Source organism: Passer domesticus, chromosome 7 (genome assembly GCF_036417665.1).
Source record: "Passer domesticus isolate bPasDom1 chromosome 7, bPasDom1.hap1, whole genome shotgun sequence".
NCBI lineage: Eukaryota > Metazoa > Chordata > Aves > Passeriformes > Passeridae > Passer > Passer domesticus.
In genome coordinates, this window is record NC_087480.1 from 34,143,664 (window position 1) to 34,422,521 (window position 278,858).

The following is a 278,858-nucleotide window of genomic DNA, read 5'->3' on the forward strand; positions in this document are numbered from 1 at the left end:
AGTTGGTCTTTAGTTTGGATGGTCTCCTGGATCACCCCAACCGAGATGTGGCATCCATGGAAAAGCACACAAACCCCAAGTTTGGAATGAGCTGGCGGTGGCATGGAGAGAGCAGAGACTGGAGAGACTGCAGTGGGAAACAGAGTGTCTGAGCTGGCTTGGGAATTGCAGCAGCTCCAGGGTGCCTCATGGAGAGAGAAGTGGAGGCGCTGTCTGATTCTTTGCAAGCCCAATATCCCCCTCTGAAGAAATTAGAAACATTCCAGCAGCTATAGCAGTGCCTGACAGTAAATTTGATTAACTTGCCCGTGGAGTTAATGATATAGGGGGCCGTGTGGATTTTGTTGTAAAGAACACAGAAAAGACAGATGAGAAAATGAGAAAACAAGAAAGTAAATTTAAGCAGCTGGAAGCTTTAACAACTGGCATGATAAATCCAATAAAGAACTGCTCGATAAAACCCAACCACTGGAAAACCAAACATGGGTTGGGGAGGGAGTGGTTGTGCTTTGGGTTCACAGCCAAAGAGGCAGCATGGTGGGAAAACGCTCCCAGGCCATGGGCTGCTTGGTCCCAGAGCACATGGCAGTGACATTCCTGCTACAGCCATCCTACACCAAGCAGGGCAAAGCCAGGGACCTGCTGCCTGTCCCTTTTCTGCTCTTGTTCCAGTTTTCTTTGCAGTCTCTCAGGACCAGGAAGGATCTGCCGAGGCTGACGAGAGCCTGAGGGGATTCACACCTCCCAAGCCAAACCACAGAGGAGCTTGCCAACGGAATGCAGACCAGGTACTGCCAAAAAGCCTGAAGTAAAACTCAACATTTGGACATCCATATTCTTAAATCCTATCTTCTTTAAAATTTAATTCCGCTGAACCCTGCTGGAAGTCACAGCCAAGAGGAAAACCTCGAAGGGAATGACTGATGAGGACTCATCTCTTTCCATCTCTGCAGCAAGAGCTGTGGAGCAGCATCCCACAGCACCCATTATCCCATACAGAGGCAGACTTGGAGTATCCCAGCAGACCCTGCAGATCCTTGCTGTCTGCACACAGAAGGAATTTTGCTATTCCCACACCAAGCTCATTGCTGTTCCCCAATCCAGTGAGCCCTGCCACATCATCCCAGAGGTCAGCCACCACTACCAGCCTGGTCCTGCTGTACCTCTGGGCTCATCAAGGGGCAAGGTAGAGGCATCATGAGTGTGGATCTGTCTTAGGTTGCAAATGCAAGATGTGTCTGGGATGTGTTCTATTGCCATCTGCCAGAGCTGGGGCAGTTCTCTGCTGTTCATGGGGCAGTTTTCTTTATCTCTCCCACAACCAATCCTCCCTCCAGGAGATCTCTGCTGTTCATGAGCCATTAATTATTAATTATCTTCTGTTCATGGCCAGTGAGTGTCCCTGCATGGCTGATCAAATTCCATCATCCACTGGGAGATGCTCTGCCCAGGGGAGGAGCCAAGCATTCCTACCTGGATACAATCTGAGCCTGGAACAGCCCAGCAGCCTTTGCCCACTGCATTCCCAGAGGAGCAGCTTTCTCCTGCCCTGCACTCCCAGAGGAAGAGCAGGCCCATCTCCAGCAGCCCTGGAGCTCCAGAGGAAAACTCCCCCCTTGTGCAGGATCCCTGCTCCAGCAGAAGCACAGCTGGCACTGCAGGAGGGCTGAGCCCCCATGGGATGGGACTGTGCCACCACCCTGACACACAGGGTCAGCTCCTGCTCTGACTCTGACAATGGTTTGTTTGTACTATTGCATTTGTACTTTAATTTTCCTAGTACAGGACTGTTATTCCTATTCCCATATCTTTGCCTGAGAGCCCCTTAATTTCAAAATCATAATAATTCATAGAGAGGGAGTTTACATTTTCCATTTCAAGGTAGGTTCCTGCCTTCCTTAGCAGACACCTGGCTTTTCAAACCAAGACAGGATCCAAGGACAAGGACAGCAGGGAAATGGCACCAGGGCCACCCGTGCAGTACCAGATGCAGCTGGCAGCAGCCCAGCTGCTGTTTGCTCTGGTGCAGCTTCCCCAGAGCTCGGCCTTGCAGGGGGTGTTGGCTGGGCACAGTCTGGCTGCCTTCAGCCCCAACCAGCCCAGCAGCATTTAGAAATGCACAAATATCTCATCCTGGCACTTCCCACCATCCGTATCCTCTGCACCTGCATTTTCCCAGCCCTCCATGGCCCTGGGCAGCAGAGAACCTTGCTCTTCCCACACGGGACATTCAGGCTGGCCTGTTGACCCCGGCTGGAATTTGGTGCTTGGACACTGCAAACCAACACCTGCATTGCTGCACCACCTACACCCAGCTCTGGTGGGTCACAGGGAATCACAAGATATTTGCTGCAAGCACAAGCAGAGAGCAACAGCTCCAGATGATCTGCACACACTCCCCAATGCGGCAAAGACACAGGTGAAACCCAGTGCCCTAAAGTCTTAAATTGCTGCCATAGCCCTAAGTCCCCAGAATATCCCCCAGGTCTCACTTCAGATTTGGAACTGGATTCCCAAAAGAGGGAAGACATCATCATGAACTGCAGGTCTGCTGCAGCTGGAAGCTTTTAGGGCTCCCAGGCCACATTTGGTGACCAAGGAGAGCAAAGCATCCCTTTGGAGCCTTCTCTGCCTCTCCTGCCACTTTCCTGCAGCTCAGCCAACTGCAAGACCAAGTGGCTGGAAATGTGCAGAGTGCTCTGAATTGAGCTGTAAAGAATGAAGGTGAAGTTTTAAGCTGCTAGATTCATGGCTGGGATTTTTATACACACATAAAATATGAATCTCAGTTGTATACAAAGCTGAGCCCATCGTGCCAAAAGGATCCCAGTCAAGCAGGCCTGTAAAATGAAATCCTCTTGGACTAATTTAAGGAGACCTGAGCAGTATAAATTCTGGCCTGCTCAAATGCAGGAAATAAAAAAAAATCTGACTTGAATACAGGCTTCGCTCTCACTGCACTTGGCAGCACCAGTGTGTGAACAGCAGGAACAAAAAAACAGAGTGAGAAATTAGCTCTGGGGTTGTGAGAAACACTGCTCCAGCACCCCATTTATACCAGCCTGGTGGGCCTAATGAAACCCTTTTTGGTGAAAATTTAATGCAGACATAAACTTTCCAGTTAATGAGGGCTGCTTGCATTTGCTGACTCCTGGTGACTTTCCTGACCTGCACCATCACCTCCACTATGCATGGAGAAAACACTCATGAAGATGTTGCTTATAAAAGAAAACATTAACTGACCTGCCAGTGAGTGGATCTTCACTTGGACACCTTGATCTCCTCACAGGTGCTCTGGTTTTAGGGGACCAAGAGTTTCCTTGGGCAAGTCACCTCCCTGAGGCTGGGAGGACTTTCTTGCAAGGACTTTCTTGCCCAGCTCCTGCTGCTGAGTGTGGCTGAAGGGAAGCCACAGGGCTGGAGGAGCTTGCCCTGAGCCATGGCCACCACGGCCCAGGAGCATCAGTTCATGGCCAGCCCTGGGGAGCCATGGGTCAGCCAGGCAGGATAAGGAGTGGGTGAAATAAAGCATCCATGGCCCCTTTTCTTTTCTCAGGCTGGGCACTGGGGCGAGAGGAGCTGAAGGGACCTTGCTCAAGGTCAGAGAAGAAGCCTGAGGCCTGGGAAATGCACCCAGAGCTCCCTGTGAGGGCTGGAGATAACATCATCCTTCCCAGCAAAATCAGGAGCCAGATAAAAACCCATCTAATTACAGGATTAGAACTGTCTCAGCTGAAAACACTGTCTCTTTTCTGTGGAGAATGTGTGTGGCTGTTTTTTGGAGGGCAGGGAGGAGGAGCAGCCCTCAGACTTGCCTTGGATTATCTGCCAGCTCTCAGGGACCAGAGCACATTTTTTTGGGCACGTGCCACCAACCATGGCAGCTCCCTCCCAAACAAAACAGTCTGGGGACAGCTGGGGTGAGCTGTGCTGCCATTGCTGGTGTCCCCTCAGCTCCTCTGGAGTTCAAACATCCCATGGTCTCCTCACCTCAGCATCCTCACCACCTCTATCTCCCTCCCGTGCTCGGTGTCCCCCTCCCCGTGCCAGCCCCACCTCCCCATGCCATGGAGGGCTGAAGCAGCTGGGAACTGTTATTCCTACTCCCATATCTTTGCCTGGGAGCCCCATAATTTCAAAATTATAATTTGAGAGCCTCTCAGTAGCTGATCAAAGGCGTGAGGCATCCAGCAAAGGCTGTACAGTAACGGAGGGGACATCCTCCTGTGGCAGGGATGATATGGCAGCAAGTTTTCCAGGGCTATTTTTCCAAGCTTTCTCCATTAAAAATAAAATAAATTTAAAAACCAAAGAAAAAAAAAAAAAACAAAACCAAAAAAAACCAAAACAAACCCAAGGCCAAGCACTAGCCAGGAAAAACCTCCCTAATGAATGCATCAGCTCCGGCTCCAAAGCTGAAGGCGACTTCCAGCCCAGCCCATCTTTGCTCCTCAGGGCCTTGGAGAAAGATCTCCTCTTGGGCAGCCAAGTAGCAATTGGGTCACAGTGCAGGATTATCTGCTGGTAACAAGCTGCAAATGTGCTCTGGGACCTGTGATTCATTAATGCAGTTCATGGTGACATATGAACCAGAACCCGAGGGAGCCTTTATTTCTGCCCTCTCTATCCATTGAGTTGAAAGACAGGGAAAAAGGTTCCAGCCCCGCACTGATTTCCAACGCTGATCAAATTAGAGCTACCCTACAACCAAGGGAACTAATCAAGGATGGCAGGGAGAAGGTGTGCTCTGAAGTGCTCTGGGTAGTGCTGCAGGACAAATCCTCGCTGCTAGCTGGGAGCAGAGAGGGCTGGGCAGGCAGGATGGGGTTTGCAAGGGGACAGTGCCACAGGGAACCTGTGGAGGACCCTCGTGGCCATCCCTCCACCCTCACACAGGTCTTTTCCTTCCTGCCCCAAGCCCCTCTGCGTGGACCCCGAGGTTGTCAGTGGTACTTGGGGCAGGGGGTTCCCCGCAGGCACTGCCCATCAGGCCCCCATCAAGGGAAAGCTGTGACCGTGTACATAAATGCAGCTTTCACCCATTTAACAGCCCTGTAGGAGGCTTTAAATATTTTATTTCCCGACTTTTATGCAATTTGATTCTTAACCATGATGCTTCATTGACTTTTTTAATCTTATATTTCCCCTCCGCGCTGGCTGGAACTCCCAGTTATTGGAGCCAGGGTGGGCTCACACTGTCCAGATTCTCCAAATTCCACAGGGTTTCCAACTGCTGGTGATCTCAGAGTTTTGGCACCAGAGGGGATGCCCCCACCCCTGTGCCTGTTCTTTCCAATGTGAGACCTGCAGAGGGTAAAAGCTGCCAGCACCTCTGTGCCCTCTCCCGCTGTGGCTGCTCTCCCATCACACGGTGTCACCCTAAAGAAGGCTGCAGATGGGGCAGCCACCACCCTGAGCCTTGCAGGAGGAGGAGGAGGAGGATGGCAGCAGGTGTGAAGCACACAGCTCCTCCACCCGCAGTGACCAGGGCAGGACACAGATCCTATCAATACAATGGGAAGGTTAATGGGATCGTCTCCTTCCGACTGGATCACAGTAAATGTGGGATTTATAGCCACGCTAAAATACTGACCTCTATCTGTTTAATGCTTATCATTAACTAAGATTATCTCACACCAGAGATTTGCTATACCAAAGAGCACTGACATCACTAACTGCTATTAAGTGTATTATCCTTAAACTCCATGAAGGGGAGGAAAAAACCCCATTGTCAGCAGCGTAGGGAAAGGGGCACATGACCAGGCATGCTCAGATTATACGTTAAAAAAAAAAATACAAAAAGGAGCTGCCTGCAGCTTTCTATTTGTGCCTGGCATTTTTTGTGACTGCAATATTGAGGGGGAAAAAAAAAATCCCTGTAAATGTTTTCAGACTCGGAGAGACACCCGGATGAACACCCTGAAGCTAAAAGACCATGGTGGGAATGGCTCACTGTGCATGAGGTTCCCAGAGCCTCCCTGCAAAGAGGTGCCACAGCGTGGGGAGTCTCAGCAGTGGGTGACGGCCCCTCGTGTCCCCAGATGGCTCGGGCTGTCCCTCCACAGCCCCTCAGCCCCTCAGCTTCTCGGCTCTCCCAGTCACAGGGCTGTTTCTGGGCAGTGGCATATTTGTTGACTTGCTCTTTTGGTGACATCTTCTTTTAATAAGGAAATCTGTCTCTTAGCAGCTTCTTGCCTAAGGCTGTGCTTAGCTAAAGTGTAAAATGTCAAACTTTAGCAAGGATGACAATAACCCTGCTGGGCGAAGAAGAGCCAACCACTATATTATTAGCTACTCGAGGGAGAGGGGAGGAATATTGACCCATTCCACTGAGGAAAAACACTAAAATTCCCCAGTCTACCCACCCACCCCCTCCCACATGGAGACCAGCCTCAAATCTGCTTCCCTGTGATCTTTCCAGCAGCCAAAACTCGTAACTAAAGCTGAAAATCAAACAGCAATTTTGATCCTATTTGATCAAATACGTGTACATACGCAACTACAGTGGGTCAAAGTGTCCTGGACGTGCCCTTTCATCCCCCAAAATTCCCCAGAGGCAGACGAGGATGCAGATGTGGTGCTGGATGGTCCCAGGATGGAGGGAAGTTGCTGCAAAGCCCCAGGCAGAGTTGAGAAAAGCTCACTGGGTGTCCTGGTGGGTTGGGCAGAGGAAAGAAAAAGCAGTGGGGGCAGCCACTGGCCATAAGCAAGGGCAGCTGCATGGAGAGGGACAGCTCCCAAGGGATTGTGAGCTTTTTCAGGATTGTGGGTCTCTGGGCACCCCTTCTGTGCTGCTGGAGGACTCCTCACTCACTCTGACACACGTAGTGTAACCCTTTGCCTTACAGCACATGTGGTTGGGACTAACATCATTTTCTGACCTGAGCTACAGCAGAGCAGGGCCATAAATTCACAGCCCCAAATTTAGGAAGAGAGAAGATTTCTATCATAAAGACCCGAGACTGGAAAATGCTCACCCTGAGACCCTACTCTTCCACCAGGTGGGCTGCACTCAGACAGCAATGACTGCCTTCCAGAAGATTCTTCACTTTTGGATCCAGACCTGCATCCCAGTTCTGGAAGAGCAGATCTGCTCCTGGCTCTGTGCAGGAATGCAGCCCCCAGATGCACAGAGACACTGGAGAGAAAAGGGAGAAGTTTTCATTTCATGTCACACATCCTGCACCCATCCTGCAAGCACAGGACTCCTTGTGATGGATGTTTCCCCCAGTGGGTGCCACTGGAACCAAAACACCAAACCAGCCATGGGATCCTACTTATTCTTTCAGGTTTGCAATCCTTGGTCCCACACAGGGCCACCCTTGGAGTGCCCCCACCCCTCAGATCCCATCAGTGCCAGAGCTGGCAGGGAGCCCCAGCACAGCTCTGGGCTTTTCTCTGTGTTCACAGAATCATGGAATGGTTTGGGTTGGAGGGGACCTGAAAAATTATTTTGTTCCAACCTCCCTGCCATGGGCCAGGACACCTTGCACTAGACCAGGCTCCTCAGAGTCTCATCCAGTCTAGTTTTGAACATTTCCAGGGATGGAGCAGCCACAGCTTCTCTGGGCAGCCCGTGCCAGTGCCTCACCACCCTCTCAGCCAAGAATTTCTGCCATATATCCAATCTGAAGTTTCCCTCTTTCTGTTTGAATCCGTTACTCCTTGTCCTACCTTACATTGTCTTCTTTTCCAAAACATTATTTTATAGAAACAACCCCCAAACTCTTCAGTGCACCACAACACCAGCATCATCATCACCTCCAGGCCAGTGTGGCACCACTTGGTTTTATTTCTGGCTTGGGCTGGAGCGTGACCACAAGGAAGCAGGAACACAGGGATCCTATCCAAGATATTGCCACAAATTTAGGTCCCCCCTCCTCCAGCACACAGCAGAGCCACAGGACCCTCCAGAGCCAATGGCACAGGCTGGATGAGACAGGGTTTTCCAGCTTTTCCTCCATTCTTTGGAGACATCTCATCAGTCTCTGGAGAGGAAGCAATCTATTCTATTCCCTCCTCCTCTCCAGGTCAGGACAGAGGCAGCCCAGGGGACTGCCTACGTGGGTCTTTGGCAGAGGCAGCACTTGTGACTCTCACCTCTCACCCAAAAGTGACCTCACAAACCTCTACATTGCATAACCATCCCAATGAGTGAAAAAAAATAAAAGAATATATATATCTATGTATCTATTATGTGTGTGTGTGTGTGTGGTGTGTTGTGTTTTCCCAGCTAACACATGTCAGGATCTGTTTAAGCCTTGCTTTATGCTCAAATGTCACCCTGCCAGAATTCATTACGTCCCATTTATTAATTAATTAAAATATATTTATACAGAACAGGCTTTATGAGACAGAGATAAAAATAACGTTTTGAGAGCTGTCCCCTGGACGGAGCGGGTGCTCTCTGATGGCAGCAGCAAGGACAGTAGCCACAGCCTTCCCTGTCAAGTGCTGACTCGCAGGGAATTGATGATATGGAAATTCAGTAATTAAGGCTGGGGAAAAAAAAAATTAAATAATAATTCAGAAGCAGGCTCCAGAGCTGGTGCTGGCCATGTGGCAGCTCCACAGCCTCTCCTTGCTGTTGGGATTGTGGCATCTTCTGCTCACCCAGAACAGGCAGAGGGACAGGCAAAGGCTGGCACCTGCAGCCACAGTCACAGCAAAGGGAATGGCTACCTGGCCGTGTTTTTTAGGGGGAAAAAGTCGAGGCACAGCCTGGCTGGGACTGGCAAATGCAGGATTTCCCCACTGCCCTTCCACACAATCTCATGTTCAATGGCACCAGGGTGGAAAGCCATGAGCAGATGAGCACTGGGAAAAGAGAGAGGGAGAGGGGGGAAAAAGGAGCTCAAAGTCAGGGAGGTGATGGATGGAGGGGACCCACCCCAGCCCCCCACCCCAGCCCCTTCCCCGGGGCCAGGGAAGCACAGCTGGGTGAGGCTGCCCTCAGCCAGCCGGCCTCATGCACCCTGGCTCTGTGATCCTTGTGACAGAACAGCAGTGACATTTCTACTTAAAACTCTCCATGACCTTTCCCTGTGAGCCTCTCGTGCTTCACTCGTTCTGGCATCTCCTGCCTGCCGCCCCCAGAGCACCTTGCCCTGGCCCTGAGGAGAAGGGGAAGCACAGGCTCCATCCACCAAGGCCACCCCTGGCTTTTTTGGGGGTCCAGCTTTACCTGGGGATTGCCAGCAGCACAGGGAGGATGAGCCAGCCTCTCTGATCCAGTGGTGCAGTCCTGCCCCAGTGCTGGGGCCGTGCAGCCACCACCTCGCTGCCTGCCTTCCCCAGCACAGCCCGAGCCCAGCTGCTGTCCCCTGGCCATTCCTGGCCACCAGCCAGCCCCACAGCACCCTGGTGTGCAGGCAGAGGGTGGCCAAGGCAGCAGCAGGTCCAGCTGCCCCTCCCCAGGTGCCAGCTCAGTGCTAAGGATGCCCTGCAGCTCCCCCAGCCCAGGGATCCCTCAGCCTGTCACTGCACATCAGCTGACGTGCTCACCTGGGATGTTGGCACGTGCAGGGCTTCTCCTTTGCTCTCCCCCTGCCCAGGAGATGCCACAGTATCCCCAGGACTCAGATCTGAGGAGCTGGGTGACAGATCCAGGGGTTCCAGGGAAGAGATGGGACCAGGGGAGAACTTGTCCTCAGGACCATGCCCCGAGCTCCCCCAAGACCACCCTGATTTAGCCAGAGAGCACAAAAGTGTGTATAAAGACCCAGTGGTGACAGCCCCACCTCCCACACCACCCAGAACAGGCAGAGGGGCCTCCAGGATGTGCCAAATTCTGCCCATGGACTACCAAATCCAGGTCCTCCATCCTGAGGTGCAGACCACAGCTTTGGCTGGGATAACTTGGGATATCTCCTGGGACAGAGGCAGGAGCTACAATCCAGACCTCTGTGAAGAGGGCCACCCTCCTTTCCATCCTCTCCCTAGACAGCTGCTGCACATCCTCCTTGGAAGGAGCAGGCCCTCTCCTCTGGATGTCAGCCAGCACAGCTCTGCTGACCCTGGAGGAGCTCTGCCAGCCCAGCCTGGCTGAGCACATCACCATCTATTATTTAGGTAAGGAAAATACACCTGCAGGTATAAATGGAAGTAAATCCACCCTCCTTTTTAAGTAGGCAAATAGATCTCAGCAGCTCTTCACTGGACACTGACCAGACACAGGAGCAGCAAGGAGGCTCCGGAGCCTCCAGCTCTCACCAGGGAGGAAAAGCAATGATGGAACAAGCAGCCCTCACCCATGGCAGCAGCACATGTTCCCCCGTGGGGAAATTTCAGGAGATTTCTGGCAAGAAGTGCAGCCCTGAGCCTGTGGAAACCCAGCAGCCAAGAAGTTCTCTTGCCTTGGAGCATTCTCCATTACCTGCTGGAGCATCACAGCCTGGGCAAGCACACACTGTCCCTTTCCCAGAGCCCAGCCACGCCAGGGCACCCCCAGCTATTGTAAATGCAGGGCCACCAACAAGGGCAGGAATGGTGCATCCGGCTCCATCTTACCAGGAGGCTCATTTATTACTTTAGTATACTATATTATATTAAAGAATGCTATACTATACTAAAGAATACAGAAAGGATACTTACTGAATGCTAAAAAGATAATAATGAAAACTCGTGACTCTCCCCAGAGTCCTGACGCAGTTTGGCCCTGATTGGCCAAAAAGTGAAAACAACTCACAGCAGAATCCAATGGAACAATCACCTGTGGGTAAACAATCTCCAAACACATTCCACATGAGCACAACACAGGAGAAGCAATTGAGATTAGAATTGTTTCCCTTTTCTCTGAGGCCACTCAGCTTCCCAGGAGAAAATTCCTGGGTGAAGGAATTTTTCAGAGAATGTGAATGCCATACCCAACCCTTCCCAATGCCCACCAAAAAGCCCTTTTTCCCCTCACAGGAATGTCTGCCAGCCATCCGTCATCCCTGGGGCTGGCAAAGAAACCACATGCACGAGGGAAGAGCTTCCCTGCCTCGAACAATTCTCATTTTTTGAAGGGCAAATTTCCTTACTCTGCCCACTCAGTCTTGACAAGGACAGCAGGGGACCCAGCACATGAATACTAATGGCAGCAGAGGAGGTAACAGTGGGAATGGGAGTGCTGGGGCTGGGCACTGCCAGTGGAGCAGCAGGAACACCAGGAAGCAGAGACACCCCACGTGCTGCTGGGGGGGCTGCTGGCACCCCAGAGAAACACCCAGAGGGCAAGGGGTGCAGGCAGGAGGTCACATCCAGGCTTTAGGAATGCTGGATCAGGTCCCCTCCAGAGCAGAGGGTGCCAAAGGGTTACACCCTCCCCAACACCATCGCTGGCCTTGACCCCTTGGGCCCCCCCAGAAAAACTGCTGCGATATCCCTTGTGCTGAATTCTTATTCAACTTCAAACTGACAAACTGTTTTTAATCTTTTCCTTCCATCCAGCTTGGAGATTGGGAAGCAAAAATCAATACGGGTTGGCAGGTGATCAAGTTGCTTGACAGTGGCTCTGAGGAGAGAAACAGAGAGGAGAGAGAGATGGGGGTGGGAGGGTGGGGGGACCAAGCACCTGCACTGCAGCCCCACCTGGGGAGGTCCTACCTGCCCCCATCCCCAGAGGAGCTGCTTGCTCCACTGTGAGGGTGCTGGGTGCCCACGTGCAGCTGGTGGGGGGGAAGGAGAGGGCATGGCAACCCCAATTCCTCCAGGATGCCCAGCTCTGTGTGCCCCACTCACCAGCAGGGTTTGAGCAGCACAGCTGGTTCCTGGCCACAGCCCTCAACAAGGACCCCCAAAAGCCTCCCCACCTCTCGTCTCCTGCAGCCTGGTGACAGCAGCACCTCGGGGAGCCTCTTGGCACCTGTAAATGTGGATGTGAAGCCCTGCTCCAAGATGCCTCGGGCATCAGGAGAGCAGCACTTATTTCCCAAGCCTACCTGAGAGTTGTTTGGCTCCCAGCCCAAGAGGGTTGTCCAGGATGGGAGGGGAGAAATCACAACAAACGGTGAATTTGTCCCAAAATTCAGCCCTTGTCCTTGCTGTAGCTTCTGCTCCTGCCATGTCTCAACCTGGTCCCCACCAGCCTCCTTCCTGAGCTGAGCAGGGTGAGGGAGGCCAGAGCTCCTGAGCAAGGAGCTGCTCCTGGGCTGTTTGATGGCCCCAAAGGAAGAGGGGCAGCAGCCCCAGAAGCCCCCAGTGCCCCCCAAAAGATGGGGTGGCAAGGCCATAAAGGATGAAACCCCATGGAGCCACCCAGCCCCCAGCAGGACTGGGCTGGCCTCCTCCACCCCCAGCAGCCTCCTCCATCCTCATCTTCCTCCTGGCATTTCCTGAAGCCATGGGCTGGCTCCTGGAGCTGCCAGAGCCCCCGAGAGCAGGGCTGACATTTGAAAACGATCAGTTTAGGAACTTCCCCCGCTGCTTCCCTCCGAGTCCCCCTTCCTATTGTAACTGTTCCTCTGAGCTTTCATCTTCTAACTCTGTAAATCTCCGGGAAATACGGCTGTGTTTCTGTTGTCACTTCTGATCAGAGGGATGCCAGCGGGGTGAGGGAAGTGGGGGGGAAGGGGAGGGGGAAGAGAGAGGGAAAAAAAAAAGATTGCCTGGGGCCCCACACAGAGCCGGCATGCAAATGAGTGCCAGCTCCGTAAAAATAGCCCCAGCAGTCACATTTTATTACAACCGAATTATTGGACCTGGGTTACTGGGAACTGGCACTGGGGAAGGCGAGAGAGGGAAGGGAAGAGAGGGAGAAAGGGTCAGGCATCATTTATTCTAAATATTTGAACTTTGAGAGCGCCGGAGGGGGTTTTCCCCCTCTGATCCGTTGATTTGCCTGGAATTGCTGGGGTGCTGGACGTGCCACGGCCTCCCCTGGCTCTGCCACACTCTCACAGCCCATGAAGCACCTGCAAAACATCTCCAGGGCCTTCCAGCCCTCCTGGGGTCCCACCCTGCCTTCCAGATGGTGCCAGTTTGCAGCAGGGACACCCTTTGAAGGTGTTTGGGGGAAACTGAAGGCAGAAGGGGGGGTCAAGGTCATGGCCAGCTGAGTTTGGAGGTGGCTCCTTGCCCTGGTGATGAGGGGATGGCCGGGTGAGATTGGGAGCCATGGTGTGAGGTGGTGCTGGAGCAGGTGCTGCTCTCACCCACACCCCAGGGGCAGCAGCAGAGTCAGCCCCCTGTTCCTGCCCTGCCCAAGGCTCTGAGCCCCCTTTCCCTGAGCCCCCATCCCTGAGCCCCCCATTCCTGAGCCCCCCATTCCTGAGCCCCCTGCCCTGAGCCCCTGCCCTGAGCCCCCTGCCCTGCAAGCACCTACTCAGTCAGCACTTCCCAAGCAGGGACACTGCTCAGGGGACTGCCTTTGTCACCCTCCCCAGCTCTTGAGCAGATGTGATGAACCCAGTTTTCCCTCTGAGGGAGGTCACAGGAGCAATGAGAGGAGGAAAAAGAACTTCAGGACAAGCTACGGACTTTGGAAAGAGCACCTGCAAGCACCAGCTGCTTCCAAAACCAGAGCAACCCAAAACATTCCTCGTGGCTCTCCCATCCCCACCAGACCTGCCTGACATGGATATTTTTGGTTGCATTTCTTGCAGGAACAGCCCAGCCCTGCCATAGCCCAGGCCCTGCTGAAGACAAATTCCTGCAGGGATTTCTGGAGCCTGGGCACCGCTCAGGCTGGCAGAGGAGCTTGGCAGGGACACAGCACTCCCTAAATGCAGTGCCTCCCAGTGCTCCAGAGAAAAGTGGGTCAGGACTGTCTAAAAACAGGAGCTCAGTGCTCCTGGAGCAGCATCCCAGCAGGGTGGGAGGTGAGCAGGGGTGCTGGGGCTCTGCCAGCAGGACAGCCAGACACGATGGAGCAGTGGGAGAGGTGCTCCAAGGATGGCTGGTGCTTCCAGGAGAGCCAGCAATTCCCAGCAATTCCCAAAAACACAGGCACGCTCCCTTCCTGCCCAGCTCCACAGTCCAACACACCCCAAAACCCCTTTGCTGTTTATTTATTTTAATCAAAATAAATAATTAAATTGGAAAACTCTGAGGCTGGCTTAGGGCTCATCCCTGCCCTCCTACCCCAGGTGGTGCCACCCATCCCAGACTTTCAGTGTTATGGCAGTCAGCTGCTGTGTGTGACAGCACAGGGCAAGGGTATGGGGATACAGAAAAAGGATCTGCCATCCTGGAATTGCTTTTGTAGTTCCTTTGTCATGTTTCTCTTTTTCCTCCTCTCCCACACCCTAGTTTTGCAGATGTCCCAAGACATCTTTAGATTTTCAAAAAAAAAAGGAAAAAAACCCAAAGAGAAAAATAATAAAAAGAAAAAAGAAATTACATCACAATCTCTGTCTGTGATGCTAAAACCTTCATTCCCAAGTGCGTGTGTTTGGGGGAAACCTCAATTTCATATAAATCCCATTCCTGCAAAGCTCCAGAGGGATTAAAGAGAGGCGAGCAGAGCTCCGCCCTGGGCCCTACAGCTGGAAAAGCTGGGGTTTGGAGCTAATTTGGAGAAGGCCTGGCTGAAATGCCCAGGGCTCCTCATCCTGCTGATGCTGCAGGAGCAGGAGAGATGCCAGCCAGCTCCTGTTATCACCTCTGTGGGACTGGCTTGCCATTAAAGGCATCTGAGCTGCAAAGTACGGAGGGAACAACATATGGACAGGAGCAAGGGGCTGCTTTCCCAGCCTGGCTTTTCCAGACCCTAACTGCATTTGCAAGAGGATCCCAGAGCCGCAGTGCAGTTCTTACTCAGTGCTATTAAACTTCATTAACTGATATATTGTTTCGTGTTGACTCAACAACTCTTAAAGCCTCTTCCGAGGGACTTCCTTGAACGTGCTGTAAATTGCCAGGAACTGCCTTCCATCAGGAGCAAACTGCTCCAGCCCCGCTCCCCACCCCGGCATGCAGCAGTGATTCTCCTGTGAGCTCCTGTATTTATCCTCCTGAAGCCCAGGGAATGCAACTAGAGACTGCAAAAAATCCACTCTCCTGACTTTCCTCCAAGCAGGGATGAAACCTCCCCGGCAAGTTCTAGATCTGCAGTAGAGGAAAAACTCCAAACGATTCCTCTCCCGGTGATCAAAGCGTTTCTTTGCCACGCAGCTGACAGCTCTGCTTCCAGCTGAACACTTTCAAGCTTCTCATTGTGTTGTGTAAACTATAATCCAAAATGATCTCAAATCCAAAATAAATTCAAGCTTTTGGGCCTAAACCCAAATGGGTCATTTTGGCAGCATATAATTCTGATTTTTAGTGTTTCTTCCCCCATTCTCCACCCCAAATTGAGATGTTAGGGAGTCTGACCTCCTTTCGGAGAGCTCTTTGACTTTGATGCTGTGGCATACACAGATGGAATGTATTTCTGCATATTCCAAGACACTCTGGGATAGCTTTGCTCATGTAATTATTCAGATAAGCTAACCTGAAAGCAAGAGCATGAGTGAGTCCTTTGCCAAATCTGAGCGACTTCGCTTTCAAAGCATTGGTAGGCGCTTCCCTCATCACAGGTGACAGCTGCCACGTCCCCAAATTGTCCCTGGTGGGCAGTGGGGGCCTCTGGGGAGGTGAGGAAAGGGGGACAGCTCATGACTTGGGCTTGGCTTTACCTGCTGTCAGTCTGGGGAGGAACAGCACGCACAGGGAGGGATGCTGGGGCTGAGATTTGACATTGGCGAGAGGGTGGATGGAGAAGCTTGTGCTGAGCGTGGTGGTGAGTCAGAGCCGTGTGGGGGAGGCAGAAGGGAGGCTCATCTCTGCCACGGGGTCTCCTCCACTGCTGCAAAACCAGCCCCAACAGCAGAACCACTGCTGGCTGCTGAGCAGAGCAGAGGGCCCATTCCCTCCCCATCCTCTGGAACCCAGCATGCTTCAGGGGCAATTTCCCAGTGACTCCGAGGTCGCCAGAGGATGGCTTCATTTTTGATGGTGAGGCAGCATCAGGCAGGATAATAGCAGGGCTGGCTGAGTGGCAGGTGGGCCAGCGCGCCGTCCATTTCCCGCACGCCTCAGCCGAGCGCTGCCTGCAATTATCTCAGGCCACCGTATCATCAGGAAGCGCCTTTCTGCTGAAATTACAACGTGTCGCCTTTAATTACGCTAATTGTTAATAGGGATTCTAATTTTGGGTTCGTTTTCCGCCATTAAAAAAAATAATAATAAATTAAAATAATAGGTGAGGCAGCCCAGGCTTTTCTGCCTTCCCTGGGATTTCTGCCGGCGGCGCTAATTGAAACGTTCCCCCTGCGCCGCGCCGCTCCGCGCTGACAGTGGCTTTGCCCCTTGTCACAAAATCAATGGCCTTCCCTTGCCCGCCCCATGCCAGCTCCTCTCCGGCTGCCGGGGCTCCTTTTCCCACTCGTCGGCTCCCTCGGATCATCAGGGTTAAATGATCTTTTCATACCGCCCAGCCGGACTGTCAGGAGGCATTGAGTGACTTTTGAAAATGAACCATGTTAAGTGGACTTGATGGGGGTTACAACCGCCATTATTGCTATCACCACCGTGATAAAATGGAGCCGTAATGATGGGGGAAGGTACTTATCACTGTCTTTTGGAGATCACTTCAGATGCTTGGGGTCTGAAGCTTCTCACCGGAGATAAATGGAATGTATGGAAGACAAATGGCACCAGGACAGAGCCTCCCGCCACAGGAGGGACACGAGGCAGCAGCGACCCCTCTGTGGTGTCGCACAGAATGATGAAACAACCAAAAGATGTGTTGCCTTTCCCTCCAGGAGCCACCAGAGGAGGTGACCAAAGCCACCTGTGGTGACAAGGTTCTCTCAGGTGTCTGCTGGCAGCTGGGTGAGCAGAACCAGGATGGGAAATAAATGAGAAATCAGCCTCTCACACTGCAGCCTGCCTGTGATGATATCCCAGAGCTGACCTGGCAAACCAGGCTGGCTCTGTCCTGCTCCATTCCAAACCTCAGCTGCCCCTCAACTCTGGGGGTCTCAAAGCCCCAGCTAAAGCAGCCCCTATTGCCCAGCCCAGCTCAGTGCCAGCAAAGTGGGCTCACACACTGCTCCCAGCCAGAGAAACACGATTTACACCAAATGCTCTTCCATGTCTGAGCAGGGAAGTCAACAGTTTCAAACAGGCAAAGAAAATACCACGTGCTTGGAAAACACTAGTCAAGCATCACGCACCAGAGCAATAGGAACCCAGGCAGCATTCCCAAAACATCCCCCTCTCCAGCCAAGCAGCACCCCACAACAACCCCCATCCCATCCCCACAACACCCCACTCAAAGTTTGTGATGCACAAGCAGGAAAATGATCCCCATGGGGATTTGCTCCCCCAGGTCTCCAGTGCTGCACAGAAAGCTCCCAGCACATGGAGCACCCTCAGGGCACTCCCCACTGCCACAAAGAAAGGGAGGCAGTAAAAAAACAGGGAAACACCAAGAGCCCCCTATATCACCTTCTCATCACCTTCCTCCTTCCAGCCATACCAGCTGAGTTGCTTTATATCACTTCACTGTCACTTTATTGAGGTACAGGTGCTTCCCTTCTCTCTCTGGCCACTTGGCAGCCCAAGTTGCCTTCTCCATGTCCTGGAAGCATGGGAGAAGACACTTCCAAGTCCAGGCCACCCCAAAGCACCATTCCCAGTGAGAGTCCTGGCTGCTAATGCAAGGGAAAGAGAGATGGTGGGAGAGGCAGGGATGCAGAGCAAGTCAGTAGATCAGATCCTACATGAGTGGGCAGAGCAGATCCCCCTCAGGTCCCCATTACCATCAGTGTTTTGTGAGTGTGGAGGTTTACCCTGCAAAGACACAAAAAGGAGCCCCTCTGCAAAAGGAGGAGCCTTCAGGCAGGGAGAAGGGCTGAGGAAGGATAAATAACAGGAATAATCTCTCTGGGAAAGTTGGAAAGGGGCAAGAGCTGAAGAAAAAGACATTTTCTAGGAGTTTCAAGAGCTCATCAACCCAAGTCTTGTCACACTGACCGTGTCAGCTCTGTCTGGGTGCAAGGCTGAGACAGGGGTGCCTGGCTCCTGCAGCCCCCACTGGCCCCCCTTTCCCTGTCATGACAGTGCTAGCAGTGCTGGCAATATTGACAGCCAGAAGGATTTCTCATTTCCCACAGCCCCACAAGGTAAATTAAAGAAAGGACAAGTCAAAGCTATCTCTGGCTGCTCGCACTCGGGGAGTCCCAACTCAATACATCTTGGTTACTCACAAAAGATGCTTAGTAATAAGCTAGAAAGGCAAAGTTAGTCCTGCAGGCTGTGGGGTCACTGGTTAAAGGATCACTTACTTCCCAAAGACTTTGTGGAGTTGAGTGCCTGGACAAAACCAGAAGCTCTGGCTGCTCCCACAAACTCTTTCCCATACCTGTGGTATTTTGGAATGCCACATGTAAAGCTGTAGAGATAAACCAGTATTTGCCTCACTCAGCTCCAAGATCCCAACAGCATGAACACCACCTTCCAGGCCTGTGCAAATGTGGCAAAAATTACACTTTAGCTGCAAGCCAGGCGTAAGAGAAACTTCAGTCAGAAACCATGGAAAGTCTGTGAAATTTTATCCACCACAAAACCCTGTTTCCAGACCGACTTCAAGGCAGCAGAGCCTGCACAAGTCATACTGGTGGCCATGTGCCTTTTCTTCAAGCAAGGGTTTCCTGCTGTTTTCTAACCTCAAGGCAAAAGAGAAAACATCCATCCTTTCACCAGCTTTATTTCCATCCCAGATGAAGAGCTGATCCTCCTCCTTTTTTTTTCTTTTCCTTTTTTTTTCCCTGGTGTCTCAGTGTCTCTGAAGCGCTGCCTTCCACCGGTGCTGGTGGGAAGCAGCTTGCCCGGGGACAGCCAGATGCCACTTTGCCAGGGATCTGCAGGAAAAACCCGGCTGGAAGCTGGCTGCACACCCTGGATTGTTCAGCACAAGGGCTGTGGAGCAGGAGCTGCCCAGCCTGCCAGCCCTGGCCACTTTTGTTTTGAGGCATGGACCAAATACGTGGTTTGGCAAACCGAGAAAGCTGTGAGCACAGAAGAGAGCTTTGGCTTTTGAGCAGCATTTGGGTGTCCCACACTGGGTGTCAAATTATCTCCGTGTTACAAGCCTGGTAAAATCTTTTGCTACAAGGATTATTGTTTGCATTGAAACTCATGACAAAACAGTGTTTCCCAAATATTGACGTGAATTCCCCATTCCATAAAACCCCAACTAGGAAAGATCCCCAAGTCCTTAGCTCTGGTTGTCCTAAACATGGATCACTTAGCTGTAGAAATACTCTGCTTTCCCTTTTTTTTCACTCTTCACAACAACAGAGGGGGGAAAAGAGCTCTTAGAAAGCCAAACTGGATTTAAAGGCTGCCTTCCACTAGTGAACTGGTTGGAGGAGGGTGAAAACATGGTGAAGGAAACTCTAGGGCTGTTCAGAAGAAAGGAGGAGGCACCACAGCCACCCTGAGCTGCAAACAGGTGCCTGCAGACCAGCCTGGGCAGGTTATACCAGACAGAAGATGAGCCATAAATAAATGAGATGCAGCTCAGTGCACAGACCTTTTTGCACCTTTTAATGATAAAAATTGTTGTCCCAAAGGGTTTAAATCTCACACTAGTGGGAGCAGGACCTGAAGACCTGGAAGAGCTGGTGGGTGTCATCCCGTGGGGGCTGCACCACCATGTTTTGGTCTCACTGGAGCTCTGCTGGGTGATCCTCACTATACCCTTGAGCTTTGAGTGGCACAGAATATCCAGCACCAACAGCATCTCCTTCTTCCCAGCACCACAAGGAGCCAAATTCTTCACAGATCTCCTTCTGCAAGGGACTGCTCCAGCTCTGACAGGAGCACGCCCCCAGCCCACCACTCATCTTTCTCCCAGCATTTCACTTATTTCCTCTCCCCCGCCCAAACCTCTGCTGCAGAGCAAAACTCATCCAAAGCGCTGAGGCTGTGATTTTCATGACACCACTGCCTGGCTCATTTCTCTGCTGTCCTCTCAGTTTTTGTGAAGGTTAAAGGCATCCTTCCTCGGCGACTGTCAGACTGTTATCTGGGCTGGAACCGGCTGCCCGAGCTCCATGAGGAATATTTTATGCAGATTCTCCGCTGCACCTCAGATGGCTCATCAGTAACCACCCTGCTGCTGTGGCTTTATTTCCTCTGAGCCCACCCTTTTGCTTCTCCCCAGCCCAGCCTCACTTCTACAGGTGTAACGCTGTGAGCATCCACATGCAAGGAATGTAAAGACTTTCCCTTGGGTTGCTGCGTGCAAGGGGCTTTTTGGGAGGGAGTGAGGGGAGCTGGCTTGGAAAAAGATGGTTTTTTTCTTCTGGAAGGCAGGAAGATCAGGAGACTCCTGTTACTCTGCTTCAGAATTTTAGTCCCAGCACTCTCCTCCCAAAATCCATGTCAGGACAGAGAACACCCCAGCTCTCTCTGCCTTCCCCTTGGGAGCTTCCAGGCAGGCACGAAGAGAGCCACAGGCAGTGCTGGGCACCCAGGCTGGTCTCTGCACCTCCTTCCCCTGGCAGAGGGATGCGTGAAGAAAACAAGGAGAATCCAGCTTGCTCGGGCAGCTGGAAGTCTGAGGATGATTTTCACACCCATGTCCCTGGCAAGCCAAATGACAGCCTGTTGTCATCCCAGCTACAGGTTTGGGGGTTTTTTTGGGGTGGGAGCTCACCTCAGCACAGCAGCTCGAGCAGCAGCTCAGACTGGAGGAGGTGGAGGACAAGCACCCACCAACATCCCCAGGGGCTCACTCCACCTCTCTGAGTACCAGGGCACAGCATGACACCTGGGAGGCTTCCCACTAAGTGCTGATTATAAATGTCATGATTTCAGAGGGGGAAGGAAAACAGCTGGATTCATCAGGCAGCAGCACCGGCAGCTAAAAAAATACCATCTTTTAATGTGTGAGCTGAGTACAGAGAGTGGCAGAATAAACAGGAGACCCTGTGGTAACATTTTTACAAGTCCCCTGGCTGACTGTTAGAGCCCTTTAACTAAAACATGACTGAGCGTCCTGGTTTCAGGATCTCAGCAGCACGCCCGGCTCCTCCGGGGATCACCAGGCTCCAACGACAGATGGATCCAGGCAACAAAGCTCACATCTAGATGGAAACCCAGCAGGACTTGCTTTTGGACCCATCCCCACCTCTGCTTTTAAACTGCACTGGCATGAGAGGCTGCGCTCCTTTGGCCACGCTTCCTCGTGGCCGTAAATCCGATTTTATGGCACCCAGTCCAAGGCTGAGAACAATGCAAAGCGCTGAACAGATATAAACTCTTTCTGCTGCTTCACAAGATCTCCAAAGGGGCCAGAAGACTTTCTGCTGAATCAGGTATTGTTTTGTGCTCCTGCTGCTGGCAGGGAGCCAGGTGCACACCATATTGTAGGAGCCGGGTAATTTGGCAAAAACGCGATCATGTGCTCACCCTGATTCAGTCCCAATTCCTCCCATGGGGTGACGGGGTAATGTGCAGATCTGGTATTAATTAGCGGGAAACCACAGCCCCAGGCTGTGATCTGTCATCCTCTTTTGGAGGCAGCTCGTGCCTGCTAACAGCTTCCCCACCCTGGGCTCCCCCAGCCCGCCGCCCTCTCTCCTGACAGCTCCGGGGATGCCCCTGCTCTCCCATGGCAGACCAAAGACCCAGATAACCCAGTGCCTTGTCTCTGAGAGCCACTAAAGCTGGGCTCCTGCTCCCAGGAATGCCTGCACCCTGTGGGATTTGCTCTTCTGGCTGGCAGCATCAGCATCTCCGAGCCCTTGCCCAGGTCCCCATCGGTGGCACAGCATCTCCAGATGTGCTGAAGCTCACACTACCCTGCTGATGGCTCAGACAAGAGCCCAGGCACTCCCCAGTGCTTTGGGGAAAAAATCTCACAGCTCCAGCAGAAAAGGCAGCACTGGTACCCAGCGTGCCAGAGATTAAGCAATTTACTGAGTCAATTGTCTTTTTTCCAAGGACAAACATGTGTGATAGAAGATCTCCAGATCTGCTGGCATGCTGTGAGCTCTGGGCCATCAGCCCTTTCACTGTCTCAATTCATCTGTCAGGAAACCACCATGCCCATTAAGGCTGGAGAAATGGAAAGGGATGTTCGTGGTCCACTCAGCAAGGATTAAACACCCTGTTGCACAAATGATGGTTACCCAAGATTTCCCTGTAGAAATGCTGCAATTCCTCTCTCCAACACACGCTGCCCTCCTAAGAGAAGCAGGAGGGACAATAATATTATTTACTACCAGAAAACCCTTGCAAGAGGTGACATGAACAAGAAAGACAGGATCTCACTGCTTCAGGAAATACCTGGAAAATCGTGTGGTGCCAGAACAAAGAGGGAATTTCCTCCAACATGTGGGGAAGACATCAGGTGTCTGCTTGGTAAAGGTCAAGCAGTGGTTCTCAGCTTTGTCCCATCAAAAAGAAGTCCAGAAGAAAAATATCTGCTTTCCAGCCCAGCTGGCAGCTCTTCAGGACTTAGAAAGGCTACAGGGCAATGTGGGAGGGACAGAGAAACCCCAGCTTTAAGCAGGACAGTCCCTGGGCTTTGCCTCCTCCCAGGCTGCCCCCTCACCTGCAGCAGGTGAGGCTGAGGATAAACCTCGGGGAAATTCAAAGAAAGAACATCAACAAAAGCATTTTAAGGGGGAAGAACATCCAGGGTTGCCACAGAGAAATATTTCTGGAAGGACACAAGCCCTGTCAGGGTTACTCTAGCTGGAGCACCTCTGCTGAGGAGACAGGCTGAGAACTGGGGCTGTTCAGCCTGGAGAAGAGAAGGCTCCAGGAAGAACTTAGGACCCCTTCCAACACCTAAAGGAGCTACAGGAGAGCTGGAGAGGGACTTGTGATAAGGGCCGGGAGTGATAGGAATGGCTTTGACCTGGGAGAGGGTGGGTTTAGTTATCTGGGATAAATTCTTCTCACCCTCTATGAGGGTGGGCAGGCCCTGGCACAGGGTGCCCGGAGAAGCTGTGGCTGCCCCTGGATCCCTGGAAGTGACCAAGGCCAGTTTGGACAGGGCTTGGAGCAGCCTGGGAAGGTGTCCCTGCCCATTGGGAGAGAGGTTGGAATGAGGTGATCTTTGAGCTCCCTTCCAAACCAAACCACTCTGTGATTCTGATCTTATCCCTAAGAGCAGCCCAGGAGGAATTTGGCAGAAGGAGAGATAGAGGGATGAATTATCCAAGAGGTGCCCATTCTGGGGTGGTTTAGTTTTGTTCCTCCTTTGTTTGTTTGTTTTTAACAGCCTCCTCCAGGACACATTCCTGGGGCTTGCTGGGGAGGAATAACTCAGAGCTGAGGCTCATCTTCGATGCCATCACTTCCCACAGCCACCTTTGCAGAGTCCCACACAGCTCCCCTGCCCAGGGCTGGAATTAAAACAAGGTCTAAATTGGAAAACAGACCTCAGTCAGGCCCTGGAATTGGGACTCACTTCCTGGATGTCTCCTGGAACTTTGTTACAGCAGGAAAGCAAGGCAAAAGCAATTCAGGATGATGTTTGATTTGCCTGTAACCTAAACCCCAGGCCCTGCCCTTTCCACTGCCAAATGCTTAGGAGGAAAAAAAAAAAACAGGAGTGGATTTTTTTTGTGTGTGTGAGTGCATAGCAAACTGGCTAATTTAAAACAATTACGCAACAGCTAATTAAAATCATCTCAGTGTCCTCGGAAGGCGACTGGCCAGGTACTCAGCATGAAGCGTTTGATTTTCGGAGCAGTGCCTTGTTAAAAGCCTTCATGCCGTGGTGGCAGCGGCTGGACCCAGCCCGGTGTGCCTGTGGAGAGGGGCTGATGGCCCTCCCGAGCGAGTCCTGCCTCTTCCTCCCTCTTCCTCCCTCTCCTCCTGCCCGCCTCAGCACTGCGACCTACCTGAGGCACCGGCTGTGCTTTATGAAGTCTAAAATTTTCAACTGGTTGTGCCTTTCCATGCAAACTCATTAGACACTATTTACACCCGCTGCAGCTGTGCAGAGAGAGGTTTTGAACTCTGGCATTCTACAGTAGGCTTTGTTTCTCATTTACATTTGCATATTAAAGTGTTTGCCTGAAATAGGCTATTGAAATTAATTCAGGATTAATTGGTGTCTTTATCTCATTAGGACAATCTAATTTAAGGATGATGAAATTGTTTAGCCTCCCGTTTGCATAATTAGATTGCTTTGAATTGCTGTCATTATTGTGCTCTTTAGCATCATCTGTAGGCCTCAAACAGACAAGAGTTTCAACCTCATAAAGACCAATCATGTGTTACAGCAGAGAGCTGTTAACCCCTTTTAACCCAAACTCCCTCCAGTGCTGCAGCACAATGGGGTGGGTGCTCTGTGGCTCTGTGGGATGCAGAGGTCTCCACACGCCTGTCACAGGGTGTCCCCTCTTCCCCTGGACACGCTGGGGCAGCCCCAGGAGCTGCTGGCACACAGCCTGTTTCACCTGGCCTTCCCACGGGAAAGGCAGCAGCTCTGGGGAAGGATGGTGGAGCCCTTCACACTCACCTGGGGCTGCGGGCTGCTCCTCCCGAGGGGCTGAGCAGAGCTAAAAGCGCCCGCTCTCCGTCTTAGGTCCCTGGAAAAGGCTGTTGGGAACATGCCCAAGGCTGCCTGGTCCCATCCTTCCAGCCTGGCCTTAGGAAAATCCGTGGGCTGATGGCAAAGACATCTGGGGATGGTTGGGCTTCCCCTCTGTTGGAGCTGGGGCTGCAAGGGGTGCTGGTGGCCACAGGTACCACGGTGCTTTCCCCCCTCCAAGCACTTACCAAGCTCCATCTGCTCCAGTTTAGAGGCTGTTGCTGAACCTCCAGCTGAGGAGCATCTCCTGAAGATGTCCTGGCCAACACGCAGCCCTTGGGTGTGATACCAAAACACTTCTGCTTCTCTCCCCTCTATGCTGACCTGGATGCTGAGGGAGACAGCAGACCCAGCCAGCCCTGTGCCGTGGGAGCGTGCACATGAGGAAACACCACCAGTGCCCATTGGAAGGGCAAAGGGAAAGAGAATCACACAACTGTTCGGGTTGGAAGGGACCTCTGGACATCATCCAGTCCAACTCCACTGCCCAGGCACGGTCACGCAGAGCAGGTGACACAGGAACACATCCAGGTGGGTTTGGGATGTCTCCAGAGAAGGAGACTCCACAGCCTGCCTGGGCAGCAGTTCCAGTGCTCTGCCACACTCAATGTAAAGAAATTTTTCCTCGTGTTGGGGTGGAATTTCTCATGGTTCTGTTTTTGGCCAGTGCCCCTCCTAACTGTAAGAAGCAGCTGCAAGGCCAAATCTCCACACTGGGGCTGCAATCAGGGTGTGGATTCCCTGCTGCTCAGTGTGTGCCTCAACACATCAGCAGTGAATGTGCACCTAGGAACACAAGGACTGGGGTTGCAATGGCAGTGTGTGCATGTTGGGGGGGTGTGAGGGGTGTGTGTGGAGGGGACCCTGGAGAGCTGCAGCCATCCTGAGGATCCTCACAAGGATCACACGGCATACAAACGGCTCTTCACCTGCTTTCCAGCGACACTTTCCCCTGTCCCAGCTCCCTGCCCATCCAGGGGACTTGGGGACACGTGGGCTGGAGACACCTGGAAAGGGGCATCCCTGGCAGAGGGAGCCAGCTCAGCATCCCGAGCTAAGACCTCACTTCCCCATGAGTCTCTCCATTACAAAACAGCCTGTTCAGCCACACAAATGATCCAAAACGTGCATCTCAGAAGTATTTTTACATGCCAAGGCATCCCAGAGCAGTGCATCCGGCTTCCTCACTAGCAAGGAGGACCATGGCCTTGTGCATTCCCCCCCTGCACCGGCCCAAACTCTCTTTCCAGATGGCTGCCAGAAGCCAATAGCCACCAGAGCGCCTGAATCCAGCCCTGGAGATGCTCCCAGGGCACCGAGAGCAGGAAGGGGGTCGAGATGGCAGCTCGGTGGTGGCTCCTGGGGCCGCTCTCCGTCTGTCCTGGCCCGGCTCGAGGCGAGAGCCCTGCTTCTCATTAGCGGGCGGCTGACTCCGGAGGCGGGGGCTGCGCCAGGCAGGCTGCTTCGCCAGTCGCTTCACGTACCCGAACATCTGGTTGTGTCTCATCACAGTGCAAATTTATGACCCTGGAAACAACATGTTGATGATGCGCCGGGAAGAGGAGCCGGAGCTGTAATCCCGTGTCCAGAGCGGGGACGAGGGGAATCGCCGCGCAAGGACTTGGGAAAGGAGGGAGGAGGTGAGGAAGGGCAGACCTGTGAATCCACAGGTGTGCATAGAGGGGGACAGAGCTCCTGATGGTGCAGAACAGAAGTATTTGTCACTCTCAATCTCTCTCCTCTGGGGAAAAAAAAAATAAAAAATGCAAATTCAGCAGCAGCCAACTTTGCACAACTTCATCTCGATGAATTGCCAACTTCAAACCAGCCAACAGCAGGAAAGCTTAAAGAAAATAGATGAAAGATTTTATTTGAATGCTTTTGAAAGGAAGCGTTTCCATTCACAGTGACTGGCCAGTTACACTTTCCATTTTATGGTTAAAATTATACAGACTTTTAAAGTTATTTGAAATGGAAATGACAAGATCGCATTTCAGGTCCTCCAAAGGGAGCTTTGTTTGCCAAGGATAAGTAAATGTTTCATTATTTTTTCCAGAGATCAAATATATCAGTTGAACCAGAACAGAGCGGGACTTGGGAAGTCTTGTTTGCAGGTTCACACCAAAGATGTTTCAAGTTTTCAGCTTAGCCCAAACAAATGTTTTTAGTTAGGTTGCTTTGTTGCTGCAGCAGAAAAGAAAGAAATCCAGCTCTTGCCATCACAGTTAGGCAAAGAAAGAAGAAAAATAAAACCCTAAGAGTCAGTGCAAAAATCTTAGTGTGTAAAGGAAGCTTGCCTGAACCCCTCTGTTTTTCAGATCCTTGGTATTGTTATCGGGTCTTCTAATATATGGAAGAGGACAATCCCTGTGTGATGCCATATATACACATATAGGTGTGTCTAGCACAGGGAAAAACAGGGAAAAGGAGAAGGCATGCTCAACAAAAGCTAGGATGCTGTTCAAGAGGGGTGGGATGAAATATCCTCCTTAGCTGTCCAACAGCTCCACAGCACAAGCACCAGCTGGGAAGAGATAAGCAACCAAAGGTCACACTGCACCACGGGCAAAGGAGATTCAAACTGGTGCAAAAAATACCACTGCTCCTCAAAGAAGATGGAGCACAACTAGATCAAGCCTGGAACGGAGAGGTGAGGGTGCCTGGAGGTCTGGGAAACACGACAAACTTGGAGGGGAGGCATGATACAAACACACCTTTGAATATAGCAGTGGTTCTTCTTTGTATTGTCAGTGGGAGATGCACAAGAATTCATAGTCCAAAACAGCTCCAGGAAACTGGAGATGAGCCCTCAGGAAAAGCTGGTGGTGGTGGGCATGCAGCAGCCTGCAGCATCCACAGCATGGCAGAAACCTGAAAGCACACTTCCCACCACCTTCCAGAGTGGCCTGTTTGTGAATCCACGTGGCTTTACAGTGGACACGTGAGTTCATCTGGAGAAATCCAAGTGGAGCAGCCCAGCTCTGACTGGTTTCACAGCTGTGGGGAGCACTGGCACAGCTCCCCAGCAGCCTGGTTTACCTTCCCCCACTACCTGGCAAAGAGGTCTTAAGACCACTGGCAAATGGATCTTCCCCTGTTCTCTCCACAGCTGTTGATCTCTAGAGGACAGCTTTCCTTCCCTGACTTTGGAATTGCTACAGGCAGAAGAGACACAGCTTGGACTGCAGGCTGCTCAGAAAGCAAGGGCTGTGTAGGAGCAACAACTATCCAAAGGACAAATCATGCCTCTGGCGTCTGCTGGAGCACTGGATCCTTCCAGCTGCAGCAGAAAGCACAACTCTTGCCACGAGTCACAAACGGGTTCAGAAGAACTTTGAGCAGAAACCTGTGAGAGCTTTAAATGCTTTTGGTGGAGATGCAGGATGCTGCCAGCAAACCTAAGCTGAGGAAGGGATAGGGCACATGTTCTCATATGGAGTAGAGAGCTTTGACCTCCAAATCAAGTTGTGGCCAGTGGTAAACTGCAGTTAATACAGATTGCACAGAGAGGTGGTGGGCGCTCCATCCCTGGAAAGATTCAAGGCCAGGTCAGACACAGTTCAGAGATTCCTTATGAATTGAAGATGTCCCTGCTCATTGCAGTGGAGTTGGAATGAAAATGCCTTTGAGGTTCCTTCCAACCCAAGCTGTTGTGTGATTCTGTGATTCTGTGATGTGCAACCAACACCCACAAACAAAACCATGGGGCTGTGGGGCAGAGCCCAGGCGGGGCTCACCATCCATCAATGACCCGACACAAACCTCCGCTGTGGATGAGGACCTCCCCACATCCTGGCTCCAGGCATTCTGCTGGATGAGAAGCACAATGCCATGGATCTGGAGGGGCCACACCATCCCATGCCTCAGCCAGAGGCTGTCTTGGGGGATTAGCAGGGGCCAGACGTAGATTTATAGCCCCCGCTTCTGTCAAGCCCATGTGCTTCAGCCTGTGTGGTTCAGCTCTTCTTCCCAAGAGGACTTTGTTAGGAGAGTTCAACAACAGATCTTTATGTTTGCTTGTAGGATGGTTTTTTGGAAAAAAAAAAGAAAAAGGAAAAGGAAAAAAATGGAAAAGAAAAAAACATAACCCCTCAGGGGAGCGAAGTAAAACATTTTCTTCAGTCTTGAGAGTTTGAAAGAAAAATGCAAAACAACCAATTTCTAAACAAAAAGTCTCTTCAAATTAGAAAAATCAGGCAGTCCCCTTAAGCAATGTTGAAATAAAATGTTAGAACTCTTTTTAAATCCCTGCACACATTAACATATCCGTACTTATTGATGCTGTTTTACCCCACAGGAAGGGGCCCAGCAAAACCCACCCAAATGAGGAGAGCTCCAGCTCACACTGGGGCAAATGTTCTCCCACACTTCACTCAGGTCTCACCAGTGCCAGAGAAGGGTCTGGAAATGCCAGTCCTGACTGCAGCAGGGTGATTGACACCATCAGCCAGGGAGGAGGGAGACTGAATCCCACACTGGAGCCCACAGGCTCTCTCCTGCGCGAAAGGGAGGTGCCAGGCAGGAGCTGCAGCTCAGAGAGCTCCCAAGGACCACAAACCCATTGATCTTTTCCTGACCATGGCAGCACCCGGGCAGGTGCCCCCAGGAGTGTCCCCAGCCCCTGAGAGTGCCCAGAGCTGGGGGTGAGCACACTGGGCTGTGCCCCTGGCATTCAGTCCACGACTCCTGACCCTCGCAGGTTATCGGTCCCATAATGTTTCCAAGTGTCAATCAGGCCTCTCCTTTGATCACTGTTATAATCAGATACAGCACTCCAGCATGGATTATTAAGTTTTAACAGTTGACACATCATTTCTGATACCATAATCTGGCAGCACTTTACAATAAGTGACAGGTCCTCACTAATTCCTTTTGTATTCACTGTAGCAACGTTAATCATGAGTGATGAACTTTGCGTATTCATATGGATGTAATAGGCAGTTCCCAAGGACTGAGACTGTAATTTAGCTTTAACCTAATGGGCACTGATTGTAACAATAAGTAATTATGTCAGCTAAATGCAGTGTTGATGGCAATTGATGACAGCAGAGAAAGCCACGACACCATTTTGGAACTAAGCTTGGAATAGTCATTTGTAAAGCCATAACGGCCAAGACTGGGAACAATGTGTCCTCTCCTGTGTATCCTATCATCCAGCTACCTTCAGCCTGCTGAGGACAGTCCCAGCTGTGACAAACACCCTGTCAGCTCCCTGTTTTACTGTTCTGGCAGCTAATTTCAGGGTAGCCAAAATTCCAACTCACTAGATGGATGGGATCTGTGGTGCCCTGAAACTCGAGAAAAAGAAGAGAGGCACCTCATCTAAAATGGGATATTGGGATCAATCCCCTGGATCACCTTCAGGTCCTTTGGGCAAGTCACACCAGGGGACACCTGGCCAACATCTGGTAGTGTCACCTTTCCACAGCTGCTGGCTCTGTCCCCAAACACAAAGCAGGCCCAAACTGCAGAAGACCTGAGCCCAGTGCTGAGCCCAGAGGCAGCTGAATTCAGAAGATGTACAACTAGGATGTACAATTAGCATGTACAGTCATTCTCAGGCCTGAGAATTGTGCTCAATAACCTAAACCACAGCATAAGTACATCCAGAGAAAGATGCTCTTCTGTTACCCAGAAAGGATGGTTGTGACCTCTTTTCGGGTTAAAGAGGAAAATGAGGATGGGATATTTTTAAGCCAGAATATTTGGATTTGGATTGCTTTCTTTAGGAAGGGGAAGCATGGCAAAGTCATAATAATAATTCTGTTAATGACAGGAATGAGACTGTAAGTGCTGGTATCATCTTGAAAGGGTGATTGTTGCTGCCAATAAGAAACCTGCTTCACTGCAATCATTAATGTGGTCCAAAAATGTTCAGAAAATATGAAGTAGTGACAAGGAGGTAGAAAGGACACCTTCAAGGAAACAGTTTTGGGGGACTCCCTCAGGATGACATCACCAGACTGTGAGGAAGAGGTTGCCTCCCTTGACATCAGCAGGACCTTTGGGAAAGCTTTTAATAAGTACTTATCAAAAAATGCACAGCTTAATGCCTCAGATTATCTATTTACTTACTGTTTTAATTAATTTCTTCAATTCAAAGCAATTTGTTGTTGTTGCTGCGGGTTGTTGAGTGAATTTAAGAGAGGCTGGATAAATGCCTGCCGGTGTTGCCTTAAGCTTATGGCAGTCATTCCATGGTGCTCAAGGTGGATAACAGTGAGTTATTACAGGCAGCAGGCCTTGCTCACCCCATGGATGAGAACAGCCAGGAAAGGGGCGTGCTGGACTTGAGGGGCTTGCAGGATGCTTTTGGCATCACAGGCCTCTGTGATAGGGAATAAAATTCTTGGATATTTTTTCCTAGAATCATGGAATGGTTTGGTTCAGAAGACACCTTAAAGCTCATCCAGTTCCCACCCTCTGCCTTGGGCATGAGCATTTTCCATCGGAGCAGAGAGCTCCATCCAGTCTGGCCTTGAACCCTTCCAGGGATGGGGCAGCCACAGCTCCCCTGGGCAACCTCTGCCAGGGCCTCACCTCCCTCACAGGGAAGAATTTCTTCCTAACATCCAACCTAAACTATCCTCTGTCAGTTTAAAGCCATTTTTCTTCCCCGTGTGGTGTCACATGCAGTGACAGAGCCCAGCTTGGGGCACACACGAGAGACACTCCTGGGGCAGCCTGAGAGCAGGTCTCTCACTTTCAGAGGTTAAAATCTAGCTGGCAGAAGGCAGCAGGGCAATGCTGTGCTAGCAGAGGCATGTGTGAGGCAGGGAGCTGAGTCCTGGCAGCCCCAAGCCCAAGGAGAGGCAGCCCAGCAGCACTTCCACTCACTCAGGGAACAGAGCCATGATGGCATGAGCCAAGTCTTTCAGCAGAGCAGATGCATCAGCAAGGTTCTGGTGTCCCCCTGGGACCCCAAGATGTGCAATTTTAAACGGGCCATTTTTTGTCCCAGAGGTTGCCTTGTGGAAGGGGGACATGGGCAAGAACCACAGTGCAGATGTCAGGTGGCCTCGAGGGAAGGAAGGTCCCACTGGTGGGGAAACCATTGTGGAAGGCATCACAGCTGAGGAGAAATCACCTGAAACCTCACAAAGATCCTAAAGCACTGACATCCATCCCTCTCCCTGAGGCTGGCTGAGCACCAGCCCAAAGCACCTGCCACAGGGACTGGTGTCAGTGCAGGAAAACCACAGACAAATTGTGATGCTTTCTCTTGATGGCCAGGTTCAAAGCAAAAAATAGCTGCCTTAAGCCCCTGATTTCAAGAGGTTGGGTAAAACCCCCTGGACAAAGCAGCTGTTATTACTGAAAATGCAGTAGGGATGTGCAGCCACAGGCAAAAAAGCCTCCCAGTAATTGCAGATGTGCTGTTGGGGGGATGCACTGCTGATACCACACAAGCAGCTGAGCTGAAGCAAGCAGCAGCAGCCCTCAGCCAGCAGGTGGGAAGATGAGAAGGGGTGCTGCTGGCAGCAGATCAGCCCGCTGGTGATGGAGAAGACAACATTCCCCACCTCGCCGGGCAGCCCTGCTGCTGAAAGGGCTTTCATCACTGCTGTAATCAGTGCTGAAATGCACTGCCACACACAGCCACCGAGAGCAGGCCCTGAGAAGGCTGGGGAAAATATGGGAAGAGCCCTTGAAAATACCAACGGGAGAAATTCACAGGGGGAACGATGAGGAGGGGTGAACTCCAGCAGTGGCACAGGGCTGGCACACCCAGAGTTGCAGTGCTCCTCTGCTGCAATCACCCAATCTAATAAGCTCTCTGCAGCACCTCCTTACTCCAGACACACTTGCCTGGGATGCACATCCCCATCCCAAACTAAAACAAGGCCAGACCAGACCCTGGAAGAATCGGAGGCTGCAGACAGCAGCTTGTTCCTGCTGGGATTGAGGGGACCCCCTGGCACAAGGGGGAGCATCCTGCCCAGCTCTGCTGCTGGGGCACGTCCAGCAGCAGCATTCACAGTCACCAGTGCATTTAAGCATCTCTAAATGAGACTGGGGGCATAAGGAGAAATACCTGCAGTTCAGCGCTCCTGAAGGCACACCCAGGTACATCCCAAGTCTCCTGTGGATGGAGCAAGCTGGCAGTGCTGCCAATTCACCCCCTTAGCCGAGCTCCGTGTGCCTGCGATTGCAGAGCATCCCCACTGCCAGCATTACCCAACACCTGGCGGGTCCCAAAAAGTCTCGGTGTGCGAGCTCCTCCTCGGATGGCTGCAGAGTCACTCCCTGCCTCCCCCATGGCCTTGGCAGGTGATGCTGGTGAAGGGGGTCCCAATTACCACTCGTCAGCGCCCCGGCACGGTGCGGGCATCAGAGCTGTGACACGCACCGTGACAGAGCTGTGACACACACCGCGACACCGCTGACGTGATGCAGGGGAGCAGGGGGTGACTGGCAGCCCGAGGCAGCGGGGCCCAAGGCGGGAGCCGTCCGCAATTAGCGGTGCCGGAGCATTTCCCCCTCCCCGTGCGAGGGGGGACGGGAGACAGCAGCTCCTTGGGCAGGGATGCTGAGCTCTTCAGGATTCCTGCCCCGGCCATGCTCCGGATGAGAGGCTGCCATGCTGGGAGCGGATGGCTTGGCTGGTCCCAGGAAGGTGGACAGTAAATCCCGACTGGCAGCCCGGTGTTAATGACACCAGCTTGTCACAAGCTCTGCTGTCCCCCCTGCAGCAGATGTGACAGCCCCGAAGTAACCAGGTACTCACCATGTCCCTGCTTGCTCTCACACAAAAGTGACAACTGGGACAGGTAATAAAAGCCCAGGCCAAATCCTTGACAGAAATCTGATGGCTTGAGCCCGCTCAGGATGCTCTTTCCTCCCTGCTGCCTTCCTTTCTGGTAAATAGCCACCCCAGCAGGAAGGGCAGCCAGCCAGAACATGCCCCCAGGCGCTGGCAAGAGACCCCAACACCCCCTCCTCTCTTCCTTTCAGCTGCCCCGTAGGCTCCCATCTCCTGCATTCTCAGAGGGGAAACTGAGGCAGGGCTCAGCATCATCTCCCAGCCACCCCATTTCTGCAGCCAGGCACAAGGAGCCAGCCTTGGAGCACTGACCGAACCCAAAGCCTGCCTCAGACATGTCCAACAGCATCCTCTGGCCACAAGTCTTCCTCCCTGGTGGTTTTCAGCCAGCTAAAGCCAAACCTCTCTCCCATCACAAGCCCTTCTTGGTGCTCCTTTGCTGACTGCAACCCCTCCTTTCCTCCATAGCCCAAATTCCACCTTAAAAAGCAGAGCTGTGGTGGTTACACTTAAATAAAAAAGCAGCAACAGGGCCGAGCTGCCAGTGGCTGGGACGAGGTCACCAGAGCTGCTGTGCCAGCTCAGCAGCTGGTGCACAGGGATGGTGAAGGATGGCAAACAGCCTCGAGGTCAGCAGCAGCCCAGCAGAGGGTCCTGGCTGCTCTGTGCAGCCACATCCTGCCCAATGCCAGCTGGGACGCAGAGCAGCTCTGTGCCCCAGCTGCATTCCCTCTGCTCACAGGGCTCTGTGTCAGCCACGAGATCAGGGAAGTGCTCTGTCCTCCTGATTTGGCTGCATCTGGGCAGTCACAGACCCATGACTGGGACTGACCCTCCCTTTCTCACTGGACAAACCTCCCCTTCTGCTGCTCAGACACCTGTAAACTGCTTCTTTCACAGCAGCAAAGCCTCCTGCACCAAACATTCACATCTGCTCTCTCATCACTGACCTGAATTCTTCTTTCACATCAAACTGGAGCAGCAGACAAATTTTTTGGCTGGCTTTAGGCTCCCTCTTCCCTCTTTTATTTGTATCTGCTCAAGCTCATCCTTCCTGGGAAAGCTCTGAGGGAACTTCTTCCATGGGTCTGTAGCAAACCACCATTTGGTACCAGGAGGAAAGAGCTGGATTTCCATCATGGTATCATGCTGTTTCCAATTCTGTCAAAAACCCTGAACTTCTGCTCTTCTTTAAGCCTTGGGAGATACAGCTTAGAGACAAGGAGAGGCTGCCTACCCAAAAAATCTGCTTCCAAAAGGCACATGAAAGGAAACAGAGGGTCAGAAGCACTGGGGGGCTGAGAAAAATCCCCCTTTCAGGCAAGAACTGCACTGCTGGGGGCCACATCCCCGTGGGTCACAGGAGGTGTTGGCTGGTGCTGCTGCCCCCCCTGCACTGGGGATAAATAAGGAACTTTGATCTCCAGGAATTCACACCAAAAGCTAGAATTTAGGGAGAGCACAAAGGCAAAGCTTGTCACCCACACAAAACCTCCTTCTCCACACTTTTCCTTCCCTGCAGGACATCCCCCAGCTGACAAACCTCTCAGCCAGAGTGGACCCTGCTGAGATGACACCAGGTTTCCAGCAAGGGGGATGTTCCTCCAGTGCAGGGCAAGCAGCTGAGGCGCTGTCAGGAGAGACAAAGGCACTGGCAAACTTTGAGAAATGCCTCTCATTATTTACAGAATGACACAAGAAAACTTCAGACTGAAACAAGAAAGGCAATTAGTTTCCTGTACGGAAACAAAGAGACATCTGTGCCAAGTATGCTAACATATACACAAGGGGCAGGTATACAGTACATGAGGAATTTCTTCCAGCTGCAAATCCACCCCCAAATTCTCAAGTCAATCTTGAGTACTACGATGCTCAGCAATCCTCTTAAAAGTGTCCAGATGCTTTAATAACTTAATTCTAATCTTCTCAGACACCGTTTTCCATTTAACTGCTGAAGCACTGGAATGAGACAGAGGGGTCAGGTGTGAAGAGTAGGAAACAGCAGGTTTGTTTTGGAAGTCTGAGAAGCCCAGTCCAGTTATGCTGGTCCCAAAATCATCATGGATTGTGCAGGGTGTGCCATGCACTGCATGGACACAGATGTGGTGAGCAGGTTTATGTGCCACACAGCACTGCTGGGACTCAGCCTCAGTGGTGTTGGAGTCTAGGCTGGACCTTGCAAATAGAATCGTGGAATGGTTTGGGTAGGAAGGAAAATGAAAAATCATCTTGTTTCAGCCTCCCTGCCATGGTCAGGAATACCTTCCACTAGCCCAGGTTGCACCAAGCCCCGTCCAGTCTGGCCTTGGACACTGCCAGGGAACCAGGGACAGCCACAGCTTCTCTGGGCACCCTGTGCCAGCACCTCCCTGCCCTCCCAGGGAACAAATTCTTCCCAATATCCCATCTAAACCTGACCTGCTTCAGTTTAAAGCCAATGCCACTTGTCCTGTCGCTCCATGCTGTTGTAGATGAAGAGCTGAACTTCCCTGGATTGGGCTATGGGGTACACAGCTCAGGCTGGGCCAGATGCATCCAGACCCTACCAAAACCAGCTTGGTTTTGTGCTAAAAATGCTAAAAGAGCTCAAGGCCTCCTTCCTGCATGTCTCAGTTCCTCCAGAATTCCCATCTCAGCCAGCTACCTTTCAGACAACACCTTCTCAAGATTGCTTTAAACAAAGGGAGGAAATTTTGGTGACACTTTAATACATAAAGTGCCTCTCATTTTCTCTGTGCCAAAAAGCAGAGCTTTCCAACACGCTTCCCGAGTTAACATCAGGTGTTAAACAGACGCACGCGTTGTTTTAGCAGGAGCCCACGTTCTATAATAGGCTTTCTCTCTAACAGCTTGATATAGCCTCTTCCATTAAGCATTTATTGCTAATGCTTTGTAAAGTGCAACATGCTAGATGTGCTATCAAAGAATGGATCTGCCACGAACTCACCCCCGAATAATGAAACACTTATGAACGGAACCGTAGGTGAGAGAGTTGTGAATTAAGTTTAATCTCAGGGAGATCATCTAGAGCTCTGCCAGTGTATCCTGGCAGCAGGAGGGCTGGGATCCCAGCCCCTGGGGAACCCTCCTTGCCTTTGCTTTGGAGAAGGCCTTGGTGGAAGTGCTCCCCAAGCAAGAGTTTGCCTAAATACCACCAGGCTGATGGAGAGCTTGAGCTCTTCTTCCTCAGAGGGACTCCCAGAGAGCCACATACCTTCATTACTGACTCTCTAATAATTCAATACAAGCCCCAGTAGTTAGGAACTCTTTTAGGTGACATACACCTCCAGTTGAGTATCATCTTATTTTTTTCTTATTATTCAATACAAATAAAATTAACCTTTTTTTAAAAAAAATGGAGCAAGCTGCCTCCCCATGGCAATTAGCTGGGGTTTTACACAATCCTTGCCTAGATAAGGGCACATGGAGCAATCACTTGATACTACGAGGAAGAGCCATAAAAGAAAGTGGTGTCAAGACGGTTCCTTTGCAAAGAGAAATCATCTCAATCTCTCCCCTCCTGCTGGTCTCACCCTCCCAGGGATCTATTTATACTCACGCTGCCGCACAGCAAGCCCTGCCTTTGTTTCTTTTCCCTGCAAAAGCAAGCCCCAGAGCCTCAAAGCCATTGCCCAGCAAACCCTGCAGCAGGATCTTGGCAGAAGGGAGGAATGGGACTTCTGGTTGGTGCAAGGGACTCACCTTTTTCACACCCATCTGTCCCCTGGCATTCGGTGGCATTGGGACAACCAACTTGTGTGCATGTCCTCGAGGATTTAATTTTTCTATTTTGGGGTGGGACTGACTTTAGGCTGGTTGGGAGAGGGTGTTTTCAGTTAGAGATAACTCAGTTTTCATGGGGCAAGGTTGAAGAATATCTTGGTCTTCAGCAGCACTTGCCAAACTCACGACTGCTGGGCTTTTGCCCCACACTATGAAATTTAAAACCACTGGCTTTTTCCAGTGTCAGAGCTAAGTGACAAACCCAAAACCTCAGTGACATCTCTGGGGCGAGCCAAATGGCAAGACATTTTGAATGGTCTGGGCTTTGGTACCCGATTCAACATGCTTCTGGACAAAAGTGCTCTGAGTACCTGGATCTCCCACACAAAATAAAATGGCCCCTGGTAGAAGGTTGTTGAAGAGGCTTCTGTGTGCTGAAGAAGCCAAGTCCTGTGCCTTTTTGGTCTTCCTCCACATTACTGAAATAAAAACACCCGTTGAAGGTCATGTCAGGCTCTCCCCAGCCCAGCCAGCCCTTGTGGAGCCAAGATGTGTCACCTTAGGACACTCTGCATCTTAGGAGGGAAGAGCAATGAGGGACAGCCCTGTGGTTCCACAGAGCCCAAGAACAGGACAGGCTTCAGAGATAAAGCACCTCAAAGGGCTCATGAAGTTCTGGTTGTGTCCCTGACACAGGGAGGACACAGGGATGGCCACCATTCATGAGTGATATCCCAAATGGGGTCCCACCCACACAACCCGAGGCTCTCCTGGGTACAGCAGCATTGGCATACTCCAGTTACTCAGTGCTCAGCTGTTGAGATGAAACAGGGCAGCTGAGTTAATGCAGAGACAGGGCACACTTGGAAGAGATGGAGAGGTTGAACCCTCTTACCACATGCAAAATCCCTTCACAGTTGGAAAACATTTAAAAGAGGAGACCTCCACAGATGACTGCTCCTTGCCCTGGAAGTCAGATCAAAAACTAATACAGAGTTGTTTAAGCTCCCCCTCTTTGGATGATGCATTTTCTAAATTTCTTCCAAGTGTTTCCAAAGGAACAGAGGAAAAAGTTCATCCCAGGCTGACATATCATTGTTGTTAACACTCATGGCAGGCCCTCTGAGAGCCTCTTGGCCCACCAGGCCCTGCACAGGCCTGCTCCTTATCCTGGAAATCAGATCAAAACCAAACACAGAGTCTTGTGTGTTGCCCCTCTTTTCAGATTCATTTTCTAAACTTCCAAGTATTTCCAAATGATCAGAGGAAAAAGTCCATCCCAGGCTGACATATCATTGTTGTTAACACTCATGGCAGGCCCTCCAAAAGCCTCTTGGCCTACCAGGCCCTGCACGGGCACAGAGAGCCCCATAAAATCCTCCTGACTGTCACTCTCTGAGCCCAGCGAGGGTCTTGGTGAGGGATCCATGGAGTTTCCCCCACGACAGTCTCCTTTCTTGCTGGTGCCCGTGGTTCCCTTTGTGTTTACGATAACACAGGGATGCTTTATTGCATTTCGCCCGCCCGCTGCCATGGCAACCGGCAGTTGCTGCGTGCTGTAAAAATAACCCTCCTTCTTTGATAGATTTCACTTGAGTGAAAATAACCCTTAAAAATAGGTTGAAATTTCCATACTAACTCTTCCATCAGGTTCCAGGGAGGTGAGAATGAATTCCTCCAGCCTTGGCACCGAGTTCTCAGAGAGGAGCCTGTAAGGTTTTTTTTTGGGAGCCCCCACTAGCCAGGTCTGGGTTATGGCGGTGCTGATGGCATAGAGTCATGGAATGGTTTGGATTGGAAAGGACCTTAAAAATCCTCTTGTTCCAACCCCTTTGCCATGAGCAGGGACACTTTTTGCTAGACTCAGGGCCTTTTCCAACCTGGCCTGAACACTGCCAGGGATGGGGCATCCACAGCTTTTCTGGGCAACCTGTGCCAGGGCCTCACTGGGGAGAATTTTTTCCTGAACCTATTCTCTTTCAGTTTGAAATCAATCCCCCTTGTCCTTTCTCTAAACACCCTTGTAAAAAGTGCGTCTCCATCTTTCTTGTAGGCTTCCTTCAATACTGGGAGGCCAAAATTAGGTCATCCCAAATCCTTCTGTTTTCCAGGCTGAACAATCCAAATTACCTCAACCTTTCCTCATAGGAAAGGGTCTCCACCCTTCTAATCATCTCAGTGGTTTTCCCTGGGCTCACCCCAGCAGGGGCAATGTCCTTCCTGTTCTTCCAGAGCTGGATGCAGCAATGCAGGTGGAAACATGTGGGAAAAGGGCCATGTCCACTGTCATTACACGGCCCACGGTGCCATTTCTGCACAGCAACAGTGGATGGGCCAGTGGACGTGGTGGATCTTCTGGACATCTTGGTATTTACTGCAAAAGAAGAGGTGGTGTCCCCTTAGTGGCTCTTTGGGGTCTAGCTGGGGTAAAGCTCAGCTTCATCTTCTCAACTGCTGTGCACTACAGCCTCAAAAAAAAAAAAAAAAAAGCTCTTCTCTCTTCTCTCCTCCAAGGCACAGGGCTGTGGAAGCTGGCGCTGTCCATCAGCACATTTTACAGCTGGCCATTAGGAAATCTTCATGGGTTTTGGACAGATAGATCAGAGTGTGTGAACAGCCAGCACTGGATCTCTCCCCCCCAAAAAAGCTCTGCTCATGCCAGGGAGAGCTGTAATGGCCATCGCTCCACAGGTCCCATGTCCAGACTCCTGGGGTAGCAGTGCTGTGAGATTCATGGCTGATGCTGATGCTGGGAGAGGCTCAAGTCTCTTTCCTCTGCTCCAGAGCACCTGTACCAGTCCCAGCCAGCAGAAAGGTACCCAGAGCCCTGCTCTGGATCCGTGGGAATGTTGCTCCCACACACACTCTTGACTCATCCTCGGCCCAGAAGGTCTTTTTTTCTCTTCTGGCCCATTTCTTTCCTTTTTCTTCTCCCAACCACTCAACTCCTCTACCTCCAAATAAAAGCCAATTCACATTTTAGAGGTGGCCCCTGATTCCTCCCATGAGTTTAGGTGAGTCGAACCATAAGAAATGGAGTAATGAGATTATGATTAAAAGCACACCTTGATAGTGGAGCATCCATCAAGCTGTCATAGAAATCGTATCTCAGAGGCTGCTCTCATCAATCTGACCTTTCAATTATTACCCAGAGTTCATGACTCTAAGTGTATATAATTCCTACCTCAAATCTGGGAATACACGCCTTTGTTTTCTTGGCTTGCCTTCTGAGTGGCTCTGGGAGCTCCCCTTCCCTGGCACATCAGCGATGTTCCACAATGAAAATTAACTTAAATTAGCTCTTCCCTCACCCAAAAGTTTGGGAACAATATTAAAACACTACCAGGGCACCTGAAGGCAGGTGTTTTAAATTTTTATCAGTATACTTTTAGCTTTTTCTCAGCTATTTTAAAGCCAGTGGTCACTAAGGCCAACTCCAGGAGTGCTCCCAGCCCAGACCCTGCTTTGGCTCACATCCCTGTGGAGAAGGAGGCTGCTCCAGCCATGCCACAGCACTTCAACAACAGGGAAGGCCCCTCCAATGCAACCAAGCTCACCCAGGAATCAGCACAGATGACTTTTTCTGCCCAAACACCACTGGAAAAGTTTGGTTTTGTGATCTACACCTCAGTTAACACGATATTTCAGGAGGAGGATGAAGTTTAATTCAGCTTTCTGTTGGCATCATTTGATGCCTAGGACCAGAGCACAACTCACCTCCACCTCCATGCAGCCCACCCCACCATCTGTCCACTCTGGGGGGTCTCAGGCTAAGATAAGACACAATTTGCTTGGCACCAGCCTGGAACCTCGTTGGGTCCACGTGAGTTTCCACAGGCCACAGTTACCAAGCAATGAAACCCTGCCTGAGCCTTTTGTACAGGGAATACCCAGAACCTGGGAATGGTGCTCCTGCTCCATGCCAGCTCTGCTAACAGAAGGACAAGAAAGAACTGGCTCTTCCCACACACCAAGTTAGGAAATGGTTCCTAGACTGAATAAAACAAACTAAGCCATTCACTTTATAGTTTTCCTCCAAAGGAACTCTGTGTTTTTTACAAAAGTAAACTTCCCTGCTTTCCCTGTTTGTGACTTTTCACAATCAAGAAATCATAACACACACCTTACAGAAGAAAAGAAATCCCAGGTTGGTAGAGAAAAGGCAGAGGAAATAGATATGCTTTGGTTTGGGATGTTTGACAAATCAGGCCCTGAGGGTGTTTTCTGGTGTTTGTGTTACTGAAAGGTCTGTGCAGCCTTCTTGTATGAATGACTACTGAATGGAAGATCTTTTGCAAAAATCTCTGCACTGTTCAGGTGCCTGAACTGTGGGAATTTCCAAACTGCCTCAAAACCAACACCAGGCTTCCAGTGTGACCCTCGATCTGCAGCAAAGGTGTTCAGGTGAGGTCAGGCAAAGGGTCAAAGACACCCTCAAGAGAGGGAGCAGCTTTCAGCAGTGACGCTGAGGCCAACACAGCATTAGGGCACTTCTCTGCTGACACCTGCTAATCCTCACAGCCCTTCCCAGGGAAGCTGAGGGTGGATCCCTCACCTCCCTCCATCACAGCCCAGCTGGCATCTCTGCAGACTCATTGCTAAGCCACTGCCATTACTGGCAAAGCAGACACCTTTTCCAGGGAGAAAACACTCAGCAATATTTCAGGCATGACTCTATTTTGAAGGCCTTACAAAAGTCTGACTTACAGAAAGATTAAAGGCAAACAGCAGTGCAATCCCCAGTGCCCAGCTCAGTGGTGGGGACAGTTGTCCTTCAGCTTCAAGATGATCACAGGACAAGGACTCATCAACCACGCAGCCATCACAGTCTGTTTTTTTTCATATAACCCTTGTCACCAGTCCCAAATGCTGCAGTGCAGAGCTCTGAGGACGCTCCCACCAATTCCAGTTTAAATGTCTCCATGGCACAGGTTTCCCAAAAGCCAACCAAGAGCTGGTTTGGTCCCTCAACCATCCAGCTGAGGGACCAAATGCCTCTCTCTCATGGGGCTCAAAATGAGCCTCAAGAAGCTGAGCCCAGCACTCAGAGCCCAGATCCTTGTGCCTTGCAAACTCTTTGGGATCAGTCTTTCTCCTGGAAGCCCAATCCAGGTTCCTCTCTGTCCAAAGAAGAGGCCAGAGAGCCACACACCACCACTGTCCTTTCTCTCCTCTCTGGCAGCCACGTAAACAAGCAGTCTGGAGGCCACTACATCTGCAGTGCAGCTACAGGTTGCTCCCTCCCAGCCCGGCATCCACACATCTCATGCCAGCAGAATCTGATGACAGCACCAGCTGGAGCCTCTCTGTCACGAAAAGAGGATGAAACCTGCAAAAGCCCCACTCCCATTTTCCCGTTCTCCCTCCGAGACCAAGCCATCACTCTCAGGAGTCAAGTCACTGCTGTTTTAGGGAAAAATATTTCATTTACATCTCCAAAATATCCCAAAAGGAAGAGGGTGATCACAGTTATCAGCCTGGCTGCTGTATGAAAGGAGCTGATGGGCTTGTGTGTGTGTCTGACCAAGCAGTGTCCACCTCACCCAAGCCAAAACCTGTCCCTGGAGAAAGGTGACCCCTTTGGCTATGTCTGGGAGGGGAGGAGAGGCCACCAGTCGTGCTCCTAGAGAGAGGAAAGCTCCCTCTCTCCGAGGAACTTCACTCCCACTTCACCTCCACGCTTAAAAGGATGCTTAATGCCTCCCTTAAGGTAGTAACTGCAGTCGAGCTGTGCTGTCAGGAAGGCTCTAATCCTGTGCTAATTTATTTTATCAAATTAAAAAACGAGCATCCATGGAACACCAGAGACCTCCTGTTCTCAGGGTCCCAGCAGAAAGCTGCATGATCCCTTTGTAGAAAGGGTTGGGGGGGGGAAATATGGTTGTTGTTTTGCTTCTTTTTTTTTTGCCAAGAATATAAAATTAATAAAACAGGATTAAGGGAGATATGGTTTTAACCAATTCCTTAATCCCAGAGAATAATTAATGAGAGCAATGCACCACTTGGCTCGACTCTCCCCACATTTGAATAATAAATAGCATCCCAAAAAAAAAAAAAGAAAAAATAAAAAAAGGAGGAAAGGAGGAAAAATGTGGAAAAAGGAACAAGAAGGTTGAGCTGTAAATTCTTAATACAAAGAACTTTTGCCATATGTATGTGTGTATCGCCTTCTGGTCTTGGATCCAGAAAATACTGATTATAAAGAAAGCAGAGACCAGTTTTGGCCACACACAGATGTGTTCAAGCCAAGATTTACGGGAATCTCCACACTTTTAAGAAACAAAATACCACTAAAAGTCTGCATAAATTGCCCACGCTAAGCTCTGCATGCAAACATCAGCCAAGACTGACTTATGTGCCATGAGCCCAGTGCAAGGTACCAGCCTCAGTCAGAGCCACTCACTCCTCATATTTTATTATTCCTCTTAATTCAAATATTCGTTCCTGAATTCCAGCCTGCATAAATTACAGAACCTGAACTCCTGTGACTTTCATCTTTGTGCTCCCAACACCACCACGTGCCGAGGGCAGGGCTGGCCTGCTACAGGAGCAGCTCTGCAGAGATGTGATTTAGGCCTCTGGACTTGAACCATTGACCAGCTGTTACCTGCAGGGTCCTCTGGCCATCAGAGCACGGGGTGTGGGGTTAGGCACCTATTTTATGGTGGGAGGAACCATCTTTGGGAAGGACAAGGAGCCCTCTGAATTGAAGCCCCTCATGTTCAAGTGTATCCCTACTGCCTTGCCTTGGAGATAGAACATGGCTTCTTAGGGCTTACCCCAAGAGTTCCCAGAGACCATCGTGTCTCACAAGTGTCTCTCAGGTCCTGGCCACTGCCCACCTGGCCTGAGGAGTTATTCTTCTGAGGAGTCCCAGCATGCAGAAGGAAGTTTACCACCAGGCAGCTTCTCAAAGGATGGTCTCGCCACTCTTCATTAACCCTCTTGACTCAAAGGGGAAACAAGGACCTCTTGAAGAGTCATTTTCCAACTGATGAGCAGATACCCACAGTGGACCTGTGACAGACTTCCATGTGACATCACCTTGACCTAGACAGGACCAGGCCAGCCCCATTTGGGGGTAGGATGGCCTGGATCCTAGAACGGCATCTCAGCTTTGGAGGCCCACACCAGCTGACCAGGTGGGAGGTCAGGGACATAAGGAGGAACATGTGAATAAACATGGCCCCATCCCTGCCTGCAGCCCTTGTTAAGGCCGGCCTCTGCTTTGAACTCCTTCCTGATGAAATGATTAATGAATGCCGTGCAGACCTCTTCCCTTCCTTCCTCTGCTTTCACCTGCCACACAGAGCAATACCAAACGAAGTGATCATGACAAACACAGCTCTAATTCTTTATTAATATTAATCAGAGGCAACCTTTCCATTGACACCAGAACCCGTGTGTGTGTTGGCAGGGAGGGGATAACACTGCGGCAGTGACATTTCTTGGGTAGGCAATTTTATTTTTTTAATTTTTTTTTAATTTTTTTCATCTCGCACCTTCCCTTCCCCCGCTTTAATATGGGCGAGCGATACCTTGTACAAACAGAGGAAGGAAGAAGCTGATTAAATAGCAGAGTTGGAGCATAATGAAAGAAAAAGCCCACTGCAAACATCTGCTGATTGTTTTAAACGGGAGGCACCGGGAGGTGGATTTCAGGTGATACCATGGTGGCTTCTCTCATAATCCCAGCTAAGGCAGCATTAGGGATTTGGAGCTCAGGGTGAATTTCATCCAGTCCCTGCTGGCAGGGAAAGAGGCTTAGGCAAGATAGCAAACCTCAGTCCCATCTCGGAGCAGGGCTGGGAGAACCACAAAGACACACCACAAAGCTGCCCTGAGCCAAAAGGGGCCTTTTCTTCGTGCCACCAAGCCAAGGGGAACTGCTCTGGGTATCAGTGTGGACACAGCCACCTCCCCTTCAGGTACTCACCAACACATTTTTGCTGCTCATGTTTGGCTCGAGACAGGAAGCAGAAGATGAAGGTCTCCAGGTAACCTGCAAGACGTGCACCTTTCCAGCTCTAGGCAGGTTCTCATGAGCAACCACTCCCTGGGATCCTCACGGGCTGGATAAATCCCTTTGGGTTGGAAAGGACCTTTAAAAGTCACCTAAACATTAGATTTGCAGGGTGAGGAGAGCTGTATGTGGAAGAAGCCATCCAATCCATAAGGAATGGAGACAGCCACCTGCCACTCCTTGCCCTAGGGGAGCTGGGGCACTTTTCTTCAGCTGGGAGGATGGTCACTGAGCACAGGAAAGACTTACATACTTACTTTCCTTGGCTGCCCAGTTGTTGATTTTCCAACTTTCCCCATCCTAATAGCCAAGGGACTGCAGGGAGATCTGTACTGAGAGAAGCCCCGGGTTCTCAGTTGAGTGCAACTTCCCTCTCTCTGTCTCTTAAAACAAATAGATTTTCATTGAAATCAACATATCTTTCTGAATTGAATAGGTTTTCATGGGGACAATAAATTTCTTCAAAACAATGCATTTTTATTACAACATATTTTTGTTCAAACCAATACTTTTTGACAACCAGATATTAATGACCAGGCCAAAGCCATAAATTTGCCTCAAACTATGTGTTTACTCATGGAAGGAAATAATTTTTCTCATACAAATACATTTTTATTTGAATCAATCCTCTTTTTTTCCACCCCCAAAAATCAGATACACTTCTGGGAGGGAAGGGGGAAAGCTGTGTACCCAGGAAAGCCCCTTCATTTCGAGAGGGATCAAGTGCTTGTGAGGATTGTCTCACTCTCACTTCCAAAGCCCAGAAGCTCCAGAGGTCACATGAAGCTTAAAACATAAACTGTTTTTCCCATTGCCCACGTACCCACATTGTCAGTTTCTGGTAGATCCTGCAGAAACAAAGGTTATGTCTTGCTCCCCTTGCTTAGCTGTTTGCTGTTTGAAATCGTGTTTGCAGAACCCAGTTAAATAATCCAGGCAGGGCAGAGATGCTCAGGCAGGGCACTCTGTGCAGCATCTCCATCCACTTTGAGGAAGCTTTTTGTTTCTCTTGGTTTTGGGAAATGTTTTCATCTGAGATGGCTGCTGCAATGCCCTGGGGACAGAACACACAAGGGACAGATATGTCTGGTTAGTCCTGCATCTTTCCTTGCAACCCACCTCCCTTGCAGACCTCCCTGAAGCCGGTGTGAAGGACCTGAGCCCCCCAGGGACAGGGCCAGCACAGTAGGTATGTTGGTCCTGCACATCCCTGGCCCTGCAGAGCCCAATCCTAGCCCAGAGCACCCAAAGACATCACAATAATTCCAGTGAGAGAGATGCAGCTCCAGTGGGGAGGGCCTGAGAGGCGCAGGAGGAATGGGGACAAGGGCCTGGCATCAGGGCTGAGTTTTCTGGAATTGCAAAGGCTTTGGCTGCTACTTTCGCTACTGATTCAAAGCCTAAGCAGGAGCAAACCCCTAATCTCCTCCAGATCCCCATTTCCCCAACTGACCATCCATACCAGACACATCCCCCCACCTCAGCAGCTGCCCACACTCGCAGACACCTGAGCCCTAATCAAGAAAAATCATTTTTTGGTGGCAAGTAGCTGCATCCAAGTGCTTCGAGCCACGTTTCCAAGCCTGGGCCTGAGTCAGAGCCTGGGGATCCCAGGCGCTCGGAACATCAGGGGCTGACAAGGGTTCATTTCCCGTGGCCCCTGTTGGCCACTCTTTGTTGAGCTTCCCCAGCCCATGTAAACATGCTAATTGCTTGGGCTCAGCACAGGGCTGGATGCCGTGCTGTTTGTTTTCCATTGAATAGGATTAGGGATTCTGACACCAATGATTAATCGCCGTGCTGCAGACGGCTGACGAGCCCGGGGAAGGCGTCCTCTCCGAGCGGAGAGCGCGCACAATCTCTGCCAAGCAGCTGCCACTGACTTCTATCTAACCCTCTGCATCTTGCCCTTTATCCTCCCTCTTCTCCCAAAATGTCTCACATTCACCAAAGCCAACACCAGGCTCCCAGGGAACAGTGGGAGAGGGGCCCTGGGTGTCCTCTGCCCTGCTCTCAGCCACCACGATGCTCCATCCTCTGTGCCATTTCCTTCATCAGCTTATCCCTGCATCCCGTGTTGCCAAAACCCTTCCAACACACTGCAATGCTTCAGCCAGCCCTTCTCAGACTTCCTATTAGTGGCCAGGGAGATTCATAAAATTTTTCCAGCTGCCGTCGCCAGGGCATGGAAATGTCACGCAATAGCCACGTCTCTCCACCAAGCTCTGTAAAGCCACCAAATGCCCTTAATGGGCACAGGGCACCCACCACTAGCCCCCAGGCCCCTTCCAAGTCCAAAGGATGTCCAGGGATCTGAGCAATGGGACCACTGAATGCCTTTGCCACATCTACCCTCTGCTTGTGGCCACAGAAACATTTCTGTGCTCCTATTCTGCCCAGCAGCAGGTGAGGAAGGGATGAAGTAGAAGAGGTGGGAGAGGAGGAAGGCTGGAGAAAGCGGCCTTGCAGGAGGAAAAACCTCAAATAGATGCAACCTTTGAGATTACCTCTTTTCCTGACCTTGCAGAAGGAGTGCTGGAGGCAAATCCACCCATCTCTGCTGGTGCCTTGTGCGACATACTGTCACTCAGACAAGCGACGTTCTTAATGGGTTTGTGGGAAAGGCCTGGCCTGCCTTTCCATCTGTACCTTCTGCCGGCTCCCCTCTCCAGCACTGCCTCCCCATACGACATTCCCTTGAATTATTTAGACTGGTAAATCTTCCTGCATCTCACATCTTTAGTCCATCTGTTAGCCGGGGCTTTGCCTTTATAGGAACTGTCCTTTATGCATGCCGGCATCTGTCAACAGTACACTTGCCTCTTTTATTCATGATCTTCCGTGGGAGATGGTACAAGCTGCAGAAATGCCTCATTTCTGGTATGCATTTCATTTTAATGGAAGATTACATGACTGGGGCCCATTTTATTACTTCTTGCCCTGCACATTCATCCATCACAAGCCCCATTTGCTGAGCCTGCACTGGGACGGCAGCCATCAGCCTGCTCGTGTCGGATTCCTCCCGTGCCGCTCTCTCCCCCCCTCTGGGATGGGGAGGAAGCGCATTGCGTTCGAGGAGGGGAAGGATAGCAAGGGGAGCTCATCCACCACGGGGCTCAGAGTTGAGTCAGGCTGCTGGCTAAGCCAAGCAGTTCTGGGAAACAGGCCTGGAAGTCCAAGGGTCTCACCCCTACACCTGTGTTCAGCTTCAGACCGTCCCTTCCCAACCCACACCAGCCATAGGTGCTGGGGTGAGGCCACCTGGTACCTCAGGGCTCTTTGGAAAGGTTCCACAGCCCCAAATAAACACACACATGCTCCTCAGCTCCCTCCCTCAAGCCTCAAGCCATCCATGATTCCCTGTGCATCCCACCTTGCACACACACACACACATTCTGCTCACACACAGCACTGGGAGCAGCATAAATAAATTCAACGTGAACCAACAGTGGTAATTAAACTGCCGGTGGTATTTGCAGCCTCTCTCTCCTGTAAGAAGGTTGCATGCAATTAGTGAAAACATTTTGGACTGGGAACAGTGCCAGTTTGCTCTGTCCTTTCTTTCAACTCCCACAGAAACCCGAGGACCCCTGATTATCCTCCAGACTGCAAAAAATAAAACCTCAGTAAAAACATTCCACTTCCATATTGTGGCTCCCTGAATTAAGGGATTACTGTGACCTGAGGCAGCAAGCGGGGTCAGAGGGGCCAGAGATGGAGATGACCTCTTCAGAGATGTTGGGGCTTCCCCAGCCCACAGTCCTCAGGCAGCATGAGACACAGGTGACCATTTTAACCCAGAACACAGTGTCTGTCCTCAAAAATCCCAGCAACGAGACTTTTCACCAAGGCGAATTTCTTCTCCATCTTGTTCAGATGAGATTTCAACATTTTCACTAAAGATTCCTCCAAAAGTTAGGGCAGCCCTGGTGTCTTGATGAGGTTCAGACGACACTTTTTATTTAACTTGGTTAGAAAATGGGACTTAGATGAAGTAATGTGAGCCAGTGCTCAGCTGAGACTCCAAGCCAGTCCTTGGTGAGCTTCAAAGCACGGAAAACGTGAACGATAATCATTTGAAGCATGGAAAACCTGAACCATAGTCATCACTGTTGGCTGGGATGCCAGTTCTGGCTGGGAAAGAAAAAATGAGCAGCTCTTGGATGACAAGGAACCCTATGGAAAAGGCAGTATTCTTGTGCAACCTACAATATTAGTACATACTAAAAAAAAATAGGAAAAAATTGCCATAAATAACGTGCTAACTACCACAGCGGAAATTCAGGGGGAGAGAGCCCAGACATGCCTGGAGAAGAAATATGTGAGGCAACTGTCTCCAAACCGACTGGGATGAGCTGGAAGAGGCCGAGCAGCTCCTGCAGACGGGGAAGGAGCCCTCGCCAGAAGCCGCTCCCACGCACACGCACGGTGCTTCGGAGCCGGTGGGGAAACCTGCGAGCGAGCGAGAGCTCCTCACCCAGCAGCCAGGAGGAAACAGCACCACGTGTGTCCCATATGGCAGGAGAAACCGGGAAGAGTCTGGGCAAGCAGCTACAGCAGAGACTGAGGGAAGCAGACGATACATTTCATCAGGCTGCTCAGCTAAGTGGTCACCGTAACTTCCATCTAATATTCAAAACAACCTCAACTCTGCCCCTATTTCACACCCAGTACCCCCCTCTAGTAGATGCTCTCCATATTGTCCAACCTGATGGCATAACTCAGCAATTTCCTTTCAGGAATCAATGAGAACAAATGAAAATTTAATACGTTCTCCAGACAACCCAACTCTTTTCTCTCCCCCATGGTAAATAAATAATGTGCTAGTCAAATGATGGATGGAGTGCTTGGAGATCAGTGGCCGAGTGCTATTAGGGGCTGGGGAGGATGGTGGAGATGTAGTCTAGCACAGGATGATGTGGTGGCCATGGGTGATTTGAGCACATAAAGGAACCAGGAGTGAGAGGGGAGGTGTCTGGTGGATGCAGAAAGGGGGCATGGAGCAGGCTGGGCTCTCCTGTAAAGGCTTATGCACAGGGCTTATTTGGTTTCTCCACATGACTAGATCCCAAGTCTGGTGCTGTCAATGAGAAAAAAAATCAAAGGCAACTCCTTTTGTCTTCAGCTTGGTTTGGGTCAGGAGATTTTGCTGGATGAGGATGTGAGATTTTGGCTTGTTTGGCAACAAGTGGCTGGAGAAGACTGAGAATGGTCTGAGGGATCTTCAGGCAGCACAGCAGAGGGACAACTGAACACAAATGCACTGCACATCTCAGAGCCAACAGGAAAGGTGGAAAAGTAGAGCTAAAGAACTAAGGAAGGGAGACCTGACTGCAACATCACCTGGACAGGAAAGAGATGAGGTTTCCCAGTTGCTCACCAGGCTGGGTGACCTTATACAACCTGTGTCCTGGGACACATGCTTGTCTAGGAATTGTACCTCACCTCAAATTAAATGTAGATGTTTACCTTTCCTTTTGGGCTGTGAAAAGCGTCCCTAGGGCTCCCCAGGTGGAACCAAGGTGAACTCTTGGAGATGGAGTTGGGTTGCACTAGCAGGACCTGCTGGAGAAACAGCTGTCAACCTGTGACATGTGGTGTACAGGACAGATGGTGGCTGCCAGGGACATTAACCTGGGCCAGGTCTCCACATCTTCCCCAGGACAGGACACTGCACTCATTAACTTGCACTAGTCCACACCTTCAAGCCCAGGTTTGGGGCTCGGGTCTAGGAGTCTGAGGGAGCACTGCTGGCCCCATCTCTCACTGCAAGCCACTGAGCAAACACAACATCTGTGCCTCCAGAGGCCAGGTCCCAGCTGGTGTGTGTGGTCCTGCTCGCATCCCCCTCTCCTGGGCCACACAGCTCTGGCTTCTGATCCTGCTGAACTTCAGGATGCACAAACAACAGTGCCTGCTCTGCCTGGTCCCACAGCTGTGCTTATCTCCCGAGCTGACTGTGTACCTCCTTATCTCGGGGGAGAGCCTCTGTGTAAATATTGCTGTAAATTCTTTGGCTTCCCTTCCAAGTCGCGCTGTTCTTTAATGCCTTCCTTGTAAGACCTGCTTGCCCTACCCCAAGCCATTAGCTGTAACAGGACGTTAATAAGGAGGGGGTTTGGTATCTCTCAGGGATGTTGACCTCTTTCACTAGAAGCAAGGCACCCATTACAGAGCAATGATAAATCACAAGCCTTCCACTCCTTCCCCAGCAGGCACTTCTTTGCATGCATAAACACACGCCAGAGGCGCACGCGCGCCCTGCATTAACTCTGGCAACACCCAAAAGCTTTGGCAAGCCTGGGGCCAGCTCACCCCCTCAGGTCTCCCTCACCTCTGTGCATCCTCACAGAGCAAGGCACCCTCCAGCCTCTGGGTCCAAGTGTGGTCCTCCTTTGTGCAAGTCATTGCTACACCCACGTGTAGCTCCGAGATCAGTGAGCCAGAGCATCAACCCTTGAAACCATGGAGGGTGCTGCCAGAGACACTGCAGATGTTCACACAGCACCAGGTGGGCACCCAGTGGGCCAGGGAAGGACAAAAACCATCACTGTGCTCCCTCAGGGTGTGCTACCTCACCTCTGCCAGCCAGGCTGTCTGCTCCAAATCCTGTGGAACAGAGCACAGACTCTACCCAAAGCTTCCCAAAGAAAGCAGCATTTCTGCAGCCAGACCATTTTTTGCTATATTGAGGAGCTGTTGTGTTTAATGTTGAGTGCAAGCTTTGCCCTTTGAGCTGAACCATCAGAGAAGACACAGCAGGCCTCATAACCTGCACAGGGAGAGGGACACACTAACAGGGAACTTCAGATGTCACCAGAGCTGGGCTGCCACCATCCCTGTCCCTAAGCTTGCAGAATCATATATCCTGAGTTGGAAGGAACCCACAAGGATCATCAAAGTGCAACTCCTCCACAGCACCACCTCAAGAACCACAAGCTCTGCTCCATCTGAACCACCCTCAGACTCACAATTACAAGCCATCAAAGAGTCTTACAGAAACAAGGCCCCCAGTAATTTTCCTGACATTCTTTAACATGTGTTTTTCCACCATGACAATCAGTTCTTAAAAACCTTCTTCCTTTCCTCTCTTTTTTTTTTGCTTTTGACATAAAATCAAAAATACACTTGGAGACCTTGCTGGCTTCAGCCTTCGGATTCAGACTCCAAGAGCTGACAACCCTGTTTTCAACATTGTTTTTTAAGCAAGGAGAAAAAAAAAAAAAAGCCACAAGCATCAAAAGCAAGAAATTTGGCTGAAAAAGAAAAAAAGAAAAAGAAAAGAAAAAATCCAACCAAAAAAAACCAACATCTGCTTGACAGAGGATTGGTTTTGACAGGAAACTATTGACCAGGTCTAACAAGCAGGGTCGGACCTGCTGGAGCAGGAGCATGGGTTTCCTCACCCATCCCACAGTTTGTAGTGCAGAGTCCAGCCAGCCCCTGTCTGAATTAGCAGCCAATTTGCTCTCAGCCCTTCATGGAAAAGCTGGAAAGCTGGAGAGCATCTGAGCCATGCACATCCTGGCCCACGGTCATGCTCCAGTGCAGCAGTTGGAGCTGGGAATGGAGCATCTTCCCGGCATGCCCTCCTCTGCACTCGTAAACAGCCTCTTGCAGACGCCTCTGCTCATCCTTTAATTACATTAAGGCAAAATTTCTGCTGAGCCCAGCACAAAGCTGGATGCCTGGCAGTGCAGGGAGAAGTGGGTGTTCCTCCTGGTCCTGGCTCTGCCCACCCCATCCTGGTGTTCTGCCTCAGTTTCCCTGGTTTGACAAGTGTTCCTCACCCTCACACAATGCTGCTGCTGTCTGCTTGCAGCTAAATACTAACCCGCCCTCTCAGTAAAATTATTTTGCTTAGTTTGAACAAACAAATTTAAAACCCTCAAATTATCACCAGCAAATTCAGAGCAAGAAGTCTGGTCAGAGCAGGTTGAAGGGTTGGATCCAACCTGCCGGGGATGGATCAATCCCCTCCATTCCTGCACTGTGTCCTCCAGGCACAGCTGTTTCCTCGGCTGTTGTTCTGCTTTGGACTCTGGCTGCTGCATTTAAAACTTCTCCACTTTTCCACGCTCACCTCCTTCCTGGCAGCTCAAGGGCTTTTGCTCCCTGGGGCTGTCATTAATCGGTTGTGATCAGAGGTCGGCTATAACCCTTTCACAGCAGCCTCTTGACTTCACTCTCACCCTGGGGGATGCACTCAGGGACAGAGCAAGAAGCATGTTGAAATATGGCTTTTTCCCCCCCCCCCCCTTCCTTACAGTAAAGCCCTTGCTGTCATCAGAGCGAGGAGCTGCTCACACTTGTGACACAAAACCAGGAAATCAGGGCGCTCTTACTCCAGACTCTGCAGCTGGTTAATGACCTTGGGCAAAGGGTTCCATTTCTCTGTGCCTTAGTTTTCAGTGATACTTTTAAAAAAATATGTGGGAAGAGAAGGGTTGTATTTCTAATAAGGGTGCTGGCTCCAAAGATGAGACCTAGAGGGCGAGGTCTGACTGTGACACCATTAGCAAGCCACATTGCCAGCTCTTGGTGGCAGGGAGAGTTTCCAAGGAAGGTCCTTTCCACCCTAAATGGGATGGGAAGGCACAGGCTGGTGGTGAGAGCTGGGCTGGGCAAGGCTCATCAGCCCTGACCTGAACGTGGCAGTCACTGAACCACTTGGAAAATGGGGTGGGGACAACAGGAATTCACTGAGGGATCGAGCTCCATCTAAGCCACTTTCTCCAGGAGCACACACTCTCAATGTGGGCAGATCCCAACAGCCTTGGTGCAGCCCAAGCAGCCCTGTAGGGGCAAACATGACTTCAGTTTTTTGTCATATAGGCAGTCTGGTGTGGCAGGCTCTGCTCTCAACCTGCAGCCGCCTCACCATGAAACCTGTTTGCTCCCAGCCTGTTTCCATTCCCACCTGGAGCAGTTTAGCACTGGAAGATCTCCCTCCCAAGGAGCAACACAACAAGAGCCAGCTTCAGCTAGGCATTAATGCCATATAAATTACCACAGAGCCATTAGAGGTGCAAATCCGCTTCGCTGTTCTACATGATAACACCCTTATAAAGGGACACCTCATTTGGCAGGTTATTCCCTGCCAGAATGAGGGGAATGATAAGGACATTGGCTCTCCTAACCTGTTGGCAAATTGATGGGACGTGGATTCCATACATAAAACCAATACCTACAGATCAATCTTTCCTCACCTATTTTCCTGCGATTGCGTGGCAGGCAAAAATATGCACAAGTGATGATGAGGTGTATCTAATCTTCTGTTAGTGGGAGATGGGTTCCCATTCAAGCCCAAGACTTCAAGATGCCCATAAACACAAATTTCCAGCCTAGTGTGAAAGAGACCTTCCAACACCTCATTATGCAGAGGGGTAAATTATGCCACGGTAAGTCATCAATTCTTCTCATCTCTACTGGACAAAGGTGGCTGAGAGGACCTGGCAGTGAGGATCATGTTGGGAAGGATAGGGAAAAGAAGCCAGTGCAGAGGCATTGGTTAGGATATGCTTTCTGCCTCTGTGGGTTTCTCAGTCATGGCCCCACAAATGCATCAAAGCATGCTGCTGTCAGGTACAACGTGAGGATGCAGCAAGAGTGACACTGTCACACACATATTGGTGTGTTGTCACCTACCCACACGTTCAGCTGTCCAGACAAACCTTTAGTGGGCGAAAACTTGAAGATTTTAGCCCAAAGCCATGGGAAAATGGACTTTTACAGGAGCTTTGCTCCTGCTGGGTGTTTAAAATGGCACCACAGAGCACCACTGAGGGATGATTGAACAGCAGGTACAGCTGGGGCCTGGTAACAGAGCTGGCAAATTTTGTCCTGAGATACACAGAACATTCAAATCCCTTTCATCCAGACACCTCTGAGTGCTGCTGCAGGCAGCAGAGGAGCTCAGAAGCAGGGTTAGCTTTGGGTGGGAATGCCACTTGATCCAAGCACAACTGCAAGGGCTTTAAACATGAATTTGTACCTGGGATAAGTTCACACTGGCTTCAGAAAAATATCAGGCACTGTACCTGCTAGAGCCAAGAATCCTCTTCAAGATATGGGGAAACCCTCAGCATGCAGTCAAGCAGAAAACTCCTTCTAGACGAATTAAAGCTGTAAATAAATTAATTCACATGTCACTGGTGGCTAAGAAGTTTGGGGAGAGAGTCAAGGATCAAGTGACATAGGCAGGACATGGGGTAGAGCCAGGAAGTCTCCCCTCCTTCTTCTCAAAAGGAACAGAGAAAGGAAGGGGCTATGGCAGGAAGCACAGGGACTGAGGACCAGGCAGAAGAGCTCTGTGAAAGGCATAAGAAAAAGGCCAGAGGGGAGAAAAGAGGACAAGGAGTGAACAACAGGTGCTGGGACAGGCTGGGAAAGGGAGGCTGGTTGCAAACCACACCTGGAAAGCCAGATCAGCCCATATTAACCCTTAAAACTCACACAGGTTTTCCATGGAAATTTGTTTCCAGCTGCTGCAGTCAGAGGCTAAGGGTTGTAGGAAGCATCCCACAGATTTCAGAGGTTTCTTGGCTATAGCTCTGCTCACCAACACCTGCTTTGCTGGAAGAAAAAAGCACAAAAAGCAAAGGCTGCTGCATGTTGTTTCCCAGTAGTGTGCAAGTATTCATCCATCTGTAAACATCTGGAAGCCGGTAGAGTTCAGCACTTGCTGTACATCCCCAAAAGAAGAGGACAAAAGTGACACGGTTTTGTGAAAAACAAGTGCATTTATAATGAGATCCTTCTGGGAATCATTGGAACTGGGATCTCTTGGAAGCTCTTGAGTGGGTTAACTCCTGTTGAAATCAGAACATGAGTGAGCAAGGGCTACAGGGACCCAAACAAACTGAATTCCAAAAGTCTGTGCCACTCAGCTAGAATTTGGGCTTTTTAATAAAAAGTTGCTGTTCTGGCCACATCAAGTCCACTTACCTTTCTGGCCTGGGACAGGACTTGAGCAGGGCTTCTCAGAGGCCACACATGGACAAGTCCTGGAGGCTGACACAGCCCCTGGATCAATTTTGAACCTGGAGGGCGACTTCAACCTCAAAGCAGTGCATTTGGGTCACCTCTCCTGCTTATACCAGTACCAGTTCCTCGGCCCTGGCAAGTTAGACCCACTCTGTGTCAGAGCTCAGCTTTCTAGAGCCAGGTTTGAATGCTTCGGTCCCTGGAGCCTCGCCTGAGCTGTCAACGGAGTGAGGGGGAAGGAGAAATGTACTGTCAGGAAATGTAATCTCTGAAAAGTGCAGAAATCCAACTGTGGGAGGATTTACAGGAGTTCAAAACTAAGGGACGCCAGGAAAGACAGCTAAATAAACACATAGATCATGCATCTTGAAAGCTGGTGTCAAGATCGTAAAAAATCAACTCGATTATAGGAGCAGACAGGTGGCGATTGGTGCAACCCCTACACGTCGTGTCCTGGAGCCTTTGGCTGGCCCTGTCCACTGCAAAGAGCACCCAGCAGATGTTTTCCTGATTATAAATGCTGTATAATTTATAATCCACAGCCTTGCACTTAAAACGATCCCGGAGCTGTGGGGAGGCCGAGGGGTAGAGAGGCCAAATCCCTCCCGTCCATTAAGGCAACCAGGCCTCATCACTTCCCAGTGACACGGAGAACAGGCTGTGCCTGTGATGTGTTAGGGACTGGGTGCTCTCAGCAACAAGTGTGGGGGACCTTACAACATCATTTTGATGCCATCAAATGAGGAGTTACCTGCTTTTTCATCCTGCTCCAGAGCCACAAGGAACATCCACCATGCGACAGCAGCAGAGGTGTGCTGCTCCCAGGGAGAAAAGTGCCTCTCCATGCTGTGTCGGGCTCTGCAAAGGTCAATCAAGCTCTTGTCATCCTTTCCTCTCTCTTTAGAAGTTGGCTGAGTCTTGCCAAGGTGTCCGTGAGAAGTTTGCAAGTGTTATGGCTCATATCACTCAGAATTCGGAGAGCAGCACCTTGAAATGGAAAATCCAGCACTTCCTCCCCCTTTAGAAAAATCACATATAGGGGCCCACGAGGGAAAACAATGAGCTATAAAAGTGTTCTGAACATCTCTTCTCATCTTGGCACAAAACACTGCTCTGGGCTTTGCTAGCAAAGGAAATTGAGCACCTCGAATGCCTGGTTTCAGAGACAATAAACAGACTTGCTCCTGGCCAGCTGAAATTGCTCCAGAGATCCCAATGGCCTGATGTTCCTGGGCAAATCTCAGCGCCTGACCTTCACCGATGGCTGAAACCACATGCCCTGGGTTGGGCACCTGGGGCAACACTGGGGTGTCACTTTGCAGAGCACGGGAGGAGCACAGCTCGGTGGAGGGATGTCCACCCAGAAAAGGTGGGGAAAGGGCCAGAAGAGCTGAGGGAGTCTTGCCCAGAGCTGCCTCAGGTGGTTTCAGGCTCAAAGAGAAGCCTCTGGGGGCCACCAGCTGGCTCAGGGGTCACAGAGCGCTGCTGGAGCTGAGCCCTCGGAGGGCTGCGGGGACTCCCCAGCTCGGCTCGCTGCTAACCCAGCGCTGCCCCCCGCCCACACGGCCACATCCCCGTGGGGGGAACCGGAGCCAGCCCGTCCTTTCCCAGGGAAAGGCTGGGAAAGGCGCTGGGAACACGCTGAGGGCCGGGGAAGGGCTGCGTGCCCGGGTGGGGCTGGGCCCGAGCCCCCCAGCCCGGCTTCCCCGCAGCCGGCAGCCCAAGGCAGCAGTCTCTGACCCCCCTCTAGTGGCTATAAAACATAGCCAGGTTCACGAACCCGCCAGCACAGCCGCCTGGCAGGCTCTGGGGGCTGGCACCCCGGCCTGGGGGGCAGCTGGCCCGGCAGGGCTCTGGGCCAGCAAGAGCGAGGGGATGCCCAGCCCGGTTCCAGCCGGCCCCGCTGAGGGGAGGACGCTGAGCATGGGGAGATGGTGATGCCAGGGCCCATCCGACCCCAAGTTTTCCATCCTACGCCCTCCATTCGTGAAGAAATAAATACATTAAAACAGGAAAGCAAAGATCTTCCTCCAAGTGTCCGCAGAGTGCAGAGGCAATCTCCCTCCACACTGCACAGCCCTGCCAGGCTCTGCCCTTGCTCTGGAGCACAGGACACACCTGGGAGGAGCAGACACACCTGAGGGCCACCTGCACAGCAAGGCTGCAAGCAACCGAGCCCCTGCTCCAGCCCTGAGGCACAGCCTCCTCCAGGGACAGCTTTGCAGCCACTCTCAGCCGGGACAGGACAGGGAAGCAGGCAGCACTTCCTTGCTGTGAGGCCCAGAGGAGATCCTACTCCCTGATCCTGAAAGGATGAGAGTTGGAGTTTTAACCTTCTCATGGGAAAGCAGCAGCCCTAAGGCAAAACAGCGCAGAGGCAGCAGCATCCCCTGAGAGCTCCTTCCTCCAGCCCCAAGGACAAAACAGGGGGAGCAAGGCTGGCTTCAGAGGAGGCTTTGGATGGTAACAGGCACAGCCTCACTAGCAGGGTTGATAACAGCACCTCAGCTGGGCTGGGATCCCAAATCCCAAAGGCTTTCCTGCTGCATGCATCCACACACATCCTCCCAAGGAGGCCCACGGGCTGTGTACCCCTCCAGCACTCCTCGAGTTCACATTGAGACAGTGCCATGCACATTGAAGCAGACACAGAATGATTGTTATAATAAGTGCTGTAAAACATGCTGCTGCTTTTTAGCTTGGTTCCCAAGGAAAGTGGCTTATGCAATTACACTGTAGGCTTCTGTGCTTCAATCGCTTTGGAACCTGTCAGCTAATTTTAACCCAATTTAGCAGAGAGACAGAAAACTCAGAGAGTTTTAGTCTCACTAGGCTGTCAGCTAAAGGACAGACACCTTCTCAGTGTCCTCCCTCGAGAAAGGGCTGCAGTGTGAGCTCAGCCTCTTGCCAGACACCAGAGACTCCCCATGGCCTTAACAAGCAGCCCAGTGCATGAAAGGGGGGTTACTGGAGCTCCCATTCCTCACCCAACCTCACAACAAACCCGGGTGGCAAAGCTGCCTTTCTACCTGCCTCCCTTCTAACCACTAAACCCCATCACATTTTGTTTTTCTCTGGGAAGATTAGTTATTTTCATCCTAAGTTTTCTGTAAACTAAAAAAGTTCCGTTTCCTTTGGCTAGTGAAAACTATCGAACATCATTAAAAGAAAAACTTGAGAATGCTTTTCACCAGAAATTAAGTTGTTATTTTTCCTCTTTTTTCTTTCTTTTAAATTCCTCAGTAGGGAAGAGAATGAACTGAGCATTTTTAGACAAAGGTGGGGGGAAAAAATTCTGATTAAATACAAGGCAATCCAGTCACATTTGGATGGAAGAAATGTTCTACCAGCTACAGAGTGTTGGCACCTGCCAAACATCTGACCTTGAAAGATCGGGCCAGGCTTAGTATGCATGGTACAGACAGGGTTTTAATACAAGAGTTTCAGCTATATATAGGAACCCATCCATTTTCATCCTTTAAAACAAAATGCAGAAGAAAAGCCTTGCTGGAGCCAGGGTGTTTGGGAGCCAGTGTACCCTGGCAGCACTGAGAGGCTGACGAGGCAGGAGAGCCCAAAGGAGGCAGCCCAGGAAACCGCTCCAGGGGACGTGGTGTGAGACCATGGTTAGTGGTCAGCTCTCAAAACACTCCGCTTCTGTTTGGCTGGGGCTGTCAAGATGAAATTAATCTTGCCTGGGCAGTCAAAGTTTGGATCTACTTTCCCTAGCCTCTAATGAAAAATGCATAGTGGCAAGCATTGGAAAATCCCTGACACTCAGCACCAGAGGGTACATTTAAATAATTCTATGAATATAGATCAATAAAACTAATGCACTTATAGCTGCTGTGTGAAGTATTCAAACTAGAATAAAAGTCATCTTGTATTACAAAGCCCTGTATTAATTCCTTGCACCTATTGTTTTACATATTCAATTAATCTTAGTCGGCAGAGAGAAACTCACAGATGGTATTAAAAGCACAAGGCACGTGGGGCTGTATCAGAGAGCCCAAGCATCTTCATAACCAGGAGTGAGCTCAGGGGAAGGTGTCCCTACAAGAACCCACTGCCTGCAGGCTGGAGGATAAGACATCATGTGGGCTGGAGACATGAGAGGACAGCTGTGGCCATGCTAGGACTTCCAAATCCCTGTGTGTGTGGTGTCCACATGTCTCCGGGGACTTCTGCAGAGAGGGATCTCAAAGCACCAGGAGCAGGAGCCACAGCGAGAAGCACCTTCCCAGCAGAGGTGGGGATGGAATGAGGACCTGGAGCACTGGCCACTACAACTCCCAACTTCACTGCCAGAGGAGAAAAGGAGATGGGAGATAATCCATAAGGTTGTGGGGCTGGTTTTCCAAAATCTCTCAAATGCCAGCACCTCTCACTTAGCTGCAGGGAAAAGCTTTTCATTGAACAGCTATTTTAGGGATCTCCTCAGGGAATTTGGAACAGAAATCTGTTGGATGTGATAAAACATTACATTAGAGGTCCAGACCATCAAACCAATTAGTCTAAAAGCTGTCAGCCTGGACTTGCCAGCCCTTGCATTTTGAAAACCATACTTTGTATGGACCCAAAACCACTCACACCACACCACTGTTGGTGTTTGAGTGCCCCACACTGCTGTGGACCAGACCAGCCCTAGAGCTGGGCAATCAAATCCAGTCATGCCTCTGGGAAGGCTAGCCCTCAGCTGGGAACTGAGGGAAAAAGAGGCAAAGAGCTCTCTGGTATTTCCCATGGGGCTGCAAAGATTTGGAGGTTTGACTCCAGCCACACTGCAGGTTCCCTCTCAACTCTGGCAAAACATCCAGCCCAAATTTATCCACCTCTGACTGTTCAGAGCATCACCCCTGGAGACACTGCCCAGCTCTGCAGAGGAGGGACATGCCAGCTATGTCACTGCCCTCCCCACTGCCTCCACACAATCACCAAAATGCTGTTTGATCTCTTTCTCCAGCAAAGGCCATAACCTTTACCACCACGGTGGCCACCGTGACATTCATTAAGCTGGCAGTGCTGAACACTCTTCTTGCTGTGATGAATTTAGAGTTGGAGGGCTGCTCTGCTCTGTCACTGGGCAAGAGTGCCCTTCAAGACAGCACTGCTGGTGCCTTAGGATGTTGCTTTTATATTTTTCAGATCCCATATTCCCTTAGTGTATAACTCTGAACTCCATACAGAGTGTTAGCTACTGTCTTCACATTTTGGCCAGATAAAACAATTCGTTTCTAGGCCTGGGACTCAAGGATACCCTACAGCCTCAGGCCCCAAAGAGTATAAACAAAAGTGAAATAAGGAGGAGCAAACTGGGGGTAAATTACTTCATTACCTAAAGCTGTAATTGGAGGATTAACCCCTGATATGTAAATGGACCAAACTTTTAATTGTCTGAAACACTTGTGACCATCACTCATCTTGGGTGTAGCCCTTTGAAGGCTTTTGACTGCCCAAGGTGCAGCTATTAGAAGACCTTCAATAAGGTCTTCTAATTTTAGAATTTTTATTCTAAATATAATTTTATTATATTTAGAATATAATAACATTTATTCTCTTAATCTTGTCTAGCCTCTGTTTTAGGTAGCCACTCCAAGGCATCACAGCTGGCCCACCCTCACAACTGCTCACCATGTCTCACTCCTGACTCACCCAGCACTTTACTAACCAGCCCTGGACTGTTGACCAAAATGACAGCACACTCTACATTGGCAGCAAAACCTACTTAATGCCTTCAGAAAAGCCTATTCCTCCATTTCAAAAGACAAAGGAATGCTTAAAAAAAATACCCCCCCCAAAAAAAGCCCACTGAAAGCATCCAGTGTGATCCAGCAGACAGAGAGCACCATTGATAGAGATCTGTGTTAGCCCATTAATAACACAATGCTAGGCTTGCATCTGGACTCATTTTGCTTGTGTATTAATCATGTACATTCAGTATAATAAGCCCTGTGTGTTGCCACAAGGTAGGACACTCTTATTCCCACATGGCAGGTTTAACAACTTTGCAAGCTTAACAAAGCCCTGCTTTCTGATAGGAGGCTGGAGTTGGGTCCCTACCAAAATGAGGTTCTCAGGAGGTAATAAAACACCAAGGAGATGCTATCTAGTGGATTTGGAGCATTTCACTCCCTTGAAAGTCAAGTCGACAGCTGATTTAAAGTTTCCAGCTAGGTCATACAAAAGTCAACAGCGGCTGCATCCAGCCAGGTTCAGAGTTTGAATATTTATGGTGTCAATCTGAAATCCAGATAACCACAAATAATCCAAACCCATTAACTCCCCCCTCATCCAGAGGAGAAAGCTCTCTGGACATTAATGCCCACATTTCTAGGGTTACCACGGGATCGTGGACAGAAGGTTGTTTTTGCTGTTTCTTCTCTTTCTTATTATCCTTTTTTTTTTCCCCTAACTGAAGGTTATTTTGCATCCATGGCGGCATGTCAGGCAGTTCCCGCCAGATCCGCCTGCCTTCCAGGAAAGCTGGAGTGGGCACCACGTGAGTGGAGCTGTTTGGAAGCACTGAGACTCTCGTGTCCAGGTCAAGTCCAGTCCACCAGGGAACAGCCTGATAAATTGCCATCATCACTGCACTGCAGCGCAGGAGTGCAAGGTAATCATCCCTGCTCGCTGCCCAGCACGGCCGCGGGAGGAGGCACGCACATCTCCCAAGTCCTAGAGGTGATGTGGGGCAGCAGGAGACGCCAAGGAAAAAGGAGAAAAAAAAAATTAAAAAAAAGAATAGACAAAATGCCAAAAATAGAGGCTGGATTATCTGAGGCTGAGGAGGGCTGGCATCACGGCAGGGAGACTTGCTGAACTGAGCTAGAGAGGGAGCAGAGAGCTCCTTCCCCACCCACCCACCAGCTGGATCAAGCTGAGGAGTCACATTACAGTGACACGCTGGCCCCCGGGGGAGGCCGTGCCTGGAGCAGGGAACGGATCCTTCTGCAGACATCCCGCAGAACACCCCAGTGGGTTACAACAAGGGTTTCATGAGCAGGAATCTGCTGCAATGCCCCAGACAGGAGCCATCCTGGGAGATCTTGGCACACTGCCTTTGGCCTCTCCGCAAAAGCTCCTGAAGAAATCAATCTCAGAGCTTTCAGTGGTGCTTTCGCATCTCCGTTGGCAACTTGGATGGCCCATCCACAATGTCAGCTGTTAACCCCATCTTTATGGCTTCTCCCTTGCACAAAGGCTTGGGAAAAAGTCTTTTTTAAAGGAAAAAGGAGTGCTGCTGGTGGGCTGGTGTGCTTTGTGGGCAGGGTTAGGGTTAGGGCTAGGGTTCCTGGGCAAGCCTAGGAACTGGGAGCAAGCACCTGGAGCGACACTCTGGGCATGCAGGAGCAGCAGCACCCTAGATTTTGACACGGCCAGCACAGGAACAGCCCCACACAGATGTGGGTTGGAACAGATCTGAACACAGCTGCTGGTGCTTGCCAGAGCCACGAGCAGCCTGAGATGTTTGCCAAGTCCTGGGACTTGCTACAGCAAGGTTGTGGGTATGGCAAGCCAAAGGAATCAGTGGGATGCTGGCAAGGAGGGCAGAGCAACTTGAGATAAGAGCAGAATCAGAGAGAAGTGAATGGGTTAGTCTAGCAAACATATTCCCATCCAGAAATATGCCCCAAAAAACTCAGCTGAGTTTTCCTCTGCTGCTGGAGAAGAGTTAGTGCCCCTTGGTGGGTTTTAGGAGGATTAGTAAAAGTATCAGGGTTAAAAATACTTTTGTAACTGTCTTCATGGACAACATGCCTAAATATAACATTAATTTCCATATGTCATCCAAATGGCTGCTTAATAAAAGCAGGGACTGAAACAACATGAAGCACGGTTTTGCCATCGACTCACGCGGGCTCCAGCGTGCACCCTGTCACACAAACAAACCAGCTCCTGCTGAAGCCAGCAGAGCTGATGTGGGCTGGAAACATTTTGCTTTTTCACCTCAGTTCAGATGTCTGGCATGAGGCTGCTAGCCTTTTACTGCCCCTCCCTCCAGGCAGCCCTTTGGGGCTGTTCTAGGTACCCAACCCCAGTGATAAAGCAGGAGGTTCATGCAGGTAGGATTTTGAAGAGAAAGGCATGCAGAGGCTGTGCCTGTGCATTCTACCCGCTGCACGATTGTGAAATTACGTTGAAAATCGATTCATCTGAAGAGGAAAGGAAGTTTGTTCCCTCTGTCGTAAGAGCAAATTGAGATGTTGATACACGTCTCTGTTTTGACAGATCTGCGGGGCAAAGTTAAGCTTGAGCGGGTGGTGGAAGTCATTCGGGGTGATTATCAACACACAGTAATTACAAGGCAAAAGGGGGAGTTGGCTGGATACCTTAATTATGCATTTTCAGACTTTCTAAACATTCAAGGATCTCACTAAATCAGCCTGCTATTTTCAGAAAGGAAAATATTATTGTGCGGTTGGAATGCCATCAGAGGAGTAAACAGAAATATCTGTATGTGGAGTGGAATTGCACTCTGTTCCTTCTGGGCTCAGAACAAAGAGATTTAGGAGAGGAATTGCCCCTGTTCTCCCCTCCCAGCACACAAGGGCTACTGGGCTTCACCAGAGTCATCAGCTCAGCACATTTTTGGGGCCAAAGCAGAGAAGGGACAGGTCACCTAGGCCTCAGACCCTCAGGTGAAGTGTTTCTCCTGTGCTTGCAGAAGGGTCAGGCCATCCTCCAGCAGCTGAAGTGTTCAGACTGGGGAGAACAAGCTGCCCAAACCACCATTCCACTTATCCCTTTTGATCAAACTCAAGCATAAGAGAAAAAACTTTCTTTCCTTCAAAACAAACAAACAAAAACCTTCACTTGGACTTAAAACCAAAGTTCCATCTTCTAACTCTTCGTCTCCACTTAAAGCCAACCCTTTGCTTCAGAACAAAATGCTGCTCCTAGAGTGAAACTAAAACATTTCAACTTGCCAAAAGCTTCTCCCCCAAAAGAGACTGTTTCAGGTCAAGCCAAAACATTTTTTGGACCTGCCAGCAAATTTAGCAACACAATTCTTTGTGCTGCTGTAATTAGTATGAATGGGCTTCCTTAGCACCATTGTTTCAGGAGCAGCTGTGCTGCTTTGATGAATACCCATATTTTTGTGTGTCACATGCATTTGCTAGGGCCTGTTTATAAAAGTTTCAAATCATACAGTCAGGGAGCAGAAGAGAAATTATATCAGGAGACTTGGGCGATCTATCACAAACCGCAGACAAAGAGAGAAGACAGGGATCTTGTTTTGGGACATGGGACAAGGACTCGGAAAACCCAGCTTCAGTTCTTGGCTTGGCCAAAGACTGAGCTGGGCAAGTGAAAAATACTCATCTGCTGGCAGGCAAAATTATCCAGAGATTAAATAACCTGCCAGCTTGTCTATTTAAATTTGAAGTTTTTTTCACCAAAGAACTGTGCTAGCTACTCATTTACTGTGGAAGTAGGTAAAAAATGTTCCATTACCATACACACATACTGTGTCTATAAGCAGGAAAAATGCAGATTCAGGAACATTGAAATACTCCTCAAATCACTCCGGACTCCTTCACATTGAAAGCTCTTCACACTGAAATATTTTAATTCTGCAAAATCAAGGTGTCTATCTGCAATATTTCTGAGCCCAGCAGTTCAGTTTGCCTCATCTTGAAATGCCTTTTGCTTCAAATTCAATTAAAATTCTATTTGAAAAGAGGCATTTCAGTGACAGCACTTATTACTAAATATCAACAAAAATATCAGTGCTATTCTATCAAAAAAAATCTATTAATTTCCCAGAATGAAATGCTGTATTTCCTTTTGGCTTTCAATTGAATTCTAAATCCTTAAACAGTTGTTTTTCTTCTGAGCCTGGACATATTTGCAAGATTCACACTTGCCAAGAAGCCATGCTCAATGAGACAAGGTTTGGCTTCAGCAGAGGGGCTGATATAAAGGGAACAATAAATAATGCAAGTCAAAACCCAAAGCCAGCAGGATGGGCTTGAGAGGGAGGAAAGAGCCTCGGGATATTGGGGACAAGAGGGGCTGCAGCATTATCCAAAGCATCTTTCTCCAGAAACCCAGGATCTGCAGGTAACTCATGTAAGTCAGGACAGATCCACAAAGCTGAGCAGACCAAAATATTGCCCAAACTGTTCCAGTCACACAGCCAGGCCAGCTGCCTGCCCACTGACCCTCTGCCCGGGCAAGCTGTCTCCCACCTTACAGCACACCAAAGCTCCCATCCAAGAAATATCTCACCTCCCATAACCAGTTTTAATTAAATTTACAGCAAGTATCTTCAGTTAAGCTGATAATTGGTTAATGACCCCCATTAAAACGAGATGCAGGCAGCAGTATCCCCATAACTGGCCAATATCCCCATGCTTCATGGTAGGGCTCTTCCACCAAGCCTTCTCCCAACACAGAAAGTTGGGATGACATCAGGAGGTGACAACTTTAATGGATGAGAGACCAATAAAAATAAAGGCAGCCACACAGAGCACACAGAAGTGCAGCTAACATTTCATTTCTAAGCAGGATGGTTTTTTTTCAAGAGATCCCCATTAATTTCTCCAAGGTCCATGGGCCTCACTGTCTCCCATCTGTCTAGCAGGGAATGAATATAGTGCCCTGCCTTAAACACTTGGAGACCTCAAGTCCCCTCCTTGCTCTCTGCTCAACCCACTGGCTAAGTCACTAACCCTCTGCAATATGGACACATTAATACTCAGCACTATGAAGGGAGTTCAAGGCTGATTCATAATTCACCTGGTCCAAAAAGACACTGGGTTTCTTAAGCCTGGGGCCATAACTTTAAAATGTAGATGCTGTCAGGAAAAGGAAAAAAAAACCCAAATAAAAATCAGAGCAGTAAAAGGCTGCAGAATTTGCACACGGCAAAATTATTCCCCTTTCGCAAGGTTCATTTGAGAAGTTACTGTAAATAGTTACTGCAATTCACACACAAAACAACATTTCCAGAACATTAATGAACCATTTTTTAAAGCCCCCCTTAAAGTTATTCCTGGCAGAAAAGGGGAAAAGATGCAAGCTGTGGAGTCTGTGACTGCATAAGGGAAGAAGCTGTCGGATCCCATCTGTCGATGAGGAGGATAAACGACCGCACACATCTCTCCCCTGAGTTAGCTCTAGCCTGAGTCTGAGGAGGGGGAACCTGCTCAGCCACAGCTCTCAGCAGAGCAGGCAGGGATGGCAGCAAGTTGGAGTTTAATCCACACAGGTCTTCTCCCACAGTGCCTCCACCCACACTTTGGGGGACAACAGGTTCTGGATTGGCTGCAAAATGAACCGGTGGGGAGGAAAGCGAGCGCTCTGCGTGACAGCAGGGATGGCAGGGAAGTTATCCACCATGAGATGATGAGAGACACCCTCCTGGTGGAGCCAGAGCCTCCCTGTGACATCCCTCCCATGCAGGAGAAGGGTTCATATCCTCCTGGGCAGAAAAGTGTCCTTCATGGCTCTCAGAGGAGCCACGGAGCGGTGCAGACAAGGACAGCACGGGTCAATGCTCCAGCAGATTCCAGCAGTGCTCCTCAAGACTGGCATTTGATATATTGGGATTAAGAGTCTGCAAACTGCAGCATTCCTCCACGGCTGCCTGGCTGGGAAAGAGCTGAGGTCAAGGCCAGGAGATACCTAAAGGTCAAAGTGCTGCCAAGAAAAATAGTTAAACAAAGACCAGCATTTCTCCAGTCAATTGCCCAGGCTTATAAAGACAGCATTAAACTTAGAATAAGGAATTTAGAATTCATTTTAGACCTTCTTCTTGTTTTAAGGGGCTTTTCTCAGCACCAATACCATTTCATTTCAGTATCCAGCTAAAACCAGCTAGCACTAACTCAAACCTCTGGGGTTCTGAGAACTAGGGGGTGCACAGATAATTTTTTGTTTTCATTTGGAAGTGGTTTTTGGTTTGTGGGTGTGTTGGCTTTTTGGTGAGATTTTTCGTGGGATTTTTTGTTTGTCTGTTTGGTTTTTACATATAATAGACATTTGACATATCTGTGAGGAGTTCTGGTAGAGATTTTTGTGTAACTGGCCTGCAGCCACTCTTCTGCCCTCAGTGCAACAACAAAGCAGGACTCTTCTCTTCAAGCAAGGGGTGGACAAATCCTTCATCTCCTTTTCCACATGGCTGTAGTCAGCTGCAGGTGAAACCCTGGCAAGAAGAGCAGCCACAATTCACCACTCCTGTTAACACCACCTCAGCCTAGTCTGAGGTGCCATCCCAGCAATACAGGATTGGTTTAGCAGCTCCTGGAATCCCTAGGACCTTCCAACACCCAGAAGATATTTTCTGAAGAGATTTGCCCACTACAATCCTGCTCTTCATGAGCCACCACCTGCGTTTATTTATCTGACAGGATTCCTTACACAGCTTTATCTACACACAAATAGAAAGACAGCTTTCTATTGAAACAGCTCTCAGTCAAAATCCTGCTTTTTGCCTGGGAATCAGGCAGTTTCTCTCACAAAGCTCTCTTGTGTCAAAGCTGTGACTTCCCAAACATTCAAGTCAGAAGGTGTCCCTACAGGGTGACAGCAGGCCACCAGAGTTCCCAAATCATGGCTTTGCTGGAACACACAACCAAACCTTTTCCTCCTCCCTGGGCTTTTGCAGTAAGGAGAAGCAGAGCATCTTCTTCCTGATCTTCTGGCCATCCAACACTGGGTTTCTGAAAATCCTTTTGCATACTACAGACAGGATTTCACAAGGAACACCAACAGAAACTGACTCTTCTCCCTGTTTTGAAGGTCACCAGCAGATGGAAGAGTTTGGGCTCTACTGGACTTAAAAGGAAACACTGTGCCCTGTATTGCATTACCAAACAGACCCATTAATGGTTTCCCAATGGCCAGTCTACAGCCAGTTCAGCCTAGTGCCAGCTCAGATGACAGCATGGAAGACCATCTGCAACTCTGTGAACTCAGCAATTAGCCCCTGAGCCTGGGGAAGAGTTTGTCAAGATCCCATCACAGGCGAACAATAACACAGAAACACGGCTTTGAGGGGGAGACAATTTATCAAGCTGACCACAGACGTCTCCCTCGTTTTTTCTTTAATAAATCCAGCCTAGCTCTTGGCTGTGCTCAGTATCTTGTCATTGCTTTCGTCTCCTTTCAGGAATGCCTCCCACCTGCAGTCTTCAGGCCCTTTGCAACCCTGAAGCCATTTATTTTCTCCAACATTTCTCCATAAAGAAACCCAGACTTTGTGCTCATGGAGAGAAGGGAAACTGAGGCACAGCAAAGCAAGCTCCCTGGCCCTAGGCTGGGGAGGGGGACAGGAATACCTGCTCATTTGGCATGGGCTGATTTGTACTGGCCATTTCCTCATCTGCCCAGGAGCATCAGGAGGCTTTCGCTCCCTCTCGTGAATGAGCTGTTTAGGAATTACTCAGATGCTCTTTGCCATCAGATTTTAATCACCAGGAGTGCCTTCCTTGTGGGACTCCATGGGGCTGTTCAGGCAGCCAGCCAAGCTCCTGAGAGCCAGGCTTCATCTAAACACATGCACTGGTTATTTTTAATAATGGTGGGCAGGCACCAGCTTGGCTCCCACCTCATCTCCACCTCCTACTGCCAACGCAGCATTTCTGCCTCCATCTCCACATCCCCATGGTCCTTGCAAGGGTGTAACGGGGAGCTCCAGGCTCAAATCCCTTCTCCAGCCCTTGGAGACGCTCCTGGGAAGAGCCACACCTAGGTGGCCCTTTGGGGTCCGAGGGGAAGGTTCTGCTCAGGCTGCCAGCTTTGGGAGCACCAGGTATCAGCGCCACGAGGCTGCCGGCAGCCACGGTTGCCTGGGCTAATTTCACGCCCATCCTCTTCCCTCTCTGCGAAATTCCAGGCAGGCCTTCCACTTTGGCTGACATTCAAAACTGTCACCTCTCTGCAGACATTAACTTGGAGGCCTCTGTCATCCCTCACATTAAAATGCTATCACGGGGAGTCAGCACAGCTCGGCTCAGCCAGCTAAGGGGCTGGCTCCGGCCACGCCGCGGGGACAGCCGGTTCACGCTTGACATCCGTGGTCAATTTGACAGTGATGGACATGCTACTTAGGAGTCATTTGCTGATCTCGTTTCCCCAGGTGGGAGGTCGTGCCACAGAGCTGCTTTCCCTGGGGAGGAGGAGTGGTGATGCTCTCCAGCCTCTCCAGGAGCAGACACACACAGATGGGCTGCTGCCCTGTCTGCTCACAACCCGCAGAGCCTGCTGCCAACCCCAAATGCAGCTGCCCCTTGTGCCACACACAGAGGTGTCTTTGCTCACAGACAAGCATCTTGCCTCCCAAAACGTCATGTATGTTTGTGTGGGCATTCCCCACGTCCTTGCTGAAGCCTGTGCTCCTGGGATACCCCTTCCTGGCCAGGACAGGGAAGTCTCAATCTTCTTAACAGCTGCTTGCACTTTCTGAACCACACATGCTGTCAAAGGCACAAGAGATGCTGTCAAGCCAAGACACACCTTTGCTCATAGACAGGGCCTGGTCATCATACCCTTACCTTCCTCACAGCAAGGGGAGGCAAAGGTGTGCTGCTCATTAAGCTCTAAATCACTGTTTAATGTGTACATCACCATCCTCCTTGTTCCAGGTCATGTGTCTGTCTGGAGGTGCCCACCCTGCCCCTCTGAGCAGGCAGCAATCACCATCACAGCCTTGGGGGAGCAGTGCTCCAAAAAGGAGTGGGGTTTTTAAACCTTCACCTTCCCCTGGTGCACCCAGCCCTGGGATGGGCCATCATGACATATTGCTGACCTCAGAGCATGGGGTCCTTCGGCATCATTTTCACACAGACAGGGCAGCAGACTCAGCAGACACTTAAGCCAAGCTCAACTACACTCCCCTTTTTCCTGAAGGCCTCCCAGCACCTGATGCCAAGCACATTCCTGCTATAACCCTGTTCCCAGCAACCCAGTCTCCAGTACCTCTGCAGGCATCTCTACCAACAAAGCCCACCTGCAGCTCAGGAGGTGCCAGCTCGAAACCAGCTCGGTCATTATGCTGCAAAAATTCCAATTAAACTCTGCTGGGTTAAACTAAACTAAAACACACAGGGAACTAGGTAAAGGTGAATTGAAAATACAAGTTGCCATACAGGCATGAAGCCACCAGAGCTGTGGTTTCCAGCATCTTTTTACCACAGGTAAAGCACCTTTTTCTTTTTAAATGTACAGAGAAATTTACAGCCTAAAAACTCCCTCCCACTTCTTATTGCCCCAGCACAGTGTCATTGGTAACACACTCAAATCCCAGGGCTGCAAAAGATAATTAGGGCAGGGGAACTCAGCCAGCTACTACTGGGAACCACTTCCCAGCTTATACCCAGTTTTGGGAAGGCTGAGTTGAGCCCCGTCCTAAACACCCTGTAAAACAGATGTCTTATGCAGCATGCCCAGAAGGCCTTCCCCAAAACGAGACACTTTTGGATCAGACAAAGGGAGCAAATTCCAGCATCCTCGGGCCCTTGTGGCGAACATGGCTCCTTTGAGAGCGAAGCTTGGAGAGTGCCCGTCCCCACAGCTGTGGCTGCCTGGCTCTGGGACAGTGGCACACTATTTCTGTCACCGATGCCACCTGTCTCTGATGAAGGAGACTGAGGAGATTCATTCCCCCCAGAGATGCCCACAGAGCTGATCCAAGCCTTCAAAGACTTTCTTTCTCTCTCGAAGGTGACCAAGCACCAAGGGCACAGCAGCAACATCCTTACCCAGGGTGGTTTGGTCTCTTCCCCGGCCTCCTGTCAGCAGAGCTGGGTGGGAAGGGACCCACTGACAGACAAGTCACAGACCTGACACCTTCCCAAGCAAAACCCCAGGCCCTGACACTGCTACTGCTCCGTGGCTCTGGGACAGCCTGGCTCTGCTCCACCACCCCCATCCCCATCCCCAGCCAAGGCAGGACAGGACCACACTCGCCTCCCAGTTGCTTTTCAGTCCTTTTATGGGGAAGATCATTTTATAGCAGGGTCTGGTAGAGTACTCAGCTTTCCCTTCCAGACTCCAGCAGAAAGAACTTGACCTGTGTCCTCGGACCCTCTTAGTCATCGGGCTGAGCCGCCTCTCCCCTCCTCCCACCACCCTCCTCTTTTATGGAGTAGCAGCAGCAGCAGAGCATGGGGTGAGAAGTCAAGGGAAGGACAACTTGACTGATGGAGCTCAGGTTGTGGGGTCAGCGCAAGGCGTCGTGATCTGGGCTCAGACAGAGCCATTTCCTCTGTGATTTTATCCGCTGTGATTTTTATCTTTCGTCTGTTCACACGTCATGCCACCTGGACATAATACAGAGCAAGCTGAGTGCTGGCTCCACACTTAACCCCTTCCCTGCTCCCCAGGAAAGCGGGAGGCCTCAGGCATGGCTCAATTCTGTGCTTGTGGCTTTGCCTGGCAACAAGGGGCTTTTCTTTACGGTCCCTTTTTATTGCCTGGAACATCTGTAAGTGGCAGGTTTATCCTTCTCTGCTGACCCCATGAACCACATTATGATTTACCCACAAATTTCACGTTCTCGACAGCATTCATGAGATGAGATTTTTGGTATTTGTTTTAGTAGACACATGCTGGTTTGGGTTCCCACTCTAAGCCATGTGAGCACAGCCCTGGTAGTTCGCAGCACGGGCTCCTCAAGTGATAGTACAGACATGAAAGGCAGGCAGAAACAATTTCCTCTTACTGCACCAAAGATGTTCAGCCTTAGCAGCTGCTTACACAGGGCTGGGGTAATGAAGAGCAGCCCTCTGCTCCAAAGAGCCCAAACCAAACCTGTGGGTGGAATTAGGTGGTGTCTGACATGAGCACAGGTGTCCAGGCCAAGCTACACCGAGTTAGACCAAGAGCAAAGAACATTTTTGAAGGTCTGCGGGGAAATTGGCAATAATCCCCCTACCAAAGTCTCAGCTGTTGAACATGTCAGATCTAAAACTCTTCAAAAGGCAGATGAAAACCATCACCCCCATTCTGCTGAAGGACCAGCACAAAGAAGAAAGCAGAAGAAAGGAATATGAAATCCATGACCTGTCCCAGAGATGTAGCATGTGATACCTCACTAACCATTTCATCACCAGATATCAGCTCACCTCCTCAGGCTGGGCAAGACTCCAAGCACCTTCATGTGACATGCACTGACCTTCCTTTCAGGTCCATGGAGCACCAAATCCCATGGTCCAAACAGGATGCAGCTCAGCAGGAGTCACACGGGACACCCAGCCTGTAAAGAAACAGTGGAGGAACCTGCAGGAAACGTGGTGACCCCACAGCACACAATCCACCCTTCTCCTCCAGACAGGACTCACCTTCCCAGCCTTTCCTGGCTCCTCCAAAGAGCAGAGGGCTGGCTCCTGCATCTGTCTAATTCCACTGCCATAAATTACTACCGGATGGGACAAAAGTAGCAACGGCTTTGAGTGAGGGATATTTTAAGGTTCTTACGGTTTTGGGGTTTTTTTGTTGTGGTTTGGTGTTTTTTTCCCAAGTTTCCTTATTTGTTTCCTTTCTTGCTCCTGATATGATAAGAGGAGAGATGGATAAACAACAGGGAGTTTCCATCTAGAAAGTCTGGGGAAAAGTACAAAGTGCAGCCAGCCAAAAAGGCTGTACAGGCCTTGAGATTTTTTTTTTTTTATTTTAATTTCTGGCTTCTTAAAACCAGTGACCTCACTTTTTGAATTAGGCAAAAAAATGTGGATAAAACAACATGTCTTCAAAGAAAACCCTGCTGGCCTTTATGTGTGGTTTCCAACTAAGCAATCTATGGGTGGCAAGGTGCAACATTTTTAATGACACTTTCACACCAATTTAAAGCATCTTAGAAGGAGCTCTAACCAGTTACAGTTCTGGTTCCTCCTTTCAGAAGGACTGTGGTAGAGAATAGGGATGACTTGGTTTTTCAATAAGCTGTATGCACAATGAACATATAAATTTCTAAAGGTTACTTAATTGTCAAGCAGAAAGTCAAGTCCTTTTTGACATTAAGAGACTCCTTAATTTGGGACAGTCCCTATGTCAAAGCCAGGTAGATAAAGTGGGAGGGGTCTGCCCAGCTCTCATACACTCCCAAAGCTCTTGGCCACTGTCAAGAGGGGTTTGCTGTATCAGAAATGATCCATCCAATTTGGCAGCTCTGTTTTTTTTCTTACAGGCACACAGAGCCAGGCACAAAATTGACTTCAAGAGAAATGGGCCCACTTGGCTGCAGCTCAGTGCTCACCCCATGGAGCTACAGCTCTGTGAGACAGGGAATTGGTGCCCTGTGTCTCCACTCCACACAGCACAGAGGGCCTTGAGAGCTCCCAGCAGGTTTGGGAGCGTGGAACTCAGCTTTGGAGTAATTAGTGGTAGAAGCTTTACCCCACACCAAAACTTCACACAAACCCCAGTTTGCCACAAAACGAAAACAACTTTTTGCCCCGGTGCAGGAAGCTGAATGCATAAAGAGGTTTGGTGTTGTCACACGTACTTCAGCGCTATCCTCAGGCAATTCCCCTTGGCATCTCCCCTTTCCTTTAACAGTTCCTTTAACATCAATCACCCCCTCTCTGGCTGTGCCCTTGTAGCACATCCCCAGAGACAGAAAGACTCCTGCCTCTCTGCTCTAGTGAGGACACACACAACTGATGTGGGTGTTCAAACAACAGGCATTCAAAACGTCCATCCCCAGACCTGCTTCTCTCCACACACACACAGAAAATCGCCCTGAAGAAAACCCAGACCACAAGAACAGTTACAGCCTCTCCCTCTGGACTGGTATCACAGCCACTCCCCCTCCCACCACTTCTTCCTAAAATGACCTTTCTGGATTTTTAAGAACTCTGGGTTGCCAAGACATCCACAGAAACCAAATACAGGTTTTTGTGGGAAGAATCACGCTGTGCCACCAGGCAGGAGGTAGCAAACGCTGCTGTGCCTGCATGTGGACAGCACCCCCACAGGGAACAGGCAGAAAAGTCAACCCCAGACCATCAGACCATCTCTCTTCTCAGCAAGCTGCCAAGGGAGCCCTCCAGCCACATAAATTTTGGGGTGCCCTTGCTCTGTGGTCAGCCCCAGTCAAAGGCATCTCACCGCCGGCCGTTTCCCCATGCGGCACAAATTCATGTCCCTATCATTAAAGAGACACATGGTTTATTTACTCATTACCATATCCAGCTGTTGGCTTTCCTTCCCCCCATATTTCAGGGTAAGTAGTGATTTGACATAAATAATACCCCATTCAGCTATGGCCTGAAAGATATTGTAAATATAAAAAAAAGTCTTTGGCTACAATAGCTCTTTCCAAGTGCTTGGTCCAAATCCTGCTTAGTATGGGAGTGGGGGGAGGTTGGGAAAGAGAAAACCCAACGCCATTACCTAAATAGCCCCATTAAAAATGAGCCCAGAGTGAGTTACAGCTTTATTAAACAGATGACATTACATCAGGAATGATGAATCATAATGTTTCTTTTCGGGATTACAATGCTGTACGACCTCTTCAGCTGTAATTGTTTGCCTCCTATTCCCAGGCACCACCAGGTGTGGTGGCCCCTGTCCCCATCACAGCAATGCCACTGCTGGGGACCTGTGAGCATCTCATCCTTCAAGGCTCACAAACTGTCACAGGGAAGGGGACAGAGTGGGACAATCCCTTCAGGAAATCTGAAGGGATCCTGGTTTTTGTTCCCAGCCCTAGATGGGCAGGGATGCCTTCCCAGGAAAGCACAGGGTGTTCCTCCACGCTTGCAGGCAGGAGGGGGCTTGGATTCTCAGAGTCACCCTCTTGCCTTGGTCTCTCCTGTGTCAGGGCTGAGCAGGGTGAAGCAACAAGAGAATCTGTGGTGGGAACCAGATTTCCGGGCTGTGCATCTGTGCTGCTTTCAGCTGGGGTAGAGTTTTTGTCTCACAGAGGCTGGTGCAGGGCTGTGTTTCGGATCTGTGCTGAACACAGAGATGTTTTCCTTGTGGCTGGGCAGGGCTTACAACAGAGCTGAGGCATTTTCTGCTTTTTATATGGCCACCACTTATGTTGGGGGTGCATGGGAGGCTGGGAGGAGGCCAGGACAAGTGACCCCAAGTGACCAAAGGGATGTTCCAGACCATGTGATATCATGCTCAGCATATAAGGTGGTTTTAGTCTCTGTTTTTACTTCTCATTATCCTGTTCTGATTTTGTTAGCAACAAATCCAATGAATAGCTCTAATTCGAGTCTGTTTTGCCTCTGATGGTATTTGGTGAGTGACCTTTCCCAGACCTTAACTCATGAGCACTTTGTTATTTTTTCTCTCCCCCCCCATCCAGTTGCAGAGGGGAGTGAGAGGGAGGCTTTGGTGGGTGTCTGGCACCCACTCAGGGTCAGCCCACCAAGGCTTTTAATACCCAATTAATTTTTCCAATTCCCTTTCAAGCTGAGGCCTGCATTGGGGCATGTAGTAGGGATTGCAGGAGCAGTAGAAATATGGGAAATAGCACAGTGCAAGATGACTGGGACCACTCAGGGTACAGCAAAAGGCTGTAAGAGAAAGGACTACAGACTGCAGCTGGAACAGCACTGCTCTGCTGGTTGCCCCAGATCCTAACTCCCAAAACACCACACACTGAGCTGGCTGCTTGCTACCTCTGTCCTTTGCACCGCTCTTCATCAACTCCTTCAGTCCATCCATCCATCCATCCATCCATCCATCCATCCATCCATCCATCTCTTGTGTATATAATAGTTGCTGAACTATTAGTTAGTATAATTAGTAATTTTGTTTTGGTTTTAATTATAATTTGAGTAGTTATTTTTATAATTGCAAAAATTGTTTTTGCAGATGTGTAAGGAAGAAAAACTTATTTTATTATTCAACAACTCTTTACTAATTACAAGACATTATAAGCTTTTCTTGCCCTATCAGCTTTAGCCACACTATGCTGTAAATGCCTTAAATAATCTAAAATGTGTTTAAATGTGTTTAAATCCACATTGTCCCCAAGACAAGGTCACACATGGATCAGAGGGAAGAGCCCCTCTGAAGATGGGACAATCCTTGCAGGATTGGTGGGGGAAAAGGCCCAGGGTTCCCAGTGAGCACCAGCACGGCCCAAAACCACCATGTGAAACATTTTCCTCATTTTGCTCCTCTCATCCTTCTCCCAAGGTTTGCCTGCCACCTATAAATAACCAGGAGAGCATGACATCCCAGCTCCCAGATAAAGCAGCGCCGCAGCCCCGCGCAAGCCAACGGCTTCTATTTTTACATCTCTGGTGAGAACCACGTGGCAGTTTCGACAACACACACAAAAAAAAAGGGAAAAAAAAAAGCCCCAGCACTCAGATCTCCACTCCCCCTCCACCTTCTGCTCAGGCAGACCTCAGACAAGCGCCCGGCAGCCCCATCTGCTCGTCACCTGCTGGCATTTGGGTAGCAGCTACGTCAAACGCCCGGCTCGCGTTCTCACATGTAGGAGTTTGCTGTCTGAGTGATGAGCCTGTCGGTGCTCCCATTGTGCTTTGCCATCCAGGAGGATTTTTGGGAGCTTTTGCAAAACGCTGTGTGCTAGTAGCTCTTATGTAAGTTATCGACCTCCTTGCCCCTGTTTTACAGGCTGGGGAACTGAGAGGAAGCAGAGATACCTGTGCCTTCCTGCATCCCCAACCCTCCAGCCCTCTGCTCCCCAGAAATTCCCTCCTTTTTGCTCTGGATTAATCCTCTGTCCACTCATTTTCACAACTGTAGATGAATCTGAAATGAAAAATTTAAAAAATAAAACCAGCATCCAACAATAAAAACTTGCCAGCTGTAGTTGAGCTCTGGCTTTGGCCCATGGGAAGGTCCAGGTCTCTCTGAAACCCTGATCACACTGCAGGAGGCCAGGGACCAGGACTCCTCACCGGCCCTGGCACCAGCAGGACCCTTTCAGTGTGTCCCAAACAGACACTTACACCTCTCTTCCCTTAGGTCTTGGTTTGACCTCTCACCCCCACCACAAATTATCAAGTCATAAAAAAAAGCAGAGGTGCAGCCCTAGAAAAGAGTCACTAACGTGATGAGGGATCAAGCAGTCAAGGTCTCAGCTGTGATTTCTACCCCCTAGGTGAGCAGCAGCATTTACAAAAATCTGTTATGGCACATAACAACAAAAAGAAAAATAAATCCAGCATCTATGAAGTTGGTAAGTGGACAACTTAAGTTCAGCTTTCACGCATTAAAATCAACAATGGTAATAATTTCTCTTTCCACTGTAATTCTTCAAACAGCATTGACTCTAATCTTAGAGAAAAAAAATATATCCACCCCAGATTTCACTCCAGTCTGGAAGTGAGTCAGCTCTCAAACCTCAGGGAGAAAGAAAGGCACTTGCTAGGAAGGATGTGGGAAAATAGAGGGTTAGATTCACCAGGCTCCTCTTGGGTCATGCTAAAATTACTACGATTTAAGTTAATGAATAGATTTCCTTTTGTTCCAGCCCAGCTTCATTCTGCAGTGTTACAGCCCTTATCCCAAGCTGGAAGCAAGAGCTATTCAGATAAAACAAAGCCCAGCTTCCCTTTAGCATTACCACCAAGACTTCTTCATAATAATATTTATAAAATAGCTATTAAGATGGGAGGGGATAGTAAAACCGTGTTGGTAAAAGGCACTCAGGTTATAAAACACCAGGCATTAAATCCACCCTGCAACACAAATTCCCTTCCCACCCACGTGTTTGCTTGTTTCAAAGCATCTCTCAAGGCAGAGCTGCATCCTGCTTATTCCTTGGGATCTCTGCCTCATCCAGGCTGTGGGATGAGCAAAGGGGTCCCTGAAGCTCCACACATCTCGCTGCTCTGAGCTGCAGACCTGCTTGGCACTAATTGCAGGGGCCATTTGGGTCAGGGCACAGCCATTTGGATTGTCCCCAGCTCCCAAGAGAGCAGGGAGGGTCAGCCAGGCTCTGCTCTGAGCTGCCCAGGGCAAAGGGGGAGGGAGGCAGCCACAGAGGCCACAGCAGAGCCACAGGCCACCAGGGCAATGGGCCTTGCTCCTTGGCAGGCTGGGTTTGGCACCCTCTGTGCTTCTTCCAGGAAGCAAGAAAGCATTTTTGTGCTGCTTTTGGCAAGAAGAGTTTCCCAAGGACAATCTCGTGTGCAGCACAACCCAGCAGACTGCAGCAGCAGCGGAAACTGCTCAGCCTGGAAGGCACATCTGCCCTCTGATGCCTCCAGTCCCTGCCCTACATCCCCACCTTCACCAAAAGGCAGCTGCACCCTGCATTCCCAGCAGGATCACCGGGAAGCATCAGCCTCTGGGAGGTGTCAGCAGCCAGGACAAGAAGCTGATAAGGTGAAGACTTCCCCCAAAAGGTTAATTTGTTGGAAGAGAGCATCAGAGCAGTCACCAGGACAGTGAGAGGGAATAAAAAGCACACAGCCAGCCAGCCAGCTCACTGCCAGCCACTCTGGACCCCCACACAGACACGAGGTGAAAGCAGAGATGGAGAGGTCAGGCTGCAGATCTGCCCATCCTGCCAGGCAGGACCACAGCAGCACCTCTGCCAGTTTTGCAGGCACTTTTCAATGTCTGCAAGAATCCCAAACCAAGAAGTATCATCTCACTGCAAACCCTTTTGCTGGTTTCCAGCACAATCTCAGCTCTGGAGAAGCAGTCACAGAGCAGGGCTGCAAGCACCAGCAAGCCAAGGGCCTGGGAGGGAAGGCTACACCTACAGCCTGCACTAACATTCCCTGGCTTTTTCTGGCATCTGAAAGGTAAGGAGGGAGTGGGAAAGGGGATTTGAGAGAGCAGAAACAAGCACTGTATTTATCCAGGCTGACACTTCACAGAGCACCAGCCAGAGCATCTCAGCTCTAACCCCTGCGCCCGCCAAGCGTTGACACTAATAGGACAATAGCTGAGCAATTAAAAGGAGGAGAGACAAGGAGATATCAAGTCAAAAAGGCTCATGGACAAGAGACAGAAAGCCCTAATTTCTGCTTGTTTGCTTTGGTGAGTGGAATACTGTCAGGCACATACCATTCTCAGGAAAAACTACATTTCTGTCACCACCAATTAATGCCTCTTTCTTAGGAGACTGGAATCCTCCTGCCTTTTTGCTGTACCAGGTTTTTTTCATGGACCTTATAGAAAAGGTGTCAGAATTTGGAGTGCATAGCATCCCTCTGTACAGAGAAATGTGTGAGACAAACCACTGGTCCTGTGCTAACTCTCAATTAAAGACTGTTCACAAATGGTGGAAAATAATAATTTACAGCCCCTTTGCTAGGGATAGGGGCATGGGGAGAGCCTCAGAATCAGGAGGCAAACAGAATTTCCCTGAGGTCTTATTTACACCCTTCCCCAGCAGAGGTTACAAGCAGGAGAGTGTGGAAGTGGTTGTACTGGTTTGGGGGCCCCAGCCATAACTATTTCCAAATCCCTGTGCAGGGGATTATTCACCCCTAGCTCTGAGAGTCCTAGGCAGCCTGGCTGGTGAGAGGGCCCTGGGGGGAGCAGGGCTGCAGGTTTGGGCAGGTGTCTCTTCCAACACATCATTTATGTGGGAAAAAAAAAAAAAAAAACAACAAGAAAAAGCAAGCAGCAAGAAAGAGCTCCCTCCAGCCAGGCACAACTTACATCCAGCCCAGAGCTTCTGAACCCTTGTGCTGATAAATACCTCTGAGGTCTCACAGAAAAATCACAGCTAAAAGCCACTGGGAGGGCTGAGGAAAAGGTCAGGAAGGAAACTTAAGGGCAGGGAGGAGAGACAGACAGACTGAAGAGATGGACATCAAAACTGGTGTATGGCAGCAGTTGAGAGGAAGAAAAGCAGGACTGGAGGCTGTGTGTCCAATCATTGCTTTCACTAGATTAAAAAAAAAAAAGTAAATTCCCTGTGTACTGGTCTGCCTTGGAGATATGAAGAATAACAGGAGGCAATTAGGAGTAACAGAGTCACAACAATGGCAGCAACAGGCAAATGTCTTTGGGAACAGAGCAGGTTTAGGTGAGAGGCACAAATCCCACTCTTTGAAAGATGCATGGCAAGGGGTGTCTGGTCCAGCTCCCAGTTTCCTTCCCTGCCAGTTTAATGCTTCCTATCAAGCAGTGGCTGTACCAATTTAATCTGGGTTAATAGAATCGCTGGCACGCTCAAGGGAGACATTGCTGGGAAGCAGCACAGGCAATGTGACCCCTGGGCCTTGGAAAGCCATGGACACACGTGGCTCTAGAGCCAGATGTGTGCTTTGCAGCTGGATCCTTAACAAACCTGGAAAATACCTTCCAGTGAGCCACTGGAAGTGGACACAGCCCGTGATGGAGCAACACCACATGGACAGCCCACGGGGACAGCCCCACTTCCACCCTGGCCAGGAAGTTTAAATGGAGCAGAAATCCCAAGATTTGACAAGAACAGCCAAAGCAAGAGAAGGGAAATGCCAGGAAATATGGGACACCTGGAAAAAAAGGCTGGGGATGAAAACCCCCAGCAAGCTGGAAAGAGGGGGTGAAGGAAATCTGAGTAATAAGAGATACAGAAGCGCTGGTGAGAAGGAGATGGAGTTACGTGGAGGCAACTGGGTTATAGGCAGTCTTACATCAGTTTATGAAAATATCCCATTAATCTTCATAGCGCAATCTTAATTGCAAAATCTTTCATCAGCCTTGTTATTTGTGCACCTGTCACTGGAGACACTCGGAGTTGTTTTGTCGTCATTTCTCACACTAATTAGAGGGGCTTGGGGTGGTTTGAGGGGTGGGGTGGGGAGTGGGGGAGGCTGTTGTTTTTTAATTGTCCTCGAGCAAGGCTCAGCTTTATGGTAACGCTGCCAATTAAGGTCCTGCCCTGTGCAGGGCTTGTAGGCCTGCTAGGCACGTTACACAGGACTAGAGGGGTTGTTTTAATTAAATACCCCCAGACTAGTAGGGAAATATTTAGAGCAATTTAACAATCTGCTGCAGAGTTGTTAAACCTCCAATATATCTGCTTAATGTTCATTTGGGTATTTAATAATCTCCCTACCTTATCTAATCCTGTTTAAATTTAAAGAGATGCATCTAAGCTGGTGAAGTAGCAAGCGCTTATTAACAGCCTCTGGTTATTAAAACATATTTGAGATGTCATCACCAGCGAGCAGTCCCAGCAGCAGGCAGGGGACTTGGAGCCTGCAGATGTATTTCTTTCTTAACTGGGGCTGCCCAGGGACAAGACCCAGTGGTTTCCTCACGAGCTCTGTTGTCACCACACCGGTACCTTTGGTTCCCAGCCTGCTTCCCCTGCCTGTGGAAGAGAAGGTGGTGGCCTTCCAGGGTAATTAGAGCTACTGGTTGCTTATTTTTAAGGCTGTTTTCCAGGTCTGCAGCTAGTCAGGGTGGGGCATTTTTAAAGAAATGGATGTTTTGTTTTCTCCATTGTGTTTTCTTCTGCTCAGCGAGGTCCACAGAAAATTATTTCCTTGAGGATAGTCTGCAAGACCAGAAAGACTATTTTGCCAAGTTTTAGCCCAGCTGTGCTTATATAATCTGCATGTTTCTGGTCTGGCTGCCCTGTGTTTGGTAGTCTCCTTACCTCACTTGGATGCACCTGTCCTTTCCCATCTCTGCTCTCTTCCCTCCAGTTCCAGCACACTTTGGAGTGGTGCCACCCAAAACTCTGATTAGGGCAGGTCTCAAAAGGCTGCTATCACAGACAAGAAGAGGTTGTTACAGAACACACAGCTCTCAACTTGGACAACTTACACAAAAGGAGAGTCAAGCCAACAATTTAAGTTCCTGTGCAAAATGGCCTCCAGGCAAAACAAACAATTTTCAGGACACGAACAGTAAGTCACTCTTCAATCCCATGAAAATGAACAGCCCACTCTATTTCACAAGCACTAACCCACCCAATTTTAAAGTACCTTCAACTGCTGAGGCTGGAAATAACAGCTGTGTAAAGAGAGGGAAAAACTCCACCAGACAATTTAAAACAAGAAAACACATCTGGGAGAATTCTCCCTGCCCAACAAGACAGGCAGCTCTGAAGAGCTAAGGCCATGATGCCTTGAAGGTTTAATTGTCAGCATCCTCACATGAGACAGGCTCCCCATGCATCTTGCTCAAGAAAAAGTATCTCAGCTTCTTACCTTAAAGGCTGATTTTCATCATAAGTCTGGTGCTCTGCTTTTGGCCACTGTGTTTTGAGACAGAAATGAACCATTTGGAGAGAGTAAGCCCAGAGCTGACACATCTGTCACATGCATTGCAGAGGAGCACAGCCATCCCAGTTGGTCCTCACTGATCTGAGAGCAGCTTTCAAACAGCCTCCTAGAAACATGAAGGAAAATGTTTCCTCAGCCTCAGCCACCACAGAACATAAACAAGAATTGAGGCAAGGAAGAAAAGTAAACAAAAAAAACACCTCAACACACTTTCTAGGCTTGTTACAATTATTCTTGTTAGAAGTCCTGGAAGAGGTTGAGCAACCTGTATCCCCAAGGGTCTTTACAAACAGATTAGTACAGCAGTGACAGAGTTAGAGGTGATCTTACCTTGAGGCAGGGAGAGACACTCACACGACCTTGGCGAGGTCCTTCCAATGCTTGTGAAGCAGCAGCGACACCGAGCTCTGCCCCAGTGCAAGGGTCTGGCTATGGCAGCACTCAGAGGAGCCTGGACACCAGCAACAAGCTGAAACAGAGACAGAGACTCCACAGAGTCCAGCAGAAGCAGCGTCCTGGCCTGCCAGGCTTGCTGGTCTCACGTGAACAAAGCAAACCCCTCTCATATCCCCAACCCAGAGCCCTCAAACCCCAGCCCTCCTCCACAGCCCCCACGCCAGACTGGGATGACAGATGACCAGAGGGGACCAAACCGAGCAGATAATTTTATTTGTTTTCCCTTTGTTCCCCGTCTCTCAGACTCTGGTGTCATTTAGGATTTTTTGTGGAGGAGACACATCAGCACAGTGACGGATCCTGTCTGGTCCCATCAGCAGCACGGCGGCGTGTCCCCAGAGTAACGCGAGAGGACTGCCATTCCTGCAGGGAAGGATGCTCAGCAGGAGGTGTCAGCCCGGGAAACACAACCATGCTTTGTCTCCCATCAGTTTGGAAACTTTCAGGGTAGGGGGGAAGGCTGAGTCTGAAGAGGTGTGCCAAGGACTTGCACTGAAGGCCTTGGAGCAGACTTCACACCCAGGCATCGTCATCGTCTCATGCCTGTCAAGGGAAAAGGAGTAAGTGTACTTCAAGTGGCTGTTTCCTACAGGATGTGCCCTGTGGGGTAAGGAATGGAACTTCTGAGCCCTCCTCCCACTAGCTGACACTTCCCACTGCCCTCCCTCGTCACCTCTGTGTGCAGAGCTGCAGTCACAAATCATGGGGTTACTTAGACTCTTGGGGAAAAAAAATAATAAAAGGATGCACGTGTTTACAATGCTATTTCCTTAATTCTCAATAAAGGATCCTATTTGCTTCCTCCTCCATAAGTCACCTCTGGCTGAGCAGTGTGGGAGCAGGATGAAGGGATGGCGTGAGTTAACACTCCAGTGCCCTCTAGCCAACACAGCTTTGGCTGTAGCAGGAGGTCTTCACATCCTTTATTCCATCAGAGGACTTCAGATTCTCCGTGGCCACGTGGAGAAAAGCCTGGTGCAGTCTGGCCGTGCTGCTCTGCCTGCCAGGCACACAGGGATCTGAGATGCAGAAAGGCTGAGCTATTCACCAGCTGAGGTGAATAAAAGATTGAGCTGAAGAGCACCAGTTCTCCACACATCCAGCCACCAAATCATCCAAATCACCAAATCATCATGGGGTGTTCCCCACCCTGAAGATCTCAGAGCTGCAGGTTTAATTTTATACAGCAGACGAGGGAAACTGCCTGCAAAAAATCATCTCTGTGTTTGCCTTAGTGGGAAAGGAACCCGACCCTGGGCTATTTCCCTGTGCAACAAAGCAGGAAGCACCAATATTGAGCACAATGCCACGTTCAGCCTCATCTGTGCAGCTCAGATCTGGCCAGGCCTTGTCTTTTGCCAGCAGGAGATGCCACGGCACAGCTCTTCAGTGCTTGGAGGAGCTGCTGGCGAGCAGCAGGCTCAGAGGGATGAACCAGCAGAGGCATGCACAGAGCAAGTGATAATTTCCGTGCTGTGCAATTACAGCTGGGAAGGAGTAAACCTCTGGTGCACAAACCTGCCAACAGTTTACTGCCGACAAGGAAACAAAACCGACAGTTGACACTGGAACAGCTACTGATACCCTGTAATCATCTTAAAAATAGACTCTTTGCAAACCTGCTTGTTAGTAGTGAGAACATATGCTCTTTTTAAGAGGTGGGGGGGAGAGAAACCTCTCAGCATCTCCAAAGCAGCAATTGCATTAGGCAGAGCACGTGTTTGGTGAAGCTGAGGCTGGAAGCTTCCCATAACCTGGTCCAGTACTGCTGGGTGACCAAGGCACATCAAGATCCTGCATTTTGCAGCATGAAGAACTCTTAGTCCTCAGAGCCCAGCAGCCAGTGCTTGCACAGCTATTGCAGGCAGCCAGCTTATTCCATCTTACTACACATATCTGCTCCCCAGGTTCCTGGTGCACAGATTTTACTCAGGGTGAGTCCTCCCCATGGCTGCTTTTAGCCACAGCCCCTGACCAGGGTGAACATCACCTTTGTGCCATGGCCTCTGGAGTCCTGTTCCAGCCTGGAGCATTGTCCATCACACAGAGCTGGATGGCAGCACAACCCTGGCCCACGGAAAGTGCCATGAGTGAGGTCTTCCCATGAAAGACAGCACTGCTCAGGATTAATCCAGGGTCCATCAAAATAGAGACTGGAGCCAGGATTTGATCTTTTCTCTGTTGGTTTTGTTTCCTTGATTCCAGGTTGATTTTGTTGGATATCTTAGGAGACAGAGCCTACCCCAGGAAGACAGGCCTGGTTTGCTTCCCACACGTTCAGCACAGAATTCACTCACCCACAAGTTTCTGTCCTCTCTGTGCTCAGCACAGCAGCGCTACAGGAGAGAGAGGGACACGTCCCCTCAATAAGTGGATTTCATTTTGGTATGAGCCATTTAGAGATTATATCCACTTCAATTTGGGCAGGGATCCAAGGTTAACCTCCCTGCTCTTGTTAACAGAGCTTTGCTCTCAAAAAAGTCCATCAGCTCAGTTTTACATCTTACTTGGGAAAGTCAGTGCAATGTTACACTGGGCACCGAGCAATGTCTCAGTTTTAGCTTTTATATTTTTCAGATTCTGTGCTGCTTTAGTGTGTGAGTCTGGGCTTCATATCAGGGGATGGTGAGCTCTCTGCACAGAGCAGGGAGACAAAACAATTCCTTCTCTAGCTGGGCACCAAGGACAAATGATCCAAATCTCAGCCCAAGAGCACAAACAACGTGGGCTGAAGAGAGAAAAACAAGCAGGATGGGACTGCGTGGGCTAAAGCTGGAATTGGACAATTAACTCCAATATGCAAATGGAGCAGAACTTATGGAAGCATAAGACCTCGTAATTGGTTGTCCATTTTGTGACCATTTGGGTTCACCTTGGGTGCAGCCCTGGCTGGGCTCTTGTGCTGCCCAAGGTTGATCCATTGAGGCCTTCTAATAAATCCCTACTTTATTCTTTAACTCTCTCTAGCCTCTGGTCTAGCTCAGCCTTCACAAGGCACCATGAGAGGAGAGGAAAGGCAGATCTTGGGGAGCTCTGTGACTGCTGGAGCTGAGAGCAGCTTCCCAGGATTCCTGGACACTCATGCCTGGTCTCCTGTGTCTGCCACTCACTACTACAGACATTGCAGGCTGTTATTGTGCAGCCCTGAGGTCACCTCAGAGACTTTGCAGAGTCTCCGCATGGCCAGGAAGGAAAATCTTTGCCAAACAGCATGACACACAACAATGAGGGTGGCACACAGCATGAGGGTGGCACCCTCCATCCAGGATCACAGCAGCACACACAGACATTCGATCCTTTAAAATTCACATTTATACAAACCACGGTTTCCCAGTTCCTGGAAATCACATCCATTTCTAGGGGGATGCTGCTCCCTCAGGGTCAAGTCAGCCAATGTACACTTTGCTGCCTTGCAATCCCCTTGGGAATACTGCAGGCTGTGCCTGCACACAGCAGGAGCAACTGCAGAGTCCATCCTGAGGACCACCCTATCACAAAAACTATTTCAGACTCAGCATTCCAGCGACCAACAGGCACAAGAGTCCACCTGCAAGTTATGGAAAGCTGGTCTTCAATAGTCTGGCTTCTCCAGACATCTTGTAATGCTCCAAAAAGCAGAATAGGAGCATGCTCTGGGTAACAAGAAGCAGTTTTGGCTGCCAGAGCTGCCACCCTGGAAAGGATCTGGCAGCCACCTTGCCATGGGGAGACTCTTTGTTGGAACCCTGGATGCTGAGATATTTAGACTTTCTGTGTTAAAAGGCATAGACCCTCAAGAGAAAACTGCATTTTCCCTGAGGCTGTGGAGAAGGCTTCCAAAATTGAATGATAGAACTGAGATTATGGGTGTGTTTGATTAAAACACGCCTATAATATAGTTTGATTAAAAATGTGTAATATCACATGGTGGAAAACTTAGAGTTTAAGGTTTTAGAATATAGTAATATATATAAAGGAATATGGAGGTTTTAGGGCTGTGGCTGGTCCTTCTTCTTCACCTTCTTCTCCATGGGTTTGGATAGCATTAGATAAAATACCTTCTTCTCCATTGGTATTGGGTGATATTTGGGTGTAATTGGATTAAAAAGTCCACGTTGCGGGCCACAGGTGGTTGGTCATTGGGTTAAAAGTAAAAATAATTTGTGTGTCATTTCCTAATTGGACAGTTTATCCTTAAAAGACTTTGCAGAGGTAGATACAGAACCATTTTACAGCTTGTTAGTGAAATAGTGCAGAACCCATGGCCTGTAAGACTGTGATACAGATGACCCCAGCACCTGAGCAGGAAGGCAGCTCCTTCACCCAGGGCGAGGCTCCTAACAGCTCCCACCAGTCAATACCTCCAGCATGAATTATTAATCCGTGTGTCATCCAGCCTCGGAAGCTGACACATCCACACCACCAGCAGGAAGAAAGCTTTCAGCAGCACTCCCCTGTCAGCAAGGCCGGGCTGAGCGTGCCAGGCGCTTCCTGGCTGCCGAGCTGCCGGGAGCCAGCAGGAGGGACCCGTGGTGCTGCTCCTGTTCCATCTCCAGCACGGGGCTCCCAGCTCCAGCTCCGTGAGCTCAGCACATCCACCTGTCACGCGAGCCACTCGCTTGGAAAATTATTCTGCTGGAGCATCACCGAGGACACCTTGCCAGTGAAATATCAGACAACATCAGGCGGTGTTTACTTGCTCCAGTGCGGATACTACACATTTATTATTTACACTTTGCAGCGTATTTTTGGAGTTGTGTCAATAAGACTGAGGGTTATCAAGTGATCTGTTTGCAGTCAGTCAAAAGCTGCTGTGATTCCCAGGGAATTTCAGGACAGGGATTTGCCTTTTTGCATTGGGCTAATCCACAACACAAGAGGCTCTGGGAGATGTTGGGATTTGTGGGACCTCAAACTGAGTTTGTGTCCCTTGCCTTGTCTGCTTCCTGCACAAGGGTTCTCCAATGGGAGCCAGTCCCAGGGGAAAAACAGTTCCTGAAATGATGTGACAACAAAGTGTAGATCTTCTCCCTCGGTCCCAAGCATTTGAAGAGATGGGTGGGTGAGTGCAGCTCATCCAGCCTGGAAAAACTTGGGAGAGACCAGCTGGGGACTCCCTACACAGGGAACACAGATGGGTCTGGAGAGTTTGTCATGGCTGTCCCACCTGCAGAAGTCACCTCCTGACCTAGCCAGTATTTTCCCCTGTCTTTTCTACTGTCTTTTGTCAGAGGTGGGGAAAACAATGAGAACTTCCAGCTCAGCCATGGCATAAGACCCTTACTTAGAGTTTCTTAACAGTAAATTTAGAAGTATCTTCCATGGAACCGAAACATATTTTAAATATCTTCTTTTGAACTGCTTCTTGAAATGAAATTTTACTCTAAAGCTGGATGGACAACCTAGACCAAGCCATTCTCACATTTTTGATTACCAGAAGTGCCTTCATAGTTCTGGCTGAGAGACCAAAGCATCCAGCCACCCATCCACACAAAGCCACCAGCTACTTTAGCAGCCATGATCTGCTGCAAATCCCATTTCCACAATGAGAAATATTTAAGATTTGGTTTCTGAAAAGCCCCTTTTTCATCACTTCTTGAGCTGGGCTAGTTCTGGTATTCAGCCCAGCTCTGCAGTTCACCAGCAGAGATCTGAATTCTTGGCCTAGTAATGAGTGCCAAGGCAGTTGTTTTCATCTTATTCAGTCAACAAGAACATGGAAATCAATTTTTCCCAATCTCAGTTATGGCTAGAAATCCATTCCTTTTAGGCCAGCTACAGGATTAATCTATTGAATGGTTTGCAGGCGTTTTGCTGACATACAAACATTTGAAGAATACATTATGCTTTCCCCCTCCTGGTATAGCATTAGTGCTTTTTTTCTTTTGCTTTTTTTTTTTCCTGTAAACATCTTTGTTCGGGAATCCACGAGACAGGATGTGGAAATGCATGTCTGCCTTGCAAACAAGCCTCGTGTCTGCAAAGTTTCTGCACTGAAATCCTCAGAGCTTGGTGACTTCAGGAAAAGAGCAAAGACACCTCATGCTGCATGAGGTGTGCCAGCAGCACAAAGCAGGAGCTGAGCTGCCTCTCCACAGCCAGTGCTGAACAAAGGAGCAGCAAGTTTAAATGAAATAAATTACATAAATTCCAGTTTCAGTGGAAATCTCGACCTAAAGAGCTGCCAGTCTCACAATTAGTCTCCTCTGCTGGCTCCACAGCATCAGGATGAGTGTAAAAAGCCATCTCACAAGCTGTGAGTGTAAAAAGCATCTACCACTGCAGCAGTCTCGTGCAATTCTGTCACCCCAAAAAGGGGAGACTTGGCCACAGTTTGTTCTCTTCTCATAGAAAAAGAGAATCTCATCTCTTTTGGTCCTTACTTTGGGCTCCAGAAAGTTTCATGCCCTGTTCTCAGCAGGATTGTGACACACTCTGCAAACTTCTGGAAGAGTTTGTCACACTTACTGACATGGCTGAATTTTAATTTTTCCCTGTTTTACAGGCATGGAAATAGAAGCAAATTTCTTTATTTCATCAGCATAAGCAAGTCTTCCTTTCAACACTTGACCATTTCCAATTCCCAAAGACTTTTTCCCTTCCCTTCCCTCCATTCCAGTATCTGCACTTACTCACAAGGATCTAAATTCCACTTGTCCAATATCACAGCTTTTCCCCACCCAGACTCCAAATATCGGGATTGTTTGTAAAACTTTCCACAGGTGATGTATTTCAGGCCAAAGGCTAAGATTTGTTTTAAAATGTTCTTCACAAAATTTGATCTGGGCAGCAATATCGAAATGGTTTTGGAAGAACAGAGAAGGATAAAGCAATTATATCCCACACAGCAGGACAGCAGAAAGTGAGTGCATCCATCTCACCACAGCTGTCCTTTCTTCCTGCAGCAATCTGAACCCAACAGAGTGTGCAGCTCTATTTCCCACTGCTGGGGAGGGCTGAACAGGTATTTCTGAGTCAGAAAAGACTCCCTGTGCTATAATGTGTTTGTCTGACCAGAAGGGACATATCTAGCTATGAAGATATGATAGCCCTGCTTGCTTACCCACAAAAAACCCCACAGTTCTTCTCCCAGGGAGGGAGCAGAGCTGCTCCACAGCTGTCCCCACACCTGGGCACCCCAGTGATGCAGGCAGCAGTGAAGACCTCAGCATGTTTGCAGAGCAGCTCTTAAAATGCCCCAGATACAACCTAGGAATGAGAGCAGAACAGCAGCACCAACCACACAGCTGCCATTCCTGTGAGCTCCAAAATTCCGGAGCCTATCCATGCTCCAAAATATGCAAAAATCAAAAATATTCTGTGGACACTGACCTTAACACCTAAATAGCACCACATTCACCTGGAGCTTCACATTGTCCACTAATAATTACCCTAAAGGGCTCTCAAGCTGCACATGAATAGATATTTGTACCTGTCACAAAATCATGGTGTCCTCCTTCCCCCAGCTGATTTTTCCCCTCTGTTTCTGTATCATTCACTTGCTGGACTGAGGCTACAACAATATATTACAAAACATATATAATAAATGTAATGTTTTATAAATAATTTATAAAATAATATGTTATAAACATTCATATTATATATTTTTATATATCTATATATATTAATATATATTTAATATAATTTTTTTTTAAGCTAGGAGCAAGTCTCCAAAAATGGATGTATCTCAACAGCTCCCAGCACTTGCAGCAGCATATTTACTCTGGAGCCCTCTGCATAGTGTCCAGCTGCCACCAGCAAGACTTGGTCAACAGGTGAGTCCCTCCAAACAGCACTAAATAGGTCAGTTCTGACTATTTCTTGTGAGATTTTGTTGCCTGTAGCAGGTTATGGTCACCAGTCATGAGCAGGAAAGCACCTACACCATCCTGGGAAGCAATTCCTGTTGTAGGGAGAGCATTGTGCACCACACCCGAGCTGGGCACTGCCTGGAGGGGAGCAGGGGGTGCTCAAGGACTCCTTTGTGCTGCCACACAGCACCACTGGAGAGCTTCCATCAGGTTCTCTCATCTTGCCAGGGCATCCAAGACAGATCCATAGTAACTGAATAATCAATTAATCCTCCTGTAGAGCTCCATTTACATAATGAAAACGCAGCCTCCCAATATACCACTATTTTTCAGTTGTCTAGACCAATATATCTGTCCTGTAGTTGGAGGGGGGAGACCTAACCCAGCTTCTATTACGGGTGGCAGAGTTCCAGCTGACATCACGTGGTGGCAATAAAACTTCTATTGATTTCATGTAAGCATTTAACCCTAGCAGAGCACACATTCCTTCAACAGCCCACAGCGGACTGCGGGTCCAGCAAGCCAGACTGAATTACAGTTGCACCTCCCATGGAGCCTGGGGAATCTCTCCTCTTCCTCTCCAGCTCCCCAGGAAACCACAGGGAGGCAGAGAGCAGACAGGCTTCGCTGCACATCCTGAAATATGGCAACAGGTTTGGATTTCTCAGCTCAATACCTGCAGCTTATCTCAGGCCACAGAGGAAGGTCTCGCCCTACAGCTCTCAATGAGAAACAAATCAGCTGTAATTCCAGATCCAGCTTGTTTAGCAAACAAGGACCTGGGGTTGAGGTCTGTCCTCTAAAGTCTGCTCCCAGACTGAAGACTGGGACCAGTGGTGCTGAATAATCCCCTTTCTCCACTTCACACAGCACTGGCAAAGCACAAGGCAGTGGGCAGCAGAGGCTCTAGAGCTGAATTAAAGCCCTTCCTCTTCCCTCAGCTTTCACCAAATAGGATGTGAAGAGCAAACAACCAGTACCTCACAGCCCTTGCTGGTCCTGGCTCCCAGGACTGGCTGCAGGGGAGCCTTCAGCAGGATGAGGAGGCTGAGGATCAGCTGCAGCCCCTGGGGCTGCCACAGCCTTCTGCAGGTCAACAGGCAAAGCCTTCAGCACTGAACTCCAACCCACAAAGCCAGTGCAAGGCTCTCCATTAATCTCAGAGCAGATGGAAAGGAAGCAGAACCTCTGGGCAGTGCTGCCAACAGCTCTGCTGGGCCAGTGGAGATAAAGAGACAAAGCTGGAAGCACCTTGGTGCTTCCATGGAACAAACTGACACATCTCTGCTCCAGCCCAGGTGAGCTCCAGGCCTGTTTTTTCTCTTTGTCCTTTGAGGAACCCTGTCCCACCTGACTCTCACCATCCCTCCTGCTCTTCAAAATGTGAATTCCAAGTTTTGCTGTAAAAGGTCCCTCTCTGAGCTCCTAAAGGAGATCAAAGTGCAGACTTACTGAGATTCCCAGAGCTACCTCTCTGTATCCTCAGCACAGAGGAGATCACTAGGAACCATATCACAGCACTAAGAAGAGAGCAGGAATTCCCTGCTTCCAGGGCATCCCAAAGTTTCAACCACGAAGAGAGCCCTGGGCTACCGTGATCTTGTTCCACTCACACAGGAGCACCAAGTTTTCCATTTGCCAGGGGCACAGCACTGCCCAAGGATGACAGAAAGCAAGTCATTCAGCCTTGGCAGCCTTGTGTGTGCCAGACACAAGTTTTGGCACATTCTCCAAAGCCTGGGATGCCAAAATCTTCCTAGACAGCAGCAATGCTTCTCTGTGCTTCTGTCAAGGCTTTCCCTGCTTTGCCCCTCATGCCCCACTGTGGCATTCACATTCTCTGAAAAAATTCCTTCACCCAGGGTTTTTCTCCTGGGAAGCTGAAAGGCAGCAAGAGAGAGGCCTCAGAGAAAAGGAAAACAATTCTTATCCCATTTGCTTCTCCTGTGTTGTGCTCATGTGGAATGTGTTTGGAGATTGTTTACCCACAGCTGATTGTTTCATTGGTTTCATGTGAGTTGTTTTCACTCTTTGGCCAATCAGGGCCAAGCTGTGTTGGGACTCTGGAGAGAGTCACGAGACTTCATTATTATCTTTTTAGCCTTCAGTAAGTATCCTTTCTGTATTCTTTAGCATAGTATAGTATTCTTTAATATAATATAGTATCATAAAGTAAGAAATTAGCCTTCTGAGAACATGGAGTCAGATGCACCATTCTCTCCCCTTGTTGGGGTAGCCTGCATTTACAATACCCTACACCCCTGAGGACCTTGGCAAGCACAAATGCAGCTCCTCTCGGAGTGGCTGCCTGGCACAACAACTTTTCACAGGTCTGGAGCTCTGCAGAGCAGCCTGCATCTGCTCGGAGTCATCCCCGCTCCCCAAGGACAGCCTGAGCCAAGCTCCTGTTCCCAGCACCAGGAGCATGTTCCCCACTTCCCAAACATCGCAGCAGAGCCCACGGTGTCAGGGGCGTTTGGGAATAAGCCGGGGCTGCCTGTGCATGTGTGTGTCAGAGGACACGCACGCAGCCCGTCTGGAAGCTCCAAGGAAAGCCATCTGCCTTCCATCGCCAGCCCCTGGCGCTCGGAGATTCTCCCTGCCTGTCGCCGTGGCTACTGCACGCTGTGCCCGGCTCCACAGCGTGCTCCAGAGCCACCTCCTGGCCGAACGGATGACAGTCCTGGAGAGCGGCAAGAATGGAAAAGAAATGTAAAAATCCCCTAATGAATCCACCCTCCAAATCCCAGCTGCCATGCCCTCCGTATCATCTTCCAGCATCGCTCCAGAGGCACTACCCTGCTCCCCTTCCCAACCGTGGCCCCAAATCCAGGACAGGGCTGGGATTGTACTCTTGGGGACACTTGGACTGCCTCCTTGCCACTCTGGCTCCAGTGCTGGCATGCCTGGTGTTCCTGTGCTCACCCCAGTCACCAACAGGCTGATGGGCACAGGGAAGGCAGCAGGCACGGGGGTGGAATTTTCAGGGTCCCCCATCGAAGGGAGGAATGGTTAATCTGGCCCCATGTTCTTAGAAGGCTAATTTATTATATTATAATATATATTAAAGAATGCTATACTAAACTATACTAAAGAATAGAGAAAGGATACAGACAGAAAGCTAGTAAGATACTGCTGAAAACACATGACTCCAAGAGTCCAACACAGTCTGGCCATCATTAGCCATTAAGTCAAAACAATTCACATGCAACCAATGAAGCATGTACCTGTTGGTAAACAATGTCCAAACCATATTCCAAAGCAGCAAAACACAGGAGAAGCAAATCAGATAATTATTGTTTTCATTTTTCTCTGAGGTTTCTCAGCTTCCCAGGAGAAGAAATCCTGGCAAAGGGATTTTTCAGAAAATATGACAGTGACACATGGGTGAAGTAAAACACTGAGACAGAAGCTGAACCCCTGCACTCAGGCACAGAAATGTTGGCACTCTCCTTACCCCATCACTTCCCCCCATTGTGTGCCACTTGCACTTGGCTCGTGGGCAGCAGAAACCCACCCTGCTCTCCCCAGCTGAAAATATTATTCTGTTTCAGCCACTTCTGCATCTGTCTACACCAGGGTTCTTCCTTCTCTGCAGAAGGTCCACGCCATTCCTTTTCCAAGCTCAAGTCACATTGGGACAGCCAGGGACTGCTAGAAGGACAGATTGGACCACAAACCTGGTCCTTGGCCCAGCAATATAGAAAAAGAAACTTTTCTCCCACTCCACAGCAAGGCCAGACCCTGCTTTTTTGTTAGGTTTGTTTTCCAGGGAGACTGTACAAAATATTCAGGCAGCTGAGCCACCTTGGGGAGAGCAAGATTCAGTTCACGTGGCCAAGAGTCCTTCCCCAGTGCTGCCAAAGGCAGGTAAGAGTGTTCCCCCCAGGACCCTCCTCTCTGCTGGCAGAAAATGCCCTTCACAGTGGAGGCAGCTTTGCACAACCAAGGCTGCATTACCCAGCTCTGTAGACACAGGCCAATTAAAGCACAGATTCCAACTCTAAGCCAAGGTTGTGCACTCAAAAACAGCTGATAAAACATCAGATTGAACCTTATAAAAAGGTTTCCCCACTGTCAAGGTGCTAACATCAGGTAAAGGAAGGGTTACAGCAATTTATAGTGATCTCGGGTTTCTCTCCTCTCAACCTTCTTTCTTGTTGCCATTTCCAGCTCATCCAGCACAATACAGAATACCCCAAACATGAGACCAAACTGAGGTGGCAATCACAGACCCGAGAGGTCTGGTGAGAGGAGACCAGCACAGCCACAACCCCACAGCAGAGAAACCCACCTTCAAGCAGGTAAAAAAGCACCAGGCGAGCAGCACAGTGAGGAATGACACCGGAATCCTTAGGATGTAAAATCCCTTCCCGTGTTGCAGCGTGCTGACCTGACAACATGCCATCAGAATTTTAAACGACGCATCCGAGCGCTCTCCGAGCGCATGAGCCTCAAAAGCAGCGAGGAGCAGACAGGAGAGGCAATTACCCACGGCCTCCTCCCAGAGCTGACAGAAAGCAGGCCCCGTGCTGGAGATCCTGGCCTCATTAGGGGCTCTCCTGGAGGCTGCAGCTGCTCCTCTCCACGGTCAGACCTGAGTCGTGGTGTTTGGGAGGGGACAAGAACGCTGCCACGGCGGCCACGGGGTCCATCAGCCATCGCACAACCACTGCCATGCTGGTGGCATGAAGCTGGCTGGTTCATCATTTCTAGTTTGGGAAGGGGCCTTTTCCTGATCCACGTGTGCTTCAGAGCAAACAGAGGTTGTTGCCTTTTTCCCCAAGCTGGAAATGAAACTTAGGATAATTTTATTGAAGAGGTAATATAAAAGGGGATCTTTATTTGAAGGCAGTTATGGAATGATGTCCACAAAAACCCACCCCCTCCAGGGGTGAATACAGTTTTAGAGGTTTTATGAAATTAGCAGAATTGATAAAAATTGATAAAAAGCACCAATTCCACCCCCCAGGCTAAGCCCCTTCTCTGGAACCCCCCCTTCAGCACTAATGCATGAAAATGTATCTCAAAGAGTTGTTCTCAGCCTTGCTTCCCAGGAAGAACCAAGATAGCATAGGAGCCTTGCACCCCCAGGGCCTGGAGCTCTGGAATTTGTTTTGTCTTTCTGCTTAAGGAAAGGCCACGGACAAGTACTGGGAAAAATGGGTCACTAATACAAAGAGAGAGCCACAAATGTATGGAATACAGAGAACATATAAAGAAAAAAGGCAAAACCCAAATGGCATCAAAGTGATGGAGAAAACTCTCATTCCTTCCCTCTTTCTCATTGATTGGCAGCGAGACAAAAACTGGGATTCCACAGTACCAATTTCTGCAGCAGTGGGAAAGACATTTTGCTCCAAGAGAGCTGCCACTCCCCTGGCAGCTTCTCCAAGCTCCTCAAACACTGCCTACACAGAGCAGGTTCTCCCTGTGGACCACAGATCCCCATCCCACGGCCCAGGGCAGCCTTCCTGACAAGGAAAGGGATTTGCAACAGCACAGACACAGCATAAGACAACTTATGGGGTGCTCCTTTAATGGCCTCTCCTGGCAGTGACGCTTGCTGACCTGACAACCTCAGGGGACAGGAGAGTAATTCCAGCTCCATCTTCCCAGCCATGTGTGCACAGGGAGGCTGGGGAACCCCCCTGAGGGATTGCTGTGCAAAGGAGGCTGAGCCACTGAGCCTGTCTGATGGAGAAACTGCTGGCTGGACATGAACTACAGAGCCAGACTGCAAAAGGTGACCTCTTCCAGCCTCCTCAGCCTCTCCCCAGCAAAGGCCTGGCCCAGGGAAGCAAATGTCCAGAACAGCAAAGTGGGGGGAACACATCAATGACCGAGTGCTGCATGGGTGTGAGAAAAACCCTGTGCCCCTCTACTGCAGGAGAGGGGACATGAAGCATGTGAAGCCCCTTGAACACCAAAGCAGAGGTACAGCAGTGATGGAGAACCTGCAGTATCTGATTTCCCTCCCTGCTACCTGCCCTCCTGGCTGGTGGCCCAGGCTGAGCCACCACAGAGTGACCAGTGTGGGACACGGCACACCTCTCTCAGTGAAGTGATGCTGCACAGCTGTGACAGCTCTAGTGCATCCCATGAAGCCAGGAATTACTATCTTTGCCTCTGAAATGTCCCTTATTAATCAGCAGCTTCATTTGGGAAAATAGAGACCTGACAAAACCAAAACCTGCAGCATCAGTTGTTGCTCTCCAGCAAGAAAACCTGGGCTCAGAGTGCTGGCACTGCCTTGGATCCTGAGAGTCCAGGGCAGAGGAAAGATGTGTCAGGCTGTTCCCTCCCCACTCCCAAGGAAAAGGACAGGAGGAAAATGTGTATGAATCAAAAGGGTAATGTTGGCACATTACAGGCAGCAAGTTTAATGACACCTAATCATAATGCTACAGGATTTTGGAAGGATATAAACCCTTAGGGCTTCCAATGACCTTTGAAAGACAAAGAAGAATGGGAATAAATCCCCCTGCAGCTGCCTGCTCTTCAGTTTCCTCCACCTTCCACTAAAGCACGCAGGGCTGGAGCCATCACAAACACCAGCCTGAATCAAACAGATCTCGGTGCAGCTCCCACCATCCCTTCACACCTAAACAATAAATGCAGCAAACCATTCCCTTCCTGACAGGCCTTTACTCAGTTGAGAGCCATTTTCTGCCACCTCTCCTCTTCCCAATTCTTTACCTCAGCTTTTGTTTTCAATCCAAGCCAGATTCTTTGGGCAGCGTGGGGCTCGAGCTCCGGGTATGGCATGGTAACAGATTTCCCACTGAGCTCAAGGAAATGGGATCACACTCCAAAAGCCTCCAGGAAAGCCTCATATTTCTCTCCACCACATGTCCCACGAGGATTTGTTAGCACAGGCAGCTCCTGTGCCATCCTGGTGGAGGCTGTGCTCAAGGAGCCTTAAAACGGAGCATAAACTCCTACCTCCTCCTAAAGGGATGGCTGGGAAATTTCACACAGGGTTAGTTTTAATGCTTTAAATATTCTGTGAGGTTTGTGTTCAATTTCTCATCATAAACTTTTAATGGGAACTCCTGGAAATTGCCAGCTCTTCTGATGCATCTTCAGACAGGAAACTGTCTGTCTCTGCAAAACTTGGTGAGGTGCATCCTGGTTATATTTATATGTCTACAGTTTTTAGTTTAAAAAAGAAAGCACATCAGATATGCAAGGCTTAGCAACATTTTTAACGAGGATGTGTCAACATTCGTCCCACACTTGCAAGCCTGATAGCCTAAATCCTTGGTGGAGGATTATATATATTTTATAAAGGTGATTTTATAGTCTCCCAGCAAGGGAGACAGGGAGCTGAGGACATCCAGGCTCAGCTCTGAGCTGCCACAAGTTAAAATCCACTCCCCCACAGGTCACTCAGCTCCCTCTCTCTGCCATAAAACTCTTGGAAACACCAGGGAACAAAGAAACTTGGTGGGAAAAGCTCACTGCTATGCTCCCTAACAAGCTCCCAAAAGTAAATCCATCTCCTCTCCCCTGAGAACAAGGCATTGCCAGCATGAGCAGAGCCATGAGAGGAGGATCTCTAAGAGGCAATGGGCAGCTTTTCTTAGCACAGTCTTGCTGTTCAGGGCTGGATCTGCACACAAAATTTGGTCCTAAATAGTCAGGATCTTCAGATAAAAGCAGAGGAAAGGAATGTTAAGAACTGGGAAGGGAAGAAAAAAAAAAAAAGGAGGCAGAGGGAATAACAAGAAACTTAATTTGGTCAGGGAGGAAAGGTAACAGTGGTTTTCCAACCAATCAGCTCACCATGAGTGTCAAGTGTGCAGATCATGCAAAAAAAAATTTACAAGATAGGATGAATTTTATAAAACAGAAACAGAAGTGATGATTCCTGCTCTGAGAGAGGATTTCTGAGCCCCTGCACTTTACTCTCTGGATCTGACCCTACCTCTCACAGCTAAAGGATCTGCTCTACCTGCTCAGCCTGCACAGGATCCCTCTCCCAGCAGCCTCTGCCCCAAGGAACAGCCACAGCTCCCAACAAAGACCACTGAGCTGGAGAGATCAGAGAGCCACAGAGTCCCAGCTTGTCCTGGAAGGACCTCAGAGGTAATCTAATCATCTCTGATGGACAGGGACACCTTCTACTAGACCAGGCTGCTCAGAGATCCATCCAGCATGGCCCTAAACTCTTCCAGGGATGAGGCAATCACATTTCTGTGGGCAACACCAGGTGTGCATGGCTCTTCCCCAGGCAGGAGCATCTCAGGGGCACAGCTGGACTGCAGCATCACTCCTCACCTTGCCCCCACCTGTTGCTGTAGGACACGAAATAACACAATTTGGACACGCAGCCCTCCCAAGGTAAAAAGAACTTTTAATTTCTGGCTCCAACATTTATAGATTTCCAAAAGTGACAGTGGATTGGAAGGTGAAAGTGCCACCTCTCCAATGACACTGGACAAACCAACAGCCCATCAAATTTCTCCTCCTCCACAAAAGAATGCAAAACAATAAGTTATTTACATAAAGTGTGTGAGAAAGTTCGTTACAATAATGTAAACATCAAAAGGCTTAGAAAAACTTAAAAACTCAGGGTGACACCCACCAGCACAGCAGCTAGAGGGGGATTTTCTGACCTCTACAAACCCCCTGACCCTTCTCAGTGTCAACCTCCCCCCCCAAAATTAGGCAGTTTTTAGCTGCCTGGGCAGCAGATTGGGGTGCACTTCACTCTACATCCCTGGACCACCTCCTGCTGCTGCATTTCTCCTTCTCCTTCCCTCCCTTCTCCACAAACACTTTATGCAAATCCAATCTCTGTGCTGGCTCCCGCTGTGCTGCAGAGGGCTGGGGAAGGGGAGGAGGGGGAAGAGGATGGAGCCTTGCTCGCTATCAGCTGCTCAGAAGAGCAGAGCAGAGACAAGATTGATGATGCTCTCTGGATATAAGATCTCCTCCTTGTGAAAGGCTGCTTATGAGGCCTGATAGACTTGTCATCTCTTAATAAACATCGCTGATATGTCGGTGAGGAGAAAGCGGAGGCGAGGGGAGGACACACAGAAAGGCTGCTGACAATTCACTCAGAACGCTGCTCCCCTCTTGCCTCGGCCTCCCCGTGAAATATCCATGGCCTCTTCCCAGGGGGAACATTCCCAGATTCCCAGTCCAGCCTCAGCAGTGCCTGCCATCCCAGCAGAGCCCAGGAGCAGGCTGGACCCAGCATCTGGGCATTCCCGGTGAATAAAACAACCTCTTTCCTGTGAGCCCCGGGCACACACCTGGTCCTAAACCACAAAGCCATAAGGGTTTTCAAACTACTTCCACAGGAGCAGCTCCCAGTGGGACAGAGTGCAAGGGAGGCATTTCATCAGCACCGTGCAGAGTTCAAAGCTGTTTCACTGCTGTGGTGCTCCTTCTCCAAACTGCTCTCCTAATGGAAGTGGCTCTGCTCTTGCCCACGTGGCTGTAAATCAGAGGGACTTGCTCAGGAAACAAATCCCTTGCTTTTATTTAACCTCTGTAAAGCAGCAAGGGAAATTTTAGTGGTGCATTTGTCCTACCCTGTTCCAGTCACTGGTAGAAAGTGTGGTGTCATCACCAGGAGCTTGTTTGGATACAAAAATCCCACACAAGGCACTGGGTTTTGTGTGACTACAGCCACATTTCCCCTGCATCTCTGGCTCCCTTTGTATTTAATCAAGCTGTGCGTGGTTAAAAATCCTCCAGAGCATTAGCAGGTGCTTAGTGGTGCTGTGTAAGTGCAGAGCTAAGGAATAACGTGCTGTAAGCACAGCTAACATAAGTGTTCATGGCTCCCTGTGGGGCTGAGGATGGCTGCGAGGCAGCTTATCCACCCCGGGCTTGCAGATGCCCAGAGAGGTTCCTACAGCCAGGCAGGGAATGCCTGTGCTCCCTCTGAGGTTTTTGCTCCTCCCTGTCCTCCCCAAAGCCTGCCCCAGCACACTGAGGCTTCACAATGTGCTTCATCACACGCTGTTTCTGTGTAAAACAGTGCCCTGAAGGGATTTTTCCTCTCTTACACAAATTCAGGCATCACTTAATTAGCATGGAATAGTTTGGGTTGGAAGGGACCTGCAAAGGCCACCCAGTCCAACCTCCCTGCAATGAACAGGGACAGCCTGAGCTTGAGCTCTTCCAGGAATGGGGCATCCACCACCTCTCTGGACAGCCAGGCTTTTATCACCTGTGGCATTCACATTTTCTGAAAAAATCCTTTGCCCAGGGTTTTTCTCCTGGGAAGCTGAGAAGCCTCAGAGAAAAGGAAAACAATTCTTACCTCATTTGCTTCTCCTGTGTTGTGCTCATGTGGAATGTGTTTGGAGATTGTTCACCCACAGGTGATTGTTTCATTGGATTCTGCTGTGAGTTGTTTTCATTCTTTGGCCAATCAGTTTTCATTACTATCTTTTTAGCATTCACTAAGTATCCTTTCTGTATTCTTTCATACAGTTTACTATAGTATTCTTTAATATAACATTGTATTATAAAGTAATAAATTAGCCTTCTGAGAACATGGAGTCAGATTCATCATTCTTGCCTTTGTCAGGACATTTCCCAACAAATACAATAATCACCCTCATTGTAAAAAAATTCTTCTAAAACAACTTCATTAATAAGTTTTGAGGCAAACTCATCGAGCTACGAGGATTTGGCATATCTGCAGCACCAATACAAATACTGTTAGCAAAGTAAGTCCTTTCAGGGCTTGGATTAATTTTTGTTCAGAACTCAGTCTATTTTTCACCATGGCACCTGTGTTTGCAGAAACCCCAAAATGGTTGCATCTCTTTCCTCAAAAAACTTAATAAAGGAGCAGATTTTTGAGAGTTGGATCCATCATCTGTAAACACCCGTGCTAAATGAGCACAGGAGTGAGTACCTGCCAGAGGAAACAAATATATTTCTCTCCGTTTTGCACATGACCTTTCCACCACACCTCCCAGGAGGGAGATGTCAGGCCCCCCTCCTCCCCAGAATTAGTGACCCACAAGGAATGAGTTCCTCCGGGCTGGAGCCCACGGCTCAGAGCAGACCAGGACGGCCTCAGTTTGATTAAGAAGGAAAACAACCTCCACTGCAAAAGGTGAAAGTGCAGCGCTGGCATTTCCTGCCCTTGGCAGCCCATAACAAACCAGTGTCCCCAGTGTCACCTTCTCAGTCAAAAGGGCACTTCAGCACACTTGAAACTCTCCTCCTCTGCCTCCAAAAAAAAAAAAAAAAAAAAAAAAAAAAAAAAAAAAAAAAAAAAAAAACAGAAAACCTGAGGGGTTTTTTGCAACCTCCAGCTCCCAGGTCAGCATTCAGCATTGGAGTGGGGTCACTCTCACAACCTGGAGTGTCCCTGCCTGCCTGCAGGAACATCAAGTGTTGCTCAGTTCTTGGACAACCAGCACACCATTCCCACCTCTGATACACGTTGTGACTCTCTAGCTCATATTTTTCATAAAAATCCAGCTGATTTTGCAGCTACTCCATGCACACAAACATCTCTGACTGGCCTGGCACCTCAGGCCAGATCCATGAAATAGCAGTTGCACAGCACTTTTAAACAGATAACATTTCAGGTGCCTAATGCAATATTCCTAACTTCTCCTTATTTCGTCATCTTAAATTATTTCAGGAGCTTTTTTTTACCCAGCTTCAGCTGCTACTGGCAGGTGAACACATGAGAATCATCATAATTGTGCTAAAGGATAATTATAAGTTTCCAACCTCTGTGGCTGCAAAGTCCTGGAAATCAGCAACAAATGAAAAGTCTCCAGTAGAATTTTCCTTAAATTTCACTCCCCCGCATAGCCCCCAATGGCCCTTCTCCTCAAGTTAGGACTCAGAGCTCAGCTGCAGTTTCAGATTCATTTACACATTCTTGCTTCCTTGGGATTTTTCATTGCACTGGAAAAGCAATTTTTAATTCTAAATCCCTGCAAAATCACATGCACTTTGTAGTCTTTTCTGCTATTTCCTCTCCAAAAAAATAACACTAAAAATGGAGGGTAAAAGGTTTTCACAAACACTAAAGGAAAAAAAAAAGCTTTGCTGAGGCTATAGACAATAAAGAACCAATTAACCACCTCATCCAAGAAACGGAATTGCTGGCCATTAAAAAAAGATAGCACCAATCTAAACTCTGCCACAGTGATTAGAAACTTAAGGTACAGTATATATGTTTTCTGCTCAGCACTTAACCTAATGGTTATAATGAGGATATCTAAGTGACTGAGGATATTATTTGGTCAGAGGGTCACCACAGAGCCAGACAGATAAAGCATAACTAGAAAATATGGGAATATTTTCACATCATGTTGTACAAGTTGTCTTCCAATACAAATAGGGGCATGGAAGAAAACAAAATTGCTACACCATTTAGAAATTCTTCACATTAATATACATTTAAATAAACAACAAAACAAAATACAGTGGTAAAAAACAGGATTCATGAGTGATGAAGAGTGGGAGTACAAGACTTGGTATTTGGGAAGACTTCTTAAAAAGAAAAGAGAAAGTATATCTGAATGTAAGCTGGAAAAAGAACCCCCAAAGGGGAGGAAGAATTATTCACACTGAGCAACTGTTTGCAATCTTCCATCTCTGCATAGTTTTGTGCCTGAAGGACACACAGATCTTTCCTTCCAGGGGCATTGCTGTGGATTTTTAAATAAAAAAAAAAATCCAGGGAAAGGGAAGGGAAGGGAAGGGAAGGGAAGGGAAGGGAAGGGAAGGGAAGGGAAGGGAAGGGAAGGGAAGGGAAGGGAAGGGAAGGGAAGGGAAGGGAAGGGAAGGGAAGGGAAGGGAAGGGAAGGGAAGGGAAGGGAAGGGAAGGGAAGGGAAGGGAAGGGAAGGGAAGGGAAGGGAAGGGAAGGGAAGGGAAGGGAAGGGAAGGGAAGGGAAGGGAAGGGAAGGGTATTTGAAGAAAAGGAGGACTAAGGACAGCTGGAGGGGATGTATTTCTCCAGCACAACCTCCCTGAACAGCAAAACTCTCAGAAAGACAGGACTGGAGCCCTTTGAAAGCTGCCTCCAGCTTGCAGCAGCAAAGATTAAAACCCCAGCAGTTCTCATCCATAACTCTCCCTGTTTGGCAGGGGCATCACAGCACTGCAAACACGGAGACAAACAGAAGGTGTCAGCTTAGTAATTTCCCAGCTCTGCAGTGAGCAGCATGGAAAATACGTGAACCTCTGTTTCATTCTCCACATCATAGCCAAACTCAGATCTCCATCAAGAGAGAATTCAAGTGTTTCCTCCCTGTGAGGGTGGGCAGTTCCTGGCACAGGGTGCCCAGAGAAGCTGTGGCTGCCCCTGGAAGTGTCCAAGGCCAGGCTGGATGGGGCTTGGAGCACCCTGGGATAGTGGAAGGTGTCCCTGCCCATGGCAGGGGTGTGGAACAAGATAATATTGAAGTTCCCTCCCAGCCCAAACCATTCTATGATTCTATGAACTAAGCTGCTCCAGATTTTGAAAGAGAGGGATAGGAATGTGATGCAAGGAATGTTTTAGAATATATATTAAAACACCAAGTGGAGGGTGGAACAAAGCTAATGAACTCAAAAGAAGACATCTGAACAAGTAGTTCATTACCCAGATTCCTGCATGCTCAGAAATCATAGATCATTTGCTTTCACCTAAATGTCCATTATCTCTGGTTTGTTTGGGTTGATTTTTGACATAGAAAGACATTATCCCTGCTAAGATCTCCTGACAGAGATTTAATGCTGCCATTTGTCGTGGTTTAACTCAGCCCCACACAGCCTCTCACTCACTCCCCCCTGGTGGGGTGGGTGAGAGAACTGAAAAGATAAAAGTGAGAAAACTTGAGCTAAAGGCAATTTAATAAGGAAAGCAAAACCACACATGCAAAACAAGGAGTCCCTGCTCCACTCCCCATGGGCAGGGAGGTGTCCAGCCATCCCCAGGAAAGCAGGGCTTCATCACACGTGGTCACCAAAACTGATGCCTTAAGGAGCTGGATCAGAGGCTAGATGGAGTTAAGAGGAATAAAGTGGAGATTTATTAAAGTGCCTTCACTTTATGTTTAATGTTTATATATTTATATATATAATATTTATTAAAATATTTCTGTATTCATCTAAAATATATTTTATATATTATATCATGTATGTTTATATATTTATTTATAAATTTACATATTTCTATATTTATTTATATTTATAATATATATCTAGTGTCTTCAAAGGCCACACCCTGGCAGTACCAAGCCACAGCCGTGGCTCTGCCCAGATGGCTCGATGATGGAAGCAAAAGAGGTCACAAGATCTCACATTTTTATAAGTTTTAGTCCATTTGCATATAGGAGTCAACAGTCCAATTAATAGCTTCAAATGATGAAGTTTCATCCTCCTTGCTTGCTTGCCCACCCTCCTCTTCTCACATTGTTTATGCTTTGGGCCTGAAGTTTGAAGAGATTGTCCTTGAGTCTCCAGCTAGAACAGGATTGTTTTGTCTTCACCACCCTGTGAAAAGATCCCAGTAACACTTAAAATAAAGCTACAAGCTGCACACCAAAGCAGAACAGAAAAACTTAAATCCTAAGGTATCAGGAAGATGAAAACTTCACCCTGAATGCCCCCTCCTTCTTCTTCCCACAGCTTTATATCACCAAACACGTGGTATGGAGCATCCCTTGGGACACTTGGGGTCAGCTGTGTCCCCTCCCAGCTCCTTGTGCACTCCTCACCGGTGGGGCAGTGCAAGGAGCAGCAAAGGCCTTGGATCTGTGTGAGCTCTGCTCAGCAACAACAAAAACATCCCAGTGTCATCAACACATCCAAAACACAGCCACACAGCAGCCACTGGGAAGAAAATTAACTCCATCCCAGCCAAAAGCAGCACACCATTTTGTAGCCTTTCACAGATAAGGAAATATCTCCTTCATCTTCTTAGCAAAAATCTCTCCCCCCTCCCCTGCTGACAGAGTGTAATTCTCCAAATCTGCAGCTTCAAGTGAAAGTGAATCTGATTTTGACTCAGGCTCCAGATGGGTCTAGCTGTAAAGATATTGTCATGTGAAAGATTAGGCGCTAGCTTAGACAAAGAGGTGTTCAGCTGCAAGCTTAATAGCCTCTGAAACAGCAACTGCCACCAAAGAGCTTCCAGGTACTGATATTGCTATCCATAATAACCACGGGATTGCAACAGATGATGGAAAGGCTGGAAACTCCCCGTGGGATTCAGGGCTGTGCACAGAAAGCTGCTGAGCCCAGCCAGAGCTCGGAGTCCTGCAGGGTGCCTTTGTCCACGCAGTGACAGCCAGAGTGGAGCTGGCTCTGGGGTGCCAGAGGGGTGGGAGGCTGTGCAGGGACCCCTGTGCAGGTGACCTGCAGCTCCTCAGGGCTGGGCACCTGACACAAAAGGCATGGAAAATGCAGGGGTGGGGTCAATGCCACCCATCCATGCTCTCCTCACAACGCTGACCCTCGCACAAGGCTCAGCACCTACGTGACCAAAGTGAAGGAGGGATGGAAAATCAGCATTTGCAGCACCAGACCTGGGATGGAATTGTCACCTCCTGCCCAGAAACCCCAGAAATCCCAGTCTGAGAGCTGGGAAGAATCCCACTGTGCACACTGAGCTGGCCTCCTGGCCCCTGCAGCTCAGAGTCATCCCACAGCACATCCTTCCTGGAAGCCCTCTGCATCCCAAAACCAGTTCCACCCCAATCACTGCCCTGAGATCCCGACCCTGCCTCCACCTCAGCCAAAATCACACAGCTTGGCCAGGGGGTGCAGCAGAAAAGCCACAATGGCCTGGACATGATGATCACAGGTTTGGAAGCCAGTCCTTCCTCCCACTCCATGGTGACACAAACCTAAACCTTTTGAAGCACTGCTGAATTGCACCCACCACTGGTGTTTGTTAGTATAGAAAGCTTAAAATTTTTAGTAATTAGGGTTTTAATATTTTCACCTCCTGCTTGAATTATGAATATTGCTTTGATTGCTTTCTTAAACCTTTGTTAGTTATAAAAAATATATAAATGGTATGTTAGTTATAAAAATATATAAAAAATAATATATTGTTAGTTATATTGAAGTAGATGAGGTATAAATATTATGATAATTATGTTGATATATATGGGGTTTTTTTAAGTTTTTTGTAATATATTTTATATTTTATATCTTTCATAATTTTTATATATTTTATATATTTTATTTTTTTTTCTATTTTATATCTTTTATATTTTTATATTGGTGTGAGCTGATTAAATAGATTATTTAATTGCGATTTTTTTATCGTTTGGTTATTTATTTAATATTTTTTGTAATTGTTGTATGTTTTTATATATAGATATTGAATGGTTGGAAAGGTTTATGCAATATATTTTATTAAAGTATTTATACTTATATTTATGTATTAATAAAAGAAAATTAATTGTTGTTTTGTTTTGTAGAATTGTACATCTTGTATTTGCTGGACATGGAGTTTGTCAGACAGGTGCCAGAAGTGCTGAAGGAGGCTTGTCAGGACCTACAAACCCAGCAGCTGATGCAGCAAGCCAGGCTGAGCCCCCCTTCCAAAAATCCCAAACTACCTCACCAATAGTTCTGTGTTTAAAAAAAAAAAAAAAAAAAAAAAAAAAAAGAACCAACACCTTCATCCTAAAGAAATATTGCAAAGGGAGAAACTTTTCTGCTACTTGCCACAGCTCCTGGAGAATGAGCATTCTCAGGCATGAAACAGGGTCTGTGGGCAACAGGAAAATCTCTGTGCCCCTGTGAAATGCCATGAAAGAGAATCCATAACCACCTCCCTCAGGTGAACAGGGACAGCTCAAACTGGGAGAAGCCTCAGCATCCCTTCCACTTCCTCCTAGAAACTCCTGCTGGCTGAAAAATCCTGCATCCCTGGAAAAAATGCCAAGCTGGGAGCAAAGAGCTGGGCTTGCAGGGCATCCCATCCATCACTGGGGAGACACATTCCGTGGGGGCACAGATGGGACCTGGGAGTCCCACCCCACACCCCCTGCCCAGCCCACGTCCCCACTGAAGTGTCCCTGCCCAGCCCCACGAAAACAAATATCCAGAGGGAGGGGATGTTATTTTTTCACCTCGGGTTAATGAATCTGTTGTGCTCGGTAAGGAGCCGTACATTACACATGGAATTGTGGAGTTCAGCGGGATTCCCTGGCACAGCCATGCAGGTGGAGCTGGGAAGCACTAAATTAACCCTGGCAACCATTGTAGGCAAACACCATGGCTTTGGGAAAAAACAATAAAAATACAATATTTATAGGAAATGCTACAGCAGAGCCAGAACATGCAGAGCTTAAGATGAGGACTGTTTTCTCTGTTATCCATCTTACCTCACATCCAAAAAGAATCAGGCTAAAGGTACACTCTTATTTTTTCCTGATGGATCATGCAAATACAAAATTACTGTGGGCTTACACCACACCAACATGTGCACAAGTGTAGTTGAGTGATTTTTATACAGACAGCAGGAGGAAAGTTTAACTTCCCTAAGTTCACTTTAGGCAACCAGACCACAGATCTGATGAAGTGTGGGATAAACTTTGTGCAACTCCTCTTTGTTGCAATAGGTGATGAATAGATAATGGGGTTTAAGGGCTCTGGAAAGGTCACCTGCACCATCTCCTCGCCCTAAAACAGGAGCCATAAACCATCTCTGTGCCTCCCTGTGTGCACACTTTTATATTTGTGGAGCATCCAGCACAAAAGAGCTCCTTGCTGATGGACACTTTGATGATTTAAGTGTTAAATAACAGATAGGTGCTATTTATGTGGAAATTATTTGTGTTGGGACAGAGACAAGAAAGCAGCATTTTCTCCAGTGCCTCTGCCTGCCTCACCTGCACTCTCAGTGCTCATCCATCTCCCAGGATTGCCTGGAACATTGCTCATGTAGGAGCATTTTCAAACAGCTCACATTTTCTTTAGAAAGTCAACCTGTTCAGTAATGGCTCATTCTGCTCCTCCCACCCCCTGCTACAACACTCTCCTGGGACCAGGAGGGGAGAAGATTCAGCCTGCACTGGAAAACAGCTTCATGTACATTAAAATATCACCACTTGCAAGTGTGATGCCACTGCAACCTGCAAAGCCAAAAATAGCAGCTTTTTCCCAGGGGAACGGAGAAGGACAAATTTCCAGCCTCCCAGAAGGGATCAAGGAATGCAGGTGCATTCCTTAGTCCTGCAGTACCACAATCTGCAACAGCAAAAATGTTACCAGAAGGATGGAAAAACATTGGTTGAGGTCATTATATTTTATATAATGACCTTGTACACCTGTGCAGTGGATCTGCAGCTCAAAGATTAAAATAAGACATTTTACAGAGATCAAAGTGATAATCCCACATTGATCATTTTCCAAAACACTGAAAGAACCTGATGAAGCGTTTGGTGGTGTCAGGGACCTCTATAGGGTGCTTGGGTAGGAAACAAAGAAATCATGGAATTATTTGGGTTGGAAGACACTTAAAACTCATTTCATTCCAAGCCAGGGACACATTCCCCTAGGAGCTCGTTGCCCAAAGCCTCATCCAAACTGGCTTTAAACACTTCCAGGGATGGGCAGTATTGCCCTGCAGCCAGCCATCACCTCAAAACTACAAACAAAGACCTCAAAAATATTTACATTACCCCTTTTTCCATGATAATCAAAATCCATATTTCTATTTTCAAACAAAACCTGTTTTTCTTACCCACAAAGATGCAGGATTCCTGGCTCTGCCACAATCATCCCTTATAACTCATTCAAACCATTCCAGCCTGGATGTGCAGAGGCTTAGACACTTCCAAAGTTATGCAAAGAATTGGGACAACCAGGCAATCAGACATCTCCAGAAACACTCTGGTGTTTTGTAGGGTTAGAAGATGATGTGAGGAATATCAATGTGGATCCTCCTGTGCTTACAGAATCATATCCCAAAAATCTGGAGTGCAGCCACAGCACCCAGGGCATGGGGAGCAGCTGACTCTCTTCCCTCAGGGGCCAAAAAGAAGCAAAATTGTCTGTTCCCAAGGAGGAAGGACACTTCAGGAGGTCTCTCCAGCCACTCTGAGACACAAAGGGAGGGCAAATCAAACACAGCTCTCAGTTCACCCCTTCCCCTATGTCCTTCCAGCCCTTGTGGCCCCCCAGGAAAGCACTGGCAGACCAGCAGCTCTCTCCAGGAGACACATCAGGACTGACACCCATCACAACTCTTCACACACCAAGCTCTGGAGATTTTTTTGGAGATCCACATGGTTGTAGGAGCAGCAGCCAGGCTCACAGAGGGATGTGCCATGTGACTGAATCACCTTTTGGGAAGATTTTATTGTTCTCTGCCCCAGGAAACCTGGAGGGGACAGGGCTCCTTCAACACCAGAGCAACTGAGCTCGAGCAAGCAGCCAGATTTTTAAGGCAGGAAGCAGCCAAAAGAGCCCCAGGAGTTAAAAGCAAGAGTTACTAACTCCAGCTATCATCTGCCTCTCGGTGCCGTCACAGCAGCACACGGTTTTGCCTTTTTGCTGGCAAGATGAGAGCCTCAGAGAAGCCAAGCAGAGAGAAAAGTATTTCACCGAGCAGAAACCACTCTTGGATGGCTTTCAGTGACCTTCCCAGTCCTCCCAGAGACACTCAGGAGTGCACACACACCCCACCATTGCTCTGCCACGGCTGGGGCTGTCGCCCTTTTGGCAGCCCCTGGATCCCGACTGATGGAAAATGCTCTGGATGCAAGAGGAGAGCATAGTGGCACTGCTGCAGAGCAGGAGCTGGATGCAGCAGTGGCAGCAGCAGCAGCAGGAAGCACCGAATTCCCATTTAAATAAAATGCCAAAAGGCAGTCAGCGAAAGTGACATTTATGGTGTTACTACAAATGCATTCAGTGGGAAGCTGAGTAGCAGAAGCAGGTTGGGGGGAAAAAAACAAGCTGTAGTGAAAACTGCCATCTGTATATTGTGCCCCATTTTTAATATTCTGTATTCTCATAAAAAGTGTTGTTTCTGTCACTATTCAATCTCCCAAACTCACATGGAACACTGTTAAAAGTCAGCAGTGTGTGAAATGGTATTTTAAAATAAATGAAACCCGCTCGCAAAGCTGCGGAGGAATATTGCAATGCCAGGGTGCTGACAGACAGGCATTGAAAAGTAACAACCGTTATCATCTTAAAGCAAAGCGGATTAAATAAAAACCCACAGCTAGTGGTGCATTACCAAGTCTGATATTGACACAGCTGCCGTGGTGGTTATTTTTCATTGTCTCATCAAGACAAAGCATCACGGGATATCAATCTTCCCTCTGTCAGGCCATGCCTGCTGTAAAGTTTTTCGTTTACATTTTCATTATATCCCTTTTATCTCAGCTGCCAGCAAAAAAATATATATATGTATTTTATATATATACACATGCATCTACATATATATATATATATGTATGTGTGTGTGTGTGTGTATCTGTAAGCACGGATGTACTTTTGGGAATGCTGAGATGGGTTCACCTTCCACATTGCCAAGCCACAGCCTCCAGCCAGGAGGATGCCCCCAAGACAAAGCAGCCCCCAGCTTGGTGAGCTGCAAGGACTGGGTTACACCCCCTCCAACTGGGGGTGGGGCAGTGGTGGGCTGGTAAAAATCTGACATTTTCAAAAGTGTGATCCCCTGTGTGCTTTCTTGCCAAGAAATCCAACCCACGCAGCTGCCAGGGCTGGTGAAAACACCCTTCCTGTAACCATGTTTTGCTGGGTGGGCCAGCCACATCTGTTCTGCTACCAAGCTCACTTTGGGGCATGGAGAAGAAGAAGAAAATGAAGCAGAAATTGTAATTCTCCTTGGAGGCTGTCTCATCAATATTAGGAGCTGTTACATTTCTCCCTAGCTCTGCAGGTTGGTCTCTGCATCTGATCCTTCCACACACTTCTGTCCGTCTTTAACTTTTCCAGCCTTGCAGCACCACCCAAGTGTTTGCAGGCAAGCCTTGCCAGGGCAGAGAACTGCCCCTGAGCATCCCAGAGCTCACCTGTCCTTTCACCCCTACTAATAACCCTGTTTTTGTAAGGTATGAGACAGAGCCAGCTGTTTGCAGCTGGCCACAGCATTCCTCAGAGCAACAGGGACTGCAGAAGAAAAAAAGGGAAAAAAAGGTGGGGGGGGGAAAGTGTGTTCCCTTATTCATAAGAGAGCTCCATCTTCCAAACCTATCCCAAATAGCTGATGTGGCTGCTTCCTGCGCTTCTGATTTAATTAAGCGCAGCCTACGACATTTCTGTCTCCTCAGAGGCGGCTCAGCGCTGCCCGGTACAGCCCTTCGAGAGTAGGAACTCTGGGAAACGTAGTTCAGAGAGGGAACACGACGCTAAAGCAGCCACGGGAGGCTGGTGGTGCCCAGGAGAGCTGCAAAACAGGCAGAATAAACAGCAGAGCTCCTTGGGAAGGGGCTGAAAACAGGCAAGTGTGGAAGTGACCACCAGCAAAGCCCCAGCACACCTCACTCCTGTGATGCTCTGATGCAGAATAAACCCTCCTTCCTTTCCTCGGCTCCCAAATCCCCTGCAATGTTGGGCACACACCTTTGCAGCAGCCCACGGGTGTTCTGTCTCTGGTTACAGCCCCCTGTGCTGAGCAGCAGGAGGGGAAGGTCGATTACACCCTCCCCAAGCCAGCAAGGGGCTCTCTGCACTGGCCTGGATGGGTTTTCCCCAATAGGGATCCTCCAGAAAGCTCATCAGCATCACTGGCATTGTCCTGAGGTCAAGCTGCAAACAACAGTGCAAGGTAAAGCAATCCCAGAATCACAGGGCTGGAAGAGACCTCAAAGATCATCGAGTCCAACCCAGCCCCTCAACTAAACCCTGGCCCCCAGTGCCACATCCAGGCTTTGTTAAACACACCCAGGGATGGTGACTGCACCACCTCCCCGGGCAGCCATTCCAGAACTTTATCACTCTTTCTGAGAAAAGCTTTTTCTTAATATCCAGCCTGTATTTCCCTTGGAGTAGCTTGAGGCTGTGTGCTCTGGTTGTGTCAGTGCTGCCTGGAGGAAGAGCCCAGCCCCAGCTGAGCACAGGCACCTTTCAGGAGCTGTGCAGAGTGATGATGGCACCCCCGAGTCTCCTTTTCTCCAGGATAAACACCCCCAGCTCCCTCAGTCATTCAGTTCCTCCTGCCACCTTCCCTTCCATGCCTCAGTTTCCCCAGCACTGAGGACAGTATCCCTGGGCACTCCGGGATCCCTCTCTTCCCATTTCCCCGCTGGAAAGCCCCTGGCAGAAACTGGGAAAGCCCATCCCACCGAAGAGCTCCACACCCCTGGGATGTGTGTCCTTGGTGCTGCTGCCAGGAGCATTCCTTTTCCATCTCCCTAATTTTTCCTTTTTCCAAACAACAACCAGCCTTCCCAAGGTGTTTTCATTTCAGGAGAGGATCATTAACCCCTACAAAAGGAAAACTACTGGCGGTTCAGCGATGCTCCAGCCCTCATCACTGCATCCCTCCGGGGTCAGCTGTGTTTGTGTCCACTCCCAGCCCAAATTCGACCCCAGGTCCCGCCCCTCCAGCCCGGGGCAGCAGAGCAGCAGCATTGCCACCTTCTGCACAGCAAGCAAAGGGTTACACCTGCTCCTCCAGCAGCGTTCCCTCTCTCCCTCTCCCTCTCTGCCAGCAGCAGCAATTGCCATTCTGCATCCTTAATAGCAGCGTAATCAAAAGTTATGATGCATTTTTCAGTAATCACAAGAAATGATCCCCACTTAGCGTTAAGTAAAGCAAATTTGCCACTGGAAGGATGAAAAAAAAAAAAAAGAAGAAGAAAAAGGAGAAGTCAAAAGCATTTCAATTTTCATTTGAAACGAATGAGTCAGAGTCAATTTGGTAAAGCAGTTAACAGCAGCTGTGCTCCCCTTCCCAGCCCCTTAACAGGTACAATTTGCTTTTAACAAACAACCTCGCAGAGGTCTCTGGCACCATGTTAACACAGTGGCATTCAACCCCTCTTGCTGTTGTGTATTTAAATTGGGTAATAGAGTCAGGCAGAGGAGATCCACCATGAATCTTAAGAAGTGCAATTTGACAGCATCTTAAAACAACAACAACAACACAAAAAAAAAAAAGTGGGGGGAGCCTTTATAAAAAAATAATAAATGAGTTTGAGAGCAGCTTTTGTTGGGTTATTGCAAAGCAGCATATTAAAAACAACTGAAGTCCCAGAAAGCCCCAGCATGGCAACAAGATCCCAGCAAGTTTGGTCCCAAACCTGGGGTTCTGAGCACTCAGGGCACCTCCCCAAAGAGCTCTGCAAAGCTGGGAAGGACATTTGGCAGCCAAAGCATCCCCAGCCCGGGTGGATTTGGGGTACTTTGCCCCACACCAAGAGCTTCAGTGGAAGGCTGTGTGTCAGGAAAGAAGAAAAGCAACAAAACCAAAACACAACAGAGCTGCACAACCCATGCTAAGGTTGCCCCAAGCCTTCAGGGCATCCCACAATCCCATAACCTGAGCATTTGCTTGCAGAGAGGGGAACCCCTGGGCTGGAACAAAAAGTAGAGAAATGTGATGATCCTTCAGCACCCCCTGTTATCCCTCCTGACCCCACAACAGCCCTGTCCTTCCCTCACCTCAAAGCCAGGCCCTTGAAAATGCCCTCATCTCACTTTTGGTCCAGACAGTCATCATCTCTCATTCATTTGTTCTCTGAAGAAATCTCATTTCATTACTTTCCAGGCTCCTGAGCTTTGTGGGGTATTACAGGAGGTCAATGAAAAATTCATGTTCTCAGTCAGTAATTGGCATTTTTGTTTCCTTTTTTTTTTTTTTATTTTAGAGGAAGGAAAGCAAAGAAAAGGATGTGAGTGGGGCAGACAGCAGGGTGAGTGGGTATCTTCTGCTGGTTATTAAGATAAAGTCTCTCATATTGCTCCTGGCCACTGTACTCTGGTGCTTGCTCCAAGCAAGCCCTTGTAATCCTGCATATTGAAATCTGAAAGCATTCCTGGTACTTTCATTAGAGGGACAAGTAATGAAAGCAGACTGGACACACACAATTATTACAGTGTAATCCTCTGGAAATGAAGTCAATGCAATCACCCAGCATTCTGCTTTCTTCTCATTTTTTCGACTTCAAGTAAGTGCTTCCCAAATTCCAGCTGAAGTTACTGTTACAATCAATAGCACAAGGGCTCTCAACATAAGACTCAATTAATATGATGCTTGCAAGTGCTCCCCTATTGATCCCAGGCTGGTCTGAAACCCCAAGCAGCGCTGGCACCAACTGCAGCATTAGCAAGGAAGACAAATGCAGACCTGGGGGATGCCAGCAAACTGAAAGGAGCAGCAGATCTCTTTAAGGACAACCAAATAAAAGAGAAACTCCTGCAAGCACGGGGCACTCTCCAAAACCCAAAATCTGTCTGGCTGCAATCCACTCTGCTGCATTTGTCACCCATGGGCTTGAGACCAGGATTTCACCCACCCAACTTGGTGGTTTTTCAGGCTGACCTAAAAACAGAGGTCAGACAAAAATAAGGGAATAAAAAGCTGTTCTATTTATTGAAGGGCCTTCAGGTACATTTTAGGACAGACAAAGCCTCCCAGGGCCTACACCCAAAATGGACCAAAATGGTCACAAGGTTTTCACACTTTTATAAGTTTGGTCCATTTGCATATTGGGGGTTAATCTTCCGATTACATCTTCAGGTAATGAAGTAATTTTACCCCAAGTTTGCTCTCCCCCAACTCACTTTTGGTTACATTTTTCAGGGCCTGAGGCCTCGATTCCCAGGCCTGGACAGGAATTGTGTTGGCCCAAAATGGGAAGCCAGTAGCTGACACTGTATGTGGAGACAAAGTTACACACTCAAGAATCACAGCATTACAAATAGATGAAAAACAAAAAATCTAAACTCCTGAGGATCAAACTCAGGGGAAGAGCCCGGCTCAGCCACCCTCAAGGCCCCGTCCCGCGGGGCCGTGCTCCGGCTCCCCGCGCTGCCGGCGGCGAGCTCGCTGTCAGCCAGCAAACAGATTGCTGCAGCCAGCAGCACCAAGGCTGCCATGATTACAGCCATTAATGCACTGCATCTGATTCACCTCCAAGGCCCCACGCTCGGTGACAAATAGGGACAGGATTCCCGGCTTTGCCGAGCGCGGCCTGCGGCGCTGACCGCCCGCTGGGAGCCCCGCGGAGAGCAGCAGCAGGGATCAGGACAGCAGCATTCCCCGGGGGCTCGGGGTAGAGCCCCAGCAAGGACAGGAGATTGACAGCTGTCAGTCACAGGTGGTGGTCCCAGAGATTGCGCCCCAGCAGGTCCTCCTCAGTTGGAGGGTGTAAAGAGGTCCTTTCTCCTGCCCTTGCTGCAATCTCCTCCTGCCAGGGTTGTCCCCAGTCCTCCACGTGTTCCCATTTGCTGCTGCTTGGGATCCACATTTCCCCGAGGCCAGAGGAGGATCTGTTCCTCCAGATTTGTCACCTCCTCCAGGATCACCTCTCCTAACCCACGTCCCCCAGCAAGGAGAGTCACCCATTGGCAATTCCCTGGGACATGGGCTTCCCTTGAGCTTATGTGACTCCAATCCCAGGCCCAGGTTCTCCTGGTGCCACCTGTTCTGCAGGGTGGTAAGGCACTGGAGGAGGCTGCCCAGAAAAGTTGTGGATGTTCCATCCCTGGAAGTGCTCCAGGCCAGATTGGATGGGAGGCAGAACAACCTGGTCTAGGGGAACACGTCCCTGCTCATGGCAGGGAATTGGATCTAGGTGATCCTTAAGGTGCCTTCCAACCCAAACCGTTCCAGCATTCCCTGGTACCACAGCCTGACCCCATGGCTGTTCCCTCAGGGCAAGGGGAGCATTTTACCCCTGTGCTTTTTCTACTCAACATCCCTTTGTACTTCCTTCCAGCTGCCCTTTGTCCATCACCTCACGCACTGAAAACCAGAGAAATCACAATTTTAGCACCTCCACCAAAGATACAAAACCTTCCACAACAAAGCCAAACCCTCCCCATTCCCTACCCCAACCTGCTGCCTGACTCCCAGAGATCAGCCAAGCCCCACTGCAGCCTGATTTACCTGGGGTGAGGCTTTCCTGCCTTAACCTGCTTCCCCAGCCCCACTCCTTGCCCTACAGAGCCCATGGCAGGAGAGAAAAGCCAGACAGGCACCGCTCCAGCATCATCTGCTCCTCAGCCAGGGTGACGTCTCCTTGCCAGCAGCTGCAGCCCAGGGTCTGGGCAGGGGGGAGGCATGCAGGCAACCTGAAGGTGGACACTTAGCACATTTATTACCTGCTTATTAGATACCAGGCTCCCATTATGATGAATTGGCTGAGTGATGGCTCCCGCCAGCTCCCGGTGCTCAGCAAGGCTCTTTAATTCCATTTTGCACAAGCTGGGCCAAGGCGAAATCGTTTCCGAGAGGAAGGAATAAGCAGTTGTTTTTCTCCTGCATCCAAAACAATCTGACCCTCTGCACAATCTCAGCAGGACCTTTCCTGCATGCACTGTCTCTCCTCCTGACCATGTTGAGTGGTTTAGATTAGATATTAGGAAGATATTAGCTTTAGATTAGATATTAGGAAGAAATTCTTCCCTGTCAGGGTGGGGAGGCCCTGGCTGCCCAGAGAAGCTGTGGGTGCTCCTTCCCTGGAAGGGTTCAAAGACAGTTTGGATGGAACTTCAAGAAACCTGGGATAGTGGAGGGTGCCCTGCCCATGGCAGACTCATCCTGAACAAAAGGACTCACTCCAAGCTCTGCAGTAATAATACCTCATCCAGGAGCCTCCCAGCAAAAAACTGCAGATGGGAACAGGTATCACAGGGTTAAAAAGTCATCAGATGGTGGAAAGGCTTTTCTGAGAATGGAGACAGTCTCAAAAGACATTCCAGAAAACTGAAACCCAGAGAGATGATTTTGCAAAGCAAAATGATAAGAAGATAAGGAAATTCTTAATTGTTCCACAAAACCACTGCTTAGCTCTTTGTCTTCCAGAAAACTGGAATTCAGGAAGGAGATGATTTTGCAAAGCAAAATTACAAGGAAATTCTAACAAAATCACAAGGAAATTCCTAATTGTTTCACAGAACCATTGCTCAGGTCTTCTAAAAGCTGTGGTGAAAGTCACAGCCAACAGGGAGATGGTTTTGGGTGCCTCTCCTGAGGGCTGTCATCCTCTTGTGATAATTTCTTCTGTACTCCTCAGTTCTGTAGAAACATGTCCCTACATCCTTTATCCCTCCCTCAGGCCAGATTCAAACCTGCATTCAGGGGCAAAAAGTTCAAAGAATAAGAAAGCTGCATTCTCACTCAGCCACTCCCAGGCTTGGTGCTTTAGACATTCTTGGGCTTTTTTCTGCTAAATTTGATCAGTGAAAGCAATCCCTGGATGCCGAGTCCAGCAGAAATGACCAAGCTTTGCTAAGCAGAGATATTTCATCACCATTCACCTCAGCTGGCAGGAAAGACATTCAAGAGCTTTAGTGGAGGCTGTGTCAGAAAAGAAGAAAAAGAAGAACATTTGGCAACCAAAGCATCCCCAGCCTGGGTGGATTTGGGGTACTTTGCCCCACACCAAGAGCTTCAGTGGAAGGCTGTATGTCAGAAAAGAAGAAAAGCAACAAAACCAAAACACAACAGAGCTGCACAACCCATGCTAAGGTTGCCCCAAGCCCTCAGGGCATCCCACAATCCCATAACCTGAGCATTTGCTTGCAGAGAGGGGAACCCCTGGGCTGGAACAAAAAGTAGAGAAATGTGATGATCCTTCAGCACCCCCTGTTATCCCTCCTGACCCCAGAACAGCCCTGTCCTTTTCAAAAGGGGCTCAGGGGCTTTTACCTCCCTCCAGCTTTACCCAACAAGGTCCTGTGGACTCTTTTCAACCAGGCCCCCACTTCACCATTCCAAAGGAATATTCACCCAGACACAGACGGGATGAGGAGCCTCATTCCCAGAGAGCTGAGCACAGAGAGGTTGCTGTGAGAGAGATGAACACCTGCCCCACTTAGGGATGGGCTCCGTGCTCCAAGTTCCAAGTTTCCCTCCCATCGCTGGAGGGCCCCGAGCCCCAGCCCGGGGGAGGATCACACGTTCTACATATCCCTGCTGAACTGTTACACATTTCTGTGTGCTCCTCAGACTCTGCTAGCAGCAAGCAGGAGAGGAGCTGCCATCTGGGACTGCATGTGCTTCCCAGACAGATGGCTGCCTATTCTCGTCGTGTTTTATTTCGAGCAATGGTTCGTACAGCACCAGCGCTAGTGTGAAAATGGGATGTGACAAGATGTGTATTGCTTACACCTTCTGGAAAGTTCAGATAAAACCAAGATGTACAGAATGTAAGAATCAATATAATTAGGTAATTAAGAGAAGCGAGAGCCCCCTGGTTTAATGCTGCATTGTGCTGGTGTGTGTTGCAGGCTGTGTATGCGTGTGTGATATGGAACATACATATGTATGGTTCCACCTTTGTGCATGTACACAATGCAAAACCCGTGAGAAATAATTAATGTATACATCCAGCCATTAAAATAAACACAGCTACCTGCTCCAGCAGGCCGTTCAGACAGAACTGCTGACAAACACACTCTCTCTCACCATTTTCACAGGGCAGGAAATTCCCTCTGTCGTGCTGGAGCAGGACACAGGGCAAGGTCCTGATTCTGCCCCTGCTCCTCAAACGTTTTTTCCTGCATTCTGCATTGCAGAACACCAACATCTAGAAATGTCAGCAGAAAGAAGAGCAGCATCACATGCACTTACTGGCTAAGCTGGGGTCATTGCCTTGCTCTCTGCAGAGTCAGGAATTCAGCTCTGGGCAGTACAGGGACACTCATCCACAGAGAGCTTGACACGTTCCCAAGTACACAGGAGTGGTGAAACACAGCTATAAAACCTGTTTCCGAGTTATTTTGCAGCTCAGGTTTGAACTGAATGTGTTAAAAGCCACTGGTCACACATATGGAGCCTGCTGGAAGCTGACTTCCTTCCCCCATGGGAGCCCTGAGCAGCTCACAGCTCAACAGCTCCCACAGAGGTCCTCACACAGACTCAAAGGAAAAAGATGGCAAGAAAAGAATTCAGGACAAAAGTGCCTGTCCCCTGGCTGCCCAAAGGCACGAGTTCAGGCGTAATGAGCTTTTGGAAGAGGCTGCTGCTGTGCTCAGGTACATCTGAGGCTGCACTTTGCTCATGTTCTGTTTCTTCAGCCCCAAGAGCAGCAAGGGTCCATCTCATTTTGCACCATGTGGGACTTGGGCAGAAGAGCAAGTGAAAGAAAAGTATTAATTGAGCCACATCTCAACATGCAAATCCCAAAGAGTGAGGTCCTGTGCCCATGACCCCAAAGCCCAGCTCCTAGGAAGATCAAGAAAAGCAGAGATGTCCTCTAAAATAGCAGTGAGGAGCTGTGCCTATAATCAAAATTCATTAAAATGGGCTAATGCAGAGCAGCTGGTGGTGAAAGACCCAAATGGAGTGTAGCATGCTGAGGTTATCAGCACATAAAGTCCCTGCAAAGTTATTATCAGGCAGGCAAGAGAAAATTATGCAGCTGTCCTAAGATTAAACTGCAGGAGTGGGACTCAGTAAGGAGTGGGTGGCAGCCAAGACAGGATCCTGGGCCTGTGTGCAGGGACACCAAACCTGCTCTGAGATAAGCTCAGGGATGCACAACAGGGAAAATTCAGCTGAGGAGCGAGAGATGAGCCAGGCAGGTCAAACCACCCTGCAGGCAGGGATCCAAGGGTCAGACCAGCAAGTGGAAAACCTGCCACCTCCACGCCCCCATGCCAACTCTGACTCAGCAAATGGAGTTTTTGTACTTTCAGTTCCCAAAGCGCAGCCAAAGGGACGCTGCATAGAAACCAGACCGTGCTCGGGGAGTTTTGGCAACTCTGTCTTTTCCTCACTTTGCAGCTCCCTGGGTGTCACTCAGAGTGGAAACCTTCAGTCCGGCTCCCGTTAGGTGTAGATGTGATTTCACACTTCTGCCAGGCAGGTACTTTCCGTGCTGCTGATGGTTAATTACTTGAGGATGAATCACAGAGCTCAGCAGGGAGGTGGGGCAGGCAGAGCAGGTCTGGAGTGGGGAGGAAAACATCTCTGCATCAGGAGGGTGGGCACACGTGTGTGCGGGATTCGGGAGGAATAAATTCAGAGAGGAGCCGCAATAAATCTCCCAGCCTGGCCACTGCGGTGGGAGTTTCTGTTCCCCCTCCCCGCAACAGGGAAATTCTGCTCTTTCCACGGGGGGTGGGAAGTGGCACAGGGCTGCATTGAAATGTAAATTCACTCAAATTATTAAGCACAAGAGAGCAGCTCCTGCCAGCCCTTTGTTCCGCAGTCAGAATGTGTAATCTAGAAGAATAAATATAGTCAGATATCAGCTAAACAAAGAGACCCGGGGCCATGCATATTCAGCGACCCTCTCCCCCAGGACATCCCTTCCCCCTTTATCAGGGAGGCTCTTTCTGCAGTCAACAATTGTAGATCAAAATGCCCTCATTAACCAGGGCTGAGCTGCAAACCTCTCGCTGCTGCGTGCTCAGGGTGGGTTCCTTTATTTCCCTCCAGGAGCAGAGATCTTCCTATGCCCTGCTTGCCTCCCCTGTCCCTTCTCCATCCCGGGGGACAGGGCAGGGCTGTCCCTGAAGCCCATGGGTGCTGCACTCCATCAGAGGGATGGGGTGGCTGCGGGACAAAGTCCCAGACTCCAGCAGCTGTTGCTGCACCAAAAATTGCCCTATACTTTGCTGCCATGTCCATCCCTGTTCCAGCCAGGAGAACACCTCCAAGAGAGGCCAGAAGCCACCAAATATACCAAATTCTGCCACTTCAGGACGTGCTACCTGGAGAGACTGATGACCTGGAGACTCAGAGATGCTTTTTTAGAAAAACACCACCCAGAGAAACCATTTCAAATTTTTTTTTCCCCCCACAAGCTCCTCACCCCCTGCAACCACCACAGCAGCTCCAGGTCCAACAGAGACCTGCACTACAAGCTCACACCATGCTGTGGTGACCCAGGATGTCCCTCTGTGTCCACTCTCTGGTCACACAGGCACAAAACCATGCTGGGGACAGTGAGAAGGACAGCCCCAGCTTCCCACAGCCCTGGGGAGCTGCAAACCAAGGGCTGCCTCTGCCCCAAGCACAGGGAGTGGTGGCTGGAGGGGAATAAAGCACCAGGGGAGGAAAAGAGGGTGTTCAGGTGCTCTCCCCAGCACCTAAACACAGCTTCTCATCTCCAGGGCTGTCAGTCTCACACCTGTCACTGCCACTGAGCCTGCTGCAAGGCTTAAAAATGAGGTGGTGGAGGAGGAGGGGGAAAGAAAAAAAGAAAAAAAATCAATTTGGCTGTTTTTGAGTTATATGAATATAATAAACCCTGAGTGTCCTGCTTTTGGATGCAGTCTGTGCTTCCAATAACTCAGCAATATATTCATTAAACAAAGAGAGGTAAAAGCAGCAAGCCATTAAAAATAAAGCACCAGGAGAGGGAAGGCCATGCAGGCTGTAAATATCTTTGACTCTTTTTCAACCTCCATTTTCTTATCCCTGCTCATTCACTAATTGACCTCTGGATCCTGCATCTCAGAACTGTTTCCATCACTGCACTTTGTCCTTCAACCACAGATGCAACAAAGGATCTCAGGCACTCTCTAAATGCAGAATAACTCACAGACATCCAAAAGCAGGAGACAGAGCACATTCCCCTCATTGCCCTGGTGCTGTGCTGCAACACCCCCTGCACAAGGCTGCAAAACCATCAAAGATCAGGTGTCCCAGGTGAAAAAATACACCCAGTTTCAATCTGTTTGTGCACTGGGCACAGACCTTCTGTAGAAACACACAAAATCCTACCTGCTGGTGTTTCAGCTTCACTGCACAAAGTCCACCCAGAGCTGTGCAGACAGACTCTTCCTTCTGATCCATATGGAGGCGTTCTGGCCACAGGGCACTGCTCCCTTTGCTGGCCCAGGCAGGGCTGAGCTCCATGTGGCAGCCACCAGAGCCTCACGTGCTCATCCAGGCTGGGGGACAGCACACACACTGCCACCAAACCATCTGGAAAAGGAGGGCTTCAGCACCGCTCTGCAAGTCCTGAAGAGGTTGATACTGGCACATGTTGACCCTCCAAGGCTAATCCTAGGATCACCAGCTTGCCAGAAGGGTGTCTCTGACCCAGCATCTGAAGGTTTTTTTTTTCTTTTCTTGCCCAATCTAAGGGCTTTAACTCCCCAATTAAACACTAACTCCAATCACAGGCCACTGCAGTGATTCAGAAGACAGCACCTGGCTGGCTCAGCACCCTCCAAAAGCCTCCCCAGCAGCTGGGATAGGTCTCCCACTGGCAGGGAGGGAAGTGGTTACTCAGCAGGAGGCTCAGCTCCATCTCTGCAGCATCTGCTTCTTCTCTGGAGCTCATCACCCTCTGCGTGGTCTCATTTCTTCACAGGTTCCAGCAGCATCTCAGAGCATCACCCAACGTGACAGCAAAACAGCAAGTGAGGCTTCCCTCACATTTTCTGTGATTGGGAAAACTGCTTGCTGGGGGAGGCAGGCTTCAGTTTGGTGAGGGCACATGGGTTTTCCTGCCCCAAAACCCATAGGAGATTTCTCTATTCCTTGCCTGCAGGCACTCAGAATGCCACTTTTCCTCCTTTCTGTGGGATTTAAAAGAGCAGCCTTCTCGTGTTCTCAATCCCTCCCAAAGCTCACAGCATATGGCAGTTTGGAAGGAAATTGGGTTAAGAGCATAAAGGCTGTTACAGGAGTTTTGCTAAGTACTGGCTCTGCAAGGGAAGCCACAGGCAAGGGACAGCCTGGGGATGTCACAGACCCTGCTGGGCCTTGGAGAGCAGAAAGCAGGGCCAGGAACTCTATTTTACACCTCTTTGATGAGTTATTTGCACCCAGTCCCCTGCCAGAGCTGCACAGCAGAACAAAGAGCTCCAACAAGCTCCTCACTCTGTGTTCTTGGAGGAAAAGTGCAAGGAGGGACAGGGGATGGAGCAGCTCTCTGCTTCAGCAGCCCCTGCAGTGCTGCAGGCACAGGGGCTGGAAAGGACCTGGGGGTGCTGCTTTTGGCAAAGCCCAGGTGGGCAGGGGGACCAAGGGCTGCACCAGCCGCAGAGTGACCAGCAGGCAGTGATTGTCCCCTGGGCTGGGCACTGCTGAGGCCACACCTCAAATCCTGTGTGCAGCCCTGGGCCCCTCACTGCAAGGAGGACACTGAGGGGCTGGAACGGGTCCAGAGAGGGGAACAGAGCTGGGGAAGGGGCTGGAGCACCAGGAGAGGCTGAGGGAGCTGGGAGGGCTCAGCCTGGAGAAAAGGAGGCTCAGGGGGGACCTTCTCACTCTCTACAACTCCCTGACAGGAGGATGGAACCTGGTGGGGATTGGTCTCTTCTCCCAAGAACAAGCCATAGGAGGAGAGGAGATCCTAAGTCACACCTGAGGAGGTTTAGGTGAAAAACTTTTTCACCCAAAGGGTGGTCAGGTACTTTTTCACCCAAAGGGTGGAACAGGCTGCCCAGGGAAGTGATGGAATCACCAACCCTGAATATTAAAAAAACACGTGAATGCAACACTTGTGGACATTGTTTAGTGCTGGGTGAGTGGTTGGATCTTAGAGGCCTTTTCCTATCATATTGATGCTCTGATCCCACAGTTCCTGAAAATCCCTATTCTCCACGTGGCCCAAGGCTGATGAGGAACTGTCCATGAAACCTCTCCCCTCAGGCACAGCATCTTGGACATCTCTGCTTTTAGGGGTTTTTCTCTTTCCTCAGGCTGGGCTGGACTGATTAAAGTCATCCAGGTGCCAAGGACATGCCACAGCCAGCCCCATTTTTTAACTACAGATCAGCTAATTTAAAGGAAAGTGGCACTTTCTTCCCCTAATAACCACAGCTTTCCTCTCACTGTGATTTTACAGTGGCGCCAGTTTAGCTGAATATAAATCAGAAGCAAAAGAGGGGAGAATCCGGCCTCAGCTATTTGTATTTTGCCCCTAAACAAAGCCACATTAGATCAGGGATCTCCTTTTCCACCTGCTCAATGCTGACATTAGAAGACATTTTCAGAACAGCACAGCCCTTGGACAGTTTCACACAAGAATTTCTTACACTGTGTTTTTCAGGAGAGTCCAAAAGTTCATCAAATGCTCCTTTATCCCCAGACACCCTCTGATCCATGCACAGGTGTGTGAACTCCCACACAGATCTGACATGGAACCATTAGAGAGGAAAAAAAAAATAATTCAGAGTCTCTCAGTTTGACTCATCAGCGAATATTAATTTCTATTGTCATGCAGTTGACTTGTAAATCAACTGGATCATTAACTCAGACCTTTTCTGCTGTAACATTACAAGTTATTTAGACACCACAGTGTTTCCTGCACTCCCACTGCTTTGAACACACCGTTCTGCTTCCAGGGAAAGAGGGGCTAAATGTGTCCACACAAATCCAGGTAATTCTCCATGACACTGGCCTGGCTGTCCACATTTGCCAAAATAACCACACCACACCAGCCCTGGCAGCCTTCTGCTGGAATTGCAGGATTTTGGGATGAATGGCAGTCCTGTTTCTGCCAAGACAAACGTTTCCACGTGAAGTTTACAGGTCTGGGCAAAAGGCTGAAGTTTTAACTAAGGATTTGTGGCCCTGCAGGTTCGGGGAGTGAACAAATCTGTATCGATTTACGACATCAAAAGGCTCAGATCTTGTCTCTTTCATATCTATAAATAATAAGTATTGACTATAATAAACCAATTGAGGGCAAACTGCTGGAGCTCAGGCTGCTGTGAATACTGAATTAGTGGAGTGATGAGAGGCACAGCCTGTTTACTTCCCAGGTTGTTGCTGCCACAGATATCCCACCTTGCCAAAGGCTTCTGATCATCCTCATGAAGAAAGGCACGAACATCCACAGTCTCTGCTGGAAGCTCTGATTTGCTTTTTCTCCAGAGAGAAGCAAAAAATCCAAGGTGTTTCCTTAAAATCCAAGGTATTTCTTTAAAATCCGAAGTGTTTCCTTAAAATCCGAAGTGTTTCCTTAAAATCCGAAGTGTTTCCTTAAAATCCGAAGTGTTTCCTTAAATTCCAAGGTGTTTCCTTAAATTCCAAGGTGTTTCCAAGCAGTAAGGAATGCTGGCAATAAAATGTGAATTCACCTGGGCAATTTGCAGCAAGCTCAGATTTTCTGGGGATTTTCTGGGGAATCCTAAAAGGGGCTGGGGATTTTCATCCAGCAGCCTGAGGTGTCACAGGGCTGGGCACAATGGAGAGGGAAGGTGGCCCTGGAGAGGCGCAGGGCTCCATTCCCAGTTCAACAGCGACCTCTGCTCCTGGCAGCCTTAAGCGCAGGTGTCACCGATCCGCCGGGTTTGGGGACACCTTGAGACAGATCACCTCGCTGTGTTTTATCTATGGGGAATAAGGACACATCTTTCACACGTGGGCAGCCACCGTGACCTTCAAATCCCATCAGATGGAGCCCAGGGCTGCACGGCCCCGGCAGTTGTTAAAGCATCCTAGGATTTACCTTTTCCTACTTGGCTGATATTTAACCAGATGCCAAGAGAGACAAGGACACCTGGTTTCTGAATGGATTGTTTTCAGCATGCCCCAAGAGGGAATATAGATATATGTGCACTCTCTCACACACACGAGACTTGCATGGAATCTCTGGAACTGAGCCGTGTAACCAAGGAAAAGCAATAGGAAGGTTCAGCTTCTAAACCTACCCCTAAACACCTTGGGGATTGGGGGCATTAAGGGGGGTGGTGGGACAGCTGAAATTCCATTATATTCACTGGGATACCACATACAACAGGTCAGTTTGAGCTCTCCAACCTGCAGAACCACTCCAGATACACCAAGGGTAAAAGATCTGCCCAGCTCCTCAAAACAGAGCATCCTTAGCTCTCAGCTCTCCCTCCCCTGCTGATCTCAACTCACACTCCCACATCTCGAGATCTGGAATGTCCAGGACTCTTCTAATTCTTCACAAAACATCCCAACCCACAGCTGGGAGAGTTCCCCACCCACAGCAGCAGAGGATCCCATAGAAAATCCCACCTGTGCTGTGCCAGGGGTGCAGCACTACAGATCCTGTCAGGCTGCAGAAATCAGTGAATCAGTGGCAGTTCTCACTCAGCAATTCAGTCAAAAACCACCTGTCCTGCATGGCAGTGCTCCTGGAGCTGGGAATCAAGTAGAATGTGGTTTCCAGACCCTCTGAGGGTCAGCAGAATAAATGGATCCCTCTCCCTGGGAACTGAAGGATGCTTGCACTCCAAATACACCAAGGGTAAAAGATCTGCCCAGCTCCTCAAAACAGAGCATCCTTAGCTCTCAGCTCTCCCTCCCCTTCTGGTCTCAACTCACACTCCTACATCTCGAGATCTGGAATGTCCAGGACTCTTCTAATTCTTTACAAAACATCCCAACCCACAGCTGGGAGAGTTCCCCACCCACAGCAGCAGAGGATCCCATAGCAAATCCCACCTGTGCTGTGCCAGGGGTGCAGCACTACAGATCCTGTCAGGCTGCAGAAATCAGTGAATCAGTGGCAGTTCTCACTCAGCAATTCAGTCAAAAACCACCTGTCCTGCATGGCAGTGCTCCTGGAGCTGGGAATCAAGTAGAATGTGGTTTCCAGACCCTCTGAGGGTCAGCAGAATAAATGGATCCCTCTCCCTGGGAACTGAAGGGTGCTCATGGCCATGGCAGCACTTCCAGCTGTGCCTCCCCACCCCAATAAAACCAGCAGCCCCTTCTACCCTCCTCCAAAAAGCCCCAAGCACTGGAAAAATCTATTTTGGGCTAAACTAAGACAGCAGAGTGAGAATCTCGCACCTTGCAAGCTGCAGAGGTATTTTATGAGCTCCCCAAAATGTTAATAAGAAGATGAATATTCTAATGCTCTTAGGTAAAGCAGCTTTTAGGACTGCAGTGTCCTCTGTGGGGGGAAGCTCCACTCTGCTCCCCCTTTCTCCATGCCCACTCACACCACTGCAAGTCATTGGGATAATTCTTACAAAGAAAATGAAGGTCAGTTTAAAATACCCTCTCAGCTGTAGATTAAAAAAAAAAAAAAATCAAGCTAAAAATAACTGTTTTGAGCAAGACAGAAGAGCTATTAAGCAACTTTAAATTGCCCAGCCAAGAGTGTCCAAAGCTTGGACAGAAGTTGGCAGAAAGCAGAGAATAGATCTCTGTAGCTTCTGAGGACTTTGTGTGCTCACCCTAATACAGATATATATATTTTAAAAAAACCCAAAACATTTATAAACAATAACCTTAACTATAAATTAATGTCGCCCCCCCCACACACACATATATATTATAAAAACCCCAAAACATTTATAAACATTACCTTAACTATAACTTAATGTTACCCCACATATATACATTTAAAAAAACCAAAATACTTATAAACATCACCTTTACTATAAATTAATGTCACCCCACATATATATATATGTATTGAACACCCCAAAACAATTATAAATGTTAACTATAATGAATGTATTGGTGTTTGTAGGAAGCATTCACATTACTTTAACAATAACTCACAATTTTAACAAATAATTTGCACAAAGCTTTGTGTGGCTTTACTCCTGCTCAGTACAATCCCATTTGTGTTCTCAGGACTGCATCCACAGCCCATTCACACAGAGCTCCAGAATTTCAAAGGCAGAGAGCCCCAACAGATGAAGCTGCACTTCACCCAAAAATATTTCTGCCTAAACTTCTCTGTGGTTTTAGATACATTTCTATCTAAAGATCCTACATAAACAAAGTCCTTACAGGGGGATATATAATTAAAAATAGGGATTTTAACTCTTCTCTCTGGTTTTGTCCAAGAGATGGTTTACCAGCTCTTCCTAGGTCAAACATTTTAACACAAAGAGGACACAGCATCAGCAAATACACAAATTCCTTCTTGGCCAAGTCCCCAAACACAAGTGGCGTGGCCCTGCTGGGTGCCTGCCCTCCAAGGCAGCCTTGAACTCCAACCAAAGGCCAAAACCTAAAAATCTCAGCCTCACTTCAGCCTCTCCGAGCTCCCCAGCCAAGGTAAGAACGTTCTGCTCCACCACCAGCAGAGGTGGCCGTGCCCTTGTTCCCAGAGCCCTCCTGCTCTCTGCTGGGGACAGCTATGGGTGCATCAGCACCAATTCCATTTTCAGCACTTAGAAAAAGTGCTTCATGGCCCTCAACTTCATAACTCTTCCCATTTTGTCACTCTTAATATTTATAAGACGTGCAGGAGATGATTGATTTTCCTTCGGACCCCTTGTCATTCACAGTTGCTTATCTCCTGCGTGTAGGGGGCAATCAACAGATTTATAACAGCCCATAAAAGTTGTTACCAAAAGTACAGCTTCTTTGTGTGTGATCATTTCTAATAACTCTCAGGCATGATAGCAATTACTGACAAAAGTCAGCCTCTGTTAATAGAGTTTATCTCAGTTCATCATATATCCTTTGTCAGTGGAAGCATTTTGACAAGCCTGGGGTTAATTAAAACCAAGAAGACAATAAAATACACCTAATCAAACATTACAGGTACAGAAATCAATTAGCAGATTTATGGCACTTTGGAGCCCTCTATAACGTGCAAAATTCAAAGAAACTGTCAGTTCCATCCCCCCCAAGACAGTGTAATTGAATTTCTAATTGAAACTATTTTTCAATGGGTAACACAATCCGCAAAGTTTGATTTGCATTAAAGTGGCATCTGCAAAGGACAGAAGAATCTAAAAAAATAAAGAAATCCCAGGCTGCTCCTGTTATTACCAGCAATAATTATTATTATTATTATTTGCATATTTAACATTTTGCTGAAGCCCTTTAGAGTGGCCAAGCCTTTTGCCAAGACAGCTCTAAACACTGAGATTTCTGTAGGAAGAGTTCATTAGGGTGAAAAGGGGGAAGAAGAAGATTCAGGGTGGGCAGAAATGGGAAATCAGGTGGGCAGAAACCAGTTTGGGCCTGGTGATGAGCAGAACAAAGTCCAGGTGATGATGGTGCATCCTGAAGGGATGGACACTGGGACCAGCGTGAGGCACAGAGCATCCCAGCAGGGAGGGAACAGAGGGACAAGCTGTGTGCTGGGGGATGCTGCTGGGAGCCTGGGGACATCCAAATACCTTCACTGGGAGGTTTGGCTTTTGTCTCTGAGTGCAAATCTTCACACAAAGCAGTTATAGCAATTTGGGGGCAGTGGCCACACCCGTCTTCACAGGAGAAGTTCAGCAACTCAGGTCAGAGTTTTCAGGAGATCCCCCAGCTCCAAACTAGATCTCGACAAGAATAACTAAATAGGTTCTAAAAGGCCAGGGAAACAGGGTTGTTGCCCAGAATTTCCCTCTGAAATGCAATGAGACAGAAAGCACAGGCTATACTGCCTAATTGCAGTCTATATTATCTATACTTTACACTGCTTCATTTCTTCTGCTGCTGGTAAGACACAGCTAGGAGCTATCTCTCAGTAATTTACTGGGAAATGGGAAAGACTAGAAATGAAAAGTCAGGAGAAATGAAGATACAAGGTCAACAGAAAGCTTTCCAGCACTTGCATCTCTTTCAGTGCAGTGAACCAGATTAACCTCTGATTTCAGCACTCTGGTATCCACAATCCAATATAAACAAAAGTATGGTATTCAGAATGAAATATTTGCTGAATGTGGAGTAAAATGTTCATTAAATTATTTTATGTTACACAATGAAACAAAAGGGGAAAAAATTAAAATTGGCTTTGTTGAAATATTGCAAGCCCAAACTCCATTTTGCTGGGTCCTGCTTTGTGAGAACCTCAGCAGGAATGTCAGATTTTAAGAACAACAGTGTGGACAAAACAAAACAGCAAAGACAAAGAATGAATCTACAGCAAAATGGGGCTTTCTGGTGATTTTCTCCTGTTTTAATGAAACTGGGCAAATGCACAAGGCTCTGAAATTCCACCCAGTTTTGTTTTCCTGCTGTCTCAGCAGCATCTCATCTGGAAGAAAAGCACCTGCAGGAGCTTCACAAGGCACCAAACCTTATCCCAGAGAGGAAGGGCATTCCCAGGCAGCTGCCTGGGCAGGGTAAATCAGCAAGCAAGGCACGGGGATCTGCTCACAGGAGAACAGGCACCTGTAATAGTGCTGGACTTTGCAGAGGAGAGATCCCCCACGTTAGCAGAGGCAGCTTTTCATCTGGATAGCACTCGCTGTGAAATTAAATCCTGGCACATTTGGGAAATGGTCCATGGAGAGGTGATTAATTCTATTAGAGGATGTGGAGGGAACTCATTCTTATTTCCTTTGTTAAGGAACAGAACAGGAGTCCAGAATTCAGAAAAACAGGGCAGATCCTTGAAATTGTCACTGCCAACCTACACTGCCCACCATTTAAACTGTTCTGGAGGTCCCAGATGGCGAGGAAGCAGCACTTTATCATCAACTCCATGAAGGGAGACATTTTCTGGTTTTATTGGGGTTTGGGTTTGGTTTTTTCCCCCCTGTTGTGACTGTTTGTTGTTGAAGTTTCTTTTCCTTCCTCATCTTTCATTCCCTTCCACTACGAGTACATCTTTTTGCTTACTCACACACCGTGCTTGTTCCAAAGGAATTGGAGGATTTCTGGCACTGAGAAATCAAACCTTTTCCCTGGCCATCACCAGGAACAGCTCTCAGTGCCAGCCCCCACTGGAATTTGCTGCTAAATCAGAATGAAAAAGGTAGCAGGAGCTAAGAGCAAAAGCAGGTGGGGTTGGGGACCAAAGGGCGCATCCAGAGGGTTCCAGGTGGGCTGATAGGTGAGAATTGAAGGTTGTGGTGGAGGTTTTCCTGCTATCAGCTTAATTCTCTCCTGCTGCAAGTGAAGTTTAATTTTCTCCCTCTGTAAGGCTTGTCATTACTTATCCCCCAGATCATGATTTCCCAGTTCTTTCCCCATTCCTGGCTTTTGAAATGCAGGCTGCGAGGCTGGATACATTCTGCCAGCCTTCACCAAGCAGCACAGAGCAGTCATATCTCTCCCCCGACCCCACAACTTGCTCCTGACACTCCTATTAATGCTTCCAGGAACAAGATTTCTGTTTAAAGGCACATCACTGACTCACTTGTCTGTGATTCACTCTGAAGCCAAACCCTTCCCTGCAGTACTGCTTGCCTAGGCAGCTGTTTCTCATTTTTTTAATCAGATGTTTCCTCCCTAAAGGTAGCATTTGTCATGAATTTCATCTTATTGATTTCTAACCATTCCTGCTGTATAGATAATATTGAACTCAAAGCCTTCTCTGCAGACTGCTGGTAAACTCACACCTCACAGCATCTTCCTGAGGCATTGCAAAGGATTATTTCCTGTATGAGCCAAGGTATTCATGCAGGAGAACTGAACTCAGTGCAGGGAATTTGCAGAACTAGGGGAAATTTTTTTTTAATTAAAAAAAAAATTTAAAAATCACTTCTTGACAGTAAGCCAAGGGCAACTGTTCTTTGAGAAATGTTCTTCCAATAAATAAGTGTGATCCCACTTCCTAAGCAAATTGAGTTTATGCTGATTTTACAAGGAGAACAACTGCAGTCAATAGAGGCATTGCACCAACTGCCCCTTCCCTCACCCAGCCAGCAGCCATGCAGCCCAGAGGAAAGATTCCCTTTGGATCATCCCCAGTCCAAGTAGAGAGGCCCAAAATGCTTCCTTGTCCCACCCAAATGATCACAACTTGGTCCTTCCTATCTGGAATTTCACAAGCCTTCAGAACCCCAGTGGCACAGACCTTTCCACGTTCCAACCCAGACAAAAACCCTGGGGTTTTTTTACTTTATTTCATAGAATCCCAGCCTGGTTTGGGTTGGGAGGGACCTAAAAGAGCTCATCCATGGCAAGGACACCTCCCACATCCCAGGCTGCTCCAAGCCATGCCCAGCCTGGCCAGGGATGGAGCAGCCACAGCTTCTCTGGGCACCCCGTGCCAGAGCCTCCCCACCCTCAGAGGGGAGAATTTCTTCCCAACATCCAACCCAAAGCTCCTTTCTCTCAGCTCAGAGCCATCTGACAGCAGCACAGAGTGCCAGCACAGCAAACCCTGCCCAGCTGACACATCTCCACTGATACAGGGCAGGACAGCTCAGACAGAGCCAACACGTGCTCTGCAATATGTTCACTGCTGCTTTAGAGCAGCACATTACACCAATGCCCCATTCAGAGGATGTCAGGCTGTGTTGGCACATGGTCACAATGTGTTGTTACATGGTAATTTTCCCCTCAGCCCAAATATCTGTAAAGCTTGCATTCTGGCCAGCCACTGCAAGGTAATCCCAGGCAGAAAGAGAAAAAAAAATCCCAAATCTGTTCCCTATTGAGTCTGTGTGCAACATAAATCTGTCTCATTTTTTTCCCCTTGTGTTTCAGCTTTTTGCCTGGCTGCAAGGAGACAGAGGTATAAGAGGAATACATTAAAAAATGCTTTCTTAACACCAACTGCAAATTCACCTGTCTCCCCAGTGCTGATACATTTTCCGTCAAAAGTTTGCATCCTTTGACATCTTTGCAGTCCCTCCATGTTCCTGCTGCTGTTTCTCAGTGATAGATAAGAAAACTTCAAAACCTTGCTCTGCAATAATGAGATTCAAAAGAAAAGATTTTTTTCCCCCAATCTTTCTGCATAAAAAAAGGCCTGAATCGGAGCCCAGCAGTGCACAAATATTACTCATGTCATTGACACTAAGAAAAGGGGAGCTGTGAATAAAAAATGTTAAAAATGAACACAAGGAGCATTGTTTGCATATCAGAAAAATTAATCTACATAGAGAAGTGTAAGAGCCTGCAATTCAGAAAGCAAAGAATTAGGACAGCCCAGCTGAGAATAATTTTCTAGCCAGTTAATTTAATTGCATAAATCATTCCTTTGTTAGCAATAAAGAGATATAATTAAAATGAGATTGCTTCTCATTTCTATTCTCTGGAAACTAAAGGAATTGATTTTGGGGAAAGCATTCTTCCAAATACCAGATCGGCAAATTACATTTACCTTTTTAGAAAGGCGAAATTATTTTGCACTAATATCATGGTGGGTTTAATTAATTATAGATCTGCCATATGATCTTAAAGAAATAATTTACTCAATGCCCACAGAACAGAAGTTTGTAAGTGAGTGCATCCCTCTGATAGATGGTGTGCAGATTTTTACAAACAGGTCACAAGTTGAACAGGTGGCTGTCAGGAGAAATAAGAGGGAATATAATAAATGTTTAAAGATAGGGGATGGTTTGTGAAGAGATAATAAAGCACTGCTTCCTATTTATTGGCACATACCTGGATTACTGGTCTTTGAACCCCTCTGAATTGGGTTTCTTTTAAATATTGTAATGATGGTTGTTTTCTATTCACAAATCTTCAGGGCTCAATAAGCAATAACAGGTTAATAACAGAACAGTCAGAGAGGAAAAAAAACCCAAACATAAATTAAACAGAATATTGCTTTTGCTGAATATTGCAGGGGTTGGTCACTGCCAGGCCCCTAACAGGCCTGTAACAAACACATCAGAGAAGAAATCCTTCCTTGTGAGGGTGGGCAGGCCCTGGCACAGGGTGCCCACAAAGCTGGGGCTGCCCCTGCATCCCTGGAAGTGCCCAAGGCCAGGTTGGATGGGGCTTGGAGCAAGCTGGGACAGTAGAAGATGTCCCTGCTCATGGCAGGGGTGTTGGAACAAGCTTTCAGGTTCCTTCCAACCCAAACCATTCCCTGATTCTATGACAACACACTCAGCATCCTTTGGGATCCCTGCCTTCCCTTACCACCCTCTCTTTGTGACTACTTACCATGCAGGGGACCCCAGAAACTGAGAAAACTCTTCCATCCCTTTCCCCCCCTGTCTTCCAAAGCCTGCTCAGAAGGCAGGGAGCAGAATCCATTTCCTCTCTGCTGCACCAGGACAGGGTCTCACATCCACTCTTTCCCCAGAACAAACCCTCCTTTCTACATTTTTGAGAGCAGTACCCATCTCATGAACATTCGTGGTGCTGCCCACTCTCCCAACTGTCCTTTTTGTCAGGCAAAAGCTGCCACCCTTCCACCTTCCTCCACAAGAAACTCCCAAGCCACTGAGGATTCCCACTCCCCACAGCTGGGGCTTTTCAGCAGGCAGAATACCAGGTAGAAATTAGAGTCAGGCACAAATTAGAGTCAGGCTGCTTTGATGAACTCTCCAAACAGCCACAGAAAGTCTCCCACAGACCTGAGGCAGAGGCTGCCCAGGGTCAGCACACCTGGCAAGTCCTCCCTACACACAAAAGGTGCCTCTGCCTCTTAAGCTCTTCCTTTTCTGTGTGCTTTGGACAGAGCAGGAGCAGCCTTGGCTCAGGAACATCATTCCCCACGGAGACCACCGTGGTGGAGTGACAGCTCACCCATCAGAAGGGACTGTGCTGTGGAGGAGACAGGTAAGGCAAGAGAAGGGCTCTGCATGCAAGAGTTAAACAGCAGATAGATTAGATCTCATCATCTGAGTTTTCCAGGAAAAGCATTGTGTTGCTATGGAAACCTCAACATAACCTGGGTTTTCCCTCCTTTTGTTTGTTCATTTTCTACAAACACTGGCCTCTCCCAGTCCTCCCCAGGTGGACTTGCAGCTTGCAAAAACAGTGATTTTTTTTTTCCCTTCTAATGCCCATTTCTCTTTGCAAGTACATTTTTCAGTGATTGCCTTTCTCAGTATCACTGTCCCAGCCTCCAGACTCTCCCTTTGCTGTAAGGACTGTTTAATGTGCTGTCCATTAGAAACTCAGCTCCTGAACACCTTTCTGTCTTTTCTTCCTGGGGAAAAAGGGACAAAAGCTTCATGGTAATAAAATTTTTCAGTGAAAAATCACACGGGAACTCCTGCAACTGCAACTTTATCTTCTCACATAGTTTCCCCATTTATAGCATCTCAAGAAACAGATTTTCCTTCAGAAAAAGGAATTTTGCAGGCAACAAGAACTTGGATGTTCAGCTCCAAGTTTTCCTTGGTCTTATTTTCCAGGTATCTCCAGCCATTTATTTTACTGTGTCATAATAAGGATTGGCTTTAACGAGCCTGATGGAAACATCAAGAGAATCTTTCCAAAATGTGCCCTAGCTACAAGAGACCTCAACACACGGGTGCATTTATCTGCCAGATTTCTTTATCTGCACCTCACAACCTCGTGATTTACACGCACTTGAGCCTTTCACACTCCCTCCTAATTCCCCTGCAGAAATAACAGGGAGCAGACTCCCCAGTGCAGGCTCCTTCCTCTGGAGTAGCTCCTGCTTTGGCAGCATCGAGGGTCATATCTTTAGATGGAAATATATGTCACTAAGTTTGAACTTGTAGCTTACCTGGTCCTGGAATATATGAGTGCTGAAAAGCTGTTATCCTGAAGCTGAGGATTCAGCAGGTTTTTCCTTTGGCTTCCTCAGCAGAGCTGTGGCAGGAATGGAACGTGAATCCAGGGCCACTCTCCGTGCCAACATCCCCACCAAGTGGCCAGCACTCCAGCTCCTCTGCAGCTCATCCCCCTGCCCCAGCAGCTGGAAATGTGAAAATACAAACCTGGCTCACCTATTCCCACCTAAAACCTACAAAATCTGACTTTTGAGACAGCTCTGAAGATCTTTCCAGCCATGGTCTGATGTAAGGGCAAGAGAGGAGTGATAAAGAGATTTCCTTCCATCCCCTAAAAGGTGTCCTGTTAACCCATTTCCCACCTTAGCCACCATTATTTTTTCTGCTTGCAGAACTAAAAAACTTGTGTAGAGATAGATTATTGTTAATAACTCCACACATTTCAAAAAAGTGTGGCCAGCCCAAGCAGCATGATGCAAACTTGTTACAAGCTTTATGTTGTATATTAAATACTAAAGTACAAGCAAAAAAAAAAAAAAACTACACTTTTAAACAGTAGCAAAGGCAGAAAGATTAGAAAAAAAACAAAACAAAAACAACAAAAAAAAGAAAATTTTGACTAACACTGCCCTCTTGAGGGAAAGGGAGCTATATTGCCTCAGCAAAACCCTTCTCCTTTCCCTGCTCTCCAGGCCCCACTAAACTCCCCCCACTGCCTTGCCCTATGGTTCAAGGTGGGTAGAAGTTTTTGACAAGCACCAGTAGGAATTAATTCACACCTAGAATCAATTATCTCTAGATAAATCATGCCTTAGTTATGTTTTATTTGTAAGTATTCTAGGTACAAAGAAGCAGCAGTGAAAGCACAAGAACCTATTGGAAATAAGAAAACTTGATTTCCAGGTTTTTGTTTCTTCATGAATTGCAGCCTTTTATTTTACCCAAAATCTCTGAGAGCAGGAACTAGACTCCAGCTTTTTCTTTGTCCTGCAATTTCCTCATCACTGGGATACACAAGCATCATCTCTGTAGCCTAAGAATCTTGGCCTGCTGATTGGAATAATCCCCTGCAGGATGTTGGAAGTTTTTGGGAATCTCTTTCCCCAGCCAGTCTTTATAAAGAAGGAAATACAACTGCAATATTCCAAAGTCCACTGGTGGCACTTGGGGACAAGGGCTTAGTGGTGGAGGGGGCAGGGCTGGGTTAATGGCTGCACTTCATCTTGGAGGGCTTTTTCAACTTAAACAATTCTGTTACAGTGAAAAAAAAAAAGGCTTAAAGCAAAACTTTAGAAGGGTCTGATGCCTTCAAAAGAGCTCTAGAAGGAACAAGCACCTGCTCTTCCTGACTGACTTGCTAGCTGGTGAGAGATGAAGAATTAGAATTTGAAAGATGGCTTGAATCATCCTCCTCCCTTCATCACAAGAGACTGCTCATAGCACACATTCCTACAAATGTGCACAGCAACATTATTCAACTGAAATCTTATGCAAAGTCTGTTAGGGGAGTGGAAAGACCCAAGAGAAAAAGGTTTAAATATCTTTATATCAACTAGTGTAAAAATTAACACTTTATTTTTTCCAAATAATGAAAACCACTCACAAGTTAAGGTAGAAAACATCAATCTACATTTAATAGCATCCTAACACAGACTGATGAACACAGATGAGGGTTCAATACCCCACAAAGCAGACACAATGAGTTCAAGCATTGACAGGGAGTGTACTGTTAACTAAAATGATATTTAAATGGTATTTGAGTATTTACAGTTAGAAATATTTATGATGAGAGCAACTTGGCATTTAGGTGGATGCTACTGCTTTGTCAGGATTTCATCTTGATTGAATAATGGTGGTGGAGCATCACCTGTTCCTGACTTATCTTGAACATTCAAGCCAGACCAAGGCACCAGGAGTTCCCAGATCAAAGTTTGCAGAACAGTTTCTACAAATGCACGGTTCTGTCTAAAATGTTGAGCAGTTTGGTGACAGCAAGGCTTGCAATATCACCACTAAAACCAGATGCAGACTGAAACACCAGAAACTGAGTGTTTTCTTATCCACATCATCAGCAAGCTCATGACATCAGGATCAGCCTGGAAAGCTAAACGTGTTCTGACATGGTTTTGGAGAAAGCTGGATTTGCCTGGAATTATTATCCCTCCCCTGCAAAGCAGAAGCTCTCAAGTTCAGGTATGAGCACGAACACAATGAAAAGCAGAACACAAGTTCAGACAGGCCTAAGAAGCATTTACAGAAGATTGAATGCTGAACAGCCCTTCCCTTATTTCATCAATTTTTTCTGCTCTTGAGGCTGCAGAAGTCTTTACTGCCTTAAGGAGAGATTCATGACACTTGTCCAATACAGCCTTCAAAATTAGGTGTATTTCCTGGAAAGAGAAAATAAAGAAGGGGGAAAAAAATTCCATCAGCAAAGTGAAATCTTGATCAAGCATCAATGTCAAGTGAGTGGACTCAAATGATTACAGGGATATCTCATCCATAGCTTAAGAAGCAGCATTTACAGAACACAGGGGAGGCTGCTTAGAGGGTCATTGCACTGTCCACACTACAGCAGGAATGTAAGAAGATTTTGGGGGTAAAAAAACCCCCTCACCTTGGCTTTTGTTGCTTTTTCTTCAGCATCGTCCTTCAGCTGCTCAATTTTGTCCTTTTTCTGTTTGATTTCCTTGCGAATGGCCATAACTTTGTCATACACAGCACCCCTCTTCTCCTGGACTTTGTTAAAATGTCTAAAGGTGACAGGAAGAAAAAGTTAGTACTGAGCTTTTGGCTCATTCCAGAATAAACTGAAGCCCACAGTGAGCAAACCTTGCATTTTATGAGCATAAAATCAGCAGCTTCCAGAAGCAATGATATATAGAATTTACTATCTCAGAAATTAATGTGATTTTTAAACTACAACAACTTAGGTACAAGAAGTGAAACTCAGCAGGAGTTACACCTTCCCACCTCAAGGAAACAGTCAGGACATATTCTTTTATTCACCAACTAAAACTCTTTTCTTCAACTGAGGTTACCTCTCTTCCCCTCTTGCTTATCAAAGCATTTAATTTTATCACTCAAGGGAAATACCTGACACATTAAAAACAGAAATAGGCAGCAACTCTCAAAGAAAAAGAGAGTAAGATTATGTTGTTTTCACTGCTAAATCAAAAGCTACTTTTCACAGAATCATTAAAGTTGGAAAAGACCTCTGAGATCAACCCATGAACACCCCCTTGTCACTTTGACCAGGGCACTTGGTGTTTCCTTGAACACCTCCAGAGGCAGTGCCTCCACACCCCCCTGGGCAGCCCATGCCAAGGTCCAAGCACCTTTCTGTCCAGAAATCCCTCCCAATGCCCAACATATTTTCCTCCCACATAATCTCCTTTAGCTGGTACAACACACTAAGTGCCATTCTGCACACCACACAAACCTCAAGCATGGCTAAATCTTACTTGACTCTCTCAGCCATGTGCAAGCAGCTCCCTTCCACCCCAGCCAATAATGTTCCATATTCCCTTTCCTCTTTATCTGTGTAGATGAAAATTGTTTAAAAATCAATTGTCTCCCTAGCAGTTCAGCACTAAGCTCACAGTGAAGCCAGGACCTTCCAGGGCTGCAGTTTGGTGCTGCCTTCAGCATATGGGAGGAAGGAAGAGGGGCTGAGAGGCTTTGATCAAATGACACTTTTCCTTTTGTTTTAGAAGCATCATGTCAGGATAATGCTCCTCTGAGATGCGAGCCCCATTTCCCCATGGGTCTTGAACATCTTTGATAATGAGCAAAAGTGGCAAGGGAAATTATGAAAAATTCATGAAAGGCAAATGGGGCTTTGTTGAAGTCTGATAAGTTGGAAAATTATCCCAATGTGACATTCTCTTTAAGAAGATAAAAGAATCAAGAATAAGCATTATAAATTAAATTAGTGCTCCAATAAAAGAATTGCTGTCAAGTCACATTGCAATTATTGATTTGAGACCCCAAATCCCTGCCTGCAGCATTACTGGTCTTCCTACAGAGCTGTCCCACACTGCTCATTTTCCCCTCACTGCTAAGCTGTGTGTTTGTAGCAGACATGGACTTTGGCAGCACATAACAAAGACATAAAGCAGCAGCAGGCAGAAACATCAGCTCCTCCATACTCGAGCACAGTGCACTTGTGCTGCTCAATGTCTTCACGCATCTTTTTAAGCTGGATCTCAGCTGTGGCAAGCTTCTCATGTTTTGCAGTGACCACTCTCTTCAGGGACATTTCATCTGTCTTGGCCTTTTTCAGCTCTACCTGAGCACTCTCAAGTTGGTCCTCCAGATTTCTGGCCTAGAGTACAGAAGTACAGAGATAAATGAAATAGAAATTAATTAAATGGGGGTGGGAAATTATCAAGACAGCATAGCCTGTAAATGTGCTAAGATTACAATTAGCTGGCTGCTTTTTGAAGGTTTGATTGCCAACTCCTCATCCCAGTTCCCTGGTCTTTCTCTGATTATAAATACATCCAAATGGACAAGACCCTTAGGATGACTTTCAGAAGTGACTGTGACTTCTGCTACAGCTTTTTGCCAAGCCACATTTGAACACAGGCCATACAAATACCAAAAAATGGTATGGAGTCTTTTTGGAATTGCTCCTAACAACTGCATTCTCCCAAAACCTGGTGGCAAATAGCAAGGGACTGTATTGTGACAAACATTTCATCAGAGAATGTCTGGCTTAGTAATATTAATAAATTTAAAGGCACTTAAGGCGTGACTCTTCCTGAAGTAACAATTTTTTATTCTTAGCTTCCACTCTCAAGGCAGAAGAAACTCGATTTCACTTTTCTTTTCCCATCATTTCCTACCAACAACCCCAAGACAGCTCCAACTATTTTAGGTCAGGTTTCTATGGCAACGAAGGCTTTGACTATTCAAAGTGGTCAATAGCTAGTGCATAGTACATTAGCTAGTGCCACCCAGCAAAGCAGCAGCAATGTTTTACTGACACTTTTAAGAAAGAATTGGGAAACTTCAAAAAGCCATTCTCTACAGTGAAAAGGAAGGAGGGGAACATTGCTTAGACATCAAATTCTCCCTAACAGGATATAATTTGGATAATACTGACCTCTGATGAGACACTGGCCAGTCTCTCCACATTTTCTCCCTGTATTTCCATCTTCCTTTGGTATAACTGCAATTCCACTTGGCATGATGGCAGAACCTCTACTACATCTCTATAACCTTCATATTTCTCAGTAACTTCTTGCTTTAAAGAGAGAAAAATACTATCAATAAACAGCTTTAGAGTTCTTTTTTACAGAATTAAAGCATATTGAACTTTGAACCTTCCCCTCATTGTTACAAGACACTTAGAAGTAATATTTAAGAGATAGTAAAATGAGCTCTTCACTTTGTAAAAAAATAATAAAAGAGAGGCATTTATTTAGAAGCACAGAAATAAAGGTGACATAAAAGTGTTTTACACTGAACTAATCAGTAATCAGCTTTTTCAAGCTTTCAGAATAAAAAGCTGTGCAGTGAAGAAATTCTACACTAGTAAAATAAGAGTTATGTAAAGCTTTGTACCTGAAATTACAGCAATTGAGTTTACACCTTTGGAACAAAAATAACCTTCAGAGGCAAAGTGCAAATTTCATGGAAGTGTGAGCAATCTCAAACCACAAAAATGAGTGAACATTATAGTTTAAAAAAAAAAAATCTAGGAGGGAACTCAGTGTTCAGCATATTAGTGAAGGCAGCCATCAATTCCAGAAACAGTGAATGACAACAGAAGCACTATGAAGCACATGTTCTAAATCCAAAGATATTTGGGAGCTGACAAAATGTTGTCTCCTCTGGAGAGAAAAGAGTCAAACAGGTATAAATTCAAGAGTTCCACACCTGGTTTTACAAGTGACTACAATCTTGCTTTTCAAAAGGGAAAAACAGCCCATCAAAAATAATCCACCACCTCTACCACAAACCTTCAATTTTCTGAGGCTGTGATTTCATTTCAGACTAACCACTGTCCTGCTGGTGTTTCACCATCACTCAAGAAACAGTTCCAGATAATGGCAGTCCAGTAAAACACACTTTTTCTAAATACCTGCTTGTGTGGACAGAGGAAAACCTCACCTTAGATCTCTTCAATTTCTTAATAGTCTCTTTCATCATCTCGTTGTAACTTTTCCGTTCTTCTGGACTCTCCACAATTTTGGATTTCAGCTGCTCTTGTTCTTCTTTCAAAGTAGCCAGAGACACTTTACACTCATTCTAGTTAATGACACAAACACTTTCAATATTAGTGATTAGGTGAACAAAGAGAAATTGTTCTGCCATGGTCTTGTGACTAAGACAGGTTCTTTGGTGTGTAGTCACTCCTCATTAGGAAGTTCTAAAAATAAATTCCTCTAAACAGCATTAACATTCCAAATCAAAGCAATCAACAGCCTATTTTGCTTCCCACATTTGCTTACAGAGGTGCAGAAGAACAGCAGTTAACTGGTATTTTTTACCAAAAGCCTGCCAGCTAATCCTAGAATGGGTTTGGGTTGGAAAAGACCTCAAAGAGCATCTCATTCAAACCCCCTGCCATGGGCAGGGACACCTCCCTCCCATCAGACCATATTGCCACAAGCTCTCTCCCTCAGAACTCCTGACCTAGGGATACTGAGGCAGTGACTGCAGCATTCCAGAGCCAGCTCTATCACCCTGGGAGAAAAGCAACAAGTGCAAAACCTCCTGTTCTGCCTCACTAGCCCACTGTATGCATGCAAGGTAGAGCCACAGCACCTCAGAGCTCCAGATTTCTAGTGACTTAGTTCCAAGAATAATCTGACCCTAAAAAGAGAGATGATCTCTCAGTTGATCTGCAGCCAGCAGCCACACAGAGGTGTACTCACCAGTTTTTGGGTTCTCTCAGCAATATCTGTCTTCTTTTGAGAAGTCACTTCTTGCAAAGCTGTCTGGAAAAAAAAAAAAAACATCAAGCTTTCAACAACCACCTCTACAGCAGCTACCTGCCTTATCTTTATCATAGATCTGTCCACAGGAGAAATTTCATTTATGGGTCCTTTGGAGTGCCATAATCCACAGAAAAAACTGCAGTCTGTAAGATTTCAAAGGCAGGAAAGGACAATATTGTCATCAACCACTGGAAGCACTGGGGAGACAGCCAGCAGTAGGTAACTAGGAACAGGGATAAGAAATTGGCCATCCCTATTCTCACTGACCCTGGCAATTATACCCCCACAACTTTCTTTGCCAGGGGCTCTGTTCTTCAGAGAAAAATATAATTTATATAAAAGTCCCAAATAATAGTCAAACACAAGGTTAATAATGCTAATAACAGAGACATGACTTGACAAAACAAAAATATCCTACCTATAGATCATTATTTTCTTTCTCCCAAAGAAGCTAAAGAAGTTGTCTATGAGACCTGAGAGGCAAGTTTCCACTGCTGAAAAGTTACCCCTGCAATTAACACTATTCTTTTTGCCAGGCATTCCCTTGAGTGACCCTTCTTGGGCCTCATTTCTTGCCATGCCTCACCTCCAGTTCCAATTCTTTGAATTCAAATAGAAAACAACGAGGAACATCCCTGTGTTCCTGTTGGAAGTGTGATGTGCATCTCCCAAGTCACTGCAGAAATGCTTTTCAAAAAAAGAATCAACTCTACCTTTGTATTCCCCACGTCTGATTTAAAGCACATTTCACATTCCTTACAGTGAAACAAAGAAAGGTCCAACAGCATCTTGCTAAAATGGCCATTGTTTTAAATCAGAAAAGTCCCTTTTATCCATGGAGTTAGAGGGAAGGGAATAAAATCAAGAGAAGAGAGGAACCCACAGCAGTTTTCAGAGCAATACAGAACAAGGTCCTACTTGTTTCCGACGATAGTCCTGCCTCAGCAGCTGCTCCAGCTCCCGAATGCTCTCTGTGAGCTGCTTGATCTCTGCCTCGTGTTCAACTGGGACTGTGCTGAGGGAAAATAAAGATATTGGGCACTTTCAGCACCATTATAGTCCAGTCAGAGTACAGCAGATAAAACAATCACTGTCTCCACAGAGTTTACAGCCAGTAACTTCAGTAATCAGAGCAAGACAGTCTCAAATGAATATATCTCATTTTCCTTTGCTGGTAAGATTTTGCAGTTGAAGCATACTCTAAAGAGCTATTTTGGCAAGAAGTGGCACAAACATAAGTGTAAAGATCATGTTAAGCAAAGCATGAAAGTACAACACTCCTACCAATTTTGGTGATGACTTTAATTTATGAAATTTGCATATTACCTGTCCTACAAATAGCTGATATTAGTGTAGCCCTATCCCAGCTAGGGAACCCCCTGTGTAGCACACACCAAGAGCAGCTGTCAGAAAAAAACCACTTTGTTTTGAAAGCTCTCTTGGAAACCAGCCATTCCTTCATCCTATTATCCACAAGCAAAAACAAAACTTAATGGTGCAAAGATACAGGCAGTAGGGCTAAATGGCCTGAAAAACAGAGATTGTGGCAAACATGTCAAATAACTAAGGAAGACAACTTTACTCATCTATTAAGTTAAAGATGAGCTTCCTCCAGCTGTTGAAGGTCTAAAGACACATCACTAAAAGCTAAGAAAGAGCAAAAAGTTTCTCCACACACAAATACAGGATTCCCTCAATGCAACACTGTAAAGGTTTTTGGGTTTTTTTTCTCTGCCAGCAGGGAATAAACCCCCTCAGCTCCCTCTCATCAGACTTGTGCTCCAGACCCTTCCCAGCTCCATGGCCCTTTTGTGGACACCCTCAATGTCCCTCTTGCAGTGAGGGGCCCAGAACTGGATGCAGCACTCAGGGTGTGCCACAGGGGGGTGGATGGTCACTGTCCTGGTCCTGCTGGTCACACTTGCTGATACAGAACAGTGCCATTGCCTCCTTGGCCACACTGCTGGATCCTGTTCAGCTGCTGCCACCCAGCATCCCCCCAGCTCCTCCCCTGTGTTCCTCTCCACATTCCAGCCCCTCTTCCCCAAGCCTGTAGCACTTAACCAAGTTATTATGACCCAAGAATGGGGCTCTGCACTCAGACTTGTTGAGCCTCACACAACTGGCCCACTGATCCAGCCTGAGCAGGCAAAGCAAGCAGAGCATCTCACAGTGCTTACTCCTCACACTCACTTCAGTTTCTCCAGCTTCAGTGCAGCCTCCTGATTCACAGCCTCCAGGTGTTGGTTTTTCTCCATAGCTAATTTCTGCAAGTTAAATATTTAATTTTAGAGAAGTGTGGTTTCTCTCTGGGCTTTTATTAGAGCCTTGCTCGTTATTTCACATGAAATGCACCATCTCTGAACTACTTTGGAATGAACTACATTCAGAACAGAAGCCACCTACAACCAACTTTTGCACCTAACTTTTCTCAAAATGATATGAGGTCTCAATCCTTTACTTACCAGGCTGAAGTGCCCAATAAGTCATTGGGAAAAGAAAAAAAAAAAAAACAACCCAACAAAAAAATACCCTTTCAGTAATATCCTAAGTAATAATCAGTACCTTCCTGAATTACTTGGCTACATTTTACATCCCAACATGTTACATAAACCTCAAGTTAAACTGCAATCTTCATGCTCTTAGTTTTAGGTTAATACCAGTTAAACTTTTATAGGCATCTGGAATAAATCAGCACCTAATCTTACATAGCTCTGTTGTAGCTCCAGGTAGACCTCACGCCGGAACTCCCTGAAGTTCACAAAGTTGAGGATGCCACTCAAGAAGCGAACAGTCCTCTTGGTCTCTGAAACAGGAATTGCAAGAGCTCACCGAGCTGGTTTCCAAAAGCATTGCAATTGCTTCAAAAAAGTTGGGCCAAGTGTAATTCAAGGAGACAGAAATTACAAACCACAGTCCAAATTAGTTCTTCCCCCACTCAGCTTGCAAAGATTTCAGACTACACAAAAACCAGCACCAAGCTGGTTACCAACACTTAGTAATTCTGTGTAATTTAACAAATGAATAATGGCACCTGGGAGAAAAGGCTGTTAACACACAGCCTCCCATTCAAACAGCAGCCAGGGAGAAAGAGTGTCAATCTTGAACTACAGCTCTGAAGAGAGAACCTCTCTGTTCTGAAGGCAGCAATTTGAACTGCAGGGGCTTTCTGTCTTTATTCCAAGAAAACTTTCTGAAAGATGATTACAAAAGCTTTGAATTTAGACAAGACAGATCCAGAAGTGAAAGATTTCTTCAGAGCAGCATTTTCCAAGTTGTCTGTGTTGTGGCAGAATCACAATTGGGTATTGAAAGGAGTGGAGCACAGGCGTAAGAAATCCTAAAGCATTCCAGAGCTGTCAGGGTAATTTTCATCCCCATCTATGATTACAGTGTTGTAAGTATGTCACAGCCCAACAGATTCACAGCACTCAAAGCTGTCCTCAGTTACTGACCTGCACCAGCCCACATAAGGAACAAGAGCTGTCCACTAGAACCAGCTTGTTTAAGGATCAGAAGAGCAGCCAGAAGGACACTTCTCCACACTAGATGCCCATCTGGCTATGCCCAAGGAGAAAAAGCAGCTGGAACAGCAAGCAGTACCCAGGAAACACAAGGATTACAAGGCACTTGCTTACTTGGGTTTAAAACATCAGCAATTTGGAAGTCACTAATCCGGCACATGGGCAGCAAGCGCTCCCTGCAAGGAGAACAAAACACAACCTCAGTGCAGGGACTGACTCAGGTCCTGTGGCCATGGCTCTGTTCTTGTCCTGTACCCATCTGCTACAAAATGGAGCTTGTCCTCTCATCCCAGAGCATTTGCCCAGCAAGCATCTTCTACTTACATGTGAATGTACAAGTTACAGACAGGCAGAAAGCCTTCATGGATCTGGGGGTACATTATGTCAACGTTGAGGGGCATCTGAAGAGTAAAAAGAGAGTCAGTGCATAAGTGGAGAATACTTAAAACAAAATTATGCAGCGTTTTCCACAGCATAAAATAATTCCCATAGATTAAGAACACTGAGGATGATCTTCCTATGCAGAGGGAAAGCATGTTAAAGGCTGAAAAATGTCAACAAGGGGTCAACTATTTTAAAGGTCAACTTTGGCTGAAAAAGACAAAAAAATACAATAGCAACTAAAGCAGCAACATTACAAACTCTGTAATGAATCCAAACTCTGTTTTATTTTGGTCATAATTTGTGCAGCACATTATACAGCTACCAGCAAGAAGCTCCTTCTTTAAACACCCCAAAATTGATACACTCAGCTGCTTCATGAAGAAGTCAGGAGGGGAATGTAGTGGAACATTGTCCCCTTTCTCTGACATTTTAAACCTCACAGCACAGCATGGCAGGTGCTGGCACTGCCTGGGAAGAACAGAGTTCCTCGTGCACATAATACTCTTCCCTTTCAGTTTATCCAGAAAAGCCATGAGACAAAGCCATTTACTCTCACTTTGAAGAATCAGTTCTTGCCTAACAGAGACAGTAGGAAATTAACTTTGGGTATCAGCCTCTCCTCATGTTCCCCTCAGTGAATGGAGGAGTGGAGATGATCAAGTATCAAAAGCAACATTTACATTCCTTCCAGATCAGTCCCACCTCCTCCAGCCATGGCCAAAGGCAGGAGCCCAGTATGGATTTTCAAGGCATGGTGTCCCTCCAAAAGCTTGTCCACTCCCTCCCGGACCTTACAGCCATTTCTGGCACCCTCAGCACCCCAAAGAACAGGTAAGTGCAGTATCCTTTTCCTTTCACACCCCATCACCCTGCCACAGGCAGCCCTACCATGTAGGCGTGCTCCAGCCGGATCCCACACACTTTCTGCAGGATTCTCAGGTAAATCAGGTGTAAAACCTCAAGCTGCAGGAAGAGAGGACATGAGTCAGGATTCCATATGTTTGATTACTCAGGGCTCCCAGGCCAGGCCATGAAAGCATTCAGCTTTTAACCCACGAAGGCTGAATTCACTGACCAGCCAAGACAACAGAGTTTCACTTTTAACATTTTCCAGTTCAAGCATTATTTGTTGATAATCCACTTTCAAGGGGCAGCAGTCATTCTGGGCAATTACAGCCCTGAATGTGTATGCCAGGCATTGGTTTTCATTACACTGCTGCTTGCTGAGCAATTTCCAAACCAAGCAATGCCAAAAACCTAAAAAAAGGTCACAGAAATGATAAACCTGTAGCAACGAGTGCCCTTCATTAGATTATTAAAATGAAGATGAAAAAAAATCACAAGCCAGACAATTTTTCATTTATAGCACTAATTATCAACTTTGCTTCTTAAAAGCCATCTAAGCAAGCAGGGCCAGACTCCTCCCACCGCAGGCTCAAAACGAAACAACAGCGCCAGGAATCACTCGGAGGCATCAACTCCGCTTTAAAGCCGCTTTTCTTCCCTCGCCAACACTAAATGCTCGGGGTGACGAGAGGGGGTGGAGCAGGGGAGGGTTTCAAAGCACTAAAAGGATCCGGCAAGGTGTTGGAACTGGACGCCGTGGCTGTTTTTACCGAGTTCCCGCAGGACCGGGGAAGAAGACGGGCCGTGTGCCGCTGGTGACACCACGGCGCTTCCCGGCCAGGCCCGAGCCCACCCCGGGCCCGTCCCACACGGCGGCCGGCGGGCCCGCCCCGCGCCCCCCTCACGCACCCTGGGGCTGCCGAACACGTCGCCCTTGACCAGGTTGCGAGCCTCGGCGCCCTCCAGGATGTGCGAGCGGAGGTAGCTGATGATGTCGTCGGGGCTGTAGCGGGGGAAGGTCATGGTCTCCATAGCGGCGGCGGGGACGTGACGGGAACACGGCGATGGCAGGGACACGGCGATGACGGGGACGCGGCAGCGGCACAACGGCGGCTCCGGTGCGCGCCCGCCGCTTGAATCCGCCGCTCCCCGCCCCCGCACCCTCGCTGGCCTATCAGAGAGCGCATCGTCATCGGAAGGCGGGGCTAAGCGCGTTCCTGCCCTCTCCGAACCTATCAGCGGCCGCGCTGTGGCGAGTGGGCGTGGCTTTTTGGCCCCGCCCCGCCCCACCGCGGCCGTTGGCCGTGAGGGGAAGTTGTGGTGAGGCGGTGGTGTCTCTCCGGTTCTGGTTCTCCGTCACCGCCTCTGGAAGAGTCATAAAATTCCTGGAAGGAGCGTTAAAGTTCACCTAGTTTTCCGTCTGATATGAGCAGGGACACCTTCCACTATCCCAGGGTGCTCCAAGCCCTGTCCAACCTGGCCTTGAACACTTCCAGGCAGCCACAGCTTATCTGGGCACCCTGTGACTCATCACCTTCCCAGGGGAGAATTTTTCCCTGATATCCACTCCAAACCTGCCCTCTTTCAGTTTGAAGCCATTCCCCCTTGTTCCTTCATCACCTGCCTGTGTAATGAGTCACTCTTCCTCTTTTCCAAAATCCCTTTAGGTGAGGTCTCACCATAAGCCTGTCGCCACACCAGAGTTGCTCCAGTCCTCTGAGCATCCTCATGGCCTCTCCGGACCCGCTCCAACATCTCCACATCTTGTGCCAGGATCTCCAGACCCAGATCTTGTGTCTCCAGATCTCCAGATATGCTACTCCAGATGGGATAAAACCTCCTGGCTCCTGGAAGGAGACAATGCCAGCCCAGCATTGCACAGGACTCTTGCCTAACCAGTACCACCCCCTGCAGTGTGACAGCATTTCTGACAAAATTTGGGCTGTTCACACTCTCCCCACAAAGCTCCCACACCACGTACAGCTTCCTGCACCTCCACTCAGCTGGAAGCAGGTCAGCACGGTCACAGCAGTGTCCCCGAAAACAGGCAGCTTCTGCAAGCCACTGACACCACGGAGCTGTCACCTGGCACCGAGTGTGAGACAGAGACGCTCCAGCCACTGTTCCGCACTTGCCCATGTAAAAGCCAGGCTCGGTTTCCAGCCGGGCACTCTGCCAAGGGCTCAGGTGAGCCACGGAGTGCTTCCCGACAGCCTGGCAGCTGGACACCTCCTGGCATGGCTGGCAGGGCACTGCGGCTGCCACGGGGCTGCTTGCAGTCCATGAAAGGCTAAGCGGCCTGGAAGGTCTCCAACCATGTCTCCTTCATGGTCCCTGAGCCTCGTGTTTCTTCTGGGGATGGCGCTGCAGGGGATCAGCTGCCCGAGCAGGTGTAGCTGTCAGTACCTGGAGGTGAACTGCACTGGGCAGCGGTTGCAGGGGTTTCCTGTGGACATCCCTCTGGACACCAGGCAGCTGATTTTGGCAGCAAACAACATCTCGTACCTGCCGGCTGTGGAATTGAGCTTCCTGGCTGATTTGGTCTATCTGGACTGCAGAAAGAACCTCTTGGGGGATGACCTGGATTTCACTTTCATTGGCGTGGCCAGGCTCGTCTACCTGGACCTCAGCTTCAACAACCTCACACAGGTCACCTTCAGCACCTTCTCCCACCTCCTCAGCCTGGTGGTACTGAAGATCTCAGACAATCCCAACCTTGTGGCCATCGAGAAGGGTGCTTTTGCCAACAACTCCTGGCTGAGGCACCTGGATGTGAGCCGGACTGGCTTAACCTTCCTGGACACCAGCACTGTCCGGGACTTGCCCAACCTGAGGCTGCTGGGGCTCAGTGACAACCTGTGGCACTGCAACTGCTCCTTTTTGGACTTCATCACCTGGATGGTGGAGAGTGATGTGCATTTTCCAGGTGAGGGCTGTGTGAGCACAGATCTGTGTGGAACAGAGAGAGCCCTCTGTTCTCCTTCCCCAAAGTTCCGTTCACGGGGCTGTGCCACTGCATGCCATTTTCTGCTGTCACACAAACCAGGGATGGGAGCAGCTGGGTTACACACATGAGGGATCCCTCTTGTTCACATCCTCCTCAGCCAGGGAGGTGTAATGTGCAGCTGGGACACTGCTGCTTCCCTAAAACACCTGGATCCAGCCTCAGGTGTCCCTGTGCCTGCACAGCACCCCATGGCTGCAGCGCCAAGAACGAGGAGCCCCACAGAGCTCCAGGGAGATGTGCACTGGGAAAATCATTGCTCTGAATTTCCTGCCCTGTCTCCACCCCAAAGTCAGCTGTTGCCCTTCATATTGAGAGATTCTATAGCTGGGCCTTGGAGAGGCCAGTTCCCTTTCCCATAAAAACACTGGTCCCAAGGGTGATGTTTTGCTTTGCAGCTGCAGCACATGGATTTAGCTTTTCCAGACTGGAAAGAGCCACAACACAGCACACATGAACAAGAAAATCTTTGGTTTCAGTAGTGCAGGGCACAATGGTGAGAGAGAAATTGGTCAAGAAAGTCTGTCCACTGAATAACAAAGGGCCACAAAAGAGCCCAAGGGGAAAAAAGGAAAGGGCAGCTGGAAGCTGGTGTTAGGACAGAACTGAATTAAAGACATCACAGTGCCTTTATTAGATGTAGTAAGCTCCTTATAGACAATAAAGGGTTTCTTTTTCCACATACAGGCAATTATGGAAGAGTGGAATAAAGTACAGCTCTCAGCAGTGAGACTGGAGATAACCCTCTGAACCCTGCAACAGGAGAATAAAGCTCATTGCAGGCTGTTGGGGAGGGGAGGAGGAGGAAAGGCAGCCTTAAACTGAGGGTTGTTCCAGGCCACAGGGATACTGGGGCAGAGCCCTGGAACCTGCTGCAAGCAGACCCCAGCCTGGCCTTTAGCAAGGCTCCTGGCCTTCAGAAATATCTGTGCATCAGAGTTGGAGCTCAGCCTGGGGGCTGACACAAAGCTGCCCAAGTTTGGATGGGTTTGGGTAACAGAGAGATAAAAGCTCTTCAGTTTTCATCAGGACCAGTAGCAAGATCAGCATGAACAACATCACTCAGCCATATACACTACAGTAATGCAATAAAAATCCTCCATGCCTCATTCCCCTCCACCACTCCCATCCCACCCCATGCGTGGAGCAGTGCTCCCTTTCCCTCAGGCTCTTCCATCCTGTCCATCAAGCAGTGTCCCCACCACAGTGACCATGTCTGTGGGGTTCAAAACCTGCAGAGGATGGCTGGGGACACACCCTGCACCCCACTGGTCCTTCAATAACTTGAAGGGGAGCAGGCAGCATCTGTTTTATCACTGCAGATATTGCAATATGACAGGGTATGGTTGTTATTTCAGTGGAACTGAATCATTGATGAGTTGCCTCTGCTTGCCTCACAGAGCAGGTAAGGCTGTGCATGACTGCAAACAACCCTCCTTGTCAAACCCACAGCAGACTCATTATTCCAGTATAATTTAGGCTGTATCACTGTAGAAGGTGTTTGAGATTTAAAAAAACAACACAGGTGCTCTTACATGAAGATGAAAGTGCTCAATCAGCAGAGATGAGGAGGGCAGGGACAGCAGTTTGCCACAGTTGCATAATCCAGTGGGCAATATAATCCTGTGGAGCCAACACTGCAAAAAATATTCTGGCAACCTGGGAATTGTGGTTTGGCAAGGGTTTAGCACAGGTTTGGCACGAGTTTGGCTGTCAGATTTTACCCAGGCCATGGTGGGGGGAGGGAGGGCATGAAGTCTGCAGCTATTTTTCAGGCTTTTAGCAAGCACTGCCATAATTTTTCTAGCAGCACTCCTATTCATTAAATCATGACACAGGCTAGAGAGTCCTGCTTCTGCTCGTCTCTCTGCAGATGCTGACAACATCACCTGCTACAGCCCAGCAGGGCTGCGTGCCCTGAGGATGCCAGCAGCAGAGGCACAGCTCCACTTCAGCTGCCTGACCCAGCTGCACAAGCAGGATTATGTCTTTCTGGGCCTCGTTGGCTTCTGCATATTCCTTGCTGGCACCATGGCAGCCTGGCTGGCCGGCGTCTGTGCTGTCATCTACGAGGCCCATGCCTCAAAGGGAGAGGAAGAGGAGGAGGAGGAGGAGGAAGACACAGCCACTTAGAATCAGCCCTTCTAAACTCCCATTGTGGGAACCAAAGGCAGGCCCTTCCTGCCTGATTTCCCAAGTTGTCCCACCCTAGATTTTTTTGTTTCTTTTTTTGGTAAGTGAAATAAAACTGCAAGAGAAGGAAGTATCTGTGCTCCAGTTTCACTTGCTGTGCTCCAGTTTCACTTGCTGTTCTTTGCCAAGTCTTCTGCCACTGGGACTCAGGATATTGGCAAAATATTCATTTTAGGCAGGTGTGAGAGGTGTGCACAGTGCCAGGCATTTCCACTCCCACCCTACCTTGGGACCACAGAACAGTAGGGACATAAGGACTGGCTTGAAAAGGCACTGAAACACGGGAAAGGTCCTGGCACTGTTCTGTAGCCAAGGAGGTCACCAGGCCCTTCCTGGCCAAAAAACCCAGCAGGGCTTACAGGGATCAGCCTACGCAGCTGGAGCCCCAGGAAATTACTGCATTGCTAGAGCCCCAGGGAATCTAAGAACTTCCTGCTTTGGAAAGGCAAAGAGATTAAAACCAGGACTTTTAGGAGCCCAGGATCCCACTGGTTCTTCCTTTCTTTCCCATGACACTGGTGACAGCAAAAGAACCCTCTGTGCTCCTGCAGCACAGCCAGATCACCTGTGCCGCCACCGTTGGGTGAACATTTACAGAACTGCAAAGTCCAGCTCTGCTTTTGTGCCACGCAACTCTAAAACTGGAATGTTTTATAAAGTAAAAACATTGCTTACACACTCCAAATATTCTTTGAAATGGGTTGTGTGTCCATGCCAAAATGTCAGAGTTATGTCTACAGGGAGGTGTAAGATCCTTGTTACCACCAGCGCTGGGAATTGCCAAGGGAAGTGTCTGCTTACATGACCCAGCACAGCAACTCCACGTGTGAACCACACTGCAGGGTCTGGTGAGCTAACAGGGGGAACCAGGGGATTTCAGCAAGCACGGTGTGAATTACCAAACTCAGAGCTGAGAGCTCTTAGCTATAATGGGCAAAGTGGCAGAAAGGGATTGGGGCAGGGCTGAGGATGATGATGTCTGTGTGCTGGTGTGAAATACAAAGCTGTGTTTTGTGTCAGGTACATACAGGCAACGTGTGTATCTGTGATGGGGATATGTGTGGAAACTGACTGTAGCACAGTTATAAAGACAATTCTAATAAATAACTGAGGAAGTAAAGCATGGAAGAAGGCCTTTGAGCCTATCCTTTGTTTACAATTAACCTTTATAAGTCTTAAGTTGATTTAGGAGCATTTGAATTAAAGCTTTAAGGATGTTGCTGTTTGACAGGAACTTTCTGCTTCTAGCTAAAAAGAGTTTTGCAATAATAACCTTTTGAAGTATAATTTTAGAATATTGCTTGTAGTAAGGGTCTTTGAAACTATAGCTTTAGAATATATAAAAAGAAAACATGCTTATCTTGATGCCTTAACAAAACAGTGAAAAGCAGCTTGAGAAAGGAAGATGAACATCAACTCAAGGATTGATAGTTTTGACCAAGTGAAGCTGGACATCACTGTTATGAAATTTATAGTCCTTGCAATTAAAAGGTGAACCCGCATCTGGAATCTGGACCTCACCAGCTGGGAGACTTCTTCAGAAGCTGGACCCCACCATATGGGGATACTCCTTTCTAGGATACATCCTGAGAAAAACTAAATCACAACAGTGTATAGAATTGTGACGTAAAAATTTGGAATAGAAACTGCTGAGAAAGCTTATGAGTACCCCTATAAATATCTGTAAGCCCCAACTATCGGCGTGCAGTTGGAAGGAAAACTTCCCCTGCACTGTATTGCTCATACTTTACCATATTAATTAACAAATTGATTGCTGCTTGAATATTGGCCTTCTCATTTATAACACTGGGGGCACGGGCAGAGCTGCTGGGCGACAGCGTCACGGCAAATCCCTGGGCAGACCCAGCGCCATCCCCTCGCCGCTCTTCCCTCGCAGCAAGAGACTGATCGCGCCTGGCCGAGCGCCGGCCCCGCCCGCGGGCGGTGCTGCGGAGGGAGGGGCCCGTCCTCGTCCCGGCCCCGTCCTCATCCCGGCTCCGTTCTCATCCCGGCCCCGTCCTCGTCCCGGCTCCGTCCTCATCCCGGCCCCGTCCTCTCATCCCCCGCTCCGTCCCGCTCCGCGCCGCGCTGAGGGTGAGTGCGGGGCAGGTTGTCCCGATGGACAACGGAGCCGGGAGGAGGCTCCGGGGGAAGGGGGCTGCGGGAGGAGCGGGCTGGGCAGGGCTCGGCCCCCTTTTGTCGCGCTGCTGGCTGGCAGGGCCGGGCTTACATCGGCTAATCCGTTCCGAATCCACGCGTGGAGCCGTAATGCGCTTTGCTGACTCACAGCAGCTGCAGGGTTGTGGCAGAGGTGGCAAGGAGCCTTTTTCTGCTGCCGCTCTGTGCCGTGTCATGCTCCAAAATCTCGTGCCTGTGGCTCCAGCCGGAAGCATCGCAGGGTAAAAAGGTAGAAATTGAGTTTTGTGCGCCGTGACAGCAAAGCCCTTGCAGCTGCGGGCAAAGGTTGCTGAAACGCTCCGGGCGTCGCAATCCGGAAACGACCGTGGGAGTCCTGGTGACTTTGGAGAGCTTTATAAGGCACTAAATTACGAGAGCAAAGGTTTGAGGTACGATTTGGTATCAGTAGTGTAAGAGGAGCAGTTTTATGACACACCCAGTTTAATGCTTTGCCGTGCTCTTTGCTCCCAAGACAAACCCCCAGATTATAATTTAGTGCTGGAAGATAAAATGCCTGGTTCTCCAACAACCTTGTAATTTAAAGGGGGAAATGTGACCACCAACCTGCTCTACATGTTCTATTTTCAGTGTGTCACCTGGTAGGTGCTAACCTCAATGACAGGTGCATGCAGCTGGCTTTTCTTCATTACTTCAGGGTTTTAATATTCTTACTGATAATTGTTTACCTCACTTCCTGTAGACAGAGCCAGCTGCTGTCTTCACCTTGCTCCATCAATGATAATCCTTTGCAAATGAGAAATAAAACCCCCTAGTCCCCATAGATCCCTTGTGAGGGGTGCCAGAGGAAGACTGCAGCAGTTCCCTGTTTTTCTCCATACCGACAGATTGTGCTGGTGGGTCAGTGCAGAGAGGCACCAAAACCTCACCACATCATGAAGGCACCATCTGGAGACAGGCACCAACTGGGTTGGATTGGGAGCATTATCTCGGTGCTGGAGGGAGGTCTCTGCTGTCTTTAGCTGGGCTGAGTCATGCAGCACCCTCCAGGGTCACCCAGACAGGCAGCTGAGGTTTGGGGTTTTGCAGGATTGTTGTGGGGAAGGGCCCTGGTGCTCTCTGGCAGGAGGGAGGGAGCTAGTGTGGAGCTCTGTGTGCAGCAGGGCAGGCTTGTGGGGGCTGCTGAGCAGGAAAGAGGGAGAATGTGGAATGTAGGGCAGCATGCAGAGGCTGCAGGATGCACCCTCTGCCCCATGCTTCTGTCTCAGGCCTGCATGAAGGAGCACAGAACCATTAAACAAAAGCCACACAGGCCCTGGTGTCCCCTGGCCGCTGGTGCAGATGGTTGTAAGTGCCAGTAGCTGTGTGTTGTTGGAGCTGTTCACCAGTTTGTGACTCTGAGAGGCTTCCTGGGAGCTGCAGGGCTGAGCATTGGTCATCTGGCCAGTGGCTCTTTACCCCAAAAGTTCAGTTATCATTGCTGTGGTGGTGGGTTTTATTAGTATTTTATATAAGGGTGACCTTAGCAGTACAAATTAATCATTGATGTAGCCCGGCTCCTTCCAGCTCAAGGGATTTCTGTTTTCAGGTTCTAACTCCCAATTTACCTCTTATTCCCAGTTTCCTGTTGAATTTATGAGAAGTGCCTGCATTCACAATGTCCCTTGGCAAGGAGTTCCACAGGTGTGGTTCCCAGTGCATGGAGAAACATCTCTCGTAGGGAACAGGCTGGAAATAAACTGACTTCATTTGGTGGCCCCTAGCTCTGGGGCTGGAAAGACCCACGAGTTTCTGCCCACACTGCACTCAGGTTCTCCAGACACCACTTCCCACCAATTCTTAGGTGATTTTAAGCCTTGCTTGACAGGAACTATGCAGAGAACTCCTGGCTCCAAAAGTTACAAATTCCTTCAGCCAATCCCTGTGCTGGCAGCTCTTGGGGCCCAAGCTCAGCAACTCTCCCATGCACGTATCTCATGTGTTGCCACTTCCCCAGACATTCACAGCTCCCTTTCTCTGGCAGCACCACCATGGCTGTTCTCTCCAAGGAATATGGCTACGTCATGCTCACCGGGGCTGCCAGCTTTGTCATGGTCATGCACCTCGCCATCAACGTGGGCAAGGCCCGCAAGAAATACCGTGTGGAGGTGAGTGCTCAGTGAGGGCAGCAAGGTGTGGGGCCAGGCTGCTGACACCTCGATCAGTTTGGAGTGGCTTGTTGACATTTCCTGCCCCACCACGTAGATGGAGAAGGGATGGAGCTGCCATGGCTCTCCAGAAAGCATAACACAGCTTGGGATTTGGGACGTCAGGTGCTTGGCACCAAGCTGAAAGTATGTGGCTTTGAGCTTGGCAGCACTGATGGGCAAGAAACTGCTCAGACCTTTTTCCCTGCAAATGTGTCTTGATGCAGCACTGGGGGGAAAGGGGTTGTAGTGGCACAAAAGTGACAGGAGGGTTTCTCAGACTCAGGGGGAGCATGTGAGCGCTGTCACAAGTCTTTCAGGTGACCTTCCCTCAGCATCTGTTGGGGAGCCTCTGTGGCAGGCAGGGCTGTGGGCTGGGTGGGGACAGTTGTGAGTCAGGGCCATGGCATGCAGTGGCTGCTGTGCCACTTGGCTTCAGCACAAACCACTGCTCCTTTGCTCTTTCACCACTTCACTCCTGGAAGTGACAAGCAGGGGTGGGCACGAGAGCAGCTCCAGCTGCCTGTTGGGGTGAGCCCATTCCTGCTGCATCAAGTCAGGACTGGAGCAAGTGTACCCAGGGTGTGTGGTGCACAGAGGGCTGGATTTGAGGCCTGGGGAAGCCTCTGCAGCCAGGCAGCAGCTCCAGGAAGGCAGTGACCTTGAGCAGAGCTTTTGTGGGCCCCAGGGCAGGCACAGGCTCTAACCTGCCTCTGCAGGCTGGCCTTGCAAACACCCAGGCAGCTCTGGGTTCCTGGGGAGAGGAGCTGCAGGCCCGGCTTGCTCATGCTTTGCTGCTGGTTTGTTTTTTGGCAGTACCCAACCATGTACAGCACAGACCCTGAACACGGGCAGATATTCAACTGCATCCAGCGCGCACACCAGAACACGTGAGTGACACCTTTGAGCAGGGGCCTTGGAGCACACAGGGCTGAGGGGCACTGCCCACAGCCCCAGAGATGCTCCTGCCACTGCTTTGATCCAGGCTCAGCCCTGCAGGGCTTAGCAGGAAGGCTGTGCTGGCCCCTTCCCATGCCTTAAACTGTGGGATGATGCTGTGAAGCCATCTCCTCTTCCCCATTTCCCATCAGTTTGCTTCCTCGGGTAGATGTTAAGACATGGGGAATCTTGTTTCCAGAAGGTGCTGATCTGTTGTGCTGCCCAGGTCTCCCTGGGGAGAGGCCCAAGTCCACCCAGCTCCTGTGGACAGGAGCACGTCAGAGGGTGCAACAGCACGTCAGAGGGGTGCTGGGAAGCACAACTCCTGGGGAATATTTAGAGTGGCTTAGGGAACAAAATGGAAAGAGTGGGTGGGTGTCCTGGGAGAGAGGCACGGGCTGGTAGGAAGCCCCTAAAACTGTGTGTGCTCAGATCCCTTCTTGCCTCAGCCACAGCACTGAGCACAGAGACTCATGATGAGCCCAAAATGCCCTTGGCAGGGAATGTTTGCAGTTTCTGCCCTTCTGGAGTTTTGTCTTTGTAAGCAACCTGAGCGCAAACACAGCCTCCTCACTTTTATTTTCAGATTGGAAGTCTACCCTGCCTTCCTGTTCTTTTTAGGCACTGGTGGGCTCTACCACCCGGTAAGTGATGCAGAACTCTGCTCTGGCTCCCTGACCTGGGCTGGGTGGGGGGCAGGAGGCCAAGGCAGCCCCATCAGTAGCCACATCACACTTAACAGCAGTGCCCCTTCTTATAATTTCATTGTAGGTCTTCTGCAGGAGAATCACAAGTAATAAACTAATTACTGCTGTCTCAGCTATTAGAGCCCTTCCCCTAAAGATGCCTTGTTAGACAAAGCAAAGCATTTGCAACCTCCAGTCTCTGAGTGGGAAGAACCACTTCAGCCCAGTTTTTCCAAGCCCTGCCAAAGGAAGTCAACAAAAGCCTGGGTTATTTTTAACTGAAAGATGCAGACAACTTGGGAGGAGACAGGCAGATGGGAGAGGCCAAATCCAGTAGCTCTGTCTTTGCCATCAAAAGACAAATTAGGTTTTTCCTGAAGACAGACTCCTTTTCAAGAGGGAAGGAAGCAGCATAGGCACATCTGCCAAATGGGAGCCACATTGGAGTGAGCTCTAAATGGAGGGTCAAGGTGGAAGTTTGGAACACCTGCTGGAGGCACTGGAGCAGGGCTTGGAGCAGCAGCTGCCTCCACCATCCTGGTCCTTGCTCTGGCTGTCTGGCCAGGGCTGAAATGAGATTGAGCACCTGGTTGCCTGCACGACTTTGCTCAAGCCTGCAAAGCCTTTTAATGCTTCTCCTTTCTCTGCAGCGATTGGCCACAGGGCTTGGCATGGCCTGGATCTTTGGGAGGCTCCTCTATGCCTATGGCTACTACACAGGAGGTAGGACTGAACCCTGCAGCACACACTGGTGAGACTCAGGTCTCCTCCAGTGACCTCAGGACTGCTCCCACCCAGGTGTGGAGGAAAGGGTGCAGGCTGCCAACACTGCAGCACGCTCTTCCTGCTCTTGGGAAGAGCTCTCATCCAGCAGGCATGCCTACCCAGAGGCCTGAGCTGTTTTTCCCTTTAGTTCCTGCTCCCTCTTCAGTCTCCAGGCTGGACTAGTCTTTCAGTGAACTGACAAATCCTGATTTTTTTTTTTTCCAGATCCCAAAAACCGAAGGAGAGGGGCTCTTGGTTCCGTGGCACTCCTTGGGCTGATGGGCACAGGCATCTTTTCAGCCTGCCAGCACCTGGGCTGGATCTGCCCACACAGCTGCAGAAGCTAAAGGGACTTTTCTTCTGTTTTCTTTTAGAATACTTGGCTTCCTGTGCTTTTTTCCTTTTATCAATAAAAGGAAGTTGTCCATTCTGTATTTTCATTCTAAAGTTACAGAGGGGTTTCTTAAGAAGCTATGCAGAATGCTAGAGCTACTCTGATTTTGTAGGACTACAGAAATGTGGCTGTCAGGCAGAGATGTTCCTCCTAGCTTTTATGATTTTAGTGATTAAAAAGCCACCTTGCAGCTCATTTAACCCACACAGCAACAGACCTTTCAATTCATGTCACACTGAGATGTTCCAGAGTAAGTATTTATTTAAATGCTAAAAAAAGGCATGAGCAAACAATTGAAGTTGTTGCTTCATCGTGTGTATAAAGAACAGTAAGTTTGCAGGAAGGAAGTGAGATAGCTTTCACTATTCTGTGCTGGAGCTCACCACCACTCTTGTGTGGAGGTGATTCTCAGGGCCATGCCTGGCCCAGGCAGCATCAGCCAACCCTCCCCACAATGTTTTATCCCACTTGTAAGTAAAGTACAGATAGAAAAAAAAAAAAAAACCTTGAGGTTACAAAGGGTCTAGAGGGAATAAACAATGCTGCACTTACAGCTTTTATGTGGTTACAGAATAGACAGGGTCAGGAGAGTTACAGGATACCATGTCCAAGAGCTTATACCTGCACTGAGTAGTATCCTACCTTTGGAGAAGCCAGAACTGAAGCTGATGGAGGGGGGAAGGCAATGGGAATCAAGGCACACAGCCTGGGCCTGGCCTTGGCCACTGACAAGCCTCTGGTACACCTCTGTGGCTGCAGGAGCTGCTGCCAAAATCCAGCCTGGTGCCTCCTGCTCTGAGCTCCCCGCTGTCCAGCAGGCAGGTCAGAGCTGAGCCCTGTGTGTCCCACCCCCCGTGCAGGAGCAGGGTGGCTGAACGCTGCTCCAGCTCAACTTCTCCTGGGCACTGCCAACTGTAGGGTACTTTATTGCTGTGTACATGATCCACACCTCTGGCTGGCAGGGAAGAGCTCCCCAGAGGCTCTAAAACACAGATTCCACGTCCCCCATCTCCACACAGACAGTCTTCAGCTGCGAGTAGCTCTCGATGGCTGCCCGGCCGTTCTCCCTGCCAAATCCTGCAGGGAAGAGCTGCAGTGAGGACACAGCTCCAGGCAGTGCCAGTGGGCACTCACAGCCCCCGGAGCTGGCATGTGCCAGGGGAGGTCACGCAGAGCTCACCTGAGAACTTGTATCCCCCAAAAGGCAGCTCCACTGGGCTGACGTTGTAGTTGTTGATGAAGCACATGCCAGCCTTGAGAGCAGCCACTACCCTGTGAGCCTTCTGGATATCCCTGCAGGAAAAAGGGCAATGCAGCTGGATCCCCTCCTTCCCTGCCAGGCAACAGCCACTGGAGAAAGGCCAGCAGGCCACGCTGCTTTCTGGAGGGCAGCCTGCCCCACTCTGTCTTTGCCTGCTCAAAGGAGGCAGCACCAATTCCCAAGGATGCTCCAAGTGATTCCAGAGGGCAGGACAAGGACACCAGCAATAGGGAGTGGGGCAAGTAGCCAGCAGCAGCACAGCAGGCTCCTGATGCATGCTGGAGGGGCAGGGAGGCAGGCAGCAGGCCAAGCCAGGCTGGGAGGAACCCAAGGGACAGCTGGGCCCACCCAACACTTTGGGAAAAAATGGGAGGTGTGCAGTCATTCACAGATTTCCCTATTGGCAATGCCTTGCTTCAGCTTTTCTGGAAGAGGATACCCATGCCCAGGCACTGCAAGAGAAGCAGCAAATCACTGCAGTATTGCCCCAGAATGATTCCACAACACTGCCCAGCCATACCTGGTGAAGACACCACCTGCCAGGCCGTATTTAGTGGTGTTGGCTCTCTCCAGAACCTCCTCCTCCGTGTCAAAGGGCAGGATGGCCATGACAGGCCCAAAGATCTCCTCCTTCACACACGTCATGTCATCCTTGCAGTTCCCTGGGAGCATGGCAGAGCACAAGTGCTTCAGGAGGAAGAGCAGCAGCACAGCCTGTGCACTCAGCAACCCACACAGCCTTGGAGACAGCACCCAGCATGGCAGAGCACACCCTGCACCCTAAAAGCACCACCAGCACCATTCCTGTCAGGCCCTCCAGCAGCACACATTTCCCTGGATGCAGTTCTTGGAAGCCTCAGCTCTCCCTAGGACCCCCATCCAAGTGTCCATCCACACTGGGGACATCACAGAGCCAGGTTACAAAGCTGATCCCATTTCTCAGGAGGAACCCCACAGCATCCATGGCACCATGCCTGAGATGGATCCTACCTAGCACACAGGGCCGCATGTAGTAGCCATTCTTCAGCTTCGGGTCATCTGGCACATACAGGTCCCCACCACACAGCACCTCTGCCCCCTGCAAAAGAGCCAGGAGAGGAAGGGATGCAGGCACATCCAGCAGCATCCTGCCCAGCTCTGGCTGGCCTCTGGCCTATCCCAGCAGGCTCTGCTAAAACATTTGTCCCCTCTTTCTTATAAGCCCCTGTTATGTACTGAAATCCTGCAATCAGGTGTCCCCAGAGCCTTCTCCCCTCCAGGCTACACCACCCCAACTCTCAGCCTTTCCTCACGTGTTTTTCCTGTGCTGAGGATTCCAGAGCTTGAAGTGGGGTCTCAGCAGAACAGGTCAGAGGGGCAGAATTCCCCTCACCTGCTGCTCACATCTTTGGATGCAGCCCGGGGCTTTGGGGGTTTCTGGGTGCCAGCAGACACAGCTGGGGCATGTCCAGCCTCTCATCCACCAGCACTCCCAAGTCAATCCTTGCAGGGCTGCTCCATCTGCTCATGCCCCAGCCTGGATTGACAGCAGGGGTTGCTCTGACCCAGGTGCAGCACTCTGTACTGGGCTCAAATCACCTCCCTGTCCTCCATGTGCCTTAGCACAACTTCCAGGAGGTTCTGTTCCACAGTCAGAGTGGTGAGGGTCTGTAATTCCCAGGCTCCTGTCCACCACCCTCTTTGAAAATGGGTGTTTTTCTTTTTCCAGTCACTTGGAACTTCACCTGATTGCCATGACTTTTCAAGTATCATGGAAAATGGCTCAGAACTACATTAGCCAATTCTCTGAGGAGCCCAGGATACATCCCATCAGATCCCACAGACTTCTGTATCTAGTGGTCCAACACACCCACTGAGTAAACAAAAAACAACCAGAAAAAAAACCCAGCTTAACTGGGAAGGCACAGGGCAGGAGGGCAGCTGGCAGTGTGTCTGTCTAACAGGAGAGGCATTTCAGGGCAGGCACAAGGCAGCATCACCACCTCACCTGCTCCTTCGCCTGCTTGATGAAGCCCTGCACACGATTCAGGTGGGGCTGGTTGATGAGGGCTCCCATCCGTGTGTCTTCCAGAAGAGGGTCTCCAATTTTGATTTTCTGGGTGCGTTTCACCACCTCCTTTGTGAAGGTATCCAGGATCTTCCTCTCCACAAACACCCTGGTGCCATTGCAGCACACCTGGGACACAGGACAGGCAGCTCAGAATAGGAAACACAGCACTCCACAGTCCTTCCCTGCTCAGGTCCTGCTCCAGAGGCTCTTGGAAAAGCCCCTCCATGGCTGCTGCAACAGCCAACTTGTCCTTGGGGACAAGGAGGAACACAAGGAGATTACCCTGGGGTTGTGACTGTATTGAACAGTCCTTGCTGGACACTGTGGTTCTGATGCCACCAGGTGGCAAAAAGGCATCAGGTCACCAGCAGCAGAGACCTTGGCTGACTCCTGAATTCCTAGAAATGACCCTGCTGAGCAAATTTGCCAACAGGATTACACAAAACCTGCAGCACGGGTGGATATCCCAAATTTAGGAAGGACAGAAGCCTGTCCTCAGGCTCAGCACACCAGGCTGGAACCTGCTGCCCCTCCAGGGCACACCAGCACAGCTTCCCCTGCCCTGTGAGTGCCAGACTGGTGCCCAGGGCACAGGAGCAGCTGTGCTGAGCTGGGTGCTTGGTGCCAGGGAGGCTCCATGTCTGGGAAGGACAGGCCACTGGCTAAGTGTGTGCTGTGGCTAAGGCACACTGCTGGGACACCCTGCTCTGGCTCCTGCAAGGGCATCCCTTCTGACACTGCCCAGGGAAAGGAGTGGCAGGATGGGAGCTCAGGGCACCCCTCACTTCCAGGAGGTGTGAGGCTGGCCCCACTCCTGCCCCACCCTGACCCCACAGACACACACCTCGCCCTGAGTCAGGAAGTTGGCCATGAGGGCTCCCTTCACAGCATTCTCCAGGTCAGCATCTGAGAAGATGATAAGGGGGGATTTGCCCCCCAGCTCCAGGGTGACTGGCTTTATCCCTTTAGCTGCCATCTCCATGATCTGAGGGGAACAAGGACACAAGAGAGAAGTGATCCACTGGCCAAGGGGAGGCTGGGGCGGGGGAGAGACAAGAGAGACCCCAAGGACCATTCACCAACAAGAGAAGCAGCACAAAGGGCAAGATGGGCTCCCTAGATGTGGCGAGTTCAGACTGAGGACAGCCACAGAGGGTTTGGGGGTTGTTTTTTTATAGATAAAGCCAAAAAAACCTGGAGAGGCATTTGCAGGAAGTCTCATGCTCAGTGTAAGCTGCAGGCAGCTGCAGCTGCCATGTGTCACTGCAACCCACATGGAGGTATACACATGGAGGGAGCATTCATGGGACATTTCCCCTCCTTCAACTCAGAACTTATTTCCAAAAGTTTTTCTTTAATTTTGGAATCATAAATTGAGGGTGAGAAACTCACAGAAACTATCACCTTGCTTAAAAACAGTAGGCTGCATGCAGCTTTAGTGCTTTATTGCAGCCAGAACCACATTTTTCTAGTGCTGCTGTTTCATGTACTCCCCTCTCAACACCCTCCTGAGCAGCTCAGAGACTTCACTGCCACCAGGGGCTAAGCAAGTGAAGCTGGCCAAGGGGTTTCTCTCCCAAGCTTGTGCCCAGCAGGTTAACTGGATCCCCAGCATGACCCTGAACGTGCTGCAAGCTCTTGCCCAGTCCCAAAAATGCTGACCCACACCCCACCTCTACAAGCCCCGTGCAGAAAAGCTCAAGGAGGTATCAACTAGATACTAGATTGATTGTAGTTGATACAACCCTTGTCTCAAGGTGTCCTTACCTTCATGCCAGTTGGCACACTACCAGTGAAGGAGATTTTGGCCACATCTGGGTGCTGGCAGAGGAACTGGCCCGTGGCAGCCCCACCCTGCACCACGTTGAAGAGCCCCTTGGGCATTCCAGCCTCTGTGAAGATCTCTGCCAGCCTCACCGTAGAAATGGGGGTGAAGGGTGAAGGCTTGTAGACCATGGCATTGCCTAAGGGAACCCAGACACAGGTGAGGTGGGGTTAACACCCAAACTGCTTCAGGGAAGAAACAAAAACAATCCCACCCCACACTGTGAGCTTGTCTCAACAGACCCCACAAGTTTCCCCCTGAGAGGAGAGGAAACACTTTCAGCTGATCACTGCAACTAAGGGTGCCCCTGCTGCTGGGGAGAGGCTGGGGAGATGGGGCTGCTGGTCTTGCCCTGCAGACATTTCCAGAGACCTTCCCCATCTGGTACAAAGCCAAGCTATCAGTGTTTTTCTGGATGGACTCCTAACCTCTACACATCTGACATGTTCCTCCTTCCATTTCCCTTCCCTTTCTGCCAGAGTAACAGCCTGAACACTCTGTTAATCCTTCAACACTTCAAGGTAGTCATAGACTTCATCCCAAAATCACTCTGCCCCACAGGATCACTTGGCTTTGAAGAGACACTGGTGTGGCAGAAAGGCTCCATTACCACAAGCCAAGGCTGGGCCACACTTCCAGCAGGCAGTCTGGAAAGGGTAATTCCAGGCTCCAATCCCAGCACACACCCCAAGCGGTTCTCTCCGAGTGTACCCAAAGGATCCCCCGGGAAGCTGGATGTGTTCACCTGCAAAGAAACAGCCAGAAGGTAGAAAAGAGCAAAGTCCCTTCTTGTCTGATCAGAGCCCCCAGGGTCAGGGCTGGCTTTGCCTGGGAGCAGAGACACAGTTTTATCCCAGCAAGCTCACAGAAGGTGTGTGAGTGCCCACAGACCATTCTGAGGTCTTCAGGAATGGTCCATCTCTCAGGGAAATCAGCAGCAAAGACGGCTTTGTGCCACTGGAGTTACCAGGGAAGGTGGGACAGAGAGCAAAGAGCAAACTCCAGTAACTCCTCACCCGCCAGAGATCCTGCCAGCCCTGCGTAATACTCCAGGCACTGCCAGGATACGTCGATGTCCACTCTGGCCTCAAAGATGGATTTCCCATTGTTGATGGTCTCCATGGTGGCAATTTCCTCCCTCTGCTCCTGTGAGCGGCACAGGACAGAGAAAACATGTTAGAGAAGCCTGGAGCAGAACCCTACAAGGAGACAGCTGCTCCACGAGCACACAGGTCCCAAACAAGATCCTGCCATGAGAAATGGTCTCCTCCAAAAGGGACATTCCCAACTGCTGTCTATCAATGTCCCCATGGTGACTGAGTGCAGGGCCATGTCAAAGGGGCTCACTGCTGGTCCAGTCTTGTTTAACATCCCTGTTTATCTTAAAGATGAACAAACATGAACTTAGAAGCCGGCTGGCAAACAATGATTAGAATTCGCAGAACTGAACTGGGAAGAGCAAACAGCAAGATCAGGATGGAACCAGAGGCCAGTGAAGAGGGACAAAGCAATGCAGTTGGGAAGCATCCTTTAACAGTCCATCTCCCAGGCAGAAATATCACCCTGCTCTGGAAGTCTGGCAAAAGCAAAAGTTTGGCATAAAGGAAAGTTTTCTCATGACTTATACACACTGGGGAAAGAAGGTCTGGGTTCTTACAGATCTGTGCCTTGACAGAGGTTACTCTGATGCCCAAGAACCTGTTATCTTGGAAAGAAGTCTGTGTTAAACCTTATTACCCTCCCCATGTGTATTATCTGATAGATAAAAACCAGTACTCCTACTTTCTCTTATTGCCAGGACACATTCCAGTCATGTAACAACAGCCTCCGACAAGCCAAAAGTTCAGCCATGCCAGTTATGCAATTTCAGCTTTGAAACTGTATGCAGTGAAATTTAATCTTTGGAGCTGTAAAAAGAACCACAAACCCTGCAAGATGCCAAATGGGTCGCTTCAGTTTTATGTCTTCTAACAGAGTTCAGCTGAGAAAGCACACACTGGCCTTGAATCCAGTGATAAGACAAAGCTGCAGGCACGGATGCTGACTCCAGTGATAAGAGCAAAGCCCTGCTGCCTGAGGCAGCCTCCTGTCTCTTCTGGCCAAAGATGGGGTTTTAACTCCTGAGCAACTCCTGGAGCTCTGCAAGTGCTGCTGAAGCCTCCAAGAGCCACAATAACCCACAAGGGAGCTCAGAGACAGAACCACCCCTCTCCCCCCCAACATACCCGAATAATTCTGGCAGCCTCCAGCATCACTCGGCACCGCTCCATGCCTGACATCTGACTCCATATTTTAAAGGCAGCTTTTGCACTCTGCACAGCCAGATCAACTTCCTTCTCCCCAGAGCAGGGCAGCTTGCACAGCACACGACCTGGGCACGTTTTGAACAGGGAATAAATGAGATGGACATCTCAGAAAAGGGGCCCAGAACGCGCTTTACTTGCACCAGACCCCACATACTTCAGTCAAGCCACTTATACCAGGCATGGAATTTCCCACTGAAACCCACTGATTTGTAATCAGCCACAGAAGAGGTGCTACAATTCAGCTGCTCCCAATTAAAAGAGCTGACATTCCCCACAGCCGTGTTCTGGTTACTAATTACCTCCAGTTGCTACAAAATCCCTGGCTTTTCCAGTTGAGTTTGTTACACTTCTACCACCCTCTTCAAGACCCTGGTTACACATTCCCCAGGAGAATTAAACACTCAGAAACGATTCTGCTGAACGCCACACAGTGATAACGAAAATTACACAATTATAGAGATATTTAAATCGCGGGGGTTTGCCAAAACCAGGCGGTGACAGAGCGAGAGCCGATTTCTGCAGGCAGAACGATGGCGGCCACACTCGGCAGGCAGGGAGCAGCCGCTGCAGCAGGGGCAGCACCCGGCTGAGCCGGGGAAAGCCGCGGACGCCGGGCCCCGCAGGCACAGAGCTCTCCCTGCCCCGGAGCTCCCGGTACCTGTGGCCGGCTCGAACACCTCCTCCAGCTGCCCGCCGTCGGCGGGCTGGACGCGGGCGCCCGCGCGGTAGTTGAGGGGCTGCTGCACGGTGACGGTGCCGGTGGCGGAGCTCATGGTGGCGAGGCCGGGAGCGGCGGGGCGCAGCCGGGGCAGCAGGAGGAGGAGGCTCGGCAGCCGGGACTGTGCCAGCATCGGCGGGATCCCGTGAGGCGCCGCGGCCGAGAGGCGCCGCCTCTCCCTCAGACGCCTTTTCACCGGCAGGGCCCGCCCCGCCCGGGCCGCTCCCGCGCCCAGCACCCAATTAAGAGACGGTGTTGACATAAATTAACATGCCCATGCCGTTTATTACTCAGAAACAAAGGTCGCGTTATCTTCCGAGAGAAGTTTCGTGGTTGGATGAACGAACAGCTGCTGGTGGAGCGCTCCGGATGGATGGTGGTGTCAGCAGTGCATAGCCGGGGTTCAGACAGGCGATCCTGGTGCAGAATCCCCGTCGTTGCCTCCCCAAGGCAGTCTTGTCGCACGGGTCAGGCTTCCCGTGAGGGCTGTGCTTCAGGAGAACTTCCCTGCCTGAGGCGGGGGGCCAAGGAAGCCTCCTGCCTGCTTGGTGGCAGCCCGGGAAGGAGCGAGGCCCAGCATCTTCTGGATGTTCTGCGACAGCAACACAGAGCACAGCAGGTCAGCGTGACAAGGGGAACAAAGAGCAAGAAATCCTGACTGTGCTCACAGAAGAGCTGGGGTTGGAAGGAACATCCAGTCCAACCCTCCAGCCAAGGCAGGTGTCCTAGATTAGGGCAAATCTGGGAGAAAACCTCCAGAAGGGCCCCCCCCCCCCCCCCCCCCCGAAAGCAAACCCACACAGCCCCTTCCCCGCTCTGGTTCGGGAAGGATTCCTTGGAGAGAAGTGGAAAGAACCTGATTATTTAACAAGCAAAACACCCCCAGCACACAAAATGAACAATACCAGATGACAACACTTTCACTGATCTGAAAAGGATGACAAATTCAGAAAATCTTTCCTGGGGGTGGTCGCTCTGTTGTTGCCCCCTCCGATGCTGGGGATAGCTGCTGCAGCCCCCAGATGGAAACTCTCGGTGTTTCCCAGCTCCCAGTCTGGAGCAGGTTTGAATGGTTCCAAAAAGGGAAGGGAAAAAACAGTCCAGGGAAAAAAGGTCTGGACCGCTTAGCTAAACTAACCAACAGAAGCAAAAAAAGCAGAAGCAGAGCGGGAGCGAAGCAGGAGCAAGAGCAAAGCAAGCAACAGAAAGCAAAGCAAAAAGCAAAAGCTGCACTATGTACTGCCCCGTCTGTCTGTCCTGCCAGCCGTGGGGGAGCAGGCTGATAACAAACCAAAACAAACCTGGCTCTTCAGAGCCTGTCTTGGAGGCACAGTACATAATATCCAGCACTAACAGAACACACGACTGGGGATACAAGCATCATAACCTCACCCTAGGACAGCAGGTGACAGGAACACATCCAGGTGGATTTGGAATGTCTCTGGAGTGGGAGACTCCACGCCCTCCCCAGGCAGCCTTTCCCAGTGCTCTGCCACCCTCACTGTAAAGAATTCTTCCCTCACATTGAGGAGGAACTTCTTGTTGTTTAGTTCATGGCCACTGCTCCTCATCCTGCTGCTGGGCACCACTGAAGAGTTTTGGCACCATCCTCTTGAAACCCACCTTTGAGATATTCACATTGTAAAATTCCCTCTAAAGAGGCCTAGCTCCCGTAGTCTCTCTTCTCTAGAGATGTTCCAGACCCCAAATTATCTCTGTGGCTCTCCTGGACTCTCTCCAGCAGCACAAGTAAGACCTCCCTACTTGTTTCAACAGATTCAGGTTCTCTCCCACATAGTCTTAATCCATTATATACTGAACCTCTCTTCCTATGTGCTCAAACAGCTCAGCAAGGAGCCAGACAAGAATGGTGGGCCATTCTTCCCCACCTCAACAAAAGCCCCTGAACACCAAATCCATATTTTGGACAAGGATTCTTTCCCATTTTCAGCTACACACCCCCCAGTCAGCTGTCTTTACACACCCTATTTACATAAAATACCACTGCAATTTAACTGCAGTGCAGGTTCCTAGCAGCGCTCACGGGCACTGAGTGCAGCCCTTGGCTTTCCCAAATTCCAGAAAGCACTGCTGGTGGTGGCCATGGGAGCTGGAGTCTCCTAATGCAGCTGGAATTTGGGACAGCAGCATGGCAACCAGAGCTGTGCCAAGTGCAAGTCAGGAGCTTAGGCCCAGAATGAACATGAATGCCAGTGCTGCACACAGAACAATGGGGCACTGGAGACCTGCAGCATAACAGGACACATGGAGCAAACCCCAAAACCTGACTATTGGGATGACCTCATCTGCATCAGAGCAGGGTGTTTCAGTGGAAAACAACAAACAGGGGAAGAGCTAATGAGCAGAGCCGGGCATAAGCCAAAAAACCACAGCAAAATATTTAAATGTGAATGTTTTTCTTGATTTTTGTGAAATTTCTTCTAAATTTCACAACAGTGCAACTACAAAGAGCCCTCAGTTCTTTGAGTTTCATCCTTCACTGTAAGCAACTCCAGCTCAAGATGCTGCTCCTGCAGTGAGAAACAGGGGAAAGAAGAAAACAACTGTGTCCTCCTCGTGTCACCACCTGAGTGCTGGCTATCAAGACAACAAAAGGAGGAAAGATTCTCTTCAAACCTGAGTATCCTCTCCAAAAGAACTGTCAGGATAGGTCAGACAGCAAGGGCACAGAGCTCTTGAACTTTTTTTATCATGGAAGGAGAATAAAGAGGAAAAAAGGGAAAAAAGGGGGTGGGGGAAAAAAGGGGGGGAAAAAAAAGGGGAGAAAAACCGGGGGGAAAAAAGTGGGGGGCGAAAACCACGGGGGAAAAAGGAAAAAAGGGGGGGAAGGGGGGGAAAAGAAACAGGAAAAAAATAAATGGGGAATGAAAAACAAGGGAAGGGAAAAACAGGGGGAAAGGCAGATAGTTTTACAATTCCACAGTAGCTAAAATAAAATACAACCGGGATTCATTTCAGCTGGAGATTATGAAAAGGAAGGCTTCAACCCACACACAAGGAACACAAGAAGAGGAATTACATCACTTTTAGTCCATGGCATACATAAACCAGCCACTGGTTGACGTTCGGCAGCTGAATATGTATGAGAGCATTAACTCCTTGCTCTGGTTCCTCCTGGTGTTTCCTGGATCAAGGCACGGACAGAGAGGAGCAGCCAAGGGACAGAGCAAGCACACCAGAGGGTGCTGCAGAGCCAGCAGGACGTGTGTCCTGTCAGCTTCCAGCGGCTCACCGCGGAGCAGAGATCAAGCAGGGATCCATGGCACCAAGGAAGCGTGCACTGCCTCCTCCCTGTTCCCTCTAGCAGGGAGAAAGAGGTGCTGAAGTTTAGGAAGAGGAAGGGAGATGACAGTCTGTCTGTCTGAATTCCATTATCCTTCCACGCAGTCTCCCCCTGCTCTGGAAGGCAGAAGGCATCACACACCTGCTCCAAAGCATGTTTTGCTGGACAGCAATCCTGAAATGTACACCTGGAAACACCAAAGATGGGGCGAGGTCCAGCAGGAACCTTGTCCCATCTGCTGTGGGCCAGGCTGGACAAGGAAATCTGTGGAGTCTACTTCCAACACAAGCATGACCATCACCCTCAGGAGCAGAGAGGGAAGAATAATATTTAGGGATCCAAATCCCTGATCTGAGCTCTTCTGATCTTCCCTCAAATGACTGCAGGAAGCACAGGAGCTGCTCCTGCTGTCCAGCCCCTGCCTGGCCCTTCGTGAAGCTGGGCCTGCTTGGAGTGAGGGATGCCCAGATGAACCCCCAGATGTTCCTTTCAGCATAAATGATTCTACAATTAATTATCTGCTTTTGCACAGGACCAGACTGGGATCCTTTTCAGCACAAGCACCCAGTACAAAGGGCTATGGGGAATTCCAGCCACCAGCATGCACTTTGTGACTAAAGGAACTCTGCCATGGAGCTGCTCCATCAAACCCAGAAAATACCTCAGACAAGGCAGCAAGTGGCTCCCTGCCCCAAGACCAGGCTCTGTGGGAAAGTACAGTCCTGGCAGCAGGAATAATTGCTGGCTCCCCTTCCCACTGGGAATACATTTTGGTGAGAAGCAGCCTAATCTACAGTTCAGATGCGTGTGAAAAGGAAGTGAGGAGCAGCAAACAGCCCAGGAACAGCAGCACATCCCTCTTCCCAACCAGCACAGGTGAAGGCTGGGAGCTCAGAACCAGGAGCAGCGACAGAGGATGTAACCCTGACACTGCAGCTCCCACCCAGCCCAGCAGCAGACTTTCCCAGCTGAAAACCCAACAGCTCAAGGACCCTTGGAAGGCCTCTCCCAGCAACCCTCCTCTCTCCAAACAGGAAGGCAGGAGGAACTAGGGGACAGGATTTACGTGCCAGGGAGAGCTGGGAACAGCGCAAAGGAAGTTACTCACTGCGAGGTGACTATTTTGGGAGATGCTGGCCAGGTCACAGGCAGCAAAGCTTCCCAGTCAGTGTTTGAAGAGTTTATCACCCCCACATGAAGAGAGTCCCTGATGCTGCTCCTGCCTGTCCCACTAATGTCACTTTAATCACCGCCCAGGCAGCCTCCCACCCCCGCAGACTCCCCTGCATTTCCCACCAGGTTGCTGTTTTTTCACACACACCCGAGTTCCTGCTCTACCTCTGAGCTCCACAGGCACATCTCTCTTCCCTGTCTTTGATGGTTTCACAGGCAGCTCCAGGATTTAAGGAAAAAGTGAGGGACTATGGTCTCCTTGGTTTGTTCACAACCTTTCCCCTGATTTTTGGCACATCTCAATTCCTCCTCTTGTGTCAGCAGCATCAAGCCAGACACCAACTCCCACACCAGCTCTCATCCCCTGGGCCAGCACCTGTTTTGAAGCCACCTGGAAAGATTTCCCCTTCTGCACACAGTGAAATACAAAGCCTTCACCTCCAAGGTCACTGAAAGCACCAAGTGCAAGTTTCTGGCACTATTTTAAGCCCTTAATTACTTTCTTGCCCTCTCCCCCAGCCTGTCATAGCTCTGAAGTCCTCTTCCCAGTGCTGTTATCACCTAGGTTCTTTCCAATGGCAATAAAGCCAAGAGCAGGATGCCAGCAGCAATCACAGCTTCAGTTCTGACCTCTTGTGCAAACTAAGGTGGCCCTGGAGCAGCAAGGAGGAAGAAGCTGAGCTGCCTGACAGCTGGAGAAGTGCAGGGATTGTTAACCATGATCACGTAGATAATGCAGCACTGTGAAGATTGCAGTCTCACACCCTTCTCCAAAGCAATAAACTCACTCTCCTCCTCCACAGGGATATTGTAAGGAACTCTCAAGCACAAGGGCATTTTTTTTCCCAGAAGTGTTTTGGAAAGCTCAACCCACTGCAAAGAGTTTGGCATTTCTGCCCCTCAGTTCATGGTGCCCACCAATTTCACCATATAAAACATCAGGAAATACCCAGCATTAGAATTAACCACAGGAATTATATTTTTGGACAAAACAAATGAGGGATTTTTCAGCAAGAGAGTTCCCCAGTCAACCCAAGGGGTACAGAAAAATCTTGCTGGTGGTGCTATTTAGTTTCCAATCATAATCTGCAACACTGAGAAGAAATTACTTTCCATGTAACAGGTAACACAGAGCAGCACCAGCCATGATTGCCTGCAGGAACAGCATCAGACCACAGCAGCCCAGAATTCTGCAAGGTGATCTTAAGAGCTCAGTATGTCTCAGTGCTTTCAAAGCAGCAAACCCTTCTCTAGCCACTGGGAAGTGAAAGTTTGTCTTGCAGCAAAGACAGTGAGGAAGCCCCTGCCTCTGGTGAAGCTGGGCCTGCTTGGAGTGAGGGGTGCCCAGATGAACCCCCAGATGTTTCTTTCAGCATAAATGATTCTACAATTCATTGTCTGCTTTTGCACAGGACCAGAATGGGATCCATTTCAGCACAAGCACCCAGTACAAAGGGCTATGGGGAATTCCAGCCACCAGCATGCACTTTGTGACTAAAGGAACTCTGCTATGGAGCTGCTCCATCAAGCTCAGCCCAGCTCCTGGCATTGCAGACCACCTCTCCTTGCTGGTCTGCTTTAAGTCCAAGTCCCTTAGTCTGTTTCCTTGGCACCCCTGAGGAAAAGCAACAAGAGGGTTAAGGAGAAAAGCAGCAAGAATTCAGGAAGTGAATCAAAGAAAAGGGAAATGTGAATACAGAAGGGAAGGTAATTTGCAGCTAGTTGCACCAGGATTAATCCAGAGTATATTAACCTATCCCAAACACCCTGTGGGGAAAGTGAAAAACAAAATAGACTTCTTGTTGCACTGAGAAGGCCCTCTTGTCCTCACCAGCCATTCTGCCACTTGAGCTGCCAGTGCACCTTCCTGAACATGTTCCTTATCCTCATCCTCTTCCAAAAGATGGGACTATGGAGCTCTGCTGGAGAGCTCTGTGGAGCCTGCTCTTGGCTACCAAACCAGACCCCCTCTCTGTGCCACGTCCCTAATGCTGGGAGAGACTTGACACCAAAGGTACAGTTCTTAAGACTCTGAAAAAAATCAAGCAGCCAGCAAAAATAGGAAGGACAAACCCAAAAGAGCAGCTATAACTCTTTCCTCACTTTTCTAGCAACTTTATGGACTGATGAGACTTTTAAAGAGCTGCAAGCCCCCTAGAAAGTTCCCCCTAAAGAAGCTGCTGTTTGTAAAGATGCACATATTGCTGTAAAAGTCGTAATTACTAAGGAGCAGGATTTAGATCAGCTTCTGATGGAGACAATCTCTTGGTATGGCAATCCACAAAGTTATCACACAGGTCAGGAATCCATTTCTGCCAACTGTCCCAGAGCCCTGGTGCAAGTCTCCAGCCAGGTCATCCAGGCCCATCCAGGACTGTTTTAATGATCCCAAACTAGAATTGCTTTGAATATGAGGCACAGCAATGAAGACAAACACAGAAACCACAAACAGATCCAAGATTACACGTGCACTACTCCTCCTCCTGGATGGGGATATGCCCTCCCTGCTCCAGGGAAAGTGTACTCACCTGTCTGATTGACATGGTGCAGAGAATGTAGAGGAAGATGAAGGAGCAGTCAGTGTAGTCCTCCCCCAGGAGGTTGCGGTGGGAGAGACCTTGGATGTATGAGAGGGGGATAAATGGAAGCTTTGCCACCACTCGGCCATCAAATCTGGAAAAGAGAGCACTGGATCACCACTGGAGGAGACAGCAGAAGAGCTTCTGGATATGGAAAGAACAAGTGAGCACTTCAACAGGCCACCAGAGCAGCTAAGGCCACAGGGAAGGCTGAAAGGCCTTGCTGCCTTCTCCAGCTCCTCGCCACACACTGCACCAAGGAAAACAAAGACATCTCTCTCTCTCCAAGCCCTCCACAGGGTAGGATTCCCTCAGGAACACTTTTACCATAATCAAAGTGTTTCCTAGTGATTTAAGCGATCAATTGGACAAGCTGCTGGTTCATGAAATCTTGGTGTTTTGCAGTTTTCTGGTGCATTTTATTTCCAAGTCAGATTTAGCAGATCACTTCCCAGAATACAGTCAGCACTTCAATAAAAGATGAACGACTGTCACCCTGCTGTACTGCAGTCACTGCAACTAGACAGACCCTTTGCTCCAAGCAAAACAGCATTTTTTAAACCACAGCATAAATCAAAGACACCTTTTCTTTCCCTGGAGCAGCTGTGCTCCTCAGGATGCACAAGAGAGCCATCAAGGAACACTTCATAGCCCAGTTTGTCTGCATTAGCCGTGGAGATGAAGGCAGTGCAGAGGCAGGATGATTCCGAGCGGCATGTCCTGCTCCTGGAATCCCTCCAGGCCCACATTCCAGGGCATCAGGCAGAGTGTGAATTTTGGCCAGTTAGCAAAGATTTCTCCCAAGCCAGACCAGTCAACCCAACCTTTTGATGTAGATGTGTATGATGCCTCATCAGCATGTGCATATTTGGATGTTATTTTCTCTGCATGTGCTGATTTTCGAACAGGTGTTTCTTGTTTCAAGAGATCCTAAATGAGCTTTCTTTCCTGTGGAGATGCATTCACACAGCCACGGCTCAAACACACGCCAACTTTGTTTACATCTCACAGGCAGCTTGGCAAAAGAGCTCAGAACGGATGTTTATCTCCCTGGAACATCCCCCAGTGGCTTAAAATTCTGCGTTATTCCTGCTGTGAGAATGACAAGTACTTCAGCAGTAGCACCCTGAGGTACCTGCTTTTAATTCCAGCAGGTTTTCACAGTTATTAAGAGGTACCAGAATGCACAACTCTTAGAGTAAGGCAGGGGAGTGATTGCATAAAAAAGTTCTTGGCAAGAGAAAATTGAGACACACAGAAGGTAATTTCTGCCCCAGGTGAAATCCCTGGTGGCTTGGAGGCCACTGCTGCTGCAGATCTCACTGCCATAATGAACCTTTTAAGCCACCACAGTCCCTCAGCTGTTTGTCTTGGGCACAGCATTCTGCTCTTTGGGTTTAAACCAGCCTTGCTGACACTTCCACATCCTTCCAGCACAGCCCAACCTGCTGCCCCAGCACTGCTGACACTCCAGGAATGACAGCAGGAAATCATCCCAGTGATTTCAAGTTTGGCTAAGGGGGCACTTAGAAATGGTGAGGTGCTCAGAGTAGCTGCATCTGCAAAGTACCTGTCCAAAGGGTGCTGCTTCCACACAGCTCCTGCTCCTTTTTTCCCAGCAGCCATAAACTCATTCAAGAACAGGAAAAGCAGCAAATGTGGCCACAGCCATTGCAGGTGTCAGCCACCCTTTTCCTCCTTTTCCTCCCACACCCACAAGTGCCTCCATGGATACTCCTGCTGCTCAGATTGCCTCTAAAGAAAGAGGCACTAAAATAAAAGATATGCCCCAAGGATGACATAAGTTATCAGCTCAACAGCATGGTCTCTGTGGGCAGGAATCCTCAAAAGAGGAACATGACAAGTAAACTTGGCAGAAGTTTATTGGTTTCTTTTACCTTTTTTTAATATAATATCTATGGAAGGAGGAGCCATATAGAATTTAACCCAAATCAACCCCTTCCTAAAGTTCTTAACAAATTTACAGTTCTGTAGTACTTGCTGGTCACAGAATACTCAGAGCATCTGCCTCTTCCCCCTCTAGGAAAGTGGGCACAGTGGGGTAAAGCATTTTTAGTTTGTTTTTCAGAATGCTTTAGGGGCAGGTGCTGTTGTTTGTACTGTACTCAAAGAGCAAGGCAAGCACTTGGAGGTCTCAAGTGCAACCCTACAGATGCCCCCTCAGAGCCCTCACTGCTCACAATGCACCTCCAGCCCTGCTCAGGGCTGCAGTGAAATGAGACATCACTGACTCAAGACTGTACCCAAATTTTAAAATTCTCCAGTGCTGGGCTGCTTTGCTCTGCTCAGAATGCAGAAGTCTGACTAAGCTGAATAAATAAAGGATCCACACAGTGGCACTTGTGTTATTATGTTACCCCATGTTTGCAATTTATCCACCCACAGATCTCCAGTAAAATAACAATTGACTGTATCCTGGGGACTGCCAGCACAGAAGCCAAAGGCTTTGGTGCCCAAGAATGTAAATTCCTGTTTGCAGGGCAAGGACATTGCCCAGATATCAAGCAGCCTCCTAAAGGTTATCCTAACATTCATGTCATCTTCAGCCAACAGTTCATATTACAAATGAATCAAGTTTTAAAAGCCTTTCAGATTTGCATATCTGAAACAAAGCTGTCTATAACCATGCAAACCAGCTTGGGGTTTCTTCTCTGTTTTTTTAAACTACACCCATCCCAGGTCACTTTTAAAACAAGTGAAGCTTAAAGCCCATGCCTGGACCTGTTTATATCTGGACTCTGATTTCCTCAAGTAGGGCAACAACTCTGCAATTACAGCTCATTTCTAAGGACAAGGGAGCTGACCCACTTTTGTTTCCAAGAGCATTCTTTGGTCACACCATTACAGCAAAGCCAAAGCAGCTGAAGACTGAAGATGTTTGCCTGACATGCACCAAACTTGCCCTAATCAGGATGTTCCCATGCAGCAAAGATATTAAAGCTGTGTCTAGACTGAATGAATGCAATTTGTTCAGTTTGGTTGTGCTCAGCACTCAGTGTGATGACCAAACCACCACATCTTCAGGTGAAATATGGATCCATTTATTTATTTGTGGTTCTTGGCTGGACAAGGTCACTCTTAACACTTCAAGTGGTGAAGGGAAGGTGGAAAATGTATTCACCATAAAAATGCCAGAGAGCAATGCAGGAAGCTGATACTTACATGGAGTTGAACATTCCCATCAAGGCAGTGAAGCAGAAGCCGATGGCAAACATGGATTTCATCCGAACCTGCAAGCAGAAAGGTCAGAGAGATTTAAAACTACAGGCCACACTGAGGTATTATCATCTCACAGCCTTAAAAACAGGCTTGGTACAGATCACTGAAATCAGCAGGGAAAAAGGATGACCCAGGACACAGAGGGGTTGTGAAAATGACTGGAGAAGTCCCCAGGAGACTGGCCACAAAGGCAGCCACTGATGGGAAGTGCTGCTTCAGGGAGACAAAACCAAAGAGTGCTCAAGAATTTTCCTGTCACCTTGCACAGACTGGTTTTATTTTTTCCTTAAGCCTATAAAACCCACCAGAGGGATTCCCAGGGGACTCCCAGTAGGGGATCATTACAATGACCAAAGTTATAGGAAGCCACAAAAATTAATTCTACATTGAAAAACATAATGGAGACTTATAAATATGAAAATAGCAAAGGTTTGGCATGAGATGAGGCAGTAATTCTGTGGCTCTACTAAAATCTCTATTTATTAGAGAAAATCCAAAAGGACCTTTCCAGAGGAAAAGCAACTTTGTTTGCCAATTGAACAAAGTCTTTCTTTTGGGAAACTGACTGAAATCTCCAGCAGCTGGGAACTGGCTTTAAATTTTCATACCATTGACAAGTCCCTGTTGTTATTCTTCAGTTTCTCTTCTTGTCTCTCTGGAAAGACAAAACCAACAGTTATAATCAGTTATGTCAACCTAGAAACCAGAGTGTTTTCATTTCCAGGAAAACTTAACCTCTCTGGCTCTCCAAACAAATAACACTTCCAAAATCAACTCCAGCTCTCTTTGCCAGACAGTAGAAAGTGAAAAACTGTACATAGCCAAGTGCTCCTCCACCACAGCAACATGCAGCAAGTCAGCCACAAAGAGAGGAGGCGGCTGGAATCACACATTCAGCACTTCTGAAAGAAATGCACCCAATGTCACATTTGCTAACTCAACCAACTCACACAGGAGCATGAGCACTGCTGCCAGGAAACAAAAGCAGTGTCCCTCTACCACAGCTGCCAAAGGGAGCAGGGATCAATCTGCTGCACACCATCAGAAATACATTGAATAAGTAAGGATTTCCTTCTGGAGGTCTCCAAAGGGAAAACCATGCACAGAGCTGGGAGCTGCACCTCAGCAATGCCAAAATCCTGCTGGTCTTAGTAAGGAATTTTGCACTCTTTTCACACCTAGGAGATTCTCCCAAGAGGAAAGAGATTTCCTACATGAAATTCAGTAATGAGTGTATTACTGTGCTTTGCAGGAAATATTATGGAAATTTAGTCTGTCCTTAAATCACCACAGACTTCAAAGATACTTAGATTTTCAAAAGGGCATTTTCCATGTCACTCACTGGAGGGCTGCTCTGGCCTTCAGCATTATCCACTATCTGTCACCTTTCCTGTCCTGTGTCCCCATCATGCCTTGGATGGATCCAGAGGGGCAGCCAGGGCTGGGAACCAACAGCCAGCTGAAGAAAGGGTGTGGATAATGAAGGAATATCCAAAGAACAGCATCAGTGAAGAGGAGAGGATGCAGAAGGACTGCCAAGGGCTATCCAGCATGGAAATTTTGAGGGATCCCCACTGAAGTTTCTGTACTAGAGGCCCACAGCTCAGAAACTCCAAAATTCTCTCCCAAGCCCCTGCTAAGGACAGGGACTCACAGTCAGTGTTATAAAAAGCAACAGCAACACCCCTACCCAATTCCTTAGATGCCTCTTGGCTATTTCCACTTGCTGCTAACTACAACCCATCCCCTCTGGCAGGAACCTTTCAGACACCTGTTTCCTGAGCAAGGTAGAAAGTTGTGTCTTGGGACATTTCAGCAACCACAGGCCAGCTCTTCAGGAATCACATTTGGCACAAATACTTGTTTTTTCCCCTCTGCTGCATAAATAACCATGTATTTAGGTGGGCTAAAGGTTACATGGAGGAAAGAACACAGCTCTGACTTCCCAATATACCTGACCTGTCTCTCACCTATTTCTACAGATTTAAAATGAACATGTTCTGGGTGATCGACCAACTTATATCAACGCTCTATTCCTCCCCAAATCACACATAAACAGCCTGTTAAGCACTTTGCTGGGTAGTGTACAGTTGGGTAAAGGCACAGAGAAAGAGGACTGGGTTAACAAGCAGCTCCCTGGAGTCCAAAATCATCTTACTCTGCTCATTGGAACACAAACCATGAGGATACAGGGATAGAGATTTGTGGCATTCACATTTTCTGAAACATCCCTTCACCCAGGATTTTTCTCCTGGGAAGCTGAGAGGCCTCAGAAAAAAGGAAAACAATTCTTCTCTCATTTGCTTCTCCTGTGCTGTGCTCATGTGGAATGTGTTTGGGGATTGTTTACCCACAGGTGATTGTTCCATTGGATTCTGCTGTGAGTTGTTTTCACTCTTTGGCCAATCAGGGCCAGGCTGTGTCAGGACTATGGGGAGAGTCATGAGTTTTCATTATTATCTTTTTAGCATTCTATAAGTATCCTTTCTGTATTCTTTAGTATAGTATAGCATTCTTCAATATAATATAGTTATATAAAAGTAATAAATGAGCCTTCTGAGAACATGGAGTCAGATGTATCATTCCTGCCTTCGTTGGGCCATCCCTGCAAATACAACAGAGATTTGCCAGGACTGGGGGGTTTCATTTTGTTTTAGCTTTGCTGTCCATCCAGCACTCATGTGCACTCCTGGGAATGTCACTGTCTTTTCTTCCAGAAGCACATGGACACAGGAAGCAGTAGCAAGGTTTAAGCTAACAAATCATCCCTTTAAACTGAAATGACAGAAGGCTACACCAATGCTAAAGGTGTCCTGTTCCAGCAGTGCCCAAGGTGATTTAGACACATGTGACAATCCGTTCATTTTACAGTTAAAAATAAAGGCTTTTAAGTAGAAAACACCAAATTAAGCCTTCCCAAGCTACTTTCCCCCTACCTCCTTGTGCACAGGCATGATTCATCCCTTATGAAACCAAGTAGTATCATCCACACACCTCCTGTCTTATTCTGTGTGCAGAACAGATGGCAACTGAGGCAGGTCTGTACCACAGCTGTTACTTATCCATAAAGCCTCAGCTCAATATTTACTTTTTGTTAACTAAAATGGTAGAACTTGGAAGAACTCCAGCACAAGTAGATTTGCTGTGACAACAATGCCCCATCTTGCAGAACGATTTGACATCCAGTAAGTTACTGAGATCAGAGATTCCAACTTAACAGCTGTGAGTCATTTTCTGGAAGTCCAGTGTGACATTTAGGGTCTGATTTTTCAGGAACACCAAAAGTTCATCTTTGCCTGAACACACATAAAATACTAAAGTTATGCAGCACTTGTTAAAAAAGAAATTAAAAAAAAAAAGAATCAAAAATCAGTGTCAGAATCTTAGGCTTGGCCAGCAAGCATCACAGCAAACAAAATCAGTGGTCATTTCCTAAGTTCTGATCTTTGTCCCTTTGTGCTTTGTTTTCCATCTGCAAAACAAGATTATTTCAGTGTATAAAAATTGGTGGAGCATCTGAAGTCCTCAGATTCTACTGTTTATTGGTTTAGTCCAAGAACAAGTCAAATACTGTCTGCTAGAACACAGCTTGGATGGTGCCCTGCAAAAAAGTCATTGTCACACTTTCTTTATTTAATGTTATCTGCAGTTCTTGCATATGGTCACTTTCAAAGTTGCCTTACCCACCAAGCTGTGCTCATCCCACGCAGGGATTAGTCAAGATTAAGAAGTGAAAAGCACAAGAGGAAGCATTTTGGCTCCTGTCCCTTCAGGAATCTAACGACAACAGGTTTTCTACCTAGGAAGAGCTGTTTGAAGATGTGTTTATAATTCCCAAGCTTTGTACAGATCAAATGACTAATCCAGCTACCTGGTGTTACAGAGGAATGAGGAAACCAACTCCCAGGAGCTCTCAAAAGTGTTCCTGCCACGATCTCTGAAATAACTTAACTGAGCTTTGCTGCACGTTGCGAGTCCTGCAGATGGCAGATCCCCTAAAACCTTCAAACATCTCTTCACCCTGGTCTTGCTTAGGTCAGTACTTAAAGAGTTACCCTAAATCACAAAGAATTCAGCTTACTGACAATAAAAAAATAGAAAAATAAATCACTACCTAAAATTGAGCAAAACTGATTTATCAAGACTGAAATTAATCTAAACATGGTTACAGTTAACATGAACATCTTCACCTCTAAAGCATACAAATTAAGGGGGGAAAAAAACACAATTTGAGTTCTACAGCTACAGCAAGATGCCATGCACTGCAGCAAAGAGTCTGACAGCTGAAATCAGTAACAGCCATAGATATCAAGGCTAAAATGGGAGAAAAAATCAAGGAGCTCAGCAAGAGGTGCTGCTCCTCTCAGTGATGCACCCATCTGACCAAAACCATCAGGAGGCTGGGTGTCTCCTGCCTTGGAAGAGTAAGGGAAAAGAACAAACAGCCTTGAATGGAAGAAAAGGATAATCACTTCCATCAGTTTCTCAACTTTCCACCATTCTTGAGGTGCCAGTCTTACCTATCTTCTTTTTCTGCTGTCGGCCTGCTGATTCAGTTATGGTTTCCTTCTTCTTTTCCACTGCAAAATGAAAAGATATCCATCATTTCTGCACAGTGATACCACCACATCTTTTCCACACACCAAACAGAACGTTTTAGTCCTCTGCACAACAGGGGCACAAAAAGCAGGTAAGTAGGGCTAAGAACATGTTCAGAATCAATAAGTTATCCATTACCTACACCAATCACTTAAAAACTATAATAAAAAACATTCAAAACCCTGCATAAGATACAAACATATTTAAAGGCTTAATTTTGAACTCTGCCAACAGCCCATGGCACTGTGGACCGAGCAGTCTGGGGACAATTTTGGCTCAGGCTACCCTTGCTGATTTGTCATTAGTATCAGACAGTACTTGTGATTCAGCAAGTGGAATGAAAAGAGCTTTGTGGCAAGCTCTGCTCCTGATTATCTGCAGTGGGAAGCAGAATACAGGAAAGTCTGTGTTCTCCTACATCCCTTCTTCACAGGCAGGCATTCTCAGGGGAAATGCTGTCCCAGCAGGCAGCCACAGCCTCTCCATTCTTCAATTCATTAGCACTGAAGCATTTCCAATATTTTAAAGCAGAAGCCTAAGGTCAAGGGTACTAAACCCCAAATCAGACAGGCACTGAGCACCTGCCACCGAGCAGCACTGCAGCAAGGCAGGCCAGCAGAGCCAGCACAGGGAAATGGGAACACAGCAAATGTTCCCATTCATTCCCACAGCAAATGTTCCCATTCCCATCCCATTCAGCAGCAAATGTGCTGCTCCGCTGCAAAGAGGGCTCTGGGACAGCAAAAAGGGCTTCTCCAGGAAGCAAGAGATGCTTTCATTCAAGACCCATAACAAGAGTACTCCAGCAAGCAAGGATGATGAAGCATGACCATGGTCTAACAACGTTTTTTACTTTAAACTCTCTGTATTTATGGAAGCTGCATGTACCATATCCCCTCTGCCAGCAGAGAGCCTGGGCTCACTGTCAGCTCAGACACCTGAGTGGAGGGCCAGCTGAGCACAGCCCTGATTTCACAGCCCAGGGCAAATGAAGCCAGCCAGCCTTCCAAGGCACAGCAGGATCTGTAGAGCTGCCTTCTGAAATGCCTGTGAGTCAGTCACAACTGCTCAGAAAATCACATCAGCCCAGACAAGTCACCTCAGCATCATCCCTCCATGGCAACACAGTGAGAAACAATTGCTTTTCCCGAGGAACCAGAGGATCTCTGGTGGGCAGGGAGGAAAACAGGGAGCTTGTGTCCCCAGGGAATACTGGAGACAGGTGTCAGATGACACAATGCACCCAGAATGTTGTCTCCACAACCTTCCCTGTGCCAAACCCAGCTGGGAAACCCCACCAGCCCAGCCCTGCCCTGGTGCACATCACCCCACAGCCCCAGCTCTAAACTCTAGACAGTGCTGTTAAGACATGCCAAGCCCCAGGAGCTCCCAGCCCCAATTCCCTCAGGACTGCCTGTGGGAACATCCAGCCCAACAAATCAGAAATTCCAGGGACAGCCTTGTCCATTTAGTCCCACATTCACCCAGAACAATCCCTGCAGCAGCCTCAGGCAACGCTGAGCCGCTCCCGAGGAAGGAGAGGACAGGAAGAGATGAAATTAAGGAGTAACAATGTCTGCTCAAGCACACTACCCAGCCCCTTTGTTTTTGCAAGTCCTAAGGATCTGCTAGGGCTCTCATGGGAGAGCTTAAAGGTCTCAAATGTGTTTTTTCCTGTTTCAGATGTGTTAGATAACAGTTGAAAGGTGTGGCTCAAGTGGTCCACTTGGCAAGCTGCAAGCCCTCAGGTCAGCCAGCTGTCCTCAGCACAGGAGGGGAAGGGAAAAAAGCAAAGCTGCATTTTCACTGACTCCTTATTCAGCTTCACCTTTTTCATTCTGTTGTTGTTGTTGGGAATCAAACAAGAAACTGAGACACATGAACCCTTCATCACTCCCTTCACAGATGACAGCCTAGGCACCAGGAGAGCTATAAAAGCACCAGCATTCAACTCCTCCAGCAACCATTAAACCCTAGAGATTAAACCCTGCTAACTGCTTTTGGAGTCGAGCAGCACAAACACAGGAGGGCACTAAATCTGCAGCTGGGTTTCAGCTCCTTCTCTAAGCTGCTCTTCTGGGGCCAATTCCATCCCAGGCACAGACCAGTGGGATTCCAGTGAGGCAGGCAGGGATGCAATCCCCATCTGCTCTGCTGTGCTGACAAAAGCACGTGGGAGCTGTGACACAAACATGACTGCACTGCAGCTCCTGGGCTTGACCTGCCCAGGGGAAGGCTGCAGCAAGCTGGGCTGCCAAGAGCAAGATGTGACAATATTGTTCTCCCAGCATCAAAGAGCACTGACACCATACTGAGGTGTTGGTGGGGTTAAACCAGCTCTGTTTTGGCCCCAGCTCTCGTGAGCTGTCTCTCACTGCTGTAACCTGGGCAGGGTGGGCACAGCTGAGGCTAAAAGGTCAGAATTGCTCATCTGCAGCCTGGCTTCTGGTACAGACAGGTCCATTTAAACACTCCATGCTCCCTCCTGCTCACCATTTCTCTCAATATTTGGTGCAGATCTGACTGCTCACCCTCAGCTCCCCTTTCCCTTCTCGCCTCACACTTTGTTTATCTCCTCCCAGACCTCCTTTCTGTAGAATGAATTTATTTCCTAATATTTCCTAACCTATTTGCTTCCAGTTTACATTAGGAAATTTGGTTTTACATGAGCTGGTGGCTCAGACCTTTCTAGGATGGCTTTGTCCTTACTCACCCCCACCACCAACCACCACTTTCCATCTTTACATAAAATACCTTTTCCTCGTGGGACTCATTATTCAACCCTAACTCTTTCTTTCTGCAGACCTCAAATTCTCCTCTTTGCCCCTGAAAGGCAGAAATTGCATTTTTGAACGTATTTCAGACATTTATTTCAGACACTGTGCATAAAAGAAGATGCCAGTACCAATCTCTTGCTCCCTCCTGTCCCCCACTGACAGCAGGGGCAATTTACACAGGGAAAAAGGTCTTGGGCTGAGCTTCCTCCAGCAAAAAAAAAACAGAATTAAGGACAGAAATAAGCCCCTGGTGAGTACTTACATTTCTTGCTCTGCTTTTCCACTTCAGCCTTTAACCTCTTGTACTTGTCTGTGCGATAGACCAGCACCCAGGTTATGCCTGAAACAAACACAGGAAAACCCTCCTCCAGGGATGCTGCTAGCAGGGGGAAAATCCACGAGCAGGAATTCAATTTTATCCCCACAAACCCCCGTGAGAACCCAGCCAAGGAGCACAGGGCAGCAGCAAACTGCACCATCCCTTCCCCCCAAATCCCCATTCCAGGCTCCGTGTGGGATGGAACTGGAAAATAAACCATGAAGCGAGCTGTAGGGGTGAAACTGAAAGAAGGTTTTAGTTTTTCCTCGTATTGATAAGCCTGTTTTGCAGGTGTGGGATGAGGGTTTGGGGACAGGGGGTAGGAAGGGGATTTAGGGATACAGCACACCAGAATCGGGAGCTGGGACTTGTGGCTACCCCAAAAGGCTCCTGTGCAGCACTGCCTTAAAAAGCTGCTCGTTTCAAGCACTGACATGTAAAAACCCCTTTTCCAGGAGCTTAACCCACCATGCCTGCAAGGCCAGGCCATTCCCTCCCATCCTTCCCGCTCCAGCTATGGGGGAACCCCTCCATCCCCAGCACCCTCCCTCCCGCAGGAACAACCCCGAACAACCCCAACTGCAGCGCTGTGCTCACCGCCCAGCGCCGCCGGGGCCATTCCCCGCTCTGCTCCCCGTGAGCAGCCCCGGCTGACGCCGAGCCCCGGGTCACGGCCTCGCCCCGCACCGCCGCCCCTTCCCCCGCTCCGGGAGCGGCCGCCGCGGCCCGGCGGGCTCACCCTCGGCCAGCAGCGCGGTGCAGACGGAGATGAACACGATGAGGAGCGTGTCGGCGAACATGGTGCTCATGGTGCTGCCGCCGCCCCGGCCGGCGACGCCGCCGCGCTCCCGGAAGCGCACCCGCCACCCGGAAGCGGCGGGCCCTCGTTGCCTAGCAACGCCCGGAAGCGACCACCCGCACTTCCGGCTGGCGCCGCGCTCTGCGCGAGAAGAGCGAGGGGCGGGGAAAGCGCGGCGGACGCTGCTCTGATTGGAGGAGGCGGCTGTCAATCTGGCCGTGGCGGCGGCGGCCCCGCCCCCAGCGGGGCTGAGGGAGGGTCGCTGTCATGGCGGGCTCTGGGGCCGCCCCCGTCTCCTGCACACCGCGCCGCGGTTCAGGGCTCCGAGAGGGGTTCACAGAACCACTTCGGTGGGAAAAGAACCTCCGCCACCATCCCGAGTCCCCCCTGTCAGCCAGCACTCCCGTGGCACCAAGTGCCATGCCCGGTCTTTCCTCAAACACCTTCAGGGACAGAGACTCCATCCCCTCCCTGCGTAGCCCGTTCCAACGTTTAATCACCAAATCCAGTGTCTGATCACCCTTTCTGGGGAGGAATTGATCCCAGTGTGCGAGCCAAGCCTCCCCTGGTGGGGCTCTGCCCTCCCTGCACCTTGCGGGACGCGGGCCTGAGGCCGCTTGCCAGGGAAGATGAACCAGGGTGTTCATTCGTAAAAAAAAGATTGGTTTGGAAAAACCTTCCTGGTTTCTACATCTCTGCCCTGGGCTGATTTGCCGGTGGTGTGAGGGGAAGTGTTCAGGAGCAGCTTGGGCAGGTTTTGGAGCAGCTGGTTTAGTGGAAGGTGTCCCTGTCCCTGGGAGGGGGTGGAATGAGATGAGCTTCAATGTCCCTTTCAACCCAAACCACTCTAGGATTCTGTGATTCCGTGGATAGCCTGTTAGTGCATCTCACAGGAGGCACTTTCTGGGATCAGACATTCAGGAATATCGCTGCCTGCCCTTTGCCAGGGGCTGGTGCTGTCGCTGGCACACCAGCAGTGGAGCACAGCATTCTGTGACTCACAGGGAGCCAAACCTCCCATTGCTCGGGTGTGTGAAATATTCATGGAAGGGATGGGACTACGAAGTGCATTAACGAGGACAGCGCAATAACAGCAAGGATTTGGCAGACAAATTGACTTTTATTGAGGCTCCAGCAATTACACCTGGAGCAGCAGAAGTAGAGCAGATCCGTGGGTTGTAGTGGGGTGAGGAGACCTAGAAAGCAGAAACGCAGAAAAGGAAACAGGGCAGGCAGGGAAGGGCAGGTTTGTGCCTGTCCTTACGTAACAGAGCAGTTTGCTGCTGGTGACAGAAGTGCACTGTGGGATTACAGGGGCAGAGCTGAGTGAAAAACAGGGAAAGGAAAAAACCTACCGCCCTTAAATTAAACACACCATTCAGAAAGAGGGTGAGGAGCTGTAGCTGGGATAAGACAGCAAGTGAGGTGTGAGGTCAGACAGCAAACAACCTCTCCGAGCCTGGGGACAGGCACACAGGGAAAGCAGAGAGCCACCTGAGTGCAGGTGGCTGTGTCAGACGTCACTGGGAGGTGGAAAAAGCCCCAGCGCCGTGTCCAGGGAACTTCCTGCAACATCAGGGCAAAACTGAGAGCTGGATGTCAGCAAAACGGGACTCAGAGCCATCAGGGAGACAGGGATGGAACTGAGGGTGGCTGTTTCTGTTTGGGGTGAGCAGCAGGAAGATGCTGACAGCTGGTGATGCAGAAGGATTTGTGATTCACGGAAAAAATTCCTCCCTGTGAGGGTGGGGAGGCCCTGGCACAGGGTGCCCAGAGGAGCTGTGGCTGCCACATCCCTGGAAGTGCCAAGGCCAGGTTGGATGGGGCTTGGAGCAACCTGGGGTAGTGGAAGGTGTCCCTGCCCAGGGCAGGGGGCCTGGAATGAGATGAGCTTTAAGGCCCCTTCCAACCCAGTGCATTCTGTGATTCTGTATTATTTTGTGCCACCTCATGCAGTTCCCTGTGCTGCATGCCATCCTCCACCCTCTCTCTCCCCCTCTCTTTAGAGCTCCCTGACTTTCCTGGCTGTGAGATGTATCAGCGTCTATCAAAGCAGTGTTTTGAAAGTTTCTCATATGCTGCTGTGGGAAATTATTCATTTATTGATACAGAATGGGTTTTTTTGGCAGATGCAGGCCAGGAGGAGATGGTCAGTGAACCATGAGCCTCTTTCCTCTGCAGGGTCCGTGCTTTGAACTGGAGGTAGAGGTGACAACAGGCTCTTTGTAATTTCATCCTGTCACTTTGAATCACACGGGGATCCTTATCAGCAGATCCTTTTTACAGACAACACACAGCACATTACCCTCAATGGCATTTCCTTTTCAAAACAGCATTCTTGTGCTTTGATCAACGTGTAAAGGACAGATGAGAGTTGGGTGCAGTCTGATTTGATCTACCAGCCTGGGATATGAGAAAAAGGAAGGCATTTGCATAATACATCGCTCTGGTTTCATGAGTCAGGGGCTGCTGTAGTCCACAAACATGCTAGATATAGAAGTGGTAATATTTATGGAGGCAACCTTGAAACCAGATTAGAGAGACACATAATCCCAGTAGGTTTCACATACTGAAGTCTCCAAACTTACACTGAACAAAAGTGTTGAGTTGCTTTGCGCAGTGTGCTAGTGACCAGCAGCCAGTAAAGGGTGTGTAAAATTCTCAGTTTTGAGGAAAGTTGCCATCTGAAACCAACTGGGACTTGCATTTGGTTCACCTCTAGTTTTGGAAGAGCCGTTAACCTCAGCTCTGCAAGTTCTCCTTGTGTTCTGTATCAATAAGCCTTGGGTATCCTTAACTCAAACCCCTCCAAGAGGCATGTACTTCTCCTTCCCCTGCAGGTGTGTCAGCTCCTGCCACATGCCCAGTGACAAGGGGCCATGGAGGTGAAATGCCATGATGGGCATCCTCCAGAGAAGTTCAAGACGGGCAGCACAGCCTGAAACAGCACAGCAGAGGGTTTGGACTGTCCCCAAGCAGGGCGGCAGTGATGGCAGGCAGGAGGAGAATCCAAAACCTGGAGTTCTCTGTCTCCTGAGGGGGTTTTGCCATCCACACACAGCTGTGTCAGCGTTGGAGTAAGAAAGAAGAGCTGTGAATAGCTCCTGGGTCCCAGTGGGGTGTGCAGGAGCTGTGCCCATGGTCAGTGCTTGGAAACTGGCAGGGGGCCATGGGAGTCCACGGGAACTCATCCCTGCAGGAAGTTCTCATCCATATATAGCACTTCCTTCCCTGGCAGGGGCTGCACGCAGTGCCATTCTCCCGTGGCACCGCTGGAGAGGAATTGGGAGCAGCGGGCAGAGGGGTCAGGGCTGCCGAGGAGACGCGATCCTCTCTCACATCCTGTGTGCTGAGGGACATGGCACCTGTCTGGCAAACATCTCCACACCTCTTCAGTTAGAAACCTGACCGAGAGTTCTGATCCTCTCTGAGCAGGGCTGGGAGGAACCTTGGGCATTGCTTGGGCTGGCTCCTGCCCCAAAGCAGGATCAGCACTATTCAACACTTTCCATACAGGAGCATGTCTACTGGTTTTCCTTTTTTAAATTTTTTTTTAATCCTCAGATTTAAAAGTGGAGAGTCCTTACTCTCCTTAAACAACCTTTTCTAGGATTTAACTATTTTCAACCCTAGAAGATGTCCCTGAATTGTCCTTGTTACAGTGTTGAGCTGGCAACATTTTGTTTTAGTCCCTAACCGTAAAAGAAATGTATTCCTTTTCTGTTTGTGGCAGCCTTTTATGTATTTGGAAATGGTTATCATGTCCACACAGCCTTACAGCCCAGCAGAGACCTAAACACGGATGGGTCCTGCAGTCCTACAAAGCCAGACCTGGGCTGTTCCCGAAGTCCCACCGGAGTCTCTCCACCAGGCCTCACCCTTCTCAAAGCATGACACCTGTGGATGTTTATATGCCCCAATGGGATGTTTGCTCTTTCCACAGCGGCATCACCAATTGATTCTTTGATCAATCAGATCTTTATCTGTAAAAGGCCTGCCTAGCCAGCAGGTTCCTATCTCGCATTGTCATGGATCATATCACATTTGTCTGCGTGGACTTGCACCCTACATGTTGCCAATCCTTTTTCCATTTTGTTGAGGTCATTTTGACTTTGAATCCTGGCCTCCAGAGTGCTCACAGCTCTTCCCAGACAGGTCCCATTTGCCAAAGACATAAGCATAACTTTTAGTCCTGGATTTGGGTCGTTAATAAAAATAATTTATGAGTGCTTTGCAGGACCAGGGCCCAGGTGGGATGGGAGAATCACAGGGTCATTACGGTTGGGAAAGACCTCCAAAATCACCAAGTCCAACCACTGACCCAGCAGAGCTCACCATGAAACAGTGTCCCCAAGTGCCACATCTGTGTGGTTCTTGCAATTTCCAGGAATGGTGATTATTCTACCATTTCTCTGGGTTCCAAAACCTGACCGTCCTTCGGGTGAAGAAATTTTTCCTAATATCCAACCTACCCACCCAAACCTAGGAAAAATTTAAGGTATTTCCTCTTGCCCTATCTCTTGTTACATGGGGAAAAAGGCTGACCCTCACCTGGCCATAACCTCCTTTCGGGTGTAGAGTAATAAAGCTCCCGCTGAGCCTTCTTTTCTTCAGGCTGACCCCCCCCAGAGACCCTTCCCCAGCTCTGTTCCCTTCTCTGCACAGGCTCCAGCCCCTGGTCGTGATGGGCCCAAAACTGAACCCACTTTTCGAGGTGCGACCTCACCCGTGCCCAGCACACGGGGACGGTCACTGCCCTGCTCCCGATGGCCGCATTACTGCTGATCCAAGCCAGGATGCCCTTGGCCTTCTTGGCCAGCACGGGGGACAAATAATGGAGGTTCTGCCGGGGGGCACAGCGCTCTCCGGGGTGAAGCGGAGTGGCCACAGCCAGGAAGGGGGCAGCGCGGGCTGCAGGGGCAGCGCGGGCCGGCGCCTTTGTCCGCGGGCGGAGGGGCGGAGGCGCGGTGCGGGCCCATGTGGCCGCAGTGCCGCCCGCCGGCGGGCTGGGCCGGAGCATGTGCAGCTGCGGCAGCACCTGGCAAGGAGCCGCAGCGCCGGGGATGTGAACCAGGCGGGGAGGAAGGCCCTTGACTCATCAGATAAATCCAGCCCCGCACGGCTGAGCGAAGGCGGAGGAGGCGCGGCGGTGAGCCGGGGAGGATGGCGGGGGACAGCGAGCAGCGGCTGGAGGAGCAGGGGCAGCCCAGCGGCGGGGAGCCCTTCCTCATCGGGGTCAGCGGCGGCACGGCCAGCGGCAAGGTGCGGGGGTCGGCGGGGAGCTCCGCGCGGCGGCCACATGGCAGCGCGGCGGCTCCGAGCGAGCGGCCGCCCCGCCACGTGCGCTGCTCCGCGGCCGGGCCGCGGGCTCGGGGCTGCGCGTGGAGCCGGGGCCGCGGCTGCGGATGGAGCCGCGCTGCCCGGGGAAAGGATGATCCGGCGGCGGAGGCGGCGCGGCCGCCGAGGCCTCCGCGCGGGCGGCGGACGGAGCCCCGCGGACACGTGGAGGGGGTTGCGGGGTGGGTGCGGGATTTTACTCGCTCCTTCTCTCCGGCCGGGACCTTGTGTCCCTCTGTGGCAGCGGGCAGAGCCGGGGGCTGCGCGGAGCAGGGGTGGCCCAGCTCGGCCGGGGCAGAGGCGGCATCTCCCTCCCTCCGTCCCCTCAGAATCTTTCCTGTGGCCGTAGCCAGCGCTTCCCCCGTCCCCCTCACCCGCACCGACCCCAGGGCCTGCCCGCCCCGCAGGGCACCTCGGGGCCGATGCAGTTTTTCAATTTCCACCCCCGCCGCCCGCAGTGGTGCCGGGCGTGCAGGGGGGTGTCCTTCTGTGCCCAACTTTAGGGTAGCAGGAGCGGGGATTCTGCAGCAAATGCTGACTCACAGCGGCAGAACGACCTCCTGGCTGCTGTGCCGGGAGGGGCTGGCCCTTGGCAGCGGCAGGTGGGAGCGGAGCGGGGCGAGGGCTGCGGGCACGGGGCATCGCCCGCCGGGGCAATGCGGGTGTTCCCGGCAGGCTGCTACACCCAGACTGCAGCGCAGTCAGCGTCTTATTTTCGTTGTTTCACGCAGTGTGTCCGTCTGAATTTGTTTAACCTCGCTAGGTCACTTTCTTTCTTAATAAGAAAATAGCTTTTTTTTTTCTTTTTTTTTTCTTTTTTTTTTTCCTTCTTATTTAAGAGCAGTAAAAGCAGCTCCACAGCTCATCAGTACTCTCATGCAGGGCAGCACATTCTACCTTCTGGAAAGGATGAATAGATTTGGAAATCGCTATATACCTGTGAAATATTTCTTGCGGAGGAAACTGAATGAGGGCTGGCACAGGAGAAGGATGAGCCTTAGATCTCCGGGTTGATCCCTCTTTGGAGGGGGATCCCTCCTTCTCCTGAAGGCATAACCCAGCTGCTGTACCTCAGCCCAGTGTTTCAAGCGTGTCTCTCTTGATTCTTGGACTGCTGTTGCTGCTGCAAGGGGGAAAAATCCAGCTGTAACAGGGAAGGGATGGTGAGAGAGGATGCAATCTCCTCCGGTGGGAACCAAAGCTGGATTGTTCTTGCAGCACAGCTCCTGGTGACTCAAGCACGCTGGGTTTGTCTGTTCTCTGATGCGTGGGTCTGCCTCTCTGTAGTTGTCCCAATAACATCGTGTCTGGCGCTGCTGAACTGTTATGTCTCTGAACGCTGTGTCTCAGGCCCACAAGGTAAAAGCAGTGATTACAGTACAATGCACCACAGTGGTGCTCAACTTCAAAGTGAAAATGCTCAAGAGCAGCAGGCTGCCTTAGGAAAAAAATAGGGAAATGGTCCTTTCTAGCAAGGGAGATGTACTAACTGGCTTTTCCTGTCTCTCAGCTTTGATTTCCCCCCCTCCAGTGACTGCTGAAAACCTCTGTGCAGTGTTGCCTGTTGAAGGGAGTCCAGCAGATCACTACGAATTTGGTGGGAAAAGGCCACAAGAAATACGCTAGCAAAAAACCCCAAGCAACAGGAAAAAACGACCCAGGACTTGTGCCCGCAGCCCCTCAGATTCCCATTTGGTGTGGCTGCAAGGCAGGGATGTGGGGGCTGTCCCTCACCTGGCTGGTGACAGTGGCCTGTGCCGGCTGCTGCAGCACGCTCTGGGAAAGCAGCGGTGGGGCTGCTGAGGTTTGCTGAGCTAAGGGCTTGCCTGCAGCCAAAATCCAGCCCGTGCTGATGTGCTGGCTCTGGGTGAAAAGTGAGTGCTAGCAGGGGAGTGAAGCAGGCACCTTTCCCAGTGGGAAAGTGACAAATCCATCCGACTGGCCTCGACACCAATTGGGGGTTGTTGTCGCAACACGCCCCTTTGGCAGCACACCAGCCCAAAGATAACGGAGGGAATTTGCCTTCCAAGGCCCCCCGCAGCTCCTCCCACTGCTGCTTTTGGGTCTGACATGGGGACAGCAGGCTCCACAGTCCCCTCCATCCCTATTGGTGCACCAGCAGGGTCAGCTGTGGAAGGATGGGATTGTGTTTTGCAGCTGGCCACGACCTGTGTACTGTGGTGCCCTGGGGAAGCTGGTGTTGGGAGCAGCCAGCCTTCCCAAAAAGCTGGGATTGTTTGGATGGTGTTGCTTAAATCTGTAAAAACTCAAATTCAAAGGTTGAGTGCTCTTTCCCTAGTGAGCAAAAGAGGCTTGAACATCTTTGCCCACTCAAATATGAGTAGAACCCTGAGTGCTTTCCTGGTTTTTGGCTCTGGGAAGAAAGCTTGACTGTGTTGGGAGCAAAACTGGGGAGCCGTAGAGGTCCTGAGCAGTCTGGGATGCTGCAGCCCCTGTGAGGGCAGTGCAAGCTGCACAGTGGCTGTTCTGAGCCAGCTCAGCTGGGACAGGCTCTTCACAAACAAAGAGCTGTCCCCTGAAACCCAGGCACTGTGCAGTCTGGACAAGGCATGCTGTGCTTTCTGGGGTGGAGATGACTTGGCATTAAGACCCCCATCCTTCCAAACATGAAGAGGACTGCACCTGCCTCCTTCCCTCAGAGCGATTCCCAAGGCTTGTTGCCACATTTTCTTTCACCCTCTCTGTTCTCAAGTGTTCTGCTAGAGTTCTTATTCCCTCTTACACCCATGGCCTTTGTGCTAGCAGCTCCTTCCCTTGCTCCTGCAAGACATTCCTGACTACCGAGGACTCTGCAGCGCACAAGGCAGGCAGCCAGGCTGCAGGCTAGAGGAAAGTTCAGCAGAGTGACTGCCGAGATGAGCTGGGAGCTGCTGGGATACCTCCTTAAGCTCTTTGTGTCCTCACTTTAGCTGCTGGGACCTTGCAGCTCTGCCAGCAGTGCCTGGAGCAGCTTGCTCCCAGCAGCAGCATCTGGTGCTGGGGTGGCTGCAGGGGTGGGGAGAGCTCTTGGAGCTCAGGCTGACATTAATTGTCCCCACGTGAAGTGAGGTGCTGATTGCTGCCTTCCAACAGGAGCTTGTGGGAAAAGACAGATTGCTTTTGCTCAAATGGTAGTGAGGGCTGAGCATGGGTGCCACTGCAGCCCTGTAGTTACATCATTTGGGTCTTGAGTTAACACATCGAGTTCCCAGTGTCTGTTTGAACATGCAGCCTCAGAGTTTCCAGCCTGCAGAGCACCAAGATTACAGCCTGTGATCAGCCAGGTGTGCTCTTCACTGGCTCCACCAGGCTCTTTGAACACTGGCAAGGCTGGCTGAGGATGTGAGAGTGAGCCAGCCAGGAGGCTGGCACTGCCCAGCCATGCTGGGACAGCAGTGTTGGCCCCCAGGGAAGGAGTGCTCTGCGCTGCATGGGGCAGCAGTGTTGGCCCCCAGGGAAGGAGTGCTCTGAGCTGCATGGGGCACATCCATCCCCCATGGAACCTCTTCTGTGACAGAGCTCAGCCCAGCCAGGGCTGAGGTCCCCCACAGCAGCCCGGGGGTCACTGCCACAATGTCACCACCTGGCAAAGAAGCCCCGGGGAGATCCGGGAATGACTCCCCCATGGGAGGGGATCTAACAGGAATTGCAGCAGCCCTGTGCCGGTTCAGCACCATTTCCTGGTGACGTTGGTTTGTGGCTGGCAGGAGCCCTGCATCACAAGGTCTGACTAGTTAAACACTGGTGTCAACGTGTGCTGGAGACTCATCAAACTTTCTATAGAAGGTTGTTGTGTGCCAGCCCTGATCAGACTGATCCACAGGACGTTTTGATGGGTCAGCCCTTTCCTGTTACTGATGGAATATGTGCTCATTATGGAGCCTGCTTACCACAGTCCCGTGGGCTCAGCCAGCTCTGGGCTATGGAGTTTGCAGCAGGGGCTCGAGAAAAATACCCTGTGCCTAAAACCAGAGGATTGGGAGGGATTGTGTTAGAGGGTTTGTTTTCCTCCCTGCATGTAATCTGTGTTTAGAGCCCCTGTGTGTGCCTGTTTATGCTCCAGCCCGGGATTGCTGATCACATGCACAGTGTCCCAGGGTGAGTGAATAGAAACCTGGCTATCCCCCTCCTGCTCTGGTTGGCATGTGCCTCGCAAAGGGCAAGGCAGGATGGTGAACCTGCCTGGGAATGCTCTGGGTAGAGGCCCAGGCTTTTGGTTCAAGAACACTAAGTTTCCAGTCCTGCTGTTGGCACATGTGTGTGCTCCCATTAGGACTGGAAAGGATGGTGTGGGTCATGAACTGGCTGTCTGCAGTCACAGGCACTTGATAGATGCTCTGGGACCCTTCCCAATTTGCTGTCTGTTCTGTGTGTCATCCCAGTCCAAGCACTTCCTGGTGCTTTATAATTACCATAACCTTCAGGAAGAGACCAACATCTGTAACTTGTGTGCTGCAGGAGATAAGGACAGCTACAGAGGACAGCAGAGAAATTAAACAAATGATTACAGTGGTTCCTTATGTTTGATCTGAGGGAAAACCCTCTCAGAGCACAAAACTGGAGAGTGTTTTATCCACAGAGGTGTGATGAGGACACCCCAAGCAGGCTGCTGCAGCTGCAGAGCCATCGCCAGCTCCTGCCAAGGCAGCTCACAGTCAGATCCTGCAGGAAGGGCGTTATGGCACTGATGTCCCTGGAGATAACCTCTGGGTCCTCTCCCTGGTGGGATGGGACTGCTGCAGTCTGTCCTGGCTCTGGTTGTGCTGTGGGCCAAGGGCACTGCTCTGTTGGGCAGCACTGTCCTCATGAGCAGCAGCCTGCAGTGGTGGCAGGAGGCTGTGCCTCTTTTTCCATGCTTTTGGCACAACCCTTTTCCTCCTCCTGAGGGATCTGGCAGCTTCAGTGTTTCTTAGGGGTGGAATCACTTGATCAGGCTAAGTCACTTTTGCTGGGTGTCTCATCTAGAGTCCCTGGGAAAGTGGGAGCTCCTCTCTGCAGCTGGAATGGGACCTTGAACATCCCTCTGCAGTGCCGGGTTCCTTGGGGATGGACAGATTGCTCTCAGCATGTGGCTTTTAGCATATCCACCTGCACAAGGCTTAGGAGCTCCTGCTAGCCCAGGACAGGCCTTGCCCTCCTGGGGCTGGGGGCATCAGCTGTGTCCTGGCCCCTTCTCTGGTGGTTCCTGGTGGGTGACAGTGGCACTGTCCATCAGCTTTCTCCTTAATACCTATTGGAAGTGGTAATTCAGTGATCAGAGCTACCCAGGAGGGATTGTGGGATAATCTGCATAATAATGTCAGGGAATTACTCAGCTCCTGAAGAATATCTGAGCAGCTGGCTATAGGCCATGAGTGAATGTGAATTAAATATGTAATTAATATATTCCAAATAGATATTAGAGGTAGGCCTTCAAACACCCATCTGTTGAGTTTCTTCCCCTGTGTACCACCTCTCTCCTTTTGGGAAAATATGTTGGATTTCTTCTCCAGGTGCCCTCTGCATCTTCCCTTCCTGGCAGAATAAAGCTGTACTTCTTCCTTGAACACTGGCTGTTTGTGTTCTTGGCTCAGGGGAGGAGTCCTGCAAGGGGAGCTGCAGCTGCCTCTGCTCAGGAATAACCTCTCGGAGCTCTCGCTCGCGTGGTGCTGTGCTCATACCTTCCTCTCCACGAGCTGTGAGGTGTGGGCTGCTTTGCACAGCTCTCCCAGGGAGCAGCTCGAGCACAAAGCCTGGGGGAGTGCAGCTCCAGGGGTTTGCTCCAACCTGGAGCCGAGTTCCCCTCGCTGCAGGGTGTGGGAAGTCATGACCCATGGCAGGAGCCAGGGTCCCTCCCTGCCCGCCTGCCTGGAAAGTCCTGCTTCATCTCCATGTGGCTACCATGGGAAAGGTCTGCTTGGCAACCACAGAGGCTCAGATGCTGCTGGGGCCTGGCTATATTTAGTTTTAACCAAGTTCTGGAGGAGGGGAAGCTCTCTCCTTTTGCTTGAGAAAGCATCCTGTTGCTGGGAGTTGGCTGCGGCTGAATCACCGGCAGCGTTGGCTTTGGCTCGTGGCAAGGTGTGCATGGGTGAGGTGGGTATGGAAAGGGGCTGAGCAGAGGCAAGAAGCTCTGGCATAGCTCTCATACTCCTGCACATGAGTTGTGTCACGTAAGGCATGGCTAGTGATGGGTTTCAAATCTTCCAGCTTGTGTACTGGGATCAAGTCACCTTTCTCAAGGCATCCTCTGCACTCCTGGGCTTCTTGGAGAAGAAACAATTGTCTTCTTCCCTGGGAGAAGCAGCTAGGAATCAGCAAAAGAAGGAATCTGAGCCCAGGCTGCCCCTTCAAGTGGCTGCTAAGTGCCTGTTGTCAGCATGTGTCCCCTGCATCCAGGCTGGTGCACACTGGCACAGTTCTTTGGAGTCATGCTCTGTTCTTGCTCTTACTGGGCATTTCTGGGTCTCCCCAAAACCTGGCTGTGCTCATTTCCAGTTATTGATGGATCTTTTCACAGTCACACATGTACACTGTGCTGCTTTGGGAGAAAAGGGTTTAGGCAGGGAATATGTCATTTACTTGGGGGGACATTTCCCAAGGCTGGGAGTTTCTGTTCCTGTTGTATAGGGGAATTTCCAAGCTGTGTGTTTCTGGTTTTTCTTCCTTCTTAATAGTGGGTGGTTATCAACCAAGGGGAAAAAACTGCATGTCCAGATGTAGGAGTTGTTCAGATTGGCATCAGGGACTGCCCTCATGAGACATTGTTGTTCCTACCACAAATGATAGTGAAAAAAGGAAAAACCCTCTCTTGGACCCTGCTGAGGTTCACAGCCCTACTAAGGAAAGCTGAACACAGCCTTGGAGTGGACTGAGGCAAGCTGAGCATGCCCTGTCCCCCACTGTCCCTGTGTCCTGCTGCACTTAATGCAGGTGCAATACGTGAGCAGTGCCTGGCCCACACCTGCAGACCAAGGTGACAAGTGTCCCTCTTCCCAGAGCCAGGAGGTGACATCCCTGCTCACCCAGGCAGCATGGCATGCTGAAACTGAGCGTGGTCCTGAGAGCAGGTTGTCCTTATGGTTGTCTTTCTCCACCACTTCAGCCAGCTCTCCTGAGCCCACCAGGGAAAAGGGAAGGGTCCACTGTGTCTGCCAGGTTGCTTTTTCTAAGAGGCACCATCTGCCCAGGATGCAGCTGGGATACAATCTGCTCCTCGTCTGGAACCTGGAGGGAGGACATGTTCCTGTCTCAGCTGCTTTGGGGTACTTTCTCCTTGGGCTTTTCTCTCTATCAGGTGTCTCAGATGGTGAGGTATGGAGCTGGAGGGTGACTTTCAGACCTGGTGGAGGCTCTTCTCCACCTTCCAGAATCCACAGACCAGAGATCAGTGTGCACAAGGCAGAAGGAAGACTGGCATAATTTGTCTGATGCTCTCAAATGATTTTATTGCTAATACACATGCTGAGGTCCAAGGGGAGGGAGTGAATGCAAATGCATGTGTTGCTTTCACTGATTCAAAGGAAAGGAGTCCTGCACCTTCCCCTGGGCTGGCAAAAGCAGTTTCTGGTGCAGATCCACGTGGAACCTGTGGCTCTGGAGACCTGTGTGGGTGGCTGTGCTGAAAAGTAGTTTATTCCTGATGGCAGAGGGCCTGGGAAGTTTGGTGTCCTGGGCAGCTGTGGCCAAGGCTGAGCCCTGCTGCTCTGTGTCCTGTAGCTGCATGGGCAGGCAGTGGTGTCTGGGGGAGTGAGCAGCCAGGAAAGGTGGAATAGAGACACTGAACACAGCCCAGTTTTGCAAAACCTATGGGATCCAGCAGGACAAACAGTAGGGCTGAGGCAGGCCAGAGAAGGATTTGGGGAGTGGGAAAACAGAGCCAAGGGAGAGCAGGCTCTGGCATTGTCTGCATGGGTGGAAGGGCAAGTGACTGGCACGGACTTGCAGGGTTTTGTTCTGGGTGGGAGCAGCTTGCTGCAGGGCTGGGCTGCCAGCCTGGCTTGGGAAGCATGACCTGCCTGCTGGGAGAGGCAGGAGAAGAAGGTGGGATGCTCAGGAGGCCCCATCCCTGACCCATAACCCAAACTGGTGCCCAGGGCTGCCCGGACTGCTGTGGGTCAGCTGGAGCTGGTTCTCTCTGCAGCAGAGCTGTGAGCGAGCCTCTCCAGCCAGGCTGGGGGTGACTCACAGCCCATGGCCACAGCCAAGGCAGGTCAGCCCGGCCTGGAGGGAAGAGATGGTCTCTGGAGAGGGGAATGCTGTCAGATCTTCCAGCTTCTCAGGCAAACAGCCTTCCCTCTGCCTGCCTGCTGGGGTGACCTCCTCTGCCAGGCATGCGTTCTCCTCCCTGCTCCCTCTCACCAGTGCTGCCTTCAGTTGCCAGCCAGGTATGGAGCAGATGGTTGAGCCATCCTGGAGGCAGGAGCATGGAAAGAGCCACAGGCAGGCAGGCTGGGGCAAGCACGCTGCTCTTTGCAAGGCACAGCAGAACACTTGTGGTGACCAGGGCCAGGAGCAGCTCAGCTGGGCCCCTGCAGCCAGTGTGGCTCCTTGAGTGGGAGCAGCTCCCTGTGGCACCAGCAGCTGCTTTGCCCCGGGCAGTGGATGGCGCGGGGCAGGAGCAGAGCACTCCCCAGCCAGCCTGGCCTTGGCTCTCAGTGGCTGGGGCAGCGACAGTCCCCACAAGGGCTCCCATGACTGAGGAGAAGGGACTGCAGCAGGCGGTGGGATTTGTCCCCAGCTGTGCTCTGGGTCGTGTTGCGGTGGCGGCCGCTGCCCTGGTGCTGGCAGAGCCGGTGCCAGCCGCCCTGTCCCAGCCTGCTCCGTGTGAGTGCGGGGTGCCCGCTCCCGTGCCAGCAGCCAGGGCCACGTGGCTCCTCCGCCGCTGACTCCGCAGTGCCAGCAGGCACCAGGGTGTGCTGGCTCCTCCCAGCCCTGGCAGCTGTGGCACAGATCTCTGATAAAGTCCCACGGGATGTGCCTTCCCATCCTGGGCTTTGTTTGCTCTCCCTCTGAGGACTCTTGCATGCTCTGGTGGGGTTTCTGGGTTGGAGCAGAGCTGGGGCAGCCAAGACTGCTTTCTCAAGGAGAAAGTGCCCACAGGGAGCTGCCTGGCAGGCTGGAGTGCCTGGGGCCCCACGGCATGTGGCTGAACCCAGGCAGGAGCCAACTATTTTTCTGCTGCCACTTGTGCCCAGAATAGGAGCTGTGGGCAGGCTATAGGGGTGGAGGAGAGGATGGCAGGCAGCAAGCTTGGTGCTGCTGTCACACTAAAGAGTACCATGGTGATGCCTCTGGAGCACTTCTCCCTCAGTGGCTTTGGGAAAACCACAGACTCTTGGCTGGAGGCGCAGCCAGCAGGCAGGGATGTTACCTGGGCACACCCTCCCTGTGCTGCTAAGATATAACTTGCTGCTGATGTGCTTCCTTTGCTATTCCCTTCCCAGTCCTCCGTGTGCTCCAAGATTGTCCAGCTGCTGGGCCAGAACGAGGTGGACTATCGCCAGAAGCAGGTGGTGATCGTGAGCCAAGACAGCTTCTACCGCGTCCTCACCTCGGAGCAGAAATCCAAAGCACTCAAAGGCCAGTTCAATTTTGACCACCCAGGTGAGTGGAGAGCAGCACTGGGGCTCTGCCATGCACTGTGGGGATGGGGCTGGATGGGATCCTCAGCTGCAGCAGCAAAGAGCCTGCATGGACACTGGGGCTCTGAATCCTCGTGGGACAGGAGTGGGTGGCTTAGTTAAGCTCTTGTGGAACAGGGTGCTGGCACCACATGTGTGTCATACCCTCCATTTCCCTTGGGAAAGAAAAGGGGTGGGGTGTTTGGGATGAGAAAGAGCAGGTTATAAACCCTCAAACTCCTTAAGACCCTCATCTTCCTGCAAAAGCATTCCCCAGTTTGAACAAGGTTTTCCTGGAATCGTAGAATCATTGAATAGTTTGGGTTAGAGGGGACCTTAAAGGTCATCTTGTTCCAATACCCTTCATCTGGAGCAGACAGCAAAGGAACAGATTGGTTTTGGTGCAGCTGAGTCAGGCTCAGAGAGATCTGGCCTGGCAGAGTCCCTGGAGCCACAGCTCCATGTCCCTCCTTCAAGGAGGGAACCAGCTGTGCAGCTGCTCTGCAAACCTTTCCACCGAGGGGCCCTGCCCTGTTACTACAACAGGGGCTCTTTGAACCATCTCTGGGGAAATTCCAGAGCTGCTGTCCCTCGGTCCCCACGAGGACAATGGCCAGAGGCAGCGAGCACTGAGCAAACAGAGCCCTGTCTGTGTGGCAGCTCCGTGCTGGAACACTGCTGCAGTCTCTGTCCGAGGGCTGGAGCCCTGGAGGAGATGCCTGGGCTGGCAGCACTGCTGTACAAGGACGGTATTGATCCCTGCAGGCCACATCCCAGGCTGGTGCAGAGCCACAGAGCCCCGTGGCTCTGGCACAGCTGGGCCCCTGGGGAGGTGCAGGGCTTTCCTCCCAAGTCTGTGCGTCTGTCTGTCCCCAGCATGAGGTGCCAGCAACTCTGGCTTGGGCAAAGCTCCGCATCTGGTGGGTGGGAGAGGTTGCAAAGCTGCCTTGGTAACGTTTCCTCTCTCCTCAGATGCCTTTGACAACGAGCTGATCGTGAAAACGCTCAAAGAGATCACAGAAGGGAAGACGGTCCAGATTCCTGTCTATGACTTTGTCTCCCACTCCAGGTCTAACAGCTGCTCCTGCCTTGCTGTGCCTCTGCTAACGTCCTGTGGCAGCCCTGCCCTCCCCAAAGCCCTGCCCTCTGCTTGGGTGCCTAACCTGCCAGCACAAAGTTTCCGTCCTAACTCCTCCAGCCCCGGGTTAGAGCATCCCAGGCAGATCCAGGCACAGGCTGAGGGTCTGGAAAGCTGTGTGGCCAGCCAGCAGCATCCAGGCATCAGTGCTGGGGGGTTAATAAACTCCCTTCTCTTCCCCTGTCCACACCTCCTCTCCTCATAAACTCAGTGTTTGCAGCTTTAACAAGCACTCCAGCCTCAAACACCCTGGCAGTGCCAGGAAGGGAGGAGGACAACGATTCTTGCTGCTGTAACACTCCCCCTGCCTGTGTTCAGCTTGTTTTTGCATGCCCATGTTGGTTGTGGACAGCGTGGCTCTGCTGTGTTCCCCACAAAAGCTGTGTGCTGTCAGGGAAGTGCTGCCTGCTCCCCAGGGAAGCAGAGCTGGCCGTGCAGGTTCCTGTGCATAGGCTTCCCTGGGCTTGCTGGCTTGGCACATAACCCTTGTGAGCAGCAGCTGGCCGAGGTAGGGGGAGAAGGGCTGGCGTGCTTCCTGCTGTGCTGTTTATCCTTCCAGGAAGCGTACGTATGCCTTGGATTCCCTCCACGGCGGTGGGGTAGGTCTGCCCTCTCCTCCCCTGCCCCCCTGGTGCAGCAGTGGTGTCCCAGGGTTGGAGCAGTGCTTAGGAGCACCGCTGTCCCCCCCCACCTCTCTTTGTGTCGCCCAGCCTCCCCCAGCAGGGTTTGACTGTGCTTCCCCTGGCAGGAAAGAGGAGACGGTGACGGTGTACCCCGCTGACGTGGTGCTCTTCGAGGGCATCCTGGCCTTCTACAGCCAGGAGGTGCGGGACCTCTTCCGCATGAAGCTCTTCGTGGACACGGACGCCGACACCCGGCTGTCCCGCAGAGGTGAGCAGGGACACCAATCCCCCTGGCTGCTCTGGGCAGTGACAATGGGCAGAGCTGGAGCTGGCACGGAGCTGTGAAGAGCTGAGGAGCTTTTCCTGCGCAGTGCAGAGTGTCACTAGGGCAGCTTGTGGCTCGCTCTGTGTCTCTCGGGATTCAGCGGGATTTTTGCTGCCTTGGCTGGGATTCCTCCTTTGATGACTGCTGAGTGTGCCGTGTCCTCGCGCGGCCCCGTGGCACCAGCCCAGTGCCAGCAGCTGAGCAGCAGCTGCTGCCAGTCAGCAGATGCCAGCAGGGAAGGCAGCAGTGGGCAAGGCAGAGCATCCAGGCAGTTCAGTCACAAGGCAGAGCCTGATGGATCCACTCAGGACCCGGGCTGTGGGTGTGCTCTGAGGATGGCATGTGGGCCGTGGTGTCCACCGTGGGTGCTGCACGTGGGGAGACTGGTTGTGTGTTTGTGCAACCCAGCGTGGAGCCTCTGTGTGCTGCCTGGCACTGAGGTGGTGGTCTGGGGGCAAAAAACCCTAGAAACCAGAGTGTCCCTCTGCAGGACTCTCCATGTCCTGCTGGCCTGGCTGTGGGTTGCCAGCTGACAGGGGGAGGGACACCCACGCTGCATGACTTGAGATGTCCTTTGTTTCTAAGCAGCCTTGAGGGGTGGGACCACTGATGCAGCACCTCCTGGGTGACTAAAAAACCATTTCGGGACTCTTGGGGCAGAATTCACTTCTGTCTGAACTACTCCTACCCCTGCCTGGCTCTGGCAGGCTCCACAGCGTGCCTGGGGATGCAGAAGATGACTTCAGAGGCTCAGTCCCTTCCAGAGCTCTGCGCTGTGACGAGGGGAGCACATCTCATGCGTCACTCTGGGACTGTTGTGTGCATGGGACTGTTCCTCTCTGCAGTGGAGCTGGTCTTGCCTGCCCTCCTGCTGTCAGACACGTGCAGAGCCTCCTCAGCTGCTGGGGTGTCATCAGCACTGATGAGCATCTCCTCTTTACCAATCCCTCTTGACCCTGCCCACTGTTCTTGCGTGACTCACCCAGGGAGGTGACAGCACAGTCAGTTGCAGGGAGATGTACTAGCAGGTCACAGACATGCAGGGTCCCAAAATGTGAGCCCTAATCCCTGAAAATGCTGTGCAGGAGCTTGGGGCCACACCCAGCCAGAGGGTAGGACACTGTGGTGGTGACAGTGACCCCAGCCAGCAACTGAGCCCCACACAGCTCCCTGCTCAACCTCCCCTGGTGGGAGAGAATCAGAAGGGTAAGAGTGAGAAAACTTGTGGGCTGAGACAAAGACAACTGAACAAGTAAAGCAAAAGCCACAAGGCAAGCAAAAGGGGGAATTTGTCACCACTTTCCTGTGGGCAGGCAGGTGTTCAGCCGTGCCCAGGAAAGCAGGGCACCATTGTGTGTGATGGTTATGTGGGAGGACAAATGCCATCACTTTGAACGTCTCCTCTCACCTTCCTCGTCCTTCCCCCAGCTTTGTATCATCGTGTGGGACAGCCTTTGGGTCAGTCAGGGTCAGCTGTCCCAGCTGTGTCCCCTCCCCCACTGGTGGGGTGGGGTGAGGAGCAGCAAAGGCCTTGGATCTGTGTGAGCAGTGCTCAGCAATAACAAAAACATCCCTGTGTTATCTGCGCTGTTTTCAGCACAAATCCAAAACACAGCTCCGCACCAGCCACTGTGGAGAAAATTAACTCTATCCCAGCCAAAACCAGAATATTCTTCACCCCTTATTCCAAACCACTTACATCATGCTCAGGTCCCACACTCTCCAGTCCATTCTCAATCCCCACCTTTGGTGTATCACACATATATCAATCCCCTATTTTATAAAACACCACTGAGTTAATTTAGTCCCTGACTTTGGGCTCCATCTGTCCTGGTGGTCACTCAGGACAGGAGAAGGTGGTGTGTAGTGTGGAGTTATGGGGTTACTGCTCTTGTAAGGCTTGTTCTGTTCCCACCCACCATCAATCACTTGCAAAAGGGCAGCTTTGCTGATGGAGGTGCTGCTGTCTCCTAGTTACTGCAGCTCATTGTTCTCCTGGTAGGAATCTGGCCATTTCCGTGCCATCAGCAGTTGGTAGGACACACTGCAGCATCAAATCTGTTTACTGTATGTCTGCCTGTCATTTCTGGGAAAGTAAAGCCTGTGTGAGAGGTGCCAAAGGTATAATCATGTCCCTGGAACGTAGCTGGAGGCAACTCATTGCAAAAGTTGGGATCTTGTGTTGTGATGTGGCCCTGAGTCATGTTTCTGTTTCAGAAGCCCTAAAGGGTTGCAGCAATTGGGTTTTCAGCTGGGCAGCAGCAGGAGGTGAGGTTGCTGGAAGTGCAGCTGACAGCTCAGTTAATCAGTAGTGCTGGGTTCAGTGTGTGCAACTCACACTGTGCCCATCTCAGCATCTGTCCCCAGAAGTTCTGCTAGCAGAGTGCAAGGGACAAGGTCTGCCAGGTACTTCAGACAGGGATCCATGGGGCTCAGCGACCTCATTCTGGCTAAGCTCCCTCACTGCCCTGTCCTTGGCCAATTTCCCTAAAAAAGAAACCAGGTCTAGTGTCACGTGCATGTTTTGGGTCCAGCTTGAGTTTGGACCTGCTGGCTCCAGAGGGGTGCCAATCTGTCCTTGGGATATTTGCCTGCCCTGCCAGCAATCCCTCAGGACTGGGTGTGTTGTTTTACCTGGGCTGTTGGGATCTCCTGCTTTAGGGCCAGGTACACAGGGCAAGTGTTTGACCTATGTTTGAGTGTGGGGTGATTGTCCTGGGAAGAGGCAGGAGAGCTTTGCCCTGTCAGGACCAGCCCCTGCCCAGCTTACAGACCTCCTGCACCCCAACAAATAAGGTGTGGGACCTGGGAAAGTAAAGTGTTGTATTTTCCCTGCCTCTTTTTCTGTGTTGTTCAAGCTGGGGCTCGCTCCTGCTTTCTGGAGAAGCTGCTCCTGGTTCCTGGAGCAGGCAGGAGCTGGCACCCATCCTGCTGCCAGCCCTTTCCCCCCTCACTTCCCCTGCAGGGCTGTGAAAGGCCACGCTGTGAAGCTGCTGGCCAAGGGCAAACAGAGCCACGGGGCCAGTGCCAGAGCAGCAGAGTCCTGGCCCCAGAGCACACAGGCAGTGGCTGCCCAGCAGGTCAGGCAGGCTGGCAGGGCAGTGCTGTGCCTTGGCTCTGCCTGGGACACGAGGGAAGGCTCATTCCAAAGCCAGTGCCAGGCACTCACATGCTGGGGAAAAGCCAGCAGCCCCCTGGGGACAGCCAAGAGCTGTCTGCTCAGCCACAGGGCTGCTTTGGCTCTTTCTGAGGATTGGATTCCTGCTGAACTGGGCCACTTGTCCACGCTGAAGTGGCTTCAGACTGGAGATGGCACTGGTCCAAACAGGGTACAAGGCCTGAGTGGCAGAACAAGCAGGAGGCCAGTTTGCTCTCCTGCCTTTGGGCTTCCTCCTGAGCTGCCCCCTCACCTCTGCTTCTCCTGCTAGCTGGGGACAGCACAAGGGGCCTGGCAGAGCTGTGCAGGTGGGTGAGTTTTACTCTCCCCACCTCTGCAGATTTGAGTTAAACTGTGCCTTAATATGTGTGTGTGGGTGTGTGGCTGAACCCCTCTGGTTTTCTACTCTTTGGGCACCTCTGCACTGGGATGGCAGAGAATGCCCAGTCAGGCAGGACAGAGTGACAGGAGGGAGGCAAAGCCTGGGGCTGGGGACACTCAGGACTGGGCTGGCACTGGTTACAGCTGGAATGTGCATGCAGAACTGAGAAGGGGGGGGGAATGCCAAGAAAAGCCTTTGGCCAGGTCAGCCAGCCCTTGGCTCCCAGGAAAACTTGGAAGGGGGTTAAAAGCATGGAGCTGGGCTGGGATGTGCTCAGACACATGGACAGCAGCTTGCAGGAACAGAGATCTCAGGCAAAATATCCAAAGAACCAAAGGCTGTACTTACTGAAAGGGAAAGGGGGTGGAGAGAGTTGTGCCTCAGCTCCTGACTGTGCCTTGCACCTTCCCCTCAGTGCTACGAGACATCAGTGAGCGAGGCAGGGACCTGGAGCAGATCCTGTCTCAGTACATCACCTTTGTCAAGCCTGCCTTCGAGGAGTTCTGCCTGCCGGTGAGTCAGGGGAATGGCACCCATGAGAGTGTGGCAACAGCAGCACTCTGTGCCCAGAGCTCACGCCAGCCCCCTGTGCCTTCCTGCCTCTCTGCAGGCTCTGGCCAGGGCAGGGTGTGATGGGGATTATTTATACAGCCACTGCCTTCCTGGTGAGATCACCCTTCCCTTTGGGAAGGCAGCATGGCCAGAGGAATCCCTCCCTGGGCAGCTCAGCCTGGCAGGGAAGATCCTTGGCTGTATTTAGCTGGGGAATGGGAGGTCGCTGCCCCCAGGCAGTGTTTGCTGTGTCTGCCTCCTCTTTTGGGCTCTCCTGCCTGCCCTTTTCACCCTGCAGTGCTGCTTGGGAGAGCAGGGGAGCTTCTTCCTTCTGTGTGTGCAGTGGGATGTGGCCTTGCAGGTTGCATTTCCTGGCTGGTGAGTGGCCAGGGGGCAAGGCCTCCTGGAGAAAGGAAGCTTCTTTGGGAGCTGATAACAGAGGCAAGGCTCCCTGGCAGACAGGGACTGTGTGGGGGAATTTACTGCAGTCCTGCAGACTTGCATGGAAATAGCATGTTTGCAGGATCAGCCATTGCACACCTTTCCTGGCTCTCATGGAGGGCAGCCTGTGCCTGGCTTCTCAAGGCTTTTCAAACAGATGTGGTAGTTATATGAGGATTTTTTTTTTTTCTGGAGGAAGTGAGCTAGCAGAGTCCTGACACCTGGCCACACCACAGGCAGGAATTAAACTGTGCTCCCACCTTAGGAGCATCCCTGTGCCTGTCTATCTGGTCAGCTCTGCCCCTTGCTTTAAGAGGGGCTGATTCTGTGCTACAAGATCTTTTCCTGGCTCTTGCACAGCTCCCTTTTTTTAGTCTCACTCAGCTGTGGCTCTGGGGACCAATTCCAAAGCCCAGAAAGGCTTTTCCTGAGAGGCAGGTCCAGCTTGCAAGGCTCCTGTTTGTGCAAGTACCCAGCAAGAGAAATCCACAGTTTTTCAGAGCAGCAGATGCTGCATCAGGCTCTTCTGATGAAGAGTCTGTAGGAGAAAGAAGTGTGAAACAAGGAGGGCACAGAACTGCCTTGTTTCTACCCACAGCTTTGCAATGGTCTGCTCCCACTTCCAACCTGGTGTTGGCTCAACTGCAGAGCAACTGCAGGCTCAGCACCCACTGTTGCTGTTACTTGACTCCTAAAGCAGCTCTGAGCCAAGTGGTCCAGTACTGAAATGGTCCAGCATATCCTGGTGGTTTTTGATCTGTCTGGAAGCCCTTGGAGGTGTCAGGTGACACCCATCACCCCAGCTGGCTCGGTGGGGCTTGGCTGTCAGCTGTAAAACTGCCACAAACGGGGAGGAGACTGAGACTGGCACCTGCAGGGGAAACTAGGTCAGGACTGGAGTCCTGAATCACACCTTTGCAAGTGATGTGGTAGAGAATTCTCCCCCTTTCCCAGGCAGATCTCGTGGCTGTGCCCAGGCACGCCAGCCTGTGCTCTTGGAGCAAGTCTGGAGTGGATTCAGGGGGAATGGTGTTCCCAAGAGCATCAGCTGCTGGAGTCCTGTGATTATGAGGTTTCTTAATTGCAGGTTTTGTTCAGGGTGCCTCTTACTGGCTTCTCTATGAGCTCATGAGGATGGAGTCAGGGCACAAAGCATGGCCTTTGAAAGGCAGAGCAGAACACAAGAGCATCCAAAAAGTATTATCAGCAATGACATATCTCCCAGTGGGTCTGGGGAGGGCAAGGAGCTGCCCCAGGGAGCAGGGACAATGCCCCAGCCTGCTGTCTCTCCACTCTTTCCCTGTAACAAAGTGCTCTCTCTCCTCCCAGACCAAGAAATACGCTGACGTGATCATTCCCAGAGGAGCAGATAATGAAGGTGAGCACCCAGGCCCTGCTGCTCTGCCCTGGCAGCCAGCTTTGGGCTGTTGCAGTGGAGTTAGGTTGGAGCTGGACCTGCCCCAGAGGGGTCTCAGGCCACTGCCCCCCAAGAGAGTGCTGCTACCACCGGTGTGCCAAGATGAGCCTGTTCCCTTTGCTCCTGCTTGGAGCATTATTGATGGGGAGTTTGTGTTCCTGTTGTACCTACAGGCCAACTCTTGGTTCATCCCACACAAAAGGCAATGTGCAGCTGGGTCAGCCAGGCTGGAATCAGCCTGACCATCCTGGCTGGGGTCAGGGTGAACATCCTGGCTGGGGTCAGCCTGACTGTCCTGGCTGGGGTCAGGCTGAGTATCCTGGCTGGAATCAGCCTGAGCATGCTGGCTACATTCAGCCTGACCACTCTGGCTGGAGTCAGCCTGGGCATTCTGGCTGGGCTCAGCCTGACCACTCTGGCTGGGCTCAGCCTGACCACTCTGGCTGGGGTCAGCCTGACTGTCCTGGCTGGGGTCAGCCTGGGCATCCTGGCTGCTATCAGCCTGACCACTCTGGCTGGATTCAGCCTAACTATCCTGGCTTGGGCAGAAGGATCAGTCCCCGGGGGTGGTAGGAGGTGACAGCAATGGGAGTGACACAGGGCCACAGCCCTACCTTGTCTCTGCTTGACTTTTGCAGCCATCCTAACACCCTCTCTCCCCCTTCTGCTCGCAGTGGCCATAAACCTGATAGTGCAGCACATCCAGGACATTCTTAATGGAGGACTCAGCAAGCGCCAGAGCAACGGGTACCTGAATGGCTACACTCCCCCGCGCCAGCGGCAGCCCTCAGAGTCCAGCAGCCGGCCCCACTGACCCGGGCAGAGCGTGAGGCCCCACGGCCCCTCTGTACATACTGTCCACTCGTTCCCCCCTTATCTATTTAAGAAACCAGACGGAGACAATGCCTTTAATTTTGTATGTTGGAGTTGCCGAAGGAGAAGCAGCCGGTGGCTCGGGAGCCCGGACCACCCTCAGCTCCCGGCCTTGCTCCATAACTCCTGCAGCACGGAACCGGCTATAAATCTCTATAAATATAGAATTGCTCTATTTTTGCGTAAATGCAGAATAACGTAAAATTACTTGCCGTAAGGTATTTGCCAGGCTCAGTGTTGCTGGGAGGGACTGGGATAAAAAAGGGGGTGCTAGGGAGGTGTTGGGTGTCAGGATCTTCACCTCAAACTCGGTAAGGAAGGAAGAACTGTGGTGGTGTCCATCCTGGGCAGCTTGAGTGTGGCCTGAGTGTTACACCTGGGCTGGGTTCCTCTCTTCCTACCACTGCTGTTCAGCTCCAAGCAGCCTGGTTCTGGCTGGCAGGTGCTGCACAGTGCTTCTGGCAGCTGGGAGAGTGATGTGGAGTATCTCCCCCTGCCTCTCTGCAGCTCCAAGTCCAAGCCTTTCAACAGCATCCCATTCTGTGCCTGACACCCCTTCCCACCACAGGTGTGGGGCTGCTGCCACACCCTCCAGTGAGGACCTGGAAGGTGGTGCTGGGTATGGGGCCATATAAACACAGCCTTTTTAGCAGTCTCAGTGCCTGGCTTGTGTAGGGGCAGCACGTGGGTACCTTCAGCCCCTCTGGAGCTTGGGGGCTGTGTCTGGTGGCACTCTTAGCTGACCCTGGGCTGACCTGCCTGGAGGTTGGCTTGCACATCAGAGGTGTGTCTCATTCCTCACTTGCATGGGTTCTGCTCTTGTGTGGGGGATTCTGGGCTTTATGAGGTATGGTTAAGGGACAAGCAGCCTCTTCTAAAAGAAAGGGGCAATGGCTGATCAAAGGCAGCTGCTGAGCTGCCTTTCTGAAGGGCTCAGCAGTGTGTGGTGCTCTCTGGGCTGCCTTGCATCCCCATGTGGGACATCCACAGGTCCATCTGGGTACTGTGAAACTGGGTGCCCAGCAGTCCTTTGCTCTGTGTTTTCAGAGCCTGCCTGTGTCCCTTTCACTGTCCTGGGGAAGGACACTGTCCCTGCAGTCTGTTGTCCCAAGGGCTGCCCAGGCAGTGCCCTCCCTTGCCCAGGGTAAGAGTTAGGCTTGCCTAACCTGGTGGTGCTACAACAGCCATGTGCAGAGGGGCCTGCTGGGGTTGTACTGCAGGTTTAGGGGTGCCTGGAGAGGCCCCTGCGAGATGGGGCAGTGTGGCTGGGGCAGGGGCTTGGTGGGAGCCAGTGCAGGGGGTTTGGTGGGATGGTAGCCAGCAAAGATCCTTTGGCCAGCACTGCTAAGACTGACTTGCCCTACCAAACCCAAAATTTCACAGGCATCCCACAAAGCTTGGAGCAGAGACCCTTAGCCTTGCTCCCTCGTGGTTCTTTCAGTCTTTCCAGAGCATTGGTTTTGCTCTGTGGTTTAATGGACCATGCTCCATTGCTCTCCAGCCTGATGTGAGCTGGGACAAGCTCTGGTCCTGGAGAGAACAAGAAAGGAAACAGCTTCCCCCAGTGACTGCTGCTGGGGCAGACTCATTCCTTCTTGCTGTGTGACAAGGCTCCTGTGTTCCAACACTCCTCAGGCACATCAGCTCTGCCACAACCAAGGACTGGTTCTGTGTAGGTAAGAGGGACCAAAGCTCTGCAGAACTGCTGAGGCTTCTCAGGGCTCATGCAGAAGACAAGATGCAATACTGGCCTCCTCTCCCCGGTGAATAAAGACAGAATAAGTGGATGCTGGTGTTGTCTCCTGTTTGGTGCTGCATGGTGCTGATTGCAGTCCCAGGGTAGGAGCAGGCTTGGCAAACCTTGTCTTAGTTCTGCAAGTCTAAGCCAGACCTGGAGCAAAGCTGCAGGTACAGATCAGTCCTTTGGTGAAGAAGGAGGCAGCAGCTCTGGCTTTTGGCTGGTTCCCCCCACTGTAAGGCCCAAAACAACTTGCCTGACAAGGCTTTTAAAAGGGCTGGTGGTTGTTGATGTGCTCTGCTTTGGATACACAGGAGAAAAACTGGCAAAGTACTCTCAAGAGGCCAAAACAACCAAAAATACCTTGCTGGCATATTTTAAAAATCAAAGAACTAATTAAAGGTTTAGAGTAGCACATGTTCAACATAAAACACTTACCTCAGAGTGTTAAATTAGCCCATTCAACTTTGCAAACTTTAAGCCCATTCTATTTTAAATTGTTCATGAGTTCCAAGAGGAGAGAATTAAAGAAGAAAGCATGAAAAGATAGAGAAAAGGACACATACAGCTACCCCCTCCTGGGTTCCAGAAGTGTTTCATCTGATGAAAACTCCAAGAGGAGGACAGGGTTAAAACCTGTGCTCACCTCGAGTTCAGCTTTAGCTGCTCCTTAGCCATCCTGGGCCCTTGTCCCAGGTGGGTTTTGCAGTCATTTGGCCACTGGGGAGCTTGGTTGGGGCTCCAGGGGCAGGTGTGGAGCCTTGCCTCTGCTGTGCCAGGGACTGGCAGCCACGGCAGGGCTGGGACAGACTGGGAATGGGGATGAGCAGAGCATTACCTCACCAGGGAAGGCCTGACTGCCCCTTCCCCCACACACATGCACCCCAAAATGCCTCAAGACTCAATATATCACACTCAGAAAGTCCTGGTGCACGTGTGGCTTGGGGTGCTGTTGTGAAACCCCTCTGCTCTCAGAACAGCACAGCTGGACAAGTTCAGCCCTTCCCCCAGTATCTTGAATAAGTGACAGTCATCAAAAGCCCTCACAGGCAGGGTGGCATTAGCACCAGCAGGGTGTCAGACAAGGGGCACTGCTTCTGGCAAAGGGATAAATCAGTTTGTGAGAAAACACTTGACGTCAGCATGGATGCAAAAAGGGGAAGTCAGGCTTAAATGACCTGATAACCCTGAAAAATGACTGCCTGGGTGGGTGAGGGAAGAGCAGGGCCTGTTGTCTGCCTTGGCTTGAGTCAGGCATTTGGTGGGATCTCCTGTAACCTCCTGGTAGTGGTGGTGCACGGGCTGGATGAACCCAGAGGGAGATGGAAAACTGGCTGAAAGACTGGTCCCAGACTGGTGATCAGTGGTGTGAGGTCTGGTGGAAGAGCAGTAACTCGTGTCACCAGGTCCAGCCCATCTGCCACCTTCACTGAAGATCTGCGTGATGGAGAAATGGGCTGACAGAAATGTTTTGATGCTCAGCAAAGGGAATTGTGAAGTCCTGCACTTGGGGAAGAAGGATCCCACATGCCAGTACATGCTGGGACATCTGGAGTGCACAGGGAAGGCTGTGAGGGTCCTGGTTCTCCACTAGCAGAGGGCTAATGGCATCCTGGGCTGCTTTAGGGGAAGTGTTGGTTAGGGTGATCCTTCCCCTCTGCTCAGGTGAAGCCACACCTGAGTGCTGTGTCCAGTTCTGGCCTCTGGTCCATTGAAGGGTCACGAAGATGATGAAGGATTGGAAGATTTCTCCTGTGAGGAAAGATTAGGACATGTGGGATTGTTCAGACTGGAGGAGGCTGAGGGGGAATCCTATTAATGTATATAAATAGCAGGAGGGAGGGTGAAAAGACAGCCAGTGGCTGGACATGAACACAACCTGGAAAAGAAGGGGCTCCCTCTGAACATCAGGAAACATCTGCTGGGACAGTAATGAGGCACTGGCACAGCTTGTTCACAGGGATTGTGCAGTCTCTTTCTCAGACATATCAAACCTGCAGAAGTTCATGGGCAACTGCTTTGAGACAGCCCCACCTGAGCATGGACAAACTGAGCTGCCAGGAGCTTTCTGACCTCAGCCAGTCTGTGAATTTCTCAGCTGGGAGAGGAGCTGGTGCCAGCTTTATCCCTTCTGAGTTTGGCTCTAGGCCATGTCCCTCCTCAAGGGGATTTCCAAGCTCCTCCTGCTGCTTTCCTCTGCTACTGCTGGTGCTGGAGCTCCTGCAGGTAAAGGTGATGGAAAAGCCTGACGGCCCCAAGCATCAGCATCATGGTTTTGGTCCTGAGCATCATCTTGTGCAGCTGGGAACAGGGGAAGGTGCACTTTGCCTGGCAGTCTGTCCTCGTGGAATGTGAAGCTGGCTGTCCCCATCCCTGCAAATGACAGGGCCAGGCCTTACCTGCACCCCACAAACCCATCCCTTCCTGTGTGACTGGTTTAGATTGCTTGCCCATCTCTGGTTTTTCTGCACATTTCTCCAGATGCTGGGGGCAATATAAGCCAGGCCCAGCATGCCCAGAGTTTTCCAGGTCCTGCAGAGCAGCCAGGACATGTCCACCTGGGCAAGGACAAGGGATGGGGTTTTTTGTGTCCCAGGAATGATGGCCTCCTCCTGGAATGTGGCATCTGTGGGGTGCCTGCTCTCTGCCCCCGCAATTCTCCCATCTCCCAGAGCACACACACATTCTGGAAGCTCACAGACAGCAGCCTGGCACCCTGCCTTCCATGCTGCTCCTTCCCTGGATGCCCTTCCTTACGAAAAGGACACGTGCCACAGGAACAATAAAATCCATTGATATTAAAAAGGACACATGCCACAGGAGCAATAAAATCCTTGAAAGAAGATTCCTAGCAGGAATTTTGCTGAGTTTCACAGACATGTCTGATGCATGGGCACACTCTGATTGTCATGTTTAGTGGGACAGACTCCTGGCCTTTGGGATGCCTGGGAACACCTTGGGGAGGGGACAGGCAAGAGGAGGAGGGCACAGGCATTGGAAGAGCCCCTACCACAGGAGCCTTTGGTGTGGCTGGTTGTCATCCTGGAGGGAATTCACTGCTGGCTGGATGAAAGTACTCCAGCTGGCATTGTTATTCAGCCACTTCCAAACATCTGCTCCTCTTCCAGGTGTGATCCTGCCAGCCTTGGAGGGTTCTAAGGACTAAGGAACCCAGCAGGCCACAGGCAGGAACTGGGCACTGTCACCTTACAGAGACACATGGGCAAAATGGTCACCCGTGTTAAGAGGAAAGCCAGAAGTTCACAGAATTATAGAATATCATGAGTTGGAATGGATCCACGAGGATCATCCAAATCCGACTTGTGGTCCTGCACAGAATTACAGAATGGGTGGGGTTGGAAGGGAGCACAGAGGGTCATCTGGTCCCACCCCCTGCTCAAGCAGGGCCATTTCACACCATGGCCTTGCTTTGTATCTAGGCAGGTCTGGGATATCTGCCCAGGGAGACTCCACAGCCTCTCTGGGCAATCTGTTCCAGTGCTTGATCACTGCACAGTACAGAAGTTCTTCCTTCTATTCAGGTGGAACCTCCCGTGTATCTCCTTCCAGTGGCTGAGAGCACCTTGGCATCTCCCCTTTAGATATTTATACACATTAGTGAGGTCTCCTCATGCACAGGGCAGCCCCAGAATCACACCGTGTGCCACGCTTGGGCCCACTGAGAAATGCATCACCCACTGAGAATGAGAAGTGGCGTTAATCTGCAATTATGGAGGGATGGGGGGACTAGGGAAGCAATCAGTGATCATCCCTTTGTACTCAGCATTGGTGATGCTGCATTCAGTTCCGGGCCCCTCACTTTACAAAGCACATTGAGGTGCTGGAGTGTGTCCAGCGAAGGGTGTGGAAACCACCTGAGGAGCGGCTGAGGGAGTGTTTAGCCTGGGGAAGAGGAGGCTCAGGAGGATCTCATCGCTATCGCCACCTGACAGGAGGGCGCAGCCAGCTGGGCTCGTCTCTTCTGCTGGGAGGACAGGAGGAGATGGCCCAGCTGAGGCAGGGCAGTTCAGACTCGATATTAGAAATAAAATAATAATCACTGTCAGGGCGGTCAGGCATTGGAACAGGCTGCCCAGGGAGGCGCTGGGTCGGTGTTTGGGAGGCTGTGGACCTGGCGCTGCTTTAGCGCTTCCAGCGGCAGCGCTGGGCGCACGCCTGGGCTCGGCACCATCCCAAAGCTCTGCTCCAGCCCTGCCCGCTCCGTTCTATGCCGGCCCCGCGGGGCCCTGTGCGAGCAGCGGCTCTGCCCCCTCACCGGGGGCTCCACACGGGCTCCGCCTCACGGCCTCGGGGCCGGGGCCCGGGCGGGCCGCGCTGCGGCGGCTCCGGGGGCGGAAGGGGCGGGCGCGGCTCGGCGGCGGTTGGCGGGGGCCGGGCCGCTTCCTGCGGCTGAGGAGGCGCTCGGGCGGCGCTGCGGGACCGCGGCTCGGCGGCGGCGAGGAGCCCGCGCCCGGCGTGAGTGAGGCGGCTCGGCGGGCCGGGGGGCGCGGGGCGGGCGGGCCGGGGCAGGCTGAGCTCCGCGGCACGGCTGGGCTGGGCTGGGTTGGCCCGGCCCGGCTCGGCTCGGGGTGGCCCTTCGGCCGGGCCCGGCGGAGGGCAGCGGTGCCCGTCCCGCAGGAGCTGCCGAGTTGCGCGGCGGGCTGCAGGGCCGGGCTGGGCTGGCAGAGCCGCCCCGAGCCTGTTGCTGCCCCGCGGACAGCGCGGCTTGAATGCCTTTATTTTGCGCGTATATCTGCGTGTGTTTTCCTCCTCCTCCCCGGCTTTCAGCGTGGGTTTAAGGGGATTAAATCTGATGCAATCGGGGGGCTAAGAATAGCCCGCTCCGCGTTGCCGTGAGGGGTGCCCGGTGCCCGGCACCCGGAGCTGCTCTGCGGTGCCCTGACCGGGAGGAATTGCCTGTCTTCATTTGCTGCCAACCTGAGTAATTTGCAAGTGTGGCAGACAGCAAGTCTGAGCTTATTCTTCATTAGCTAGCTCGGCTGGTGTGTCTGGGATAATCCCCCTGTGAAATAAGGGTCTTCTTCACGTAGCTATAACAGTTCTGTAGTTCAATTTGAATGGTGCCAAAAACGTTTTGCTTATTGTTGGATGCAGGGTTCCAATCTGACAGTCTCTGTCTTCCAAAAATGATCTTGCTTTTCCTAAATTTTATTTTATTTTTTTTCCTCTTGTGAATGTTACTTGTGTTTATTTTAAGGTTTAATTCATTCTCATTCTGTCGTTGCTTTTCCCATAGTTCAGTGGTTTCTCGTTTCTGGAGGGGTAAAAGCCTGTGACTATCAGTGTGGAAGCAGAACACCTTTCAGTTCTTTTAATAGATTTTTTTTTTTTTTACAAAAAGTTAGACTTATTGCTTTGAATAATAATTGAATTAAATGTATTCCTAAGTGAATAGCTATCGAAAATGAAATTGGGGCAAGCGATGCCCTTGTAAAAAGGGTTAATTTACATTAGAATTAGAAGTTAGTGGTTGAATATGAAAGGCCTGTGCAGTTTGCAACTGTTATTACTCTCAGAAAATGAATATTTGGAGTGGAAGTGTAGTGAACGTCAGGCAGCATCATTCATCTTTGCAGATGTAGTAGCATTATTAGCATCCCTCTTACCTCTGGGGCACAGTTATCTTCAATTTCCAGACACAAGTTTTATCTTCTATCAAATTCTGGCTCTGCAGTGTAGCTGGTGAGCAGCGCTGTGCTGTTTATTAGGTGCCAGCCTGCCTTAAATCTCTGCTAAATGTGTGAGGGAGAGATACCTCCTGGCTCCGAGCAAGGAGTGACAGTGAGCACCCTGTCACTTCAGATATTTTTCCCTTTGGTGGAACAGTTTTAAGGATTCAGGGAGGCAGGCAGTTTGCTGACTTTATAATGTGTGTGTTCTGTTTGGTAAGGAATCTTTGTGAAGCCATGGTGGAAATATTTTTAATGGTGGTGGTGTTTTCTTCAGCTTTGTTCTCTGCAGTCCAGGTGCTGTTAATCTGGGCTGTGAATTTGTAACTGGATAAGAGCCCAAAGGCACATTAGGACGTGGTTGTGGGCAGCTCTCTTCTCTTAGAGGGAGACTGAAGAAGGGAAAGAAAGTTCTTTTGACTTGGAAATTGTTGGTTTTCTTAGTTTTTTACAGAGACGGGGTAACTGAGAGGGGTTTTAAAAGATTTTATTCTATTATCAGTCTCGATGAATAGTGAGACACGGGAGATGTAAAACTTAACACCATTCTATCAGAATACCAAAAAGATATCAGCTTATTTGTAGAGACAGAGCCTAGCAAAGCATTCCCTCAAAAATTAAAAGTAACCTATCGGAAATCACGTTTTTTTCTCTTTTTTTTTTCTGTTGGATCAGGTCTTGAAGTGTAAGGTGAAGGTTTCTCTTCACGGTGCATGGACGGAAAGCCAATGCGCAGGTGAGACACAAAAACAATTGTTCTTCTCTTCCCCAAACAGGATAAATCATGTGAGTTGGTTTTCTACGTGCCTGGACTGTAAAATGTTGTGTGGTTTTGGATTTTTTTTTAAAAGCCTGGCTATGGGGAATTGGGAAATAAACCATTCCTCTTTAGTCTTTTCTTAAATGTATTTAGTTTTCAATATTTATAAGACCTTTAAGGAAGAGTAAGGAAGATAAGTTACTGTAACTCTCCATCCCCTTTTCCACTTTCCCCATTTACTGTCATGTTTAAAATTCAGTGTTTAATTACTTAGGTATTAAAACTATGGAAAATGAATTGCCTAAGAATAAATTTAACTTAGTTTCCAAGGGGTATTATTTTTCCCCTAAGGAAGGGAGTTTGGTGAGGTCTTGGGTGAAAAGGAGATTTCCTTTTCTAATTATGGATGCCAGCTGCCTCAGTTCTAATGAGCTGGAGATGCAGCTGAAGTTTAATTCAGGGGAGTTCTTGCTGTGGTTGTGTCAAAAACATTCTCTCTCATATAGAGAAAAGTTGTCACAGTAGTTCAGCACGATGACAGGTTTGCAAACATGGTTCCCTGCTAGTTCTTGTTGATTTTCCTTGCTTGATGGCAATCCCACAGCAAAATTGAACAGCAGATACATTTCTGTGCATGATACAGGCTGTGTGGAAGCAAAGTTGCCTGGAGTTCTTCACCTCTAAATGAATTGGGGGGAACTCAGGCAGCGTGCTTGGTCTGTTTGTGCTCTTTGGGATATTGAAAGGAGGAAAACTTTATTGTGGGTAAATCTGTAAACACTCACATGAGGGAAGGCAAGGCTTTTAACCATAGATGAATATATAGAGCATTCTTAGCCACAGAAACCATTAGCCTGGCTTCTATGTAAGAGGCAAGAAGTAAGTAGTCACTTAAACCCTTGAAGAATGGCACAATGCTGTTTTAATGAAATGAATTTTAATGAATTTAATTTGCTGTGCTGCTGCAGCTCAGCAGTGAGTAAACCTGGGACATGACAGAGGCATCACTGAGCCTGGGTATTGTGCTGCATTTTTGCCAAGATAAGAAATGTGGTTTGGCCAGTGAGGAGCTGTATCTGACTTTTGCAGTGAATTCCTTTTCCTCCAAGATGGATTAAATAGCAGGTGAGCTTTCTTTCATTGTAGCCCTCTACAGTGGATGTTGTTTCAATCTCAACCAGCTTTTTAGGTTTTGATGTTGTGCTCCATTTATCGAGATGTTTTTGCAGAATGACATAAAATTGGTGACTAGCTTGGCCTGTGTTCTTGTTTTCTCCCTACTTTTTGTGTTCCTGATGGGGAAATTGAGGTTCTAAAGTTGTTTCTGTGTCTGCTGGTTTCTATGTCACACTGAGGCAGAGAATTCATGTGCTGGAGTTTGTGTGTCTGTGGGTTTGTGGCCTTGGACTTGCTATTGTGGAAGTTCTGGCTGCCACTCAGTTTTAGTTTTTACGGTGGGCAGCAGCACAGAGCTGAAGAAGTGGAGGTTTTTTATTATTGCTGCAGCCTGGCCTGATGAGCACATTTCTGCTGTGAGCTGTGGACTCCAGTTCTGGAATACACTTGCCTGCTTTAAGGGCCTCAGTGTGGGTTGTTAAAATTTCTGTTTGTTCTCCTCCTATTGCCTGTCTTAGCAGGAAATGATAAAAGGTTCCTGATTGGATTTTGGGCATCTTGATCTTCCTAAGAACTCATAGATCTTCCTATGAGCTCCAGCTATGCAGATGGCAGAGCACTTTCTTTTATCCTTTTGCTCAGGGCTCTGAAGCTGATTTAACACCCCCATGTGAGGGCTGTGGCAGGTCCTGCCCAAAGAGGGGAGTGGGGCTTGGCCAGTAGTGGGTTAATAAACACAGTGAGATGGTATCAAATGTGTACAGCATTCAGAGGGGAGGAGGAGCAGCTTGAACAGACAAGGAATTCCAGCTATTCCTGTCAAGATTATAGCAGGGAACACAGAATTGCTGCTGCAAACAGGATTTACCCTGCATTAGGAATGAAGGGGTGGCTGGGGCAGGCTGTTCTTGCTCACTCTCAGGGAGAAGCAAGAGAATGTGGCTTTGCTGAAGGGAAAAACAAGGCAGCAGGGATCTCTGGGTGAAGGGCATGGTCCTACAGCACCCAGACAAGGAGGGCAGGGCAGATCTGATGGCCGGGGCCAGACAGGAGTCCTGGACTCCTTGGGCAAGTAGGGGTGAGGAAGGAAGCAGGGAAATCAGCTCGGGATGGGTGGGTGCACGGTCAGCTGCAGACATATCTTTAACATAGCTCAGGCACCAGGGCTTGAGCAGCTCCCAAACAAAATGGGGAAGCTCTCCCAGCTCTTCCTCACCCAGCTTTTTCCTGGCAGCCTTTTCCCAGCTTACAGCAGTGCTGGATCAGAGCAGGCTTGAGCAGCCAGACCCGGCAGGAGGAAGGAGGCTTCAGATCCTGGTTGTGCACTCAGGAGCTTGTCCAGCTACCTGGACATAGCTCTTGCCCAAAACAAACTACAAAAGGCTCAGGAAGGTTTTGGAAGGCTCCAGTAATGACCTCCTCTTTCAGAGTATGGGCATCCTCAGTTTCACCCTGACTGGGATGTTTTCCTCAGTTAGGGTGAAACTGAATTTTCCGGGCTTGGTCAGTAAAATTCAAATCAGGCAATATAAATAGGGACAAATACACCAGATCCTTGCTGTTTTCCTTTTGTGTAACGTAAAATAGTATTTCAGTCAGATTTATCTGCTTGTTTGCATAACTTTGTTTAGACAGCTTACTGGAACCTTGCTAGCAAGGCAAGAAAATGAATCAGTGGTGTTTTTCCTGATAATCAGACTTGTAGCTAACTTAGTGCCTTGAGTACTGATGCCACAATAAAGCATTTACATTTACTTGGTTGGCATGTTGTGCTGTTGATTTCTGTTGCCAAAGGCTGGGCCAAGTCAATGGCCCTTGTTCTTGCAGCTCTGTAATGAGTATAGGAAATATTTCTTAATTTCAAATCACAGCATTGACAGAAATCATTACACATTTGGTTTGTTATTTTTATTTGCTACTAAAATCTCTTGATACTGAAATCCACTTCAGCTGTGTATGATTTTTGGATTTCAGTTGTAGATTCAGTTAGATTTGGATTTTATTATTTTAGCTTGAGATGTGTGTTTCATGAGCCTTAGGTCAGCCTGTTGTTTTCTGCTGAACTGTGTTAAAGCCTGTTTGTAATCTTGTGCTAAAACACACATTGTCTTAAAAATGCAGGTTTGAAAGTTAAGGTGCCCTTATGACAGCATGGGAGAGAATTTTCCCCAGGCGTGTGTTATTAGGTATTTTTTTGAACTTTGGGAGAAGCTGCTGTAAGGATGGATATCTCATACATGCACCTGTTAATGAATGAAATTGTGGGCATTAGTGGAATAAAATGGAGGCAGAGCAGCCTGTTTATTTAGCTGTTGCAGACTGCCTGTGTTCCCTTTGTACTTCTCAGCAGTGTGCTACAAAAACTGATCCTTTGTCAGCCCTTTCTTAATCCCATTGTATTTGCTGATTTCCCCAGCCCTGCGTTTTGATGGAAGCTAATCTCAGAATATCTGCATAGCTGGGTGTGAGTGTTTTACCCGGGCACACACACATTTCCTCTGGATCCTCAGCCCTCCTTAATCACCCTGGCTATTCAGGAGCAGCTCTGACTTCTGTGTGGGGGGAGGCAGCTCCCCTGCCATGTGAGAATCAAGTGCTGCCTTCTGTCTTTCACACCTCTAAGCTACTGACTCATCATTTCATTCTCTGTGCATATTTATGCATAATGCACACAGAATGCAGTGGAATTACAATCTTTGTGGAGACACAAGCCAGCAGACATGTCCTTTAAATTCACACTTCTGTGCCTGTGTGTAGCAGCAGCTCTCCGAGCTTCACATCAAGCATCTGGGTTGATCCAGCTTGGAAATTCTGAAGCCAATTGATCACTGGCTTCTGTACCACCCAAAGATAAGTTATGGATGAATCAGGAACGTTTGGTTGTTACTCTTTTTTCCATCCATTCCGTCTTCTTTAATCATTAACCAGCACTTTCTCCCCAGGAGTAAGGAGGCTGGGTACAATGCAGGCTCTCAGATAAATGCTGGTGGGAACAGTGCAGGAATTACTTCATTTCTTGCTAACCAGACATCTTTTCAGTGAGTTAAAGGTGTGTTCAGCAGGGCCTCATTTGGGCAGAAAACCCCTGTTCTGTCCTGCTTAGGAAAGACAAGGGCTACTACCTAAATCTGGCCAGGTAATCCTGTGGCACAAGATGGTACAACCCATTGCCCTGTGTTGGCAGGGAGTCTTGGGCTGTGGGATTGGCAGGAATATTGTGTGTTTCTTCTGGCAGCATGGCCTTAATCTAATCTGTCTGTGCTTAGAACCTGTGCCACTCTGAGATCTGCTTCAGGGCTGTTTTTAGTTGGAGATGAGGAAAATCTACAGGTGTTGTGTGCTTTCCAAAAGAATGCCCTGTCATGGATGTGCACCATCTCTTCTGAGCTGTAGTTACATGAAATGGGCTTTTATTTGAAGAATGCCTCTTCAGTTCTTTGACTGATGGCCTGGTCAAGATGAATTATCCAGAACTGTAGCAGCATGTGTCTTAAAAGAGCTCTTACTGTGTTCTTTTTTTCCTTCCAAGGGGTGGTTTGACATAGTTCAAAACACTTAATGCACAGTAAAATAGACTTAGCAAGAGCCAAACTCCACAGGGGAATGTTTGTCACCACCTTTCTCCATCTTCTGGTAGGTGGATTAAATTACTTACCTTCTGGCCTTGAAAATAAGCCAATTAGGTAAATTAGTCTTCAGCCAAGGTTTCTTGATGTTTTTGCAGGGGTACCATTAATTGTGGCTGGTGTGTGTTGCTGCAAGGGGAGTTCAGTTTATGCATTGTTTGTGAGGAACTTGGCAGAGCTTTGAGAATGATTGTCAAACCCCCCCAAAGGTGAACTTGGGTTGTGAGGGACAGGAGTGGGTGGAGGAGAGTGAGAGGCAGTGTAAGAGCAGAAGGATTTGTCAGAGGTGTCAGGGAAGCAGAACGGTGATGGATGTAAAAAAGATGGAGCAGGGATAAAAATCCAAGGCATTTAAGGTGCTGAGCAGGAGCAAGCAGCAAAACCCAGAGGGGAGTCCCAGCTGGATTTGTGTAACCAAGATAGGAGGAGGAGGTAATGGTCTAAAACATCTGAATATGATGATCAAGGAAAGGGTGTGGAGGGAATGGGGAAACAGGCTAAGATGCAAGTAAATAATTTGAACTGCTGCAGAGACTGTTTCCCAGTGCTTAGAAAGTGCATTTGACATAATAATGAGGGGAAAAGATTTGAGGTCTTTTTTTTTTAATTCTTTCCTTCAAGCCTGCTGCAAATTACATTGAGCCATGGCAAAGCCAAGCTTGATTTCTTTTTAACTCTTAATATGAACATTGAGGTAGTGACAGCTCACAAATGCCAGTGGACCAGGGTAAAACTGGTAGTGGCCAGCATGTTGTAGGTCTTTCAGTACATCTTCAATGGTCATAAACCATCAATATTCTGATATTTTGTTCAATGTCCTTTAATTGCTCTAAGTGATGGTTTTCCTTTGATGTGGGAAGAGGCAGCAATTTCCTGATTTTTCCTAATTGCATCTGAAACTGGGAAGATACTGTGTTTCTTCTTTGTGCCACTAACTTAATTTATGTATTCTTAAATGATTCTTCATCTCTGAAGTTACCATCCTGACTTCCTGATTTTCCTTTTTTGGTAGGTTGAGAGTGGTGGATACTTGTTTTATCTTTTTCCTGTTTGCTTTGATTTGGTTTTGCCTGTCTTCTGCCGTTCTTGTGGAAGATTAACCTTCTTTTGGCATGTGGCAGGGAGGGTGGGTTGAGTCAGGAGACTCCATAGCTCAAAAATAATTGAAGAGGTGATTATTAAAATGGGTATTCTGTGAACCTGAGAGATGCTCATAGTAGTCTGCAGGCCATCTTGAGCTCCTGAAGTCTGTGTGACAGTTTAGTGTGTTCAGACATTACAGTGATGAGTGACCCCATTAAAAACGTAGGTAGGACAGAGAAGTTTGGTTAAATCACAGAGCTGGAACTCTTTGCAGTGGAAATCCATCTCCACCTCTGTCAAAGAAAACTCCAGCACTTGACAGTGGGCAAGTCAGCTAATCCGTGCTTTGAGTCACTCTGTGAAATGGGGATAATGTGCCTTTACCACACGAGGCTATGGTGAGGTTCAGCTCATAAATATGTATGTGTAGCTGGATATTACAGCCGTGTGTCATAGAAAGCCTATAAAAATAGCAATAAACAGAAGCCTGCTGCAAGTTGGCATTTGTTTACTTCTAAGCCAGCTTTGCTTGGAGATGGATTCCTCTTTCATGTGGTCACATGCTTGTTTCCACGTCCCGCCGTGGACGTACGGGCACAGCTGGGAGCGAGCCGCGGAGCTTCGGAGCGCGGCCGCCTCTGGGATCCCTGACCATGGTGCTGTATTTGTATCTGCTGCGCTGCAGGTGTGCCAGCACTCGCCCAGGAGAGACCGGAATGGACGTGACCAGCCGCTGCACCCTCGGAGACCCCAACAAGCTGCCCGAGGGGGTGCCGCAGCCCGCGCGCATGCCCTACATCTCCGACAAGCACCCCCGGCAGACCCTGGAGGTCATCAACCTGCTCAGGAAGCACCGGGAGCTCTGCGATGTGGTGCTGGTAGTGGGGGCCAAGAAGATCTACGCCCACAGGGTGATCCTGTCGGCCTGCAGCCCCTACTTCCGAGCCATGTTCACCGGGGAGCTGGCGGAGTCGCGGCAGACGGAGGTGGTGATCAGGGACATCGACGAGCGCGCCATGGAGCTGCTCATCGACTTCGCCTACACCTCGCAGATCACTGTGGAAGAGGGGAATGTCCAGACCTTGCTGCCAGCTGCCTGTCTTCTCCAGCTGGCTGAGATCCAGGAGGCTTGCTGTGAGTTCCTCAAGAGACAGTTGGACCCTTCCAATTGCCTGGGCATCCGGGCTTTTGCTGACACTCACTCGTGCCGTGAGCTGCTGAGGATCGCTGACAAATTCACACAGCACAACTTCCAGGAGGTAAGGGGCTGCCATGCTGGGATTGTGGTGTAACACGCATCAACGTGGCCTGTGAGAGCTTTCAGCAACTCTCATTTTGTCCTTTTTTCCAAATCCTGCCTTTACACCTGCTCTGTGCCCTGATGGTGATGGCTGCCAGTGAAGGGACCCATAGTGATGGGTGCCAGGTGTGCCAGATGTTAAGTGGGGAAGAAGGAGGAGAGGGGTGGCAGGACTGTGTGGTACCAGTGGTTTGTATGTGATGCACAGCATTTCTTCCCTGAAAGGTGTGTGGTGAGTGCTATGTGGGGGGCAAGGCTGTGGGTGCAGGGGGATTTGGCATTGAATCTGTCCTGACTGCACAGTGGTTTGACATTCCACTCCTCTTTCAGAAGTATTCTGGATTCTACATGGTTGGAGTCGGGGGAGGTGTTAAAAGTAAGGACAACACTTCAATAGAACCCAAAAAATTTGATCTTGAGCTCTGGGATTGGAAAAGTGGGTGTTTGGGGGAGCGTGAGGCTGCCTCAGGGGAGTCTTCAAATCCCTGCTTACAGCAGAACTAGAGTTTTGCATCTATTATTCAGAAGAAGCTGTCTGAAAGTAATTCAGATGTGTAATATTGTAGCTGACCTTTATAAGCTCAAGTTTCTCATCCTTTGTTAATTCTGCTTAGATGATTTTTAGTGAAAAAAAATGCCAGCAGCTGGTTCAGAGAAGGATCAACATAATAATTAAGGATTGTGTGAGCAGTAGTCAGAGAAGAGTGGGTCTTTACTGAACTGCTCAGAAAAATCTCCTCTTCCCACCAGTTTCACAGGGAGATCCTTTCCAAAGGGAGGAACTCCAGGAACTCCTGGTGCTAATTTAGTTTCCCCAGAGAAGCAGCAGTATGGAAGTGCTGAGAGTGATGGCAGCTTGTCTTTTTTTTTTTTTTTTTTTTTCCTTCTAACATGCAAGAAGCAGGTTGGAGTTGTATTAATTTCAGTCAGGTAGTACTTAAAAATCTGAGCAGGACCAACACAACAGAACATGACTGTTGGACACAGTGAAGACAATTCTTGGTGTCTAACTGTGAACACAGCACCAGTTTACTACAGAAGCTGCAGTTAAATAGTTCTTTTCTAACCAAACAGAATTTGCTGGTAAGATGAGCTTGATTTTTGTAGAATTTGGTGGTTTCCCAAAGCCCTACATTTTAGCTGGCCACTTCATATCCTCTGTGCTTGCTCTGCACTTCTTTTCTTCTGGATTTGTTGTTTTGGGTTTTTTTTCTTTTTTTTTTTTTTTTTTTTTTTTGAGGGGGAGGAGCAAGATGCTATCCAGATGGTTGTTTATTTTCAGTGCTTGGTTGTTTTACTGGTTATTAGATCTTGTTATTACATGAGTAGGGCATGCTTACAAGCCTCTAAATAACACTTTAACAGCTTGACAGTTTTGTTTTAAAATGTTTTAGCATTAATACATGCAGCTGGCTGTTAAGAGCTGCTTGCTATGGGCTTCTTTTCTTTTGCAGTCCCTTGAAGACAACTTTGTCTTCCTTATCCCTGTTAAAGCTCAAGGAGGAAAAAGAGAACACTCTTCCTCAAAGATGATGTAAATTATAATTGACTTGACTTAAATACAGCCTCTGGAAAGCTGAGGCTTAGATTAGAGCACTATTTCTTTGGCCTGGGCAGGTTTTAGTGTCCATTTCAGTGCCCCAGGAGTTCTGCAGCTCTTCATCCTTAATAATCACTTCTTTTACTTCACTGTTTCTCTGCAGACAGTGTCAGTGGTGCTGCTCCTTGGGGTTGCATTCCTTTCTGGCAGTATTTTCCATCTGGGGAGTGGCTTGGTGATCCCTGGGGGAAGCCAGGCACTTGTCTGTTTAACCATCCTCCACTGTGGAGGTTGAAAAATAATAAAAAACTGATAAAAAATTGCCTTCCTGTGTGGAGGCTGTGTGGTTCCTCCAAGCTGGCAGAAAGGAACGTGAGCTGGGAATTTCCAGGGTGGCAATGTGAAATATTAAGCAGCAGGCACCAGGCCAGCCCATGCAGTTCCTTTGAATGCAGTTTGAATTGCTTCATGTCCTCTGCTGTGCTAACCTCTGCTTATATTAAATTTTTATGTGTATTGCTGCATTACATCATTAACTTCTTGGTAAAATGTTTTCTCAATTTTTTTCCATTCCTCCCAATTTAATTTGTTGCCTATAACCCCTAGTGGATTTTGTGCATATAATGTGAAGTGGTTCTATTAACAACTCCACTGTACAAGAGCAGCCTTTGTATTTTTGTTTTTGTCTCTTGACATTTGTGTGTAGGGAAAAAATATATTTATGGGTGGACAACTTTCACTTTTATCAACAGACAAAAATTTCACTCTATATTGTATAGTCTGACATGAATTCTCTCTGTTTATAAAAGCACTGATGATTCAGGAATGCTGCAGAGGAAATGAAATCCAGCCAATTCTTGTCCACTAAGTAAGTCAGTCAAATAGGTCATTAATATTAGTCAGGCAATTATGAGTGTCCTGATAATTAGGCCAAAAAAAAGCCAAAGCATTTTAAATAATGATTTGTTTTACTATGTAAGCTAACAAGCTGCACAGTAGTAATAATTTGGTTTAAAGCAGTGCTTTGAATTTTGTGAGGCCATCAATGCAACTGGGTGACCTGAGGCTCAAAGGGAGAGACTGGATGAGCATCTTTAACTCAGGAATTTCCACAGCTGCTGTTTTCAGACTCTGAAGCTGCATTTAAAAACCATCAGACTAAAGTTTACACATAAGCTTTGTAGAAGGAAGGGAGACTATGGAAAAAAGCTGATAAAGATCTTTAATGACCAACCCAGTTCCTACTTAAAAGCTGAAGGAGTGTGTGGGCCAGCCTTGCTGTGGCCTTTACTGTCCCCAAAAGCTCAGGGTGCCCAAGATCCAAGTCTGGCAACCAATCTCATTGTCCTCTTTGTTCTTTTTTAACAATATTTTCTGTTGTCAGTAACTGCATATTTGTTCAGTGCCCTTAAATAATTAAGGTAATTAAAAGGACAGCACAGCCGACTGCTGTTGAGATGATCATGTCAAAAAGTGTTTTTCTTTAATTTATGCAGCAAATCTTGAAATAAATCACAGAATTCTAATGTGGTCACAGATGATAAGGGCGAGCCAGCATTCAGTAATTTTCTGTCCCTGAACCTCTTGGAAATTGCAGGCTGCAGACTGGGAATGCTTGCAGGGAAGGAGAGCTGGCAGTTATCAGTCAGGCCATTTCTGCAGTTTTAGTTTTGATTCTTGTACCTTTCCCCATCTATCTGGTGTCTGTGCAGGAGCTGTGGTGTGTGAGCTCCCAGGGCAGTGTAACTGACTCATGCTGTGTGAGCAGTCCCCCAGCAGCATCCAAGGCCTCCTGAGAAACTTGGTTGCTATCTTGGATGCTGAAGGAATTAATGTGTTTGTCAGTGGCTTGACTTTCACAAGAGATCAGTCCTTAGGGGCTCTGGAGGCTCTGATTCCCTCTTTAGTGCATCTCGACTACTGCATACTCCATGTGTATATTTAGAGCAAATGAAAGAGGCAGGATCAGATGAGTCTCCTGAAATATTTTCTGTTCTGCCACAAATCAGGCTTTCTGTGTTCTCTGCAATGCCTCTGGTAACTTGTTTGAGACTCTTATTTTTATGCTCTGTTTTGCTTTCCTTGTGAATCTCTGCGCTGCTTTTTAGTCACGTATTTATTGAGGTTTTATTTCTGCCTTATGTACTAGACACGGCAAACAAGGAGGCTGATTTTAAAGAAAGGCTTTGTTTTTCCTGAATTTTGAAACCTGATCAGTGTGGTTTAACCCTTTAAAGTGTTAAAGGGTGTGAAAGGCATGCCCATCTAGAAGTGTCTTGTTGTGTTGCTGGGAGCTGCATTCTGCCCAGTGCAGCAAACCCTTCACGTGTGTTGGTCTTGGAACTGATGTGGATTTGGCTTTTTTACTGGGTCAGCCCATGAAGTGCTGGAGTGGTGAATGGCTCTGATGCTTTGTCCTTACTCCCTTCCTTTTTCCTCTGCCTTTCCCAGGTGATGGAGAGTGAGGAGTTCATGCTGCTTCCTGCCAACCAGCTGATAGACATCATATCCAGTGACGAGTTGAACGTGCGCAGTGAGGAGCAGGTGTTCAACGCCGTGATGGCCTGGGTGAAGTACAGCATCCAGGAGAGAAGACCCCAGCTGCCACAGGTGATCTGGGGCACAGAGACATTCCAGGCTGCTCTGTGCATGGGGAGAGGAATGAGGGATGGTGGGGTGGTGCCAGAGAGGTTCTGAATGATGTAAAGCCACCAAAATTTTCCCTGACTCCCACCTGTGTTAGGTGGCTTGCACTGTCCCTTCATCTAGGCTGGCCAGAGCCTTCATTAGGGGATTTGTTGGATTGTTCCTAGCTAGGACTTGCCAAACAAGCTCACTCCAGCAGTCTGTCCAGACAAACCTGCCTTCACTGCTGGGAGAGTCGTATCAACACCACAGTGGAGAGAAAAAGGCTTGTCTTGCTTTGCAGTGCTTCTTTAAGCTCTGCTGCTTGATTTGTGCCTCAGCCCTCACGATTTACAGTGGAGCTTGTCAGAATGGTTTTGTTGGAATGTGATGCTTCATCTGAGCCAAGGCATTTCACAGAGCAGAACCCATTGTGACAAAGCTGTCAGCCCAAAGCCTCTGAAGTCTGGGGCTGGATGATCAAAAGAGGTGAGCATCTGCCTGCCTCACTGTTTCTGCTTTGGAAAGAGATGTTAAATGCAACTTTATTTACTGGAAAGCTTTTGAAAATGGTTTTAAGTAAACAAACCAAACTGGAGAAAGCTGCTCTTCTCAAGTCAGCTTTTAATTCTTTTATAACTGTTTGCCTCTCTCTGTACGTGCTTGGGCCTTCAAATTCTAAACCCTTCTGAAAGATGTGTTGTTTCTTATTGTTCATTTACTCTGCAATACCACTCAGGTTTAAGAGAGCTAAATGGTTGCTAAAACCACTTAACTAGTGTTCAGGCAGATGTCTTGACATCTGTAATTTTCTAAAGGTTTCCAGCAGTGACCTTTCAGCTGTTGATAGATCCAGTGGATTGTTCCTTTCCAAAGACTGATTTTCTGCTGGGTATCTAAACTGGGATATTGAAAAGGCAAATGTGCTGTGAGACAAGCTGCATTCAACTAAAATTCTCGTGTTTTCCTTTTGGCTTCTTGCATCTCTGTGGGTATCTGTGGTTTCACCATAGGTGTTCTGGTTTGTGTTTCAGGTCCTGCAGCACGTCCGCCTGCCCCTGCTGAGTCCCAAGTTTCTTGTGGGTACAGTGGGCTCTGATCCACTCATTAAGAGTGATGAGGAATGCAGGTAAATCTCCTCAGCCATTTACAGAATTGCATTTTGTTGTCCCCTGAAACTGTGCTCATTTGTCACTGGTAAATGGGTGACGCATCACAATTTCGTCTTTGGCAACTGGCAGGATAGGAGAAGCAAGAAAAATTGTTTACTACTTGCATAATAGTCACTGGTGCACCCTAGAAGTGATTTTGTTATTTCAAGTTTTCAGTGAAATGGCAAACTTTGAGTGTGCAGTTTGACTGTGTATTGATTTTCATTTTGCCTGTTTTATTTTCACCCCCTCTGGTCATGGCCTGTATCACAGCTTAGCTCTTGCATGGCTTTCATGATGATCTCAGTGGGATCTAAAGTAATTTTTCTATGTTGAATGTCTGCACTTTGATAGCTGAATTGGACTCTGGGATTAGAGTCTGCTCTTTCCCACAAGGATAATACAGGGAAGTTTTCATGTCCTCCTTTTATGGTGTGAGTCTCACCTTTCTGGTTCTGCAGAGTTCTGTATTGTCCACAAAGCACATGATCCATCTTGTGCATATTGTAAAGAAGTTCAGGGCATAGGCTAAATTGTTCTTTTCATGAATAAGCATTCATACTGGGGGAATTCCACATTTGTAGAGGGAAGGAGGACTTTTTTGTTCTTTTTTGTTTTATTCAAGGGTTTGGAATATTAGGATTAGTCCAGGTGGCAAGTCATGAATGAATGGATGGACAGTGTGAGCTGGCCAGAGTTGATGGAGAAAATATTCATCAGAAGGGTACTATCTCCATCTATTGGTCATGTGTGTATTATGTATTTGTGTGCTTTCCAGCTCCTGTTCTCTTCCGAGGCAAAACCACTGACTGTTCAGTTTTAGCTTGAGGCAGGCTGGGTTTTTCTTTTCTGCACAGTAAGCCTGACAAATCTCTTGTCATATATATTTTTTAATCAGTCTTTTTATAGCAAGCTGTGTCTGTTATGAGCTCTGGCCAAGCACTGGTGCTGCTTGCTGCTGTCACTGTGTCAGTGGCTTGTAAACAGCAGATGAGTATTTAGGTGACAGCGCGCATTTAACCGGAGCTGCTCACGCTCTTCTCGTGTGACTTGTCAATACCTGAGGTGCATGACCAGTGCTGGCTGCTCTTCCCATCAGTTCTGATTGGCCCCTTCTCCCAAGAGCTCTGGGGGTTAATATTTTGCTGTCTTGCACAGGGATCTGGTGGATGAAGCCAAGAACTACCTGCTGCTGCCCCAAGAGCGGCCGCTGATGCAGGGACCGCGAACGAGGCCGCGCAAACCCATCCGCTGTGGAGAGGTGCTCTTTGCAGGTGTGTGTCCTTGCAGGTGTGCCTGTGTGTCAGCAGGAGGGGGTGAAGGGTCTAGAGGGGCCATATGAGGAGTGGCTGAAGTCACTTGGTCCGTTCTGCCTTGAGAGGAGAGCTCGTCATGGTTTACAGCTTCCTCGTGAGGGGAGAGGAGAGGCTGGCACTAATCTGGGCTCTCTGGGAACCAGCAGCAGAACCCGAGGGAATGGCCTGGAGCTGTGTCAGGGGAGGCTTAAGATGGATATTAGATAAAGGTTCTTCACCCACAGTAGAGTCTGGCACTAGAACTGACTTCCCAAGGCAGTGGTTGCAGCATCAGGCCTGACAGAGCTCAAGAAGCATTTGGACAACACTCCCAGGCACGTGATGGGATTCTTGGGGCTATCCTGTGCAGAGCCAGGAGATTTGGACTTTGATCCCTCCAACTCAGGACATTCTATGTATTTTTCCCACTGGCTTAGGCCAGGAGACTCCAGGCAGGATTTTCTGGTGGTGGTGTTCCCATAAAGTCTTCACAACTTATTTCTGATGTAACCTGTGCATTAATATTTGAAAGTTTGAGTTAACTTACCTTTCTTACTCGCGTGATTTCTTTGGTGCTGTTCATGCCACAGCATTTCCAAACTTCACTTCAGCCTCTTGAAAATCTCCTTCTATTTTATAATCACAAACCTCAGAAGGAGCGACTTAGAGACGAGTCCAAAGGGGGGATTTGTGCCAGGAGCACAGGCGGTGTGCGAGCTCGGTGAGTGTTTGTGTGACCCTGGCTTTGGTGTTTGGCTGCAGTGGGGGGCTGGTGCAGCGGGGACGCCATTTCCAGCGTGGAGCGCTACGACCCCCAGACCAACGAGTGGAGGATGGTGGCTTCCATGAGCAAGAGGCGCTGTGGCGTCGGGGTCAGCGTCCTGGACGACCTCCTCTATGCTGTGGGAGGCCACGATGGCTCCTCTTACCTCAACAGCGTGGAAAGGTAGGTCTCCATAAGGCCCCTGTGCAGAATTTCAGCTGTGAATGTTTAAACCTGGCTGCAGCCTCTTAGGAATTGAGTTCATTTTGCCGTTTCTTCCTGCCTTGCACACCCCTTGCAAAACACTTTGTGCCACGTTATCCCCAGCTTAATGGGACAAGCCAAAGCCTCTGGCATAAGGAGGGAATCTCTAGGAGATGGGTCTGGGTGTGTTGTTGGAAGGAGTGGTGATTCTGGTTAATCCTCCTTGCAATTGAGGGTTTGTTTTTAGCACTGTTGAGGAAGGTGAGGTTACAGTGAGCATTTCTTAGATGCTGAGGGAAAGATCCTGGATTTTTTTTTTTTTTTTTTGTGAAGTGGCAACTTGAAAATTAAGGAACCTTGGCACACAGGCAGAAGAAGGAAAATAGGTCAGTTTTAGGCCTGTAAAGTCAAACAAGTTTTACTGAGCTTCCTGTTTCTGGGAGCTGCATAGGACAATACCCATGCCTGAAAGCCACATGACTCAAGCTCTCCTACTAGTCTAAATCTTGGCCCTGTAACAAACCCAATGAGCTATACATTTACCTCCTCCCCTTCTTCCCACTTGAATGCTCCCAACTTCCCAAATCATGACCCTAGCTAGCATTTGTATCTCCCATATCCTGCACTTCTTTGCTATGCACTGTATTTCTTTGTGGCTTCCCAAGTCCCTCTTGTTCCTCCATATTTCATCTGGAAGTCCCAGTGCTGGCTGAGTTCTGTGTGAACTGCAGGGAACAGAGCAGAGTTAACTCTGCTGCAGGTTACCACACGCCAGCCAGTCTCTCTCAGGAGCCTGAACCTTTGATCTCCAGCTTCATTCATCCCAACCTGCAGTTTGAACATCCCTGGAATAACATGTAGGGGATGCATTGTATCACTTCAGGGCTTTTATCCAGCTTACAAAGAGCTGTGCTGCAGTTGAAGCTCAGGATAGGCAAGTTTCACAGCCTTAGTAGAGCTCCCAAGCATGGGAGAGTCTGAAGCAGACCCAGGCAGGTAATTTGTGCTGTTTTGGTGTGTTTTTTTTTTCCAGGTATGATCCAAAGACTAATCAGTGGAGCAGTGATGTGGCTCCCACCAGCACCTGCAGGACCAGTGTTGGAGTAGCAGTCCTTGGAGGTTACCTCTATGCTGTGGGTGGCCAGGATGGTGTCTCTTGTCTCAACATTGTGGAGAGGTACTTTTTAATTACCAAAAAAACCCCCAAAAAGGTGGGGCACAGCAGGAAAGATGGTCTCTTAGAGGGTGCAGCTGATGCAGACAAGCTGGAGAGGAGATAAGAGCTGTACAAATCTTACAGGGATTTTTGTTTGGGGAGAATAAAGTCAGTCTTCCTGCCCCTTTGTGAAGATGTCAGCACTTCACTCAGCTCTGGTGTTTATTCTTTTGGCAGGTATGATCCCAAAGAAAACAAATGGACTCGAGTGGCTTCCATGAGCACCAGGCGCCTGGGAGTGGCAGTGGCTGTGCTGGGAGGATTCCTCTATGCTGTGGGAGGCTCTGATGGAACATCTCCTCTCAATACTGGTATGCCTTTTGCTGTCCCTTAGTCCCAGTCCTGATCCTGGGAGCCTGTCGTGTCCCCAGGTAGCTGTTGAATATCTCAGTGATCACTTTGTGGAGTTTTTTCTTCTTTAGATATTATTTTGCCATACAATAACTCACTCTCCAGACTTGTGAGCCCCTGTTATCTCGTTGTGTGTCATATTTTTACTTTCTCAGTGCTTCATTTGGCAGTATGTCCTTAATACAAGGCTTTGATCGTTTGCACAGGAGTTGCAAGCACTTTTTTTTTCCTAAATTCCTGCAGCAGCTGTTATTACTGTAGGAAGGAAGGTGCCAAAGGTAAAACTGCTTCAGGTCAGTTTGTAGCAATGCCAGCTACCTCTCGAGTGTGGAGACAGGAGTGAGATTAGCAAGAGTTCTTGGGAAGAAAAGAGAGAACCAAGGGGTTCATGGCTTTGGAAGAGAGAACAAATGGATTCATGGCATTTTTTGTGTGTGGAAATCAGGTCCAAAAATGCTTTTACCCACTCCCTGCCAACCCTGCAGACGAAACACCTTCTGTCCCTCCGCAGTGGAACGCTACAACCCCCAGGAGAACCGCTGGCACACCATAGCCCCCATGGGCACCAGGAGGAAGCACCTGGGCTGTGCTGTGTACCAGGACATGATCTATGCAGTGGGAGGCAGGGATGACACCACAGAGCTCAGCAGTGCTGAGAGGTACAACCCACGCACCAACCAATGGTCTCCCGTGGTGGCCATGACGTCGCGGCGCAGCGGGGTGAGTCTGGTGTGGCATGTAAAACTTGTGCCTCAAGTTTTACATCTCGTGTTTTCCTGTCATTGTTGCCATTAGAAATGGAGGGATGGGGCTGTTTTCAAGCTAAGAACGATTTATTGCTCAGATAAACATCAGTCTCAGAGGCCATGAGGTTTTAGAGGAAGAAGCATCTGGCCATAGCTCAAGAGTAGTCACAAGTTCTTTGTTACAAGGCACTATAGAACTTCTAACCCAATAGACAGTTGCTACAGAATTTATTTTGCTTTTCTAGCCTATCACCTTTATTTACTTCTGCTGCACTGTGGATACTTTTATCCAAGAGCTTCTGTCTCACTTGCACTCTCTCATAACTTCTAAACTCTTAGCTTATTCTATACAGCCATACCCTTACATTACAAACCCTTCCCCATCTTATCAATACAGTAAAGCATATTCTTACAATTATAAAAATATAAGTTTATGATTTTTCTGCTTAATGTCTATGTATTGTATTTTTCCATCAATCCAAGATTCTTCCAAGGCTGCAGATCAGATCCTTCAGTGTCTGTGGAAGTTTCTGTTTTTCTGATCCCCACATTTTCCAGATTCTGTACTGCATCAGTTTATAACTCTGAGCTTCATATAAAGTGTTGGCAAGTTCTCTTCACTGTTTAGTCGCACAAAACAATCCTTTTCCAGCCCCAGAACCAAGGACAGCCATTACAGTCTCAGGCCCAAAAAGTGTAAACAACAGCAAATTTAGGAGAACAGTCTGGGAGGACGGGACTTCATAACCTGAAGCTGTAATTGTACAATTAACCCTAATATGTAAATGAACCAAAACTTATAGAAGTGTGAAAACTTGTGACTGGTCATCCATCTTGGGTGTAGCCATCTTGAACTGCCCACGGTGTATCCTGTGAAGGCCTTTAATAAATCCTTTTATTCCTTTGACGCTGCTCAACCTCAGTTCCAGGGAGCCTCTCAAGGCACCAACAGGGCTTGGTGGACTCCTCTGTGCCACGTGTCACCATGTGGGGGCAGAGGGCACAGGGGAGGGTGTCATTGTCACTCTTGTTGTGTGGAGAGCACACAGTGAAGTGTCAGTCTCCTCACGAGGCTCTCCTGCTTCCTCTGCATCTTCACCTCTTCTCTGTGAGGGAAAAAGTTTGCAAAAAACTCTCTAGCAAGATTAGAGGGTGAAGAGATAGCCAAGTCTTGCCACAGACAGCTGTTTGGGATGGTGAAATGAGTCATTTGAGGGTGCTTTAAAATATTTCTGGGCCCTTGTATGGGTCAGCTAAGCCTGAAGCAGAGCAGCTTTTAGGTGACATAGCTGTACTTGGTATGAGATACCATTAAAGAACGCTATCAAATTAGTGCAAATTAGGATCTCTCTGGATGGATTAGGAGGTGAAAACACCTGTTTGCTGAGAGGAAAAAGCTGGGAAACTGGGTTAGCATGTGTTCAGATACATATTCCCAGCAGACTCTCACTGCCTTGAGGCGTGTGTGGGAACAGGGCTCCTGGGCTGTCACTGAGGCTGCTGCCTCTCCTCCTGAATCCTGTGAGTGACAGCAAGTTCCCATCCACTGCTGCTCATGGTGCTGTCTTGTGAACAACAGCTTACTGCAGTGTTTTCAGCAGTCATGGCTGGGGAGATGTAAATGGCATGGGTGTTTGTTATTAGATATTGGATTATGTGGTAAAGAGAGGATGAGTTCTATCTGTGAGTTTATGTTCCAGGGTCTGGTGAGGCAAGTATGAATCACAGTTTGAGCAACCACTGGTTTTGGAGGCAGAGAACACATATTTATTTCTGTTCTCCAAGCACAGAGTGAGCTGTCCAACACTGTCCACTTTAGTTTCTCATTAGACAGTGACTTTTTATCAGCTGCTTCTGTATTTGCTTTCTACAGAAACTGCTAAGCACATGCAGCTCAGCTGACTTCCTCAAAGCCAGAAAAGGTCCCATTTTACAATGTGTACCTTCCCTTTTTTCTGTTATACTCCACATTTTCCACTGGAAGTGATCACGTTTTTGATGTTTCAGTGATTTTGTGCTTCTGCAGAAAGACTAAATAGAAAGTCTGGAGGCCAAGGTGCTTACAGATGGTCAAAGCCCTAACCTGAGAGGTTTGAGACCAGGGGCTTGCCTGTGGTTCTGCTACTTAAAGTGTGGTTCTGCCCAAGTGTTGTGGGCTGATAGATATTCTTTCTTGGGGAAGAATTTCAGTCCAGAACATAAGTTTTGTATGGAAAAGGTTTAGATTCTCATGTATTTATCATCACTCAAATGGTTCTACTTCTTGTAGCTGGCAACCCTCTGCTTTTTCTTTGAGAGATTCTCTGTTCTGAGATACACATTTAACTTTCCATGTCTCATTTTTTAGGGTATTTTACTTGTGCCATGCCCTAAAGAAAAAATCCCCAACCCTCTCCTGCAGACTGCCTTTCATCAAACACGGTTATGAAATAGTTTCATTAATATTTTCATTTTAACCCTTCTTTTCAGGACATCCCAGCTAAGTAGCCCTGTCTGCTGGCTGTTTTGCAGGTTGGCCTGGCCGTGGTGAATGGACAGCTGATGGCAGTGGGGGGCTTTGATGGCACAACGTACCTGAAGACCATTGAGGTGTTTGATCCAGATGCTAACACGTGGAGGTAACTTGAATTTGTATGACAGTCAAACAGTGAAATCCAGCTGGAGCTGTCCCAGGCAGAGTAGGAATGTGGTACACACCATAACAGAGAGCTTGTGTGGGGTAGAATCATCACAACATTCCCATTCTGGCTTCTTGCCTTGCAAGAAAAAAAACATTTTGAAAAATATCCCAGTATGGCCCTTCTGTTCATTTTGGGCTGAGTCTCTCCTGCTTCCCAGTAAAACTGAGCTTGTCCTTAGCAGAAGGAACTCACAGCCACCATGCAGAATTTGGCCTGTTAACTTCTTGCTTTCAAGCTGAGGGAGTGATTTCTGAATCCTTTTGGAGGAGCTGAAACACTTCAAGCACATGGTGTTATCCCCCTTTAAATGAGCAGGATTCAGCCACTGGAGGAATCTCCAAGCTGAGACAAATAATATGAAAGTGCTGACCAAAATATATGCTGAGCAGAAAAGAAAGGAAAAATAGCCTTTCTAGACAAAACTATACTTGAAAAAATTGCTTATGTATTTATTCCCAAATGTAATTAGCATAAAGTATCAAGTACCTGTGGGTATGTTTGCTGCTGTGGTGATTTGGCAAGGGTGGGGAATGAGGAGAAATTAATTTCCTTATCCTTATTAGTGACAGTAGTAATTTAACCCTTCACTGATAAGAATGGCTGTCATGAGCAGCAGTGGAGGAATTTCCCCTGGTTTGGTGAGCCATGGATCCATAGGCCTTTTGAACTGCTGAGGAAACCAGTTGAGGAGAGAGTAGTACATAGATCAGATTCCTTAGTGGAATGGTTTCAGCTGCTCCCTGTGAAAGTTCAGAGTTAGGAGTGGCTGCCTGGCAGGCATTCACACAGTTTGGGAGATTATTCAAGGTATTACTAGCTTGTGTTTTTTTTCCTCCACTGAACTCAACATAGGGAAGACCACAGAAGCTGGTCACCTTTCTTTTGTATCTTGAAGATGTTTTTTGTTTGTGCAGCTTGACTGAGAAACAATTCTGCTGCAATTTGGCTTTAGCAAAGCTGTTTGGAGAACTTGCTTCTCCTGTTCCTGCCAGCAGACTCCAGTGGCACAGAGGGGAACATGCAGCTGCAGTCTGTAGGGATCTGATATCCCTGTGAAATGCAGACACCATTGCAGTCAGCAGATGGTGCTTGGGATGTGTTATATCTTGGTTGGATCAGCTGAAAGTAGGGCTTTAGACATACAAAATAAATTAGTTGAATTGTGAGGACTAAGCCTAGTCCTGTGTTACCCAAAACCTAGCTTAAGGTCAGCTACAGCTTACAAAGTTTTTTTCTGTCTTGCACATTACCAGACAGGGAGCAGGAAGTTTTAAATTATTAGAATTTATTTAACAGAAATTTGGTGTCAAATCAAGCAGCAGTTTCAGTTCTGAGAGAGGAAGGCACGAGCAAATACAGCTGTTCACTTATGAAGCGTGGTGGGTGCTTCTCAACCTCTCCTTCACTTTAAGCAGACATCAAAGATGGTAACACAGGCTGGTTCAGTGTTTCCCATGCAGCTCCCAAGGGCTGGTGTCCCCGTGGAGGAGGATGAGAGGCAGTGTGTGAGCTGGAATGTTGTCTCTGCAGGTTGTACGGCGGGATGAACTACCGGCGGCTGGGCGGAGGCGTGGGGGTTATCAAAATGACACACTGTGAATCTCATATATGGTAAGCTTCCAGAGGGAGGGAGTCCCCTGCCTTCTCATTCCTAGAAAAAACTGAAGAGACTTGTTGACACTGGACCTCTTTGCAGCTCTAGTATGCACGGTCTAGATCCAATGTAACTCTTTGTCGGTGAACTCTTTCTATGGAATTCTAAAAACTGACTTCTGTGAGAGCGTGCCCCGCGGGAGACCACGTTGTCAGACTCCAGGGAACCACTGGACAGAAGTAGAAGTGTTGCTTATGTCCGTATTTTTTATAAATAGTTCTACATTTTTTGAATAAACCAAACTGTAACAGTTATTGTAGCCTAAAAGGATGCTGATGTAGAGCCTATACACTCTGTACTTGGAGTCTGGCCAGGAGGGATTCCTGCTTTCCCTCCTGCTGTGGGAGCAGTGGATGTGGCAGCTGTTTGGTGGGCGAAAGAGAAAAAAAGTGATACAGAAAACATTGCTTTTGCCTTATTTACAGAGAGCTTCAAAAAAAAAGTACTTGACCTGCAAGGTGCCACCTTTGCACAGGAGCTTTTCTGTGCACAGAGTATATTTATTTTTTCATTTGATTTGTATCATGTGTTTCCTTTGTGTCGCTCACAGCGATGATTCCAGCTTTTTATATACATCTGTGTGTGCATATATATATATGTATTTTATATATATATATGTATATGTGTGACTTGCATTTCGACCAGCTGGTGGCTTGGGCAGGGCTGTGTCCTGCCAGCTACTGTGGTTCCAAGCCTTGTGGTATGATTTGGGGTCTCAGAGGACAGGAGAGCTGTGAGGATGAGTGCCCTAAGTATCTTTTTAGAGCTGGAACTCTCGTTGCTTGACAGTGAAGTGCCCAAAAAGGGTGAGAGGAAAAGGATTTCAAGCAATGCCTTTTTACTGTACAAAAATTCAGCTTTTCTCTCCTCTCCCCTCTCCTGTGTGTGAACCTGTGCTGATTTGAAGGTAAGCCAGCAGGGGAGGAATTAACCCCACAGAAACACCTTGTGAGAGATTTCAAGTTGGAGTTACAATTCAATAGAAAGTTGACGATAAATGCAATGAATACACAAAGTCTGGCTTAAAACCAGTCCTGATTAAACAGTAGTTGCAGTTCTGATAGATGAGGTCTTGTCTAAAGCACTGGTCCTGCAGGAAAGTGCAAAGTAGCAGGAAAGGGCTGCTCCTTCTGTGGATGTCCAGTGGTGGTGGTGGTGTCCAGGTCCCCAAACCCCCAGATCATGGACCCTCAAAGCCAGGCAGGAATGTTGAATCCCTCCCCCAGAGCAAAGGATTTCCCAATGAAATGATGGAATGCTGAGTCATAGGATATTTTGGGGAGTCCCTGATGGCCCACTGGCAGAGATGACCCCCCCTTTGGGCTGGGTGCAGGTGTCACTTTGTGAAGACAGAGAACACTGCACCCAGCTCCCAGCTGTCACAAAGGACCCACCACTAACAGGAATAATGCAGGAATAATATCAGTTCATCAGAAATAATGCAGCTGGGTGTGGAATACAGTTTGGCTACGTCCACACTGGTACTTCATCCTGCAACCATTGACAGAACTTAAATCCACCCAGTTCTAGCTCACTTTTAAAAGCCTTTTTCCTCCTGTTGCCTGTTCAATATCAATTGTTGTCTGAAGCAGGGTGCAGGTATCATCTGTTAATTCTGACACCTGCTTCTTGTGTTCTTGCTGGAAGGGGCAGACCCAGAGCCAGCTCCTTCCTCCTGATAAAAAACCTCAGACCAGCCTCACCTCAGCTGCCCTTTGCCTGTGTCTGTGGAATTCCTGACTATGATGGATGGTGCCCTCTCTTTGAGTGGTTTCTGTGCACTTTGCCTGTGTGTGGTTAGAGCAGGGAAAGGTGTGAGGCTCATTTAAGAGTTTGGAGGGGAAGGGCTGTTTTCTGGCACTGTGAATAACTGTGGAGTCTCCCAGGAGTGGGGGAAGAGCAAGGAAGAACTCAAGACTCTGCAGTTCTGTTTTTACTGTAATTTCTATTGTGTATGGAAGAATGACCTTTTGCACCTGATCTAACTGTGGACCTTACTAAATTTCGTTTTGAAAAAGAGGACTGTAAATTCTTGAGATGAAAAAGGCAGTAATGACATCTTAAGTTCTTTAACTTCATAGTTTGATTCATGTAACTCAGACTTTAATGTGCTTGACTATAGTAAAAAATACACTCCAGTCATAAATGGGACATTAAAACTTTTTTAAAAGCCCCTTTACCCCTAAAGGTCGATATTCTTGTGTTTACATATGAAGATCATTTGCACCTTTACAAGGAAAACAAGTATTCTGTAAACAAATGTTTACATGTATCATTTATGCTTTTTTCTAGCATGAGTAACTTGTATAAATAGTGCTATCTTAATAAATTTCTTTTACGCTGTTCTTGGTTTGTTCCTTGGGGTGAAAGCAGTGGGAGGTGTTTGTCTGTGGTTTATATGGTCAAAGATGCTGGAGGGTTTTTTTTCCCAGATAAATCCCAGTAAAAGAGGCTTAAAACTGCTGTTTCTTGTTACTCTTCACATCACTCAGAACCAGCTTTTTCTGGCAGGAAGGATCTGTGCTATCTGGCTAAATCTTATCTCTGCTCACTTAACTGCATTTAACAGTGAGGACAACACAAGGAAGAGGTTAAAAGAGGCTATAAGAATTGAGGTTTTTAGAGATTATTTATGCAAATTGGTTGGAAAGAGCTGGGCATCAGATTTAAAACTTAGCCCTGGGTGTAACAGTCCTATTTTCAAACCAAATACAGGTACCAGTTATTTCCAGACCTTGCACTCCTTTGTCCAGTGCTCTTCTGACTCCAGATAGCAAACTTTGTCTGAGATATTTCAAAAAAGGAAACTAAAGCATCAGAAATTATAGTTTTAAGTAGCTGCCAAGACCTTCAGAAGATCACTTAGCTGCTTTTACCAGGGTAAGAATTGCCACAGATTTCAACCATGACATGCAAAACCAATCCATCTTCAAGTAGTAAAGAATCTGGAAACAGCTTGCAGTTATGTCATGTGTCAGGCAGTTTTATACTGGGAAAAGAAAGGAAACTTGTACCCCTGTTTGGGAGAAAGTCATAGCACAAATCAGCTCCCAGAGGTGCTGCACAAGTGGGAAGCAAGAAACTAGACTTGGAATTTTGCTGCTCACAGAAGCATTTAATAAGTAACAAGGAGTGGTTTGGTCAGCTAAGCTGTAATTGGAAATAAGCTCCATGCAAGGATATATTTAATTAGACAGTGGTGGTCTTTCCTTAAGACAAAAGATGGAAAATATTTTCTTTATTTAGTACTGTATTACAAAAATGTCTCAGCAGGTGCTACTTTCTGCTCCTTAAATGTCCCTCAGAACTTTTACCTGCTCCAGAAGGAAGGGATCCAATATCAAATTCTAGCACAGCTCCAACCCTGAGAGCTCTCTGGCCTACAGGATTACAAATCCAAGATTACAAATATCAGGACAAAGCCTAGTAACTATGAAGCTTATCTACACATCACTTTCCTATCAATCAACGTGTCTGGGAGGACCAGTAGGCTGACAAGTGCCTCATGTCCCATCTCATGCCCAACTGGAACATAAATGAACATCATCACCATTACCAAGTGCCCTTAATGAGTTAAAAAGGGAGTTAGAAGCCTGTATTTTGTAGAGCATGCACCTTTTCTCAGGTGTGCTGAACTTTGCATTTAGGCTAGCCCAAGATTAGTCACAGTTTAGCCAAGGCTAAGGTCTGCGTAGCTTAGGCTGTCCAGGGAAAACCAACTTTGGAACAACAGAAATACCTGGCAGTAAGTGGCATCAAGAACTTGCACTGCTTGTCTCTGAGCTGATACATAAATGAAATGAGTGAGTCTGAGAAAACAAAGCTGCTCAGGATGCTGTCACAAGTTTGCACTGCAGCCCTTCTTCAGGGCCAAATGTCTGCTTGACTTCGCCGTGCATGGAATGACACCGCCAAGTGCTGGAGCTGCAGTCTGACTTTGGACAGCCAGAATGAGAGGGGAGAAGATGCTGCAGGAATAAGTTTCCTGGTGGTTTCTCAGCACAGACTGTCCAAACAAAGCCTTTTTAGTATGAGGAGCTACTGAAATGGCTCTCACTGTATCTGAGCGATTGCGAGTTCAGTCAGTAGCATCAGCACTCCAGGCAGGTACTGGCTGTGTAGAATCTGCAAGAAAGAGAAAAATCCTGTCAAAGCAACAATTGCAGTTGCCAGATTTCCACCCTGGTTGGAAGGAAACTAGTGTGTTTAATCAGCTGCTCTGATGTTGCTTTACTTTTCCCATACTGCATATGACTTGAATTCTGTCCCATTATGAAAAGCCATAACTGAATTTACATAGCACACATTCCACAGGAGCACCCTTCAGAAAGCCCGAGATATCTTTGTGCACTTACCTGCAACAGAAGAAGTTGTTTCAGACAGTTTTAAGCTATTAAAAAACAAGCAATGTGCTCCTCATCAGAGGGAGCATTTAAACAACTGCATTTACAGAAACTGTTCTTTAACTCAGAAGTAAATATTGTATTGCTTGAAGGGTTAATGTTCTGTGGTTTGAAGGACATGGAAGGTAGAAAGATCAGCACCTTTATGAAAAGGTTTACATGTGAAAGAGTCTTCTGCCTGTGTCTTAATAACTACAGTACTGGAAAGCTGGGAACATTTTTGAAGTTTGGGATCTTTTAAAGTCCAAAATGAGGTTTTCTATGGCCTAAGAAATTTTCCTGTTCATACCACAGCTAATACACCTATTTCTGCCCCAGGCAAGTAGCTTCTGCTGCAACACAGTAATAAAATGCTGTAGTGGCAGCTGCCCCACCTCTAAAGCTAAATATGACTAGTGAAAGCTGAGGGTTTAACAATTCCTTGTAGGAAATCATGCAAAAGGCACACAAGACCTTCAGGTACAGCTATTTTTATTTGGCCAGCATTAGGACAACCTGCTACTAAAGGCCTCACCTTTACAATCCCATCACAGTGTGCCGAGGCAATCGTTGTGGAAACCTTCACCAGCTTGGCAGCTGACAAGTAGATCTTGAAGTGCCTGTGGAAGTGGGCATAAAGGCAGTCCATGAAGACATCCACCTCCTCTTGGGTGATCTCCCCTGGCGTTTTTTGCACCGTGTCCCACAGAGCTTTGGCATCCTCTGGGTGGATGGCGTAGGAGATATCCAGGGGCTGCAACAGGCGGGGCACGGAGAAGAGCAGTTCCACGGCGGAGGTGGCTCTGTCCAGCTTGCAGCCAGCCCACATGGCCACCATCCAGCTGAGGTTCAGCGGGCTGATGGCCAGGCGGCGGAAGCAGCAGTCGAAAGTCTTCTGGAACCAGCTGCCAACCAAGGAGGTGTAGCTCTCGGCCCCGTGGCTCAGGAACAGGGGCAGGCAGGTGAAGTGCTCCGGCACGTTCTCGGAAAAGTCATCTCCAAACACGGAGCAGAACCAGCCCATCCACACTGGTTTGTCCTCAGAGTTCTTGGAGGAGGCTCGTGACCTCGAAAAGAGCTGCGATGGGGAGAAGAAGCATTGCAATGCTGCAAAGCAAGTATGGCTTTTTTCTTTTTGTCATATATTGATTTAAAGATTTAAGTTTTTTAAAAGTGGCTTTTTTTTTAACTTGTGTCAAACACATACAATTATTCAGTCTGTCCACGACATCCCTAAAAGTTGAATGCAATTCTATTGAAAACAGCAGAAAAAGCACTTTTAAATTCCTTAGGAACAGTCCTGACATCTGAGATTATGCTGCTTAACTCCCATGGTACATTCTACAGCCATTGACACAATGAACCTGAGACTTCAGTAGCACATTTCACTCGAGGCAAAGCATTTCAGAAATATTAATTAAGCTCTGGCCAGGAAGTGGGATTATGCTTCAGCCAGGAAGAAAAGTAACCCATCCACATCCTGGCAGTAAATTGACTACTGAACTAAAACATCAGAGATTGCTCTGTATAGCCATACTCTGATGCTGAACTCAAACTTGCTCTTTACTGTATGCATTGCTTAGGGGAGATCACAGAATCAATTGAGCTGAAAAAGACCTCTGAGGTCATCAAGTCCAGCCTGTGACCAAACACAACCTTGTCATTAGACCAAGGTTTTGACTGTGTCACATCCAGTCTTAACTTAAACACCTGCAGGGACGGTGACTCCACCATCTCCCAGGGCAGCCAATTCCAATGTCTAATCATCCCTTCTGTGAAGAAATTATTCTGTCCAACCTAAACCTCCCCTGGCACAACTTAGGACTATAAACGTTCAGTTCCAGTTAAACACAGACAGAATTCAGTTTCATTAAATCACAGTGGATGCCCCACCAGCTATTCCACACAGCTAAGGTTTAACTTCGGGCTTTTCTTTCAAGACACAGCGTTCCACCACAGCATAAACCAGCTCCCTCACCTGCACCAGGAGCGCAGCCTGGTCCAGCTCGCTGCCCCGCAGCTCGGCGAGGCTGGACAGGGCCGCCTTGATGTCCAGCTCGACGCCCACCTCCACGGCCAGCCCCTTCTGCTTCTCGGCGGCGATGAAGGCGCCGAGCTGCCGCGCGTAGTCCCTGAGGCGGCCGCGGCGGAAGCCGAACAGGGGGGTCACGCTGTACAGCGTCCAGGCTTTATGCAGCAGGAACGCCGTTTTCTGCGGGTCCGCCTTCTCCTAGGGGCAAACAAAAGAAAAGGAACGGGGTTAAAGTTTGGTTTGGAGTTTGTTTTTGCCGCGCGGCGCAGCGCGGCTGAGGGGACGCGGAGGGGACGCGGAGGCACCGCCGCCCGCGCCTCCCCGTACCTGAGAGCACAGCGCCGGCACAATGAGGCGCCCGCCGGGGCTGACGCCGAGGCGGCCGTGGCTGCGGCCGAAGGGCAGAGCCCAGGAGAGCCGCCTGAGGCTGGGCAGGGTCCGCACCGCTCCGTCCTCCGGCGCCTCCTCCGCCATGGCCGCCGCGGCCCGCCCGCGCCGTTTGAACTTCTTCCCGTCGGCCCCCGCGCGGCGGGCGCGCCCCTCCGCCATTTCCGGGGCGGGCGGCGCTGAGGGAAGGAGGCGGTCGCGGGTTCCTCTTTTTGCCTTTTCCCCTCCGGAGCTCTTGTTTTTCCCCTCGCGCAGGTCTGTGGCGCTCCTGCCGTGTGTCTGGCTGAGGGGCGGCTGCGGGATGGCGCTGCCCCGGCTGCTGGTGCGGGCGCTGCACCGCGCGGCCGCTGCCGCCGCACCTGCGGCCCCAGGTGAGGAGGAGCGGTGCTCCCACACCCTCGAGATCTGGGCTCCTTCTCTCCCGGGTACAGGTCAGGGGAGTCCACACAGTCGATTAATATCACAAGTTGTTTTCCCTGTATCACTTTAAGAAGTGTCTTGTCTACATCTCTTTTAATTCTAAAGGCTGTCATGAAGAATTATTTATATATGTCCAGGTAATGACGTTCTTCGGGCTTCTTGCAAGCTGAGCCTCTTGCACATTCTGTAGTGGTGTGCTTAGGCTGTGATTGCAGGCACAATCAGACCTTTCTGTAACCATGCTTAAGGCCTTCTTCCAGTTATTTCAGGCAGGACCTGTTCAATTTACACCTGCATGGTGGGTGTCCTCTATGTGTGTGGAATTCTTGGTTTGTTAAGCCCTGTTCTGCTGTGTCACTGCCAGGAACTGCACTGGCAGGACAAGGGGGAATGGCTTTGACTTGAAGGAGGGCAGGATTGGGTTGGATATTGGAAAAAGTCCTGTGAGGGTGGTGAGGTCTTGGTCCTGCTGAGAGGAGCTGTGGCTGCCACATCCCTGGAAATACCCAAAGCCAGGCTGGATGGGGCACTGAACAACCTGGGATAGTGGAAAGTGTCCCTGCTCATGGCAGAGGTGGCATGAGCTGAGCTTTAAGGTCCTTGAAACCCAGACTGTTCTATGATTGTAGATTTAAATGTGGAATTGTCAGCATCCCTCAGGATTGATCTGTGACTTTTGCCTCTCTTGCTCCTGAAATTTGCAGGGAAACAGTTTGCAGCAAGGCTGTGTTCAAGTATCTTTATGAACTGAGAAACATAAATAATCCCTGTTCAAAATACATTTAGACTAGCTTAATTTCATGTTTATGACATGGCATCTTAATGCAGATCTATATATGAATCATAAGAAGTAACTTCTCCATATATATAAAAATTTCATTGGGAGGGAGAGCTGTTATTTATTCTGTCTCATCTGCAAAACCTATGAGAGATTATATATATATATATAGATATATATTTTTTTTTTTTATTTAAGATTTCAACAGTTTTGTCACTCGGACCAACACGTGTGGAGAGCTGCGTGCTGCTCACGTGGGACAGAAGGTGACTCTGTATGGATGGGTTCAATATCAAAGGTAAGTGCAAACCATGGTGAAAATGGAGGTGATTATTTGCCACATCCAGTCTAAGCTGTGTTTCATCCAGCATTGCTCTCCTGTGATGGTCTGCATGGGGTTTTTTATTTTAGGAGGTCCTGAGTGTCTCATCTTTGAGCAGTTGTGGATAGGGGCTCAGGAAGAGGAGTTAGGATTATTGCAATGTGGTTGTGGTGATCTTGTTTTTGAAGACACCAGAGCATGTCCCACTGGGGAGTTTTTTGATGGATAAAGCACAATGGCAGCTGTCCCTGCTGCAGCTTGAAGAAATCAAGATTTATGGTTCTGGGGCTGGCAGTGTGGATTGTTCATGTGGAACTTTTTATAGGATGAGTGTTCCCCTTCTTGTGATTGGATTTTGTTGTTGTTGTTTTTATTCCACGTGAACTTTAGTTTTATTGCTCATTTAGTTGTTTTTAGCTGAATTCTGTCTCCCAGCAGGAAAATTCACATGCCCAGAATCCCTCCTCTGTGTGCATGAAAGCTGAAGTTAAAATCCTGCCTCTCCTGATTATTTGTATGTTGTGTGAGGCTGGTCACAATGTGAAATGAATTGTGCAGGTTGGGTTCAGGTGTGGGAAAAGTGTCCATAATTCAGTACTTGGAAGTGCTTTGGGGTGAGTTGCAGGGTTCTGAAAGTGTAGCCAGTTACCATATGCTTTAAAAAGTATAAACTCCTACATTTGTGAAAAAAACGTTCTTCCTTTTGTGTTTTTATGGATCAGACAAGGCCTGTTTCTGGTTTTGAGGGATTTCCAGGGCCTGACCCAGGTCGTCATTCCTCAGGATGAGGTAAGTGCTACCAAAACATGAGTCTTGTGTTTTTATTTTCCTTTGGCTTCAGCAGCCACTTTGTCAAACTGAGTGCTCTGACTCACAAGTGTTGTGAGAGCCCTGACCTGACACTGCAGCAGAAGCATCAGTGCCTTTTCCCCTGCCTTAAAAGAGTGATTTTGGATTGAGGTGCTTGGCCACAGTGCCTTGGTGCTGTTCTTTGGTTCCTCTGAGGCTCTGTCCTCTCCCTGCAGGCACATTCCCACGTGAAGGAGCTGCTGTCCAGCGCCCCGCTGGAGTCTGTGGTCAGAGTCACTGGGACAGTGTCCCCCCGGCCCCTGGGGCAGCAGAATCCGGTGAGGATGGGCTGGGGGGGACTCCCAAAGTTGTTATTCCTTGAAGGAAACACCTCTGGATGGTGGGATTGTGGTGGGCTTTGTGTGAGAGCATTGGCAGGTTCTGGTTGTGTGACAGCCCATCCTCAGGTACCACTGATTTCACCTCACACTGTGTCAGATAACAGGAGAATCTCAGAGCACATTGCAGGCACCCACAAATTAAAGTGGATCCCAGCCCTTTGCAAGGATAATGCTGGGTTTTCCATGCTTTCAGAGTGTGGGGGGAATTCCTTTTGCTTGAAAATAGATATTGTCATGTCGAGTTCCACCTGTTTATTGATTCTGCTGGTCTCCCTGTATAGGAAACAGAGGTTGAATAATTTTTTAATGTTCTGCATTCCTCAGCTGTCTTTTAATCAGCTGTAGACTGATCTTTCAGGATTGTACATACAACTGGCAGGTCTAAAAACAGGACTGTATTTATGATCATAACTCCTTTTTGCTCCATCTCATAGATGTCCACTTAAAATCCAGGCTTCAAGCAATGCCTTTCTTTCTTTTATTGATTTCTTGTTTTGTGGGAAGGTTGTGTGTCCTTTCCCCTGGTAAATAGTGGGAGTCCTGCAGGATCAAGTGAAGTTTGCTGTGTCTCAGTGCCACGTGAGGGGAGCTGCCTGCCCTCCCTCGGGATGGAGTCAAAAGAAGACCAGTTCTGAGAACTGGTGTTTAGAACTGGAAGTTCTGAAGTTCCTCATCATTTGCCTTTTTTGACTCATGTTAAGGGCTGCTGCTGCTCGTGCTCACTGAAACCCACACTGTGTGGTTTTGCTGGGGCTAATGTGTTTAGAGACCAGTATGCTACTGGGAAGGAAGCTGCCATCTTTGGTGAGGTGACTTGTGTTTCTCTGAAGAGAAGGGAAACATGGAAGAAACCTGTCCTTGGGAGAGGGCTTTTGCTTCTCTTCTCTGATTTATAGATTGTGTTGGAAGGCAGGGAGGGTAATCACATTGCTTCTTTTTTTCCCTTAGACCATCTGTGAAATAACTTTGTCCAACTGCTTTGAGTATAATTTTCTTGCCTTTTTGTTCCAGAAAATGACAACAGGGGATATTGAAGTGAAGGCAGAGACTGCAGAGATCCTAAACTCCTGCAAGAAGCTGCCTTTTGAAATCAAGGATTTTATCAAGGTGTCTGTGTTTCTCTTATCAAATTGGTGGCTTTTTGCTAAATTGGGAATTTGCCCAGGGTGATGATGGCAAAACATCTGAGGGCTGAGTCTGGTTCTCTCCGCTTCACTTCAGAGGAATGATGGTATTTAAAACATGGGTGCTGTTTGTTTGCTGGGATGATTTATTTCCAGGTAGCTTGAATGATTCCAGATTTCAGAAAGAAATTATGGTAAAGGAAAGAGTGAAAGAAATGGGGCTAAGTTGGGTTTTTTGAGTGTGGAATGAGGCTGTTTTATTTGACTCATGGAATCACAGAATGGTTTGGGTTGGAAGGAACCTTAAAGATCATCCTTTTCCAAACTCCCTGCCATGGGTAGGGATGGCACCAGGTTGCTCAGAGCTTCATCCAGCCTGGCCTTGAACACTTCCAGGGATGGGGCAGCCACAGCTTTTGTGGGCAGTTTGGTTCTTTGTTCCCAGCAAAGCCACATTTGTGTAGGTTGTGCGTAACGGGCACATTGTGGCAACCAAACACAATGTGCTTCTCCTCTTTCTCTGTGGCTCTAGGAGCACCTTGAGTGGACATGCAGCTCGAGTTTTGTCCCTTAACCCTGCCCCTGTCTCCCCCAGAAGTCGGAGGCGCTGCGGATGCAGTACCGGTACCTGGACCTGCGCAGCTCGCGGCTGCAGGCGGCGCTGCGGCTGCGCTCCCGCGTGGTGATGAGGATGCGCGAGTACCTCTGCAACCTCCACGGTGAGGGAGCTGCTGGGAGCAGCAAACCTGCCAGCCCTCCCTGCTGCTTTTTCCTTGTGCTGGCAGGGATTCCTAACCAGCCTGCTGCTCCAAACTGGTCGTGTTTAATAAGGACGTGTCTGCTTGTGGTGGGGTCTTCAGTGGGATGTTGTCGGGCCTGAAGAAGCTGCCCACAGAAGTTATGGCTGCCCCATCCCTGGAAGTGTTCAAGGCCAGGTTGAGTGAAGCTCTGAGCAACCTGTTTTAAATTAGCTGTTTCCAATGAGAAAAGACTCTTTGCAGGTCGTAGTCCTCATTTGGTCACCCAGTTGAGGCATGTCAGAGGGATGGATTTTGTTTAGGGCTTTTGCTTCTCTTAAAATCAGGAATTGCTTTTTGGAAAATCATTGCCTGGTTCAGAATAGATAGAGAATTAACACATTTTCAGCCTGTTTGGAGTCCTTTGTCATCCACAGTTCTGGCAGGACATCAGAGTAGCTCAGAGCCTTTAGATCTGTCATTACAGGAATAATTATTGGAAGTAGTAAAATGTGTTGGTTTTGGGGGGGCTCCATGGTGCGCTACATGACCTATTTTGCTGACTAACCCTACATGACCTATTTTGCTGACTAACCCTACTCTAGCCTACTCTGTCGTGTTAGTTCTCCCTCCTCTCAGCATATTCTGTGTTTGTTCCCCAGGCTTCGTGGATGTAGAAACTCCAACTCTGTTTAAAAGAACCCCAGGGGTATGTATGTGATGCTTTTGGCCTCCTACAGCTGCACAGTCAGGGCTGAATCATTTCCAATTGCCACTCAGCTTTTGCTGCTTTTCCCTTGCTAAATAACAGCTTGTGGAATTTCTTGTATCATCCACAGATCCTTTTAAAAGTAGAGGGAGAGAAAGGGGAGAGGTGATAACTCATGTCTTAATTTTGAAACTTTAAACAAGATAAGCTTCTACCTTGTAGAGCACATGTTGAATGCAAGTCTACCCTGGGATTATAAACCCAAAAAAACTTTAAAGCACTGTCTTTTCAGCATTTATCTCTTAACCAGTAGGTTATTGTAGAGGTCATACTCAAGTAAATTTAATTTCTGATCTCGTATTCCTTTCTTTCACTTCAAAAATAGTCAGAGAGAAAAGAGCTGTAGCTGAGGAATTGTTGATGCAGTTACCCTGGAGTTCTTGCATTTAAACCCCAGTCTTGGATGGTCTATTATGCATTAGTCTCTCAGAGAAGAAGGTAGAGAATTCTCCTTTCAGATATTTTGGACCAAGTTGGTTAACAAATATGAAGTGTAGTGTACAAACAGCCATTTCCTCAATTGTGGGATTTCATAATGGGAGAAACAGGTCCTTTCCTCTTGCAGTTCCAGTGTTTGCTCTGTCAGGAATCAGGACCACTTACTTGCTGAACTGTGTAAATTCTCTTTCTGATGCCAGGGAGCCAAAGAATTCCTTGTGCCCTCGAGGGAAGCGGGCAAGTTCTACTCTCTGCCACAGAGTCCTCAGCAGTTCAAGCAGCTCCTCATGGTTGGAGGCATGGACAGGTAAGAGTTCCTTGGGCTCCTGTTCTCTGCATGTCCTCTCTAGGGTTTGATTGCTTTATCTGTGAAGTTTAGAAACTTCCCTAAAAAAACTCACTGCCAAGAATTTGTGCCTTGAAGACAGATCCTTAAATACTTGGGACTTTATAGTCAGATGAAGTGTATCCTTCTGGAAAGCTGAAATCTTTACTGCTACGTTAAATGCAAACCTGATCTGAAGCAGAGCCTGCCTGAAGGGCAGAAAATTTAATGTGTGATGAAAGCTGTTCCAGGAGTAACCTACAGAACTAATTGAGGTGAGGCTGGGCAGCTGAGCATGACTGAGACAAGGAAAAGCATGTCAGGGTGCCCAAGTGCAAAGCTTTTAATTGAGCTTACTTCTCCACATCAGATGGATGGGGAGACAGACAATTGTTCACATGGTTAACTGCAGGCCAGCTTTGTCTGAGAGTTTTGCATGGCTGTTAGGAGAGTCCTGGAGTGGAGTGGAAGGTGGAATAAAGAGTTGTGTGGTGCCCTTGGGGGACAGCTCACCTGGCAGCCTCCGTGTGCCTCTGGAACATATGGCTGCAGATGGATACAGATGAGTTGATTCCACTCAAAATTCCATTATTTTGAAGGGATGGGAACAAAGATCATCTGCTATGGGAACAGAGCCCTCTCTCTCTGGTTTACTTCTTTTTTCCTTATCTTTTGTATGATCAATTCTGTAGCCACAGTTGAGTTCAGGATACTTTAAATCATTATCTAAGTCACAGTGTCACTGCAGGTACTTCCAGGTCGCTCGCTGCTACCGGGACGAGGGTTCACGGCCTGACAGGCAGCCAGAATTCACCCAGGTAACCAGCCTCTGCTCCTTTGCTCCTCAACCCAAGTGGCTCAGAGCTGTTTTCCCTTCTGGAGCCTTAGTCTGTGCTAGTCTGGTGCTGCTTTGGTGTGTGTTTTACAGACACAGCCCTTGGAAGTTGGGGTGGGATGAGTGCGTGGTTCCTGTCCTTGGCTGGCTGCAGTGCCCCAGGTGCAGATGTGGGAATTACGTTGCAGCAGTGATTTTACTGTGATGATACAATCTCCTCCTGTCCTGCTGGGTCAGACATCCCATTCCTCAGCTTTGAAATCCCAGGCTGAGTTAGCCTGGTTCATTCAAGGCTGCATCTGTGTCCTTGTCATCCTTACCTCATTCACTCTCTGAGGAGGTTGTTGCCTGAGTCATCAGCCTGGAGGGTGATCCTAAGCACGTTCCTGCCCTGATGCAGTCATGCTGTGATGTCATTTTGTGTATTGTTTCTTGTTTTGCTGGCTTTGTACTCACAAGCAGCACTGGGAAAGCACAACCTGTAGCTAATGTGGAATTCCCCCCCTCTTCTCTGTTTCAAGATAGATATAGAGATGTCATTTGTAGATCAAGCTGGGATCCAGAGGCTCATAGAGGGCCTCCTGCAACATTCCTGGCCTGAGGAAAGAGGCTCCATTGTGACTCCTTTCCCTTCCATGACATATGAGGAGGCACTGGCTGAGTATGGGACTGATAAACCAGACACTCGCTTTGGGATGAAGGTGAGGGTTTGCCCCTTGGAAGCTCACAGCTTTTCCTTTCAGTCAGTGTTTTAATAACCTTTGGATCATGGTTGGCTGGAGTTTTGAGTGCTGTAATTTACCCAAGGTGCCTGTCCCATTGTTGTTGCTTTGTGCAGTCTGCTGAAGAAGAGAGGATTTAATCAGTTGACTGTGAAAAATAGATGTTCTAATAAAACTTTATTTTAAAGGTGATGTAGTGCTAGGGAGCAATGCATCTTGACTGTTTTAAGAGCAAAAGCTTCTAAAAGGGAATAGTGTGGAAGGTGCTAAGACACAGGTGCAGGAATTTTTGCTTTGTATTCCTACCAGCTGTGCTTTTTCCTGTGCTCTCTCCTTTGTCAGATCGTGGATATCAGTGATGTTTTACGAGGATCAAACATTCACTTTGTGCAGAATGCCCTCAGTTACCCACATGGCTCCATCAGAGCCATTTGTATCCCTCAGGGAGTGGTAAGTGATGCTCTTACATCCTGTTTATGGTTTATGTGGAATAAATAAAATGCTAATTTGAATTCCTTTGTTGGTATGGAAATGTTCCTTGCTATTACTGGTGCTCTTAAGGGAGCTTGGGATTGGTTAGGTGGGGCTGAGTGTGTTAGAATGATAAGGCAACAGGAGGAGTATTTTATCCTTAGGAAGAGAAGGAAAACAATAGAGCTGCAAGATCCCATGAGGATAGGGAACCCTCTTGGGGTTTCACCTTGCTTTCTATCACCTTTTTGATGTGCATGTCAGTAATAAATTATGCCTTGTGACGGGAGATTTGTCCTGGTTTAGGGGCTGGGCGTGGCACAGCTCTGGGATAGGCAGAGAAGGGTTAGGTGGTTCCAAGTCCTCCTCCTGTTTGCTTTAGCTACATTTTTGGGTACAATTAATGTCTTGTAATGAGAATATCATGGACCAAAATTAAGGCTGACAACAGATGTGGAAGACTTTTGACACAGCCCGGCATTTTGGCAAGGAAACAGATTTATTTCTGGTTGTAGGCATCTCTGTAGCTTGGGCAGTATGGAAAAAACAACTCCTCTAAATATTGAGTTTTATCTGGGGGGAGCAGGGCTTCGTGGCCATGGTTTCCCTTGGGATTCCTTTCATTTTGGCACAAAGTGCAAGTTAGTGGCTTCCCACAAGAGGGCACAGAGGTGTTTGTTTGAGCAGCACGAAAATGGCATCTAGAACCACCCTAAACACTGGAGTAGCTGAAAAAAAAATATCAAGATTTTGAGACCTGATGCAGGTCCTCATTTACTGCATGGCTTTGCATGCCAGAGTCAGCTCAGCTGTTTTTTCTCTGTTCTTCCTCCAGTTTGAGCTCTGCATTCCCCATCCACAGTGTGGTGGTGTAACCTTGTTTCTGCAGGCTGGAGGCAGTAATCTAATCCTGCTGACCAGACCTATTTATCTGTGAGAGGGAGGAAAAAATGTAAATCTGGAGGGGTCTCTTCCTGAAAGGAGCCCTCAGAGCAGACACCCAGACCAGTGCTAAGGACCCTGTCCTGTTCCACAGCCTTCATAAGAGCTTGAACTAGGAGCAAAAGAATTTAGAAGTTTGGAACCAGCTTAGTCAGTGAATTTAATATCTAGTCAGGTTTTCCAGACTGATCTTTGCTGTGTCTTCTCTTGCTCTTTCCCCAGAGGTATCTTACAAATAAAGACTTGGAGTCATTGAAGGAGTCTGCAAAATCCCAGTTTAACCAGGTGAGACAAAAACTCCTCTGAGGCTTTGGGAAGTGTGAGTGACAAAGAGTGACACAGGCAGAGGGAGGTAGGAGAGCAGTTTTTAGTAGCTGAGAGTCAGAGCCTGAGCATGTAATGCTTCCAGTCAAGAGAGGGCAGCACTGCACTGAACATACCCTTACCTTCCTCCAGGAAATCCTGGAAATTATCCGCAGACCTGATGGAAGCTTGAAGTCTCTGCTTACCAAGTTCCTGGGTGAGAAGGAGCAGTCAGAGCTCATCCAAGCACTGAACATGCAGGAGGGTGATGTGGTGCTTCTGGCAGCTGGAGAACACAAGCAAGTGGTAGGAGGCTTTTCTTGGGTGGCTCTGTGAGTTGAATGTTGTTGATGATGGTTTTGATGCTATCTGGCCTTAGTCTGAGTCTTCTTATTATTAAAATAGGTCATCATCTAATTTCTGTTTCTCTGGAACGGCAGCTATAGCAATAGCAGATAAAGCATGAAATGTGCCTATTACTTTTATGGCCCCCCAGTCAAATTCTGGGCAGGATTTGTAACTGAAATGAAGGCTGAAATATAAAAAACCCTGCAATAAATCAGTGCCTTCTTTTCTTTTAATTTCATTTTTGAGACTTCAAACAGATTGCAAAATGAGGTCAACTAGGTAATTGTGTCTCCCATAAGTGCATGACTTATTAGCAGCAATGATGAAAGATTCTGTTTCTATCCTTCTCTCTGTTCTTGCCATCAGATGTTGCTGGCAAGAATACAGAGAAATAAAAGAATAAAACAAAGCATTGTTTTATTATAAGGTGTCATGCTTTGCTCAATAGCCAACATGTTGTTGTATTCTCTTCTGTGCCTTCATTTCTCTGTCTGCAAAGTGTGGATCTTACATGTGGTTTCCCAGTTAATCCACATGTGTGGAGCTGGAGGGTAGTCTAAGAAAGTTCTGGAGATGAAATAGCTGGAAAAACATGGACTTCCAAGCTCCTTACTTGGTCTCTGTCAAACCCTGGTGCTGCTGCTGCCTCAGCAGGAAGGTGATATATTTCAGGGTACAAAGCTAAAGTGTTCAAGGCAGCAAAGCATTCCAGCTGATGCTGTCTGTGGTACTTCCTTCATGGAACACTTTGCCTGGTGGGTGTTTGAGCGGTGCAATGACCCTGTCTCACCTCTCCCTTCTTGTTGCAGTGCTCTGCCTTAGGAGCCTTGCGGTTGTTGGGTGCCAACCTCCTGGAGGCAGCTGGGCTGGCACTCCGTGATCCCACAGCCTTCCACTTCCTCTGGGTGGTGGATTTCCCCCTGTTCCTTCCCAAGGCTGAGAATCCCACTGAGCTGGAATCTGCTCACCACCCCTTCACTGCCCCTCATCCTTCAGATGCCAGCCTCCTGTATTCTGATCCCACAAAGGTAACCAACTTCATGCCTGCCATGCTGGCTCTTCTACAGCTGCTCCCAGGGAAAACCAGGCAAGCAGCAGCTGGGTTTAGTGTAAAAAGAGATGTTGTTTCATGGCACTGACTGCACGAGGAGATGTAGATATGTTTGCATGAGTCCAGAGGAGGCTGCTAAGATGATCAAAGGGTTGGAGCACTTCTGCTATGAGGAAGGGCTGGAGAAGCTGAGGTTGTACATCCTGGAGAAGGGAAGGCTCAGGAGCAACATTAGAGTCCTTTCCAGTGCTACAGGAGAGCTGGAGAGGGATATTTTGCAGGAGCAAGCAGTGATAGGACAAGGGGAAATGGCTTTAAACTGAAAGAGGGTAGACTTAGATTGGTATTAGGACAGAAATCTTCCCTGTAAGGCACAGATTGCCAAGAGCAGCTGTGGCTGACCCATCCCTGGCAGTGTTCAAGGCCAGGCTGGACAGGGCTTGGGGCACCCTTGGATAGTGGAAGGTGTCCATGCCCATGGCAGAGGGTTGGAGCTAGAGGATTTTTGAGGTCCCTCCGAACCCAAACCATTGTGTGATTCTATGATCTTGTACATGTCTGGAAGAGATGGCTTCCTGATTACTGCAAATAGCAGGTATTCACGTGTGCCCCAACAAAAGGAACTGACAGCAAACACAAATCGTAGATTCTGACCTGTCTCATTTGCTTCAGGTTTGATAAACCTTTCAAAAGGATTTGTTCTCCTCCCACATCAGAGGCCCCCATGCCTCCAGCAGGACTGGTACCTGAATTGCAATGTACCCCTGAGAGAGCAATTTTACAGAGTTCCATGGCTTCATTCCCAGTGCCTTTGGCACCTCTGTGCAGGTTGTTTCTGGGTGCAGCTGTGGGCCAGCCTCACCTGGTGCCTGTCCCTGTCTCTCTGCAGGTCCGTAGCCAGCACTACGACCTTGTGCTCAATGGCAATGAGGTTGGAGGTGGCTCCATCAGAATTCACAGTGCAGAGCAGCAGCGTTTTGTGCTGGAGAAAGTGCTGAAGGTAACACCTACAGATGCCTCTAACGCTCTCTTGGAGATTTAAAAGCACTGATTAATTGAAATATTAATTGCATATTCTGAAAGAAACACTCATCTTCTCACATAAAGACATAACTCCTAGCCCCAAGCAATGGATGATTTCATTGTACCTTCATCTTGTGTTGCTGATAGGAAGAGCATTGCTTGTCCAGTGACACCTCTTAATGTGATTTTGCAGGAGGACTCTGAGGTGCTTTCCCATTTAATTGAGGCTTTAGAATTTGGAGCTCCACCTCATGGAGGAATTGCTTTAGGTGAGTGATCTGTAGTTCTACAGATGCAGGTCTTTTTGGGATTTGTTTGTTTGTTTGGAGATTTTTGTTTGTTTGGGTTTTGTTTTGGTGTGGGGTTTTTTTGGGTTTTTTTTGCATACCAGATCCTGGGAACAAGGCTCATGGTTGATAGGAAAAGCCTTGCTTCTTCCATCTCTGCAGCAGCTTTGTGGAAAGAAACAGACTTCTGGTCACCAAGAGCAGAAAGCTGTGGTGTTTCTCCCCAGAGGCAGAGTGGGGTTTAGGTATAAAGCAAGGACATTGGTGGCTCTAAGGACGGTCCTTACCTGCTGATCTGCAAACCCTGTATTCAGTGAGGTTGGGCCAGCTTTGTTCCCATTCCAGTGCAGCCAGAGCAGGATGCCTGTGCTGCCTGCCTGGAGGCATGGGACAACAATGGCACTTTGTGTTTCACACCCTTCCCCTCTGCTGCCATCTCCCTTCCCTCCCTCACCTGTTTTGCTCGTTGATTCAGAAAATGTCAGGATTTGGTTTTTTCACTAGAACAATGCAAGTTCATGGTTTAAAGAAAGAGGGGTAAAACCCAACCAACCAACAACACCCTTCCTACACTCACCAAAATGAAAAAACCTACAAAACCAAAGGTATTTTAACCTGTGGTCTTGCAGTTTGACTTTCCTCCATCCAGTCACCCAGAGGCTTTTGTTCCTTTTGAATTCTTCTTAGTAGTTTAACCCTTCCAAACTGGTTGATGCAGAGCTGTGAGCTCCAAAGCAGAGCCCTGCCAGTGTTCTGCCATTCAGCTGCCCAAGTTTTGTTATGCTGTGTGTGCTGTCTGTGTCCTGCAGCCCTTCCTGTGCCACAGAACTTCCTGCAATATTGAAAAGCTTTATTTTGGTAGACATTTCTGCTCTCGAGGCAAATCTGTCTCTCTGCTACCAGCTGAGATTAATTTTTTTTCTCCCTTACTTGCTTCACTCTTTTTCTTCAAGCTCAGTGATATTACCTCCTCAATCTTTCTGATTTTTCTGACTCAGGGGAGGTAATACAGAGCCATAACTCAAGTGTTTCACCAATTTGTTTTCTGCTTGTAGGACTTGACAGGCTGATCTCTCTCATTGTTGATGCTCCAAGTATCCGGGACGTCATTGCCTTTCCAAAATCCTTCAGGGGACGAGACCTGATGGGCAATGCTCCAGACTATGTCACTCCAGAAGAACTAGAACCATATCACATTCAGGTCTCCTGGCCTCTTGAAGAAAAAGAGGCAAAGAAAAACTGACTTGATGCCAGTGATGTAAGCTGATCTGATCAACCAGAGGTGGTTACAGCTTCTAGAGGCTGAGATTCAGTTCAGAAAATATCAGCTCTTGTGGCAGGGTGAGGGACAGTCCCACTCCACTGTGCTGTGGCAGTTTCCAGATGGAGTGGCAAGTAGATAAGGGATCTTCCTGATAGGAATTCATCTTTGGGAGGTAACGGAAAGGATATTAAAAAAACAATAGCAAATAATATAATTTTAGCATAGGATATTGAGACTGTTTGCTTTAGGGTGTCATATTGGAGGGAGGATGGGTTCTGGTTTTTCCCAACTCTCAATTTTTACATGTCCTTTGTAAAGTGTTCCTCCTCCCATCTGGAAGAGATATTCAGCTTCCCTGGCAGGAATTAAATCATGATCCTCATTAAATCATGTCAGCTAAGCACTGTGACAATAAAACTGTGCTGGACCAGGAGCTCTGAACACTGCACAGCCAAACTTCTGTTCAGCCAGCAACTTGTCTCCTGTTGGAGGATACCAGATCATGCAGAACTTTGCCACGAGGAATTCACACTCAGCTGTGTTTTTCCTTCAAAGGAGAGGGAGAGAAGCATGGATGATGTTTGCAACAGTTGTCCTTGTAATACTTGTCAAAGAGGTGTTGATCTGTCTTTGGGGCCTGTGGTCCTGGTGCTTTCAGCACAGTCATTCAGGAGTTTGTATGTTTATAAATAAAGTTTACCTGTGTGAGTGTCTGTCCGAAACTTCCTCATTTTTTGCCTCTCGATCGTCAGGAAAGCCAAGACCACCGGGGAAAGGAAAAGATCCTGTTCTGAAAATCCAGGTCTGGCTGGTCCATCGAGCCTACGGGTGTGTTTGCTTAACTCATGGAGCACTGCGCCCAAGAAGGGGCAATGTGCTCTCCTTCGCCTGCATCACCTAGCAACGCTAGTGCTGGAATTTCTCCACCCTCCTGACTTGGCTGGACTTTCTCTCTGGAATGACCTTCCCGGAGGTCACCACAAAAGGACCCTCCATTCACCGTGCATCAACCACCGTGACAGAGGGACTGAGATGGGAGAAGGTTTCTCCCTCAAGGACTGAGACATGCGACCCCTACATGGAAAAGCTCCCCTCTTCTTCCCAAAAGGACTGAGACTGAAATCCCCACCGTAGGGTGAGAGAAGGCGTGCATGGGGACTGGAGCAAGTTTTGCAAGCGACCACTGGACCGAGAAGACAATGGTTCCTGCCTACGACATCTGCTGCTGACGACACCTGCTCCTGATGGACTGCTGATGGACTCCTTGTACCCTTTATCAATAGACTATTTTGAAATGTGTCCCCTTCCCCCATTTCAAAAGGACTATAAAAAGGTTAGAGCTGACTGATACCTTTGAGATCTCCCCTGACATGAAGATGACAGGCTCTTCGTCGACCGGACTTCGAGGGACTTTGTCATCCGCACGTGTGGTAGCTATACACCTCCTTGCCCTCCCTCTCTTCTTTTTCCTTATTCTTTTCCCTTTCTTCATTCCCCTTCTCTCTAACGCATCTTTGCTGTGGCTATTCAATAAAAGTACATGTATTTTGATTTTACTGCAAATCCCCTTGTGTCAGTTTTTGCACCCTAAGATCAGTGAAAAAGAACCTTCACAAATCATGTCCTTAGGACGGATCATGTCAACCTGGCAGTGTGGTTTTGCCTGAGTGTAGCTTTGGGCTTTTTCTGCAACAGCAAGCTGTCACTTTGGCTTTGTGACCCCTGGCCCCTCCAGGAGATGACAGGAAATCTGTGGGAGCACAGCTTGAGCTTCTGTGAGCTCTGCCTGTTCCTGCAAAGCTGCTGCTGCAGTGGTGAGCGAGGCAGCAGCAAATTCTTCCCAGGGAACTCATCATCCCTGTCCCACCAGAACATCCACGATGCAAGGGTGGCTGTTCTGAGGAGAGGTGGAGGTGAAGAAACTGAGGAAAAGTTTCCTTGATGAAGCTGAGAAGATGGTGCAAAGGAAGAAAAGGAAGAGCTCCTGTGTCCCAGCTGGGAAGGACAGCAGGAGGCACACGCCAGAGGAAATGCTGGAGGACAGAAGGAAGACTGCAGTTGTCTGAGCTGATACTGAGCTCCAGCCTGCCCTGCAGACTGTCAGATCCTGCTCTGCTCCAAGGGTTGGCCACTCTGTATCCACATCATGGGATAACATTGCATAGTGGTGTTCACAATTGTTATTTAAATACTGAACTGTCCTGCTGATAAGAATCACTAATGCAGGCAGCTCTTCTCCTTAAGGGTGGATTTTGGGGTTTTTTGAGTACCATCCATAGAATGTGACACTGGAGTTGACTTGCTGCTGCTTTGCACATTATAAAATGATGGAGTTCCATGTGTGAAAGAAAAATACTTTCTTTGTTTCTGGCATGATTGTTACTTTCAGTCTCAGAGCTGGTTGAATGTTATTTAAAACAAAACAGAATGTGAACACAATCCTGGATTTGTATTCACATTCATTTTAGCCAAACACTGAATTCCTTCATTTTTTCCTCATATGGGCTATTGATTTCTATTTGAAATCAATTCATCTGTAGTTAACCATTTTTTTTTCTTTCTCTGAGTAGAAGCTGTCAGTAATGGAGTGAGATCAGTTTTCAGAGAGAAGTTGACCTGAAAAACAGATTCCTAAACACATCCATGATAAACTTTGTGATCTTTGTGGGTCTCGTTCAACTGAGGACATTCTGTGACTTTAAATACAGTTATTTAATTTTTGTTGTTTTTGCGGGGAGGAGAGTCACCCTGGGGCAGTTATACCAGATATTTTTGTTCTCCTGACTTGTCAGTGGTGATACAAAGTACAGCCACTGCAGGCTATGTGTTGTATTCTGCTGGTTTAGAGGATGCTGGATTTTCTGATTTCCTTTCCTCACTGGTAGTGTGATTAAGATTTGCATGGAACTTGCTTGAGGATCATCTGTGTTCCCAAAGCAGGGATGTCATAGGCTTGTTTGAGGTCATGGAACATAGGAAATAAGTTACTCTCTAAAGTTCTTCACTCCCTCCAGGCTATTATTTATAGTAACTGTAAACAAAATGTGCTGAACTTTGCTTTTTAATTGTGAAATCAGGAGTAGCGTATCGCTTGCTTAGCACCTGCTTGCAAAGGCAAATGCTGTTTACCTCTGCTGAGTCCCAAATTAGGATTATCCAGTGTTCAAGGGGAAGCTGATGCTCTGGGAGGCTCGGGCAGAAATGTAACCCTGCCTGGAACATTCTTTTTGAGAGCACTTGTTAAAACATGTGAGCGAGCTGTCTCCCAGCCATGCACATCCCTCTTGTGCAAGCAGCTCTGGGTGCTGGTTGTTTACCCACTGCTGGATGAGGGACTTGCTGCAGTTAGAAATCAAAAGTGCAACCAAACACCTTGTCTGGGCTGCTGCTGTCCTGCCACAATTAGGTTAAATGTTAAAAGGTGTGTCCCAAATCCAGGAAAACCATTTTTGATTGGACTGGTGAATGAAGGTGGTTCCCAAGACAAGTGTGAGTTTGCCAGGGTTGTGTGAATGTTGCCACAGAGAAGATACCAAGTTGGTTTTTTTTGTTTGTTTGTTTGTTTTATAGAGCGTTGTGTAAGATTGTACTTGGCCTTATGGAAACCAAACCTACAGAAAATCCCTGAAACCACAATCTGCTTGGCACACTTTAGCTGCTTATTTTGGTAGGAACAAGAATAGACAGGCAGTACGAAGAAATCCATGGAAATCAGGGCTGCTCATATTGCAGACCAGTATCTCCTGCTTGCTGGAGAAAAAATGCCAGCCTGTGATCCTGAAAAGAGGTGTTGAAACCATCACAGACCCCTTGTTGCTTCTGCTCTTTGTTACTTTCCCTGTGTCAGACAAACCTGTGGAAAACATGTGCTGGAACATGCCAGATCTCCTCTGTTAAGAATTATTCTTTGGGTAAGAATGTGAGGTTGAATGTTCCCTGACATGATCCTGTCCACTCCAGAGAGCTTCTCCACTGGCACAGATGGGATGTGAAGATCAGGGTGGGCAGTAGGGTTGTACAAGGAGTGCTCCAGCAGGAGCCAGGGTTGGATGTGAGGCCTCTGTACTCTTTGACCTCACCTCTTACTGATTTTGTTCTGTTGGATCTGAACAAAACACTGGTAAAATGATTATTCCCCACCTCTAAGAGAACCTACTCTGTGTATATTTTAACCAGAACAACCCTCTAGTAAATTTATACTACCCCTTTGTGGAAGCAAAGATCATTTTCTGGTGAGTATATTTCAGTATATTCCCCCTGTCCCCGCTCCAGAACAGGAATGTGGTGTTCTGGTGGGATTCTCATCTGCCAAAGTGTGAGTTGTTATTTTAGCTTAATTTTTTTTTTCTTAGAAGTTTCCAAGCCTATCCACAATATTTCCCAAGCTGGGGAGAAATGGAAGCCTTTGGTTTCAGCCATCCCAGGTGGTTTGGGTGAATTTAGCTTGGAAGGGTTTTGTATAAAATGCCACAAAGACAGAAAGCGTTCCCAGAATTTAATATGGAGTTTAATCCTGCATTGTGCTGGTATCTCTCTCGAGATTAGCCAAATTACAATATAATTTACCAAACTGCAGTGTATCACAGCAGCTTTGTGTAATCCCTTACTGCAGATACTCAGAGATTCAGAGTGCTGATGAATTCCCAATTCTGCTGAAAACAGAAAGTATTTGTAAAAAGTCAGCTGAAATATGCCAAGAATGGTTTCAGCTGTTTGCAGCTGGATTTGTACCCACTATTTTATCCTGGATGTGGGGCTTTGTACATTCCCAATCCCAGGAATGCCTCTGCTGCTCTGGCTTCCACCAGCACTGTGAGGAAAGGAGCAGTGATGCTGCACTAAATGCAGACAGCCCCAGAAAATGAGTCTCTACTGATAAAAGCAGAAGGATAACGAGAATTTATGCTCTCAGATGTATAGATTTCTATTTTTTCCCCAGTTATTTCTTACCTTTGCTTGCACTGGGTGTGTTTGTGATTCTTGAGCCCCTGTGCTCACAGCAGCAGAACAGGCAGAGACAACCACAGCCACCTAAACAGTGCCAGATGCAAATCCCCCATGTCAGCTTCACATGACTTCACCTCTCAATGTTTGGGCTCTGATTCCAGGCTTGTGCTCTAGTTTGTTGTGCTCCTTTGGAAGCATTGTTTTCTGTAATTAAAAAATGATGATTCCATGCAGTCAGCAGCTGTGCCAGGCACAGTTCTGCAGCGAGCAGAGCTCCGTGACACATGCATTCAGATGGATTGGTCACATTTTTCTCTAATAACCCAGCAGGAGCCAGCTTGCTTGCTATGTTTTGATACCCTTGGTGTTCACTGCAGAGCTGAAGAAAAGCCTTGTGAATGATTCCCCCATCAATTTGGTTATATTTTATCCATATTTCTATTTCATAGAATCATAGAATCCAAGAATTTATTTGGGTTGGGTCTTAAAGACCCTCTAATTCTACCCTGGGACACCTTCCAGTATCCCAGGTTGCTCCAAGCCCTGTCCAACCTGGCCTTGGACACTTCCAGGGATGCAGGGGCAGCCCCAGCTTCTCTGGGCACCCTGTGCCAGGGCCTGCCCACCCTCACAGGGAGGAATTTCTTCCCAATATCCCAACTAAACCTGCTCTCTGTCACTTTAAACTTCTATCCCCTTGTCCTGTCACTACATGCCCTTGCAAAAAGTACCTCCCCCTCTTTCTTGTAGACTCCCTTCTGTATTTTTATAGCCTTGAGTTTTGTTAAATTATGTGTTATTCTAAAAACTACTTCCTCGTGCTTAATTTAAACCTCTCACCTGATCATTGCACAAGGCACTTTCCCATGTAGCTTATAGAAGTAATGATATTCAAATTTCTTATGTGTTTTCTGTTCTGCTTATAACTTCATGAATTAATATCCTCTCTTTTTTTATTTTTTTTATTTTTCCATTCACATTTATTTTAAGCTGTACAGTTTTAGGCAATTTCACCTACTTTCCTAGGGAAATCCCTGCCTGCCTTCTGTGCAGTGACTTTTCATACACTCATGGACAGGTGGATGGCCAAAGCTGAATGTTCTTGTTGGTTGTTTTTGTGGGTTTTTTTCCCCCCACATCTTGCTTTTTATTTACCAACCTTCAGTTCCAGTGACTAGGTACTTTTTTTGGTGCAAAAACTAGTATTAAATAATATATTTTTATATATATATATTTAAAAAATATTAACTGCTCAAAAAGATCCAAATCTACCTGAAAAAGCAAGAAGCAAATTTGGACAACACTTTCTCCTTGCCCAACTGGCAAAGTGAACAGTATAAAAACATTTCTGAGAACATTTGGTACAAGGGGCCTGTTTGGTGGCAATTTTCTCTGGAACAGCAATCACAGTGTACTCTTGGATTTTTTAATATTACCCTCTACTTGGAGAGTGATAGATTTAAAACACCTTCAGTCCTGAGAATTTTACTTGTTTACTTGAGCAATTTGAAGGGAAATTGGAGATGAAGTCCTCAGCTCCTTGATGTTTTCCCTTGAAATGCAGCCTCCTTGTTTGTCATCTATTCAATTTTCCTCACCGTTATATTTATTTGTATGTAAAGAGAAAAGACATCCAGGGTGGTTCTGGGAAAGAAAAGCCTTCAATAGGTTTTTTTTCCTGCAGCATGAACAGAACTAATTTGACAGCAATTACAGCAGCAGGGCTCTGAGGAGAAGGACTGAGTGAGTCCCATCCTTTCACACAGCATCACTTCACTCCGCGTGGCAAAACAACAATGGCCAGGATGCCTTGTCAAAGCTGCCTTGGAACAGAGACCAGACGGAGCTGAAGAATAAAGTAGGGATTTATCAGGTGTTTATCAGATCCACCTTGGGCAGCACAAGAGCCCAGCCAGGGCTACACCCAATGTGAACCAAAATGGTCACAAAATGCACCACCAGTCACAAGGTCTCTCACTTTTGTAAGTTCTGATCCATTTGCATATTGTTGTTAATTGTCCAATTCCAGCTTTAGCCCATGCAGTCACACCCTGCTTGTTTTTCTCTCTTCAGCCCACGTTGTTTGTGCTCTTGGGCCTGAGATCTGGATCATTTGTCCTTGGTCCCCAGCTGGAGAAGGAATTGTTTTGTCTCCCTGCTCTGTGCAGAGAGCTCACCATCCCCTAATAAGAAGCTCAGACCCACACACTAAAGCAGCACAGGATCTGAAAAATAGAAGAGCTCAAACCTGAGGCATCAGCCAGAGCCAAGCACTGCCCGGAGCCAGGAGTTCTCCTGAGGATGACACAGCCCTGGTAACTGTGGAATTGCCCTTTTTTTGCAGCTTTCTACAAACCTGCCAGAGAACCATGAGCAGATGTGGGTGGATGACACGCTGAGCAGCTCAGGGTGCCACAGGGAATTGTCCCAGAGGGAGCATCCCAGAAACAGCCTGGGAAGGAGACCTCATTGTGGCCTTCCAGAACTTTCTTCCCTGTGAAGAAGCCCTGGCACAGAGAAGATGTGGCTGCCCCTGGATCCCTGGAAGTGTCCAAGGTCAGGCTGGGCAGAGCTTGGAGCAACCTGGGATAGTGGAAGGTGTGGGAATTAGATCTTATTTAAGATCCCTCCCAACCCAAACCATTCCTTCTCTGAGTACTTTAAAGCAAACTCATCTCTAACCTCAATGCTTCTTTTCAAGAAAAGAGTTTAAATAAAAGGTACCCTGTCATGTTCATAGCAAAGGATTTAAAAAGCAATTATGGAAGGCGAGATCTTGATTTGGATGTTTAAGATGTCTTGTAAAAATCCAGAGAATTCTCTAAATAGAACTTAAACTGAAAGCATATGAAGCCATGAATTCTCAGCTCCTATTTTCACTGTTAATATTGTATAACTAAAGCCAGATCCAGCAAAAAAAAAAAGGATTCTTTTAATGGGAGGAGCACAATTTTAGCACAGCTGCCACAGAAACACACAGGGCCAAGCTCTGCCCACAGTTGCCTCTGGAGATAGCTGGGTTTAATGCATTTGCAGGAGCCATGTGGAGAAAATCTCTGGCATGCTGTTACTAATTTCATTTGTGGAAGATGAGATAAATATTAATGAATATAAACACCTATTAAATGTAGACTCACCAGTTAAATAACTGTGCTGACTGCATTAATGTGCTTTGTAGTCAGGAATGTTCAGCTGGAATGATGCCTTCTGAAAGGCAATTTCTGCACGTTTATAATTTTGTTAATGCTACCTGAAAAACCTCCTGTTGAAGCTGTGAGCCTGCAGACATTTTTTCTTCACATCAAGGTCATTTCCATCCCTTTTTTTCTGCTCCTCACTGCTTCCTTGGCAGCGCTGATCAAAGCATCTGAGGGGTGCCTGATGAGCAGCCCTTCATTATTTCATCCAGGACCAGATTTTGGACCCAGAGCACTGCATGGCCTCCCAGAACAGCTGCTGCAGTTCTGGTGAGGAACTGCACCAAATAACTGAGCTTTGCAGGATACAGAAATTAGCTGACAGGAATAAAATAAGGTGCAGCTAATTCGTGCTGCCTCCCCATGGCTCCAGCTTAAAAAGATTTAAAAATACTGAAAAGTGTCAAAATAATCAGAATCTATTATGCAACAGTAGGAAATACTGAAGCTGTTCTTTAAATAGCCAGTGACACAAGATTTTTGTGTGCTTTCCTGGGGGTTGCTGTTCCTTTTGAAACCCTAAAAGAGGTTGCTGCTTTTTTCCTTAGCCTTTCACAGTAGTGGAACTAAAAGCTAGAGGTACAAATTGTGTGTAGATATATAAATTCTGTGATACTATGCATCCTACAGTGAAGAATAGGCATTGTGTAATGTGCAGTTGTAGAAAACTGTAGTCATTTTAATAAATTCATAGTCAGGAAATGTCATTTAATGAATGTAGAAATCGATGAACGGTGCTGATTTATTTATTAAGTATATATTATATTTTTTTACATATATATAAATAAACACATACCTATGTATGTTTATTTACATAAATAAATAAATATGTATATATTAAGTATATATTATATACATATATAATATATTAAAATGTATATAGAAATATTTATTTATTTATTAAGTATAAGGAGGATAGGGAAAATTGAGGAGGGGAATTCTGCTGGAGGCTGTGTCCATCATAAAAGAGGATTAAGGAGGGTGAGATGCTTCACTCACCTTGCTCTCCTCAGTCAGGACTTTAACCTTACACTGTAAAAACACTGAGCTGTTTCTAACTGAGCTGAATTTGAATTATGACCTCTTTGGCAACTCTTGCATTTCACTTGGCTTTGCTTTTGAACCGCTGCAGGTTTGTTTGGGGCTTTTTCTCCCTCCCTGGAGCTGGAGTTATAAATTTGCCATATAACATTTCGTGATAGATGGAGCGTTGGACTGTTGGGAATGAGCTTTTTGTGACACTGACCTAAAGGTGCCACTACTCAGTGAATAAAAACACTTCCCCTCTGTAACCCTGGGCTTGCTTTATTCTCTAAACCTGCAGGAAAAACGCATTTTGCTTCATCCTGATCCATTAATGCAAGAAATACTCGTTCTGACTGTGACAAGCCTTCCTTTCAGTGGTCCTGGTAATCACAACAAACGAGGTCAGCATTTCCCTTGGTCCTCCTCAGGCTGTTAATGCCCATGTGGGGTAATCTTGGGGACACAAAGAGCTATCAAAAAATGTCAGGAAGGCCAAAATGGTTATTTTTCAGAGTTGTCATTGTTAGAAAGTTCAAGAGAAAGAAGTGCTGAGTAGCACTGCTGGTGATAATGACAAATAGTGAGGGCTTTGCTTAGAATAGAGGGGAAAAAATTGCATTTGAGAGGGCTCTTGGGAAATCAGGCTGCCTGGGTGGCAGGAATTTCAATAAAGAGCTTTGAAGTGATTTCAGAATAATTTGTGGTGCTTTCTGATAAATTTGGGTGGATAGGTGAGGAACCTGACTGCTGTAAAACTCGCTCAGTACCTGTCTCTAATAGAACAAAAAGGGACCTGGGTAATTACAGATCAGTTTAATTTCACTTGCAGAAGGACAAAAAAAAAACTGAAAAAAAAGCACAGGGGTGGAAGGTGCTGGACAGGTAAAACCACGTCGTTGTTTTGGGGAAGTGTCATCTGCTGGTGTGAAAAGTCCCTGCCCATTCCTCCTGTAAACCCCTGTGAGGTACTGGAGGGCTGCTATAAGGTAAATTAAATGGGTACTTTCAGGTAGTTTAATTCAGTCTGGGATGGTGAATAGAAAATGTTGTTTCCTATATTTGTGAGCAAACTAGTACAAATTTGAGAATCTGTAGGCTAGTGTGATGCCTTAAGAGCTGGAACAGAGGCTGGATGGAGTTAAGAGGAATAAAGTGGAGATTTATTGAGGTGCCTTTATTTATATATTTATAGATAAACAAAGATATATTTTAATATATTTATATAATATAATATATAACATATAACATATAATATAATATATCACATATAGTATAGAATATAATACATAATATATAGTATACAGCATATAATATATAATATAAAATATATAATATATAATATAAATTTATATATTTATATAATATGTATGTTTATTTATATTTATTTATATATATATCTAGTGCCTTCAAAGGCCACACCCTGGCAGTACCAGAGCCACAGTCTTGGCTCTGCCTGGATGGCTCCAAGATGGAAGCAAAAGAGGGCTTGGTCACAAGATCTCACATTTTTATAAGTTTTAGTTCATTTGCATCTAGGAGTTAACTGTCCAATTAATAGCTTCAAGTGATGAAGTTTCATCCTCCTTGCTTGCTTGCCCACCCTCCTCTTCTCATGTTTTTTATCCTTTGGGCCTGAAGTTTGAAGAGATTGTCCTTGAGTCTCCAGCTAGAACGGGATTGTTTTGTCTTCACCACCCTGTGACAAGATCCCAGTAACAGTTAAAATGAAGCTAAAGGCTGCACACCAAAGCAGAACAGAAAACCCTAAAAAATCTAAGGTAAGTTTTCTCCTTAAGGTAGGTTTTCTCCCAAAGGTAGGTTTTCTCCTAAAGGCAGGTTTTCTCCCAAAGGTAGGTTTTCTCCTAAAGGCAGGTTTTCTCCCAAAGGTAGGTTTTCTCCTAAAGGTAGGTTTTCTCCTAAAAGCTGAGGAGAGGTTTTGAGCTGTGATAAATTGAGAAATGGTGATGGAAAGGCTGGGAGCATCCCTGTGTGAGTGTGAGCTGCCGGGTTTGGAGGAGCAGCCCCGCAGGCACAGCTGTTGTGCCAGCAGAGGCTGCTGCTGCTGGCACAGGGTCACCAGCTGAGCACGAGTCACAAACGGAGCCCCTTGTGCCCAGGCAGACACCACGCTGGGTGTGAGCTGCCCTGCAGACAGCAGAGCACACACTGCTGGCTCCTCCTGCTGCTCTCACCCGGAATTCCCGATTTTGGGGCTGGTGCTCCCTAGGAGACCCTGCACCCTCATCCCAGCCCTGCTGGGCCAGAGCAGAGCTCTTGTGCCCGGCTCATTGATGGGCAGCCTGGCACAGAAAAGCTCCTTCCTGCTGCCAGCAGGGCAGGCAGAGACTGACGTGGGTGAATGTGGTTGTGTTCACGGGTCCCTTGACTCCATGTTTCAGAAGGCTGATTTATTATATTATGATATTATATAATATTAAAATGCTATACTAAAACTATACAAAAAAGAATAGAGAGAAAGGATCCATCAGAAAGCTGGAATGGAATGGAATGGAATGGAATGGAATGGAATGGAATGGAATGGAATGGAATGGAATGGAATGGAATGGAATGGAATGGATAATAAAATCCCATGACTCTCAGAGTCCAACACAGCTGGACCATGGTTGGTCATGAAGTAGAAACAACCCACATGGACCAATCAAAGATGCACCTGTTGCATTCCCCAGCAGCAGAAAATTATTGTTTTTCTTTTCCTCTGAGGCTTCTCAGGAGAAAAAATCCTGGCAAAGGGATTTTCATAAAATACCATGGTGGCAGGTGAATAAATGGGGTTCTCTCTTGGGTGCTGTGCACGGTGATGCCCTGGGCCACACAGAGGTGCTGTGATGCTCTGTGACCACTCCAGCTTCTTTAGCAGGTATTTCTGTCCATTTCTGTTCCACTTCTGTCCATCTGTTTTCCCAGACAGAGAGATGCTCATGCTTAGGTAGGTGTGAAAGTCCATTATTATTTTTTTTCTCCTTGATCTCACTGCCTGTTTCTCTTGGTTTTAACTGCACAGTCCCAGAGGATGACCACGTCCCCCAAACTGGATTTTTAGGGAGATGTTATTCACACAGTACCTTGTTGTGTTCTCTGGGTGCTGCATGAAGTCCACAGGACTCCTGGGAATTGCATCCACGCTGTCTTTGCAATCAGTCTGAGCTCAGAATGGAGATGGATCAGTTCCTCTTGTCTCAGGAGCATTTCATTTTCCTGCTGCTAAAGGCAGGTGATGGAACATCTTCAAATATAACCCCCACTTTGGGGGTCATCTTGTTTGTACACATTTGGTCATGGATAAGGGGGCTGCAGGATATGCAGAATTTGGGCAATAAATACAGATTTATGGCTTTAAACCACAGTGAGGACAGGTAGGTTTTAAGAAGCTGCTAGACCAGGCTTTAGAATGCTCCTGCCTCCTCTCCTAAAGACATCCAAAGGATCTTTCCTGGCTCTCTGGCATTGCAGAAGGGTTGGTCTCCAATGCCCCCTGCACAGATCCTCAGTGCTCAGTGGCTGTCTCCTGCCTCCATGAGCATTTCCTGGAGAATTTTCAGTCCTTCCCAGCTCATGGCTGTTTATGAGGGACTTTCTGCTCCTGCCAGCATGGCTCTGGGTTTTGCTGGGCTGCGCTGATGGAAATGTGAAAGATAAATGAACCTGCAGGTGCTCGGTCAGAGCTGGCACGTGGTTTTCCAGGCATGGGAGCCAATTCTCAGGGTCAGAGTGTCTGGACTGTGTTTGGCCAAGTGCCTGGATGGTGGCCAGCATCACGAGAGCGGCTCATTACAGCAGGCTGGCCAGGGGACAGGCACCACTTGGTTCTTGGCCTCTCCTTTGCCAAACGGTGCTGGGGTCACAGAGCACAGGGCGAGACACCCACGTGTCCCTGCCCTTTGAGCAGAGGCTCAGCAGCATTCCCAGATGTTCCTCCAGCAATGCCAGGGCTAAACAAACAGCAGCAGAAGGGATGGCCCCGTTGTGGTGCTGCACAAAGCTGCCAGACGGCTCCAGGACAGGTTTTGTGGAGTTGCTGCTCACAGCGAGCAGGGTTGAGTGTCGGGGAGGAAATGAGGGAGCAGCAGGATCACTGCTGGATCTTTCTCAGCTCTGATTAGGAAGGAGCACTGCCAGAGGTGATGGCTGACCTCTGAGCTCCGTGTGCTGCTGCTGCAGAGAGGGTAAATACAGAATCAATAGCAGCTTTTTGAACACCTTTTTTTTTTTTTCCCCCGAGACAGTTGCTCCCAGGGGCATTTATTTTAGGAGAGAGGTTATCTCAGGAGTCATTTCCCAAGAGACTTCTCTGTTATGTGATGTTTTAGCAAGAAAGACCTTCTCCAGAGACTGTGCATTCTCTCAGGGGACTCATGTTTTGCAGAGCATTTCCTTGCATGTTTCAAAAAACCAATTTCTGTCCCCATTTATTTGAAAACAACACCTCATACCAGTCGTAGCCTTCAGTCTGTGCTGTGGTGGCCTCCCTCACCTCCCAGGCTGGACTTCGGGGGGACAGGAGTCACCCTGCTGTCTGCAGCCAGTGCCTGTGCTCAGTGCTGCCCTTGGCCACAGGCACTCCAAGCCCTGGGTCACCATCCTCTCTGGAAGTCTCATCCCTTCTGCTTCAGGATAAGTGTGCAGGAATATGGGCCCAGGCTCAGGGAATAGTGAAGCCAGAGGCCACAAAAACCTCCACAATTCAGTCCTTTCCCTCTTGGTTTCCTCACAGGAATGATTTTGCTGCCATTTGTGAGCTCAGTTCAGCCCTTAAAGGGCTTTGCCAGAGTCCCAGGGTGACAAATTCAAAGCCAAACAAGGAGCGGTGTCGTGCTGCTTCCCACCAGTGCCAGCACTGCCACAGGATGATTTCTGGAGCTGAAAGACCTCTGAAGTGCAGGGCTGTCACCATGACATTTTTCTGAAAAATCCTTTGCCAGGATTTTCTCCTGAGAAGCTGAGGAGCCTCAGAAAATAAATGAAAACAATAGAAAGAAAATAAATGTGGACAATAACTATCTGATGGCTGTGGAATGTGCTCTGGAGATGGTTTACCAACAAGTGCATCTTTGATTGGTCTCATGTGAGTTGTTTTTACTTGATGACCAGTCATGGTCCAGCTGTGTTGGACTCTCTGTCACGAGTTTTCCTTTTCCTTTTCCTTTTCCTTTTCCTTTTCCTTTTCCTTTTCCTTTTCCTTTTCCTTTTCCTTTTCCTTTCCTGCCTTCTGCTGAAATCCTTTCTCTATTCTTTTTAGTATAGCTTTAGTATAGTGTTTTTAATATAATACAATATCATAATATGATAAATCAGCCTTCTAAGAAATATGGAGTCGGATTCATCTCTTCCTTCATCATGGGACCCATGAACACAACGATACAGGGCTGTCTGAAAAGCCCTGGAGTGACTGCCTCTGGGCTTCCCATTTCCAAGGCCGGGCAATGCTGGATTCCCAGCCTGGTTTAAGTAGGGCAGAGAATGTGAGTGGAAGGGGAAAGATATTGAATTTGCGGGGTGCCCCGATGAAGGCAGGAATGATTAATCTGACTCTGTGTGCTCAGAAGGCTCATTTATTATTTTATGATACTATATTATATTAAAGAATACTAAACTATACTAAAGAATACAGAAGGGATACTTACAGAAGGCTAAAAAGATAATAATGAAACTCGTGACTCTCTCCAGAGTCCTGGCACATCTTGGCATCAATTGGCCAATGAGTGAAAACAACTCACAGCAAAAACCAATTAAACAATCACCTGTTGGATAAACAATCTCCAACCAAATTTCAAATCAGCAAAACACAGGAGAAGCAAATGAGATAATATTGTTTTTCTTTTCTCTGAGGCTTCTCAGCTTCCCAGGAGAAAAATCCTGGGCAAAGGGACTTTTCAGAAAATATGAAGGTGACAGAAAGAAATGTCACAGGCTGGCAGGGAGCTGTCTGCCCCTGCAGGGACCCGAGGTGGATCCAAGCCATCAGGCTTCACAGCCAGGACGAGCTGCTAATTTCAGCGGTGGCACAGCCCCAGCTGCCCTGCCTGGAAAAACGCTTGGGTTTTGTTTGTGCACAAGGGAGTCATGTTCTGAGGGTGCCCCATCCACCACGGGGGACGTCTCTGGGAGCAAAGGGCCAGCACTAATGCCATCCTGTGTGGCTGGGAATGAATTCAGCCTTTATTCTGTGCTCTCCATCCCTGCTGGGCCCGGAGCTGACAGGCAGGAGGAGATGCTGCCATTTGCAGCTCCACACCCTGGTGCCTCTAATCCCGGACAAAACCCGGCCCGTGGAGCAGCAAACACAACAAGACCTCTATTCTTAGCCTGGAAAGCCTCAAAGCTGGTTCTTTGGGGTGTGGGGAGATGAATATGCAGTTGCTGGAGCTGTCACAAAGCCCTGAGCTGGGAGCAGACGCTCCTCTCCCATTGGATCTGTGGCCTTGGCTGCAGCTTTTCACAGTTACATAAATATGGCCTATTTTCCCCTCCCAAATTAACATCTTGCTCGCTAAGTTTAGGCTCTTGCATGCATACAAAACAAACCTGCTTTTTCACATGCAGCTGGAAATCCTGGGCTGCCCAGGGAGAAGCTGTCCCTGCCCCTGTAGAGCTGGGGGCACCTTCACGGTGGTGACAGAGAGTGGCACTGACAGTGCCCCCCTGCAAGTCCTGGGCACCACACTGCAAATCATCAAATTGCCCTTTTTTTCCCCCCTCTGGGAGAGTCAGATCCCAGCCTACAAGGCTGCCAGAGTGTCTGTCCTCCTAGGGACCAGAAGTTTGGCTTGGGGCACAGAGCAGACAGCTCCCCACTCCCCACAAGACACAGATGTGGGGATTATTTTCCCCCAAAGATGGTTCTTGCCCACCCTCCCCAATGGCTCTGCAGTGTATCTGCATTAAAAACAGCCCTGCAGAGAATGGATGTCACTTGGAAATCTCCCAGCCCTGGGCTGTAGGAAAGCTGTGCATCCTCAGAGAGTCCTGGCAGCTTTGTTAGTGATGTCAGTAATACAGATGCAGAGAGCTGCAAGAGAGATGCCCACACCCCCCTTTGCAGTGACAGCGCTCCCAATTTTAGCATCCTAAAGGGATCCATCTCCCCAGCACCACTGGGATTTCTCTGGGATGGAGAAACAATCATGATCTTGTCATGGCATCAAACCTCAGCTCCTCTGCTCTTGTGGTGGGAATGAGGACGGGATACTGATGGCTTGTCAAAGCTGACCTAGGATAGAGGCTGGACAGAGATAAGAATAAAGTAGGGATTTATTAGGAGGCCCCAATGGATCCACCTTGGGTAGCACAAGAGCCCAGCCAGGGCTACACCCCAGGTGAACCCAAAATGGTCACAAAAAATGGACCCCCAGTCACGGGGTCTCTCATTTTTATAAGTTCTGCTCCATTTGCCTATTGCAGTTAATTGTCCAATTCCAGCTCCAGCCCATGCAGTCCCATCCTTGTTTTTCTCTCTGCAGCCCATGTTGTTTGTGCTTTTGGGCTGAGATTTGGATCATTTGTCCTTGGTCCCCAGCTGGAGAAGGAATTGTTTTGTCTCCCTGCTCTGTGCACAGAGCTCACAATGCCCTAATAAGAAGCTCAGAACTACACACTAAAGCAGCAGAGAATCTGAAAAACAGCAAAGCTCAAACCTGAGGCATCAATACCTGGTTAAAGGCCCTGAAGTGATCATCCCTTGGGCCTTGGATGTGCTGCTCCAGGCAGAGAATCCATCCATAGCCTCGGACCCACAGCGAGACCTGCTCTCGTGCAGGGCTGATGGAATGCTGAGACTTGAAATATGCTCTGACAGCTCCTGGCAGGGTGGTCTGTGAGGAGGGGCTTTCCTGGAGCTGGCTGCCAACATCCTGAGGCCACTGGAGCAGGCAGGGCACTGGATCTTGCTCGGCAGGACCCATCCTGTCCTCTGCTGTGGGAATGCTGCTCATTTTAGGTGAGTCTTGGGGGTGTGTGACCGAACACAGCCACCAGGGATGGGGATGGGCCTGGCGTGCTCCCAGGGCAATGCTGGGCAGGGCACAGGCTTGGAAACTCTGCACTTGTAATTCCATGCGTCACCCATTGATTTCTATTAACAGCAGCCCTGTGGCTGGAGATCCACGTGTCTGCAAACACCAGTGGGAAACTTGGAGTAAAACGGGATTTTGGGGAGGGTGGAATACCTCCAGCATCTGACTTGACTTTGATTTAACCCTTCTGACCAAACTGAGCTCCCCCAGGTGAGATCTGAGTGACAAAACATTGGAGCAGAGGAGGGAAAGAGATCTGGGAACTTTCAAAAAAGCTGAAAAAGGCATGAAGTACAAAGCTCTCCCTTCCTTCCGGAGGATCACACGCTTCTAAGCACACAAGGTTTTAGAGAAATAAAATACCCTTCTCCTTCTCCTTCTTCCTATTATTATTATCAACATCATAATTATAATTATAATTACTGTTGTTGT

General features: G+C 48.8%; 8 protein-coding genes and 3 long non-coding RNA genes across 23 annotated transcripts; 6 read left to right on the forward strand and 5 right to left on the reverse strand.

Moving 5' to 3' along the window:
- Positions 1 to 43,116: 43,116 nt before the first annotated feature.
- On the reverse strand, positions 43,117 to 124,395 carry LOC135304783 (uncharacterized). Of its 7 annotated transcripts, XR_010366027.1 has the most exons (13): positions 123,223 to 124,395; positions 120,121 to 121,716; positions 83,484 to 83,622; positions 83,079 to 83,259; positions 82,523 to 82,633; positions 73,101 to 73,231; positions 56,777 to 57,043; positions 55,495 to 55,614; positions 55,080 to 55,164; positions 50,509 to 50,601; positions 47,547 to 49,173; positions 44,953 to 46,093; positions 43,117 to 44,315 (listed from the first exon to the last, which is right to left on the reverse strand). It is a non-coding gene; the product is annotated as an uncharacterized LOC135304783 (long non-coding RNA). The 7 variants fall into 7 exon arrangements; XR_010366028.1 differs by lacking the exons at positions 47,547 to 49,173; positions 50,509 to 50,601 and having other exon boundaries at positions 44,953 to 45,131; positions 45,863 to 46,093; positions 123,223 to 124,368; XR_010366023.1 differs by lacking the exons at positions 47,547 to 49,173; positions 50,509 to 50,601 and having other exon boundaries at positions 82,523 to 82,630; positions 123,223 to 124,368.
- A 10,729-nt stretch (positions 124,396 to 135,124) lies between these two features.
- On the forward strand, positions 135,125 to 137,267 carry LOC135304784 (uncharacterized). The gene is made up of 3 exons (XR_010366029.1): positions 135,125 to 135,520; positions 135,707 to 135,807; positions 136,808 to 137,267. It is a non-coding gene; the product is annotated as an uncharacterized LOC135304784 (long non-coding RNA).
- Positions 137,268 to 138,339: 1,072 nt separating this feature from the next.
- Positions 138,340 to 149,484, reverse strand: NUF2 (NUF2 component of NDC80 kinetochore complex). Its single transcript, XM_064427599.1, has 13 exons — positions 149,347 to 149,484; positions 148,480 to 148,554; positions 147,532 to 147,608; positions 147,322 to 147,383; positions 146,392 to 146,489; positions 145,877 to 145,950; positions 144,602 to 144,698; positions 143,621 to 143,683; positions 142,854 to 142,991; positions 141,844 to 141,984; positions 140,885 to 141,060; positions 139,351 to 139,486; positions 138,340 to 139,123 (listed from the first exon to the last, which is right to left on the reverse strand). The coding sequence occupies exons 1-13, from the start codon at positions 149,467 to 149,469 to the stop codon at positions 138,974 to 138,976; spliced, it is 1,410 nt and encodes a 469-aa protein (XP_064283669.1). The 5' UTR covers positions 149,470 to 149,484; the 3' UTR covers positions 138,340 to 138,973.
- A 1,204-nt stretch (positions 149,485 to 150,688) lies between these two features.
- On the forward strand, positions 150,689 to 154,121 carry LRRC52 (leucine rich repeat containing 52). 2 transcript variants are annotated; one of them, XM_064427600.1, is made up of 2 exons: positions 150,689 to 151,363; positions 153,315 to 154,121. In XM_064427600.1, exons 1-2 carry the CDS (start codon positions 150,754 to 150,756, stop codon positions 153,572 to 153,574), a joined length of 870 nt encoding a protein of 289 aa, XP_064283670.1. In that variant the 5' UTR covers positions 150,689 to 150,753; the 3' UTR covers positions 153,575 to 154,121. The 2 variants fall into 2 exon arrangements, 1 of the variants encoding a protein (XP_064283670.1); XR_010366030.1 differs by having other exon boundaries at positions 150,690 to 152,966; positions 153,315 to 153,429.
- Positions 154,122 to 155,588: 1,467 nt separating this feature from the next.
- MGST3 (microsomal glutathione S-transferase 3) lies at positions 155,589 to 160,786 on the forward strand. The gene is made up of 6 exons (XM_064427603.1): positions 155,589 to 155,728; positions 157,794 to 157,917; positions 158,773 to 158,846; positions 159,482 to 159,539; positions 160,232 to 160,304; positions 160,572 to 160,786. Exons 2-6 carry the CDS (start codon positions 157,801 to 157,803, stop codon positions 160,691 to 160,693), a joined length of 444 nt encoding a protein of 147 aa, XP_064283673.1. The 5' UTR covers positions 155,589 to 155,728; positions 157,794 to 157,800; the 3' UTR covers positions 160,694 to 160,786.
- A 798-nt stretch (positions 160,787 to 161,584) lies between these two features.
- On the reverse strand, positions 161,585 to 169,166 carry ALDH9A1 (aldehyde dehydrogenase 9 family member A1). The gene is made up of 11 exons (XM_064427601.1): positions 168,841 to 169,166; positions 168,102 to 168,247; positions 166,893 to 167,022; positions 166,487 to 166,621; positions 165,819 to 166,015; positions 164,896 to 165,036; positions 163,989 to 164,177; positions 162,992 to 163,079; positions 162,522 to 162,663; positions 161,921 to 162,033; positions 161,585 to 161,817 (listed from the first exon to the last, which is right to left on the reverse strand). The coding sequence occupies exons 1-11, from the start codon at positions 169,160 to 169,162 to the stop codon at positions 161,723 to 161,725; spliced, it is 1,698 nt and encodes a 565-aa protein (XP_064283671.1). The 5' UTR covers positions 169,163 to 169,166; the 3' UTR covers positions 161,585 to 161,722.
- TMCO1 (transmembrane and coiled-coil domains 1) lies at positions 169,166 to 187,788 on the reverse strand. Its single transcript, XM_064427602.1, has 7 exons — positions 187,631 to 187,788; positions 186,835 to 186,912; positions 183,717 to 183,776; positions 179,805 to 179,851; positions 179,140 to 179,207; positions 175,906 to 176,050; positions 169,166 to 169,492 (listed from the first exon to the last, which is right to left on the reverse strand). The coding sequence occupies exons 1-7, from the start codon at positions 187,698 to 187,700 to the stop codon at positions 169,394 to 169,396; spliced, it is 567 nt and encodes a 188-aa protein (XP_064283672.1). The 5' UTR covers positions 187,701 to 187,788; the 3' UTR covers positions 169,166 to 169,393.
- A 4,906-nt stretch (positions 187,789 to 192,694) lies between these two features.
- Positions 192,695 to 211,712, forward strand: UCK2 (uridine-cytidine kinase 2). Its single transcript, XM_064427611.1, has 7 exons — positions 192,695 to 192,952; positions 202,453 to 202,612; positions 203,602 to 203,698; positions 204,516 to 204,658; positions 208,670 to 208,767; positions 210,577 to 210,625; positions 211,339 to 211,712. Exons 1-7 carry the CDS (start codon positions 192,854 to 192,856, stop codon positions 211,476 to 211,478), a joined length of 786 nt encoding a protein of 261 aa, XP_064283681.1. The 5' UTR covers positions 192,695 to 192,853; the 3' UTR covers positions 211,479 to 211,712.
- A 5,789-nt stretch (positions 211,713 to 217,501) lies between these two features.
- KLHL20 (kelch like family member 20) lies at positions 217,502 to 243,420 on the forward strand. 4 transcript variants are annotated; one of them, XM_064427610.1, is made up of 14 exons: positions 217,502 to 217,751; positions 219,641 to 219,701; positions 220,694 to 220,850; positions 226,236 to 226,809; positions 230,842 to 231,000; positions 232,050 to 232,144; positions 233,325 to 233,440; positions 234,224 to 234,407; positions 235,462 to 235,605; positions 235,822 to 235,955; positions 236,507 to 236,715; positions 239,253 to 239,359; positions 240,953 to 241,033; positions 241,119 to 243,420. In XM_064427610.1, exons 4-14 carry the CDS (start codon positions 226,267 to 226,269, stop codon positions 241,147 to 241,149), a joined length of 1,803 nt encoding a protein of 600 aa, XP_064283680.1. In that variant the 5' UTR covers positions 217,502 to 217,751; positions 219,641 to 219,701; positions 220,694 to 220,850; positions 226,236 to 226,266; the 3' UTR covers positions 241,150 to 243,420. The 4 variants fall into 4 exon arrangements, with proteins under 4 accessions (XP_064283680.1, XP_064283678.1, XP_064283679.1 ...); XM_064427608.1 differs by lacking the exon at positions 220,694 to 220,850 and having other exon boundaries at positions 217,503 to 217,751; XM_064427609.1 differs by lacking the exon at positions 220,694 to 220,850 and having other exon boundaries at positions 217,515 to 217,751; positions 240,953 to 243,420.
- A 4,402-nt stretch (positions 243,421 to 247,822) lies between these two features.
- On the forward strand, positions 247,823 to 261,939 carry DARS2 (aspartyl-tRNA synthetase 2, mitochondrial). 3 transcript variants are annotated; one of them, XM_064427604.1, is made up of 17 exons: positions 247,823 to 248,248; positions 249,274 to 249,373; positions 250,120 to 250,186; positions 250,423 to 250,524; positions 251,599 to 251,694; positions 252,307 to 252,430; positions 253,111 to 253,157; positions 253,856 to 253,962; positions 254,729 to 254,798; positions 255,337 to 255,516; positions 255,880 to 255,987; positions 257,173 to 257,235; positions 257,407 to 257,559; positions 258,411 to 258,629; positions 259,542 to 259,652; positions 259,869 to 259,944; positions 261,018 to 261,939. In XM_064427604.1, the coding sequence occupies exons 1-17, from the start codon at positions 247,840 to 247,842 to the stop codon at positions 261,203 to 261,205; spliced, it is 2,220 nt and encodes a 739-aa protein (XP_064283674.1). In that variant the 5' UTR covers positions 247,823 to 247,839; the 3' UTR covers positions 261,206 to 261,939. The 3 variants fall into 3 exon arrangements, with proteins under 3 accessions (XP_064283674.1, XP_064283676.1, XP_064283675.1); XM_064427606.1 differs by lacking the exon at positions 258,411 to 258,629; XM_064427605.1 differs by lacking the exons at positions 252,307 to 252,430; positions 253,111 to 253,157.
- On the reverse strand, positions 254,300 to 255,422 carry LOC135304793 (uncharacterized). The gene is made up of 2 exons (XR_010366032.1): positions 255,136 to 255,422; positions 254,300 to 255,040 (listed from the first exon to the last, which is right to left on the reverse strand). It is a non-coding gene; the product is annotated as an uncharacterized LOC135304793 (long non-coding RNA).
- Positions 261,940 to 278,858: the final 16,919 nt, after the last annotated feature.

What these genes read in the sequence shown, in the direction of transcription:
- NUF2 (XM_064427599.1), bottom strand. Translation starts at nt 149,469, where the DNA reads ATGGAGACCATGACCTTCCCCCGCTACAGCCCCGACGACATCATCAGC. An exon ending in TGTAACTTGTACATTCACAT is followed by an intron (nt 147,384 to 147,531) that starts GTAAGTAGAAGA and finishes TTCTCCTTGCAG; the next exon opens with GGAGCGCTTGCTGCCCATGT. An exon ending in CTGAGAGAACCCAAAAACTG is followed by an intron (nt 142,992 to 143,620) that starts GTGAGTACACCT and finishes GTCATTAACTAG; the next exon opens with AATGAGTGTAAAGTGTCTCT.
- LRRC52 (XM_064427600.1), top strand. Translation starts at nt 150,754, where the DNA reads ATGTCTCCTTCATGGTCCCTGAGCCTCGTGTTTCTTCTGGGGATGGCG. An exon ending in GAGTGATGTGCATTTTCCAG is followed by an intron (nt 151,364 to 153,314) that starts GTGAGGGCTGTG and finishes GTCTCTCTGCAG; the next exon opens with ATGCTGACAACATCACCTGC.
- MGST3 (XM_064427603.1), top strand. Translation starts at nt 157,801, where the DNA reads ATGGCTGTTCTCTCCAAGGAATATGGCTACGTCATGCTCACCGGGGCT. An exon ending in GCAAGAAATACCGTGTGGAG is followed by an intron (nt 157,918 to 158,772) that starts GTGAGTGCTCAG and finishes GTTTTTTGGCAG; the next exon opens with TACCCAACCATGTACAGCAC. An exon ending in CTGGTGGGCTCTACCACCCG is followed by an intron (nt 159,540 to 160,231) that starts GTAAGTGATGCA and finishes CTTTCTCTGCAG; the next exon opens with CGATTGGCCACAGGGCTTGG.
- ALDH9A1 (XM_064427601.1), bottom strand. Translation starts at nt 169,162, where the DNA reads ATGTCAACACCGTCTCTTAATTGGGTGCTGGGCGCGGGAGCGGCCCGG. An exon ending in ACTTCCTGACTCAGGGCGAG is followed by an intron (nt 164,178 to 164,895) that starts GTGTGTGTCTGT and finishes CCTGTGTCCCAG; the next exon opens with GTGTGCTGCAATGGCACCAG. An exon ending in CATGCGGCCCTGTGTGCTAG is followed by an intron (nt 162,664 to 162,991) that starts GTAGGATCCATC and finishes CCATGCTCCCAG; the next exon opens with GGAACTGCAAGGATGACATG.
- TMCO1 (XM_064427602.1), bottom strand. Translation starts at nt 187,700, where the DNA reads ATGAGCACCATGTTCGCCGACACGCTCCTCATCGTGTTCATCTCCGTC. An exon ending in GGAAAAGCAGAGCAAGAAAT is followed by an intron (nt 183,777 to 186,834) that starts GTAAGTACTCAC and finishes TTCATTTTGCAG; the next exon opens with TGGAAAAGAAGAAGGAAACC. An exon ending in ACAGCAGAAAAAGAAGATAG is followed by an intron (nt 179,852 to 183,716) that starts GTAAGACTGGCA and finishes TTGTCTTTCCAG; the next exon opens with AGAGACAAGAAGAGAAACTG.
- UCK2 (XM_064427611.1), top strand. Translation starts at nt 192,854, where the DNA reads ATGGCGGGGGACAGCGAGCAGCGGCTGGAGGAGCAGGGGCAGCCCAGC. An exon ending in CACCCGGCTGTCCCGCAGAG is followed by an intron (nt 204,659 to 208,669) that starts GTGAGCAGGGAC and finishes CCTTCCCCTCAG; the next exon opens with TGCTACGAGACATCAGTGAG. An exon ending in CAGAGGAGCAGATAATGAAG is followed by an intron (nt 210,626 to 211,338) that starts GTGAGCACCCAG and finishes TTCTGCTCGCAG; the next exon opens with TGGCCATAAACCTGATAGTG.
- KLHL20 (XM_064427607.1), top strand. Translation starts at nt 226,204, where the DNA reads ATGGTGCTGTATTTGTATCTGCTGCGCTGCAGGTGTGCCAGCACTCGC. An exon ending in TGACGTCGCGGCGCAGCGGG is followed by an intron (nt 236,716 to 239,252) that starts GTGAGTCTGGTG and finishes GCTGTTTTGCAG; the next exon opens with GTTGGCCTGGCCGTGGTGAA. An exon ending in CCAGATGCTAACACGTGGAG is followed by an intron (nt 239,360 to 240,952) that starts GTAACTTGAATT and finishes TTGTCTCTGCAG; the next exon opens with GTTGTACGGCGGGATGAACT.
- DARS2 (XM_064427604.1), top strand. Translation starts at nt 247,840, where the DNA reads ATGAGGCGCCCGCCGGGGCTGACGCCGAGGCGGCCGTGGCTGCGGCCG. An exon ending in CGCCGCACCTGCGGCCCCAG is followed by an intron (nt 248,249 to 249,273) that starts GTGAGGAGGAGC and finishes TTTTTATTTAAG; the next exon opens with ATTTCAACAGTTTTGTCACT. An exon ending in TGTTTAAAAGAACCCCAGGG is followed by an intron (nt 253,158 to 253,855) that starts GTATGTATGTGA and finishes TTCTGATGCCAG; the next exon opens with GGAGCCAAAGAATTCCTTGT.